The 288,358-nt window shown below is 27.1% G+C and overlaps 16 protein-coding genes across 24 annotated transcripts; 9 read left to right on the plus strand and 7 right to left on the minus strand.

The window, feature by feature from the left end:
• Positions 1-473: 473 nt before the first annotated feature.
• LOC134838237 (arrestin domain-containing protein 17-like) lies at positions 474-8,106 on the plus strand. The gene is made up of 4 exons (XM_063853723.1): positions 474-1,521; positions 1,586-1,726; positions 7,021-7,782; positions 7,847-8,106. Exons 1-4 carry the CDS (start codon positions 1,314-1,316, stop codon positions 7,876-7,878), a joined length of 1,143 nt encoding a protein of 380 aa, XP_063709793.1. The 5' UTR covers positions 474-1,313; the 3' UTR covers positions 7,879-8,106.
• On the minus strand, positions 8,023-8,868 carry LOC134838238 (uncharacterized). The gene is made up of 2 exons (XM_063853724.1): positions 8,655-8,868; positions 8,023-8,300 (listed from the first exon to the last, which is right to left on the minus strand). The coding sequence occupies exons 1-2, from the start codon at positions 8,823-8,825 to the stop codon at positions 8,115-8,117; spliced, it is 357 nt and encodes a 118-aa protein (XP_063709794.1). The 5' UTR covers positions 8,826-8,868; the 3' UTR covers positions 8,023-8,114.
• Positions 8,869-12,175: 3,307 nt separating this feature from the next.
• On the plus strand, positions 12,176-18,173 carry LOC134827659 (ubiquitin-like modifier-activating enzyme ATG7). The gene is made up of 6 exons (XM_063840409.1): positions 12,176-12,385; positions 12,448-13,218; positions 13,279-13,771; positions 15,070-15,240; positions 16,487-16,602; positions 17,849-18,173. Exons 1-6 carry the CDS (start codon positions 12,207-12,209, stop codon positions 18,171-18,173), a joined length of 2,055 nt encoding a protein of 684 aa, XP_063696479.1. The 5' UTR covers positions 12,176-12,206.
• Positions 15,234-16,307, minus strand: LOC134827660 (uncharacterized). The gene is made up of 2 exons (XM_063840410.1): positions 16,184-16,307; positions 15,234-16,126 (listed from the first exon to the last, which is right to left on the minus strand). Exons 1-2 carry the CDS (start codon positions 16,273-16,275, stop codon positions 15,259-15,261), a joined length of 960 nt encoding a protein of 319 aa, XP_063696480.1. The 5' UTR covers positions 16,276-16,307; the 3' UTR covers positions 15,234-15,258.
• Positions 18,174-18,224: 51 nt separating the features above from the next.
• On the minus strand, positions 18,225-21,895 carry LOC134827658 (replication factor C subunit 1). The gene is made up of 3 exons (XM_063840408.1): positions 21,657-21,895; positions 20,908-21,595; positions 18,225-20,543 (listed from the first exon to the last, which is right to left on the minus strand). Exons 1-3 carry the CDS (start codon positions 21,663-21,665, stop codon positions 18,307-18,309), a joined length of 2,934 nt encoding a protein of 977 aa, XP_063696478.1. The 5' UTR covers positions 21,666-21,895; the 3' UTR covers positions 18,225-18,306.
• A 327-nt stretch (positions 21,896-22,222) lies between these two features.
• LOC134827461 (uncharacterized) lies at positions 22,223-71,511 on the plus strand. Its single transcript, XM_063840098.1, has 12 exons — positions 22,223-22,510; positions 42,919-43,477; positions 56,056-56,386; positions 56,453-56,576; positions 56,638-56,881; positions 56,945-57,105; positions 57,168-57,242; positions 59,981-60,093; positions 60,352-60,654; positions 60,953-66,324; positions 66,394-66,441; positions 66,487-71,511. Exons 2-12 carry the CDS (start codon positions 43,298-43,300, stop codon positions 71,407-71,409), a joined length of 11,874 nt encoding a protein of 3,957 aa, XP_063696168.1. The 5' UTR covers positions 22,223-22,510; positions 42,919-43,297; the 3' UTR covers positions 71,410-71,511.
• On the minus strand, positions 36,749-39,303 carry LOC134827460 (ninjurin-2-like). The gene is made up of 4 exons (XM_063840097.1): positions 39,283-39,303; positions 39,044-39,155; positions 38,520-38,705; positions 36,749-36,990 (listed from the first exon to the last, which is right to left on the minus strand). Exons 2-4 carry the CDS (start codon positions 39,134-39,136, stop codon positions 36,781-36,783), a joined length of 489 nt encoding a protein of 162 aa, XP_063696167.1. The 5' UTR covers positions 39,137-39,155; positions 39,283-39,303; the 3' UTR covers positions 36,749-36,780.
• A 1,905-nt stretch (positions 71,512-73,416) lies between the features above and the next one.
• On the plus strand, positions 73,417-76,410 carry LOC134837545 (FERM, ARHGEF and pleckstrin domain-containing protein 2-like). Its single transcript, XM_063852927.1, has 8 exons — positions 73,417-73,438; positions 74,035-74,297; positions 74,359-74,448; positions 74,506-75,400; positions 75,461-75,618; positions 75,972-76,114; positions 76,178-76,294; positions 76,353-76,410. The coding sequence occupies exons 1-8, from the start codon at positions 73,417-73,419 to the stop codon at positions 76,408-76,410; spliced, it is 1,746 nt and encodes a 581-aa protein (XP_063708997.1).
• A 1,180-nt stretch (positions 76,411-77,590) lies between these two features.
• Positions 77,591-79,176, minus strand: LOC134835181 (cysteine-rich hydrophobic domain-containing protein 2). Its single transcript, XM_063850055.1, has 3 exons — positions 78,641-79,176; positions 78,360-78,570; positions 77,591-78,299 (listed from the first exon to the last, which is right to left on the minus strand). The coding sequence occupies exons 1-3, from the start codon at positions 78,754-78,756 to the stop codon at positions 78,132-78,134; spliced, it is 495 nt and encodes a 164-aa protein (XP_063706125.1). The 5' UTR covers positions 78,757-79,176; the 3' UTR covers positions 77,591-78,131.
• A 64-nt stretch (positions 79,177-79,240) lies between these two features.
• On the plus strand, positions 79,241-83,598 carry LOC134827036 (integrator complex subunit 4). 2 transcript variants are annotated; one of them, XM_063839566.1, is made up of 3 exons: positions 79,241-79,366; positions 79,427-81,626; positions 82,992-83,598. In XM_063839566.1, exons 1-3 carry the CDS (start codon positions 79,316-79,318, stop codon positions 83,546-83,548), a joined length of 2,808 nt encoding a protein of 935 aa, XP_063695636.1. In that variant the 5' UTR covers positions 79,241-79,315; the 3' UTR covers positions 83,549-83,598. The 2 variants fall into 2 exon arrangements, with proteins under 2 accessions (XP_063695636.1, XP_063695637.1); XM_063839567.1 differs by having other exon boundaries at positions 79,277-79,357.
• Positions 83,599-86,213: 2,615 nt separating this feature from the next.
• Positions 86,214-114,821, plus strand: LOC134827847 (G protein-activated inward rectifier potassium channel 3). Of its 5 annotated transcripts, none has more exons than XM_063840695.1 (10): positions 86,214-86,616; positions 93,439-93,702; positions 108,470-108,584; positions 109,117-109,390; positions 109,758-109,945; positions 110,064-110,150; positions 111,325-111,514; positions 111,585-111,812; positions 111,963-112,419; positions 114,198-114,821. In XM_063840695.1, exons 2-9 carry the CDS (start codon positions 93,455-93,457, stop codon positions 112,382-112,384), a joined length of 1,752 nt encoding a protein of 583 aa, XP_063696765.1. In that variant the 5' UTR covers positions 86,214-86,616; positions 93,439-93,454; the 3' UTR covers positions 112,385-112,419; positions 114,198-114,821. The 5 variants fall into 5 exon arrangements, with proteins under 5 accessions (XP_063696765.1, XP_063696766.1, XP_063696769.1 ...); XM_063840696.1 differs by having other exon boundaries at positions 111,963-112,414; XM_063840699.1 differs by lacking the exon at positions 111,963-112,419 and having other exon boundaries at positions 86,216-86,616.
• Positions 95,283-96,354, minus strand: LOC134827224 (retinaldehyde-binding protein 1-like). The gene is made up of 3 exons (XM_063839804.1): positions 96,026-96,354; positions 95,603-95,972; positions 95,283-95,536 (listed from the first exon to the last, which is right to left on the minus strand). The coding sequence occupies exons 1-3, from the start codon at positions 96,325-96,327 to the stop codon at positions 95,402-95,404; spliced, it is 807 nt and encodes a 268-aa protein (XP_063695874.1). The 5' UTR covers positions 96,328-96,354; the 3' UTR covers positions 95,283-95,401.
• A 4,858-nt stretch (positions 114,822-119,679) lies between the features above and the next one.
• LOC134828082 (G protein-activated inward rectifier potassium channel 3-like) lies at positions 119,680-132,574 on the plus strand. Of its 4 annotated transcripts, XR_010161849.1 has the most exons (9): positions 119,680-119,893; positions 121,894-122,244; positions 128,923-129,200; positions 129,261-129,309; positions 129,368-129,491; positions 129,550-129,827; positions 129,884-130,221; positions 131,548-131,755; positions 131,893-132,031. XR_010161849.1 is itself a non-coding variant. In XM_063841038.1 (8 exons), the coding sequence occupies exons 2-8, from the start codon at positions 122,030-122,032 to the stop codon at positions 132,051-132,053; spliced, it is 1,443 nt and encodes a 480-aa protein (XP_063697108.1). In that variant the 5' UTR covers positions 119,680-119,893; positions 121,894-122,029; the 3' UTR covers positions 132,054-132,574. The 4 variants fall into 4 exon arrangements, 3 of the variants coding, with proteins under 3 accessions (XP_063697108.1, XP_063697109.1, XP_063697110.1); XM_063841038.1 differs by lacking the exon at positions 131,548-131,755 and having other exon boundaries at positions 131,893-132,574; XM_063841039.1 differs by lacking the exons at positions 119,680-119,893; positions 131,548-131,755 and adding an exon at positions 119,984-120,061 and having other exon boundaries at positions 131,893-132,574.
• Positions 132,575-135,141: 2,567 nt separating this feature from the next.
• Positions 135,142-136,424, minus strand: LOC134838406 (uncharacterized). The gene is made up of 2 exons (XM_063853931.1): positions 135,415-136,424; positions 135,142-135,353 (listed from the first exon to the last, which is right to left on the minus strand). The coding sequence occupies exons 1-2, from the start codon at positions 136,303-136,305 to the stop codon at positions 135,339-135,341; spliced, it is 906 nt and encodes a 301-aa protein (XP_063710001.1). The 5' UTR covers positions 136,306-136,424; the 3' UTR covers positions 135,142-135,338.
• A 3,832-nt stretch (positions 136,425-140,256) lies between these two features.
• On the plus strand, positions 140,257-142,230 carry LOC134837548 (G protein-activated inward rectifier potassium channel 4-like). Its single transcript, XM_063852929.1, has 4 exons — positions 140,257-140,330; positions 141,097-141,377; positions 141,443-141,893; positions 141,954-142,230. Exons 1-4 carry the CDS (start codon positions 140,257-140,259, stop codon positions 142,228-142,230), a joined length of 1,083 nt encoding a protein of 360 aa, XP_063708999.1.
• Positions 142,231-178,364: 36,134 nt separating this feature from the next.
• LOC134837977 (replication factor C subunit 1-like) lies at positions 178,365-180,894 on the plus strand. The gene is made up of 7 exons (XM_063853390.1): positions 178,365-179,164; positions 179,221-179,298; positions 179,357-179,434; positions 179,490-179,567; positions 179,624-179,680; positions 179,737-179,793; positions 180,325-180,894. The coding sequence occupies exons 1-7, from the start codon at positions 178,492-178,494 to the stop codon at positions 180,723-180,725; spliced, it is 1,422 nt and encodes a 473-aa protein (XP_063709460.1). The 5' UTR covers positions 178,365-178,491; the 3' UTR covers positions 180,726-180,894.
• The last annotated feature ends 107,464 nt before the right edge of the window (positions 180,895-288,358 follow it).

The raw sequence follows: 288,358 nt of genomic DNA on the forward strand, positions 1-288,358 counted from the left end.
AATATTTGGCATGAAATTTTTAATTATACTTTTGTTTGTAAGGAAAGCGGCAAAAATTATTATCATTATCAACGCAACAAAAAAGAGCGGCTCTTCATTTTTTTTTGTTGGTGTGAGTCAAAACATGCAAAAATTGACTGCGCTTGAATGATCCTCGTACACACCACGACAAAAAAAATTCACTCATCAAGTAAATAAAATTTGTACATAAACGTACGTTGTAGAAAATTATTAAAATATATCAACACAAACAAATGCGCCGAGAATAAATAACTCACACACAATACAAATACGAGAACAGATGATAAGTACATGCCTGAGTACCGTTCGTCCACACTGTTTCACTCATTCGCAGTTGATTTGTGTGTAAAGTAAAGTACAGAACCAAAGCAGCACGAAAAAAAAAATAAATATATTAGACAAGTTTCGAAACTATTTTTTTTCTGTGTACAATTTTATTCGTTGAGAAACCGTCGACTCAGTCAGTCATCATCAATTAACTTTGTAGTAGAATTTTTTCTTCGTTGTTGTCGTTTCTGTGATTGTTATTCAAGCACGCGAGTAAATAAGTAAATATTTTAATGTATATCAGTGGAAAAAAAAGTAAATATTTTATTTTATTAATGATGGGAACGATAAGAAAACTTACAATTAAATAATTTAAAAAAAATAAATAAACAATTTTTCACCTGCAAAAATAATAAAAATAAATAAAAAAAAAATTAAAATGTTGCAAAAAAATAACTGAGTAACGAAGAAAGTGATTTCATGAATATTTTTATAAATTTCTCGACGAGAAGAATCAACACGAAACATCTTCTTCTGTATTTTTTCATGGACATTCGTGCTTACAAATAAATAAAACGAATAGAAAAGAAGTGAAAGAAACCAATAAAAAAATAAAATAAATAAATAAAATGAAATCATTATTTAATTAAGTGCAATAAAAACGCATGAGTTTTCCTTAACGCTCGTTTTATTGTGTAGGTCACTTACATCTGTATTTTTTTTCTAACTGCAGAACGATGCAAAGTTGCATGAAAAGTGAAATTATTTATTGACGTATTAGAACTTTTTTTTTTTTTTGATAAAAACGGGTCAAACGAGTATTTCCTGTCCTTCCCCGTTGACATTCGGGTCTGCCATACCCGACCACGTCGTCGTCACATCGACAGATAATCACCATATACATTGTGGCCGACTACCTACAAATGTAATCGCATTTATGAATATTTAATTCATTCATTGATATTATAATTGAAAGTCGTACGCGAAACAAAAAAAAAAGCAGCAACATAATATCACGAGCGAACATGAAGGTACGCGATAAGACAACCACATCGCCGATATGTTGTAGTAGTGCCGTAACAGCTGATGGCACGATGGCAACAAAAGGCACCGAAAGCAGCAGCAACAACGTCGTCAAGTGTGTTTTAAATTTTGATCAGCTCGCGTATCGACCGGGAAGCGGCGTCAAATGTATGATTACATTAACGTTTGCTGAGGCATTTGAATATCGGAGTAAGCACGAACAGTGAAGAAATTTTTGATTTTTTTTTTAATTAAATTTTGTGTCTCTTTGTAGATATTAGCATAAGGTTTCTCGGACAAAGTAACACATCCTTTAGCAAGAGGAAAGTGGCGGCATTTAAACATCGGTTTGCGAAATATTCCGCTAGTCAAGAGCATTTTCGGTGGTATAAGGATGTCGTCAGCAGTGTCGATGGTGAGTTTTCGTTTCGGGGAAATGTAAATTATTTAAAAATTTAAGTTGCGACGAGAGTTGTATGTGTTGTATTGTGCTTGTATGGTGTTGAGGTGGAAAAAATAGTTAACAGGTCACGCAAGTAAAATAAAATAATTTCATAGTTTTTTTCTGTTTTTGGTGGAAAGTTTTACAGTGAATTATGAAAATTAATAAATTAATTGAAATTGCGCCGATTAATTAATAAATTTCTTTATTCTGTGAATAATAATTTAGTAATTTAATAAAAAAAAGATCAAAATATCGTTGTACCTAATTACTTTTTTCAATTAATTTTTTTTAATTTAATTTAATTTTTTTTTAAATTACATCTTATATTAAACCACAAACTTTTTATTTTTTTTTTTAATTTGACACTTTTTATTTTTTTTATTTATTTAGAAAGAAATTTTTTAAAGGAATTTCAATTAGAAAATTGCATTTTTTTATGATTTTTTTTTTAATAATATATTCAAAGAAAATAAAATTTTACTTCTTAAACTCTGAAAATTTAATATTTAAAAAAAAAACTTTATATTTATTCTATTTTTTTTTTATTTTCAACAAAATCAGACGAAAAAATAAATTTATAAATAAAAAAAAAATAAATAAAACAAAAAATTAAAAATGGGAAAAAATTTTACTCTTTCTGGCATTTTTTGATTAAAAAATTATGAAGATTAAAAATTTTAAATAAAATTATTCAAAAAATGAAATAATTTTGCTTTATTGAATTTAAGATATTTTTTTTTAAATCACGTGAAAAAATGTCACTTTTATCAATTTTTGTCACTTCAAGTTAAATATTTTATCAATTTCTCGTTTTATAATTTAGCAATAAATTTTTAATCAAAAATTGTTTTTTTTAAATTATCAAACTACGAATTTCAGTGCAAGATTTTTTTTTTTTGAAGATATATTTACTTTGCGTATTTCTTATCTAAATGCATGTTGCGATAAAATTGTAGTTGAGAAAATTTAATTTTGCACTGATAAACACTCTCATTTGCTTTGTCGCATTCACTTATAAAATGACACTTAACGTGACACTTTGCGTTAAAATGAAAATATAAAAATCAAAAATGGGGAAAAAAAATTTGTTTACAAAAAAAAAATAGTTTGGCGTTCAAAACTTGTTTCTCTTTTCACGCTTGTGGAGGCGTCTGGTATTTGACGTGACCATGACATATTTGCTTCACGTAAATACAAACTCATCACTTTTTTTTTCACTGTCAGGAAACAAGTTTTACAACACAAATAATCGCGGTAAACAACGACGACCTTTAATATTCAAATAAAATTGCTTGCAATATTTCTGTAATATCCGGTTTTTCATAAAATAAAACTTAGGAATCACAGCAATATTTAATGCAAAAGCAATAAATTTTATTCCAAAGCCTCAATAAATATCACTAAATTCCTGATGTCATGCTTGCTTATCAATTCAATTTCCATACGGCGCACCGCAATAATTTTCCATTTGAGCGTCGTTCGAGCCAACACACGATTAGGTCAAACATTTACCGCCCAACCAACACAAAATCAATCCCATTTCCGATAACATCCGATATGAAACAATGATAACAAAAAAATCACTTTCCTCGATAATTCGATGGCATCGAAACCGCACGCAACCACGAAAAACGAGGAGAAAAGGAAGCGACTAGTCACTTCGACTAATGACGCCAATAGTACTCGCTAATTATGTTTCGTTGATTATGTTACATGTTAATTTATTATGTGACTTCTAATGAGAAACGAGAGAGAGTAAATAACTGATAATAATTACTTCTGATTATTTTTTTTTGTTTGTAATTCTATTTTAAGAAACTAATTTGTGGTGAGTGCATTTCCGTTGGTTCAAGCGTATCTCATTCAAGTGACACACAGAGAGTGTTGTGGTGAAGCAATAAAGCAAACAAGTGAAGGGCAAAGACAACCAACTAGCACAGGAGTAGGTCAATTTAGGCAATTTTCTAACCAACAGAGCAATTTTCTGTGATAAAGTGGGTCAAAGTGTCGGTTTGCGAGGACATTTTTATTGGTTTCTTGTATAAAAGAATCGCAAACTGGATTTGTGTGAATGATTTAGAAGATTTTAGAGAAATTTTGTTTAATAGTTTTGTCAGGAAAAAAAAATAATTCTAAAAAATAGGTTCTTCGGCCTTCTGCATTATTTTTTAAAATTTATTAAAAACGAGTAAAATAATTTAATATTTTTTTATTCAAAAAAAATTGGCCAATATTTTTGAAAATGGTTTCGACTTTTTTTTTTCAATTCTTTATATGATTATTAATCAATCGTTTATATAAATTTTTGAATCAAATATTTTAATTTTTTAATAAAATTTTTAACTTGGGCAAAAAATTTAATCTCTTTATGTCGCATGTGGATTTTTAGATAGTAAAATGTTAAAAAATTAAAAAAAAATTTAAAAAAATATTAAAAAAATAAAAAAAAATATTATTAAAAAAAAATATAAAAAAAATATTTTTGAAGTTTTCAACTTCTAAAATCATTTTTATATTTTTCAAAAAAAAAAAATAATAAAAAAAAAATATAAAAAAAAACAAACTATAAAGTATGAAACAAGTCTCTTTCGAGGAAAACGAAAAAAAGAAAACAAACTATAAAGAATGAAACAAGTCAGCCCCGAGGAGAACGGAAAAATAGTGCGCCAAAAAAATAAAAAAAAATAGAGAAAGTAGTCGTCTAAAGAACGACCTACTAAACCGCATTTCGATGTTGCATTTGTTTCTTTGCTTTTCTAATCCTTATTCCAGATTTTGGAACCCCTCATTTCACATTTTCAAACTCCTCATTTCACATTTTCGAACCCCTCATTTCACATTTTCGAACTCCTCATTTCACATTTTTGAACCCCTCATTTCACATTTTCGTACTCCTCATGACCCTTTCACAATTCCATACACCTCACAACCCAAGGGTTTGCCCACAGACCTTTAGGGTTCTCAAATAACAAAGAATTACAAAAAAAAATTTTGGGGCACACCGGAACACACACACACACTGACACACACACACACACACACACGACAAGTCGAGTTTAATACCGCATTTTTTCTTCGAAATGCGGTAAAAAATTTGGGCAAAAATTATTGAACTGAATTTTTGGTTTAAGATAAATAATTAAGATGACATTACTTTAAATGTTTAGGTGAAAAGATAACTATGTTATAAAAAATGTTATAAGATATTATAAAAAATTTGCCCAAATTTTTATATTTTTTTGGCGCACTATTTTTCCGTTCTCCTCGGGGCTGACTTGTTTCATTCTTTATAGTTTGTTTTCTTTTTTTCGTTTTCCTCGAAAGAGACTTGTTTCATACTTTATAGTTTGTTTTTTTTTATATTTTTTTTTATTTATTTTTTTTTTTTTTTTTTGAAAAATATAAAAATGATTTTAGAAGTTGAAAACTTCAAAAATATTTTTTTTTATTTTTTTTTAATTATTTTTTTTTATTTTTTTAATATTTTTTTAAATTTTTTTTTTAAATTTTTTTTTAATATTTTTTTTTTAATATTTTTTTTAAATATTTTTTTTTGAATATTTTTTTAAATATTTTTTTTTTTTAATTTTTTTTTAAATATTTTTTTTATATTTTTTTTTATATTTTTTTATTTTTTTTTTTTATATTTTTTTTAAATATTTTTTTTGATATTTTTTTTAAATATTTTTTTTTAATTTTTTTTTTAAATTTTTTTTTAAATGTATTTTTTTTTATTTCATACTTTATAGTGTTAAATTTCATAGTTTTCCAATTATTGAACTTATCGATACTTTTCAAATATTTACTCCAAATACACTTTTTTTTAAACAAAGAGTTGAACCCAAGAATATTTTTTTTAGTTAAAAAAGTTTCTGAGTAATAGGTATGGAAAGAAAGAGTTATGTAACATTCCTGTGATTCGCAGGCGCCTATTACATTATTACATGGTAATAATTTTTTTAAATTAAAATAATTTTAGTTTTTGATCTTTTCAAATTTTAAGTTAAAAAAATCGAAGTACCTACTAGAATTTCCTAAAATATAAGGCCATTTCAAAGTTTTTTCGATGTTTTTGTCCCAGAAGATAATTTTTTATTTATTATTAAAATATTTTATTGTTTATTATTATTATTTAATTATTTTTATGATATGTATTTTATTAAAATTTTATAATTTAAAATTGATATCAAAGTTAAAAATTCAAACAAAAAAAAATATAGAAATAACTGTCAAAAAAATTTAAAAAATATTTTTTTTTGCAAATATTTTTAGAGAAGAAAATTCATGTTAAACTTAGTTTTTCAATACAAAAATTCTTGAAAATCGAAATAGACCAACAAATGATCAAAATTGATGAAATTTTTTTTTTATTTTGTCCCATTAGATTTTCGACTTTTAATGGGACAAAAACATAGAAAAAAATGTGGAGCGGCCTAAATATAAGAAAAAAAAAATAATTATGGTCTAAAAAAATTTTTCATTTTAGTTTCGATAAAAAAAAATCAAAAAGTACTAAAAAACATCCCTTTTCTTACAAAAATTTTCATTTTCAATTAAAAGGGGTTGGTAAAAAGTTAAATAATTAAAATAATGGCCTTAGTTTCTTTTTAAGATCACAATTTTGGAAATTTTATTTATACACAATTTATTTTTAATTTTTTTCGTTTTTTCTAACAAAATTTATTTAAATAAAATAAAATTCTCCGTTCTTTTCTAAAAAGAATTTTTTATCACCAAATTTTTCTAAAGACAGAAATCAAACAATTCAAATTATGCTCATAAAATGTTAATTTATTCTTGCCTCATCGGAGATTCTTCGAATCAATTTGCACGTAAATTCACGAGGAGCTTGGAGCGGTTGTGTCATAATTGCATTATTACATGAAATAAATAAAATGCCACATTGTCATTAAGAAAATGAGACACAATTGTCACTTAACGTAATCAAATCTCGTTTAGCAAATGTGTCTCTTTGTGTGTGTCTGCGTGCACAGAAAATCACAAAATATATTAAAGTAATTCATCTTTTCTGCTCCGAAAATGACGTGGCTTATCATTTTGCGAGGTGTAGCGTTCGGTTCAAGTGAAAGTGAAAAGGAAGCGCGCAAAAAAAATTTATGAGAGATAAGAAAAAGTAGGTTAAAAGGAGGTGTGTATGAGTGTTTCTTCCAGTTCTTTTTCCGTTTTTTTTTTTGCTATTTCCTGTTAAATTAAATTTGCTTTTTGTTCTTTTTTTCATATGCGTCGCACACACACACAAAAAGACAATGGATCGATATTACAACCTGGAACATACAAATACGAAGTCACTTATACCCTTCCGCACAGTATTCCGTCCACGTATCATGGCGAACACGGCAGCGTGGTGTATACCGCGAAACTGAGCATCGACAAGCACTTTAAGGACAATCCGGAGCTCACGAAGGAATTTATCGTGGAATCACCGTTCGAAGATACCGCACATCTCTTCGTGCCGACCCTCGATGCGCCCATAACTGTCGATAATAGCATAGATTTCTGCTGTTGCTGCTGCCGTCCCTCGCAACTTGGCATCTCGACGACAATTCCAACGGGCGCCTACACCACGGGCCAAAATATTCCCCTCACCGTCGAATGTCAAAACATCAAAAACATCCACAGATTCAAGCTGGACATCAAACTCTGCAAAATTATCTCGTTTCACAGCACGCAACCCGAAACCGAGGTCAAAAAAGACATCAAAGTCCTGTCGCAACTCGTACTCACGAACAAAGATCACTTTGATACGAAAACGTGGGCCGGCAAACTCAAGATTCCCTTTGTCGATATTCCGAATTTGCAAAAGTGCGCGATAATTGACGTGCAATTTGTGATTAGGACGATGGCGAGTATCGATGGTGCGCTGAAAAATGTCCAGCTAAATGAGATTTCGTTGCATGTGGAGCCCGGCAAGGCCGTTATCAACGAAGAAGCGAACGAGAAACTCGCACCTCTTGCGAAGGAAATGGAGGAATTTGACTCGTTGTTGTTGTACGATGCCGAATCACGTAAGATTTTTTTTTTATATTTTTCCAAAAAAATATCTTGTTAATATTTTTTCGTGTCTTTCAGCACCTTTGGGATACACCGAGACAATTTTCTGATCCTTAATTACCTCGCTTCATGACGAGCATGCAGCCACTTGAGATTAAAAAAAATATTTATTGAAGACAATTTTATTTAGCTTTACTGAAATCGAAACAAAAAAAAAAATCACAACTGGTACACGAATAATTTAAACTCTGCCGTTCAAATCTGTGCCTTGATATGATAAACTTTGGAAAATATGAATTATTGAAACAAAAAAAAATATTTTAAAGAAAAATAAACGCTTCATTCGTTAAACAATGACTCCACAGCATTTTTTGAATTCGACCACTTGTTTTTCGATCTCAACTCTTGCGGATTCAACAGTGACGGTATGACATTGTTTGACCTTCTGTTCATTTTCGCCACCCTTTTCCATTTTCTTGGATTTCTGGTCGTGTTTGTCCTTCACATCCTTGCAATCAGATTTAGATTCGCGCTGAAAAAAAAATTATAAAAAAATTAATTTTAATTTGAATAAAAAAGAGAGTAGGAAAATTTGCTGAATTTCGACAGTTTTCGATTATGGGGGAGTGGGGGGTCAAAAAATTCCTTATTTAACCCGACGCCATTAGATCCACAGTCGGGAACAAATTTTCCACGGTTGAAATTTTCCAACGTATAAATTTTTTAAAATACATATTTAACGCTGTCAAATTTGACATTTGAAAATAATTTGCCAACCTGCTAATTCATATGAATATGAAAAGGTTGAATTAGCAAAATGGCAAAAACCCACAACACACGGACGGACAGAAAAAGTTTGAGATGCAGTAAAAAAATAGTTACTTACCTCAAGACATTCACGATGTTTCTTATGCTCATGCTTGGGATGATTATGTTCATGCGATCCATTTGGCGAGTCGGGGTCGTGTTTTTCATGTGATTCAATTTCCTCTGAACTGTGTGGCTCCTTGTGACAATGTTCGACACCATGTTTCGTCTTGTGTTTTTTGTCTTCCATATCGCGCTTGCACCCTTTCGCATCCTCGTCGATCTCTTTGGTGGCATTTCCCACGCAATACGTAAAGCTCTGCGTTGTGTTCTCAACAATGACGCGAATTTGCTCAAACCTTACTACACTGCAGAATGCCGCTAGTTTACGTTGTTCCGAACCAAATATCGTGCCGCTGATAATTACATTGATTTCATTTGTGGCTTTTTGTCCAATTTGAATCACGTCTTGCATGCATTTTGTCGTGTTTTGCCCGAAGACTACCGTCAAGTTGGTTGCTGCGTAGGTTATGTTCTGTGTGATGTTGACATTGACCTGCGTCATGTTCGCCGTCATACAGCTCATGTACTGGTTGACGCCATTGATGCGAGAGGGACGCGTCACTCCGACCATGACCGTCGAAACTTCGGTTGAAAGCTCGGTGATAATTTGAGTCATTTGCGTTTGGATGGTGGGCGCGATGGCAATAACAGTGGCGTTCGCGGAACCGATGGTGGTTTGCAATTGGTTCATGCAAGTCGTGGAACTCGACTGATACGTGGCGACAATGCTGGCCGTTGCCGAGGTCATTTGATAAGGCAACATGGCGTTCATGAAGGGACCGGCTTTTGGCGCTGCCGTCACGAAACATTGAGCCATTGAGGTGATGATTGTGGTATATGATCTAAAAGTATCCACCATCAATAAGACAGTTTCATCGGACACAGCTTGCAAAAAGGTTGCCCCCTCATAAGGAGGTCCCGGTTCCGCCGTTAATTGCAAAGACGTTTTGATCGTTTGCATGTTCTGGATACATTGGTTGATCGTTGTCTGTTGACTTTGATAATAGATCATGTTTGTGATTTTGGTTATCGATAAAATCGTTTGCAGAGAACTGATCATAGTGTCCAACTGCGTGGAACAATAAGTTGCTGACATGTTGTACCCAAGCGCCAAACCAGATGCCGCCATATTCGCGTACATCATATTGGGCAACGAACTGACTTTGTTGATCTCAAAGTTGATTGAATAACACATTGAAGCCGTTCCCATTACGGTCAGACTAACGTAAGAAATGCTGGTCACGGACATCGTGAGACTCGAGTAAGTTTCGCCGCCGCAAATGAAAAGCTGATATTGCGATGCCGCTGTTGATGCGGTCACATCACCACGAAATGCCACACAAATGAGGGCTATTACTGCAAAAAGCCTCATTTTGAAATTTTTTTAATGACTTTTTTTTTGTTGAAACACTGCCAAGATGGATTTTTTAACTGTGAAGATTCAATTGAGAGTTTACTCCTTTTATACCATCAGATAACAAAGACATTCTTATTATTTTTATTCTTAAATAATATTTGCTCCAGTTGTTTTTTGTTTTATTTTTCATGCGTCATCATAAATTTTGGATGTTTATCGCAATTTTTACTTCATCTCGGAGATATTTTTCTCGTTGTCTCCGGATGAAATCCATTAAAAATAAGTTTTTTCCGTGCGTCAATTGAAAAAAATATTTGCGATGTCTGGTTTTATTTGATTTTAAACGTCAATCAATAAAACCAAATTTAAAAATAATTTGTTGACGACCATCGAATTTGAAAAGCTCTTTATAGTTTTCAAAAGACAACAAAAATTTTGCCGAATTTTTCGACCATTTTTTTAAAATTTTCACTTTTTACGTTGCTTGACATTACAATTTCTAGATATTTTTAATTTTTTCCCGAATTTCCACAAAATAAAATTTAAAATGCGCTAAAACTAATTTTTACTTCGTCTCATGGCCATGTTGGTTTAACTTTGATTCTGTTGAGGAGGACATGAACTTTATCTAATCTTTTTATTTTTTTTTTATTGTGTGTCTTACTTTTTATTTATTTAAATATTTTTTTTTTCTAAAATAAAGATAAAAATTCATCCGGATTTCAGAAAACTCAATTTTTTTTGGTTCTACTTATATCAAAATTTCAAATCAATATGTCTAAATAAAAATCTATTTTTGGTTTTGTTGCCATGTTTTTTTTTGTTTAAGAAAATATTTCTCGCTCTGTTTTTAGAAGAAATTTTTTTTGTGTATGTGAAATTTTTTGTCAGTCAAAGTAAATATTTGTAATGTCTTCTTTTATATAAAGAGAAAATATTTTTATCTTTATTTAAACAACTTTTCTTGTCTGCACCTAAGATTTTGGTGATTTTTATTTACTATTTTGGCTGTTTTTTTTGCCAATTGAGATAAAATTTGCCAAAGTAAAAGTTAAAATTCATAAAAATTTCCGTAAGATGTCTAAGAGATGAAAAGATGAGAAATAATTTAAATTTTTATTGCATTTTGAACTGGAAATTCAAGACTAATATCTAGCTGAAATTTGAAATCCTGATTAATTTTTTCACTTCTATTTTTTTGAAGTTAAACAATTTAAATGAAAGCTAAAATTTTTCATATTAAAAAAATTAAAATATATTTTTTTAAATAAAAGAAGGCAAAAAAAACTTTAATAAAATAAAGTCGCTCTTCATTGAATCGCCAAATTTAATTTTAAAGTTTATAAATTTGCATTAAAATAAATTAATAAAAGTTTCGTTAAAAAAATAAAATTAAAGTAATGAAATATAATACGTAATAAGGCGAATAAATATAATATATCTATTTTTTGTCCCCACTCCGATTCGGTTGAAAAAATTCAGGGGAAAAAATAAAAATTAAATGAAAAATTTAAATATTTTTGACCTTTTTTGGAATTTTTTAATTGAAAAATTACTGTTTACGTTAAAATCATACAAAAAACAAAAGAAATTGGCATTAATCAGACGTTTTCAATTGAAATGTAAAAAAAAAAATTTGAGTCACGTGACCTAAATTATTTTTTTTTTCAAAAATTTTCACTTTTGAGTTCAAGTTTGGAAATAATTTAAAATAAAATTAAATAAATGTTAAGAATCAACGTTTAACGTCTAAAAACGTTAAAAAATTACAAACAGAAAATTCTATTTTTTATTTTATTTCCCCCCCTCATGAAAATCCATATGGGACAAAAACTGAATATATTAAATTTATTCGCCTAAAATAAAATAATAAGAAAAAATAAAATAAAGCCGAAACGAAATAAATAAAATTCATTAGTTTAGTCCAAAATTTTTTTTCCTAAATTTTTTGAAATTAGACTAAAAAACGTTAATTTTTGATGAAATTTTAATTTTTTTTCCCCACTCACTTTTTGGATTTTAAAATGGGACATTACCTGATTAATTAAATTTTTCATTTTTTTTATACTAATATAAATTTCTCAATTTTTTTTTCATTCAGTTCAAATGAAAAATTTATAACGGCAAAAATTTTCAAATCCCTTACCTCCGAATGAAAACAAAAAACAGCTGACGAAACAACAACAAGGTGAAGTTCATCGTGAAGGAAAAATGGTTCTGCAATTTAATTCTTTTCGCTCCGTGGTCGATCCAAACTTCTGGCACAAGCTAGCAGAAATTAAAATTGACGTCGACCAGCTCGATGACTCCTCAAAAACCGTCTATGGATTCTACACAAACCAAGATACGCCAGATTGTTTCATGGAAATTGATTACTCGGCATTTTCTACGTAAGAAGTTTCATAATTTTTGCAATTTATTCATTAACTTTCGTATTTTCCTTCTTTTTTAGTGATCCGAAACCCATCAGAAATCGTTTCATGACCAAAGGCATTTTATTGAACAAAAACACAATCGAAGAATTCAAGTCGACTAACAAGCAGGAAGTGCTGAATTTGAATTCCGAGCTTTTATGGCAAGCAATTGAAGACGGTTCATGTATCAAAGACCCACGATGGCTCTCATTTTTCGTCCTCTTCTCCTTCGCTGATCTCAAAAAACACAATTTTTACTATTGGTTTGCGTTTCCAGTGCCGGTCGATCTGGTAATATCTGAAACTGAGGCTACGAAAAAAATCGGCGACGCTCTAGGAGAGAAGCAGTTTTCAGATTTGACCGATTTTTATTACTCCGGAAGTGATGTGGTTGAACAAAATTTCTTCGTGACAGAAATTTCTGATGAAAAATTAAATTTTAAAAAGTTGGAAGAAGTAATTTCCACGCAAAATAATGGAGAAAGCAACTTTAAAGGCACGGATTTGAATAAAATTCTCTTTTGTTTCTCGGATCCGTCCCCGTTTGACCATCCAGGATGGAATCTTCGGGTATTTTTGTTGATGCTAGTGAAACTCTGTCCAAATTTGAGGTCAAAATGGATCAACATCGCCTCGTTGCGACAAAAAAATCGCAAGGGACTCGATTCAAGTCTCGTTTTTCGCGTTAAATTACCGGATTCTGTGCCAAAGAGTGCTTCCGACATGAAATGGGTTGGATGGGAGAAGAATCCTCAAGGTCAATTGATGCCACGAGTCGCTCAAATGGGGAAACAAATGAATCCATTGCAGTAAGAATTGAATTTTTCCCTTGCAAACTCGATTTTTTTTAATTTATTGATTTTTTTTAGACTCCAACAAGCGCTCATCAATCTAAATTTGAAACTCGTCAAATGGCGTCTTCTCCCGGATTTGGACTTGGATGTCATTTCAACCACAAAGTGTCTCCTTTTTGGTGCCGGAACCCTTGGATGTGGAATTGCCCGTAGTTTAATGGCATGGGGCATCAATCACATCACTTTTATCGATTCGGGAGTTGTAAGTTTCGCAAATACCGTGCGACAGTGCTTGTATACGTACGAAGATGCAGTTTCCGGCGAGAAAAAGAAAGTTGATGCTGCGGTCCAAAGACTGAAGGAAATTAATCCAAATTTGAATGTGGAAGGACATGATTTGCACATTCCGATGCCAAATCATCCGATAGGAGAGAGTTTGAAAGAAAAGACGGTCCAAAATTTGAATAAGATTAAGGAGCTGGTGCAGAGCCATGACGCGATTTTTTTGTTAACTGATTCGCGGGAAAGTCGTTGGTTGCCCACTTTGTTGGGAGCGCATCATAAAAAGGTATTTTTTTTCCTATAATTTTTTCAGTTTTAGTAATTTTTAATCGAACTTAAAATTTTTTAAACAAAATTAGAGTGACAAAAAATATTTTAAATAGAAATTTTGATTAAAATTGGTTATAAAAAGAAAAATATATTTTTAATTTTTTCTTCAAAAAATTAAATTAAGTTAAAAAATTTAAATTTAAATTAAATTCAGGCTTTATTAAAAGCTCTTAAATATTTTTATTTTAGATTGAAAATTTTTTACTTATTTGCAATTAATTTTTTAAAAAACAAAAAAAAAACTTTAAAAAATTAATTTTTTTTTTCTAAATGAAACTTAAAACTAAAGTGATAGCATTAAAAAAATTTACTAAATTTTTAAGGACTTTTTACAAAACTTAAAAAAAAAATCCGTATTTGAAAGTAATTATGACTTTTTTTCATACAGAACCACAAAAAATTAAAAAAATAATTAAAATAAATTTTTAATTATTAAAACAGTAATTTTTGATCAAACTTTTTAAAAAATTTATTAAAAGTTTTAAAAATTTATTAAAAATTAATTTTCATTTATTTTCCATTTTTCACTCAAATTTCTATTAAAAAAAAAATAATTTTACCAAATGTAAATTATTTATAAATTTTTTAAGGCCGCTCCAAATGAAAATCAAAAATAAAGTCCAAAATTTTTGAAAATAAAATGGAGGGGGGGGGCAAAATAAAAAAAAATTTTGAAATACTTATTTTCATACAAAATTACAGAATTTTAGCTATTTTTGATCGTTGATCAACATTTTTGTTGTTTTTTAATAATCTTCTTTGAAATTTCAAAAATTGAAAAATTGAATTTGAAAAATTGATTTTAGATCATTTAAAGTTAAAAATTGAAAAATTAAAATTTCATAAAAAACAACTGTCAAAAAAATTAAAAAAAACAAAAATTCAGTAATTTTGTGAAAAAAATTTTTAGAGAAGAAAATTCAAGTTAAAATACGAATTTCAAAACAAAAATTAAAATAATTGTAAAATTTTTTGACAAAAATGTCTTGAAAAATTATGAAAGTACACCGAAAAACGATCAATTTTGATGACATTTTTAACTTTTTTTTTATTTTGCCCCATTGGATTTTTGACTTTTTAAATGGGGCATCGGACTTTATTTTTGATTTTCATTTGGAGCGGCCTAACCTAAAAAAAATCCGAACATTAAAATTTTGATTTTTTTCTCGATTTTTTAATTTAAAAATGGACAAAATAATTGAAAATCAAATAAAATTTTTTTTGTCACTTTTTAATATTTTATTTTAATTTTAGATTGTCATTAATGCAGCCCTTGGTTTCGATAGCTATCTTGTAATGCGACATGGTGCTCGCAATTGCGGCGATGACTCAACTAAACCTAAAATGGAAATAGAAGGACTCAAATGTATTCCAGGAGAGCATTTGGGATGTTATTTTTGCAACGACGTGACTGCGCCGGGCGATGTAAGTACTTAATTTTTGTTAAAATAATTCCACGTCAGGATTTGAAAATGACTCAAATTCCGCACACGTTGGCGATCCCGTGTAAATATGATCAATTGACGCCACTTCCAGTCGCATTTGTTCCAAACAAAAGATTTTAAAGCCATTCAACGCTTCAAACTGATTTTGTGTTCGATATTTGTACGTGCAGAAACGCTTTCCGTCGATCGCTACCAAAAAATGTGTCAAACTGAGAGCGATTGCCATCTTAAATTGCTGATCAAAGACAAAGGGAAATTCACCGTTGGACTCTTCCTCGCGAAAAACTAATTTGTCATTGGTGGAATTCCGTACGACGCGCATCTCATCGAATCGTGCATTGAAGTGGAACGCTTGTTTTTTCGTTTCGTTCTCGAAAAATGTGACCGTAAATCGTCCTTTTGGGTTTCCAAAGGGAATTGCCTTAACGACCATCGCATGTCCTGCCATAAATTTCTTCGGAACGTCGTTCGAGAACGAATGGTAATCGTCATTTAGCCACACAAGCGGTCTCGGCGACGGATAACAACGACGATGATCCACTTGGTTGACGTACTGAAGATCTTTTGTGATTCGCAACGTTTTAATTTCGGAAGTTTCGCCGCGGAATGCATAAGTACAGAACGGGGTATCGTTAAAAGCGATCATAAAATTCGTTTCTGTCACTAAAATGCACAAACGAAACCGTTGACCTTCAACCAGGGGACGAACACCTGCTACCGTGTCGAGATTTTCGCTCGTTTCTGGCTCTCCCCATTCGTTGTTGATGCGAGAATTGCGCACGACGACGTCTTTGTGGAAATGAATGCTGATCTGGAGCAGGCAATTGGCATCAACGTCTTTACTGGCGAGGAAATCAATGTCCAATCTGGTAAAAAAAACATAAAAAATATTTTTTTCTACGTCAAAAACGATGAAAACTCACCTCATTGCCGCATCTGTCGTTTTGCCAGAGATAACAAAGACATGTCCCGGTTCCGGGGGGCAAAATAAATTTCCAACAAATTCAGTGATCATTTTTTTGCACACCTTTTCAAATTAAAATCATGAGTGAAACTGAAAATTTTTGGTGTGAATATGACTCAAGTTTAGTCTTCTTATCATTTCTTATCACGACTCGCCCATATTCACTCATTTTTATCTACAGATGACACATAGTTCCGATAAAAAACGCGAGTTTCCTGTCAAAACAACTTTTTATATTTTTTTTTTTTATTTTTTTTTGCAGTCACAAAAGGATCGTACGCTTGACCAGCAATGTACTGTGACGAGACCAGCTGTGTCCAATATTGCATCCAGTCTCGCTGTGGAACTGTTGATTGCTCTCTTGCAACATCGCGACAGGTAAGAATTATTTTTTACAATTTTTTTTTCCAAATAAATTTTTAATTATTAAATATCCAAATTAATTTTTCTTCTAAATTTTTCGATAATTTTTTTTAAAGATAAATTTTTAATTTTTAAATTTTAAAATAAAAAAATTAAAATAAATTTTGATATTTTAAATAAAATTAATTTTTTTTCGTATCAAATCGATAGTAAATTTTAAAATAATTTTCTTATGAAGAATTTTTCATAAATTTTCTTTCAATTCTTTTAAAATTATTTTTTAAGACATTTTTTAACGAAATTCGAATTTAATATTCAATTTAATAATTTTTGAAAAATTGTAGAATTTTAATTTTGCATTGATTAAAATTATTTTTTTTTTTGTTAATATTTTTGCTTATTTTTTATTTAGGCCGTTCCAAATTTTTTCCGATGTTTTTGTCCCAAAACATTTTTTTCAAAATGGGGAGGGCAAAATAAAAAAAAAAAGTTTTGAAATACTATTTCATTCAAAATGACAAAATTTTAAAAAATTTGGGCCCTTTATGAATATTTTAGTAGTTTTTGTGGTATTTACATTGAGATTTGATGATTTAAAATTGATCTGAAAATATTTCAAGTTAAAAATTTTAACAAAAAAATTTCATAAAAATAACCGTCAAAATTTTTTGAAAAATAATTTTTAGGAAATATTTTTATAGAAGAAAATTCATGTAAAATTTCGATTTTCAACACAAAAAAATTTAAAAATTAACAATATTTAAAAAAATTTTTGAAAATTCCTTAAAAAAGTAAGGAAAAGGACCAAAAAATGGTCAATTTTGATGAAATTTTTAACTTTTTTTTTTTATTTTGCCCCATTGGATTTTCGGCTTTTGAAATGGGGCAGTGGACAAAAACATAGAAAAAAATTTGGAGCGGCCTTATTTCAATTTTGTTAGTACATATTTATTTACCTATCACATATTTTATTGAACAAAATTTATTTGGAAAAATTTAATAATTTTTTTTGTCGAAATTCATTTTTTAATGCAAATTTCATGAAATTTAATGAAAAAATTTCACAAAAAAAAATTTTTTCAAAAAACATTTTTTAAAGTTTTTAAATAAAATTAAGTGTTTTAAAATTGATTAAAAATTAATTAAAAATTTAAATTAAATTAATAGTCCTCAAAAAATTTTTTTTTACCTGATACTGAATATTTTTTGACTGATTTAAAGCCGAAGTTTCATATATTTTTTTTTCATTTAAATTTTTCAGAAACCGTGCTCCAGCATATTACAAGACATCAACCAGCTCTCGCAACATCCCCGAAGACCTTTTAGGCATCATTCCGCACTCAATTCGTGGCTATTTGAGCACTTTAGAGCAAATTATTCCCGCAACGGAACAATTTAAGCAATGCATTGCCTGCTCTGATGCTGTATTAAAAGAATATGAAGAGAAAGGAGACGATTTCCTCTTCAAAGTATTTGGCTCATCAAAATGTTTGGAAGAAATTACAGGAATTGATAAAATTATGAGCGAATTCGAGAATGCCGATGCAGATTTTGACATGCCCGAAGATGTCGATGATGATTTTTAAATTAAAAATTCAAAAAATTTCAACCGTAAAGTTATTAAAATTCACTTTTAAAGTGATTATTTTTGCTTTTTAAAAAAATATTCAAGCATTTATTTTATTTAATAATATAAACGAGTAAAAAAATAACAGAGATTTACTTCTTTTTTCCCTTAGATGAAGAGGCTTTAGGCTCTTTAGACGTGCCCGCCTTTGCCGCTTTCGGAGCTGAGGGTTTTTTAACTTTAATGAACGCATTATTTTCGAGTTTGTCGTCCTCATCTTCGGATCCCGAAGCATCTTGAAGTCCTTCTTCATCACCGCCAATTCCTTCATACTCCTCGGAAACTTCAACTTTTTTCTTTTTCACGTTTTGCAGAGCTGAGAACGAGTACGGCAGCACTTCCTTGTTGTAAGTACGAGTCAAAGCCGCTTTGACCTTGCTTTCGATGCCGTCCATTGGATTTTTCTGCTTGGGCCACGTACTGAGCTCCACTAAGGAATCAATGTCTTCTCGCAATAATTTGTAAGCTTTCATGACTTCCAATGTCTCTGGTACGCCATCCATGCCTTTTTGCTTGAGCGGATCAACAATCGCTTTGGTCAAAAATTGTGCGTAATCCAAACGGATCGACAATCGGGACCCCGAAGTGCAAGTTCGTGTGTGATCATGAATTTCCTGCGCTAAACGCTTGCGTTTCATCGTTTTGGAATTTTTTCCAAGCCATCCGGGGAAGTTTATACGACCGATGGACCCTTCCAGAAGCTCTCCGGGAATAACGGAGCAATACATGCCTTGCACGGGAAGCAGTGACCAAGCACTGTCCGTGCGAATTCGCTTCTCGATCATGTCGCCACGACTCAAACTATCGGCAACTTCAGCAAAAAGCTGCATCTGGGTCTTTTTCGGGGCATTTGGTTGAACGGTGAGATAATTTTCCTGCACAAAAAGTGATGCCATGTTGTAATCATGAAAGAAAAAGCTCAATTTATCATCAAGAGACAATCCTTTGTGCTCGTTGGCATCAAAAACTTTCCGCGCGACATCAAAAGGACCAATTTTGACGTCTTTTTCGGCAGTTTTCGCTTCTTTTTTGTAATCGCCACTTTCTTTCGACGCATTAATGTCCTTGGAAGCTGAATACATGGCCAGATGATTCAACGTTTGACGAACATCGTTTCCCGTTCCCGAAATTATTTCATCTAAACACTCTTTTGGGATCTTCATGCCTTCTTTGAACAACACACTCATCATTGCCCCGCGGATTTGTTCGACTCGAGGCTTGGAAAATCGCAAATCAAAGCAATAATTCACCAAAGTTTTCATTTTTTGGTGATTTCGGTCGTTGCACATGCAAATAATTGGGATGTGAGTCGTTTTGATGAGTTGAATTAACTCTTGGGCACCGCCACGATCCTCATTTCCGCCAATTCCGTCGACTTCATCCATGATTAAGACACGTTTGGCACTTGCGGACTTGCTGGTTCCATGAACATAGGCATTCAGTGATTTATTCGAGAGTAAAGTGGCGACTTCTTCTTGCAGCAAACGTTTGCTACGAGTGTCCGAGGCATTAAATTCGACAATGTCATAACCGAGCTCCTTGCAAACGAGGTGAGCGGTGGTTGTTTTGCCAACTCCGGGAGGTCCGGAAAGTAAAACGGCTTTGAAAGAGGCGCCGTCGTCGTTTTTGGCCCATGGATTGGGACGGGCATGCTTTTTCTTGCCATCGTTGTTGGAATCCCACTTTTGGAGCCAATTTATCAACTTTTGACAGTTGCTTTGAGGACCTTGTTGACCAATGATTTGCTTGATGTTTGTCGGTTTGTACTTGTCGACCCAGGCGATGGAATTTTCATCAATTTTTGAAGGAGGTTTTGGAATATTTGAGGATGAAGAAGACGGTTCAGGTTCTTTTTTAATCGGAATTTTTGTTTCTTCTTCCTTTTTCACCTTTTTGGGACTTTCTTCCTTTTTAATTTTTTTCGCAGGACTCTCTTTTGGTTCCTCTTTCACCGGATTTTTCTTCGGAATACCTGATTTTTCGCGAATCAAGTCCAGTAACTCGTCTTCGTTAATTTGCGGTATTCCATATTCATCGGCTTTGGCAATTTTTGCGGGCCCAGCAAGTTCTCCGACAACCATGTAACTGAGTTTTTTCGAGACTGTGGTCATCATTCGACCACCCAAGGATTTTATCAGGTCGGCAGCTTCTTCGCGAGTTTGTGATTCGAGTTCGCCCGTGATGATGAATGCCATGCCAGCCAAGCAATTTGGTTTTCCCTCGGGAATTTCTTTGCTGCCATGAGCCGTTGGACCGCCATGCTTTTGGCGTTCGCGGAAGAGAATTGCTGCTTGGACCTTGCGTTGGTGGCGTTCTTCGTCGGTGATTACTGGAACAAAATAGGGGAAAATTGATTAAAAATTTAAATCAAAAAAAAAAAAAAAAATCATAAACAAAAAATTGAAAAAAAAAATTAAAAAGGAAAATTTCTTTTTTTTCTTTTTTGAAAAAATTTAAAAAAAAAATTTGGTCTACGGTTATAATTAAATTCTTCATCAATCGAAAGAAATAAGAGGATGACTATTTTTCACAAAAATTTAATAAAAAAAATTTGTTATTTAAAAATGTAAAAAATAAGAAAATATAATTACTAAAATTATTTCGAATTATTTTTTTTTTAAATTTTATCAAAAAATTAGAAAAATAAAATTTGAAAACATTATTATTGTTTTAGTATAATTTTATAAATATACCTGGTTCGTCTTCATTTTCAGGCTTTTTACGTTTGGTAGCAGTTTTCGGAGTGCCTTTAGGAGTCTTTGATGTACTTGGTTTTTCCTCTTTTGGCTCCTCTTTTACCACTTTCGGTGAAGATTTTTCCTTTTTCACTGGTTTCTCTTCTTTTTTGGGTGTTAATTTTTCTGTTTTCACCTCTTTTTCCTTCTTCGGAGTCTCTTTCTTTGAACTTTCCTTCTTCGGAGTCTCCTTTTTCGGTGGCGTTTTATTTTCCTTCTTCTTTTTGCTGGGAGATTCGGCGACACTGACATCCAAATCCATCATGCTCAGTTCCGCTTCGTCATCGGATGCAAACAAATCGTCCTTTTTCTTCTTCTTTGACGACGGAATGACAGTTTTTTCCACTCTCAGTGGTTCCTTGTTGCCAAAAAAGGCTGCTGGATCCACTTCTTTTAATTTTTCTTGCTTCTTTTCCTCCTTTTTGGGTTTTACTTCTTTCTTCGATGCCTTTTTTTCTTCTTCTTCGTCGTCGGAGTCCACAACTCGACGCTTTTTGGTGTGATGCGAAGCTTTTTTCTGCTGTTCTTTTGGCTTGCCATCGTCATCGCTGTCGGACAAAGCAATTACTGACTTTCTCTTGAGCGGCGAGTCCACGGGGGCTTTGGGCTTCTTTGCAGCTCCCATGGAAAAGTACGATCGAATGTCCTGGAATAAAGAAAAAAGAAGTTGATTTCTTGTTTTGAAATGCAGAAAATTAAAAACTTACTCGTGACATCTTCCGAGAAGGTCTCTGAGGGCTTTTTTTGGGCACGAAAACAAAAATTAGTACGACTTTCGGCGAGGCGGCAAAATTAATTGAAATTTATCATGCGTTCCTGACCAAGATGCTAAAAACTAAGACGATCACAGGTTCAAGTAAACATTCAAGGTGAGTTTTGTCAGAATTTTAAGTTAATTTTCTTTCTATTTCACTTAATTTTTAAACAAATTTTATTCACAAAAAGAAATTTTGCCGCGAAATGTAGTTCATCACTGTGATCCGGCGAATTACAAACTCAGGCATGGGTTCAGATCAAGGGAACACAGTACCTATGAGTGTTTGAGACGAATGAAAATGATAACACAAGTCGCCTTTTGCTAATTCAGATTTATCATTTTCATACGACTCAATGAACGGGTTTGTGATCGATGAAAAACATCCGCCGATCGCAACCCACGTGGGTCATTCCGAGCAAATACGTCAGTGAGACGAATAAAAGTGATAAAATTCCATTTTCCATAAACGCACGGAAACCGGAACGAAGTCGCAGTTTTTTTTCAGTCAGCGAGAAGTCGGGCAACGAAACGGACGTGTTTTGCGTAAAAAGAATTATTTTTTTGTGACCCCCGATAGGCCCGATAGCCCCCGACAGCTAATCGAGTCAGTAAACGCACGACAGACACCAATTCCAGCTTCAATTTCCCGTCTTTTTTTTTAGTTGTGGAACGCAGAAAAGTCCCGTAAATATTTTTAAGTAGTTGCTGGGAGAGGAAAAAATCTCCACAATCAGATAAATATCGACGAATGAAGACATTCCGAGCGCTAGAACAAACACTTGACCCGTAATTTGTAGTTCTAAAGTGAGTATCTGGCCGTAAATCCGCCAAAAAGTGCTCTTTTTCAAGGAAACATCGATGGGGCGGATTCGCTAAAGAAAAAAAAATGCAAAGTGAAAAACTTGTTTTTACGAATTAAATCAAAAATTGCGACAAATTGTACGAGAATCTATGGAAAAAAATTGAAAAAAATCAAATAAAATTAATAAAAATCAAAAATTAAAAGTGAAAATTGTAATAAAGTGTCAAAAAGTGGAAAAACATGATTTTTCCTTTAATGTGATGGAATTTCTCGTGAAGAGAAAAAAAGTAGGTCGACTTGTTTTTGTGGGTTTTAGCCAAAAATCAACGCGTAAATCATGGATTATTGCTGCTCTGACACGACGAGCTTTAAGACTTAATGTTCAAAAAATTGGATTTTACGGCGTGAGTAACATAAAAACTCCACTTTACTGCCACTAATTAACATTTGTCTCGTGATAAGAGATTCGCGTTCGTCTTCTCATAAATATTCAATGACCGAAATTCGATTTTATGACGGCAGAAAAAAAAAATCGTCAAAGTAAAGAGATGACAAAATGTAAGCAAAACTATCTACAATGACTGCAGTTTTTTGCTCCTGTGACCCAATAACATTAAAATTTCATGCAAACTCTCTCTCTCTGTTCTCTTAATTTACACCCTTATATAGTAAGCCACGAGCCACGATGAACGAATATTGTGTACAGATGAAGAAGCACGACGAAAAAAGATGAATTTACAACACAATTTGTATTATTCTCGCTCCAGAGCAGAGCAGAGATGCGTGCGCAAGTTTATCCCTTACAGAGAATGTTTTTGTGTGCCAACCCAACCTAATTCAACGTGAGACCGAAATGTGCAAAACATTCCTTTACACCGACAACGACGACGACGACGACGCGACGTAGACGGGAAGTGTACGGGATGAAAAACATTTTCCCGTTCGTAGTCTCCCGTATGTCTGTGTTGGCCCACATTTTGTTTCCCATTCAAGTTTTCCAGCTTTTTTGGCGAAAATGCAATCAGGTAACTCTTTCGGAGGCAGTATTTGTTGTGTCGTCGTCGTGTCGTGTTGTTGAAAAGTCGAGAAAAAAGTTTAGAACAAAAATTTTATAATTACAAAAAAAAAGTTTTGTGCAGCAAAATTGGAAAAGCTTGGCAAGTTGCAGCAACTTTAATGAAATTTTGTACGTGTCAATTTTTAATAAGAACACTTTTCAATATTTATTTATGTGAAATATTGAAGAGGCAAGAGGATAAATCACACATTTACACTTTTTTACAACACTCATGTATTCTAATTTCATGAATTTTTCGATGAAAAATTTTTTTTTTTTAATTTAAAAAAAAAGTCAATTTCTTGAAAAAACCATCTTTGCTTGTCCAAGAGTCGAATGAATAACACATAAAGTCCAGTCAAAAGAAAATTTAAACATGAAAATTAATTAGAGGTGATCCAACTGAACTTCTGTCAAACTTTGGAAATCGTCTCTAACAACGGGTTTGAGCTTCAAAAATTAATTTTTGAAATTTTTCTTAATTTTTAAGGTCATAAGAGTGAATAAAAAATTATTAAATTAAAAAAATTAAAATATATCTAAATTAAATTTAAATTTTTCCAGAAAATTTCCTATCTGAACTTAAAAATACATATATTGAAAAGCTTTCTAACTCTAACTTTATTTTAATTTTTTATTTAAAAAAAAATAATTTTTTAATTACTATTTTTTACGTTTTTGAGCGTTAAATGACGAATTTTTTAATTTATTTTTTAATTAAATTTTCTACAGTACATTTTTCAAAAAAAGTCTTTTCGTGACTTATAAAAAATTTACAAAATTTTAATGCTAGTTCAGGTAGTTTTTGGCTTACTTTCATGTAATTTTCACTCAAAAAATTTCAAAAATTGTTTATTTTAATTTTTTCTAAAAAAAAAATAAGTCCCAGGAATTTTTTTTAAAACATAAAAATCCACAAAAATTATAATTTTTTAAAAGAATTTCTGAAAGTTAGCTAAATTTTTACAATAAAAAATGCATATTTGCGACTTATCCTCTTCACCCTTTCAATTTTCCATTAACTTTCGAAATGACACGATAAAAATTGATAGAATATTGAATTTTAAAGTTATTGGTCTGAGTCTGACTACCGCCATCAAAAAAGCATTCAAAAAGTTATGTTATTTCAACACTGCTGACACATTTCACGCCCACACAATTCGATTTTCTAATTTATATTGATTAGATCGTCTTGTGCTTCATTATTATGCATTCATTTCTCGAGAGACCGGAGAAGAAAAAAAAAACACTCGAAATCTTTTTCTTTCCAATTCCAGATCAATACACATGTGTTTATTTATTTAGTTGTTCTTTTATTCATTTTACGACTTTCTTCTCATATTTAATGAGAGATTTTTCAATATTTGTTCGTGGAATCTAATCAAGAAAAGTGCTGACACTGCAATGCCTAAAATGGGAACATTTGCGGCAGATGTGACCGGTCATCGTGTTTCTAACCATAAAATAACGCATAAAAAGTAGTGAATGGTGTCAGATAACCTTTGAAATCAGATTCAATTTGAATTTTGTGGAACTCACTCAAAAAAAAAAAATGTTAAAAGTTATCGTTTATTGAACCATTATTTACTTTATAATGGATTTTTATCACTAAATTTAGGTGTTGAATGTGTTTTTTTTCTTTCTTTGCTTTTCATTCAGACGTCATTCAACCGTTTGACTCGTATTTTGTAAACAGAGTAACTTTCCGAGTAAAAAGTACTATAAAAGTAAACACTTGAAAAGAAATTGTTTACTTAGAAGTTCATATCTAAACAAGATAAAAAAAGAAACTAATTTAGTGATGTTTATGGAGTTCAGCTGGAAGTTTTTTTTTAATTTTATGAATGAAAAAAGTTTTTTTAAAGTGAAATTTTTCAAGACTTTTGAGAAATTTTGTGAGTTTTGACCTATAGAAATTATTACAAGTTATTAAATGTTTAATTTTTTGTAAAAAATTATTATAAAATATTTCAAAAAATCAATTTTGATTTATTGAGAAAGCAAACAATATTTTTTTTGCAATTTTTTATATTTTATGTATTTTTTTACGAACAGAATTTTTTTAAATAAAATATTTAAATCTAAATAAAAATATTTAAAATATTTAAAAAAAATTATTTTGGCAGAGATTCTTAATTGAAAATTAATTTTTATTGACTTTCGAAAATATTTAGATAAAATTGCAATCATTTTAATTTTATTTACAACAGAAAAAAAAATGATAAAGTTTAAAATAAAAGTAAAAATTTTTTACATTTTAAAAACGTCAAAAAATTCAAGAATTTTTTGTGATTTGAAATTTAAATTTAATGGCCTTAAATTTTTTTAAAAATTTTTTGTGAGTTAAATGCTCTCTTTTTCTCTTTTTTTAAACAAATTTTAAAACTAAATAATTTTTTTTCGATTTTTAAAAATTCAATATTGTTGACTTTAAAAATTTATTAAAAATAAATTTTTTTCGATAAAAAATTAAAAAAAAAATAATAATAAAAAATCGAACATTGCTGACTTTACATAATTATTAAAATTACGCGAAAATTCTCATCAATAAATTAAAGAATAAAGTTTGACCCAAAAACATCACTTCGAAAATTATCTTTTTGTCACTTCTGTTTAAAACTGCTCTCAGAATTTTTTTTTGACTCCAGATGTGGCAAAAAAAAAAAATAAGAAGACAACTGTTACCAAAGTGATAAATCCGATATCTTTCACAGTTGGACAAAAAATCTCTTTTGATCATTTTAATTCATCTGCTCACTTTTTTAAACTTTCAAAAGATTAAAAACTTCCCACAATACTAAATAAAAGTGCATCAAAGCATTCCTTTGATCCCTTTTACAGAAGAAAGAGGGTTGCACTTTGTCAAAAAGAAATTAAGAAGGGAATTCAGAAAAACAACAATAAATAATTAATTTAAATACCTTGGGGTGACAGACAGAAAAAGAAGAAGAAAGGTCAATGGCATGAATTTTAAAATAAATTGACCAATTTCTCACACTGTCACTCCTGTTCCTGCTCAAAAAGATTTCAGAAGAACCCTTGACAACTTGTTGAGTTGGTTAGTTTATCATCCAAAGATCGTCTTTGTAAAATGTGATGTCATTAACTTTTACAACAACTAACAAAAATTACATCAACAGCAGCAACTGATACAATTTTGATCCGGTTATGTAAATTGTCATTCACGCTTATCAAAAAGGGAACGTACTTCACAGACATCGTCATCGTCGCGTTCACAGCCGTTCGTTGTCGTTATTTACGCCACTCAAGATGATAGATGATGATAAATACAGAAAAAGATGAACTGAACATGAAAATTGCGTGAATCTTTCTCCTTTAACACAGCGTTATGGTTATTTGGTCGCACACGTTTATGTTCGCTTGAGAGATGCGGGAGTCTAAAAAAAAACAAAAATTAACTCAATTTTTCGCCAGTTGCCTTTAAACAAAAAAAAAGAAAGAAAAAAAAAATTAACGAAGAAGGGATTTTCATTGAAAATAATTTTTCTCAAAAAATTCTTAATAAATTTGTTCAAAAAAATAAAAAAAAAATATTGCAAAATAATCTAAAAATTCACCATTCATCAAAAATTAAAAAATAAACAAAACATATTTTTTGAAGAGTTTTCAGAAGAATTTTTTGAAGTTCTAAAATTTCTAAAAATTCAGTAAAAAATATTTTTTTCTTTTTATTTCATTGTGAATTTTTGAATTATTTTGCAATATTTTTTTTATTTGAAAAAACAAATTTTGTAACACTAAAAAAATTAATTTTTGATAAAAGTTTCTTCTTTATTAATTTTTTTTGCGTCATTTTTGTTTTTTTTTTAGAAAACGACTAACAAAAAAATTGAATAAATTCATATTTTTAAAAATTCCCGCATTTTCTCGTAAAGTCTGTCGATCAAGTGCAAAATTTTCCGAAAAAAAAAATTCATTAAAAAATATCGAAGATAAGGCATGAAATCATGTACTCGTTCGGCTGTGCTTGAATGACGCGATTAAATGCCATTATTAACATGAAAACAATTTACTTTGCCGCAAGCATGCTATAGCTGTTGTAAAATTATATCACTAATTGAATGATTGTGTGAGTATCTTTTTTTCTTGCTTATTATTATTAATAATAAACAAACTGCAGAGAACCTCGATGACCCTTCAAAAGTTTGCCAATTTTTTTTCGTCTGTACTATCGTTATCTCCAGCAAGCAAGCGATCCATCAATGAGCAGTCAAGTGTATCAAAATATATCTCATATTGAATAGATTGATTACGGATGATTATTCAATGATCCATGAATTTCCGTTTCTATGACTACGAAGACGAGGCGAGATGACGATGTTTAATTAGTATTCAAAGGAGATTAATGATGACGGCATTTGGCACCTCATATACGCAAAAACATGAAACGCAGAAGAGAGAGATTAACTTGACCTGTTTCAACTTTTTTAATTTTTTTTTGTCAAATAAATAAACAATCACCTGTTTGTTTGCGTCAACTACAATCTCCTATTTAGAATTTGAGACGATAATTAGTTGTCGTCTGGTTCTTTTCAAATAACATGTTAATTAAGTGTACGGATATCAAGAGATCTTTTCAACACTTCTGTGTTACTTACTCTTTTTTTATTTCATTCTTTACTCATATGGAATGTTTTAACTCTTTTTATTTTGACAACTCTTGTTTTATTTAAAATTTTCCTGCAAGATGAGAAAAATATTTATCGAAATAAAAATATTTTGTAAAAAAACTAAAATGTGAAAAATTAATATAAATTTTAGTCATTTTATTTTTTATTTTTATTTAACTGAATTTATTATTTTTTTTTCTAAAGAAAATTAATAAATTTTAAATTCTTTATTTGATTTTAATTTTATTTATTTAGTATAAATTTAACAAATTTAATATTAAAAAATTGTCCGTTTTATTTTAAAAAAAATATTCATGTAGGGTTAAAAAATTTCAAAGTTTTTTAGGAAAATTTAAAATATGTAATTTTTAAACAAAAATTAATGATTTTTTTTTATTTTGCTTTGTTCGCTACAATTCTCAAAACAAGGCAAATTAATAGATTATGATTTATGATTATTGATTTTGTCAGAATAAAATAAAAAAAATTGAAAAAAATTTTTTCGAGCTTTAAAATTTTTCAAAAATAAATTTGGTAAAAAATCATAATTAAAAAAACCGCCGAGTTACTGAAAATTTTCACTGAAATTATGGAAGTTTCGAAAAATTGTAAATCAAAATCAGAACAAATTCTCTCCTTAGGGAAAATTTTCGAAAAATACGTAGGCAATTCCGAGCGATAGGTGTGTCTTCTAGTCATTAGTTAAGTTAGGATAAGTTTCTTTTACTCTAATTTAAAGTAGACGAAACAAATCCCAACCAATGTCCCTAAATGTTCCTTCAAAAACGATTGTAGTAGCTGCGGCTAGGTCCTTCATAAATGTTTCATTGTAATTATGTATTGATTGTATGAAAAATCCGACAAATAAAGTTATGTTATTATTATTATAATTAAAAAAAAAATTATTCAAAAAATATGAAATAAAAAATTAAATAGTATTTTAAAAACAAAAATTAAAAAGTGATTTGTCAAATAGAACCTATTTAAATAAAAATAATATTTAAATTTTAAAAATATTATTCGACTTAAAATAATTTTCTCTGATATATTTTTGTAATAATAATTTTTAATAAATCAATTAATTAATTTAAATTTTTTATTTTTAATTAATTTTATTTTATTTAATTAAATTAAATATTTTTTTAAAATAATAATTAAAATAATTTTTGAAATATTTTTTTTTAATTGACAAAAAATTATACATGTTACGTTAAAAAATAGAAATAAATTTAAAAAATATTCTTAAGCTTCTGAATTGAAAAGTCAATATCTCCTTCAATAAATGAGCATAAAACACGACACTTCTGACACAATGACATCAACTCAACTTCAACAAAAAGCATCCAACACAATATGAACAAGACGAGAACCAAAGTCGGAACTCTGTTTATTTATTTAAATGTGCATTCAAAGTGGATGCATTTTATTCAACAATAATCATCGTCAAAGTTCCTTTTTTTTATTTAAACATATCATCAAACGTTTTATACAAAAAAAAAGTTTAGTTTTCCTCTATATCGTTTTCATTGGCAACGAAGTACATTAAAGTTTCTTTGCTTTATTATTCTCTAGTTCATTGAAAATTCTGTCTTCCTTTTATAAATTATACATTTTAATGTTCTTCATCTCCGTCGTCGATGTTGTCGTCGTTCGTGCATCCCAATGGAAGATAAATGCTGCCTGCATCTAGTTTCGTGTAATTCAACACTCGAGTCATTCTTCATGTGTGTACAAGAAATTATAGAAAACATGTGTGGCTGTGTTACGGTACGATAACTCTGGTATCCGAACAAACACACATGACGACATGTGAATATTTTATATTGCAGTGCAAATATTCTTAATGTATATTAGGTGACTTTCTCGTCTGATGTCTTGAGTTGAAAAGTGTCGGTATCGATAAAATATTTCTCCATTGTTCCCTACGAAAAAAAAAAAAATTATGAGTACTTTGAATAATTTGCTTAATGATATGAAAATGAGTAGGATTTGCGTTGAAAAAGGGAATGACAACGAACGACGTCTGGATTTAATGATGACGACAATATTCCACATGAACGTTATTTTACGAAAAATGTCGAAATTAAGCATTTCTAGCATTTCATTAAAACATATTAAAACAATAAATATAAGGAAAACATTCATTCTTCCTATTGTCGTTCATTGTTCTCGTTCTGCAAAAATTTTCATTGTTCCCAAAACGTGAAAATTTCGCATTAAACGGACAGACAAAGACAGAAAAACGTTTTTTCAAGCGAAATTTTCCTTCTATCTTTAGACAAACAAGTAAAATATGCTTCACTGAATAATTGTTATGACGAGTGCACTTGTTCGTTTCTTGCATTCATGTTCAGAAAATATTCAAACTATTTTTAAAATAACACAAAAAATCAACGAAAAGGGGTTGTTGCCTTTTACGACGCGAATAATTTCACAAATGAAGCCATTTTCGGCATCAGACAAGTGTTTTCGTGACGAAAAGAAATTAAAAAAATACGTTTCGCGATTATTTGTATACGGCACAAAATACGAAAAAAAAAGTAAATAATTCCGAACATGACGCAGATAAGATAACGAGACAGTTGTACAACAAAGTAAGCTAAGCACCTCTCGCACATACCGGATTTCAATCTTTGTACACATGGAAATAATCACCGGAATGGCTTTAATGTCGCAAAAGCTTTGTTGTTACTTGTCATGGAAAAGTTTTTACACCTACTCGGAATGGCGGTAATAAGAAACACATTAGTGGAATATTAGTTGAAACACGCAAGAATTGTGAGGAATTTGTGTTTTACATTAAAAAAATTTAAAAAAAAACTGATCCAATAATTTCCAAAAATTTATTAAAGTAAAATTTTAAAAAATAATTAAATTTAATTATTTTTATTAAAAAAATAACTTTTTTGTAATTTTTTAATTAAATTTAACACAAAAAGCTAAAATAATTAATTAATTTAAAATTAAAAAAAAATTTTTTTTTGAATTTAAAAAAAAAGTAAAAATTATTTTTTTTTCGTAAAAACATGAAAAGAAAAATTCTAAAATTTAAATTTATTTATTTTTTTTTCAAAAAATATTTTAAAAAATTTAATTGAAATTTTTAAAATTTTAAATTTTCATTATTTTTTAAAATTAATTTTCAAAATCAGTAGAAATTCTAAAAAAATAATTTTTGCAAAATTAACATTAAAATGTGCCCAATTTGATCAAGAATAATAGTTTTCTTGTACAATTTAAATTTATCAAAAATATATTTTTTAAGTTAAACTTTTAAGAAAAAAAAAATTTAAAAAATGGACTAAAATTCATCATAAAAATGCTGAATTTTTAAAAAAATATTAAGAAAATTGGATTTTTTGATTTAAATTTAATATTTTACGTTCAATATTTTAATATTTGCACTGCGAAACAGCAATTTTCCACCGCATAACAACATAATAACCTAATGAAAAAGTTTTGTTTGGAGTGTTTTTCTCACACCAAAATTACGAAACTTGAAAAATGCAAACGGAAAAAACTTTCAAAGAACATTACAAGTCACAATTTGTCAAAAACCCCTTATCCACGCATGAGATTTTTTTTTTGTTTAAGTAGTCGTGATAAAGTGTTTCTTCTTTTGCATCGCGAAACTTCAAACGAAATTGCATTGCGTGCAAACGACACTTTGTAAGTCATTGACAACATGAGAGAAAAAAAAAACCGAAACGAAGAAAGAAGACATTGTTGATTAAATTTAAAAAAGAGACATCATTAAACTTAAACTTCAATCATTCATTTTTTTTTGTTTGTGAACGCCTTTGAACCGATATGCGATGCTGATGCGAAAAATAAACAGAAACAGACGCGACAAAGAACTTTTTTTATGACACGACGACAATTGCCTTGATTAAAAAGAGTCAAAAGTGTGTGAACGATTTTTCGACATCTGGGATCCTTTACTTTTTTGAGGTTTCATCGCGACGCGAAAACACATCTGTGGGTGTCATTGTTCTTCAGAAAAAGAACAAAAGACGATAAAATAAACCATTATAACCAAAAACCCACGAACGAACAAAAAAAAATCCGTGTGCCATATGAATATAAATTTGCATGTAAAATAATTTTTAACTCGTCTTGTGTAAACCACAGACTCCAATAAAAACACGAGAAAAGAACAAAAGAGTACATTAAATGAAATCTTTCTTCCTCATGCATGCCTTCCAGTGGCAGAGAGTGATATTCTTTTAGGCCCTCTTAAAAATACAATTTCGTATGAAATTTTTAAAATTTAATTTTTTGAGAAAATAAAAAAATATTAAATTAAATAAAAATTAAAAATGTTTTTAAATTAATAATAATATTTTTTTTTAAATTTAATTTTTTTTACAAATTTAAAATACTTTTACGATTTTTCAAAATTTATTTTACATTTTTTCACGTATATTTTTTTTAATAAAAAAATTTTTAAAATTCTGATTTATATGAGATTTTTAATTTTTTTTTAATTTAAAAAATTAGGTATAATTAAAAATAAAATAAAATATTGTTTATAAAAAAAATAAAATTTAAAAAAATTAATTTTAAAAAACTGAAATGTAAAATTTTTGATATTTTTTTTTTTTTTTTTTGAAAAATAAAAAAAATTAAATATTTTTTTAAAATTTTTTTTAAATTTTAATTAAAAAAAATTAGTGATACAAAATACTTTAAAAAAATTTTAACCTAAATATTTTTTTCTTAAATTTAATAAAAAATTAAAATAAAATAAATAAAAAATTTGTAAAATTTTCTTTTAAAAAGTGAAAAAGCTTTATTTTCAAAACCTCAGGGCCCTAAAAAATACCACATCGTCCCACTGGACTTTCTCGTCAGAATCATCTCGAAATCACAATCAAACAAAGCATTTCACACAATATCGTCGTTTTTAGTCGTCATGTACGCGAGCATGAATTAATAACAATAATAATTGTGACTAACTCGGGAGCACGACAACAAATATTTTGTCGTTTTATTGCAAAAAATTCTCTCTCTCTTTCTTAACACGATTTTATTGTTGTAGTGCATTCATTTGTTTCGTTGTTGAAATAAATTGAGCTTAATTGGATTAAAAAAACAGTCGGGGAGAAGAAATTCATTTTTAAGCAAAAAGTGCGGGATAAATTGTTGCACCACAACTAATAAAAAGGGAATTTTTCGTTCGAGAAGCACTGACCTCATTAAAAAATTATTAGAAAAAAAAACATAAACATGCACTAACAACTTGCTCAATCGCAATAAAAATTATCTCTTAAAATATTCTGAAGCAAGATAAGACCGCACTAAATATTTGTCTCAATTAAAGCTGAATTAAAGTTAATTAAAAGGCGGCGCTTGGGAAAAAAATCTACATGAATAGCCGGGTGGTTAATTGGTAAAAGAGCCGATATTAGTGACCCAGTTGGGGATTTGATGCAATTTAGAATAAAAATTACGCATGTTATGTAATCAAAAAATCGACAAACATGCGATGAATTCATCACGGAGGCAAATGAGACGTTAGCAGGGCTCATCTAATATGCAAATCATGAAACGTCTGTTAATGCGAACAATAATGATTTTACAACGAACGTGTGGCTGGTTTTTTGTTTTTTTTTTACCTGGATAAGATGTTTCTTACGCTTGATTTTTCTAATCAAAATTTTTATTTGTTTTTTGGTCTGTTGAGAATAAAAAAAATGTGTTGAATATTAAATTATTAAAGGCCTGAAAAATTAAATTCCATAAAAAAATTCCATGAAAATGAGCAGAAGAGAACTTAAAGACAATCGAAAACTTTATAAAATTATTTTATAATTTTTTTTGAAACTTCAAGTTTAAGAAAGGAGACAGATTGTAATAAAATTTTCAAAAAAAAAAAAAAATTTTTCTGTGATAATTCTTTTTATTGAAAAAAAAAATAAAATTAATTTATTTAAAAAAAATATTTAAATTTTTAAAAATTTAAAAGTTACTTTTAAATATTTTTTATTTTATTTTTATAAAAAAAAATATTTTTTTTTTTTATTTTATTTTTAAAAAAACATTATTTCTTAAATTATTCTCAAATTATTTTCTCAAAAAAAAAAATAAAATAAAATAAAATAAAATAAAAAAAATTGAGCCAATATTTAAAAATTTTCGAAAATTTTTTCCGTTATTAGTTTTGCAAAAAATAATTTTTTTCCATCTCTTCCTATTTTTTTTGTCACTTTACTTACAATAATCCAAGATTTGCGTCATCTGATGCTTCTTTCGCAAAAAAAAATATTTTTTTCATATTCCTCGAAAAAATAAAATTGAACTCTCAGAGATCAGATTTCCTAAAAAAAATTATTCACTAGAAAAGAAAATCATTGAGTTTTTCTTAGAAAATTTATTTTCAAAGCCAAATATGTTTTTTTTAGAAAAATACCAAAAAATAATTTTCTGTAAAAGAAAATTACCTCAGACTTTCAATGAAATAAAAAAAAATTGGGTATACAAAAATTTTTAGATACCTTTTCTAAAAAAATCTAGACTCGCGAGGCACTCAACACAACAAAACGTCAAAAATTTTACATCATACCCAGACTTATTTACGAGTCAAAATTAATAAATATTTCTACCGCTAACACCGAAAACAAGTGATGAGTAGAACAAAAGAGACACGTTTCCATTATTATTATAATTTATATTTGTTTTGAACAAGTTTCGGAGACGCTTGTAAATAACTTCATTTTGAAAATGTGTCGAGCGCAGTACACCGAAAAGGTAACTCAGGTTGATGTTAACTGTACTTTGCATAATAATACGACACACACCTCCTTCTCCATTGTCTCATCCATTCTAAACAGACATAAACCCGTACAAAAACAAAGGTCTGGTCAATGTTTGTTAGGTTTCTCTATTATTGGTGTCACCTTTCATTCCGACTATGTTTGACATGTTTTTCGCATAAATCATGAGGGTTGCGCCGACCATCGAATTGTCCTAAAAGTTTATTGTCCACTCAAACACCAAAACGGGGCAATATAAAAGGGAACGGTCACCTTTTTATTATCGAGTGGTGTGTCTCTCTGAAATTATTATTTCACTAATATTTCGAGATCGTTTTCGAGTAGAAAATAAAAGAACGAGAACATTAAAATTCATTGCGGTAGGCCAACTTCCGCCTATTCAATTCATGTTCCTTGTACTTACTTACCGGTTTTTGTTGCTTTTCTGTAGATATTTAAATGTGTCCGGGACTAGGATTGTTCTCTTGTGTAGAATGTCACGAAAGTCATTACTTCATTGTACAATTATGCAATCATCAAAAGTGAGGTAGGAGTGGAATGAATTCTAATTTTTGCAAATTTTTTTTCTTAGATTAGTGATGACAAAAACTCGATTCTCAATTTTTTTTTTTTGACATATGGAGCTCATAGGGTTTCTAAAAATCTAAGTTTAATTAAAAATTATTTTTTTTCACAAAATATTTTTTAAAAATTAATTTAAATTTTTTAAAATAAGATTTTTTTAAAAACATCCTATAAAAATTCAATTTTTTTTGGAGCAAATATTTTTTTTATTATTTCAAAAAATAATATTTTTGAAAAATTTTTCGAAAAGAGCCATTAACAGGAGCTTTAATCATAATTTTAATACAAAAAAAATATTTATTTTTATTTTTGATAAATTTATTTAAAAAAATTAACAAGGTTTTAAAAAAATCAGCTCCAAGAATTCAAAATCAAGAAATTTTTAAAATTAAAAATTAAATAAATAAATATTTAATTAATTAATTAATTAAATTAATTTTTAAAATTTTTATTTTGGCATAAATAAATTTTAAGTAAAAAAAAATAAAATTTTAATGATAAATGCTTTTGTGAGCTCAAGAAAAATTTAGCAAAAAAATCATGAAAAATCGCTCCATAAATTTAATGATTTTTGGTCCATTTTTAACAAATTTTTAATTGATTTTTGATCAAAAATTTATTTTTTTTTTTCATGAAAATAATTTTGATTATTAAATATTAATTATTTATATTTTTGATTTGAACTCGAAAGCTTAAATCAAGCAAACTCGAATTTTGGCAAAACTATTCTGACGAGAGTTTATTAAATTTAGTGACAAATTTTGCCGGGAAAATTGGTAAATATTTGACTTTAATCCCAATTTTGGTTAATTATTTCGCCATTTCGCACAAAAATGAACGTTAACACGGAAAAAAGCAAACAAACAACTGCATTACTGAACATAATTGAACCAAAACAAGCGAGTTTGTTATTCAATTACGGAGCCAAATGTTTATGCGTTCGCCGTTCTTTCAGCAGCAGCATGCCTTTATTACATTCAAACACATGTTATTGGAACATTTTACGTGGGACTGTATCTAATTTGTTTAACAATTGCTCGAAACTTAAATCAACTCGACTCATAAACATTTCATTATTAACTTATTTTTCTGTTGTTGAACGAGAAAAAAAAAAGAAAATCAACATATGAATGCGCCAGCACGCGCGTCGAGTGAATTATATTCGAAAAATAAATAAAAGTAATGAAGTGTTGATTAAAATCACACAAAAAAGAACTTTATTTCGACTCGTGGATTACTGGCGGTCAGTGCGACGTGTCTTCATCCGACGTCTTCAGCTGAATATAATTGGTGGCGTCTTTGATATCGAACGCGCTGATGATCACATTTATGACGACAGTTAGCACCGTAATCGACACCAATACATTATTTATCTTCTCGGCACGGCGCTGCTGTTCCGGCTTATTTATGTCGAACAATATTCCCAACACCAGTATGATAATAGCTTGCAATACCTGCGAAAAAAAAACAAAAAAATAATAAATAAATTGAGTGAGTGAAGCACGAAAAAGCATAAAAATATTGCCATATGGTACGAAAAAAAATGGCATTAATAAATAAATGCAGCGAAAAATCGCCTTAAAATATAGTCAATTTATGCCGCGGCTTCTCGCATGTTTATGGCCTCATATTATTATTATTGCCTTGTATATATTGGAAATCGTTTGTGAGGCATCACGAGAAAAATTCGTTTTAATAGGAAGATTAAAATCGATATTGTTTGCTGCTGCTTGTTTGTTCCGATTCCACTTTTTATTTTATTTTTTTTGCACAACACAGTAGTTGGCCAGAGGCGTAGCATCCAATGAAAAAAATATTAGAAGTTAACATTTATTTCAAAGCTCGTGTTAAAAATAGCAGCATCCTTAACTAAAATTATTCATTTATAAAATACAAAAAAAATATATTTTTTCAAAGGTGAAATAACTCTCTCGTATTTTTATTTTTATCATTTTTTACAGAAAAAAAATTTGAAACTAATAAAATTTTACTTTTAATAAATAAAAATTTGGTTTTTAAGAATTTTAATAATTTATTGTAAGAAAAAAGTTTTAAAAAAGTCGGAACTTTTTCCTTATAATTTAATAAATTTTTGGAAAGATCGAGAAAACTTTATGAAAAAAATTTAAAATTTTAATTTTTTTAGCAAATATAAGAGTTTTTTTTCGCATATTTTTCAATATTTTTAATTAATTTATTACTAAAAATGTTTAGAATTTATTTTTAGATTTTTTTTTTATTTATTTTTTTAAAGAGAAACTTTTAAAAGTTCTTTTCAAAAAATTTTCACATATTTAAAAATAATATATTTCAAATTTTTGTCTTTTGAAACATTTTTTTGTAAATCAGAAATTTCAAAATTTTAGCTCAAATTTTAATTTTTGTCAAACTTTTGCAAACAATCAAGATTTTTGTAAAAAAAAATATATATATATGTAATTTATCGTTTAATTTAAAAAAATATATATATTATTTACAATAAACCTTAAATTTACGCAAAAAAAATTTTAAGAATTTTTCTTATTTAATAAAAATTTATTTATTTTTTTAAAACATATTTTAGTGAAAAATAAATTAAATCAATAAAGTACACTCTCAAATTTGCTTAAAAATTAAAATTCAATGTAAAATCTTGTTATTTAATTTTTTCCCTAATTTTCTTTCCGGAGTTACTAATTTAAATTTAAAAAAATCCGCCTTTTATCAAAAATATTCCTTCCGGCAAATCATTACATAATCGCTACGTCTCTGAGTAGCAACACTAAAAATGTGTAGGATGAGAAAGGAACGTCTACGACCAAGCAATAATAATATCAACAACACAAGTAGCAAAGAAAGGCTATTGTTTATTTTTTTGCTTGTTTTGCTTTTCCTTCGTCTTTTTTTTGTATTAAACTCAACCAACGCAATGAAAAACAACCTCCCACATTTTTATTGCGTCTTTTACGATCCTTCCGAACGATTTTTTGAGAGAGAGACATACCTGAAGACCGATCGACGCCGCAATCAGTACCAATAACAACTGATAAAATTGATATCTTGGTCCGAGGGTTAGGATATACTTCAACTGGGCCGCATTTGCTGTCAGTAAGGCCAAATCCAACATCCCTTGTGCTAACGACTTTCGTGTCGCAAAACTATTTATATCCATTTTCTTGAGTTTGTCCGTCTGCAAAAAAAGTAAAAAAACACGAAGTTAATAGATTTTTCCTTTTTTTGTTCGTTCGTTAGACACATAAACAAACAAAAAAAGTAAACATCGCAAAAAAAAAAATCATAAGTTACTCGCCCGACGAAAAAAAAAACAAAAAAATTACGGTTCAGTGCCTTCTTTCGGTTTTTCAAGTAAAAATATAATTGACGATCGTTATCGCACTTTTGACTTTTTTGAAACATCATTCTTCGACTACGACTTTGATTAGTTTAGTTCACTTGAGTTCCCCCTTTTTTTTTGTTCTCTCACCTAAAAAACGGTAACGGTGCTTGTAATTATGGGACTTCACTTACGATTTCTTGTATGCTCAATTGACTCGTTATGCTTTGGCGTCTTTCGACTTTTCGTTCCTCGACAGCAGCATTTTTCGGTTGCTCGTTAGACATGATGAGGCAGCTTTTTAGACTAAATACACACGAAAAAAAAATAGAACAATTAGTCATTGAACTGCAAACAAACACGAATTTTGTTCGATTCACGAGAACAAATCATGTGTGTCAATAAAATTGAAAAAAAAAATAAATAAATTTACTTTACAATGAAAAATAGTGGAATAACCGTCTGAACAGCTCCAGATGCGAAATAAAACTGAGTGAATTAAAAATTTAATTTTTCTGATGAATTACTCGAGTGCGACGACAGTCACTCACACACAACAACGACGCACCTGATAGATACACTTTTGTTTAAAACATGAGTTTTACATCAATTTCGGTTCGTTTCTACGATTTTTCTATCGAAACTGAAATCTGCCGGTTTTTCTTGTCTTAATGTTTTTTCAATAAATTGATCGGAAATGTTTCTTGAGGTCTTGTGCAAAAAAAAATAATAGTAACAAGATTACGTGGTTATTCATATAAATATCCGATCATAAATTGTGCAATTATTTTATTGTGTTTTGCTCGTTATTATTAGTTTTGAAATAAAATTACAATGTTGGATGCGGACATTGTTGCAAGCAAAACAAAAAAAAAGTGATGGTGCGACCGACGACGCCGATATTGTGGTTATAAAATTTACGCTAATTGATGTGAAACATGAGAATGAGAGGAGGACGTTGCTTGTCGGATTACTTGACACACGGAGGGCAGTCAATGGAACGTGCGTCGTAAATACGAAGAAAAATTTTTTATTGGTTTTGGTGGGATTTAAATAAATTTTTTTTTTAAATTCTAGAGAAAAATTGGAAAATAAATTAAAATTAAAGATTTGTGTTAGGAAATTAATATTTTAGAAGGATTTTAAAGAAATGAATTTTAATTTCCATTTTTATTTTAATCTGAGGTTTATTTAATTTTAATCAGGCTTTAAATTCAAGAAAAAAATAATTGCAAAAAAATTAAGTTGTTAGTAATTATTTTTTTATTAAAATCTGTAGATTGTAAAAAAAATCATGATTAATTTTTTAAGCGTTTAAAAGACAACAAAGTTTTTAATAGTGCATTTTTTTAATGCATTTTCAGGGAAGTTCCGCTTTTTCAAATCTATTTGTATAAAAATAATAAATTTAATAATCAAAAAAATTACCAACTTTTCACTTATAATTAATTTTTTTAAAAAAATTTTTTCATCGAATAAAAAATTTTTTGATCTATTTTTTGTCAAGACTTTTTTTTATGATTTTGTGTAAATGTAGCAAAAAATCATTTTATAGAGAAAATTTTTAAAAATAATTTATTTTTTTTTGAATATTTTTTACGGAAATTTTTATACAGAAACTTTCCTTCTTAAATAAAAAAATAAATAAAATATATTATTTTATATTTTAATTTTTTATGATAAATTTTTAATTATTTTATCATTTTTTTTTTTTTTTTTTTTTGAAAAAAATGAATAAAATAATTTTTTCTCTTTAAATTTAAATATTTTGTATTTTGGTAATTCTAAATTGAATTTTATTTAAAAAAATTTTTATTTGAAAAAAAAAATATATTTTTTAAATGTCATCAATTAAAATTAACAAAAACCTTGAAAAACAAATAAAAATCACTCTTAAAAATGAAATTAATTTACATACCTCAAATAATTACATTTCTGCAACTGACAACTGAATTGGCCTTTTTTATGTAAATTCCGCTAATAATTCATTCATTGTGCATTAACACCAAAATAATTTCATTATTTATGGCACCATTAAATATTCATATCATTAAATTGTTATTTTACAACCAATAAAGTGATCTATCGACGAAATTTGTTCCGTGCCATGACACCACCCTCTACTAGAAAGTACTTGTACAAAATAAACCGTTAAACATATTATTTGACTAATGATACATTATTAATTTAATTTCATTTCAAATGATCCATCAACGCAACAAACAAGCAGCACTTTCATGTGGCGCACTTTAAAATAAATTAAATTATTTTATAATGAAAAAACGGGGAAAAAATTATATTGAGATAGATGCGCGCGATGTTGATGATGATTAGCATCTATTTAATGCTAATTTATCTTTTTTTTTTGTTGTGATAAATTTTATTTTAATTGCAAACTAATGCATCATAATGTCATACCACGAACATTTGGTACATAATTTGTACGATATAAAAAAAATAAAAAAATTAATTTACATTTTATTTTTAGCGAATTTGCATTTTTGAGAAGAAAATGTGCAATTTCACGTTTTTGTCCGTAGTGAATTTTTTTTGTTAAATTAATTTTAAAATAAAAATATTTAAATTAAAATATTTATAAATAAATAAATTAATTAAATTAAAATAAATTAATTAATAATTTATAATTTAATTAATTTAAATTCTTACAATTTTTCTAGATTTTTTTTTTATATTTTAACATTGATTATCTTCACGAAAAATATTATTCACAAAATTATTTAAAGAAATAAATTTTTAAAATTTTTCAAAAATTACTTCTATGATTTCTTTTTTAAATAAACTCATAACTTAAAACGTTCTGAACTTAATTTTAAAATAAAATAGCATATCTCAAAAAACAACACAAATTTAATAAATAACAAAATTTTGCTCAAAAATTCTTTAAATTTTGACATCTTTTTTGAAAAAAAAAATATTTTAAAATTAAAAATTTAAAACAGAAAATGCGAAATCTTTATTTAAAAATTTTTATTAATTATTATTTATTTTAATTTTTTTAAATATTATTTTTATTTATTTTTTTTAAATTATTTTTCTAAATATTTTTTTAATTTTTTATTTAATTAATTTTTATTTAGTTAATTTTTATTTAATTAATTTCTTATTAATTATTTTTTTACTTGAATAAAAAAATTTATAAATGCACTCCAGTTTACCGCCTCGATAACTGATCACTACTATTTTTTTTTAAATTTTTCACTCTCTTGGCATGCATTACAAAAAATAAAAAAATACACGACGATAAAATCACATCAATATCAAATTGGCGTTTCAGATTCAATAAAAGGTTAATGGCTTTTTACTCGCAATTATTTATCAGTATTTTTTTTTTCGTATGAGGCACGAAAGATACAAATCGATAAATTAATTGAGTGGTGGTGTCTTTCTCCATGCCACACGAGTCAATCATATTGAAAAGGGGGTTGGATCGAAAGCACGCGAACATCGCGAACAATCTTTGATTTCATCTCGCAAAAAATGACAAACGTGGCGACGGAAATCTGAACGACTTGGCAGTAAACAAAGTTAAATTAGTTCTTTTTATGTTACACGTTATGTAAATAAAATCCTTTTTTTTTATTTCATTTTTGACGAGAAAAGGATCGAGATTTCCCTTGTCAACAGCGCGAGACGAAACATTTTATTTTTTGTAGTGAAATGTGTCATGAGCAAACATAAAATGTACTTCAATCATTGTTAACCTCAATCAAATGCGTGTGTGTGTTTGCTCGTGTTTCCGATAATCGTTTTTGTGTTTGGAAATGTATTTAATTGCGTACAAATCGAAACAAAGAAACGAAAAAAAATATTTACATCAAAGTTGAATTGACATGTGGATTGACACTTTATTACAATTACAATTTTTAAAGCAATTATGAGCGAAAAGTAATCACTTTTTTTTTTGACAAGAGTGCAATTAAGTTCAAAAAAATTGGATTTCATGCAATGTTTCCTTGGAAAAAAGTTTCAGTCGAGAAACAGAAGTTGGCGCCAACAACAATAAATGCAAAATAATTAAATTTCTTTTTTTTTCTTTCTTTCTTTTCAGATTTTCATGCAACGTCACTACTATATTTGTAGCTTTAAGTACATAAAGTAAGGAAAAAAAATATTTTAAACGAAAAGTAGATTTATCAACAATAAATTTCTAAAATAATTATTGCTTCTGTACTAAAATTTAATAACAACAAAAAATGTATTTGTACCTTCTATACACGTAGCGAAAAATGTTTATTAAACAAAAAAATCAAGATTAATGTTTTTAAAAGAATAAATTGTTGACTTGAGCAATCAAAAAAAAAATACAAATGTGAAAGAAATTACAAGAAAAAAATACGAACGAGTGCCAAATATAAGAAAAAAAATAAAAAAGAGTGAAAATTAAATTCCAATAAACCAGAAAGAGCATTTAAAAAGAAAATCTCAACATGTCGCTCGACTCAATGGGACCCGGAAGTGCGGGCGGAACACTCAAATCGAATCGCATGACACATTCCCTGTCGACGCCCTCCGGTGTCGATGGCTCTGCGGGTCACGCGCACGGCGGCAAAAAATTAGCAGTCCGTGTTCAGATGTTGGACGACAGCGTAACATTATTTCAAGTGCAGGTAAGAAAAAAAATTATTTTATTTATTTCCTCGAAAGTTTTTAAAGCCCGTCACGTTCGTCTGTTGAGTTTGTTGTGAATTTATGAAAAATTAAAAAAAAAAGTTTCAAATCCCAGATAAATGTGGAGAGTAAATGTAGAACAATTGTTTAACTTATCATGGCATCGGATTGAATGTATCATCATGGGATGAAGATTTAATACAGCAATGACCAGTTTAAGCCATAGAACAACAAAATGCACTCACTCTCTATCTCGACATCATTTCGTTCGCTCAGACACAAGTGCGATGGAAAAGTAATTTGACGAGATCAAAGTTGTTGTTGAGTTTGTTTTATTAAAAAAGTTTTTTTTTCGTTTGTAATTTTCTACATGTTTTTCAATTTATTATTTTTTTGTGGTTTCCTTTTGAGTTACAATTTAAATAAACGAAAATTGTAAAGAGAATGAGAAAAATATTTTTTTTCTTTCATAAAAAATTTCCTGCGATTTCAATGCGGAAATAATAAACATTTTTAGGAACACTTGTTAACAAAATTAAGCATAAAAAATAATAAAATTAGACGAAAAAATTTAAAAAGGGCGACAAATTAATATTAAATTTTGTAATATTTTTTTTTATTTATTTTTTTTTTAATTCTTGAATAATTTTTTTCAAATAAATTAAATCTAATTTTATCTAAATTACAAATGAATTTAATAATTTTTAATTAATTTATTAATTTATCTAAGCCGCTAAAAATATTTTTTTTTAATACAAAATGATAAAATTTAAAATTTTTTGGTATTTAATCAGTAATTTGTTGTTCTTAAGTTATCTACAATGAGATTTAAAATTGATCTCAAAGTATTTCAAGTTAAAAATTTAAACAAAAAATTCATAAAAAAACTGTCAAAAAATTTTAAAAATATTTTTAAAGAAGAAAAATTATGTTAAAATACAATTTTCAATACGAGAATTTTTACAAAATAATTTTTTTTTAATTTTTGAGTTTGTTGAAAAAATATAAAAATTGGTCTTTTTTTAAGCGATAATTTTTGATACAATTTTATCTTTTGCTAAGAAAAGTAAAATCCTTAATGAATGAAGCCATAAAAAAGTGACGTTTTTGTTTGAGTAATGACTTGCAAATAAAAACTTAAGAAAAAACAAGCTAAAATTCCGTGAAAAACTTTCACTTAAATACAGAAAAATAATTAATTACAGCAAAAAAAAAGTCAAAATAAACAAGAAAAATCTTTTTTTTTGCGTAAAATCGTAGTTTTTTCAAGAAACATCAAAAAATGCATCCTTGTTCCCAAAAACTGAAATCAATTTGCTACATTTGCGAAATGTTCACTCCCAAAGGGTCGCGCAAACGAATTACTGACAAAATCAAGAAATTATATTCGAAGACTTTCAATACGATGATGATCACTTTAGTTCCCGAAATTCCTTCGCCCAAAATTGTTTGCGAACCTTGTCATTTGGAATTGACAGAACCACTTTGTCAAATGATGTTCGGAAATTTACCTCTAACGCCCATGGCTTGGCGTGAGCCCGACGAAGATCACTCGAATTGCTATGCCTGTCTTTGTCCGTCATTTGAAAATCATTCAATGGAAACTCGAAAAGAAATTGATTACCCAAAATATCCTCAAACGAACTCCATTCCTCCGGGCACTCCTGAAGAAATCATCGATAACACTCAGGAATTGATTACTGAGGAAGAATTTCTCGGACTTGCTCAGAGATTGAAGTTGACGAGAAAAAAACGAAATTCCTGAAAGCTGTTTTTGCCAGAAAGGGTTGGCTTGACTTTGAATAAAGTTGATGTACAACGTGAACGACGCCCAAAAAAAGTGACGTTTTGCTTATCAAAAGTGATTTCGTTCTCTCGTGTCGTGACTTGCTAAAAATAAAGAAGAAATTTTAAATTAATTGACATGAAAGTAAGAAAAAATACTTAAAAATATCAAAAAAACTAAATTTAATTAATTATATACCCAAAACAGAGACCTCAAACTGAAATAAAGACGAAAAATTTGACAAATACTGATAATTCAACGCACGAGGTTATTCATCAAAGCATCATCTCCAGTATCCATTTTGTGTATTCGTTGTGTGAAAATATATTTCGCTTCTTTTTCCCAGAATCCAAGTCTAAAACTATTTCCTCGAGGAAAATTCCATCAGTAAAACCCCCTGAAATTTCAAAAATGTTTCCTTGTTCCAAAAAATTAAAATCCATCTGTTACATTTGTGCGATGTTCACTCCCAAAAAGGCCAGAATTACCATCACTCCCGAAATTAAATAAGCTTTTTCGAAGATATACAAAGGAAGTATGTACACACTAGTCAAAGAAAATCCTACGCCCAAGATTATTTGTGAACCTTGCTACTTGGGGTTATCAAACCCGGCTTGGCAAGTTTTATGTAAATTACCCGAATATCCGATGATCTGGGAATATCCGAAGAAAAATCACTCAAACTGCTATGCCTGCCTTTGTCCATCCTTCGTTAATCATACAATGGCAACCAGGGAGGACATCAAGTACCCAAAATATCCACAAACGAATTCCATTCCACCGGGAACTCCTAGAGAAATAATTGAAGAAAAGACGCCAAAGTTAATAAGCAAGAAAAAATTTGCCGAGGTGACTAAAAAACTGAAATTAGACGTGGATCAGGCAAAATTGTTAAAAGAAAGGTTTTCTGAACTTGGATTGTTAAAATTTGAAATTTAAATGTTTTTAGAAAAAAATGTTAGAAAAATGACTGTGAGTTAAAAAAAAATAATTTGATAATAAAACTCGTACTTACTCGTAAATTTAAGACTTTTTTTTTATTTTTTTAGAATATCTGAAAAAAAATTAAAATTTTGAATAAAATTTAATTTTTAATTAAACTTAAAAATTCATTTAAATAAAATTAATTTATTTATTTTTTTATTACCTAATTATAAAAATATTTAAAAATTTTTTAAATTAAATTTTAAAACGAAATCTCAGAATTATTTAATAAATTGCACAATTTAAAAAAATTGTTGAATCGAAAAAAAATCGAAGTAAAATCGAGTTTGCCTGTCGAATTTATTTTTGTAAAATTTTTTTCTCAAGGCAAAATTTTAATCTTACCAAAGAGATTAAATTTTGATCAAAAACAATGTAGCACAAATATATAAAACACCTCGATCAGCTGTGACATTTGATATTCTGTATGAACAAACCCAAGAAAAGTGACGTTTTGCCCGTTTAAAGTGACTTCGTTCTTTTGGTGGCTTGCAACTAAAAAAATAAAAAAGAGAAAATTAATAAAATTTTAATAAAAATAAAAAAACAGAAATTGATATTTGATTAAATTAAAGAGTCACTTGTATTAAAAACAAACAGCTAAATGTCGTTTAAGAACGAAAAACATTAAAAAATTGATGTATTTGTTCATAACCTCAAAAAAACTAAAGTTGCTCGTCTCCTCAGTTCCATCGTTAAAAATTCTCAAAAACCCAAAAATGACTCCTTGTTCCAACAAATTGAAGTCCATCTGCTACGTTTGTGCGATGTTCACTCCCAAAGAGGCCCGAGTCACCATCACTGACGAAATCATAGAAGCTTATTTGGAAACCTATAATGCCAACATGATAACCTTAAGTGATGACTTTCCGACACCGAAGATTATTTGCGAGCCATGCCATTTGGGATTAATGCAACCGATTGGACAAGGTTTGGGAGATTTACCTGAAAAACCGATGATCTGGAAAAATCCGAAGAAGGATCACTCGAATTGCTATGCTTGTCTTTGTCCATCGTTCGCCAATTACACAATGGCAACCAGAAAGGAAATTGCTTATCCGAAGTATCCCCAAACTAATTCCATCCCTCCTGGTACTCCCGAAGAAATTATTGTCCATGCTGCTCCAAAAAAGGTTGCCAAGCAGGATTTTACCGGTCTGGAAAAAAAACTTGAACTAGACGAGGAGCAAATTGAACTTATGAAAGCCAAATTCGCTGAATTTTGGAATTCTTGATTTTGAGTAAACGTGTTAAATGAACTTGAAAAATACATGAAAAATTAAAGAATTAAATTTGAAATTGTAATAAGGCCGCTCCAAATGAAAATCAAAAATAAAGTCCAAAATTTTTTAAAATAAAATAAAATAAAATAAAAATATAAAAAATAAAAAAACAATAAAAAAATAAAATAAAAAAAATTTTTGAAATACTTATTTTCATACAAAACAAAAATTGATTTTAGATCATTTTAAGTTAAAAATTGAAAAATTTAAATTTCATAAAAACTAACTTTCAAAAAAATTTTAAAAAAAATATTCAGTAATTTTATGAAAAATATTTTTAGAGAAGAAAATTCAAGTTATAATATGATTTTCAAAACAAAAATTTAAACAATTGAAAAATTTTTATAAATTTTTTTGAAAATGTTTTGAAAAAATATGAAAAAACACCAAAAAACGATCAATTTTGATGAAATTTTTAACTTTTTTTTTTATTTTGCCCCATTGGATTTTTTACTTTTTAAATGGGGCATCGGACTTTATTTTTGATTTTCATTTGGAGCAGCTTAATACTCAAAAAGTTCGTTTAAAATTTTTCACTTTTGGGCTTCTCGAAATTAACAAGATGAAATAAAAAATTAAAAAAAGAACGCAAAAGAAATTTCCAATCAAGAGTTCTTGGAAAAAAAAATTGAAGAAAATGAGAAATTTCCCTTAAAAATTACTTTTAACAGTTACAGCCTAATTTTAAGAAATTTTTTTTCACTTTTTTATGAGGAAAATATTTTGAAAATAACATTTTTATTAAAATTATTAAATTTTTGAAATAATAATAAAAAAATTTTATTCCACAAAATTATCATTTTGGTCAAAATTTGAAATTAATTTCCCTAGATTTTTGATTTTTTTAAAAATTTTTTTAGTCAAAATTTTTGAATTTAATTTAAAGTGGCGTTAATCTTAATAAAAAAAAACAAAAATCCGCACAAAATTCAAATAATTCGTCACACTTTTCATTTAATTCGCCACAAAACGTGCGCTTTGATCTCTCCTCTTCGAACAGTTTATCCGCGATAAAAAAAAATTAATAAAATAAATAATCTCCCTGTGCCGTACCGCTCCGCTTATTAACCCCGTTATAAAATATCAAGCAATTTACAACGAATTGGCTTAATTCGTAGGCGTGTGCCTCGCTTTTTGCCTCACATAAATATCTATTTATTCAGCTAATTCCCATATTTTACGAGTGTGAACTGCAATAAATTGATTCAGTGTGCATGCGTTAGGTCATGTTCGCTGCTTAGCTCTACTCCTACATCATCGCAGCAAGTCATAATTTTGCAAACGAACCACGAAAGTGCATCAAATCTAATTAAATGCAACTGACAAGTAATTTCAATGTCGGTTGACAAAAAATAAAAAAAAAAAGTTTCTTGCTGTAACGGTATTTATTTTGTCGACGTGCTATGAAAAGATTATTATTATTACTTTTGTTTCATTTTATGAAATTTTATTTCATATTTTATGTTATTAAACAGCGTTGATAGGCAAGTGGTAGAGAGAAAAAGTTTGCGCGTTGCATTTATAATAAAAACAAATAATAATAATAAGTTTCTTGCATAAAACACACGTCAAAGAACCTACTTTGTTACAATTCTACCGACAGTTAAACGACTTTCTTCGGCTTCTTCGTGGATCGTAAACAATAGCAAAACTTGTGTTGAAAAAGTTGTTGATGTTGTTGGTGCGCATATTTCGACGTCTTGCTCGTTCTCCTAATAAAATATTAATAAAATCTACACTAAAAATGTACACATGACGCGTGCTTTTTATTTAATCGTCAAGTCTTGAGTGCATTCCGTTGTAACTCTTATCTCCTCGCACAGTAGGTCAGAATAGAACTTTCGAGTCAAGAAAATAATTTCTATCAAAAAATCATAAAAAATTCAAAAATTTCATTTAAAAAAATAAAAATATACATAAAATAAATTTAAAAAAATCTGAAAATTCTAGAATTTTTACAGAAAAATATTCAAAAACTATTTTTAAAAATTAAATTTGAAATTTTTTTTTATTTAAATTTTAATTTAATCAATTTTTAATGAAATTAATTTTAATTAGGTAAATTATTTTTTTATTTTTATTGAATTTAATTTAATTTTTAATAATTAATTTTAATAATTAGTTAATTTTTCGTAAAAAATTAAAAAAAAAAAATATTAGCTTGGTTTAGAGTAATTGGAATAAATTTTAATTTTTTATCCCACCGTGCTCCACAAAGATCCCATAATCACGATGGGAGACCTTGAAATAGTGGAAGAAATTTCGCTTAAAGCTCAACAAACAAGCTTTTTTAATACAACACAATAAGAGTGCTTCAAGCTAAATTTTCGTTGAATAGAATTTTCTCCAAAGATAACAAAAAATGAGGTCACATAATTCATAATTTCACATAAAAAAAGGAGTGGTTAGGCAGAATTCCCTTGACAACAACTAACCTACTATACTGCTGCTTGTCGTCATCTTCGTCCAAAATAGCTGAGCAAATTTATTTATGAAAATTGCCGGACCACGTCTGGTTTTCTGTTGATGCTAACAAAAAATAAAATTGATTAATACAAACTATTTAAAGCAAAAAACAAACAAACAAACAACAGACCAGAGATTTATCAATTTATAGTAATAATAAATTTTTTTGAAGCAACTTTATTGCTCAATTAATAAAAAAAAGTGTCTGGTGTGGGCAACAGTATGTTGGTTAACCCGCAACCGATGCGATGATGTTTCATGATGCATGCTGTGGTTGGCTGGTTGATTGTTGCAAAATCCCAAAAACCGAAATTTCTGTTGATTCACTATCGGAAGTTCTGGAATGGAATGTTCCAATTTAAAAATTTACGTGTTTTTAATAGCATTCAGTCATAAAGGTTGATCAAAAAATTTTAAAAAATATTAAAAATGAACAAATTTTAAATTTTTAAATTAATTTTTACTATAATTGAGTTAAAAATTACGGTTAAAAGCGAAAATTTTGCATTTTTTTATATTTTACGTATAATTTTTTTGTCTTGTTTAAAAAAATTAAAAAAATTTCAGCTAAAAAATAGAAAATTATGAATTTAAAAAAAAAATTTCAATTCTTTACTTGCTTAGAGACAATTAAAAAACTTTAAATTTAATGCAGAATTTTTTAAATGGAAAAAATGTTTTTTTTTTTCGGAATTCAAATGAATTTCTTGAATTCAAATGATTCAAATGATGAAACCTAAAATGGGTAAAAATTGAAAAATAATTTTTTGAAAAAATCAAGTTTTTATTAAAAAATTAATTTAATAAATTAAAAAAATAAATTAAATTAATAATTAAATAAATAATTTAAATTAATTAATAAATTTTGGTTCTAATCAAGTTAAAATTGCCTAAACTGTCACCATGGTTCGCTAAAAAAATTTTTTAAAAATTATTCAAATATTGATTGATTTAATATTTGACCCTTTTATTGCACTAAAATCCATTAATTTCTTCAGATATGTTTCAAAAAAAAATGCCAAAGAATAATTCCATTAAGCAAAAAAGCAACATATTTTTAGATATTTTTTACGTTCACATGCTGTCAATATGTTCTTTTATTACATATTCACAAAACACATCGCGGATGACTTAATGCTCCGTGACAGTTGGCATCACTTTTATGTTCAATATTATTCCCCGTCATCATAAAAAATACATCCGAATATTCGTTGGTTGGTTAAAGGTGCTCCCGCATTAAGTTTCGTTTGCTTTTTTTGACATTTATTGTTTTTTCTCTCTCTCGCATCGCTACCAAAAGCCATCTCTTAAGCTATCCAAATATTATGATAGTCGCGTCTGGTGTCGTCTACGAGAATCCATAAAACGGGTAATGGATGACTTTTGAATTCATTTTTAATGAAAAGTGATCTTGAATTGGCTTTCGGTGGCACAGGCATAATCTCTCATTGAAACTGACAGCTGCTTTAATTGATTTATTCGAGAGTGTAGTGCTTTGCAGATTAATTAAATTGTGACAATTTTGTAGTGTCACGAGTGAAATTGACAAAGACAGGAACACTGTTTGTTTGGCAAGCGATCAAAGACCGGCTTGAACATCCGAGCAAACAAGAAGAGGCGACAATTCGCCCACTGCAACTTGCAAGCACTTAAAACGTGTGTGTTTTTTCTGAAAAAAAATAAGAAGAAAAAAGAGTACTTGAGTAATTTATTATTTAAAAAAAAAATTGTATAAAACAAGAGACGACGACACTTTATCGAACATTAAATATTAATCACGTTTTCTAATCGTTATAAGTGCCTTTTGTTTGTTTGTCGCATCTAGTCACGTTCTGGTCTAGCTCTAAAAATTTACGTAAAGAAAAATTTTGCTCCTCGTCCTCCGTTCTCAAAAGTGAGATTATGTGTGTCGAGCAGATTAAAATGGAATAAAATAAAGTAGAAAACAGTAAAACTTGTCTACCCACGCAACGCAAAGAGCAATGCATTAATTTCATCGTTGTTCGTTGTTCAAAAGTGGCTTCATCGTAAAAATTGTGTGTATTGTGTCATGTCAATTTTCTTACCGGTTTTAATTTATGTGTGGTACCTATTTTGAACGTGCCTCGTTCATTTGCACGTCTTTCGTTTGATGCCGGCGTCTTCGTCTTCGACGGTGATGAAGTTCCAGACAGGGTTGAAAAAACTTTTCTGTAAAAAAAAATTATTAGTAATTTATTCAAAGTCTTAATTTTATTAAGTCAAAAAATTTTTTTTTTTCAATGAAATTAATATTTTTCAATAAAATTCTTTTTTTTTTTCATTAAATAAAATTTTCAATAAATTAAAAAAAATTTTTTTCAAAAAGTTTGTCTAAAGAACGACATACTAAACCGCATTTTTTGCATATTATTTTTTATTTTTTAAAATACTCCTACATTGAATTTTCGAAATTTAAAATTTCATAGTTTCAAACCCCTTTAAAATTTCACAAAAAAAAACTCCTCAAATTTATTTCAATTTTTGAACCCCTAATTTTTTTCGAAATTTTTTATTTCACATTTTCATGAAAATTTCAATTTTCAACACTTTTTGAAATTTCACAATTCCATTTACACCTCACAAAATTTTTGAAACCTTCAGGGTCCTTAAAAAACTAAGAATTACAAAAAAAAAAATTTTGATTTTTTAACAGGTTTTTTTTGACACACACACGTTGTTTGTTGCGTTTGTGTGACAAGTTTCGAGTTTAAAATGGGGCATTTTTTCTTCGAAATGCGGTAAAAAACGAATTTTTTGCCTAAATTTATTATTTAATTTTTTTTTCTGATTTGCTTAGACTAATTTTTTATTTAAAATTAAAATTTTAATTAATTTTATTTTAGTTTTTTTTAAGAAATTAATTTTAAAAAATTATTTTTTTATTTTTAGGATAAAAAATTTTAGAGTTTTTCTCAAAATTGTAAAGAATAAAAAATTTACTTTTGATTTAAACTTAAGTTTTAAGTCAAGTTTTTAAGTTTAATTACTCAAGATTTTAAAATTTTGCTTTAGAATAATTCAAAAGCAGTTGAATTATAAAACACTTGTATTTTAATATTAAAAAAAACAATTATTTAACTAAATATTTTAAATTAATTTTTCAAAAAATAAAAAAAATTTCCAAAAAAATTTTTTTTTTAATTTAATTTTTAATTTTAAAATTAACTGACTGAGCTTTAGTCAAAAGTTCTCAAAATAAATTTAATGGATTTTACTTAAAATTAAGTCAACCTCTTTTTCCTTTTTTTCTTTTAAATTTTTAAATAAGTTGCATTAAGTCAAAAATATTTAGTAAAAGTAAATTTTTTTTCAACCCTAACATTTTAAGATTTTGATTTTTATGTAAAATTTATTACCATTCCACAAGTTTTTCATGTTTCATGTCACTTGACCTTTAAAATGCTTCTGGATTCGATCTAATTTGCACCGTCGACGTCTGTTTCCACTCAAATTCCTCAAATTATTGCCTTTTTGCTGCACATTCGCTTGCATATCGGCACAAAAATCAATAAACCTATTTCGTTTCAACGAGCAGAACAGCAAAAAAATTGGTGTGAATTCCGATCAAATATGCAGAACATCATCGTCTGGCATTCCAAAAAGCGATAAACAATGCAGAGAAAAAAATATTTGATAGCACAATAGTAACATTTATTTTTTTTTTCTCAAAAGTGCAATAAAATATCGCGCACGTTGCTTTTTTTTCGAGAGAGTGTGTGACCTAATTGAAAATTCATGCAGTTGCTACTTTTTTTTGACACGAGCAAAAGTTTTGCTTTGCGGTTTGTTGCGTTTGTGTGACATTTCGAGCAAAAAGTTTGTCATCCACTTTTTATTGCATGAAAGTGCAGAAAGGCAATCGATAAAACTTTCTCACATACATATCGGTAATAAATATGTGGAATAATGTTAAATAAGCCATAAAACACACAAACATCCTTAAATCCTCTCTAATCTCATAAATAAGAAGGGGATCATGCTGCTTTTTTAAACAAGTTATAAGTCTCGTACATTTTACAAGAGTTACAACTTGAGGGTGGTTTTTTCTAATATTTAACTAAGAAAAACTTGCGTTCGCAAACAAAACAAGGCTACAACCAAGACAAAGCTTTCCAATGGGAATTCATTCAAGAAAACGTTGAATTTCGATTTTTTTTCCTTTTTTACTCCCACAACGGAATGAAGTGTGGGACACGCGTGGCTCTTGCAAGATACAAAATCAAAACAAGAAAGAGAATCGGAGAGAAAAGACATTAATAAATAAATAAACATCTGAGACCGTTGTTGTCGTCATCGTTGTCGGGTGACACAAAAAGATACACGAGACCGATAAAAACAGCAAAAACGAAACAAAACTCATTTATTTTGGGGTTTTAGGTCAAAATTGAGCTTGATTGTCTTGACAAGTCCGAAGATTTTTTTATTCGATGCGCTGATAAAGTTCTTAAAATTATTTTTGTTGAAGAATTTTGGGTTATCAAAGCGTATTTTGATCATTTTTTTTAAAAGAAATAATTTTTTGTTTAAAAAATGAAATAAAAATTCAATCATTAATTTAAATTTAATAAATAAAATTTATAAATAAATTTAAATTAATTTAAATCAATAAAATTAAATAAAAAAATAAATTAATTTAGTTAATTTTTTATTTAATTGAATTAATTTAAATTAATTATTTTATTAATGATTAATTATAATTATTATAATTAAAATAATTTAAATCAAATTAATTAATTATTTTTTTTTATTAATGATTAATTATAATTTAATTATTTAAATTTTATTTATCATTATTTAATAATTAAAATAATTTAATTTAAATTAATTAAAACTAATTATTTATTTTTGGGCGCTCTAAAAAAATAATAAATAAAATTTAGTTGACTTTTAATACATTTTTTTTTTTTTGTTATTTTTAGTTAATTTAAAACTTTTGACTACTTTAAATAATTTTAATAATTTTTTTTATTTTATATTTTTCATTTACTTGGACAATTTAAAAAAAAATTAAATTAAATTTTAAAAATGTAAAAAATAAATATATTTACCATTTACTGTCCTAAAACGAAATAAAAAAAATTAAATTAAATTTTAAAAATGTAAAAAATAAAAATTGTAAAATTATTGTAATTAATAATAAAAATTGTCCAAATAAAATTAATCAAAAATCGATAGAAAATTAAAAAAAATGTAAAATAAAAAAATTGAATAACTCATGATTTAATAAAGTTTTTAAATTTTAAGCCAAAAATAACTAATCATGGTACAAAAATGCTTCAAAATGTTTTTATTATTTTTTTTCAGATTTCTTTTCTAAACTCTTAATTTTTTTCAAAGCACTCATTAGTAAATATTTCACTTTTTATGCCAAATAATTTCAAAAATGGTCACTGACTGACACCAAAAACCATCCAATCCCACATTTTTATCACAAATATTCTCAGTTGACATAAAAAAATAAACCACAGCATCAATTTTTTTGGCAACAATTATATTTATTTTATAAAAAAAAAGTTCTTTAATGGCAGCTTAATGTAGCGAAACTCGCAAATATGAGTCCAATTCTTTTTCCATTTGCAGTTCATGATCCCAAAAAGTGCTCACCATATATTTTATTCACGCAACAAACATTTTTAAAACTGGAACAAGAAATAAAAAATAATTTTTTTCTATATTTTATTGCAGTATCATATCCTACTTTTTACTCGCTATTGCAACCCAATTCCTTTATTTAGTATTTTTTGGCACATTTGGAGAGTTGCATAATCCAAGCCACATACAATGCAAATATTCTAGTATGATATAATAAAATAATTGAATGGAATAAAGGTCTTTCAACCCTTTTTGCGGTGTGTGTGTGTGTGTTTGGAATTGTCACGATGCTGTCCGGTCAGTTGTTTCGCATTATTATTTTATAAATTTACGGGCGATAAACACTCTCGATGCAAGGGTCGTTCACGAGGGAGATATTTTTTGAGATAAATTTGTAATTTTTCCATTAATTTAATTATTTTTTTTTTTCGTTTTTTTTTTTCAGGCAAAAGCATTGGGCAAAGTCCTTTTCGAACAAGTGTGTCGTCAATTAAACCTTTTGGAGGCCGATTATTTCGGTTTGGAGTACCAAGATGGGCCCACAGGTACCAAATACTGGCTTGACCTGGAAAAACCCATCAATCGACAGGTCGGCTTAACGCTCATCGATCCCATGGTGCGTTTTTGTGTCAAATTTTACACGCCCGATCCGGGCCAACTCGAGGAGGAGTACACGCGATACCTGTTTTGCTTGCAAATTAAACGTGATCTGGCGACTGGTAGTTTACAGTGCAACGACAACACAGCCGCACTAATGGCCAGCTACGTGGTACAAGGTAAAATTTAATTAATTTTAATTAGTCCGATGTTGGGGTTGCACATTTATAATTTATTTCGTACAGCATCATGTGGCGATTATGCACCAGAAGATTATCCCGACCACACATATTTATCATCACATCGATTTATGCCGAACCAGGATGCGGCAATGCAAAAGAAAATTATGGAGTGTCACAAGAAACACATGTAAGATTGACGATTTTCTCACGTTTCAAGTAATTTTTGACACTTTTTTCCTTTGAAATAGTGGCCAATCACCTGCGGAAGCTGATCTTAATTTGCTCGAAACAGCACGACGTTGCGAGTTGTACGGAATCAAAATGCATCCAGCCAAAGATCACGAGGGAGTTCCATTAAATTTGTCCGTGGCACACATGGGCATCGCCGTTTTCCAAGGAATCACACGCATCAACACCTTTTCGTGGGCCAAAATCCGCAAGTTGTCGTTCAAGCGGAAAAAGTTTCTCATCAAATTACATCCAGAGGGATTTGTGAGTTTTTTTTTATCTGCAACGAAAATTTACGACTTCACATAAAAAAAAAATTTTTTGCAGGGCTATTACAAAGACACCGTCGAATTTTTCTTCGAGGGACGTAACGAGTGCAAAAATTTCTGGAAAAAATGCGTGGAGAATCATGGATTTTTCCGATGTAGTCAAGTGCAGAGCTTGCCAAGGAGAAAAACACGCGTTTTGTCACGTGGCAGCTCCTTTAGGTAATTTTCCCTCATATTTTGTCTTTAAAAGTCACTCACACCCCGCGTTTATCGTTTCACAGGTACAGCGGCAAGACACAAAAGCAAATAATTGAATTTGTGCGAGACAATTACGTGAAACGACAAACATTTCAAAGGTAAGACTTCCATTAAATGTTTTCGGTGTCTTTTTAGTTTTATGATTTTTTTTTTAATTGAATTGAATTAATTAAAAAAAAATGTGAAAAGAAGGACTTTTTCCCCTCTTTCTATCTCGCTGATTTATGATAAAAATGCAACTCAAGAGTCACAATTTGTGTGTTATTTGTGATAGTTTTCCTTTTTTACTCGCTCGCTCTTAGTCTCTCTTCCTCTTTGTTAAAACTCGTTTAATCCAATTAGTATAGAAAAGTGTTCTCTTTTAATTTTTCCTTCCTTTTGTGTGTGTCTATAGCAATAAATAAATAATAAAATAGAGGAAAATAAAATTAAGGCTGATACAAGTGTTTTACGAAAATTATAACTGAACTAATTTTATTTAAAAAAATTCTAGATTTTTCTTTTTTACATGATCTAATAAAAAAAATAAAATTTTCTTCAAAAAGGTACAAGTACATTTTTTCTAATTAAAATTTTTTTTAAAATTAAATTAAAAAATTTAAAAAATTTTATTAAAAATTTAAATTAAAAAAATAAATAAATATTCAGAAAATCATTCCAAAATGGGAAAATTGATCAAATAATTCATTTTAATTTTTCAAATAATTTTTAAATTTAATCTTGAATAAAATTAATTTTAAATAAAAAAAAATTAAAAGAAACTTGAAATTATTGGAATAATATAAAAATAAATAACAAAAAAAAAAATAAAAAAAAATATTGTTTAAAAATGTCACCTTAGAACCGCTTAAAAAACATTTTTGACTGCGAAAAAAGTCATTCGTACCCTTTTTAAGACCTTTTTAAAAGTTAAGCTCCAGTTGTTATGTCAACACAATAATTTTCTGAAAAGTAAATACTCTACAGATTAAAATTTATGAACTTTTCGCACTTTTCTTAACTTTTCATCTCTGAATTAAAGACAAATTATGTTATGAAACACCAAAATTTCTTGTGTCAGCCTAAAATTAAACAAATTAGAGAGAATGTCATTTTTTCCAAGCAAAAAATAACCTACATTGTATAGACAAATGACTGTTAAATCCGCTTTTTGTATCAATTGTTCTTTCATCATCGTTATATTTTATCATACGTCATTTATTTCTTTGTATTCTTTATCATTTTTTTTATTTATTTTCCTTATTCAATAAACATTTTCGATATCCCATTAATTAATTTACCATCAGGACATATTTTTTATGTCCTTCGTTCGCGGCAATTTCGAGAAGACGACGACGTTCATTAAATGCCATAAGTTTCCTTAATTGAATTGCCTCATAAATTTTTTTTCGGGACGTGCTCCAGCTTAAATTACTTTTAAAATGTCACTTGTCTGTCGTATCATTTTCCATGTTATTTTAGTAAATATCATCATGAAATCATAATTTCACTTCATCATTTAATTTTTTGATAAAAATAAAAATTTTGTTTCAAAAGTCAATGTGCTTTATTACTATTTTCGCTTTGCCAACTTTTTATTGATGTTGAAAACTTTAAAAAAATAGAAGTTTGTTAATTTTTTTTGTCTGAAACTTTTTTTTCGATGTTAGTTTTTGTTTCACTTAAAAAAAATATTTTTTAATAATAATTTTTTTTGAATTTAAGTTTAAACATGCAATTAATTGGAAGAACAGTGAAAATCATATCAATTGGCTTTAAATCATTAATTATTCCTGTATATTTAATTCAACTGCTTTTCTATGATTTTTTCCTATATTTTTATTCAATCTTTTTCGTCAATTATATTTTTTTTTTCAAAATCAAAAAGGAAAATTTAAAAAATGCAATTACGACGAAACTGAGATATTTTGCAAATGAAAAGAGAAGAGGATACAAAAAAAATCAATAAATTATAAATAAATGAATGTTAGTAAAAAATGATCTGTTAGAGATCATGTTTGGTCGTTCGTTCGTGCTCTGTTTTCTAACAACTAGGACTTGCAGCTTTCAATTTAAATAATTTTTCCTCATTTTTTTCAAAATAAAATCAATCGCATCATCAAGGATAGATTTTTCGTCTCTTATCATCATCTCCACTTCACGCTCATTATGAAGAAAAAAAAAGATTTAGTACTCTCGCTCGCTCGCAATTTATTCATTCATTATGTATTCAAAATTATTCATCTATATATTTTTATTCTATATTTATTCTCTGTGTGTGTGTATTGCAAGTGATAAGTTGTCCTTGTTATAGTCTTAGCACACAGAATGCCATGCCGTCGTGCACGCTTCACTTCACATCTCTCTTTTTTGTTCTCTCATGTGTGCATGGCTTTCAAGATCGATTGTGGTCTCTTGAGGGTCATGCACTCCCGTTCATCACTTCTTCTTCTTCTCTTCATGTGTTTGGAAGTATTTTTACTTTGATTTGTTATTTTTGCACATTTGCACTTTTTTCATTACTAACGTAATTTGTTATTTTGAATTAATAATAAATACATTTAAATTTAAACACAACTAAATGTGGAAACTTTTATAATTTATAGTTTTGTGATATGTCTTGCATTTTTAATGATTGATTGATGAATTAACTATTTTAGAAAACAAACATTCAATTTCTTGCCAATTTTGTACATAAATAACAATAAAATGATACAAGTCTTGTTGAATGTTGTTGCTCACTAACTTTCTCGTTCCTTCGACTTGTTAAAGCCTGACAAAGCATAGAAAAAAAAATTAAACAAAAAAAAATAGAAAATGGAAAAAAATCCTCTTGTCTTTTCTATTTTTGTAACAGGTCTCAGTCTTTCCGTCAGGGTCCTCTGCATTCAAGTAACCGAAGTCAATCACAAAATTCATGTAATGTGAATACAAGCATCTCAGCTCATCCTCTACTTCCAATTGATGCTGGTTTGTATTATTAATTTTTTTATTTATTTTATTCTTTTTATGATTTTTTATTATTTTTAAGTTCAGTGTAAAATTCTAAATATTTTTGAGTAATTTGAGACACTAAGAAGTAGTTGATTGTGTTATAGTAGCTCTATATTTTCCGTGTTTACACAATCAATCACCTCAAAAATTTTTTGCATGTACCTTTTTCCCCCAAAAAACAAACCCCGTGCTTTATTCGTTGTTTTCGTTACATAATTTCCTTTTGTTCAATAGTGGATTGGGACCGTCGCGATCAGAGAGTCGACTCGAAGACCCCTTCTCAGATGAGGAGAACGGAAGCGGATACGATGGATCGCCAACGCACCAATCCTACAGGCCACACTCGCTCTCAGGTTACATCAGCCCAGGTGGAGACCTATCAGATGAAGACATTTGCGGCGGAATCTCAACCTCGAGCGGCCCCCCGGGATTTGACTACATCTCCGGCAGTAACGGGAGTCAACCATCAACACCGCACCAGCAACAATGCGCACGAAGTAGATCCGGCTCGTGTGCATCCAGACGTTCACAATATCGGTAAGTGTCAATTTTTGTTGTTTACCTTTTGCATTATCACGATCACACACAACAACTAGATCACTTTTGATTATGGTTATTATTTTTAAGAAGCGACATGAAAAGAACTCACAAGTTTTAAGTTAAGATGTTAATTTTAAGTTACACGACAACGACGACTTTTATGATTTGGATGGAAAATTTTACTTGATTTGTTTGAGTTTTTAATGTACACACATGAAAGAACACTTTTGTAAAGAAAAATGCACAATATTGCAACTTTTTTCACTTTTGCACCCACGCGCGATGTACACAAAAGGCCGGACCAACCACCACAGCTATGCCAATTTGTCTCCCAAATGCATTCGTCCCAACAAGTACTCCCAAGTTACGGCGGATTCACACCTACCGGCGGATCACAGCAGTTCTATGGCGGAGACAATATCCTCCATGGAGAGTGCTTTGGACACCCAGTCGGTCCATTCCCAGTCCCAGCCGGCACAGAGAGATCATCAGGGTCATACAATAGCCCCTTATAGCAGCACGAATGCTTATTCGATGTGTAAGTCTGTCAGCACGGAGACAGATCTATCGGATGAGCAGGGCGACGCAATTATCTATACCGACATTAATGATTTATACCGCAAATCTAGCACAAGCACGCAAAACGATAACGAACCAATAATTCAGACAGACACTAATATAAGTATCAATAATGACATTTACGCGACAATTAATCGTAAGACTAAAACAAGTAACAAAAATACGCCGCAAAAAGTTGTTGAGCGTGTCAGTTACGCCAACATCAAATACGGCAGCAACGATTTTATTAACGATGCATACGGTTTGTACAATAATTACGCGACACAAAGTCTCGCTAATGATCGTCAGAACAACTTTTCTGAAACGTCTGACTATTACAGCCAAAAATCCCATGCGAATCGCATTTCCGAGAATTATGTCATTTATTCCAACACAAATGGCAATCGGTCTCACCGTAGTACGCATTCGCTTCCGCGCAACTCGGAAATGTCGGGCGTTGAGTCTCTCGACTCGTACGACAGTCATTACACAACGCATCATTCTTTGAGCAATATTAAAACAACCGCCGCTCTTGGACAACCCACTCTGAAACCCATCGATATCTCATCTACTTCCCCATATCACAAAAAGTCCTCGGAACGTCTTGAATACGAACTTTCAAACGCTAACATTTACTCCACTGTTTCTCCTTACAAGACTTCTGAATATCGCAAAGAAAGTTGGGAGCGCAGTACTTCTTGCAAGAATTTGTATGACCCACGAATGGATTTCTCACTTCTTGAACGTGAATTCTTGACTTCTGAAAGAATTGATTCGCCAGTTACGCGTTTTAATGACACACCACGATCGATGTACGTTACGCGAAACAATTCCATTGATGTTAGTCAAGAATTCTTTTTGGAAGATGCGAAAATTTATTCGTCAAGTTATCCGGGAACGACATACCGAACAATTAAACACACGCGACAACCGGGACAGAATTACGACTTTACTGGATCGCAGGACGATATTTCACATGACAGTTATGAGTTACTTGAAAAATCGGATGATGATTTGTATGCCCGTATCAAAGCAAATCACCCGAATTTGCATACGAGATCATGTTCTCTTGATTCGGGTAACTACATTCCGACAGACGATGAGAGTGATCCAGAATATAAGCGTCAGTCAAAGTCCGAAGCCGACATTATGGATGACGAGATATTTTTGCTTGAAGATCCTTGTTTCTTGCCAAAAGAGAAGCTTTGCATAAAATCTGATGGTAATTTTTACAAGAAAATCAAGGAGCAAATGGGTTCACGTGCCTCCAGTCAAGGCAGTGAATTCAGCGACTTGAAACACTCGAAGAGTAGTGATTCAAGCAAAAAATCCAAGGATAGTGTCTATCATACGGACAGCAAAAAGTCTCGCGAATCACGAGAAACTCTAAAGTCTAAGTCGGGTTCTGCTTATAATTCACGTGAAACATCTCCTGGATCCAAAGACTCATTCGGTGAAACTATGCTGACAAAAAACTACGAAATGCCGGCAACGACCGGCAAACTCTTGAAAGGATTAAAGAATAAGCTCGACGGAAGTTCACGTAATTCAAGTCAAGACTCGAAAAGTGACTTTTTCGATCCCGTTCCTCCAATTGAAACGGAGTCCTTTGACGCAGACGATCACGAGTTTGAACCGCGATATGCTCAACCGCGTTTTAAATCACACGATAGTTTGATTCAAGAAGCAAAAGACTCGGACACGGGATTTTATGACTCTGACGCTAAACATTCCTCGACTTTTCCAAGCAATAATAAGCCACACAAGACTTCACACGTACATTCGATAAGTTTACAAAATGTCGAGGTTGAAAGGAATTTTCGTAGTTTTTCGTTCCGATCTCCAGACTCTGCACCTCCAATCAAACCCCGACCGATTGATGTGCAAGGTCCAAAAACGACGCACATTTGGCCCGAAGAAATTGAAGGAATGACAACAGAAGTGAGTGTTTCTGCAATGGAGCGTGCTCGCATCTTCCGCAAGCGATCAGATTCTGAAAATATTTTCAGTTTTGATAAAGACAAAATTGAGTCACTTACCGGAAGTATGGAGTCCCCTGGTGGACAAACAATTCCTGAAAAGAAGAGTCCCGAATATCCTTTAACGCCTGAATTGTTGTCTGAATTTGATAAGCAAATAATCGAATCACCGCATACGCTCGTACGAAAATCAAAAAAAGAGGAATTGATGGCAAAAACTCACTTTGAGGAATACAATCCAAAACTTGTAATTGAGGCAGGATCGCAAATTGGTGGTCCGTTGACGTACAATCATGTCACAGTTGAACGCACCAAAAGTGATCCAAATTCTCTTGCAAATCGTCCTCGTTTGAGTGCGAATTCTCGCCGGCACACGCTTATGCATCAAAAATCCATTGACTTAACGCCAGCTGACTCAAGCGAAGAAGAGTATCTTTACCGACAAATTCCAAGTGCACCGCCTGTTTGTCGCACGCATGGAAGTATCTTTGAAATGCCAACACATTGCTTCGATTTACCACCAATTCCAACACTTGATCTGCCACAAAGTGGCTTTGAGATGCCAAAGAGTTTCTTCAAAGATCACGACAAAAAGAATTTGAAAAACTTGAAAGATGACATTCCGTATGTTTTGCACAAACGACACATAATGAACGGAACTGCTCCATCTCCGTGTGCAACAAATAATGTCCATCGCTTTCCAAAACCGAAAAGCCCACGTTCTCCGAAGTCACCAAAATCTCCAAAATCCCCGAAAAAGACAGAAGCTGAATATGACTTGGAAGCTGACACTGGTCCTGGATTCTTGTTCACGCAAAATATAGATTTATCCAAAGTCGATCCAGTGACTCTTGAAATCGATAAGACAGTTACATTACCCGTTTTATCATCAAGTCCTAAACGTGATATCACTAAGAAAATGGATGCAATAACAATGGAGGCTCTCAGTAACAAGTTAAGCCAAATAGAAAGTGATTCTGCCACGAGTTCCAAAACAGATAGCATACAACGACAGAAACTTGAGCCAAAACCAGTTGAGTTACCGTTCCAAATTGATCCAAAATTACTGAAAAAAGACATTCCCCAGATTTCGAAAAGACAAGTAGTTAAACCCAAAGGCGTTATTCCAAAAGGTCAAGGAAAAGGTCCCACTATTAAAATCAAAGGTAAAGGCAAAACTCGCATTACGTCATTCTCTTCAGACGATGAAAGTATCGACTCTGATGATGTTTTTGGTGCAGCAGAAGCTGTTCCGCAGAAACTCGAGTTCTCGCCGCCACAATCTCGTAAAGATATTGAGCCAATCTTACGACATGAGCACAATCGAATGACACAATGGGCACGAAATACAATGCAAACAATGAGTTCCACAGAAGTTGAAGGCTCTCCTCCAACCACAAGAAGACTTGCAGATTTTGAGTCACGTTATCATCCTAAACTGGAATCGCATCACAATAGCACCGAGTTGAGACGTATTTCAGAACGGTCTATTTCGATTCCTAGTTCTGAAGAAGATAACTTGCAACGAGTGGCGGAAGAATCCACGCATACCTACCACATGACAGAAAATATTCCATCGCCAATCATCGAAGGAAACGAGTTCTTTAGAACGGATGATGATGAAACTTATGAGACTTGCTTCGAAAAGAGTCGTGGATCTGATGCTGATTTAACGTATGTTATGAAACCTGTGAAGAAAAAGGAAACAGATATCTTTAAGAACGAATCAAAAGCTGTGCGTGCCAAGATGATAGAAGAAATGATCGATTCTTCGATTGTCAAACGGTCGAAAAATCACGCACCTATATTGTTTGCTCATGCGAGACTTAATTTATCCGAGGGGTCTGCCTTTGCTTCGTTACAACGGCAAAAAGCAACACAAGAATCTCCAACAGCTGGACGAAGAGCAAAAAGTCTTGATACGCCCGTGATTTCGTTAAGAACACTCCCACCAATGGATGCTTTCTCGTCTAAAGATGACACTGTTGGTTTTGAAGAAGAGGGCGATATTTTAGAAGAGAAACCAATTTATCGCGAGACAACCATTCAAGAAGAAGATCAAGCCGACAGTATTCATTCATGTGTAGATGCAATTGCATCGTCGGAAGGAAACGCTTCTCCATCTCTTCGTGCAATGACAAATATCGAGAACGTCACAATCGAAAACGAAGAGCTTGAGTTATTGGACAAGTTGAAATACATTCAGAAAATCACTTTGCAAGGAGTTAAAATCAAAGAGAAGCGCAAGTCTAAAACAAAATTAAAGAGCGGTGATCAACTGATTCTTGATATTCCGAAATACAAGTTTGAGCCATTTAGTTCAGGCAACAGTTCACGGCGCACTTCGCCTGCAATGTCTCGTGCTAGCAGTGTTGAAAGTACAAAAGGACGAGCAAAGTCGTGTGATCGTAAATCTACTTCGAACAAAACTTCACCAGCAAAGAATTCAAAATTCATTAAGACGCAAAAATCTCTACCGTCGGATTCTAAACCAACAAGTCCAAAAGAAAAATTATTAAGTCCCAAACGTGGCAAAGAAAAATCAAAATCTCTTGAACGAATGGAATTACGAAAATCTACAAGTCGCGAGCGTAGATCAACTGAAGAAGATGAAGAAGAGAAAGCACGACGTAAAGAGCGTCAGCAAAAATTGTACGAAACAGCAATTAAACAAACAATTAATATGTTGAGTCCTGTCAAAGACCAACTTCCACCTTTCCCAATTGTAGAAGACAAAATTTCTGTGAAAAAGGATGGCGATAAAATCATAATCGATACCGATTTGCGAAACAAACCAGAAAACCAAGTATTCATAGCAAAAGCTCCTCGAAAGTTGGAATGCGCATTAGCGAAAGTAAGTCGCAGTTTCGAGGATAGCAAATCAATTGAAAAAATCGATAAAGCAAATCGTAGTTTTGAGGATCGTGAACGCAGTTTTGATGAACAAAGTCGTCTTGAAAAGGCAGATGACGCAAAATCTCCCAAGAAAATGACAAAGAGTCAGGAATTGAAACAAAAAATTGAAGGAACTGTTGTGCATAAGAAAATTGATGGAAAATCTAAGAGTCTTGAAAAGAAGAACGAACCACAATTTCTTGACATTGAATATAAAACACGAAGTCTTGATTCAGCTAATGTAGAGCATGAGGAAGAAATCGACGACATCCCATATCAACCAACGCCAACATCAACTAAGAAGGAACGTCAATCAACTGATTCTGAAAGTAGGTCATCTGAGGAGAAAACAGTTTATAAAGTCGGCAGCTTGGATAGCAGAGTGCCTGCTAAAAAGCCTCCAGTTACAGTAGATAGACGTGCAAAAACTCAAGTCGATGAAAATACGGGAGAAGTTGATATGCAAGCAATCATTTCTGAACGACGAAACTTGGATTTGTTGAAACGCCAATCGTTTCCATCCGAAGACTACGGAGATAACTCAACAACTGTCACAAAAGACGTAAGTGAAAGTTCTCTAACATCTGTTAGTGAAATAAAGCCAATGCAATTTCCTCATCGCGTTCCTACAATTGAATGTGAAGAGCCTTCTGAAGAGGAAGATGATGAAGAAACAGAACATATTGTGCAGAAACCAGGAAATTTAAGTTTTGAACGAAGTCGTAGTGATTCTACTTCGTGGGTAACAGTCGAAAGTGAGAGTTTTGTTGGAACAGATGGCAGTAGTGATGGAAAACCACATCACGTAAGAGGAATTGAAACTCAGAGCACATTTGAGGATACAAAAAACTTACGCCACTTGGATAGAGACTCGAAAGACAATGGTGATATGAATATTATTGTAACTCCTCCGGACTTTAGCCCAACAACTGAGCAAATGCCATTACCAGAATTGCCAGATATTCCGAAGAAAAAACCTGAAGAAAATATCAGAGCTCGTCGTCGTGGACAACATTTACGTTTAAACATTGAACACTCGCGTAGTTCTGACACGCAATCTAGTATTGAGAAAGATACGAGTCCGGTTAGAGCCGAAAAAGAAAAATCTGTTGACGATGAATCAAGCTTGAGTTGTTCGATTTCACGTCCATTCGGAATTTCAACTGATATTGATCCAAAAGAACAAATGAAATGTATTCAGTTGCGTGAAGCTATGCTAAAGATGGAAGAAACGGAGGAAGTCATGACACCAACTACACCGAAAAAATCTCCAACACTTTCGAAGCAATATACGCTTGACTTAGGATCTGGTTCTGAGCTCGATAATGATGGACAAGAAGCCATTGAAGCTAGAATTGAGAAAATTTTGCAGAGAGAACGAAGCGAAGGAAGTAGCTCTGAATCGGATACCAAAAAGAAAGCACCGATTCCAAAGCCCCCAAGAAATGGTAAAAATGGTTCGTTGCCTAAGAAAGATGAGCCTGAAGTTACTGTTCCTCAAAAGAAATACTTAAGTGCAACAACTGGCGGAGGAAGTGGTGATCGTGCATCATTAGAATCGAAATCGAGTGTTGAATCAAAAAGTTCCAAGGGATCTTTTGAAACAGAAAGTAGTTCATCAAGTCGTAAACGAAATGAACTTATTCATCAACGTGGCAAAAGTTCAACCTGGAAGCCGTATCCAATTGAGAGCTCCACAAGCTCGAGTATTGAGGATGCTTGGATTCCACAAGCAACTTACGAACACTTTGATTTAACAGAAGCTTCGGAAGAAGAAACACGTGGCAAACGTGCATCTTCATCCGAAGAGCAAAAAGGAAGTGATTCCGATATGGTCGATGATGCAAATGAGTTTTCGTCAAATTTCTCATGCACGGAAATCAATACGACTTCTCTCGGACTTGGCTTACCACCTACCGATATGTTAGGTTATGGAACAGCTTTTGCTGTTGGTCGAACGTTGTCTCGCATATCTGAGAGAAGTACAAACAGTGAAAAATCTGAAGATAACAGCATTCTTGAAGATATGAGTCAACATGATGAATCCGCAATTTCAAGTGAGCATCAAGCAAGTGTTAGTTCAGACTTTCATAGTACTTCTAATGCAGCTTACGTTTCTGATGCGGATAGACGAACATCTGCAGAAATGCCGGATATTCCGTGTGACCCAGCAACAGCTGAAAAACTTTCCGAGTTATACATGAAAGGACTTGTGAAAAATGGCAATGCACGACAATTCACCGTTGCCAAGCTTGATGACACAGAAAGTAATAAAACGGAAAAGCCAAAGTTGAATGCAATGTCAAATGCTGGAAGTCAAGACTCAAACGAAGACTGGCCTCTACCTGATATTCCATTTGATCAAACTCCCGAAGGAGTAGCTTTGCCACCGATGCCAGGAAATAAGCCAATTCCAAAGACTTTCTGTTGGAAAACAAGCACATCCATACGATCTCAAGACTCACAAGATTGGCCCTCACCACCATCGAGTGCCATGGAAACACCCATTATGGAAAATGTTGAAATGTTTTATCTGAATCAAGTGGAATTGCCAACAAATGTAATGATCGATTCGTACACTGATCCAAGTCTTGACAAGTCCAACAGCTCTTCGGATCCCGATTACGCTGAAGTCGCTGATATTGCTCCAGATCCGCCATTAAAAGACTATGACAAATCCGGAAATTCTTCTAAAACGAGCGCAAGTCCTTCTAACTCTGTTATTTTGCCATATGAGGAAACTTCCTACTACATGAGCGAAGTCAAAACGCAAGAACAGTTTGAACCATCAACATGCTTCAGTACGACACTTGCCAATGTTTCTTGCTTCAAATCAACATTCGAGACATGTTCAAGTGGCAAATCTGCTTCAAGTCAATCTTCGAGCAAGGATAGTCCTGATAAAGTTATCATAACACAGCCAACAAAATCTCCATCCACTTTAAGTCCCGATGTCGATGATGAATTCTACTTGAACGACGATGTATTCGTGTCAGGTGTTAAGATTGAAATTTCTCCCACAGATGGTCAACCATCGGAGTTTGTTAGAAAATATTCCAACACATCCGATGGATCGTTAGATGATATTTTATCAGCTTCATCGGGAACGATGTTGGAAGATACCGTGCGTACTAATTTAGATCCTCGTCGTTTAAGTAGCGGTTCCTGTAAACGCTGCAGTCATAGTAGCCATTCTGAAGAAGAAACAAGTTCCATTGGCACTGATTTAGATGGAACTGTAAAAATGGGTCGCCCTCAGCAAAAATGTACCCATAGCTCACATTCAGAAGACACATCCATTGGTCTCAGTATTTCCGAATGGTCAACAGGTACGAATACTGTTCGGCAATATGCGAATCTATCAGGATCTGATAGTTTATCTGCCGTTTCTAATCATTCGACTGGAGCTCGAAGCTCAGTTAACAAATCAACCGAGAGTTTAAATGATAAGAGTGCAAGTTTATCTGGTAGTAAGCATCGATTCTCGTTAGAAAATGTTTCAGATGGTCATAAATATGAGGCATTCTCCAATTCCGATACTGAAAAGTTCTCCTCTGGAACTCGAAGTGACGACACAACTTTGACTCTTACGGAAATAGCGCAAAGTATCACTGAATGGTCAACCAGTAGTAGTCATACGCTTGTTGCTGAAGTTGAAATCCCACATCACACTGACTACAAAATCGATAAAGGTAGCTCTTCAATTGATTACATGCCACTGAGACAACCAAAAATCATCAAAAAGCAAAGTCCAACAGATGAAAAATCAAAATTGCCTGGCGTGCATGTCAGACCAAAATTACGACAAAATACACCACCGGAAGATGATGCAAGTAGCAAAAATGGTTCGCAAAGTAGTGCGAGATCCTTTGATCGTCCAATAAAAGTCCCCATGAAATTAGATTCTCCGAGTGAGAAGCCTCCAGTAAAACCAAGACCAAATGTCAAGCCAGGAGACGAAGTTAAACGTCGTCCGGCGGAAATGTTACAAAAAAGCGTCAGCGAAAACGGGTCGGAAATAAACAGGTTTACTCCAAAATTATACGGACAAGATGAAAAGCTATCAGAACGCTACCAAAGTCAAGACTTTTCGTCCACAATTATTGCACCAGCACCACCTAATAAGTCACTGCCCCGCGAAGCTGTTTTCGACATGAATAAACCTTTGCCAAAAACTCCAAGTCCTTTCGATCAATCGCCTTCTTTGTCTAAGCATCACAGCTATGACGACAAAACACTCTCGAAATCACAAATTCGCGAGTACAAAAACGCGACCAAATTGCGTCACACACAATCATTCCACGAAAATTTGACGGTAAAAGACTTGAAAAAAATTGACGAAGTAACTGGTGGTAGTTCGAGTCAAACAAGTGAAAGCACTGACCCAAATGCATCTCCGATGCCCACACGTCCCGAGAAACTCGTCAAATGCTCTCCTTACTACTCGAGTAGCTTGAGTTCCGAATCGCCACCAATTCAGGTACTGACAAAGCCACCGCGAAAGACTTCTGGTCCACGAACCGTTGCAAAGAGTCCTCCAAGTGGCAACGACACGGACAGTTCAATGGATCTTGTTCGACAACAAGACCCGAAATTCCGACAACCAAGACGTAAGCGACAAATTCCCATCAAGCGAATCCGTATCGATCGCACCACGATGGAAAAACAAGAGAGTTCCGAGTGCTCGGATGCATATTTGCCCGAAATGGATTCCGGTAGCTCGGATCGCTATCCAGACTTTGAAGAAGGTGATGAGTATGTTGAGGAATATGATGAGGATGATCCGACATATCGTGTTGTCGATGATCATGGTGGTGTGTATCCGGGTGCTTCGTATTCCTCCAAGTTTGAGGGTCTCGATATGTCTGAGAATGTCGATGAAATGGGCTTTCCGCGATATGATCGTCTCGGCCACCACACAACTTCCATGTACAGACAAGAAATCTCTCCGCCAGAGCCTCCAGCGAAGCCAGCTCGCAAGAAAAATCGTACGCAATACACGCCCGAAAGTGGCAGCGGTACTGAGACAAAAGCCGGTTTGTCTGACGACATGAATTATTCGAGTGAAGATAGCTTTAAAGCTGGTTTCACTGGAGCCACAACAACTGGCTACAAACGGAATATCGAAATTCCGTATCCCGATTTCTTGTCTGATTATGAAAATGAGGCGGCCGGTGGATGCTCATATCCAATGGCGCTCGATGAGGCACAACGCTCCGATTCGGACAAGGGAGTTGGCTTCGATTTACGTTCACTGCCTCCTCCGATCTTCATACAGGAAGAAGAGGAAGAGGAGGACTCCAGTGAACCTCGTCATTAAATTCTTTGTGACAACAATAACTACTGTACAACGTCGCATGCATCGTAACTTGTTAACACCAAACCAATAAATAAAAAAAATCTACTGAAACAATCGTTCATCTACAATGAAATATTTTATGAATGATCTGAATTATTACATTTTATAATAAAAAATAAACCATAAGAGTATTATAACAAAAAAGAAATTAGAAGAATTTTAGAAAAACATATAAAATAAACATAATAAGAATAATCCAAAAAGTATTAGAAATTATTAAGAAAACATTTGAATTCTTTTCAAGTATATTTATCAATTTTATCACCACATCAAAGTTTATATATTTATTCTTAACCAAAATTCATCATCAAATTCTAGTCTAATTAAAAATAATCATGTGGTTGTATACAAATTTTAACAATGTTTAATACTTCGAAAAATTTATTGCTGTTATTCACATCATCACCATAATAAAAAAAAATATTTTGCAAAAATATCGCACGAGATGCCAAAATTTTTAAACAAATATTTACTACATTTATAAATTTTTATTCTTATAAAAAGACAAACAGTTATTAAAAAAAATATTATTATTATTAATGTTAAATATATTTAAAAATATACATACGAAGCAAAGTTACGAAATCAATAAACTTATAAATAAAATTATTAATCCGGATACCAGATAATGCATTTGAGATAAAAGCAACGCTATTCAAAGCACTAAAATTAATTAGAGTAAAATAATCAGAACATTAGCCAATCAAAACTTGTGGGTCACCAAAAAATTCGTTGTCACGCAATTTTATTTTTTGTTAATTAAATTTTGTTTAATTATCAAAATGTTACTTAGATGAATTAGTGTTAAATTATCTATAGAAAAATATCTCTTAACCCTCAATAACATATATCATTAAATTTTGGAGGATATTTCCACAAAATTCTTATGAAAAAACTAATTCAAACAAGAAATGCGTTTAAATGCAGGACAAATCACCTATAAAACTATACTCTCTATAAAAAAAAGAAGAAATTATATTAATGAATGTAGTGTTACACTTACATATAGTTAGTGCAGTATGTACCGAAATATTAAAAAGGAATAGAAAAAATCGTGGTATGAGTTTTAATTAAAAATAAATTTATGTTTTAGCGTGACAACTTCATTTTTTAAACCCATTTTCTGCCAAAAACAAATGTGCCAATTATCCCTTTTAAGTCCCAAATATGTTCAGTGGCCAAAATATTGTAATAAATAATAAATACAATACGTATAAACGTACTATCTCAAGTATAAGAAGGTGTTGTGTATTTTAATTATTTATTATATTATTATTAAATGAATTTAAAATTTTAAAAAATAGCGTCATATTATCTATAAACATACATATATATTTATTAAAAAAAAGAAAAACAATATTATATAGAAAATTTTGTCAAAATAATAAAACAAAAAAAAAATATATAATATATTAATAATAAAAAAAGGGCAGCAGATTGATGTTGGTAAATGTATGTTTTTGGAAAATGTTCATTATAAATGTTGATAAAAGGTTGAAATTCATATTTTTTTGTTTGTTACAAAAAAAAAATATTATAAAAGGTTTATTGACAATAAAAACTGTTCATTATTACTATGGTTGTTTGTTTTCCAGAAAAAAATGCATTGTTTAAAAATTCCAGGATAAAAAAGTATTGAATGTAGATAGATAGGAGATGTTACAATGTTTTCTGAAAAAAAAGTTGAAACAAAATAAAATAGAAAAAGAAAGAAAAACGAGAAAAGAAATAACGAGAACTTTATAAAAAAAAATATTAGAATATAGTGCTGTAGCTATATAATCATAATATATCGTAGAATTTATTAAAATTTATAACGCTTGTTCCAAAAAAGTTACAGATTGGTAAAAAAAACTAAAAAAAAGGAACGAGCTGAATTATTATTCTTATTAAAATCAAAAAGAGTCTCGTTTTAGGAGGATGTTATAATTATTGAAATCTGTATCGGAATGTTATTAAACATGAATAATGGCGATAAAAATAATGTTAGGTTACAAAATCTTTAAAAAATATAAAATAATATAATTTAAAGTACTATAAAACAATAAAAATAAATAAATAAAGATATTACTAAAATTATTTAAATAAAAAATTGTTGTATTTAATATTTAAACACATATTTACATTATAAAATTTATTTAGGGTAATAATAAATAGTAAGTTTTATTTATTTAAAGTTAAAATATATAAATGTTATTTATTTTAAATTCATATGTTATAGTTTTGATAAATGATATTATTATGTTACAATTATAATTTAAGGGTTTTGTAAAAAAATGGTCAAAAATGGCGATTTTTATATGAAAATTGAAATTTGTTTCAAATAAACCTCCATATCTATGAAACCCGTGAAGATTAAATTTTTCTTAATAGCGAATAATAAGGCATGATTCCATTATATAAGTTAAAAAAATATTTTTAAGATATATTTTAAACAGTAATTATCATAATCAAGCATGGAAAATTTATTACTTTTAAGAAACCTTTGATTTTTTATATAGAACTTGATGTTTTTTGATGTTTATTATTAGAAAAAAAAACTTAAAAGAGTAAAAAAATTAATGAAAAAATTTAATTTATTTGTAGACGAGTACAATGGCATCAACGGCAACGTCTCCCTGGATCGTCGAAGTGAATGGGTTCAATCTCCGAATCGGTATGAGCTTTCTGGCTCGTTGGGATCTAGTGGCGGCAGTACTTTATCACGTGAAAATGGCACGTATGACGTGAATCAGGCAGAGAGAAATGCCAGAAATAATCAAGAAAATATCGTGAACAATAACAATCACTCGCTCACGTCGAATGGAACGCTTGGATCGCAAGATGGCATGGATACGGCACGGAAAAAGGTTCGATTTTTTTCTGCTTCAAAAAAAAAAAATATATATTTAAATTGGATTTTTTTTTTAGAAATGGCCAACTGACAAGTCATATTTCTGGGCGAAAGAAATTTTAATGACTGAACGAACCTACAAAAAGGATCTTGATATTATAAATAATGTGAGTTTTTGATAGTTTTTTTGTTCGAAAGTGTTTGTATCAACTTTTTCTTTTTAGTGGTTCCGTGAGGAACTTTGTCCCGAAGACATTGAGAATCTTCAACCGCTTTTCCAGCACTTTGACTTGATGATTCAGCATCACAGCGTATTTTTGCGCGACCTGGAGCATCGTATCCTGCTGTGGGAAGGTCGCGGATCGCACGAGGCTCATCGCATTGGTGACGTCATGCTCAAAAATATGGTCGTCCTTCCAGTCTACGAGGAATACATCGAGGCTCACATGGAAATTTTGCAACGACTAAACGACTTGTACGAGAATGACGAGCGTTTCCAGTCAATTTATCGCGAATTCGAGCAGCAAAAAACTTGCTACTTGCCAATTCTGTACTTGATCCTGAAGCCACTCTATCGTCTCTTGCATTATCAGAAGATTTTGGAGCTTTTGCTGGAATATTACGACGAAAATCACTTTGATCGCACGGATTGTCAAGGCACGTTGGTGATGTTGTCGCGAACGACAGACGTGGTTCGCAAATTAATTGCCGAATCCGAGAATTACGTGTTGCTTTGCGAGATTCAGCGCGATTTGAATGGCTTTGACACGCTCATCCAGTCCGATAGACGACTTGTACGTCAAGGTTGCTTGCTGAAACATTCCAAACGCGGCTTGCAACAACGAATGTTTTTCCTTTTCACGGATATTTTGCTGTATGCGAGCAAGTCGCCCGTGACACAGACGTTCAAAGTATTAGGACATGTGCCGTTGCGATCGCTACTGACGGAAAACTCGGAACATAATGCATTTATTATCTTTGGCGGACAACGATCGATTACTGTGAGTGCCGGAACGACGGCGGAAAAGCTTTTGTGGCTCGATGAATTGCAAAAAGTGGCAGCTAATATCAAACATAAGCCGCAAACGAATCTCACGATAGGTTCGATAAAGAATTGCAGTGAGTTTTAATATAAAATTTAATTGGAAAAAGTATTTTTTAATAAATTTTTGTTTTCAGGCTCATCAGAAGAAGGCTTAGACACGTACGGCTTGATGCCCCACAATGGAAACAACACAAACACTCGTGCCCAGTCGCCGCGTAATAATACAGCTTTGCATGTTTGCTGGCATCGCGGAGTAACTGTCAGCTTAGAAGACCATCTAAGGGCGTCAGAGGTAATTTTGCTGATAAAAAAATATTTTTTTATGGAAAAAAAAAATTTATTTAAAAAAATTAAAATATGTATTTCTATAATTCTAATTAAAAAAAATAAATAATTTAAATATTAAAAATATTTGATAAATTTTTTGGAAAAAAAAATTAAATTTATAAAAAAATTTTAAAATTCTAATTAAAAAAAATAAATAATTTAAATATTAAAAATATTTTAAATATTAAAATTTTTAATTTAAATATTTTATAATTTAAATTAATATTTTTTAGAGAACATTTTTTTTTATTTTTTTGACAATTTAATTTTTTTTGACGAAAATTTAATTAAAATAATAATTTTTTAAAATTTTCACAGAATCAAATCTCAGGATACTTGCTCAGGAAATTCAAAAACAGTAGTGGATGGCAGAAATTATGGGTCGTATTGACCTCATTCTGTTTGTACTTTTATAAAAATTATCAAGACGAGTCCGCATTAGCTAGTCTACCGTTATTGGGGTAAGAACTTTTTATTATTTTATGTCCCAAAAGTATTTTTAATAAAAAAAACTTCCATTTTAGATACTCCGTCGGTCCCCCCGGAGTCCAAGACGCAGTCCAGAAAGAATTTGTCTTCAAATTATCATTTAAAAATCACACATATTTCTTCAGAACCGAAAGTGAAACGACGTACAATAGGTAAAAATTTTAATTTAGAAAAATCAAACGAAATTTAATAAAAAATATCTTTTTTTAGATGGCTTCATGTCCTCAAAAGTGCAACTCAAATGCAAGATTTGAAGTTAAAAAAATAAATTTAACGCCAAGATAGTCAAGTACATGTAGGAAAAAGTTAGTTGAATTAGAAATCAACCGAATGGACCAACAATTTCTATCAGAACAAATTTACTTTTTTTTTAACAACTCTCAACAACATAACTTTTTATATATTTAAAAAATATAACAAACTAAAAAAATATTTTATATTCAATAATATTACACAAAAAAAATAATACAAAAAATATATTTAAATTGTAGTTAAAAACAGGGGACAAAAAGAGGGAACGAGGGTCAAGTTCTTCAAAAGAACTTTGTTTTATATTTATAAGGAGACTTTTTAAGAGAAGTAAGAGAAAGTGCATTTCCATTTAAATAATTAATTATTGATACATTTCAATCAAGCAGCATTATAAAAAAAAATATTTTTATTTGTATCGAAGGCAGTTTTAGTGATTAGAAATAAATTTAATTAAAAAAAAAGAATTTTAAATAAAAAGAAAATAAAAATATATCTTTATATAAAAAAAGAACTTGTTTTTTTTACCGAATTTTCAAATCAAATTTACTCCATTTTTTTTCGTCCCTCAGTTTTTTTCAGAAAAATGAGTTTCAGAATTTTTGGCGGCAAGTATTTTTTTTTTAGTTTTGATATTTTGAAATTAATAAAAAAAAAATAATGAAATTTTTTTAGAAATAAATTTTATCATTTTTCATTCATTAAATTTAATTTGAAATGTTTTTTGAAAAATAATCAAAATTTTGTTTTTTTCAATCTTGTTTTTTTTGAGATTTTTTAATTTGAAACTGATTTAACAAATCAAATTTAAAATTCAAATTAATGAAAAAAAACTTTTAATTTTAAATTTTATCATTTTTAAAATTTTTGAAATCAATTTTAAATTACAAAATGTAAAATAGCCAAAAAAAAATTAATATTTCAAATTTTTGTCATTATCTTGTTTTCTTAAATAAAAAAAAAATGGGGAAATAATTTTTTTTAATTTTTTTTTTAATTTAAAAAAATAAAATCATGAAAAATTAAAAAAAAAATAAAGTTACCTAAAAATACTATTTGTTCAATTATTTTTTTTTTACTTTAAAAATTAGACAAGAAATAAAGTTTGATATAAATTTAAATCGACTCAAAATCCTGAAAAAAGTAAGTAAAACTCCAATTTCAAATACATTTTATTTTGTTTCGGTTACGATCAATGTAACTATTTATTTTGTTAAAGGAGGTTCAATCAATATTATTAATCATTATTCACTAAAACATACATCAAATTAATCCTAAGAATTAAAAAAAATAATAATAAAAAAATTCACTTGTTTACACCGATTTGTATTATTTGTTGCTTCATTACAGAATAAATTATCATAAGAAACGATCTCCTAGCTAGAATTTATTCTAGAATTAATTTTTGTTTTATAACTTCATTAGATACTAAATAAACTTAAAGTTGGCTTCCTTTTGCTCAAAAAAATTAATTATTAAAAAAAAATTAAGAACATTTTTTGAAAAATATTTTTTCTCACGTTGTTTCTATCATATTAGCAGTGATAATTCAAAATATATTTATTTTTTTTTTGTATCTACATTATGTGCAGTTTCCGTTTTTTTTTTGTGGTAAATTTGGATCAGTCCAACATCATTCAACCTGAATTTATTCCAAATTTTTAAAATATTTTTTTTCTTTCACCTTCGTTCATGCCATGCGATCTCATTCGTAACTTAAAAAAAACCGAAAAGAAAAATTTAATCTGGACGATAAATTGGCGTTTTTGGTAAAAACTCTATTGAAATGACGTATTCCATCATTGAACTTGAATCACATTGTTTTTTCGTGAGTCTCCAGTTTAAACCTAATTTACGGTACAAATGACTGTTTTCCCATTCTAACAGCTTATCCAACGTACTTTGAGTCTACAAAAAAAAAAATTTATGAGAAATTTTTCAATTAACTTTATTAAGAGAGTCATTTACCTTTTTACTTAAACATATTACAGGCCACAATGAGCACCCGAGAGTGCAACAACAACAAACGCATCCGCAAAACAGCCAGCGTGCATTGACGGGCAGCGTTTTCTTCAGGACTGCGTTAACGCGATTAATGGACGCCTTGAACTCCTCTGGCGCGACTCGGGACGTCAGCGTCGACGGAAATTCTGTGTTGAAGCGATTACTTAAACCAAAGCTGCAACGCAGAAACAAAGAAAAAAAAAAATAAAGGTCACGACCGATTAAGAATGACGGCGTTAACTTACACTGTAAAGTTTCCGCAACCGCGTATGATGATCGGTTCCGGTCTCGTGGAGTAATGCGAGTCATCGAGCACGTCGTCGGACACATCATCCTCGTAAATTGCATCAAAGTCTGCCATTCCTTTGGTAAATAAATTGTGTGTGTGTGTGTGTGTGTTGGTGAAATTGTGACCTCCGCGATGCAGGAAAAAAATCTTTCTCGCGATTTTTCGTGTCTCCAACGAAATAAATGCCAAAAATTATGCAAAATTATAACAAACAAAAGTCGAAATGAAACAAAGACGATTTTTCACGGAATATTATTACGACACACACACAGAGTTTTTTCTTTCTTTCTTCTTCTATGAGACTGCAATTATTTTCAGGGTCGTTTTTCGAACTTATCTGCCATTGTTGAGTGTGGCTTTTGGCGTGCGATGCATCGTGACGTCACCCGTTAAGACTTTCCTCCAGTTAAAAACGCGTTTCAGGGGCTTTGGGGCCAGAAAATGACGAAAATAGCAAGCAAGAATTTCACTTAGACCACGCTTTGACAGATGTTTCTGACAGAAGTCACCTGGATTTCCACATGAAATCCAGTCACTCATTTTTTGACGTTTCTAAAAGTAAACAAACCGGAATTATTTCACAAGAAATCAAAAAATAATTAATTTTAGAGGGTAAAAGGAGGTTTTTAAAATGGCTTTGGTAGCAAACAGGCCATTTATGGAGCCAATGAAGGTCATGCCGGTAAATTTTTCAAAAATTTTCTTGAAAAACTTTAATTTTTCATCAAAAACTTTGTTTTAGGAATCACTTGGACGTCCTTCGAAGCGTTTAAAACTGATGGCAAAGAAGAGTTATGGTCCTCTCTCCTCGATTTTGGGTTTTATCAATCAACTGGATGCCAGTACCAACAGTAATAAGACCCTAGAAATCCTTGCCGAGATCCAAGATGGTTCGCAATACGACGAAAGTGAATTTCCCGAAGCCATTCGTCGATTATGCGAACTTTTCCGCAAAGACAAGGAGTCCACGGTGCGGATCAAGGTCCTTTCCCTGCTCGTGGATCTCGTGCACGACAACAATTACGACGGAAACGCCTTGATCGATGACATTATGTCACTTTTAAAGCAAGAAACTTCCGCGAAAGTCATTTCGCAAGGCTTGACAGTTCTCATGCGACTTGGCAAGACTTTAGGAACAAGTTGTTCCCAAATCCCCAAAATGATTTTATTCGCAAAACAAAAGTTACTTTCGCCAAGTCACAATGTCCAACGGCACGCTTTGGTGTTACTTGGTTCATTTTTGCCCCCAGATGCGGAACAAGAAAACCTAAATTTAGTGGGGAAATACACAGATTCGCAAGATGCCCGAGTTCGGGCGCAAGCCTTCAGTAGCATGCTGGCACTCGGGCAACGTGGCATCGATTTGACGCCGAATTTGTACCAACGGGCCGTCGAAGCGCTCAAGGACGACTACGAATGCGTTCGGAAAGAGGCGTTACAGCTAATTTTCGAGATTGGCGTGCGACATCCGGAACATTTGATCAAAATTGAGGACTCCGATCAAGAAATCCGGTTAATTGACGACGCTTTTGGCAAAGTTTGCATCATGTTGTGCGACCTTTCGATGCATGTGAGGACCCAGGCAGCAGAATTGCTTGGCGGGATGTCAAAAGTAAGCGAGGAATTTTTGCATCAAACGTTAGATAAGAAGCTCATGAGTAACATGCGTCGCAAAAAGAGCTTGCATGAACGTTCGTTGGAGCATTTTACGTCGGGCGAGTGGTCAACGGGCAAAAAATGGGCCGATGATGCCCCGAAAGAGATGCTGGCGGCAGATTCGATCTCGTTGATGGCCTCGGGAGCATGTGGCGCCTTAGTTCAAGGACTGGAAGATGAATTTTTGGAAGTCCGAACTGCTTCGGTAGACTCCATGTGTCAATTGGCACTGACAAATCCAACTTTTGCCGTTACTTCGTTGGATTTTCTCGTCGATATGTTCAACGATGAGATAGAAGCGGTGCGATTAAAGGCCATTTTTAGCTTAACTGCGATTTCGAAGCATATTATTTTGAGAGAAGATCAGGTTGAGATAATTTTGAGCTCCTTGGAGGATTATTCCGTGGAAGTGCGAGAGGGATTGCACATCATGTTGGGTGCTTGCAAGGTTTCCACGCAAAATTGCTTGACCCTGGTAGTACAAAAGGTGTTGGATGTTCTTTCCAAGTACCCACAAGATAAATTATCGGCTTACGGATGTCTACAAAGAGTTGGACAGAAGCATCCGGAGCTCTGTATGTCACTGACGCCACAATTGCTGCAAGATCACCCGTTTTTTGACAGTCCCGAACGCGATGTCGAAGATCCCTCGTACATTTGTATCTTAATTATGCTTTTTAACGCAGCCCAGCATCTCCCGCCGATGTTAAGCCTCTTCCCAGACACCACCGTCAAGCATTACGCCTACTTGAGAGACACGATGCCCAATTTTGTGCCGCGTCTCCCGATCGGCGGATCTCCAATCGAGATGAATTTAACCGGAGCCACGGGTTCTCGTCAATTCCTCGAAACGCTTTTGGTCAATATTCAATCTTCTTATTCGGCGCCAAAAGCAAGACAAGCACTTTTGCAGGCGGCGCAGGAAAATTTGGCCCGACTCGCAGCGATTGATCCCTCGTTATCGGGAACGGCGAATTTTACGGCGGAGTTTTTGGGAGCGCAACTTTTGACGGAGCAGTTGCAGTCGTGTGTTCAGTCGCAGACGCAAACGAGAGCTCCGAGTAAGGAATGTTTGAATCAACTCGTGCGGAGGTGTTTGAAGTTGCAGAATTTGTTTTCGAATTTGACGTTGGATGATCAGTTGCTGGTTAAACAGATTTCGTTGAGAGCGAGTGCGTTGCAGTTGGTGCTCATTGTGAAAGATAAAAATCAAAGTGCTCTGGCTCCGTGTCAGCTTTTGTTGCATATTGCGTCGGATGCGAGCGTTTTTCTCGAGGATAATCCATGTAAGTTTTTTTTATTAAAAATTTTTTTTATGTGAATTTTCTATGAAATAAAATTCGGACTTGAAAAATACGTAAAATCTTGGGAGCTAAGCTAAGAATTTTTTAAAAAATTATTTAAATCATAAAAATGGGATTTTTATTGGAAAAATTTACTTTTCTTGAATTTATTTGACTTAATGGAACTTAAGAGAAACTTAAGAAAAAAGAAGCTAAGATAAGTTGAATTATTTTTAAATTTAATTTCAAAAAAATCAGAAAAAATTATGGCCTAATTTTAAACCTTAAATTTTTTTGACTTTAAAGCTTAAGTTAGAGAATGACTTAAACATAATTTGAATTTTCGACTAATTTGATCCAAATCATTATTTTTTCTTTTAGGCCATTAAATTTAATTATTTCACATTATGTCGCCCCCCGCCCTCCGATTTTGCAAAAAAAATCAGGGGGAAAAATAAAAAAAAATGGAAAATTTTAGGCAAATTTTTCAAAAACGATAAAAATAGCTAATTAATTAAAATGATTTAAATTTTTTTGTTAACTTTTTCAAAACGCATTATCTATCGAAAATTTGATGAAAAAATTTTTTAGTCACGTGACTAATTTTTTTTATTTTTTTTTTTTAAATTTTTGTTTTGTGAAATTTTATTAAAATTTTGACTTTAAAATTTAGAATAATTATTTAAAATAAAAACTATTTTAATGTGATAAACCAACGATTGACGTTCAAAAACGTCAAAAAAGTAGTAAAAATCCACATGCGACATAAAGTGAAATAATTAAATTTAATGGTCTTAAAAATAAAAAAAATAAATTAAGTTAATTTTCTTAATTAAGTTGAATTGAAGTATCTTTAAGCAAAACTTAAGTTGTAACTTTACAACCCTGGTTTTTTCTTAAATACCAAGTTTTGGCGAAAAATATTTTTTTAATTTAAAATTAGAAAAAAATATTATTTTTTAAACTTTTTCAATTTTTAACTTAATTGACTTAAGGCATGACTTAAAGAAAAAAATCATTTTTTTTTGTAACTTAAGGTGAAATTTTTATTGAAAAATAACTTTATGTTATGTAATAATGAATTAAAAAAAAGAAAAATAATCTGTAATTTTTTTTTTATTCTAAGTAACTTGACTTAAAACTTTAATTTAAAAAAAAATGTTTTTGACTTAAACACGATTTTTTTTTCGAAAAAATCAAACATATCTAATTTTAACAGATTTTTAGCTCCTAATATTGATTTAATGTTTTAATTAAAATTTAAGAAGCTTCAAATTTAAGCCAAAAATCTATTTAAATCCTAAGAAAATGACAAATTCTTAAGGTCCAAAAAAATTTTCTTAAATAATTTTTTGTCTTCTTTTTCAGACCTCACTCCCGATTCCTTCACAAAAGCTATTCTCAGTCAACTCGCTGTCCTCACAGATCCCAAACCCGGTCGAGTATTCCGTGAAATCCTGCCTATTGTACAAGTAGCTGCTCCCGTCGCCACTCCACTAATCAACATCAACATAAAAATGTGCACCGCTCGCATTCTGGAGCCCGTCGAAGCCAATTCCACAGAAAATGTCTTCAAAGTGACGGCAGGATTGATCGCCGCCTTGCCTCTTGTCGTTGAAATCGAGAATTTACAAGAGAATCAAGTACAAAATCTGCGAATTAAAATCAAATATCCCGATCAAAACACTTACATGGCAGTTCCTCGTTTGCGAGACTTGAAAAAAGTCATCTTGGAAAATGGAAAACCCTCAGACGATAAATTGAAGCTGAGAACGCAGGTACTTTTATCGCATGGCGTGTGGACGGAAGCATCACAAGTCGAGATTTCGCTTTGTTTGAGTGTCAGACGACCGGGAAACGAGTTGGAATTGTGCAAACCCGTCAAAGTGACACTTTTCCCGAAACCCGTGAAGAGAGGAATTTAATTCTTTGTGTTTTTTTTATTAAATATTCTTTTATCAGAAATACACTTTAGGTACAAAATTAAACGATCGTGTGTCTCACATTAACTCAGTTGGTCACAAAAATTTAATCAAACCATTCCATCATATCTAATTTGTCATAATTTGTCGCCACGCAGAAATTGTCTGCTTCCTACGACCAATAACTGGATTGATAATCATTCCGTGGAGAGAGCTCTCGAATGACGAAGAGAATTTATCTACGTAAAAAAAGGAAGAAAATCGTTTGTCATGTTTACCCAAAGTGCTTGGCTGTCCTAGAAAAGTTTATTTTTAGAAAGGTAAAAATTACGTGGAAATTACGTTTATTTGTTTTTCACACGAAAAATAGTAAAAGTTGATGCGTAAATGTCAACAGATGCGACCAACGACAGGTGAGTGAGTTGGCAGTGTTTTTATGCTCGTCTGATGATGTTGTGATGAACAAGGTGAAAAAAACTCTCAAGGGCACTCATTCATGATTTGTTTGTCATGGTCGGTGAAGTGATAAACTCATTAATAAAAATTTGTTCCAAGGGCTTCAGTATTTTGACTCTCAGCGATGTTTTTCATGAGAAATTTATTTTTATTTAACACGAAAAACAAATTTTTATGAGTTTTTAATTTTTTTAACAGACATTGAAGGAAAATTTTACAAACTTTTTATTTAATATTTTTTTCCTCTCAATGTTTCTGTTTTATTTTATTTATGATTTAAAAAAAACATTAAAAAAATTTTCATCAAATTTTTTATTTATTTATTTAATTTTTTTTTTAATTAAAAAGGATAAATTGAAAATTTTTCAAAAAATGTATGACACTTAAAATGACTTGTTTTCTAAAATTTTTGAATTATTATTAAAATTTCTTATAGTACATATATTTCATTTTCAACAAAAATAAAAAACATAAATAAGCAAACGAATCAATTTTAAAATTAATTTTTGAGTTTTTACTTTTAGTCTTTTTTAAAATAAAAAAAAATAAATTTTCTATTAAATACAAAATTCTCTTAATTTTTTATTAAAAAGTTTAAAATTGTAATTACAAAAAAATTTATTTAATTTATAAAAATTTTTAAGTCAATAAAATATTATAAAAAATTAAATTTTTTCAAGAAAAATAAAAATTTCACAATTTAATAAAAAATGTTATCGAAGTTACTCTTGGAAAACTTTTCCTGCTTCTTATTACCTCACGTTAAATAAATATTTGCTTTAAAAAATAGCAAAAATCACAAAATTATTGAATTTTATTTCGATACAAAAAAAATATTTCGGTTTTTGACTTAATTTATAGAAGTTTAAAAATTAAATAACTAAAGAAATTAATCAAATTTAATGAAAATAATTAAAAATTAAAATTATGTAATTAAATAAAATAAATAATTTTTAATTAATAAAAGCAAAATATAATTTTATAATTTTTTTAAAAATTTTGGGAAATTATTGACATTTATTGGATTTAATTTAAAACAGCTTAACTCTGTTTTATTGTTAAATCTAAATAGTATTCAAAGAAAATTTGCTTAAAAATATCGACAAATTTATATTAATTAAATTTTCATGTTTATTATATCTCTAATAAACTTTGAATGAATTACTTACCAAAAAATTTTAGAAAATTTCCGTTTCCTTTGTTTATTGTTTCAGAAACAAAATAAATGCTTTTCTTTGTAATATTTTCATTGTTAAAATTCAACGTGAGCGAATAAGACTTTTTTCACTTAAAATGGCTTAGAAACAAAAAATAAACTTTTTCGACGAAAATTTTCCATCTCTTTGTCAATTTTTGGCCAATTATATCATTGCTCAATTTCCAAGAAGCAGTACAACGCAATAAAAGTTAAAAATAAATATCGTAAAAAAATGACTCCAACTTTCAACTCTAAATTTATCATTACGCAAGAGAATTCTGTTCAATGACTCTTAAAAACATTTCTTTTGTCACGACAAAAAATTCACGTGTCTCACCTTTTTTTTTACGTTTTTCACGATAAATTTGCTAAAACGGACACTCCTGTGTCGTCAGTTTTCCTACGTAATCATCGTCACTTTGTTTTATTTTACTATTAATCATCACAATTTGCCTACAATTCACACACAGGCATGCTCGTTTTATGAATGAAATCGCATATTGCCACAAACCTCGCACAACACGAAGGAAAATGAGTGCCATTCGTGTTGAGTCACGAGCAACTCACAGTATAACAAATTTCCTCGGATACGAGAGAAAAATCATCTGTTGATGGAAAATTCTGTTATACCGCACTCGACGCGTACGACAGGTCATCCAAAAAACCGCCGTTGCCGTACACAAAAGTCACGCTGCGTTTGTGTTGGTTCAGAATTTACTGAGTTACTCGCGCATTTCATTTATATTTTTTATCGTGTAGAACACTTTGCACAAGTAAAGTAGTGTTTAATAAATTTCATAAACATTTTGTCAGTCTCATGTTGTCTTTCGTTTGATAAAGTCAACATTTGTGCCAAAAAAAAATTTTTCTCCAGAAAAGGCACTTTTTGTGTGTAAACAGTTGGAAATTATTTGATTAATAAATTCGTGATGGTGAAAAAAAATATTTAAATAAATAAATAGTGACGAAAGATGAAAAAATTTAATAAAAATATTAAAAATAGAAAATAATTGGTGTTATGGCATACAAGAGAAAATTTTTTAATCCAATTATAGTGAAAAGCTGGAAACAAACAGATTAAGAACAAAACATAATTTTTCCTTTGAACGCCAAGAAAAATAAATATACGCGAAAGTGACATAACGCTTTCAATGAACTAGAAGCAAAAAAAAAACTAGGACTGTTAAAATTAAAATGCTGCTTGACCGCACATCGATGACAATTTTCAATCAAAAGTATTTTTAAACAGTTTGAAAAGTGAAAATGCGTCCGAATGTCTAACGAGCAACGCATAAAGACAAAATAAATTACCACGACACGCGAAAAAAAATTACAATTACAGTGGAATTGAATTGCAGCAAGAAAGAAAAAAAGGAGAAATAAAATAATAAAAATAAAAGCATTTAACGGAAAAAAGGTAGATTATTAATATGTAATAATAATAAAATGGAAAACTAATTGCACACTTATCCTTTACTGTTCGCTGTCGAGCCCTCGTAATTTCGAATGTGTTTGTGTGACTGTCGCCCATAAGAAAAATAAAAAATACACATAAAAAATGGAAAAAAATAATTATATTAGTCGAGTGCGCCGCGCAAAAAAAAAAACAAGGAAGAAAATTAATTCTATTTGTGGATGGAAATAATGTGCATCAATTATGGAAATACAACAAAATTAATTAAAAGTAAAATTTTTCGCATTTTTTGTGCGTTTTAGCATCGATTGTTATGATGTCTTATGATGAAACGTGAATTTAAAAAAAATTATAGTTATTGTGTAAAAAATTATTTGATCGCTTTTTAACTCGATTTTTGGATTTTTTTATTTTTTTTTTAATAAAATTCAATTCTAAAAATTTTATTCTAATTTGTAAGTAAAATTATTAAAATTCAATTTCAATGTATTTTATTTTTTTTTTTTAATAAATTTTCTTAAACATTTCTTGAACTGGAGTTGAATAGTTTCTGAAATAAAATTTTCTAATTAATAAATAATTTTAAATAAACAATAAAAAAAACAATAAAAAATATTTTTCAAAATTTTTAATTCTTTTACAGAATCTAAAATCCAATAAAACTAAATTTTTAAATCGAAAAAAAATAATTAAATAATTTATTATAATTTTTATATTTTATTTAAATTAAATTAAAAATTAATTAAAAATAATACATAAATATTTTATAATTAAATTTTATGTAAATTAAATTAAAAATTAAATAAAAATTAAAAAATAAAATTTATTACATTAAAATTTAAAAAAATAAATAATAAAAAATTATAAAAATCGATTTACACTTTTTCAAAAGTAATTTTTTTGAATATTTTTATATAAATTTTTCGAACAAGTTTAAGACAAACTGAGCATTTATCGCATTTTTTCCAAAATTCTTTAAAATGCATCAAGAATTAAATGGAGACGCCAAGTAATTCTAGTTTTATTTTTGTTCCTTTCACATGATTTCGCGATAAGTACATATTTTTTAATAAGTCATAAAATTAAATAAACAGTCATCAATCATAAAAACCTGTCAATCATCTCTCGAAGTGTCAGTCGTTCAGCAATTAACGTTGCATACAAAAATGCACCTGATACGCATCACGTACGTGCATTCTACGTGGAGAGATATTTTTAACGACAGTTACATCCATAAAAAATGCGCTTCTCTCAAGGTCTCATCAACACAAAAGCTTGATAGTAGCATAAAAGTTATCCGATTGCATCACAGCTCTAACAGTTTTGCTGAAAAAAAAAATTTATTGAGGAAGAATTCATTCTCCTGCACTTTATAAAGTGGTGTCATCTAAAAAGGCATATGGGGGTAGCAATTCATTAATTTTATTATGTAACCTTAGTAAAGATGTTAATTGTCAATCACTTGCAATTAAGTCTGCTGAGGTGATATTTATTGCATCGTTATGGAACTTGTTTCATGCAAAACAGTAGGAAGAGTCTTAATTAATGTACGTTTTGTCGTTCTTTTGAAGTTGAGAGGCTTCCTTTCTAAGGTGTTACTATGTGGCGTTTGAATATGGGGAGAATGTGAAGATTGTCAGTGTCAAGTGCAAGTTCAGGTTTTATCCATTTATGTAACGTGAGACAATTTTTGACGCTAATTTGACAGTTGCAGAGAGAAATTTTTGCTTTAATTTTTTATTTCAAATATTTTTTAATTTTAATTATTAAATTTTTAATTAATTTGATAATTTTCAATTACAGTTAGGTATATTGTATATTTTAATTTCCTTATAATTTTTTAATTTATTTTTTTCTGAATATTTTTTTAAAATATTTTTACAATTAAATTATATAATTTTTTTAAAATTTATATTTTTTTACGAGTTTCAAAAAAAAAATTAAAAAATTTTTAATTTATTTTAAATTTTATTTTTTTTTTTTCTGAATTTATTATTTTTTTTAATTAATTTAATTTTTTTAATTAAAGATTTTTTTAATTATTTTATAATTTTTTAAATTTTATTTTGAATTTTTAATTTATTATTAAATTTTGCAAATTTAAATTTATATTTTTTTACAAGTCTATAAAATACATTTTTATGATAATTAAAAAATATTTTAAATTTTTTTTTTGAAATTTATTTCAAAATTAATTTAATTTTATTTTTAATTTAATTTTAACTAATTTAATTGAATTTATTTAATTTTAATTAATTAATTTAAATTTAATTATTTTTTTAATTTTTATCCAAACTTTTTTTTCAAAATTTTTCAATGCTACATAAACAAAAAATTGAAAAATAACTTTATTTTAATTTTATAAGCTTTAATTCATGAAAAAAAAAATCTAAAACAAAAGTGTGGTTAATAATGTGGTTTACTTTGTTCACTTGAAAAAAAAATCAATTATAAACCTGTAATTTGAGTAAAAAAAACTTAATAGCAACACTTACACAGTCACATGATGGAATATAACTTAATATATTATCTCAAATTTCCTCTCAATATCCGTTTCTTACACACGTGTAATATTTTTTTCTCAGAATTTTTACTTGCGCATTCACTATTTTTACTAGAAATAACAAAAGAAGCATTTAATTTCCATAGAAGCAAAAAAAACTAGTCTTTTTGCACAAAAACACTTCATTTGCACAACAAACTCTTATCACACCTCTCAAAAAAATAGGAAAAAACCTTCACTTTTTTTAAAGTAAACATTTTCCAAAGATAAAGTTCTACTCTTTGTCACAACGCAATAAATAATTCCATTTTTTATCATCTTCGCCGCGTCGTTCTCCCTTATCTCGAATTTTTCTCGTCTACTGTTTTAATCTATCGCCAAATAACATCCATCGGGGCCTCATAAAATCTCGTTTAAATCTAAATCCAAGTCAAGACAAGATAAAAATAGTTTAATAATGTACGCAACGAATTATTTTATTTTTTTTACAAGAAAAAACTCGTCGGAATTTTCCTCTTATAAATTTTAAATCAAAAAACTATAGGAAATTTTCCAAGAAATCGCAATTCGTATCTCTTCATGTATCGTAATAATAAGAAGAGTAACAAAAAAAAAGTTTTCCAGTATTGTCTGATATTTTCTGCCATGCATGTGTTTCAAGGTTGTCTTAATTGAATGTGTCTCCCTCGGTAATAGCAATAAACTATCATTTTCTTTACATTTTCTTCGGTGAATGGGAAAGACGTAACCCAATACAACAAAAAATATTAAATTTTATAAATAAAGTTCTCCCTTGTTTCTTGCTGTTTTTTTACTTTCCTGACTCAAATAAATGTCTAGGAAAAAAATATTTGCCTATTGTGTGGTGACAACTTTTTATGCGGCAACGGCGGTGATGATACCTACGCTTCGTCACACCGCCATGACGTATTTCGTTCGGTTATTCATTGTTTATAAAAAAGATAGACAGATAAGACTGGTAATCATAAATAAAGACCATATGTGACTCTCACGTAATTTTTTAACTGGATATTACTCACTTGTTATATAAAAAGCAATTTTTTTTACTCGATCTACAAATATATCATTAGCACTCATTTTAGATAAGTATTAAATAAAAATAAAAGTAGCGTTAATGGATGTTTTGTGTATATTATGTTTGATCGTATTTCACTGTAGGTATTATCGAATCCATATGTTATGTATTTATTTTTATAGAAATTCTACTTTTTTTCTTTACACAAGTTTTTTTTTGCATTTTTTACATTAAAAATTGTAATTTATTGGTCTTTTTGGGCATTTTCAAGGTCGCTTGTTTGAAATGTTAAAATTTTCCTGGAAATTTAATTTAATTTTTTTTTGTTCTAAAATCAGAAAATTTCATAAAATGTTTCTAAATTTCGTTTATTTTCTTTAAAAATAATATCAAGCAAATAATTTTTGATTTATGGTCACTAAAATGAATTTGATGGAAGGAGGACAAAATTCTTAATTTTTAAATTAATTTAAATTTTTTTCCAATTTTTTTTTAGTAAAATTTTAAAATAAAAAAATTATTGGATTAAAAACTTTTTTAATTTTTTTTTATTTTATTCAACTTTATTTGTTTTTTTTTATTTCAATTTTATTTAATTTTTTTTTAATTATTAATTAAATAAATAAATAATTTTTAAATTAATTTAATTATTTTTAAAAAAAAATTTTTAGTAAAATTTTAAAATAAAAAACATATTGGATTAAGAACTAATTTATTTTTTTTTATTTTATTCAACTTTATTAATTTTTTTGAAAATTTTTTTAATTCAATTTTATTTAATTTTTTTTTTTGTAAATAAATTATTAATTAAATAAAATTATTAATTAGGTAATTAAAAAAAAAATAAAATTAAAATGTTATATAAAAAATTAAAAATTAATTAATTTTTTTTTCTTTCTTTTATTTTGTTTTAAAAATTATTAAACATAAAAAAATTTACAAATTTTTTAAATTTTTTGTAAATTTTCCACAAAATTTCTCAAAACATCTGAACACCACGAGAAAAAAACAAAATTTTTGCAACATTTACAATTTTTAATCATTCAAGTCTAAGCGCGAAACAATTTCTGTTCCAAATTATTCGTTAAAGCCTTGATGAAATTCGTATTTGAAAATATTTAGAGCATTCTCACACACTCACGCGAGTGCAAACATGTCGTCAACGGTAAAAAATCTACGCGACTGCACTAAATTTAGAATGCACCTCCTAAATCATCAATTAATTGCATTTGCGTCTGGGACGACCGACGATCGTTCATTTTATTGACAGATCGACTTCACTTCTTTCATAATTTTTGAAAAACTGATTGATGTGTGTATTTTGAAAATAAACTTTCATCAAAGTTTCACATTAAAAAAAATTCTGCTGTGATGAAATTGATTGAGTTCAACAGCCGCTGTAATTTATTTTACTTTTTTTTTATTACGTGGAATTTTTTTTAAATTTGATTAACTTCACATTTTGTGAGGTATTGCGACATTTCGAGCGACAGAAGCTACAAAAATTGCATTGCTTGCACTTTTTTCCATTATCGCGTCGCATCGTATCGATAACATATTGCAAAAAATTATAGTTGACATGGTAGTTTTGTTGTTATATATTTATTTACTGTTTGTTTCTTTTTTTATGGTGTCATATTTTATATTATTAAATGATTACTTGGGCTGTTTTTATGACCGACTCGATTGCAGTTTTGATCGAACTGTTGCTTTTTAATAACTTTATTATATTTTTATGGATTGTCGAGTCCATAAAATAAAAAAACTGCATTTTTCTTGTTAAATTAGTTACATTTTATACCATGGAAAATTTTTTTCTGAACAATTTTTAGGGTTAACGTCTTGATTTTTGTGCATTTTTTTGTAGGTATTTGCGGAAAATAAAAGAAAATCGGGGAAAAGTATTTCTTAATAAGGTTTCCCTTTGTGCTAAAATGTAAATATTAAGAACTTTGTTTGTGGTTTTTGCATTCATAAGGCGTTTAAAAATAGAATTCTTTGAACTCTGGGCTTTTGTGTGAGAGGGAGTTGTATGCTAAAAAATTATTTCTTCATTGAAGTGTCATAGTAGGATATTGAACTCTGTTTTTCCTCCTAAGTAACCTCAATATTTATGATGAGTTTATGAGGAAAAAAGTTTGTCGTCGGAAAAGAGTAAATAAAGTTATGAAATCGTAGGTTGTGATGAAGAAAGTTTTGTTGTCTGTCTGTCATTTTATTTTTTAATTTTTTTATTTAATAAAAAAAATATCAGATTCTTTCATAAAAAGTTGGGAACAAATTAAAATTTAAATAAATTTTAAAAAGCAATTTTATTTTTTTTAAAATTTTCACAGAAATTTAATTAAATTTTTTTCCAACGGATAATTTAATTTACAGTAAATATTTTATTAATTAAAAAAAAATATTTTTTTTTTAAATTATAAAAAAAAATATTTTATTTTTTAAAATTATATTTGGATAAAAAAAATTTTGAAATTTTAATCTTTTAAAAAATAAATTTAAAAGAAATTAATTTAATTTTAAATTTAAAATTTAATTTATTTTAAAAATTAATTTAAAAAATTAAAATTTTAATTAAAGAATTTTTTTTAAATTTTTTTCATAAAAATATTGAAAAAAAATTTTTTTTTAAATTGTGAATATTTAATTTTGAAAATCGCTTAAAAAATTTGTAAAAACTGTATTCACATTTTTTTTTTCAAAATTTAATTATTTTTATTTATGTTTTGGTTTACAATAGTTCTAAAAAAATAAAATTGAATGAAAAAAAAAAATTAAAATTTATAAAAAAATTTCAGCTTCTCATTTATTTTCAAATAAAACACAGAAAAAGCGATTCAAATAATTTTCATGAACCTTCGATGACCAATTGATTTATGCTTGTGACGTAAATATATATGTTCATCTTGTAACGAAACGACGCAAAATTCTCTCATAAATATGATAAAGTAAAATCCATCAAAATGTATGTCATGCTTACCACCAGTTCGAATCAGCATGGGACAAGCTGCCGAAAAAAATCCATCTGCGATAATAATTTTTTCTATCTCTTCGAAGAATCATCTCGACGATTATTATAATTGAACTGAATTGACGAAAATGGAAGTCAAGTTGAGCTGTTGTCCCGCTTTATTTGTTCATGTCAATATAATCTACACACATAATTTGGGCTTTGACTGCGACTTTCAATGACATCTGAGTTTGTTGAATGCAAACACAACGATGATTGGCGATGTCATGGATCTTTTGATGCTAATTTTTCCACATTTTTCTCTCGTTTCAGAAAATAAATAAAAAAAATGTCATCATCATTGCTGGAACCAGAGTCCCCGAGTGGCGATTTATCGTGGACCAAACTGCTGGATGGCTCGGCGTCACCCGGCTCGATAATTGTCAAAATCGACGGGAACCAAGAGCCGAAAGAAGTTGCACAAACACCCGATCCAGACCTCAATAATCGTCGACGCGAATCAATTTTGGGTACATTCCACCGGCAACTCCGGATGTCACTGAAGGCAGTAAGCGAGTCTCCGGGACCATTAACGAGGTAAGTCGAATAAAATTCTGCATCGAGTGACAACATTTGCACTGCTGCGATTGTTTGTAAATATCTCTTGATTACTTATAAATAGACTCGATATTGTCTGTTGCTCTAGTTTTTTCTTCTTCTTCTTCTCTCGTCACACACTCTGAAATATGTTGCGTTTCTGTTACACACAAATATTTCCGGTATCTCTGGTACAATTGTGTATTTGCAAATCATGTTCTCGAGTGTACGTGGATTGACGTGGAAGTAAACAGAGAGAGAGAAAAAAAGGAAATGGGAATTTTTTCTTGCATTAGTCTCATATTTATCGAAGAAATTAATCCAAATAGACAAGCAAATGCGACGCCAATGACCTACTTTTTCGTCCATCCCACTCGAGAATTGGTGTCGAAGGAAAAGAATGGCTTGCAAAAGTGTGATGACACAAACTACGCGGCGATGACGTCTTCAAGGACTTTGTCCAGGGTCGGAAATGACGGAAATGCGTCAGAATTAATTCTTATATTATTTTAAATTATTCTTAAGCAGGGTTGCAAAAAAATTAAACTTAAGTTAAGTGACTTAAGCTTAAGTTTGAGAATTAAGAATAAGTTAAAATACGTCAAATGTCAATTTTTTTAAATTCTTAACTTATATATGAAAAAAATAATTTTTTAAAAAATTTGTAATTTAAGTCAAACTTAACTGACTTAAAGTTGGCATCCCTGATCTTAAGTTAAAATTATAAGTCAATTAACTCAAATTAAAAAAAAATCATTCACCCTAAAAAATGTTCATTAAGTCAAAACTTAATCAACTTTTTTTTATGCTAAATTGACTTAATAAAAACTTAAGACTTTTTTCAACTTAAAATTGAACTTAAGGATTTTAAGTCAAGTTATGAGTACTAAATTATTTAATGTAACTCTAAAAATTGGTTCATTTTTAACAAAAACTAAGCTCTTTAATAATTTTTACCCGAAGTATTTATGAGTACTTATCCTTAAGTTCAATTTTAAGTTCAAAAATAGTCTTAAGTTCTTACAAAAAAGTTAAGATTTTGAACAGTTTGACTTAAATTAGTTTCATAAAAAATCAAATTAAGTTAATATAAAAAGATTTTTGACTTCAACTTAACCCCCTTAAGTTTCGACTTAACGTAATTTTAGGGAAAATTTCTTAAATTTATTTTTTTTTAGTTATGACTTGCAATTTTTTAAAACTAATTTTTCTTAATTCCCAAATTAAATTCCATTAAGTCAAATTTATAAAGTAAAAGTCAAAAGTTTTTCCAACCCTGCCTAAGTATATCGGTCGCTTAGAAACTCCTGGAAAAATTTTTCATATTTTTTTTCTTGATAAATATTTTATCAGGAGATAAAATAATAAACAATCATGCAAATTTCGCAAGAATTGTGCCAATTGAAATTGTTTTCCAGGAATAAAAAAAATTTTTTTAATGAATGGATTGTTTTGCGTTTTTACAATCGATTTCATTCAAAAGTAGGGTAAAAAATAAAAGTTTTATATAACTTGTTTTGCAATTAAAAATAATTATTTAAAAAAAACACCGTATTGTTGCGTAAATTTTCCCGAATTTTTTAATCAAAATCCAATTGTCGAAAAGATCCTTCAATACCAAAGACCGATTCCGATGTTTTTGGTTTCCCAGGTCGCTTTTTCTCATCTGTTCCCATGGTTTGAGCGATTTTAAAATGTTCTAAGTTATCGAGAACGCGTTTTTTGCTCGCCTGTCCAAGCTCTTTAACAGTTCCAGCTTCGCCTCCGTACTCAGCGGGAGGATTTTGCGTGGCACAAATTTGTACAAATCTTCTAGAGTTTCATGAACGTAAATCTATTGGTGAAAAATGATTTAAAAAATATTATTAAAAAAATTAAGTTAAAAAAAAAAAATTTTTACCCGACTTTTTGTCTTTTCATTCAAAAACATCTTGAAAAAATTAAACATTTTTGTCACAAAAGGACTAAAATTGATAAAATGCAGTCCTTTGATGCGATATGGCGACCCTTCCTGAAACGCATACGCGATTTTCTTCACAAAAAGCGGACTATTGTGCTTCAAGTGTTCCAACGTCAAATGTTTCAGATCGCAAATTATGACAAGACCGGCGATAACGAAATTATCACATTGCTGATACAGCAGGTCGTTTACCATCCCGTTGACCTTCATGACAAGTGGGAAGGAATATTTGTTCGGATCGTACAATCCATCGATATTCATGATGACTCGAGGACTGCTTGGGGTTTCTAGAGGAAGACTCAACATCATCCTAAAAAAAAAAATTTTTAAATCATTGAAAAATATTTTTTTCAAGAAACTCACCCCAAATCCAAAAGTTCTTCCATTTCTTTGGTAATTGGATACAATTCCGTGAACAATTCCGGCATCAGCGTCCTAATTGTCATTCCAGTGTCAATTTTTTTCTTTGCCTTTTCCAAGCTGTATTTGCAGCAACGCAACACCGAAACTAATCCTTGATCCGTTATTGGTAATTTTAGATAAGGAGATTTTTCTAGCCACTCTCGCAAAGCTTTGACGTCAGCTTCCATTCTTTCGGGATTTTCAAAACACTCATTTTTGGCAATCAGAGCCAGTTCCGGTGATATTGGACGGATATCAAGCATTATGAAATATTTTTATTAATTAATCGGTTCACGTCAAAACATAGAATGATTGAAAAAAAAATCAGCCAAAACACCTGTTATTATCTGACTGATGGAGCTTATCGATGATAAGATAAAATAAACGATGATTTTTACTATTAATATTTTTATTGCAAATGTTTAATTAAAGCGCTTTTTATTATTGTTATGAAATGACGTTGAACTTGCCGATTTTTTTTATTAAAAATTTTATAAAATGAATTAAAATAATTAGTTGATGTACTCATAATGTACCTAAAATTTATTTTTAAAAAATAATAAATAAACAAAAAATTTTATTTTTTGAATTTTTATGATTAAATGTTCCTAATGAACTATTAAAATTAATTTTTTTAATTTTTTAAATTAATTAAATGTACCTAATAAATTATCTAAAAATTTAATTTAAATTTAATGTTTGATTAATTCAATTAAATTTTTTCCGAATCAGGAAAAAATAAAATAAATAAAAATAAATTTCAGGAAAAAAAATTTTTTACCTCACTTAAAATTTTTATTATTATTTTTTTTTTTGATAAAAAATTTGAATAAAAATAAGACTTTTTGTCAAAAAAAAAAAAACTTTTTTTAAATTATTTTTAAAATAATTTTTGATTAAATCCAAAATATTTTTAATTAAATCAAATAATTTTTTTCGAATTTTAATTGATTAATTAATTTTAATTTTTTTTTTTCAAATTTAATTTTATTTTAGATTTTATTCAATTTTTCAGATTGAGAATAATAACAATTTATTTTTTTAAACCGTTAAACTTTTTAAGCATACGATTTATTGCTTTTTAAATTATTTAATTTTAATTTTTAAAAATTATTTTAATCTCTTTGTCAATATTTATTAAAATTTTTGAATATTTTTCAAAAAAAGAAGAATTAATTTCTTCGAATTTAACGAAAATTCTCACATTTCCTCGATTTTATCTTTGTTCCATAAGATCAAAGTCATAATTTCTATCATCACGTGAAATCACGTTTGAAATTCAAAAGTGCATGAATCGACACATACAATTAATTTATTTACATTACTTTCACCCAATTTTCCCGAAATTTCCAATAATTATCGCGTCATTGCCGGTGAAAGGTTCCCATAACTCATACGTTTGTTTATTTACAGCGATAAAAATATATATTTACTCTTATAAATATTTTCCTTCAATTGAAATTGAATTTTGAGGTAACATTGGAAAAATCTATCGATTTCCATCGTGCAATTAACCCAGATAAGGTTTGATCTCGTTTTCCGTGAAAATCACGTGGATGTCGTCGTCACACGTTTTCTTTAGGGAAAAAATTCTTCCTACGAAACGTTCTGCCTCGCCAACAATAAAATCACGTTTCTTTCGTAAATTCGTAGGCGGCTTTCGATTCATTCCAAAGGAAATCGAATCGAGTGCGTAAAACATTTTGCGCTAAAAAAGTAAACATTCAACAAAATGTTGTCTCAAGTGGCAACGCAAATAATTAGCTTCTTAAGGAAGTGTGTAACGATCAATAATCACTCCATTAATGCTGAAATTTACATATCAAGCGAGAAAAAAATCGGTCAAAACAGACATGCGATTAAATAAAATTATAAAAGCAAAGACGCAAGTGAATTATGTACTATTTATTATTATTATTTATCTTCAGCGGCAATAAAATATTGACCGCATCTCGATTCGCGGCTCAGTTTGCGCGAAAACAGTGACGCCGCCGCAGTACATTTCTCGATACGAAAAAAAAAGAATTTACATCACAAATTATAAATAAAAAAAAAGTCCAGCAATGGCACATGTACCTACAAATGAGCAACAATAAAAATTAATGTTAAAAAGATGTTGTTAAAGCGACGCGTTTCTCGATCAGAAGTAAATACGGAGGAGAGAGAGATCAGTATTTCTTTAACATTGGTCATGGCGAGTCGAAACAAGTCGATGTCACGTCAAGAATATTATTATTTATAATTCTTTTCCATTTTTTTTTTTGTGCGAATAAATTCATCAGACCTTGATAGTGATCATGAAATTTAAATTTTATTTTGCGCGGTGAAAGAAAATATGAACTGTGAACATGTGTGATAAAAATAATAATTGAAAGCAAAATTTTTGTTTGTTTGAACATTTATTGAACAAATATTGGAACAAAAGAACTTTGAAAAAGTGACCTATAAAATAAACAATTTTTGATCTTTTACGGATTTTGGGAAAACATAAGAATAAATTGAAGTGAGAAGAAATGTACGACGAGGTTTGCAAGTTATGGAGAATTGTTTTAGAGTGAGTATATTTTCTGGTTTTCTATTAAATAACACTTTAAGGACCAAAAAGTTTAAATGAACTTTAATGATGTAAAATGAAAAAAATATTGTCCTTTAATTTAATTTTTTGATGAAATCATTTATTATTTTAATAAAATAAAAAAAAATAATTTAAATTTAAAAAAAATCTCTATTTTTGTTAAAATTATCAATTAATCAAAATTAATTTTAATTAGTTAATTTTTTAAATTTAAATAATTTTATATTTTTTTTTATTTTTGAATAATACTCAAAATTATTTTTTTTAATTAAAAAAAAACATCAATTAAAAAAATATTAAATTTTTAAAAAGATGTAATTTTACAAAAAAAATAATTGAAAAATAAATATAAATTCACTACAACATTTTTTGCATCAATATTTCACATCAAAAAAAAATTGCATCAAAAAAAAAATTTTTTTAATTTCAATTTTTTTAAGTTCGAATATAATTTCTAAGAATTAAAATTCTTTTAGAATTCAAAAATTTTTTTAAATAAAATTAATTTAAAAATCAAATAAATATTCAATAAAATGCGAAAAATAAAAATAATAAAAAAATTTAAATTATTATTAAAAAAATTAAATTTAATTTAAAAAATATTAGAAACTATTTCATTTCAAATTATAATATTTTTGAAAATAATTAATTAATTAAAAATTAATAAATTATTTTTTTGTCTAAATCCCATAATACTTTAAGTGTTAATAAAAAATGACATGACACCCATTCCTTCACTGCAAATTTCTGGTTCATACCTGTTTCTTGCATTCCTCATAATAATTGCAGCAAAAAAATAAGTCTACATTCATACCTTTCTACACCTACAATTAACGAGCGACCAACAGCTTGCTTAACGCTTTAAAAAAGTAACGATTATGATTTCTTGACTACTAAATATAAAGATTTAATTTGTTTGATATTTTGACACGTTTTCTCCGCATCATGTGCAGCTATTTTTAACTTTTCACTTTATTTATTGGGCGTGCACTCCAGATAACAATTAAAGTTCACACCATTATTTGACGTCAATCATTCACGCACAGTTTTGTGTCAGGAGTGGCAAGCGTGTCATGTGAAATTCGCGCACATTCGAGGAAAATTCTAGGAAGGTTCAATTAATTTTGAATTTTTTTTTTCAAATCTTTTTAAATCAACAAACAAATTAATGTAGAAAAAAAGCTCTTGGTAACGAAATTGGTTGTGGAATCTCGGTAATTTGCAATAAACAACTTACTACATGCTTTTCTTGAGAGAATTACTCGGGAGATGAGTTTATTTATAAAAATAAAATTAAAATGGTTTATCAACAAGAGACGAGAGCAGCATCCTGAAATACAGAAACAAGAAGGAAGGTCATCAGTTCATGCCCCTTTCCTCAACATTGTTTAACTTCATTTAATCCACAGGCACAATGTAACGACAATCACTGCAATATAATGGAAAAAATTGCACGAGAGAAAAGTTTTCATTTAAATTATATATTTTTTTTTACACGGAATGGTTGCTTACACAAAAAATAGAGATTCAAACAAGGAAAATATCACGTTTGGGATTAAATGATGTTGATACGGAGCCAATGCAATGAGTGGTTGGCAACATCGGCGTGCGGTTTGTTTACATCAAATGTTGTCTCTAAATTACTTTTGGAGCTTTTGTTTACTCGACGCATAGTACTCTAGAGTGAACTTGTAACCTTGGCGGAACCAGCTGTTCAATACCGTTCATCTTATCGGTTGTTGTGCTCATGTAAATTTATTCATTTGTCATAACTGTAAAGTTTATCATCCGACATACGTTGGATTTGCCGGTGTTTTTACGAGGGCAAATATTTGTTTATGACATGAGAATTTGCTGCAGAATGAGGTCAATTGAGGTTGTTTGTAAGGAAAGTGAAAGACAATGATTTTGTCAACAAAGACATGGAAATGGTGAAAGGCAAAGGTGAAGAAACGAAGACAATAACAAAGGGGAAAAATAAATTGAAATTTTTAGGTAAATGTTATTGACTTCAAGAAGAGGTAAATAACTTCTGAATTTTTAACTACTAATATATGCTTCCTCTTTCTTGGCCATGAAAAGCTCTACAGCAGATAATCTACAACAATATTTAGGCAAGAGAAGATCAAAACTGGCATTCACTGACTGTTACGTGTTAACGATCAATGTTAACGGCGAAAGAAAACTAATCATAGGAATCTGGGTTTAACAGTTTTTTCTCAAAATATCAAAATTAGTTTCATTCGTCCTTCAACCATCAAGTAGAACCAACGTAAATGAAATATAGTTCAATTTACCAATTGCCTATTTCAAATAAAGCCTTGTTCTCATCACTGACGTAGACTCCTATTTGAAAATTAACCAATTCAATAAGAAATAGAAATAAAATTGACAAGACTGATATGGCGTCATCCATTAATAGCGTCGGCAAAAAAAGGGCATTTTTTGACCCCCCCCCTATAATCGTAAACCGTCAAAATTCAACAACCCCCCCTAATTTACGTTTTATCATGACGCCCCCTCCCCCTCACTGAAAAGGAAATTTTTAGTACCAGTTCAAATTTCCATAAGGGCTCGTGAAAAATTTGAAAAAAAAAGATTACAAAGTCTGAAATACTTTAAAAATTATTTTAAATAACGAAAATTTTTTAAATCGTGAATGTGGCATATTTTTACGACGTCGTACATTTCTGTTTACCCCCCTCCCCCCTCGTCGGAATCCGTCGTAAATTTGATGAATCCCACCGCCCTAAACTGCCGACGCCATTAATGGATGACGCCTATTATACCTTGGTTGGGTCGAATATTGACTACTGCAGCTCTATTTTGATATTGAACAATGAAACTGATTTAAATGAATTACAAAAGGAACAAAATCAAGCATTAAGATCACTGACCTGGCTGGCTGAAACGTCATGTGTTTCTGGTACGAAGAACCTTCAATTCTGAGAGAAATAATTATCACGCCACGCTATCTACTCTTCATACAAATACCGAGACAGGAGCGCTGAGCTACTTCAAAGCAAACCAGGTCTTGACATCTCTAATGAGCAGTAACGAACAGACAGACCCGAACAACTTTAGTACTCCGTTCTGGGAATTGCAAACTAACTAAACACTACATAAAAAGTGTCGATGAAAATATTGTATGGCACGCCTTATGATGTCCCGTGTCCATTTAACTGCCCAAGCATCCCCAAAGTATCATTAACATTTTTTAGCTGGATAAAAATAGCTTGAAATTCTCAAATCATGGGGTCATTGAAATTTTTTTATAAATATTCGATTTATTTGAATGAATATCCGTTGAAAAGATTCTTGAAGATATCGAAAATTTATCTAGAAATTATTTTTGAAACTAAAAAACAATTAAAAATTAATTGCAGTTATAAAACAGACAAGGATAAAGTGAATTTAATTTTAAAAATACATAAATTTATATTATTTTGACATTTTATGAAGGAAAAACTCTTTAAACATAAATATATGTCCCAAAGTCGTTGTAATTTTGCACATTAAATCACAATTCACACCACTCCTGATACATAGGTACATTAAACAGATGTTCGCAGTACATACTCTCCAACTATTTTTGCGATAAACCTACGTGAGCGAGAAAGAAAACGGAACTTCTATGTCAAACTACACTAAGATTTACGAGTCGTACATAAAAAATCTCGTGCTCGCATTATTTTTCTTTTTTTAATAATAATAATAATAGTAAAATGACAGTTTCTCACTTAAATACACCAGCACAGCGAGCAAATTTTTTTCACGACTTTTTAAGAGCCCGCCAAAAAGAGACTCGCGCTCTTAAAAGACTTTATTATTCTTAAAATATATTTAAATTAATAAATGTACAAAAAAATTTCAAAGTCTCGCGTTTTTTTACACCTCGCATTGTTATTGTTGTAGCAAACTTCGGGCAGACAAGAAGTAATTAAAAAAGTGTTCGTGAACAAAAAAAATAGAAAATTTTTTTCAAGTAAACACAACAAAAAATTACGATAACTGTAGTAAATAAACCGAAAAAAAGCAACAAAAGAACAAAAAAAGTGTGGAAATGGAACGCAAAAAATAGAAAATTCTAGTAAATAAAAAAAAAATCGAGGATAAACAAATTTTTAGTAAACATTGTTGATAGTTCAATGCCAATGCAAGAACCAGTACAAAGTAGCAACATGTCAGAGACATTTTTTAAGTTTGTGTAAGTAACGAGCCTCAGCAACGTCATTGTCCTGCGAGTCTATTTTTGTCAGCGAGAGATTTCTTTGTGGCTTGCCAATATTCATAACGCTTCACACATTGTCCGAATGTGAAATGAGATTCCGCGAGACAATTTCTCGTCATCACACAAATAAATCGGCGGTGTAAAAATGAATGACAGTTCATCATTTGAAGGAATGATAGTGAAAGTACTTGAGGAATGAAAAAAATGATCAGAATTTTTGAGAAATTAAAAAAAAATTAAATAAATTAAAATTAAAATAATTAAATAATTCAAAAATAATTAAGTTTTTAAATAAAAAATATTTAAAATAATAAAAATTAAATTAAAATTAATTAAATTAAATTAAAATTAAATAAAAATTAAATTAAAAATTAAATTAAAATTAAATTAAATTGAAATTAATTTTAAATTTAAATTAAATTAATATGAAACTTAAATTTAAAGTAATTTATTTTTTTTAAATAAAAAGTATTTAAAATAATAAAAATTAAATTAAAATTAATTAAAATTAAATTAAAATTAATTAAAATTAAATTAAAATTAAATTTAAATTAATTAAAATGAATTTAAATTTAAAGTAATTTAATGATTTAAATTAAAATTAGTCAATTTTTAAATTAAAATTTTTTAATAAAAAAATATTTAAAATAATGATATAAAATTTAAACAAAAATAAAATAAATTAAAATTAAATTAAATTAAAATAAAACAAAATTAATCAAACTTAATTTAAGTTAAAAATAAAATTAATTTAATTTAATTTTTAATTTAATTTTTTTTTATTTTTTTTTAAATTAGACTTTAAAATTTGTTGAAAAATTTTAATCCTTTGAACATTCAAGTACCTTTTGTCAAAATTTAAAATAAAACTTATCTCATACTATTGTTCTAAGCCATTCAATCGAATGCCTTGTCGATATAATTGCATGCGTCAGTGTGATTTGTGATTTATTGCCAAGCTGAGTGCATTTTTCGTCGCGGTTCCCGAAATTTTGATATCTTCGCGGAAGAAATCGCGATCCAAACCATAAATTTCGGACAAAAACCACCAAAAATCGTTGTTTACACGACCATCATCATAAAAATCCACAAATTACGACGTCCAAATGTTATAAAAATTTGAGAAGATATTTATTCGAAAAGCGAAATTACGTCGTATATAATTTTTTTTTCTTGTTCACAGTGCGAAAAGTAATACTAAACAATTCTCACACCCAGCGGCAATTAAGTATAGCTATTGTGCGACGTTAAAAATGGAAAATATGATACAATTTTCTCAAATTACCACCGAAATACACTAAAATATGGATAAATATTTATATGAAATGCTAAAAATGGATAAAATTTGACGGCAAATTGATGCAAAATGTTATTAAAGTGCCAATATTATATTTATTTTTATTGAAAAAAATATTAAAATACAACAAATTATTTATCGAGAGATAAAAAAAAATAAATCCCGCCCCAAAATGATGGACATGAGAAGATGTTTCAATGCACACGTAATGCATCAAAAGGCTTACGAGAGCTCTTACGCTTCAGTTTTTCTCAACTTGGAGTGCGAAAAGTGGGTGTTCCTTGAAATTTTATTGTGTTGTCATCCGAAAAAATAAATGTCGAAAACTAACAAATTCTGGTCATAAAAACAAGTGTAACAAGCAAATTATTGATTTTAACGATTAATTTCCTGTGTTGACAAATCTACATGTGTTTTTCCTCGATTTTTTCAGTAGAAATATAAAAAAATATTCGAAAGGCATACGGAAGAGCAGTACAGAAAATAATAAAAGGGGTATTATGATGATGCACGTGCTTCTTGGATTTTTGCCAGCAGTTTGCAATAAAATTTTTCTGTGAGCTGTACACAGCTTGTGTCAAATATTAATCAGATCATTAGCGCTCAATACTGTCTGCTGTGAGATGTTGTGATTGTCAAGTCACTTAATTATCTCAATAATTGCTTTGATTATTTTTCTTCTGTACGATTGTCAAGTCACTTAATTATCTCAATAATTGCTTTGATTATTTTTCTTCTGTACGATTCTCTTACAAAATCGTTACTTTTAATCCCTTTTTAAAAATTACACGGGAACTGTTTTGTAAGAACGTGTTTCTTTACATGGTGACTCACTCACGTCACATCTGTTCTCGTTTTATCAAACAATTAAATAATTGTCACTAATTTCATTGTTTTTTCTGTTGATTTTATTTTTGTGTATTTTGAGAAGTGTGTGTTTCGAGAGGAGCGATAGTAAAATGAATGTCACGATGGCGACAAATATTTTACAGCAATTTATTATATTATTGCAAAATATAATAAAATTAAATAAAATAAAAACACACGCGGTGCATTTATAGGTTCTTTCTTTCGTTTTATTGTTATTATTATTTATTTTTTTCATTTGACTGAAGCAAAAGACCTTACTTATGGCCTAATTTATGTGATAGATTTTATTATTTTATATTATTATTATTATCGCATTGTTTTATTTTAAATTAAGTATATTTTGTTTTACGTTCAAAATACGTGGTTAAATTTAACTTTGTGATCTTTTTGAGTGGGAGAAATTATCCTTTGATATTTTTGGTTTTAAATAATTTTTTAAGCAATTATAAGTGATTAAAAAATTAAAAATAATTTTTTATTTAACGGAATTTTAAGAAAATCTTAAATTATTTAAAAATCTATATTAATCAATTAATAATTTAAACTTAATTTAATTTAATTAATTATTTATTAAAAATAATTTTTTATTTAACGGAATTTAAGAAAATTTTAAATTATTTAAAAATATAAATTAATTAATTAATAATTAAAATTTAATTTAATTTAATTAATTATTTATTTATTTATTTATTTTGAAAGAAAAATATTTTTATTTTTAATGGAGACGCCTGGCTAAAATTTATGGAAATTTTTCTCGTTGCGCTTTGTAACAAAAAATTTCAACTCTATATTAAAGATAATTTTTAATCATTTTTAAAATTTTTTTATATTACCTAATTTTAAAAATATTTTTTTAGAAAAAATTCTAAATATTTAAAACTTGATGTTCTGAGTATTTTTTGTTTAAGTTAATTTATTCTTAAATTATTAAAAAAAAATAATTTAAAATTTTTAAAATTTTGAATTAAAAAAATATTTATTAAATTAATTATTTAAATCAATTAAAAAAAAAGTCAAAAATTAATTATTGGACAATCAAAAACACTCTACCAACATTTCAAGTTAAAATATAATAATTATTTTATACCAGGAAATTTATGTATTGCAAACTCGTGTTCAATTAAAAAGTAATCCTTTTACTTTTAAAACGTGTCTTTAAACCTCAAATTAAACTTAATTTTACAAGCAAGCTCATGCTTTTTGCTTTATTAAAACTGCCAACAGCATGTGACTTAATTTCATAAAAGCTTGTAAAATTCTGTGTAAAAATAATAATATTTTGATCGTCACGTTTCACTTCACTTCAAATGAGAAAAGTTCAATAAATTTCTAGAAACAGTTTGAGTTGCACCACTTCATCAGCTCATTTTATCGATAAGACAAATTTTTCTTCGAAACACTCAATGTCAATGTCTATAGAGTAAATAGTTTGCGAGATAGTTTCAATTTTCATTATGAATCTCTTCCAACAAAATTGACTCATCTTCCGCCCACTGAAAAATTGCATTCTTCAATATTTTAACGTAATAACAATAATTTTTTATGATTTTTTTTATTGTTTGTTTATAAAATCGATTGTTCGAAAATCTATTTTTACAAAAAAATCATTCTCAAGTTATTTTTAGCCAAATATTGATATGATACACATTCTATTGGAAAATAAAAATGAAATATGAGTTTCAATATTTTCCTGTTAAAACCTACGTTAAAGTGTTGCTTTCTCTCTATATTAATAGAATTTCGCACCAGAATTGCATTGACACCAATAATCGTAAAAAATCTTCAGAAAATTTGCATAAAAATACGAAATTTCTTGGTATTAAGTGTGTGTGAAAGAGAGAAGAAATTTAAATAAAAATGATCCGCGCGTAGGTCAGTTTAATCAGGTGCTTCCGGTAAATTTAACTCAATTAAACGAGAACCAGAAATGATTCCACAAAATATACGAATTTGTCTAATTAAGCTGATTATCTTTTTTTGAGGACGGATTAATTCGCACGCACAGAAATCTTGACCTTTATTTGAATTTTCAGCCACTTTTAATTTATTTCTCTAACGAACTTGATTTAAATGTTTTTTTTTTTGCGAAATCTATAATTAATCTCCATTTGTACCTACCTACATGCAAGTGAAATACATGGCCCAGCTATGGTTGGATTGAAAGTGAATATTCACTAAAAATAGCCGAGTGGAAAACATCTGTTCAAACCTTACAAGTTTTCGCCGGCATTTTATGTGTATGGTCATGTAAATAAAAATCGAGCTGCTCAGTTTTTACCGCATTTTATTTTTTTTTGTCTGTCTGTCCGTACCGATGTGCCTTTATGCCAATCTGCTAATTCAAACATTTTAAAATGAAACATGAATTAACAGGAGGCAAATTTAATTTTTTTTTAATTATTAATTTGAATTAATGTGCTATTCATTTGAAATACGGTGAATGTACAATATTTTATCCGGAAAACCCGTGAAAATTTATGAAGGTTTCCCGGAAAACTCAAATAAAATCGGAAAGTCTAGAAAATTCAGGATCCAAAAATGTTCGTAGAGGTCTTCAGAGTAATGCGAAAAAATTCGGGTGATTAATGCAAAACTTCGGGAAATTCGTGAAAAACTTCGGAAAATTTGAGGAACTCTTCGGAAAATCTCAGAAATTTGATGAAAATCAGAATAACCTTAATTTTTTTGAAATTTGATACAAAAAAATTTATATTTAAACTTTGGAAAATTCGTGGAAATTTTTGGAAAATTCGTAAAAAACTTCGGAAAACTCGAGGAAAATAGGAAAATTTCTCTAAATCTTAAAATGCTCGTGGTAATCTGGTAAGCAAAAAATCGAAAATAAAAATTGATGAAAAATCTGGAAAACTCGAGGAAATTTTTTGATCAAAATACTGAAATGCGGTTAAGCTATTCCGTTTTGCAAAAACTTCTAATTCTCGTTCCACATTAAAAAAAAACCTGTCAATTGCTAATTCCTGTATCAACAATTATCTAATTGAAAGTAAACCCGGCCGTGAGATTGAAACTTTTTCGTTATCAGTAAATTGGTATCAATGCCGAATGCTTTTTCATTAATTAGCCGTTAATTGATTAATTCCCGTGTCTGTCACATGGGCATGTCTAAAGACCTTCGTACGAGTCCCATAAAATTCTGCTCTCTAATCCAATATAAAATAATAATAATAATAAAACTTTTTGTTTATTTATACACATTTTTGATGCCGGAATTGAAGGGAATTGCCTTTCATGTAAAATATTTCCTGCCGCAATGGAAGCCAGACGCGCATTATGTAACAGATGTGTCAAAATTTGTATAAACAAATTCCTAATTTATGCGAATTTTATTTTAAGCTTTAAGACTCTTTCTCTACAAAGTTTATTTAAATGCAAGTAATTAAATTGGAATGTCTCATTTTGCCGTATTTTCAGATATAGACAGACACGTTTCTCGTCGCGGCGCGTGAGGAAACGCGTTATTTTCAAGTCGGGCGACTGTAATGTTGTGCAGGGAAATGTAGCTAAAAGACGAAGGAGATATTTACAGGTAATTTTTTTTTCTTTAAAAACGTTAAGAAAAAATTTTTCTCAAAATTATGTTTTTTATATTATTAATATATTAAAAAATAATTAAATTAATTAATAATTATGAAATGAGTCCGACAAATTAATTAAAATTATTTCAATTTTATTAATTTTATTATTTATTATTTATATTATTTTAAAACTAATTTAATTATTTTTTAATTTTTTTTTTCAATAAATAATAAAATACAAATATAAGAAATAAATAAAAAATAAATTAATTATTAAATTAATTCAAAAATTAAACGTAAATAAAAATAAAATTATTAAATTAAATTAATTATTTATTTCCTAAAAAAAATTATAAATTTTTTAAAATAATTTAAAAATTCCTCGAAATTAATTGATCAAAATTAAATAAATAAACTGCTCAGTAAGTAAAAAATTTCTCAATTAAATAAAAACGGAACCAATTTTTAGAGACAAAAATTATTTTTTACACTCAAATTACACAAAAAAATCTGTTGACTGAATATTTTTTCCATTTTCCACAGGATATTTTTACCACATTAGTTGATATTAAATGGCGATGGACCATTTTCGTGTTTGCGCTGAATTTTATTCTATCATGGATGATATTTGCTGTGTTATGGTATCTAATTGCATGGTCACACAATGATTTTGAGTGGATACACACGAGACGGGATGAAGAACTGAAACAGAGTAACTCGGGAAATTATACGGGCGAAAAATTTGTGCCATGTGTGACAGAATTGTACGGATTTACATCGACTTTTCTCTTTTCGCTGGAGTCACAACACACTATAGGTGAGTAAAAATTAGATTATTTTTTAAAATATTCCCAAAAAGTATCGTTTTATGATCAATGTGATGAAATTAGTTTGAAATTTGTATATGAAAAGTTTAATTTTTTAAATATTTTTCAATTTTGATAACAAAAAATTTCTAAAATTAAATATAAACCAGACCAATTAGCTCATAACAGAATTTTCTTACGTTATCGTAACAAAGATTATTCAACTTCATTAATAAATCTTCAGTTTTTATTACATAAATTGATTAAACTGACTCATATTCCTCTCAAAACGATACCTGTAACACCGTTTGTTGTTAGGTAAAACCGGTTAATTTTGTTTCCAAAGAGACTAATTTTATATAATTTGTCGTTGAATAGGATATGGACATCGATACGTTACAGAAGAATGTCCCGAAGCTGTATTTTTATTGTGTTTACAAAGCATCACCGGCGTATTTACTCAAGCATTTATGGTGGGCATCGTATTTGCAAAGTTATCGCGACCAAAGAAACGGGCACAAACGCTGTTGTTTTCACGCAACGCCGTGATATGCCATCGAGACGGGGTGAGTTACGTTTTTGTAATCATTTGTTTTTTTTTATGTAATACCGATGATTTGAGGTTCAAGGTCACACCCAAATTGTATCTGTCACATAAATTAACGCGAAAATTTCTGTCAACAGGTTCCATGTTTGATGTTCCGAGTGGGTGACATGCGAAAAAGTCACATCATTGAGGCACATGTACGAGCACAAATTATCAGAAGAAAGGTAAATTTTTCGTTTTTTTGACGATTTATTAATTTTAACTAATTTTAAAATTACTTTTATAAAAAATAAATTTTAATTATTTTTTTAATTTTTAAAAATGAATTTAAATAAATTTAATTAATTTTTCAAAAAATTTTTAGTCAAAAAAATTAAATTTGAAATTATATCAATTTTTAGACTTTCTTATGGCATTTTTAAAGTTTTTTTTAACTCAAAAATCAGAAAAAAAAATATTGAGGTTTTAATTTCAAAAAATAAAATCAAAACAATTTTTTTTCAAAATGGGGGGGGCAAAATAAAAATAAAGTTTTGAAATACTGTTTCATACAAAATGACAAAATGTTAACAAATTTTGGTCTTTCATGAATATTTTAGATGTTTTTATGGTATATACATTGAGATTTGATGATTTAAAATTGATCTGAAAGTATTTCCAGTTAAAAATTTTAACAAAAAAATTTCATAAAAATAACTGTCAAAAAATTTTGAAAAGTAATTCTTTGTAAAAAAAATATTTAAAGAAGAAAATTCATGTTCACAATCACAATTTTCAACACAAAAAAATTTAAAAACTGAAAATATTTTAAAAAATTTTTGAAAATTCCTTGAAAAAGTAAGGAAAAGGACCAAAAAACGGTCAATTTTGATGAAATTTTTAACTTTTTTTTTTATATTGCCCCATTGGATTTTCGGCAGGAAATGGGGCAGGGGACAAAAACATAGAAAAAAATTTGGAGCGGCCTAATTAGAATAAAATATGAAAAATTTTAAATTGACATTAAAAAATAAAATTATAAATTGAAGAAAAATCGATTAAAAATAAATAATTAAATTAAAATTTAATAAAATAATAATTAAAATTAATTAAACTTAAATTTTTAAAATCGATTTTTGCCAAAATTCAATTTCTTTTTTCAAATGACATATTTTTACCTAATTTTAAATTAAAAAATTGCTATTTAATAAAATTCAGTTAATTTTTTAAAAATATCAATCCAAACTGATTTAAAACAAAAATTTTTATCAAAAAATGTCAAAATTTTTTCAAATAATTTTTTTCATGATTTTTTTGACGAAATCGAAAAAAGATTAACAAAACATTGGAGAATTAAATTAAATCGGCTTATTGTGTTTTGTTTAAAAATAAACATTGATTGACAAATATTGTTTGCAGGTCACGCGCGAAGGCGAGGTGCTCGGTTTCTATCAGCAGGAACTACAAGTTGGCGCCGACGGTAGCGACGATCGTCTCATGTTTATCTGGCCAACGACAATTGTGCACAAAATTGACAAAGAAAGCCCATTGTACGCGTTATCTGCGCAAGACATGATAAAGGAACGCTTTGAAATTGTCGTAATGCTAGGTAATTTTCTCGCTAAAAAAACAATCAACAACGAATCAAAACTAATTAAAACGTTATGTGATACTTGCAGAGGGTGTCGTTGAGTCAACAGGTATGACGACGCAGGCACGCAGCAGTTATTTGCCATCGGAAGTGCTGTGGGGCCACCGTTTCGAGTCAATGATCTCATTCAAGAAGGAAACGGGCGAATATGAAGTGGACTATACCCTGTTCAACAACACGTACGAAGTGGATACGCCGCTTTGCAGTGCCCGGCAACTCGATGAAGTGAAAGCTGAGCTTCAAACACCGGGACTTGGTGAGTTGAAAATATTTTTTTCAAAAGTTTTCATGCCCATCATCGCCAAATAACACAAAAAAAATCGCTTAAATGGTTATGGAACGAACTAACAAACCGCTTTTTTGTTCTTTGTCTCTCTTTATCTCACAAATCATCACAAAAAAAAAGATCGTCTTTACTCAAGTCACCATCTAATACCGCGTGCCAATTCGGCCGTGTCTCTCGAGACGCCAAGCAGCGAAACGGCCTCCGTCGACTCCACGAATCGGCGTCACAACTCGATCCCGAATGGACATCTCCTCGGTGCCGATAACCACCATTTCACAGATTGCATCGGCAGTGGCACGATAACGAACTTGTACAGCATGGACAAGTCGCCACACAAAGATATCACGACAATTACCATAAGTAACTGCTGCAACAACAACAACAACAACAGCAGTGCGACGAACAATAATGTCGATAATGTGAGTAGTAGTAACAATAATTTGAGTACGACGGGCACGACCACGACGACGTCGACGAGTACCGCGAGGAAAAATAATAGTCGAAGACTGTCAATCAAGGAGCCAAGCGATTCGATGTGCTGATATTTGTACATGTAATGGCCGAGGACAGATGTAAGGTGAGACATGAGACACGCCAAATTCCTTGCTTTTTTGTGTTTTTTTTTTGTAGCTTCGGGAAATGTCATTCACATTTCATTTAATATCCTAGTAGATGACTGCTTGACTAACACGCACATTTTGCATGATCAATATCGTTCGTCTCTCATAATAACAACATTTTTTCTTGAGAATCGTCATGAAATGTGAGCAGATTTCTTTTTTCTCGACCAATTTTCGGACAACGAACAGTGTTGACCTCAGATTAGAGATTGCAAACTCGATTTTTATGTGACTTGAAGCTCGCTACATAATAAAAATAAAATTTAAAAAAAAATAATTAATAAAATTTTCAAATTAAAGTAAGGCCGCTCCAAATGAATCTCAATAGTTTTGTCCAAAATTTTTAAAATAAAAATGGGGGGGGCAAAAAAAATAAAAAATTTTGAAATACTTTTTTTCATACAAAATGCCAATTTTTTTATTAATTTTTGATTTTTTACTTTTTTACATTGATATTTGTGTAGTAAAAATTGATTTAAAATTTTTTTAATTAAAATTGAAAAAAATGAATTTTAAAAAAATAACTGTCAAAATTTTTTTGAAAACAAAAATTCAATAATTTTTATAAAAATTATTTTTAAAAGAAAATTTTATGTTGAAATACGATTTTGAATACAAAAATTACTAAAAATTGAAAAATTTTCTTGAAAGTTTTATGAAAAATTATGGAAATACACCAAAAATCGGTAATTTTTGATGAAATTTTTAACTTTTTTTTTATTTTGCCCCATTGGATTTTCGAATTTAAAATGGGACATCGGACAAAACTATTGAGTTTAGTTTGAAGCGGCCTAATTAAAAGAAAAATTAAATTAAAAATAGAATTAATTAATTAATTTAAAGAAATTATTTTTTTTGCTATAGTTTTTAATTTTATTTATTTTTTTCTCAAGAAAATAATAACTATATTTTTCTTAAAATTAGTTGCAAAAATTTCCTTTTTTTCGCCAATTTTTATTTTATTTCAATTTTTTGTACTTATTTTATTTTATTTATTTTTTTGTTGATGAATTAAAAAGATTTTTTACTTGAAAATAATTTTTTAAAAAAATTTTAAATATTTTTTCCTTTAATAATAAATTTAAAAAATGGCAAAAAATAAAATTTAAGAAGTTTTTAAATAATAATAAAAAAAATAATTAATTAAAAATATAAATTTTATTGATTTCGAGATTAAAATGGCAATTAATCAATTTTTAATTTTTATTAGTTCAAAAAAAAATTTTTAATTGCTTTTTACTTCAATATTTTTTTAGTGGCTCTAAAACTCGAGCTCTTAGAGTTTTGACAAAACGGATCTTTTGCAATCTCCACCCTAACATTTCTCATGAAAATCTCCCGAAACAGACGAAACTTCATATTTCTTTATTAATTGCAGTCTGTCATGCTCACTTCTTCGGACGTTTGACACAACCAGCATGGCTCAAAGTAAACTTTTACAGTCTAAAAATACTTTCAAGCGATCTATTTTTATCTCATACTTCACGTTGTTGTTGCTTAAAAGAAGAAAATTCCCATCATGAAACGTTTCTTACTTTGATTGATGATTTTATTGATCCTGCCCTTACGTCACAAGCATCTTGCTCACACATTATGACGATGATATTGCCCCAAATCAAGTTCATTACCTCCGAAATTAGCGCATTTTTAACATTTTAAACACTTTTCTCGACCCGAATGACTCTCATCACTCGCCACTAACTGGAAAATTTCCGCTTTTTTTTCTCTTTTGCAGACATCGTTGGCGTCAAAAACACAATTAATAGTCTTCAGCAACCGATAGAAAAGGATTAGAAGGAATTAAGAAAATTAATGAGAAGAAAAAAAAACTTGATTGCTTCGGGAAAGGAATCAAAAGTCGACGTTCGATCAAAACAACATGTTGATTTTCTGTTCAAAAAAAAATCGCATCTAATGGAATGTCCAATTAAGGAATTTATTTTTAAAGAAATTGTAAATATTATTAAAGCTTGATGGTGAAAATCCAAAGCTTAACAAAAAAAATGCTGAGATTTATTTAGATAAAAAAAAGTGAGCTCAAAAAATCTTTCGTGCATATTTATAAATAAATTAATAACACTCATCACTGTCTTCTGTCAGTATAAGTGAAAGAAAAAAAAAACATTAAAAATTAAGCACAAGTAATTTTTTTATTATTGAAACAAGAACAATATTGTATTATTATTTTATTAATTGAAGAGGACTTTTTTAGTCGAATTTTCATCGAATACTTGTTTAAGAATGAACTTTTACGTTTATTATTTTATTTTATTTTTTTTTATTAGAATAAGTCATTATTATATTTAGTTAGCTAAATTTTACTGAAAGGCAATGTTCTAAGAAGGTGTTAATATATTAAAGTTAAAATAATGAAAATGAAAAAAATAATAAAATTAAGCAAGATAATTGTAAAAATTATTTCTTAAAAATGTGTTTTAATTCAGGGTAAATAAATTAATAGGTAAGGTTTATTTAAATTATTTAGCGAATATTTTAATTTTGTTATTTATATTTTATTTTAATTTTATTTTTCAATCAATTTTTACTGCAGGGCATCTAAGCTAAGATTTTGTCAAAAAAAAAAAATTTTAAATAAAAAAATAAGGCGAAAAAATTTAAAATTTTCATTGAAATTTGCCCCATCAGGGGGATAAATAAAAAATAAATATTTTGTAATTGTAACTTTTTAACGTTTTTGACGTTAAATGATAATTCTTAACTTTGAATTAATTTCGGTCCTAAAAAAAGTGCGGGAACCTGGGAATCTTGTTCCCGGGAAATTTACAAAAATCATAAAGAAATATTGAATTTTTAAGAATAAAATGGGTAAATTTTATAATTTAAAAATTAAAATTTGTAGAATTACTTAAAAAATGTATAAAATTGACTAAATTTATGATTTTTTTCAATATCTTGGGGTAAATATAATTTTGGGAAATGAGTTTGGTTCCCGGGAAAAAATAAACTTTTTCCATGTCTGAATAATTTTAGTTTATATTATTTTCAAATTTATATACAAAAAAATATTAATTAATTATTAAAATTATTAATTAAAAAAATTAAAAAAAAAAAAAAAAAAAAAAATTAATTAAACTATAATCATATAAAAATAAAAGTATTTTTAAAAAATAACTAAAATAAGAAATAAATAAATAAATTATCGAACAAGAAAAAACGAGGAATTACTTTTTAATTATTTTGTTAAAATTGCAAAAAAAAATTAATTTAATAAAATTTTATTTTTTTCTTAATTTTGTTTTTTTTTTAGAAATTCCTTTAATACTTTTTAAGTCATAAATAAATAAATAAATGCGAAATTATTTTAAACTTTTGAAAAAAGGACAAAAGTTTGACAAAAAAATTTTTTAACATTCAAGTTTTTTGTTCAAGTTTTCAAAGTTGTTTCAATTTTTTTAAATTTTATTTTCATGTTATTTAATTTGATTAATTATTTTTTTAACAAAATATCCACAGAAATATTTAACATTCAAATTTATTATTCGACAAAATTATCCCTTTTTTGAGCAAAAAATTCTTTAATTTTTCATCAAATCAAAAATTGGCTTCAATAACTTATAAATAAAATTTTCCAAAAAGTATGCAATCAACCCAACAACTTCAAATCCATTAAAAAAATTACCTTTTATCAGTTAAAATTCACAAATCCTTCAATATTTCTCTTCTAGACCTGTGCCAGACATCTCAACTAGATCTCAACTCGCTTTGATTAAGACATTACTCGCTGCCTTATCGTTTCATCATTAATTGCTTTATTAGCAAAAATCTGATGAGAAACCCGCTGAAGTGTGACGACCGTTGCACACACATGCAAATGCCTCAGTCATATCAATTTTCATTTGCACAGACGAATTGTTTTAGCGACACATCTTTGTGGGTAGAAATTGACACAAGTTAACCACACGCATCGACCATATGCGCCACTACTCGTAAAATGTTGCGGTTTTCTACAAAAAAAAATTAAAATAAATAAATATTTATTGACGCACTTATTTTTTTCACCGCTACTGGTTTCGATTGCAAGATTAGAATTTTTTAATTGAATTACATCCATCCACAGTTACATGACAAAACAAAGTACTTGTCAATCATATGATAATTAACAGCCACCCACGCGGATTTTTCAAGCATTTGTAAGTGTAACAAATATTTTTTATGGATATTTGTGCTAATTACCGTTTAATGACATTAATTAAAATTAAACCTTGAACTTTTTTCGCAAAGAGAACAAAAAATTAAAACTCAAAGAAGAAGAAACTTGAACTTGACAAGAACAAAAACTTTTTAAATAAAACAGATTAAATATGTACTTCCGATAATCTCATTGCACACAACAACAAACAAGACATTTTTCTCAATTGACGATAATTTTATGCATTAGATGCAGAAATATAAATTTATAATTGCTCATTATTTACGAGAAGAATTTTTTATCGTGCCACTCGTGGAATGTCGTAATCATAATCGATAAATATTATGAAAATTTTTTGTCACACGTGCTCGCTATTTTTGTTCTGTGATGTGCCATAAATGGTGGCATTGAACTTCATCTGACTGAGCATGTAGAAAATTCTGCTGAAAAAAAAAATATAAAATCAAGTGTAAAGACAATAAATTGTTGCATAAATAGAACAGGAGGTAATAAATCTGCTTGTTGTTCGGAGCGTTTCCGTAACGAGATAAGTTGTGTTGTTTTGTAATTTTTCTACCTACCGAGGTGGAAGTAAAGTCAAAAAGTTCTGATTTTAGCAGATTTTAAATGTCAGAAAAAGTGTGTGGGATGATTTTCATTTAAAGTTTTCTGCTTGATTTTACTTCTGGAAATTGCTCTTTAAGTCAGTTTGATTTAAATTTCACATTTCACTGATTTAATAAAGTTACGATGAAGTTTTTCTTGACGTTCTGGGGTTTTCCAGATCTTGTAAATTTCTTTTTAAGGCGTGATTTCTTCGAAAATTATTAAATAATGCATTATCTCCTTAGGATAGAAAGAAATGTATGGTTGAAGTATTATTTTCATGGAAGTGAATTATCTTTTCTGAAACCGAAATTCTTGAAATTTCTATAAATTTATTTTTTAGAAGGATATAAATTTAAAAATCTATTACTATTTAGTTTGAAAATTGTATTTATTTTTATTTTTTTTAATTAAGAATTTTTTTATTAATTTTTTTTAATTTGAAAATTTATGACGAGTTTTTTATGGCCAAAATAAATTTTAAAAAATATAAAATTCTATTAATTTTATTTTTGTTTAACAAAATTTAAAATATATTCTACAACATTTTTTTTTGCAAAATATTTTTTAATTATTTCATTAAAAATTTTAAAAAATAATTTAATTATGAAAATTTTTGAATTATTAAAAAAAATTAAATTATTAATTTTATGATAATTTTTCTTTAAATTTTAAAAATACTAAAATTAATTTTTAATTAAATTTTTAATACACAAATTTCAATTTAAAAATCAAAACAACAAATTTGAAAGCGACTAAATTTTTATTTTGTTTATTTTAAAATTTTAATTTTTTTTTGTTTCCCCAAAATCGGAATTTTGAAAATTTTTTAAAAAAACTTTGAATTTCATTTGAAAAATAACAAAAATTGTATTTATTTTTCATTTATAATTTTTTTAAAAATTTAAAAATTCCCCAAATTTTAAAAAATTTAATACCTTCTTATTCAATAAATCAATTTAATTTATTTTAAAAATTTAATTAAAAAATTTTTTTTTAATCCCAAAAATTTTTTTGGAAAAAATATTTTTTTTATTAAAATCGTCGTTAAGAATATTTTAAAAGAGAATCCTTACTTGAATTATTTTTTGAATTTCTCAAGTTGACTTAAAAATGCTAAATTAGCATATTTTTTTAAATTTACCAAAAAACCTGAGGCTGTTTTCGATAAATTAACTTATTTTTAAACTTAAGCTTAATTTAAAATATTTTTTTTTTTTATTTAAAAGATTAAGTAAAAATTAACTAAAAATTTTAAATCAAAAGTTTTATTATTTTTAGTTGAAAAATTTATAGCTTTGAATAAAATTTTTAATTTTGTAAAAATAATTTTTATTAATATTGAAAAATAAAAAATCATGTCATGATTTTTTTAAATATTTTCATTTATTAATTTTTTTTTAAATTATTTATTGCGATTTTTTTTCTAAAATTAATAATTTTATTATTAATTAATTAACATTTTAAATTAAAATTAATATTTTTATAGCAATTATTTTTTTCAAATTTTTTTCCATTTTTTTTAAATATTTTTTAGCTGATTTTTTTAAATTCTTAAAACCTTTAAATTTTTACTGCAAAACGTGAATTTCCGACAAAAAATGTTACAATTTTATAAAATTATCATTTTATAAAACGTAACGTTAGCAATTTGTTCTATTCAGCATTAATCTGTGCTTGATGTCATTAATAAATGCGAATCTTTTATTCAATAGATTAATTTAAATTTTATCCAAGTACATACCTAATATTTATTTTCTGACTTGGTTCTAAAGTCCTCGCCACTCAATCCACTCAATTTTAACATTTTTATTTTTTGGCTTCTTCATTAATATTCTGCACGGATTTTTATTTATTTATGACGAAAAAAATGTCACAAAAACACCAAATTCGTACCTCGAACTCGTTCCAATTGACATGCAATATCATTGCTGCCAATAAATTTCTAGTCTAGTTTCCGGATTTGTGACTAGCGACCGTATAACAAGTGAGCTGACCTTGACAATGCGTTAATATATTGCATAAATCACACCCATATTATTATTAAATGTTGTTATTATTACAAAACAGTTCACTTTATTGTCTTGAATTAGAATTTTTTTGTCACATGCTCACCTGCTGCATGTCGTCTGGGCCGTAGAACACACGCGAACCACTGATAAAAGGTGTACCCTAGCCTAAATTGATGCACGACAACGCTATACTTTAACCTTTTTCATCTCGCACAACGCCGTACTACAACTAATAATAATAATCATAACAATCATTTTGCTCTCCAACGACGACGATGACGACGCGACGTAACGTAGTGCGGCGTAGTGTAGGTTACGTGTCTCTATTATCTCGCATGTATGGAGAATGTTTTATAGGAAAATTGAGTCTTTAACTAGTACTGAATAGAATGCGAGTTAGTAGCTTGTTTTAATGTGATCTGTATTTCAGTCTTTCATTGCATGTTTTATTGTCGAATTGGGTTGTAGATCGGAAGCGCGCGTTCGCGAGTGAATTTCGATTTATAGAAAAAAAAATATCTCAGCTCCGATAATTAGACAAAAATCTGAAAAAAAATAAACAAAAAATCGTCTCGTAAAGTTTTTTTCATAAATTATCAGCTCAAGATATGAGAAAAAGCTGACACTGATAAAAACTGATAAACTTAAAAAGAGTGATTCGAGGTAGGCTTGCTGATAAGAAAAAGTCTTAAAATCCGATTAAGGCTTAGTTGCAATCGTACGTTTGACGAGACCGCGTTGAAAAGATCTTCAAAAGTGCTTGAAAATTTTCGCGATATGTACTTCCGCAAGGTGTCAAAGTCAATAACCAGTTATTTTTGGTTGTGAGAAGTGCGTTTTGCTTGATTGAATGCACCTCATATCGTCGTCTCGCACATTAAAACTCAATTTACATCGGATTAATTGTGGTTTTGTGGGAAAAGTGAACAATTTTTTTAAATGATTTAATATATTTTAAAAGATATTTTAATTTTTTAAGCTCTGGTTAAAAATTAAAAAATATTTAAAAAATGAGAGAATTTTTTGAAATATAAAAATATTTCGTTTTTTTACCAAAATAAACAAAATTAATTAAAAAAAACTTAAAAAAATGATTTTAATTAATTTTTAAAATTAAAAAAAAATAATTAAAATAAAACTTAAAATAAAAATTATTTTTAAAATTAAAAAAAATTAAATTTAAAAAACAAATATTTTTTTGATAAAAAATAAAAAAAAATAAATAATAATTTACTCAATTTGCACAAAAAATTAAAACAAAATAAAAATCAGTTAAAACTAATAATTTAAACAAAAATCATTTTTTTCAATAAATAACTTGCAAATATGAAGTGTTAATTTGGCAAATCAGAGAAAAAAAAATATAAATTCTGATGGTTGTTGATTGTGAAACAAAATTAATGAAAACAAATATTTTTTTGGTAGAAAATCACATTTAAATTGGAAATTTAAATATGTAATTGAATAACTACTCAATTTGCACAATTTTTATTTTTTGAGAAATGTAAATAAAAAATAAAGGTTCAAAATATTTCTTGAAAAAAAATTAAAAAAATAAAAAATATAAAAAAAAAATATTTAAAATATATTTTAAAAAATGTTTAATAAAAAAATAAAAATTTTTTATTCCTATTTAATTTAAAAAAAAAAAATTAAAAAATTTGGTCACATACCTAAAATTTTAAAAAATATAAGAGGTGTATTACAATAAAAAATTTAAATATTTTAATTAAAATTTTTTATTAAACTTATTATTAATTTTAAATTAAATTTAATTTTTAAAATTTATTTCAATTTTATTTTCACCCTGAATTTGATTAAATTTTAATTTAATTTTTTAAATAAATTAGTTTAATAAAATTATTTAATTAAAATATAAAAATATCTGAACAAAAAATTAAAAACTATTTTTAAAAAATCTAAAAAAAAATTAAAACTTGTTCCCTTATCTCACAAAATCACAGTTAAACTATTTGAAGTGCAAACAACATTGCAATTTTCCGTCTGAGATGCAATTTATTTCGTTCTATCTATTACACGGCAAAACAAGAGAACACCCACAGCAGATCCATATCGCGCTTTATTATCACAATAAATAAAAGGCATACAGCAGCGCACAACAAGTGATGAGTGATGATTTCACAGAATATAAATTAAGTTATATAAAAAACGAACAAATAAGTCGCGACACCAAATCTAATTAAAAGTGTTAACACAATTAATGCAATAAATTTTGCTGATTTTTTTTCCTGTAAAACGCTCAGTGAGAAAAATGTGATTGAAGACGTGAGTTGTGTGTGGTCCGCCATATCCGTCATGCCGTGTCGGAAACTTTCCTTTACAAATTTAATAGATTAAATAGAATTTTGCGCATTTTTAGCGATTATTTAATCGGACACGAAATCATTAATATCAGTTAGTGAGTCTTTTTTTTTTGTTGACATGTCGCGCAATGTCGTCGCGCACCCATCCATCTGTCAGTTTTTATTTTCTTAAATTATAAAAATTTCAATTCCACATACGACGACGAGTCAAGACAATAAAATACAGGTCACGTACGGACAGCGAAGCGAGCGATTTCTGGTGTTTTTTGTGCGCGCTACCGACCAAATAATGTCCAATTATTAAATTTTATATCATGTTTTTTTGTGTATTTCGTATAGTTGTTGTTTATAAATCGTCACTAGTCTTGGCCGGAGTTGATCAATCCTAACTGAGCCAGTGAAGAGTGAACTGCAAAAATTAAAAAAAAAAAAATAATTCTGTGATAAGAAAATAAAAATATTAAATAAGTGAAAAATGACAGCTACTTCGGCAACAAAAGACGGCGAAAAGGAAGAAACAAAGCCTTTGACGAAAAAAGGACTTTTCTTGCCGGTTGGAACGATTCCGGAAGAAGATCATGAACCTTTGGAAAATGTTGTGGCTACGTCGCCCGTGGCAATTGTTCCCAGTATCTCACGCATCACAACGAACTCGAGTCTCCTGAATCAACGAACATGGGATGGAAAGAAGTAAGTAACAAAAAAAATCTTTTTTTTTCAATTGAATTCAAAAGAAACTCGAGAAAATTTCTTTTAAATGATTTTTTAATTCCTTACTCGTGTGCGGGAAATATTTCTCTTTCTTTTGAATGAAACCTTTTAATAAGGATTCACGTTTCTCGCATTTAATTTGGAGGTTACGCTACACATACCCAGCTAAAAAAATTGGGGTGAAAGAAAGTTTTAATTTTTTAATTAAACAAATATGTGACAAAAATGTTGTAAAATGTATGAAATTATTATTTTTATCGATCTTAATCAATATTTTAAGTTATTTTTTTTTTCAATTTTGTAAATTTAAAGACAAATAAAGCCATAAAAAATTAAAAGTGGCTAAAAAAGTTAAAATTTAATTTTTTTCACAAAAATTTTAGAACAAATCATAAAAATTTTGGAAATTTGTATTTTATAAGAAATTTGTTTAAAAATTTCAAATAATTAAAATTAAACAGATTTAAAACAAATAAAGAAATAAAGAAAAAAAAATTTAAAAAAATGTTCGGGAAAAATACAAAAAATTGACCAAATATTGTTAACTAAATACGAAAAAATTATTTGTGACAATTTTTTGTCGATTTATAATTTTTTACAAAATTTAACACACTTTTTGTAAACTTTTTTAATAAAATTTTGGAAACAAAAATACTTTTAGGGCATTTTTTACCCCAAATTTTTTTTAGTTGGGTATGTGAGAGTAGATAATGAGTTACACGTGCGACAGCACGACCAACGAACGAGCGAAGACAGATAGATAGGACAAGTTTTTGTAAACAAGCGTTATCAGTAAAAGTACGATGTTGATGAGATTACGACAAGAACTTGAGATAACTCAAGAAAATTGTGACACATATGAATTAAAATGTTTGCAAGATTATTTTCGTAATTAGTGAAGTGATGATGATGACGATTGTTTATCCACTAAAAATAATTTTGCTTTATTAAAAAATTATTTGGAAGTCAGCAGACGCAAATAAAACCAAAAATAAACTCGGTTGTTATTTACTCGAAATGTTAGTATCACATGTGATTTTTTTGTTGAGTTTGTCCTTTAATAAGAGCACGCAAGTTTAGTTTTCGAATTAGCAGTAACATAACATGTTAAATATAGCATTCAATGATTATTATTATTCGTATTAATGTTATTGGTCATTATTTGCACAAACATGTTGTCGACAGATTATGATTGAGTTTAAAGCGGTGCGATAATATTTGAACGATTTATCAAGTTTATCGGCTTGTTGCTTTTGAGACAGTTTCAGTTTTTTTTACACTGAGTGGAAATTTTTCATGAAACTGGCAGAGGAAAGTGAATGACTTTTTAATGAATAATATTTTTATCCTTCATAGAATTTTTTTTTATTCAAGGATTCGAGGAAGTGATTCGATACAGTCAATAGCGGGCTGGTCGATGACCTCGTATTCAGGATTTTTTTTTATTAAACAACCGTTAAAAAAAAATTCTGCCCTTTCTTCTTTAATGAAAAATTTCAATTTTATGTGGAAAAATTTGATTTTTTGGCAACAAAATTATACTGGTTAGACATTTTTCCAAAAACTCAATTTTCCTGAAATTTCCAGAAAATTCAATATAATTTCATGATTTCACGGGAATTTCCCAAAAATTTCACGGAAATTTTTCACTATAAGGCAAAATCTATTTTTTCTAGACATAAATTTTAATGAACATTCATCTAAGTTTTTTTTTTATTTTAAAAATTAAATTAAAAATTTAATTTTAAGAGCTTTGGTTGAATTTTGAAATTTTTTACAAAAATTAAAATTACAAAATTTAGATCAAATTCTCTTTAGAATACCTTCTTAAAAAATCTTCTCGATGTATAAGATAGCGCCATAACTAACTTTGATCTTATTCTTAAACCGCAAACATTTTCCAACCACAAAATACTTTTTTTTAATCTGCCGACATCTAACATGTTTATCCACATATGCTGTCAAAATGATCCTTTTATGCCATTTTGCGTTCAATAACAAGGTCAAATCTCTTACCACTGGCATTTTACTTACGTAGAAACTACAAAAAAAATTGTGCGTATGAACCGAAATAAAAGGCAGGTGTTGTTAAAATGAAATATTAAGGTACCGTTTTATTCGTAAAATTTTGTTTATTTTTTTATTGTTATGCAAATTTTGTGCGAAACAACACACATACGAAGATATTCGAATCGCAACACAAAAGACAAAGGATCGTCTTCATTTTTCCCCTTATTCGCGATTACATCTACTTCTGTTCGTATTAATACAAAAAAAATCTTCACTCTAAATCACTCATTCAGCTGTGAATTTGAAATGAAATAATGATACGCAACAATATGTCACCATACTCACATAATATTATAAAATAATTACTCACACAAACGAATTATAAAACACTATTTTTCTTTTCTATTGTATGCTGTATGAGAGGAGAGGAGAAGAACAAAACAATGGGAGACGTTCAATAACTCACCGAAAAAATTACAGGCTTAATCGAGATCGAATGACAAGAGCGCCTTTCGTTGATACTAATTATTAAGGGCATTTATATAAAACTTTTATGCTTCATCAAGAACTATTTGTAGATCGGATTTCGTTAATTTTACAAAGTTTCATGTAAAAAAAAACAAATTTTACGAATATAAGGAAGTGAATACAATTATTTGGATATGCTATGTTAGAGAGAGTATGGATAGTGGCATAAGTAAAAGTCAACAGAATTTGATGGGACGGCTCTTAGCACAAAAGCAACTGGACCGAGCACCAGCAACACTGTTCCGAAAAGACCCACCACAACTACCTTTAATTTTATTCTATTGAAATGTCACTACAATTGTTACCTACGATATTTCAGACATTTTTGGTTCTCAATATGGTAGAATTTTTTTGTCGTACAACTGTGGCACTAAAGCAATATCCGGGATTTGTACTAAGCAACCTCGAATCAAGAGATTTCTTCAAACTCTCAATAGTTTTAATATTGTATAATACTGCAAAAAAATCTATAAATCAATAGGGCAGATACAAAATAAATCAAACTCATTAAATTTAAAAATGAAATTGTTAACCAAAATTAAAACTATAGATTGGGAAAGAAAGCTGAGAAAACCCAAGAAATAGAAGAGAAGGAAAAGAAAAGAATCCAAAGAAGATAATGCTAAATCCGCATTATCCTAATGCAACCTAACAAACATTAAAATTAAGTTTAAAAATTAAGTTCTTTCGAGAGAAATTTGCGAGGCAGATAGTAGTATTTGAGGCAGATAGTAGAATAATAATTTGAAGGAAAAAAGAGAGAAGAATTAAAAAAATGGAAGGAAATTTACGATTAAGGAAAAGAAAAGAAAAAAAAGTTGAAACTTAAAAATAAAGTTGCTAGCTTTTCATGAGTTTCATGAACCCTCATTTGGTAACAGAAGATACTTTGTTTCGTTTTTAAAAATCTACACAAGGAAAATTTATCTATGAATAATTTTCTTACTTTATCGTGCCACAATAAAGTAATAAAAGTTGCAATAAAGGTTGCAATAGTACTGAAAAAGAGAAAAAATTCTCAGGAAAAAAATTATTATTTTATAGACCGTCTAATCTAACAGACAGACATAAAAACATTCAGAATGTAAAATTTTCTAACAAAACGCACTTTGAAGATTAAGAGTTATTTATTTCCAGAATCTTCCCCAAAAAAAATTTTTTTGAGTTCCTAAACAACTTTGTATATTTACTCATTTCGTACAAACGACTTTGACAGTAACGACGCGAAATACTGATAATAATAATTATTTTTACGTATATCAGTAGCATGGGTCACTCTCATGAAAAAGAATAAAACGCACGAATAAAAAAGAACTGAGATGCGGGTATAATTTGTCATTCAGTTACTTAGTTGTGCATCTCATCATCGGATCATCATTGTGTCTTGTTGATGTTTTCTATTGACCAAAAATCGAGATTTAACAGAAATAATTAGGTGTTACAACAAATATTTACACACTGACAAACAAATCCATTCGCGTATGTGTAAATTGTGGTGTCTGGATAAAAAAAAAATAAATAAATAATAATAACATCAACTGATATGAAGAAGAAAAAAATCGTTTGTCCGTGCACTACAGTGTGAAATATCGTACATACAAAAAAAATATATCGGAGTTGTATCGGAGCGTCGCTGTTGTCGTCGTCGTCGCGGTCGTCATACTTCACTGTGTTATTCCGATTATTATTAGTGTATACAACACATTTATTTTGTAAATAGTATAAAATAGTTTTGTCATCAAATATAAAGTTTTTGATAAATGCTAAAAACAGTTTTACACTTGTGCTTAGTTGCGATCTGGAGTTTGATTGATTCGGCACGGAGCGCTCGAATATCGTCTAAAAATAAGTTATTCTTGCTACTTCTTGTCAAATCGTGTCGAATATTATGTGACTCTTTATAAACAAATGTGTGGCTATTTTTTTTTTAACAAATAATATATGATAATAAAAATTGAGAATTCTGACAAAAAATAAACAATAAAAAAACGAGAAATACGAGACACGAAAAATAAAATAAAATTGCTAGAACAATCGACTGCTTGTTGTTTTGTGTAGCATAAAAAATAGAGAGAAACTCAAGACGACCGACGACTCATGCAAAAGAAATCAAATTTCTAGAGAAATGTTCAAAAATCGCAACGACAATCGAATTGTGGTGGATCTCGAGTCCCCCAATGGCAAGGAAGATCAGAATTTGCTGTCGATCCCATGGCCAGCCGGTAACATGGCAAATGGCGAAATTTCGGCACAATCTACGATCACTTCGATGCCCGGTGGCATGTACATTCCCAAGTCGCCCACTGAGTCGTTAGGAAATAAATCTTTGAGGTAAATTTCTTATCAATTAAAAGTGCTGCGCATTAAATAAATTTAAAAGTGAAATTTTTATGGTGATAAAAATAATCATAAAAAAAAGCGAAAAAAAAAAATCTGAAAATTGCACGCAGTGACTTGATGATGAATAGCAAACTGATAAAGGTCGTTCGTACATTTTGTGCTGTGACTCTTTGAAAGAATGTAAAACAGACGAGATTTATTCGAGAGAATTGTTTATTTACATTTTTTATACAAAAGTCAGCTCGCGATAACCTCTGTGAGTTACTCATTGATTGGCACTGACTCGTCTGGCAATCACAGATTTTATTTTGCACGTTAAAAAAGTCAAAACAAAAGTTATGGAAAAGCAATAAACAATAAAAAAAATCATTAATAACGACGAAGTGAAAAGAAGTTTAATTGAAAAGTGTGTCATAACAATAAAAAACGACCCTCGTTGTGGCTTTGTAGAATCTGTGTCACGTTTTGCTATTTTCTTACTACGATCCACTTACATTGCAAACTTCAGCGACAAATGACACCGACGATAAGATTGTGATATTTGCATTGATTCAAGAAGTGATATCGTGTGTGTAACAAGAAGCTCCTATCTTATCGGATTGCTGACAACGTCTCGTCATTCATGATAAGAAAAAGAAATGTTGAACAAAAAAAAATGCTGAAGTAACGAATTTTTTGATAAAAATATAACCGCGACGCCTACGCTCACCCTTGAAACAGAAACAAATCCAGTTCCTCTCTGTTATTGTCTTTTGTTAATTACTGCACGAAACCGGACTTTCTTTGAGATTCAGACCTAATTAAGTTTTATGACTGACTGGAAAATTATCGAACAAAAAAAACTTAAAAGCTCATAAAACTGTATCGAAGTTAATCAATTATATTTTTTTAGTCAGGCCAATTCAAATAAAATTCAAGTGTTTTGTCTAAAATTTTTTTAAACGAAAAAAAAATGATTTTTCTAATAATTTAAAATTAAAGAAATTTCTAATAATTTTTTTTTAATTTTTAAATTAAAAAAAAAATCTAAAATAATATTTCTGATTTTTTTTTTAATTTTGCTGAAAATTTTTAACAAAAAAATAGAAGATTTATTTAATGTTAAATAAAAAAACAATTTATAAAAATAATAAAAATTTAATAACTATTACATAAAAATTAAATTAAAAAATGAATTAAATTTAATAAAATATAAATTTAAATAAGATTTGTTTAATTAATATTTAAAATTTTTACTCTAACAACTTTAGTAGAATTTAGAAAATTTTAAACTTTAATTTTAAAATTTAATTTTAAAATTTTTTTAAATTTTTTATATTTTTTAGAAATTTTAAATTTATTTTTTAATTTAATTTAATTTTAATTAATTATTTGAATATTATTTAATTTAAAAAATCTCCTATTTTTTCTAAATTAAGCACTTTCTAGACCATAAATTATTTTAACTTTTTTTTTTAAATTTTTGAAATTTAAATTTTTTTTTTGCCTTACTCGATTTTTTTTTATTCTAAAATAAACATCGGACAAAATTATTGAATTTCATTTGTACCGGCCTTATGATAATTTTTTTTTCTTGAATAAACTCATTTTTATTTTTTGGGAACGTCAACAATTAGCACCATTATGTGAAGTTAGTGTCAATGATTATTTATTGATTTGCCTCTTAGCGCATCATTTTTGGTATTTTCAATATTTGTGAATGAAATTTGCTGAAATTCCACGTGACAAATTTTTGCATTTCTCGATTTTTCATTAAAATTTCCAAATTTCCTTTTTCAGAAGTCGCATTTTTCGTCCCGGTGCTAATGTAAGAAAATCTCGCAAGCGAGCAGTGCTGAAAAATGGAGACTGTAACGTAGTCCAGATGAAATTGTCGCAACGGAGACTGCGTTTCCTGCAAGATATCTTTACAACTTTAGTCGATTCGCAGTGGAGATGGACTTTGATGATTTTCACATGCAGTTTTGTGGGTTCTTGGCTGTTCTTTGGCATCATTTGGTGGCTAATTTGTTTCACGCATGGCGATCTGGAGCCGATGCATTTACCTGATCAACAAGGTGAGCAAAAATTTCTTAATTTTTGAATTTTGTTTGATAATTTTTAATTTTTTCTTGTAGCTGACAGTGGATGGAAGCCATGCGTGTACAATATTTACTCATATACTAGGTAAATTTCCATTCATTGAAGAACAATGGGCGGCTTTTGACATTTTTCTTTGTTTCAGTGCCTTTTTGTTCTCAATTGAGACACAAACAACGATCGGATATGGTGTCAGAACAACCACAGAAGAGTGCCCGGAAGCTATTTTCATGGTTTGTTTGCAGTCCGTGTGGGGTCTCATTATGCAAGTAAGTTCTAAAAAAGAAATTTTAAAGAAAAATTTTAATTTTAATGATTTTTTTAAAGGCTTTTATGGTTGGAATCGTCTTCGCCAAGATGACTCGCCCGAAACAACGTGCCCAAACTTTGCTTTTCTCCAAGAACGCCGTCATTTGTCAACGCGATGGCACTCTTTGTCTCATGTTCCGCATCGGAGACATGCGTAAGAGTCACATTATCGGTGCCAACGTGCGTGCCCAACTCATTAAACCCAAAGTTACCAAAGAAGGCGAAAGCATGGGACACTATTTGACAGAATTGGAAGTCGGAACAGACAATTGTGCTTCCGATATCTTCTTTATTTGGTAAATTTCGTCATTTTTTTCCTTTAATGAACAAAAACTTACATTTTTTCACCCAGGCCAATGGTAGTCGTTCATCAAATCACCCCGGAATCACCTTTCTGGAATATGTCGGCGTCAGATATGATCCAAGACAGATTCGAGATCGTCGTAATACTTGAAGGCACCGTCGAGTCAACTGGACAAACGACACAAGCACGTTCCAGTTATCTCAACACGGAAATTCTTTGGGGACATCGTTTTGAACAAATTGTGCACTATAACAAGGACAAACAGCATTTCGAGATCAACTATAGTCGGTTCAATTCGACACAACAAGTGGACACGTTACTTTGTTCTGCCAGTGAATTGAGTGACTTTTACAAATATCAGGAGGAGTACAATCAAAATAGAAGAGGTGAGTGAGACTTTTTTGTTCCATTTTTATGATAAATTGTCAAAAACGCGACTTTTGGTAATTTTTGGCTGTTGTTTATGTTATTGTAATGGTGATTGATCCCTTTTTATATGAATTTTAATGAGGCAGCTTCAAAAAAATTTTCAATATTTTTGTCCAATTATTCAAATTTTCAACTTTTTATTTTTTAGAAAAATTTAGCTCTAAAATCGTACATATCCAAAATTATTTTTCAAGATAATTTTTCTGATATTTTTGATCTTTTATAAATTATTATTTAAAAATTTAGTTTCTTTAAAATTGATTTTTTTTCCTTTTATTTCTTTTTTATTGAAATTTAAGCATAATTTAGCTAAAATAAATTAATAAATTTTAAGTAAAAAATTATTTTAAAAAATAGAAAATTCAATGAAGCGAAAGAATAAAAAAAAAATTTTCATTAAAATTTAAAAATTTGATAGAATTAATTTTAAAAAAATTCAAAGTTTATTTAAAATTTATTATAAAATTAAATAATTAATTAAATTAAAATAATTCAATAAAAAATTAATTTTTAAATTTTAAAATATTTATATTTTTTGGCAAAAAAAATTAAATAAATTTGTTAGACTTCAAAATATTTTTATTTAAAAAAAACTTTAATAATTTTATTAAATAAGGCCGCTCCAAATTTATTTCGAACTTTTTGTCCCAAAATCTTTTTTTCAAAATGGGGGGGGGGGGCAAAAAATAAAAAAAAAATTGAAATACTTTTTCATACAAAATGACAAAATTTTAACAGTTTTTTGTCATTAATCAATATTTTAGTTGATTTTATGATATATTCATTGAGATTTGATGATTTAAAATTTATCTCAAGGTATTTCAAGTTAAAATTAAAACAAAAAAAAACTCGTAAAAATAACTGTCAAAAAATTTTGAAAAATAATTTTTTTAAAAAAAAATTTTAAAGAAGAAAATTCATGTTAAAATACGATTTTTAATACAAAAATTCTTAAAAATTGGAATTTTTTTAAAAATTTTTGGGAAATTCCTTGAAAAAATATGAAAAAAGACAAAAAACGATCAATTTTGATGAAATTTTAAACTCTTTTTTTATTTTGCCCCATTGGATTTTCGACTTTTGAAATGGGGCATGGGACAAAAAGTTCAAAAAAAATTTGGAGCGGCCTAACTACAAAATAAATGAAAAATTGGAAAAAAATCTTGAAATTTTCCCATTTTGAAGCTGCCTAATTTAAATATTTATGCATTGTGGTTGTTTTTTATATTTTCCATATAATTTTCTTTTTTTATGTTCGCCCATTTCTTCATTTGCCCGCGTAGACGAACCACTATCATTAAAGCCACCGAGAGAGCAGCCGCTGTATCAAGAAACAAATTGATGTTGTGTACTATAAAACCAAAAAAAAAATCCTTCCCTCGATAAATAATAATATCAAGCATAGCTTCTTCTACAACTACTGTCCTAAATTGCACATAAAAATCCTGTTGTTACCCATGCAAAGTGTTTGTTGTTAAATGTTTTGAAAACGTATGTTATTTTGATAAGTATTTTACTGTTTTTAACTATAATTTATTTAGTGCACTTTTTTATGCTTTTTTATGTAAATTTTTTTTGTGTAAATAATTTTTTTTTGTACAGTTGAGTAAAAAATTATTTTTTTCTAGATTCTGCTGGACTGAAACTCAAAAAACAATTGCCACTGCGATTCATGCATCGACGACCTTCTCTTCCGCCATCGCGTCGGGCATCTTGCGTACAAGCACTAGATGAGGAGCCCTTGACAATCAACTACATTGATGAACATGAGGACCAAGAAAACAAATAATTACGAAAATTTGACGAACAATTTTTTTTTTCAACTTTTAAGCTTAACCTGAATTATGTTTGAACAAATTTTATTATTTTATGTTGTAAAAAAATCATTTTTTGTTGTTTAAATATTTTATTCGTCACAAAAAAAAATATAAAATATTCTAACGAAAAACATTGCCTTATATTAAACTCATAGAATGTAGTTTGATTCTAATTAAATACACGAAAAAAAAGTTTAGTTTTATAAATTTCATTAGCGAGACTGTGTTAGTAAGATTCTCTAATCATTAGAATGTTAAAATAATACTTAAAATTATCATGAACTTATCAATGTTCTTTATTAAATATAAATAAATTTGATTATTTACTCTCGGACGTACTATCTGAATCAGAGATTCAATTCTTTATCATTATTAATTTTTGTTGTAGTCAATATAAATATCAGTTACATATGTTTAGAATAGATCTTAGACGATAAGTTGTTGAAAAAAAAAATACGATTGAGACAATAAAAAAGAGACATCACTTAAAGATGACATTCCAGATGAATTTTTTGTTTGATTTTTCTCACGACTTTTTTCAAATCATCAAAAATTACCATTTTACTTGTGTATTTTTTACAATTTTTTTATAAAATTTTTCAAAAAAAAAAAAAATTTAATTTTTTAATAATATTTAAAATAAATTTAATTTTTTTCAGAAAATTTATATATTTCTATTAAAAATTTTTGACTTTTAAAATTTTTTATAATTTTTTTTTCGAAATTATTTACTGAAATCGTTCGAAAATTAGCAAATACCAATGTAAATATGGTCAAAAATTATTTTAAAAATTGTCATTTTGAAAAAAAGTATTTAAAATTTTATTTTTACAAAAAATAAAAAAACACTTCGAAGTATTTTTAGCACGGCCTTATTTGCTCTCAAAGCTTAAAAAGTCAATTTGTGCCTTTTTTTGAGGTGCTCCAGGAATGATTTATTGCTCCAGCATTTGTCATTTTTCTTTAAATCCAAAAATATTGAGACCAAGTTGCCACAATTGAAGGGACATCGATGTTGCGCCTTCACTAAATGCGGTTTGCTGAACTTTATTTCCGTTAATGCAATACTTCGTTCCAAATTTCGTGGTTTTTCGTTGATTTTTTTATAAACAACTTCAAAACATTTTTTTGCTCTCATTAAAAAACTGCTTGATTCACGGGATGTCAACTGCATTTTCTTGTACCGATTAGATTTTGCTTCTGGTGACTCCTTTTGTGCTTCTAAATTTTCATTTACATCAACAAAGTCGCTGTCATTCACGTCAATACTCATGTCCGGAAGAAAAGCTGACTCAGAAGTCGAGGCTTGTGAACTGGAATCATCAACAAAATCATCTTCATGAACATCGATGCCCAAATCTTTCGAATTATCAGACTCGGGGATGCTAAATTGTGAACTTTTATCAAAGTCTGAAATGTTATTGACGCAATTCAGAGAGTTTTCATCAAACTGTGGAGCATTTTCAGCTGTTTCGTATTCTTTTTTTACGATTTCCATGTTCAACACTGGTTCTGGATCACTGATTTTTGGTGCTACATCGGAATTTTTGTCACTGTAGTGCATTTCTGCCTCTGGAATTCCCAATAATTGACAAGCAATGGTAAATTTATCGTAAGTATCATCATCATTTACTTCAATTTCTCCATTGTAAATGTATCTCATGATTAATTTCAGGGTTCGTGGCTCAATATCAGGCAAAATTAGTACAGCCAATTTCCCAGGAATGGCAGTTGACAACAAATTCTTCAAAAAATCACTGGCACTTGCGAAAATAATTCGATGTCCGTAATATTGGAACAAATCTGGACCACATTTTATTACTAAATCACATGTTATGGCATCGTCCAAGGAATCTTTGTATAAATCTTGCGCTATTTCCGATGGAAGAGCTTTATTTTGAAAAGCTAAAATCGATGTCATTGTTTTTAAAGTTTTTCTCAAACTTGACATTTCCGGCAAAGTACACTCGACTCAACACGATGACGATTGAAAGGGAACTAATTACGTAATATTGTGACAGACACAGAATTTTGACAGAAAATAAAAAGGTAAAAAAATTTATCGTTAAACAAACAAAAAAAGATATGAGCGCATTTACGTCCTAAATAAATATTAAAATTTAATTGTGGTGATAAAATAGGAAATTTCCCATTTTAATAATTTTGCCTGTGATTTACGGTGAATAAATTGGATATATTTTTTTTCTAATAAGAATTTTTATGAGTAAAAGAAATAAATATTTTTATTTTTTTTTTTTGCAACGTTGATCAAATTAAGAAAAACAACAACAAAAATTCAGACCTAAAAACCTAGCAAAAATAAACGAAATATTAGCTAGATATCCAAACGAACTTGATGAACAATCAAACGAAGTTAGCTTTGAAAACGTCTGCTAAGCTTGTTGAGAATACTATAAATCTAAAATAATACGTATTTGACCGGAAATGCCGCACGCGCAATCATATGAACATCGAACAATGTTTTAAAATTAAAATCTTTGCCATTTGCCTTCGACATTCTTAAAATCGATGATCAGGATGTTAACAACGTTTTCGCAATCTTGATGAAAAGCTATGGCTCAACTTCCCAAATGAATAAGTTCATCAATAAATGAATCGCGTTCTTGCGAATCTCAATTTTTTATACTCATGAAAAACTGAATGATTGAAGTGAATTTATTTCCGTCATTTAAATGTGGTCCCCTTGAGTTGATTACTGTTGGGAAATCATTGTTGTTGTTGTTCAAACTAACAGAAAATGGTAGGACAGACAGTTGTTGGCTCCAGCCAGGTATGTCTTGGCAATCAAGAGACCAGGGCCGAGCTTCATTGATTACTTGACGATGTTCAATGAGGAAAGTATAAATTATCTTTTTTAAGATTTTTAAATTTTTGTGAAAAAAACGTTCTCTAAAAATTACAATGTGTAAAAACACGGACAGACAGCAAAAAGAGCACATATTCTACGTGTATTACAAAAAAATGTTATAATAAATATTTGTAATCTATTGTTGTTAACATGTCTTTATTTATTGCTTAAGAAAGGGCAACTTTCTTTGTTTACAAAAGTACCATAAATAAATAAACAAAAGATTTATAAAAAAAAATTACAAATAAATTGTTGAAGTTATCGACAACTTTATTAAAAAATGTTGAAAATTATGTGAAATGATTCCTTTTAAATTTAAAATTAAAAAAATTAAGCCACTTTGATGTTCAAGTTTTGAATAAAAATCTGGAAGTCTATAGAGATCTCATCACATTTTTTGTACCTGAATAGAATGTTAAAATTATTAAAAAGGATCGTATCATAAGAAATGAAATAAAACTTACACTTTCTCGAGATCCTCTTTCTTCTAAATTTTGATTTTCGTGAAAAAAAAAATTTTGTACTGATTTTATATTATTTACGCCGTGCATGATCTTTAAATGATTTCTCAAAGTAACATTTAGCCAACATTTTTGATTCTTATTAAAATATAATCTTATAGCCTTTTTACAAAATCCGCATTTGTGTAAAGCACCAATATACGTTCCTTTGAAACTTAGAATTGTTTCGTCTGCTATTTGATTCAAGTCTCCATCTGGTTTCCGGTCTGAACGAATATAAACAAAGAATGCGCATCTCTTTGCTTTTGCTAAAGTAGCTTCTTTTTGTTCTTCAGTTAAATCAGTAAAATTTGTGTTTCCATAATTTTGCATATTTTGACATAATTGCCCGGGACTTTCAACGGATGAAAATTGTGACGACTCATCAAAGTCATGAACATCATTCCATGTTAAGTCCACTAAATTTTCATCTTCAACTGAATCTTTTTCATCAACTTCCATTTTGAGTCCGTTTATAACCAGAATCGGATCTGGAATTTCCAAAAATCGGCATGCCTCAATAAATTTCAGGTAATTATCTTCCTTGTCGAGAGTAATTTCACCGTTATAGATGTATTTCAGAATTTGTTTTAATGTTTTCGGTTCAATATCTGGCAATATCAGAACAGAAATAGTTCCAGGAGGTGCTGTTGAAAGAGCGTCATACAAAAATTTGCTCGCAGATGCGAGAATTATTCGATGAGCTGAGTACTCGAAAAGGTCTTTGCCACATTTGATGATTAAATCACATGTGTAAATGCCGTCAAACGTGTCCAAGTACAATTCCTTGGATATTTCATCGACAACTCTTTTGTCTCTGAGTTTAATTGTCTTTGACACTTCAATCAGATCCATTTTTCGTATCGGTAATTATTGAAATGAATTAGTTTTTTTTAGATTTTTAGCGAAAAGAAAAACAAAATTTTGACAAATATTTTTGACTTTTTAATGTGCACTTATATATGCAAGACAATGATCACTACTGAAGAGAATTTTGAGCAGAAGCGAGATGATTACACACACAAGTAACAACAGCTGATATGCATTTATTGAGAAGTTTAACTCAACACACATGCAAAAACATAAAAAGTAAGAGAAATTTTCTGTTCATGAACAAACAGTATCGTAGCTAGCCAAAAATTTTGTGGGGCACACAGAACAGGTATTTTTTTTTTTTGAGCTACCTGTGAACCTGCGCCTACCTGCGCATGTGAACAAATAAATGTTTTAATGAGAAAAATCTCTCTTTTTGGAATCTGGAAAGGATTGGTAATTTTTTTTATGGTGACTAAATTACAATTTAATCTTTTCATTTTTCAGATGATTGTCAGCTTAATCATGTTTTTGTTCCCCAGGAAGGTAACACCAACATCTTGGTGGTACGATCTTATGATGGTGTCCTTTATTTTATATGAACTAAAAAGAATTCGTTTTGCCCAACTCTAAATATAATGTTCCCGGAATTAATACAGAGAGGGTTAAATGTCGTTGCTACATGATATTTTCCTGGATGAAACCATTTCTTCATCTTTAGGACTAGGAGAAACACCAACTCGCCATTATGGAAAACATTAGTGAACTGGCATCACAAAGAAAAGAGATATAACGGTTGAATCGTGAACTGAAAGCCACCGAACATGAATTGCAAAAATGTGCAGCAGCGAATAAAGCTTTAGCGCAACAAAATGATGAATTGCGGGCAACAATTCAACAGTTGGAGCATGAAAGTTATGCAAGGATGTCCCGACCTAACGTCAAATGACCTGTTGACATTTGATGACTCACTTTGTCTTATTATCTCGTGGAGTGAAGACGTACTGATTAAGTTAAAGAAACAATAAATATCTCGGATAAATCATTTAGTATATATTACTGTCTCCCAATAATGGATGCATAACTACCTTCAAGATAAGATAGAGAACTTGCAGGCTCAGATATAAATGCTTTAATCAGAGAAAGAGGATTAATTTGACTCAGGAATCAAAGAACTAACGAATAAAATAGAAATATGAAATAATATAAATTTATTAGTAAGCATATAAGATTTATTCGGGGATGGAAAAGCAATGATGGAATTTTAATTTTCATTAAAGTTCTATCAAATTGAAACATTTTCCTTAGACGACATTGAACGTTTAACCAAATTTTTAACACCGTGCTGATTTTTTAAATGCTTTCTAAAACTTGAGTTCAGCCAAGTAAAATTCATTCCCAAGCACAAACTGAAAACGTGTCCACAAAATCCGCATTTGTGCAATGCCCTTTTCAAAGTTTTTCCTTCGTAATTTAATTTCGTTTTTTCTACTATTTTGTCCAAACTTCCATCTGGTCTACGATCTGAACTTTCATACACATAAAGAAGGCACTTTTTTGCTTTTTCCAATGCAATTTTTCGTTGTTCCTCTGTTAATGCACCGTAATCAATTTTTGGATCCGCGTTTGATTCCCGACTTTGACAAAAATTATCATCATCTATTTTCTGTAAGTTTTCATAACTATCATAAATTTTTGGACGTCTCGATCTTATTTTTTTTCTCTCCGGTTCGAGTACTGGTATTTTATCAATAGTTAATGACACTTGCGGTTCAGTTAATTCATAATCACTCAAATCTGATGTTAAGTCTACTAAATTTTCTTCCGAAACTTCCATTTTGTGTTGAATTTCATTCGGATTTTCATGCACTGGTTCGTGAATTCCCAAATATTGGCATCCTTCAATAAATTTGAACAAATCTTCTCCCTTTTTCAAAGTTATTTCGCCTGTGTAGACGTAACTCAAAATTTGTTCCAAGGTTTTTGGCTCAAGATCTGGCAAAATTAATACAGCTATCTTTCCCGGATTCGCTGTCAAAAGTGCTTCATAAAGGAATTGGCTAACACTAGCGAGAATCGTTTGATGAGCCGAATACTCGGAAAGCTTCTCACCGCATTTGATGATTAAATCACATGAATAATTGCCATCAAATGTATGTTTGTACGATTCCTCAAATATTTTTTTTATAATTGTTTTGTGTTTGATTGTGAATGTATCCGAAACTTCCATAAAATCCATTTTCGAGAAAAGTTTGAAATTTATTTTGATGATTTTTGACTGGATCACAAGTAAAAACTAACTAAGACAAAAACTAAACACTTGTGAAATTCTGTCAATAGTGAGAGAATAAAAGTAGAAATTCGATACTTTGTTGCTCTAACTCACACTATCGGCGATTGTTTATATTAAGAACTCTCATTGCAGAAATCAATTTACTGTGAATGATACCCGTTCACTCAAACGCAACAAAACGCAAATTAATTATAATCGAACTGTTTCGAACTTTTAAACTTGAATTTGTACTTAATGGCTTAAACTTAAACTTGAGTAAAATTTAAATTATATTGTAGTATTTGGAATAATTTTTTTTTCAATTCAAATTTTTTAAATCTACATTGTAAAAAATGTACATCTCGCACGGACTCGAGACAACAAAAAATTCTAATTAAAAAAAAAATTTTTCAAAAAATTTCACCTCAACTTTGGCGATTTTTTGGCGTTTTTTTTTTTGATTTTCAAGCATTTTTTCAATTTTTGGTCGACAACCAAATTTTTTTCAAAAAAGAAAATGTCACTAGAATTATTCGTTGTCTCAAGTAAGACCATTTTTCACTTAGAAACATATGCTTATAAATCTAACATTGCTCCAGAAAAGCCAAAAATATCAATTTCCCGCTGCGCCGCGAGAAGTAGTTTTTTTACTGTGTAGTAACTATTTTTGTTTAATTCTGTCTGTGAGTTATCGTTAGAATTGTTATAGTTACATAGTGTCGCAAACTCCATAATCTAGAGAAATACAAGCTAATAGTGAAAAGTTTTATCAAAATGAATAAGATTGAAATCGTAGCTCAAACAAAGAAAGTCATGAAACAACTATAAAATAAAGAGAGAACCCGATACAATGTTGAGTTATCGAATTTTATGATAACTCACACTATTTTATTTAAAAAATGCGCCAATTAAGCAAAATGATGATTTTTACGATCTCCATGTAGAAATCGATTAATAGTGAACGGTATGGTAAAACGCTATGGAAACGCTATTTTTTAAACATAACATACCGTTAAGCCGTTGACTTCTCGCGATTTATTTGGTATGTATTTTTCTATGAAACCTGTAATTATAGTTTAAATCAAATCAGCCCAAAAAAATGAGTCCCTTAAAGGAGTTAATTTAATGCCTTGAATAAATGATTCCTTTTAAAAATAAATCGATGTCGCGGAAACCATCAATCGCTCAAGGAGTTAAATTGAACACTTAAAGAGAATATATTAATCTCTTAAGGGATTAAAGGGACAGTAATAAAGAATTTATTCTGTTAAGAACCACTTAGTCCATGTCCGCAAAAAGACTCAAAACCTATGAAGTATTTACCCTTTATCAGTTCATCCATCCTCGTAGTTATGACATCCACAAAAGGGTCAATTTGACGCCACTAATTACCAATTACAGTTGAACCAATTATCGCTCATATATCACGTTGCTTTCGCATGTAAGGAAAAACACCTAATTTCGTGTGTTTTAAAAAAAACTTATTTGCGTTAATTAAATTTTGATGATCATCGTGCGTGCTAATTAAAAAGGATAAACAATAAAAATTTAAAAGTCGCGAATTTTTAAAAAAATTTTCAGTCTAAAATTAGCTCTCGTGCTATAAGTGTCTTGAAGAAACTGTAAATAAAAAAATATTTTAAAGTTTATAATTAGAAGTGATAAGTGGTGATAAAAATTTGCCGAAATCGTTAAGTTATTCAATAATTATTAAGTTCAAAATGGAACAACAGCAACAACAACATACAGCTACGTGTCCCGTAACACTTCAAAATAATAATAATGGAATAAAAGAGTAAGTTCAATTTTCTTCTGTTGCATGTTCTTAAGTTTTTAAGTCAAGAATGCAGTTTTTACGATTTTTTTATTTCGTGAGAAAAGTGAAATTTTTCAAATAAGAAAAAAATATTTTTTTACACTTTCCATGAAAAAATTAATATTAAAAATTTGACACAATAGTCGAAAACATAAAATTCAAAATTTTTCAAAACTGAAAAAAAATCCTTGAAAGACAAAATTTTTTTTTTAAGATGAAAAAAATTATATTTCATTAAAAATTAAAATCACCACTCCTTAACAAGTACCTTAACAAAATATTGTGAACCATTTTTATTGCCTAATTACACAATCAACGAAAATTGTTTAAGTTAATATTTACTTTTAATAAATTAAAACATTTAATTAATTCAAATTATGATATTTTTAACTTTTAATTCAAAAAGGGATTAAAATAATTAAACAGAAATCGTAATTTTCGTATCATTTTCGTTTTAAAAAACATTTTAATTTAATTTTCTTTGATCTGAATTTAATTTAAATAAAATTGAAAATTTTAATGAATTTTTAATTAAAAATTTTTTGACAAATTCGAATCTTTGTTTCCAACGGTCCGAAATCCAAATAAATTAATTAAATCAACATAACCCAACAAAATTAGCACAAGAAATCACGAGATTCCGTAAAATGACGCATTTGACAAGTTTCACATGACTTGATATGTTGACGCATTTCGCGCGTTATTTAACACTAAATAAACATAAATCTCTTTTGTTGTCAAGCAGGACTCACTTGACGGTCGAGGACCCTAATTCCGGTGAAAGAACTCGCAAACGCTCCGTGCTGAAAAATGGCGAATGTAACGTGGTTCCTGTTAAAATTTCTACAGAAAGAAGCCGTTTTATGCACGATATTTTCACCACTTTGGTTGACTTGAAATGGCGCTGGACGTTGCTCGTCGTGACCGGAAGTTTTGTGATTTCGTGGCTGGTATTTGGCTGCTTTTGGTATTTAATTTGTTATTTGCATGGAGATTTTGAAGAAATGCATTTGCCAGTAAATCAAGGTAATTTTTTTTATTGACCTGAAAAAAAATATTTTTATTTAAAAAAATATTAAATAATTTTTCAGAAAAGAGTAAATGGACTCCCTGCGTTTATAACATCGACTCATTTACCAGTTCCTTCCTTTTTTCAATGGAAACGCAAACGACACTTGGCTACGGGATGCGAACCACAAGCGAACAATGCACAGTTGCAGTCTTCTTAGTTTGTTTCCAGGCCTTGTGGGGAATTATTTCAACGGCATTCGCTGTCGGAATCGTCTTTGCCAAGTTGACGCGTCCCAAGCAGCGTGCCCAAACGGTTCTTTTCTCCAAGAACGCTGTTATTTGTCGTCGTGATGGAAATTTGTGTCTCATGTTCCGCATTGGAGACTTGCGAAAAAGTCACATAATTGGCGCCAGCGTTCGGGCACAACTTGTTCGACGTAAAGTCACAAAGGAAGGTGAAATCATGGCACAATATTTGTCGGAGCTAGATATACAAACGGATGATTGTCAGGGAAATGTGATTTTTATATGGTAAGAACTCAAAAAAAAATCTTAAAAATTAAAAAAATATTTAAAAAAAAATCTTAATAGGCCAATGCTTGTCGTTCATCACATCACTCCTACATCCCCATTTTGGAAAATGACAGCGAAAGATTTCCAACAAGAGAATTTTGAGATCATAGTTTCGCTAGAAGGAACTGTTGAGACAACAGGATCAACGAAAATTCAAGCCAGATCAAGTTATCTCAACTCGGAAATTTTGTGGGGATATCGGTTTGAGCCGATAGTGTCATTTAACGCAGAAAAAAGATGTTATGAAACCGATTATTCGAGATTTAATGCACTTTGTTTCGTTAATGATTGCTGATATATATTTTAAAATTAAAAATAGGATCAAATTTAAGTTAAAATTGTGATAAAGTTTAAGGTTACAAATAAATTAAATTTTAAAAAAAAGTTAATTTTTTGTTGTATTTTACTAAAACAAAACTTATAATTTTTTTTTAATTTTCAAACCTCTAAAGAAATTAAATTTTTATTTCAAAAAAAAAAAAATAAATAAATAAATATTACAACCACTCCAAATTAAAATATTTTTTTCTGATGTCTAACTCAAAAGTCCAATAAAATGAGTAAAAAAAAGTTTAGATAAAATTTTTAAATTGTAAAATTTTTGAACCATTTTAAAAATTTTTAATAAATCATCAATAAAATTTTGAAAAATATTTAAATGAATTTTTATTTTATTTTTTTTTTTTTCGAACAAAAGTAAAAAAAATAAACAAAATATTATTTTTTTCTTTAAATAATTTTTAATTAAGGATTTTGTTAAAAAATTTTGACCTTGATAAATTTTAATATTTTATTTTTTATTCAGGCAAATAAATGAAAAAAAATTTACTTCTTTTATTTTCGGATATTTTTTAACCATCTTCAGGGATATTTTTTTTAGTATTTGTAAAAGAATTATATTGAAGTGTTAAAATAATTTTGTGAAAATTTTAAGCGATTTTTTATTAATATTTACAAAAATTCAGATTTTGCAAAAAAAATTTTCATATTACTAAAAAAACTTCCTTGATTCGGTAATCGTTGGAAAAAGTAAAATAATTTTCATTCATCTGACTTGAATAAAAAAAAATTATAATAAAATTTTTAATTTAATTTTTAAAAAAATCGTAAATTTTTTTTTTTTTTGTACATAATTTAAGTCAAAAATATTAAATCAACCTAAAAATCAATGTTAATTACCCAAAAAACGCACAAAAATGAAATGAGCAAAATTTTCTCCTCACAGTTACTTCACTCGAAAGTGTCCAACTGTTCCTCGCTCTCAAAAAAAAGCACAAACCGCATGTGACAGGTCCATCCAATCCGCTCCACATTCATGGCACCGGTAAATTCTCATGTACAGTTCGCTTTTATCACGCATTTACAAAGAGAAAAAAAAATATATCACGGATCATTAAGCAGTAATTCGGTGTATCTGCCATAAATTTTTACATGCATTGTTTAAAATCATTTTCTACAAGTCTTAAAATTTTATGTTCTTGTCCGTTTTTGCATATACGTACGACGCGCATAATGCATGTCCGAAAAAATTAAAAACTTTAAATCTCGCGCGCATACACAATCTCCCGCAGCCGCCGTCGCGGATACATGCGAAAAGCGAAACAACGAAAAAAGGGGGTGTTGTCGATATCGAATCATTGATATTATCGAACAACATACGGACGAGGACGGTTGTACGTGAAGTCCATTAATAAAGACATTTACTCTGCAAAATATGAAACAATTTCTCATGTACTTGTTATTATTAAATATTATTTTTTTTTCTCGCAAGACAATAATCCATAAAACTTTGCAAGTCAAACAACAACGTTTTTCGGTTGTTATAATTGTTATTTATCTGCGCGAGCAGAGCTGCTTCTTATTGAAGTACATTTGACACTCGAGGTAATTAATTGGATTTTTTCTTCTCGCATTCCTTTTTTTTCGCTTTGCGCGCCTGAGATTATTGGATTGGATACACTTTTCAATCCCCTCCACTGATTTCACAGTCGCCGCCATCGACTTTTCGAGTCTTTTGTTATTTTTATTGTAATTTTTTTTAAACTTGCATTTTTTGGGCAGAAAGAGAGAAAGGATACTGAACTGAGTTTTATTTACGATTTATGACACTGTAGTTTTATCTTGTGCGTCTCTCGTTGCATCGTCTCATTACATTTTTGATTAATTTTTTAATAATAATGGCTGGAATGATAATAACAAGGTAAATGATATTTTATTGAGCTGTTCAAATTTCAGTTAAGGTGATTATTTTAATGTGATACAATTTAAATTTTTTCTTGATTTTCTTGAGTTGTTGTTGAGTAACGGGCCAACGAAAAAAAAATATTTTTATGAGTTCGAATCAAAATTACCAATATCAAGCCAAAAGTTAATGATTTTGTTTTGTGTTAAAATTTTATTGTTAACTGTTATCTCAATTTTTTTTTGTCGTTATTGTTGTTGCAACTTTTCCCATCGCCGATCAAAAAAAAACACGAGTTTTGACAACAATGTAGCTAAAGCTACTAAAAAATTGTAAGTTATAGTTCCACTTAACCCAGTTTGATCTCTAATTAGATCAAAGCCAAGTTCTACAGCAACATGCTAGTCGCAGCACTCAAATTATGAATAAAGAACAAAATAGCAAAATAATAGCAACTCGTGCTGTGTTTTGTCTGTGCGAGCAACATCGGCGCACATGAGAGTCGCAAAAGTCTTATGACTTTGTCATGAAATATTATTTATAATTTAATTTGAAAAAAAAACAACAACAACATAAAAATTATGCTCTATTTTGTGAATGCACGTAACTACATAAATAATCAACACTCGAGAAAAAAAATAATAATAATTTTAACAAATAGGCTATGATTGTTCTGTGCAGTTTTTTTTCAGTGCTCGTTGTGTGTGTTTTTCAAGCAATTTGTATGAATGCGAGAGTTTTCCTCTTGTAAAATAAATATATTTTTAACTGGCGCAGTAATGTAGTGTTTTAGAAGCAAAATTTATAAAGTTTGTGAAAAATGCATGTTTCACGAATTTTTTTCATTAGACGAAAGAAATACAATAAAAATTATTAAAATTTTAATTAAAAAAAATATGCCATTAAGTTAAAATTTAATAAATATTTTAAGAAAAAAAAATCTTTAAATTGAAACAAGTTTTGAATTATTAAATATTTTATTTTATTAAAATTAAATTGCTTAAATTTAAATTTAATTAATATTTTTTTTAAATTTAATTACATTTAAAAATTGCTTACAGAAGATAGTTTTTATTACATTTTAATAAATTATTTAAATATTTTTTGTTAAATATTTTAAATATTTTTTAAAAAATTTTAATTGAATTTTTTTTTTAATTTTTGGAAAACTAAATTGTAATTAAATTAAATTAAGAAAAAATAATAATAATAAAAATAAATTTATTTATTTGTATATTTTTTATATACAAAAATTTTTTAAAACTTTTTTAAATTAATTTTTAAATATTTTATTTTAACTTTTAAACAATTTTTTATTTCTTAAAATTAAGTTTTATTAATATATTTTTAAATAAATTAATTTTTAAATAATCTCATTTTTAATTTATTTTTTTTACATTAATCTTAATTAATTTATTATTTTAATTAAATTTATAATTTTAAATTTTTTTTTTTAATTTTGAGTAAAAATATTTTTCTTAATTTTAAAATATTGCTTGAAATTTTATTTATTTTTTATTTATTAATTTTTTTTTTAAATTGAAATTCTTAAAATAATTCTTATTTTTATTTTAAAGCTCGTTAATTTTTTATTTTGTGAGAAAAAGTGTTTCTTTACAGTGTGGTGTTATAAGTGTTTATATAATAATAAAAAAAAGAGGTAAATAAATAAACATGGTGCGGTGGCAGACTGCAACAAAATGCATTGCGTACGATACCGTGGTACAATACACGAAAAGTTACTCAAATTTAAGTAAGATTTTTGTTTTTGATAACCTTTTGTGACTTACGTACAAACACAAACAAACTAAAATTGGAGTTCATGAGCAAGTAATTTTGTTGCTATATAAATAAATAATAATTTAGCCATGAAAATCGTGGATTATGTAGGACAGAAAAATACTAGATTTTATATTTTAATTATATTATCAGTGCGCGCCCAACACTTGAACGTTCGCCGGCAATTTATCATGTAAACTAACATTTTTTTTTTGCAACTCGAATCCTGGTTGCAACGTTTTTCCTCTGCTACATTATTATTACTTCTTATCATATCACTTAGCGCATAAACGTATCTGAAGGTATTTGCGAAATTCCGATCCGATATAATTTTTCGTATTATTTGAAATATTCATTCGGAAAAGTGATTTATTGGTAATTTGCACGCAATTTTATCTCGCGCGCACAAAACGTTTTATTTGAACTTTTTAGAGCAACAGGTTAGATGCATATTGCATTGCAAAGTTCCTAATTAACTTTGATTACACGCAAATTGCAAAATAATTTCTAGCTATTATAACAAATAAAATGCGCAAATAAAATGATGATAAAATAATTTGTTCTCTCTCCTCCGTTTGCCTGGCTATTTTATACTCCAATCTACGGACGAATGGCTATAAATCTTAATATTGGAAGCGTTTTGTTTGGTTAGATTTGCCTTTGTTGCGCGCACAGAGTCCGGGGTCAATTAACGCATTTATTTTTTGCCACTTAACGATATTGTTGTACGCAAAATTGCTTATCTTTAGCCATGGATGACCTTTGAAGTGATTTGAATTATAATGGAAAATTATTTTGTGATATTATCCTGCTGATGAAGCAAGCGCATTGGAAATTTATGGGTTTTTATAATTAAAAGTTTGGCTGCTAATAAAATTCGTATCTTTCATTTCATCAGGTAATTAATTTTGTTTTATCGTTATTTCAGTGAGTAACAGATACAAATTGGAAATTTAACATTTGAAATGCAATTGCAACGAAATTGTGGAATTTTTGATTAAATTAAAGTCGACTATAAATTTTCTAAGCAGTTAAAGTCTTGAACTTTTGTTGAAGAAAAGGAAAATCTTTGTTTTTTTTTAAGTTTATATGAAATTTATTTCATGCTTGAAAAAAAAAAATTTAACTACAATTTTATTTAAAAAATTTTTTTTTTAATTTAAAACTTATTTTTTTATTTAGAATAATTTTTTTCTAATTAATAAAATTATTTTTTAATTTAAAAAAATATTTTTTAAAAATTAAATATTACTTTTTATTTAAAAAATGTTTTTTTTTATAAATTGTAACCTAATTAAAAGAAAAAAACAAAACAAATGCAAAAATGTTGCAAGAAAAAAATTAAAATTCATGAAAAAAAATTTTTAAATATCCTGAATTAAACTGAAACTTTTTTCTCCGTATAAATATAAACAAAGAATAAAAATTTAGCTTAATGCAAGGTTTTATTGGTTTTCTTCCAATATTTATGCATTTAATGTCGAAATTGACTCACTTCTTCACCTTTTTATACAACAAAGTTGCTTTAAAAACACTTTAACCAAAAAAAAAAAAAAACAAACAAAATCTAGAGTGCTCTTCCTTCGACATTTAAATGGTAGCAGTTTTATTTTAATTTATTCATTTCTTTATTGTTCGCTACATGTTTCAATTTAAATAAACATATTTGTACAAGCAAAGTGAATAAATTGTATAAATAAGTAAGTAATCGCTTTCTGATTAAATGCAAATTTTTCTCTTCTTATTAATTTTTTTGTAAATTTTTGTTGAAACTTTTATTATCAGCATCACCTTCAGATTAACAAGCGTTTATACAAAAAAAAACGCTTTTTTAAAAACTTATTTTTTGACATCATCGACCTAGTTTAAATTTATTTAAGTAATTTTATTGCAAAATATTTATTTTTTAATGTTCGCGCGCGTTGAAAAAACTTTTAATGGTAGACTTTTTATATTGATCTAAATAAAGTCAAAGTATTCATCCATAAAATTTTACTTTGGCGACTTTCGGGATTGCAAGCAGCATCTCGTTTGCTGTTTAACGTCATATACAAACATACACATAATAAGTCTCGATTGGCATGGCAGTTAAATAATGTAAGGAACATTAAATTTACACAATATAAATAACATAAAAAGGTTTTAGGGCAAGCAAGCACTGAACCGAATACAACATGTTTGAGTACAACATGATAATGATTAAAATCAGAAAATTAAGAAATTACATTTTAATGACAAATAATGATATACTATGCTTTAAATTTTCACCTCTCTCGCATATATACACAAGTAACGCCGGGAAAGAGAGCGATACCTAAGAAGAAGGATAGTAAATTTGTTTTTATAAAGCATACATAACACTCATCCATCCTGGCCCGTACATGTGTGCAGTAATAAAAATGATGATTATTGGGTTCCAATAATTTTTCGGCAACAAATAAATGTAATTTTTATTGCGTGCGCTTTTAATGACATGAAGCAACAAAAATAAGTATGCAAAAAAGCAAGACAGATAACACGCTGCACACAAACAGAGACGAGCGAGCGATGGAAAGGTGTAAAAGTGGAATAAGGCAATATGCAAAGCACAAAAAAAACAGTTTCGTTCGAGTATTGACCCCACTTTGGAATTGAACTCATCAAGATTTGATTGCTTTGGGAACATTTTTTGGATAAACGTTGTAATTAAAAACTGTAATTTATGGCTTTTGGTGCCACGATGCGATATTTATTATCTTTGGCATAAAATAATAATGTGCGATATCGTGTAAATTATCGGACAAGGAACAACGTTTGAGTGACACCAAAGAGATGTACTAAAAAATGTGTAAAGTTGTTGCCGTTTACGTTATTTCTTTGAAGGAAAAAAAAACAAAAAAGAACATCTTACTAAGCCTCATTTACTTTAAATATTAATCTGATTGACAAGTACGATAAATGCCCTGGAAGAGCAAAGTCCGTCTCACAATTTTTTACGCATTTTATGTCTTTTCTTAGTACAGCGGAGTACAACTTGTCTTAATAATATTAACAATAATGATAATATTCTTTTGCATTTTTTTGTTGTAGTAATTGTTTTTTTTTTGTCACAAAAATGTTGAATTAGCAAGTAGCTAATTTAAAAGTGTTTAACAATCTTGAAATATAATTTTTGATATTTAATTATTTAGGTAATTAAATTATTTTTTTTTTTAATTTAAAAATTTTTTTTGTATTTTTTAAAATTTAATTTATGCTGATTTCTAAACGGAATTAAATATTTTGTTTTTTTTAGAAACAATTTGTGGTATGAAAAAATTATTTCGTGTGGAATGAATATCACTCGGACTGCTTAAAATTGTAACCTCTTCTTTTAAATAAACGTTATATATGACAAGCTTTTTGATTTGAGTTTAGTTATTCTTCAATCTGAGTGTAACTGAACGCGAGTGTGGAGAACATTAAGCATATTTATTCCCTCTGCTTATATGGTACGTTAACTATTAAATGATAATAGGACTTCAAATCATCGTGGTATCCTCTAACTCCATTTCGTCAGCATCGTATCGTTGTCTACATCTTCTAAAAGTTAGTTTGCTTAGAAAAAATTGTTTCTTCTTCAAAATCTTAAGATGATTCTTTTCGGGAATGAGTAGTACTGATTTTAAACTGAATACCAAGTTACATGCGCGTAATTCTGTGCAAAGTCCATGATTTCTACTTAAATGTTAATGATATTTTTAATAATTCAATTATTTTTGTCTCCATGTTTATAACCTAATTTTTTTTTAATAAATTGAATATAAATACTTTGAACGCAATTTTCGACCTGAAATTAAAATGAAACAAAATTATTATTTTATTGAACCAAAATTAAAACTTACTTTAAGAACACCTGTGTACAAAAATTGTCATCAAGTCTGTCGGTATCGTAGAGAAAAGCACCAAAAAGCAAGACTACTGAACTGAACAGCATGCAATTGAAATAAGTCATAAAATATTCCATTTTATTATTTCGTAATTTGTTTAAGATGCTACTTTTCGTTTCTTCTCTCCACATCTCATCACATCACATCATCAAGCCAGGATTATATTAACTCGCGTAATATATTTTTATTTAATATTATTTTTTGACCATTTATGAAAAGTTTCTTCTTCGATTTTTTTTTCTCAATTTTTATCTTAAATTTTTTTCGTACTGCTTAAAACAAAAATTATAACTGATTAAATGATCAAGAATTACAAAAGAAATCATAAAATACACAAAATTATGGTTGTAATGATATCAAGTTATTTGTTGATTTGATGAACCTGCTAACAGAATAATTTCCTGATTCTTTCTTCAAGCTTTTGTTTCTCTTTTTTTGAGACTCCACAAATTCAAAACTGTAATTACATTACAAGAGAATCTCGAAAACGCGAATTGACCAAACATACAATTGGCAGGCTCATAAAATTTTATGGATTTTCAGAATGCCTCTGTTTTTCTTCGTTTCTCCGAGCGCAACAACATAAGTGGCACTAACTTATTAATCAAAAAATAATTTAAAAGATATGGAAAAATAATTTTCTGCTTTTAATATGAAGTTGCAGCGAAAATGATACTTTTATGATGACGAAGGGCAAATATAATAAAATTTTATTTATTGAAATTATCATCGAGTGGTCTCGTAAAATAAATTTAAATGGAGTTTCGTTAAATTTTTGTTTACTCTATGCGTATGGCATGGAATTTAAAGTCCGTAATTTAGAGGCAATGTGGCTCGCAGGAACAACTTGGCCGTAGCTTGTGTGGTCACCAGTTTTATGATAACAACCATGATCGTCTATATGCGATGATTATTGGTTCCTTCCCGAAAAACACGAAAAAAAAAGTTTCTTTCGTAATCTTTTATTGCGGACTAATAAACTGTTTATGCGTTTATTGAACCAAATGCGTTGGACTTGCTGTTTTTTTTACAAAAATCGAGGTTACGAATCTAGTTTAATTTTCGCGAGATAAGAGTCTGTTAATTTTTTATTACTTTGTAAAAGTAGTGAGTATCAAATTTTTTCAGCAATTAAACTCGTGCAAAATTCGTTGCAATTAATTTTTTTTTTTTTGCATAATTTTTTTTCAGCATAATAAAACCGAAACTGACAGTTACCCGAAAAAAAATGTTAATGGTGCAACGACTGAAAAATAAAGAACTGATTATGTAAAGTTCTCCATCACGACGATCATCCCACATTGATCACGTCGATAATCGGCGTTCTTTCTTGTCAAAAAATAAGCGAAATAAATTTATTTACAGTTGCTGCCATTTAAAGAAAGTAAACGTGATGATTAACTGTGTCACAAGAGATTTTTGTTGATGTAGGTTCGTTGACTTAATTTTTGTCACACACATTTAAAATTTAATTAAGAAGAAGCATTTTCGAGCAACGAAAAAAAAACGAAATCGACGACGCTGAAGACGACCGACAACATAAAGTTGTATTAATTCCAATTATGTCTTACCTCCACACTGTTTTTTTTCTTGCACAGTAGTGATGCTGGGAGAATGTAACATCTTTTTTTGTGCTTCCCAATGATGTTTTTATAGGTCAGTTAACAAGATTTTTTCGTGCCCTTTTTCTTTCGTGCCGTCGATGCTCGTCGTCGACATGTGTCCCTGCAATTTTTTTCCTTGTTTTCTGATTTTTTTTTTCTTTTTCGAAGGAAGACAATGAACTGCTTCAATGGTATCAAATGTCTCTTGTTACCTGTTGCCAGTGATGCAGACAAAAAAGTGTGCTGGTCAATTTATGTTTTGCAAGTCAAAAACACAACAAGGTGTCTTTTGACGTTTTTTCTGATGTTAATCAGCTACAAAATGCCTAAAAAACGCGAGTCACCCTACAAATTTTTGCATTTTTTACCACAACAATATCCTTTTGACTGCTACAGAAAATCCAATCAATACATTGCTCATTACTGCAAATTTTGTCTGGTCTTTGGTGCATACGTGTCTGAAAATAACATAAAAATAAGAAGTACAATGACGAATTACTTTATACGTATTCGCAAATAAAATTTATATAAATTGCATACAAAACAAAAACAACGAGGGAAACGAAAAAATTCGCTCGTCTTATCTCCATCATCCAATCAGTTTATTTCATTTCGGTTATTTTGTTAATGCTGCAGCAACGTAATCCATGAGAAGAAATGAAAAGTCACTTACAACGAAAAATGTAGTCCTTCCATGTCCAGTCCATTAAAAAAGCACACAATTGATGATGTATCGCTCTCTATTCTTTGTGTACATACACGACAAACATGCAACAAGCAACATCACTACCGGGAGAAAATTCTTCGGCAGTTCTCTTTTATTTATTTATTTTTGTTGTTTTTAATGATCGCAGTCTAGCAAGTAGTTGCCTTTTGTGCCAAAGCAGTCGAGTGGCAATGAATTTCGTATGTGTAGCAAAAGTAACTTTATATTTTTTTTTGTGTTTAATTTGCCCTTGTCTGGCCATTCGTGCTTTTATATAAGTGCAAGTAGCTTATATTTTTTTTTTATCTTATGTGCATTTTTTATTGCTCACTACCATAAAATATTCTATATTTACCATATAACTTCACTAATTAACCAAACATTTTTTTCGTGTGCTTCGTATATTTTTTCAGAAAAAAGAGAGGAAGCGATTCATCGTAATGTAAAGGACACATTACTGACCTACATTTTTATATACTGCGAAGACGAGAAAATTTTTTAAAAAATCTGAAGAGCACAAGAACAAGTTTTTTTCTCGTGATTTTTGTCTTATTTCATGTTTGACAAGTTTTGGTAAAGTAGAAAATTTTATAATTTATTTTTATTGTCATAAATCTAGAGAAATAAAATTTTTAGGATCCAGTTAATGATGGAACTTTACCATTTCAAAACTGACAGAATATCAAGGCTGAAAATTTAGTTTTTGTAGAAAAGTTAGAAAAATGTAAGTATAAAATTCATTTATGAAGAAATGAAGAAAAATTTTTCTGAAGAAATTAATGGGCCAATAGGATAAATTACACAAATGCAGTTTTGAAAAACGAGATAAAGAGAATTTAAATATATTTTAAATTAAAATTCAAAAAAGAGTACTATTTGACGGAAGCATCATTGAAACAGAAAAATTGTACGATCAACAAAATCTTTTATCAACAAAAAAGTGCTACATTTTCAGAAGTCGAGCACCTTGCCCAAAACTATCCTACGTGGACATTAATTAATATGTTTTTGAAAAATTTAGTATTTTGAACAGTAACAGAGTGATAAATGAAGCTCAATGATAACAAAAGAATTGAAGATTTATGCAAAATATCACTATATTTATAATTTTTAATGAATTGTCGCCTAACAAAATGGATCTCCTCATACCTTCACGAAATAATTCAAGTAGCAAAACTAGTAAGTCCTCTATGATAAATGTGACTTCAGGAGCACCTTAAGGCAGCCAGAAATAAGTTCTTGGCATTTGTTAAAGATATCACGCACTTTCTTACGAACGAAAATTTTATTTGAATAAGAAATTTCCTCTTGTATGCCGATGTTTTAAAAGCTCAAATGTTCAAAGTCCTTAAAAGAATTACGAACGAAAATTTTATTTGAAAGCATCGAAATTGCTTTCGCTATCCCGTTCACAAAGATTTTCACCGTCTTTAATTAAATAAAATACAATAAGATGAAAGTTTGCTTCCAAAATTCACTTAATTAATTTTAATACAATTTATCTAACTTAAAAGTGTTTTATTTTAGAAACTTGTAAATTTAACTATGTGCGACTTATCCTATCAACCTTTCAATTAGGTACATCGAAAATTTTTTCTATCAAAAATATGTTAAAAACACACCACAAAGTTAAAACCACAAAGAAATCTCCGCAAAAAATCTCCATTGTTGGTCCACAGCAGTTTGTTTGTTTTCATAAATACTCCTATAAAATTAAAATTTCCTTCAATGTTCAATTAATTTCTCCGCACTTCAGTTTCATTCAATAAATTTTTCTGCTCCGTTCATACAAATTCCATTGAATTCGCATTCATTGCTGCAAATCATGCACGCTAACCATTAATTCAAGAAGCCTTAATTTGTATGCTTAAAAATCAATTGAAGCCACGTTTTCCTCACTCTTTGCACTCTCGCATAGCGACAATTTTAATCACCTTCCTATCAAATTGCAGGTTACGGACTTTAACTACACAGGTATTGCGGACGTTGTTGCAAGCAGTGAAAAAAATTGATATGAAAATATGCGAAGTCGTTCACTCCTTATTTCGCACATAAAATACGCCACTGTGTGTTTGAGAGGCAAAAAAAATTACATTTAAAAGTATGTTGTTTGTTACCGTGTGTGTGATCAATCATAAAGTATCAGTTACTTGGCAAATAAGTTTTTTTTTTGGTTCCTCGTACTCTCTGCTTCGAGAAATCACCAAAACTGATCATTATGCTTGATTATGAGTCGCACAGCCGAAAAATTTGTACGAACGAGAACTGCTATTAATAATTTTTATGTCCATCCCAAAACACACTTAAAATAATTTCAGCAAAATCCAGATACATGGCAGATGATAAGAATTTCGCGTATATTTTGTGATCACGTTAATAAGGATAGGGTGTCCTGTAATGCCTGTCGTACAAAAATGCATGTCAGATACTTGTTCATTGGAATTTTCCATCATCCTACTTACAGGGCGTAATTACGTTTACAAGACAACTTGCTTGTTTACCTGGTGCCCCAAACAACGCAGCGAATATACTAATTTTATACACTGATTATATTGTAATAATAAGCGCATCTCTCTTGTAATATTGATAACACACAATAAATTACAGTATTTTTTGGTTGTTGCGTTGTCCGTTGTTCCTCTGCATTGGACCGAGGAGCTAAATAAGATATTAAGATGAAAAATGTAATCAAAATGCTATAAAATATAATTTATGATGTGTTTCATTGTTGTTGTTCTCTTCCCTTCGTTCTTGTGCACGGCTGCTGCTGCCATTCCAAGTGCACCAGAGCGAGAGAGAGAGGACGAAGGAGAATATCTCATACACTTAACAACCACATCATTGTTTTAGGCTACGCGATACACGATGAATGTGTCGTAAGTCCGTTCGTAACATATAATAAGAAGAAATTTTTCATTAAATTTTTCAGTATCTTTTTTTCTCGAGCAGCCACAAAAAAGTCAATTTGCTCTTTTAGCGCATCATTTGGGCTATACACTACACTTAAACTCGAGAGCACAAAAAAAATGATCAAAGGGTCTTTTATAAAAATATGATTTTAATAATACATTTAATCGACGTTCATGTACAAATATTTTGGTAATATCATCAAAAAAGAGCGAGCAAGCAAAAAAAAACGTGTCTTGTATTTTATGACCATGTCATGATGTATTGTTTTCTCTAAATTGCATTGTTGGAGGATACTGATGACGACCGACGACGACGAAGGTACGAAGGGAGAAAATGAAAAATTGAAAAAATAGCCATAAATTTTGATTAAGTTATTATAAAAGTCATCAAGAGTGCCTCGTTGTTGTTGCAGTTGTTCGCGGTTATCGCTTCAAGCGAATTTTTGATGTTTTTATTAGTGTGGAAAGACAGCGTTGACGCTTTTACTCAGATTTTGTGAGAAAGTTGCCCAGAGAATTTTAAGTTCAAAAACTTAATACGTCACTTTGCTTAAAAATTTATTAGATCATCTTCAATCAATCACAATCAAGCATAAGGAGTAAAATAAAACAAATCTTTTAGAAATATCCAAAGAATATCAAATCAGATAAAATCAAATCGTGCCTGAAAGGAATCTACAGACGGAAAAATTTAGAAGTTGGATTTCTATACAATGTAAGTCGGTAAAAAAAGAGCCTATTTTTACAAAAAAAGAAGCGCAATTGGAGTTAAATTCATATTTTATATCATAAATTCATAGAAATTGAACAAACTGCAAACAACCGAATTCAAACGATATTGGTTCCATAATTAAATGCTACAGTCTTTCCACTCGAAAATTGAGTTCGCTCAATCTTTCAAAAGGACAAAAATGTTTTTTTTTATTTTTGTGTTTATGTATAGCATATTAGCGGCCTGATAGCGATAGATCTTGATAAATGTATAAGAAAAAACTTACTCGGTAGATTGTTGAAAGACGCACATTTGTTATGCAGAAAAATGACTCGAAGTCCAGTCATACTGATAAGCTAACTAAGGCACTAACTAAGGAACAAAAGTTAAAGTCAAAAGAAAAACGTAAAGAAAAGGTAAATGATTTAAAGAAATGAATGAACAGAAATGAAGAAATCAAGATCAATAGATTCATACATACCTGAGGACACACACAGATCTCCCTCCACAATAGACTTATTGATTACAAATTCTCTGCTCCCCTATTCCTGCCTTAATTGCTCATATCTTGGGTCAGATCATAATGCCGTAAGTACAAATATCCAGTTGTCGTCTCCAAAAATTCAAAATAATAAAAGGCTTATCAGGGCGTTTGATAAGGCAAATTGGGCTCTCTTTCAAAGAGAAATAAATTCAGACTTGAACTCTGTCTCGATGGACTTGGAAAATGTGTCTAACACAGCCCAAATTGACCAAATGGTATCGAATTTCACTCAAATTTTGAACAAAGCGCAAGATATTGCTGTTCCCCTGGTGCCTCCGGGAAGATACGAAGTCAAACTAACGCCTCATATCAAATTTAAAATTGCGCTGAGAAGGACTTATCGCCGAGACTGGCAGCGCACACGAAATCCCTTATTCAATTCCGAAAAAATTTTTTAAGCTCAGCTTATCTAAAGCTTATAAAAAGCCATAAAAAGTTGAAAGAATATATGTTTAAGATATCGTATAAAGTATTAACTAAAGTCAAAGGACTAGACTTTTCAGTTTAAAATAATTTTTCTACAAAAATCAATGGTCAACTTTTTCACAAAATCGCAGTTAATAGTGATGACCCAGACTTTGAATCGAAAAGCTCTCAATTTGCAATAAAACTGCACTAATTTGGTGAAACACCTCGGAAATGAACGCAAACGAGCACAAACAAAGCCCATTTCATTGAAAATTATGTAAAATAGCGTAGTTAAGATTTTATCAATCGCCAAGAAACATAAAAAAATAGTGAACTTGAATGAATTGATGCCTACTTCTTGCCCGCATCTGTTTTGCATTTTATTTGTAAACTTTTTTTTCTGCACTCGTACCTAAACTAAAATAACTGTTTGCACCGCAATTCACACCATTTTTGTACAAAATTTGTACAATTCGGTTTCTAGCGAGCTACATGTTGGAACCTTATCAGATGGTGGATTGTTGGTGTTTCGTTCATCGTCGCTGTGTTTTGTACCTTGTAAGCATTAATTGTTAGTGCGCGTTAAACAGGTAGTGCAATAATTCAAGGTAGAGTTATCGGGTTGTGTCATCTCTCACTCGCTCTTAGAGGTTTTTTTTTGCGCAAGAAAAACATTGAAACAGCGAAGATGGAGTCAAGAGTTACGCAGAAAATGGTAGTTAAAGTGGTTCAAGGTTGTCTGTCTCTCTCGCTTGTTTCTTAGAAAGGTGTCTCTTCATTTTTCTAGCATTTTGCAACGATTTTTTTTCCTGGAAAAAAACTAGAATTAAGGCGTAGAAAAAATGAAACCACAAAAATGCATTACTCACGCAAACACTTCTGGCCACATGATCGGTAGTTGACACGCATGAATAGTCGACGAACGAACAAGAAACAAATTTATAGGAAAATCCTTCAATTCACCACAACAAAGTACGAAATAATAATTGATTGCTCGACCATTGCAAACCAATTAATTTCATGATTGGTAGACGACATAAAATGACAGTTTAGTGTCATCTGAGTTCATAAATCAGTCAAGGATCTGCGTCGCTCCTTTCCCATTCCTTTTTCTTCTCGCACTGCATATGCCGAGAGTGATTGTGTGATAAAAAATAACCTGTAATTAGAGGCACTTTTTCATATTGAGCCGAATGTGTAAAACCAGATTTTTTCCGTGTTTTAATATCTATCTAGCAGCCCATAAATTATACGGTAAATTTCTTAATTATTCAATATGAACTTTTTTTTTTTGCTCGTTGTCCGAAAACATAATAATAATAAAAATTTACACGTGCATGCGGATAATTTAATAACGACATCGATATTGATAATAAATCATTTTTCGCTGGCAATTTTGGCATGTTGTATGAGTTTTTGCCCGTCTCTCTCTTGCATTCTGTCTGTCTCTCGCCTGTGTCGGACAACAAGAGTGTTTTAAGAAGGCGTTTACGGATTTTGCACGAGATTGCCAATAATTTGTTCATTGTAAATATTTTTTGGCGGCCTTTGATCAAGCGATTCAATCTTATTTGCGACGTAAAAAGGATTCATTTTGTGACTTAATTACACCCAGTTTACCCAATTAATGCATTAAAATGAGCAAAAAATCCGAAAGAAAGTTTTCAATCAAATTTTTACCCGTGTAAAAAATTATATTTGTGAAATTGATAAATTAATGGACCGTGATTGACGTCATCAGATAATTCTTCTCAATAAAAGTTATTATGTGTGTGCACATAACTGTATCTCTCCACACCACACGGAAGACAGCTACATTTAAATAATTTGTGCACATGAAAAAAAAAATTAAAAAAAAAGAAGCAAGAGGAACCACCAACAAAAAAAAATATTTAACGAAACAACTGTTAATTAAAAGTTGCACAGTGCGCAACAAGTTGTTTATTTCTACATGCTGACGAAAAAAAAAATATTTTTGCTGATGATTTTCTCGTATTCATTTTTAATTACCGCAGTTTCACTTGTTCACATTAATTTTTTTCACTTATTTTATCAGTTTTTATTATTTATATTTTTGTTTATTTAGCTCCGTTTCTCACTCGTGTCACAAACATTTTTTTTTCGTGCGTTTCTTTGCAGCAAGATGAAAAATTAATACATTTCCGCCACGTGGTGCGACAAGTCTGTGTGCCTTACTTACACTTAAATATGACACAGTTATGCAATAACTTATTAAATTTTTTAGTAACACACCCACGTTGTTTGTGCAGTTGACATGCAATGGCAGCAGCAGGCAAGTAGCTAACAATGCACCATAAAGACATAAAAAACTCTCATACAATAAATTTGTCGCAAATTAGCTTCTGTTTTTTTTTATTATTTTTACTTTTATTAGCTCAAGCAAACATATTAGAATACAATTTCGTTTGCTTTTTCCTCATGTCATCATTATTATTGCTGTCAAGTAGTGCCAGAGTAGTCATCCCACATCCATTTCTTCCCACAAAAACTAACAACAACAACGACGAAAAACATACACGAGATAATTTTAATATTATTATTCATGGATATATGGAAGCGAAGAACATAAAGACGACAACAACACGAATTATGCGGTGAAAATAGCATTATTATTGCCGAATTCACAAAGTATACAACTTCAACCGAGAAAAGAAAAAAAACAGAGAGATTACATCAACAAAATAACTAACTCAGTCAACAATGTAGCAGGACCATAAAATTTTATTCGAATGTAATGAGGAACAGCAACAAAAAAATAGCAATTTTTATGGATGGAGAAAATCAAACAAACGAAAAAACACATGAAGAAGCAGAAACAAACAATTCTTATGTAAGTTTATGATAATATAATATAATAATATATATAACTTAAAACATATAAATATAAATAAAGCTCGTGTTGGACTTGGTGCAAATAATAATAATCTTCGCTCGAGAAGAACATTTGTATGCAAATTTGATATGGAATGAGTTTGAGATGGAGATCAGGAGAGAGAAAGAGAGTTCATTCAAAGTCCATTTAAAATAATTGGTGAACTTAAAGAAATTGGTTAATATTTTTCTGTTTTTGTTTAAAATGAAACATTAATCCTATTATTTTATTTCAATTTTTGCAGATTTTTAATGACTTTTTAATATTTTTGTGATAATGCACAATGGGCTGAACTATTTTAAAAATCTGTAAAAATCATTTTTTATTACATAGATATGACATAAAAAGTAGTAATAGTAAGTATGACGTAAACGATTTTTTAAAGAATTTTTCGTCTTTTTTTCGTTTCGTAGTAAGTTAAAAGTTTTAGTAAAAAAAAATCAAAAAAAGAACTTTGAAATTTGATTGAATACTTATAAAATTTCGAAATTATAATTTGGTAGTTTGTGTTCGTTTCAATTTCGTTTTAATTTGTATTTTTTATCAAGTTATTTTTAACAATAGTTCTCCTGGGATACACGAATCTTTCTTCTATGCAAAAATATGACCAGGTCAAAATGATCCGATGTGTACGGGACAAATTTCTTTTGTACCGACTGTCATCGTTATCGCACTTTTGGCTTTGCATTTTTTCGTTGATTCTACCTTCAAGTAACATTTTTGTAAAATTATAGCAGTTAATCTTTTAAAAGATACAAATATTGATAGTGCCAAGACTAGTTAATTATGACTTTCAGTTTTCCAAATCCATGGGACTTCTATTCTTATGATTTAAAATTGAATTGATAGTTCCTATGCAAGTGTTGTGCTCCACACATCTTGAATATGTATCCTGTTTCTGATTTGTCAGTAGAATATCTGGAAGACAAAAGAAAATCTGCCTGTGTTTCTAGTATTTGAAGTTCCAAATTCTATTTTATCCTATAGTATACGTTTTATCGAAAAAACATTTTGACGTCTTTGTTTTTCAACAATGTTTCTCTCAGTAACGCATAAAAAATGTATTAAAGTATTTTTTCCTGTTTTCAAAATGTTTTGGCCCACAGTGCGTTGATCGTTCTTCAAATCATTTTTATCTTTGTTTGTGTTTGATAGTTTTACAAAATGAAAATCAGTTTTTTCATACCTATTGGGAATAAAAGAAAACATGTTAATACTTTTCTGTTGATCTATAATAATTTTTTAAATTAAAATAATTTTGTAATTTTTTAACATTAAACACGTGTTAATTTTCTTTAACAAAATTTTATCAAAAATTTCAAATAATACAAAAAAAATAATTTTATTTTTTTAAAAACTCTTTAATTTTTTTATTTTACTTATTATTAATATTTTTTTGCGGCGGAACACTTTTCCCGCTAAATCACCAATAAAGTATCCAATTGGTTGATACATAAACTGTTTTTTTAATAACATTTATTTACATCATTTATGATGATTGACTTACGAAACGATTTTTCGGCAGTTTATTTTTTTTGTTGAAATGTTATTTATGTATTTTATATAAAAGCCAGTTATCCTAGCAGCACTGTACCACATTTAGTTATTTTTTTACAGTTCGCAAAAAAAATGTATATAAATATTTAACTGATTGACTATAAACATGCTCTCGATTATTACGCCATTAAAACATCATGAAACATCGCTTAAAATATTTTTCTGCCGAAACATTGATAAACAATAAAAATATTGATTATACGAACCGCAAAACTTCTGCTTCCCAGGGTATTTTCGAGACTTATCCTCCATAAAAATTGCTTGCAAGGGACGATTATTATCGACTCGAATAAAATCCGAACATTAGTGAAAGTTTAACAGACACATGAATTTTATGTTTTATGGGACCATCTTTCCATCTTGATCGTTGCATAACTCACACAGGCATGTTCCGTATCTAGAGAGAAAATAAAGAGAGAGACTTTTTTTTTTTTGAGAAGGAATATCAATTAAAATATATAAATAAAATTCGGATGTCTGTCTTTTTTCGTGGTGTTACGACGAAGACTATATCTGTATTTATAATAAAAAAAAATACACAAAAAAAATCGTGATGCAAATATTTTTTTGCGCTGTTTTCATTCAATTAAAAAATTTATTATCTGGTTGTGTGAACCTCTTCGAGCATGGTGTAAATTATATTTCATGAGCCCATAAAACATACATTACAAGGAGATTGTCTTAAATTGATACTGGATCATGGTAAATTTTAATAATATATGCTCTTGTAGTTCCCTCTTTCTCACTTACTTTACAAAAGCAAAAAATGAAGCAATCCGCATGTAAAACGCTCAAAATAACAGATTTTTCAAGTAAATAACACATGTGTGATTTATGCAGAAAAAATTCGCGAAATAATTCACCCGCAAAAAATGTGTCATATAACAAGACACCAAAAAAAAATACACACGAGAAAAAAACTGATTGAATTAATCAAAAAGTGTCAAGATTGCATATTTCATAACTACAGCTCGAGCTCGTTAAAAAAAACTCCGAAATTTTATTGTTTTTTCCCAGTCATTCATCAATTTCAATCACACGAGAGGAGAAAAACGCACTCTGCCGCCAAGTAATTAAAAAAGAATTACGGGCGCCGTTTAAAATTAAATAAAGACATCAAAGAAAGAGTGAGAGACACTGACTCAGGCGTGTCCTTCTCGCGGTCATATCATTAACTTTGCAAAGACAGTTCATCAATAATCTTCGTTCTTGTTGCAATAAAATAAAAAATTACATGTTGCACCGATGATATTGGAAGAAAAGGCATGAAAAAAATTACAAACAATAAAAAAAAGTGCTCGCTCACAAAAATCGATTAAGGTTTACATGAGGAGAATTTTATTTTACATCCACACATATGCGATGTGATATCATTATGATACAAGATCTCATTAAAATATTATTATACAGCTGAAAACATAAATGATATTATAATTGCTTAATTTCGCTCGAAAACAATAATTTTTATTGTAAAGTGGTGCAAATTATAAAAATTACGGCGAAACTTTTAAATTTTATGTATTTTGTACTTTTTTAATGTCATTAAAGTACTAGTTAGGGATCGTCGATGTTCCATTTAATTTTTTAATGTATTCATTAAGCGAAATGTGTGAACTTGCTTGACAAAATTCTTCATAAGCAATTTTTTTCGATGTACGAAAAAATTTTTTAAAATAACGGAGGCGGCCAAAAATCGATCGATACACGAAAAATGTTTATACACGAGGAAAAAAATGCACTTAATTACAATAAAATTAACAACTTGCCAGTATTGGTCACATGAAAGGCATAAACAACTTTTTTCGTACGAAATTTTCAGCAAATAAGCACGGTTTGGGCGTTGAACATTTTTTCGGGTAAAAAGTTCGATATAAATGCATCACGTACCTTTCTCATTCGACAACGACGACGACGACACAATAAACGAGTCACAATGATCAGGTGTTAAATTTCTTTCACGTATACCCCCTTTTTTTGACACGATCTGCAGTTTTCTCTTTTTAACGTTGCGTTTTTTTGTTGCATGCTATTGTTCCGTTGCATGCATTCGAAAATGGTCAAAATCGTACAACCTGTTGTGCGAATCGCAAAACAATCGAACGACCAATCAAAAATACGAATTATAAAAAATTGCGTACAAGTAATCATTAATAATTCAGCAATAAAATCAGCAATGAAGGAATGGGCAACGAACAGGTTTTGGTCGGATTTTTTGTTATTTTTGGTGAATTTTTTGACACAATTTATTTACAAAAGTGAGAACAATTATGAGGAAAAGTGTATGAAATTCAGTCATTATCGCACCAAAAAAACACAAAAAAAAATAATGAAAAGGGTAAAAAAAGATTTTGGGGACGGACTGACAACTTAAACATACATTGTCGCTCATTGAAAGGGACTTTCCGACGTCTCTTAAGGCATGCAAAGGAACTTATCTCTCAAAGTAAATATCCGTGACACTAACAGTTTGTTATGAAAAATACATGTCTTGAAAGCAAGAATATTTGCGAGACATAAAAAAATATTTTTTTTAATCTTTTAAATTTTTATTTCGAAATTTCCGATTTTTTTTTTTTTTTTTTTTTTTTTTTTTTTTTGAAAGAGGTCTTTATGAAAAATGCTGTTTAAAAATAAAAAAATTGTATTGTAAAAAAGTGATAAAATCCTTTTTTAGCGAAAAATATTTCTATCTCATAAAGTTTTTCATAAAAAATTAAAAAAAAAATGCGTGGTTAAATGAATCTTATTCAGACACAAAAAATATTTTAAAGATAAACAGAAAATTTTTTAAATGAAAAAAAGTTAAAATTTCACAAAATTCAAATTATTTAAATTTTTTTAGTAAAAATGAGTATTTTTTGATAAAACTTTAAAGAAAACGCTTTTACAATTTTTTGAAAAATTTATTTTTTTTTTTCATTTTTCGCTATGTTGAAAAATTAAATTCTAAAAAACAAAAATCCCGAAAATTTTAATTTTTTTTCGAATTCTTAAGAAACTTCTTAATTTTTTTTTAATTTTCATTATTTAGTCAAAAAAATATTTTTGTGCTCTCCAAAACATTTTAATGGAATAAATCTCGAAAAGAATATTTGTCCTAATTAATTTCCTAAAATTTAAAATTTTTATTGGTGTCTCTTAAACTTTTAACGAAACAGTAATTTTTCATAGTGATTTTAAAATTATCAGTCGTCTTTAAAGTACAAAAATAAAAATTGCACCGCTTTTTAAAATGTTTAATCTCGTTTGGGTGGTCTGGACTTCATGAGATTTATTCGTTTGAAATACGAGAGACGAAGAAAGAAATAAAAAAGAAGAATATTTGCCAAAAAAATGTCTTTGAGAAAATAATTTCGGTTATGCAAGAGTTATTTTTCTCTCTTTGTGCATTTAATGTGTTCTCGTCAAAATTTCAGCTTTCTCGTCCTGACACCTCTCCCGTCGTCGTCGTTGTCTCACAAATGTGCTCGTAACGTATAATTACTCACAAAATACTTTTATATGCAGCGTTAACATTTTAACGATAAGTAAATTGTTTTCCAATCTTGTCCTTTTGCATTTTGAAACCCTTATATCAAGTTAAATGTAAATTACTCTTGATATAAAAGGTTTACATAAGCCCGCACAAAAAAAAAGTTAATTTCATTCTTTTTCGCGTACCAACCGACGAAAATGACATATCAACTCAGGCAGACAACAACAACACCAAAAGTGAAGGAAATTTAAATTAAAGCTAAATTTATGAAAAATAAAATAAAACACAAAGAGGAGAGTGTGAATATTAAAAATTGGATGAAGCAAGACCAATCTTCTTGACACATATAAACACACATACACACGAACGCATAAGAAACCTTGTTACGAGAGCTTGAGAGAAACAACAAAAAAAAAACAACAACCAAAAGCGGACTGTTAAATTACCAAAAAATGTCAGTTTCAATCATATTACAATAAATTTATGTTCAAGGTATGCGCCTTATTTATTCTTGCCTCGGTGCGAAGAAAAAAATCTTTCTTCTTTCGCGCAAAAAAAAAAATTTTTAAATATTTTTTCGACCCACCGACACGTCGTACAAGACAGGGCGTTTGTTGTTTGCAGCAAGTGTTTATTTAAAAATATATAAATTATTATTTATTGATATCAAAAGATATTGCAATTTAATTGATTTATGAGATTTAAATTGAATATCATTGTAAAAATTTAAGCGAAATTGCTTTGATTGAAGTTTCTGCACATTGGATTTATTGTCTGTCGATTTTTCGTCTTTTTGTGGTTTTGTTATGCGGGCTTTAAGACAAAAAGTGGCGCCTCTTTGTACTTTTTTTGCATTTTTTTTCTCGTCATAATCATTATTTTATGATGCGTTATTTAACAGACCAAGAGCAATACAGTTTTTTTATAGTTCAGCTCAAACAAAAAAAATTAACCGAATTTTATTACTTTTATAGAAAGTGGACGGTGATGCATGAAGAGGATGCATCATAATAACAATCATCATTGGTAAAACCGAAAAAAAAATGAAATAAAATAAATACACAATTAAAACTCTCTTTCCTCTTTCGAGGTATACGGTGCTTTGGCATGCCGTGGTTTGGTACATAAATTTAATATTCATGATTCTTATCAGTAGCACACAATTCTGACGTATGCATCCGCAACAAACAAACAAGCTTTCGAAAGTTTTGGCGAGAAGAAAACGATACCCGAAAAAAAAATAAACAAAAAAAACGTTTTTGAATATTTCCTCCAATAATTTTGTACTTTATTTAGTGAGCGAAAAAAAAGTCGCACTATATATATAAAAATACCGCATAAAAATAAAAAAAATACTAAGGAGAGTATCATATCATGCATTAAAATATTTTTTATTATATTTCGTGTGTATTTAAAAAAGCACTTATCTTCCATTTTTTTAGCCTTTAGTCAAACACCAAAATCTTTTATAATAAAAAAAAAGTGTAGAAGACAGACAGGCAGCAGCAGCAGCAGATTTAGGTAGCACACGAACGATACACAGAGCAATGGTTCGTATAAATAATATGCATATCGGCGCGAGAAAATATTAAAAGCATTTTTAATTGTTTTCTCTTGTCCATTTCAGTGAGGGCCCGTGATAATTTGGTAATTATTTATTATTGTTACCATCCGTACGGAGAGAAAAGTATATTATTTAAAATATATGGATGAAAATAAAAAATCACATCATCATGCGAGCAAATAAGAGTCGAATCGCGATTGAATGAGAACATTTATTATTTTATCGTTTGGGTACATATTTTGTTTCAGCAACAATTTTAAACTTGATGATGTAAATAAAAATTTGAAACTTGACAGTGAAGATGAATTAGAAGGCATGTGAGCGTATTTTTTTAAAATTAATTTTTAAAGGAAGGAATTTCGGTTTTCATATTTTTAATATTCGACCTACATGGATGACTGATTGTCTTAAAATTTTATTCTTTTAATTATTATTAGTAAATTTTTTCTTTCAATCATTATTTTACCTTATTTTAAATATTATTACGAATAAAAATCATTAAATTTTTTACAGTTTTGATGAAAATATTTTTTAAATAGAGGATTATTATTTTTTTAAAACCACCTAAAGCCAACAGGCATAACAGACTCAAACATGAACGTTCCTACTTGTTTTTCGATTTTTGGCAGACATTTGCTTAGTATTTTGATCTGCGAAGCTTCATACTACTTTTACAGTTTTTGTTTTTATATTTTTTTCAATCGTCAATAAAATTTTCTTCCACATTTAGTACTTCAAAATCACTTTTATTTCATTTTTTCATCACTCTTGTATTTGACATGTTCAGTCTATCTGCTTCAAAATAAATTTGCAAAGAAGGAATCCAAATGATCTTTGTAAGATGGGTTTTTTTTATCAAAAAAGTCTCTTTTTGTTTCGTGGACAATATTTCGTTCAATAACTCTTATCGTTTGTGGTTTTTTGTTGAAGGTCCGAAATTTGACGAAAAATTCTTAACAATATATTTCATAAGTACTATCATTGGTTGATTGAATAACTTATTCAAAGAATAAAGTTCTTCTAATTTTTTCATCTTTATTTCCTGAAAATAAAATAAATTACGAGAATTAAAAATTATAATAAAAATTAAGAATTGAGTTACATAAAAAAATTAAATTTTACCAGTAACGGACAGACATCAAGCTACCTGGTAAAAAATCACTTAATTTAAAAAATTTCTTTAAACATGATGAGAAGGCTTGATTAATAGAACACGATGATCTAAATGTTTAAAGACTATTTTTTGTTGTTTCTGTTGTGTGATGATGACTGACTAGCCTGACGAAACAGGAACGAAGAAGAAAAATCATCATTGCTAAAGCAATTTTCTAAATTGGAATACATTCGAGTAATTGATTTTTTTCTCTTCTCTACAACTAAAAAATCCACCTTTGCATCATCGTCAGTCATCCGCCCGTACTCTCATGTGAGTGTGTGGCTAATTTAATGAAATTTATCAAAAATAGTAGATCCGGAAATTTAACTGTACAGTTGTTTCTTGAACCAACATGTAGTTGTTATTATTATAGATTTTGGAGAGTGCTGTGCACTAATGGTATTACAAGTGGATTACGGCATGTTAGTTTTCGAATGATATCAAATTAATCTTGTCGGACCTCGAAAAATTTTTAACTGATTCACTAATGAGATGATTTGGACAACAGCAACAAGTGTATGAACAACAACTTGATCGATGTGGAAAAGAATTCAAAAAAATCACATGAACTGAATAATAAAATAGAGACACAACAACTAAAAAAAAAACAAACGGAATCGCATTAACACTAATAATTATTGATTGATTCTACTTTTTCTCTTACGGTTGTTTTAAAGCCATACAAAAAAATTTCTATAATTTTTTTCGTCAACTTGTCGTTCATGTCCGATGAGATTGAGATGCAGAGCAAAAAAAATGTCATTTCGCACAACAAAAAAAATTTAAAAACCAGTTCAATTCATGTCAAAAGTATTTTTCGTCGTGCTTTTCGTGCATTGACTTAATTAAGGTTTTAATTCTTCATCCTTCATTACAATAATCGCCTTGCACCTCGGTGTAATTGTGCAATTTCGCAACTCCCGAAAAAATAATTGTTGCGCAAAAAGTCTGTCTTATCATCGCCTGAGCCCACATCGATTCTTAGAACGTGTAACTTTGTAAAAGACCGACAAACATGGAGATGCTTATACTAATGAACACGCAATGCCACAAAAAAAATCGCTCATAATTTTATTTATTTTTTAACAAAGCGAAAAAATGCGTAATAATAATATTTATTTTTGTTTTGCGGGGTTTATTGTCGCAAAAAAATGAAATAAAATAAAATAAATGTAAATCACACTTAATTTTGCGTAATTCTTTCTTCTGAATTATGTCGCATCGCGTGTGAATTTCAAATGGTCGCGGTGTGTGGCAAGAAAGACTTCAATGCGGGATTAGAAGAGGAAACGACCTTGTTCATAAAAAAATAAAAAAAAATATTAATCCGTTGCACATTTGTCATGTATCTAAATTTATATGGCAAAGACCACTTTTTGACGTCTAAAATTAGCGCACAACTTCATCATGCCAAGCAAAAATTCTATATGATTAATAATCCGACCTTTTTATAAACAAATATTTTTTTTCCTTCTTTTGTTCTTCCTGCATATGATTTTTTTTTATAAATAAAATGAATTACTTCACAAGGCGCCTTTAACGGTTTTTGTAGTAAGAAGAATAGAACACCGGTTTTCATCTCTCTTTGTTTGATTATCTTCTCACACAAGACGATTCTGGGCACGAAAAAAATCTAAAAACATAATTATGATGCAGACAAAACTGCGCGCGAAGACAAAGCGTTGGCAGTGATTTTGTTCTTTGCTACAGGAATTTTATCGAGCAGCACGACTTGCTACGCCAAAGCATTTTATTATTTGATTAATAACAAATCTATAGGCTTGGTTTTTGACTTTTAACAAGATAAAGAAAATTAAAGCGTTTGTCATTTCTCGTTGCTGTGAGACAAGAGTCTCTCAACTGCATCGAATGTGTATTGACAATGCGCGATTAACTATTTTTTTAGTGCCATTGTTGAGATGGGTGGGTATAAAAATCATCATCAATCTTGAAGAAATGTGTTTTTTTTTCTAATAGTAGATATTTTTATGTTTTATAGATGTAGCTATTTGAACATAATGTGCCATTTTTTCATTTATTGGTATTTAATATTGTTTAAATATTAATGAGTGACAAGGCATTGATGCAATGACTTCAGGGGAGAGAGATATGCAAATTTGAAATATCGTTGAAGTGAGGATAAGTTAAGAAAAAAATTAGATTTCGTTAGTTTTCATTGTGGTTTTTTGAGAAAGTTGACCAGAAATATTTTTTGAAAATTATTAAATTCATTTTAAAATATTTATCGATTTACAAAATTAAAAAAAAATATGCTTAAAGAATAAAATAAATTAGGCCGTTACAAATTCATATCGAGCTTTTTGTTCCATAAACATTTTTTTCAAAATAGGGGAGAGGCAAAAAAAAATTTAAAGTATTTTTTCATACAAAATGACAAAATTTAAACAGTTTTTAGCCATTAATCAAATTTTTAGTTGTTTTTAAAGTATCTACATCAAAATTAATTAATTTAAAATTTTAATAAATAATATTAATTTTTTCTTCACTTCTACATTTTAAAATGAATATCCTAATTTATTCTAACTTAAGGCCTTAAAGTAAAAAAAACTCAAACTAAAAAAAAAAAATTATTAGGTTTAATTTGGAACAAAAAAATACATCCTGTATAGTAACAACAACTCTTTTTAAATATGCTCAAGTTTGCCAGGAGACCTAACAGTGTCCAGCTCGGCAATAACTAACTGCCCAACGTCTTGATTCGCTGATTTCGGCAGCAGTTGCTCATTGATAAGAGTAAGCGTGTCGATGATACACTCATACGTCCTCAACAAGTGTCATTTTTTGTTGTCCTCTGGAAGATCTAATCCGCTTGGACCTCCATTGCCTCCAAGACCACCACGACGTTCAGTGTTGCTATTTCTTTGTAAACGGGGGACAACTCAATGTTTTCATCGTAAACCTGTCCACCAATTCCAGCATTTTTACACTGTATCTGTATAACTGTTTTGATTTTGACCATTCTTTGGCACAATATCTGGCCGTTGTGCTAAAACTATCGAGTTCTGTCAAGTCTCTCGAATTCCCATAACCAAATTTCGAGTATTTCAAGTAAAACAATTTAAAAAAAATCATCTTAAATTCTGAAGAAATTTTTTCATGTTAAAATACAATTTTTAAATTACCTAATAAAAATTTAAAAAAAATATATATTTATATTTTACTCAATTGGATTTTTCACTTTTAAAATGGGGCATGGGACAAAAAATTGAAAAAAAAAATTGGAGATGCCTTATTTTAAAAAATTATAATAATTTTATATTTTTTTAAACAATGAATAAATAATAATAATTATTTTTTTTTAGAAAACTTATTAAAATAAATTTATTTTTAATATTTATTAATTTAAACAAATATTTTATTATATTTAAATAGTCAAAAAATATTAAAAATGAAAAAAACACTTAAGTTCTTATTAATTCGAAAAAAAAAATATGTTTTAATGAAAAACTCATTTTTTATATATTTTTAAATTTTTTCACAAACCTTCTGAAAAAATTTGGACAACTTTTTAACAAAATCGCAACAAAAATAGAAGAGAAGGCACCTCCATTTATGGTTTCACTCATTCATCACAGAAGCCAATAAAACAAATTGACGAAACAAAGCAGCAGCAACAACAATAAAACTGTAGAAAATGTGTTACTTCGTGATCGACTCTATATTTTTCTTATAAATATATTTTCATCTTCGTTTATTTTTTTTATTGTAATTGTAATTCCATTTTGCATATCGCAACATCTATAAACTCTTACAAATAATTATGTTCCATCAACTAACTGCATCGACAGGTATGGCGAACATTTTGTCTCTCATAAATATTCAATTAGTTATCAAATAATCATCGTTTTAAGCATCATTTAAATCTCTGCAATAAAAGTTTTCTCTTATAGGAAGATTTTATTGCGATTTTTTCTAGATTCTTCTTTTTTATTTTGTACGCTCGTAAAAAAATAAAAATATTTATCAAAAAAATATGACATAAAAATTCAGGGTCACATCCTCAATTTTTTTTAGCTGTTAACATTTTTTTGACAAAAATTTGCGTATAAATAATTATTTGTTTAACGATACAAGACTGCTGACAAACTTACGGCTGATTGCAACCGATAATACAAAATCACCGTAATTTTGTCAACAAAATGTATGTTCGTTAAGTAAACATGATTTTTTTTACCTCGTTGTTCTTCTTTCTCTCTTTAGCTGAATTTTACCTCCACATGCATATCCGCAAAATGGTAATCGTCAATTTTTTGGCAGTCCATCGATTCGCGTATTTATTCAAGTTGACTAGTGCGGACCTTTTCTCACACATGACGTCGTTTGTATTTTTGGTCATTTACCTGTTCGCTTGCCTGCCTATTCCCCCCATTCATGTTATTGTTATATTTTTTCGGATTTTTTTTTAATGTATAGCGTTCCGTATCGCGCATGAATCGACAAAAGTATTGAATTGGACAAACAAACGAAAAAACGGTATCAAATTTAAACTTCTTAATTGGCATCCAGATACGCTAACTGAATTTTTAATGCATTGAGCGGTCGAGCGACGACGTGTTATATCAGATGTTCACAAAAAATGCATTTTGGCAATTTTATTATTATTTTTTTCGCGAGTGAAACGGTAGTTTTTTAATCTAAAAAATATCCGTTCAAAAATTTTAACGTTGATTGATTATTTCCTTTTAATCTTCGATCTTAATCAATCTTGCTAAGGCGATTAAAATTAATTATTCGACTTTTTGTCGCAGCAGAATTTGGAAAAAGGAGGGGATTGAACAAAATAAATAATTTTTTCACATGTTAATCTTAAAAATTTTACGTACGTTTTTTAAGACCCTTATTTTATCATTTTTAGTACGTTTTTTAATGTTTCATTTTTATTGCTTTTTAAACATTATTTAAATGATTTTTTTATTAATGTTAATTAGTTTTTTAAACTCCAATTTTTTTATTTATATTTTTTTTTAATTTTATAATTATTGAAGTAAATTAAATTAAATTAAATAAATTTAAATTATTTGTTTTTTTTTAAATTTAACAATTAATTAATTTTTTATTTTATTTTATTTTAATTTTTTTAATAAAAAATTTATTATTTTACTATGAACTGGAATTTTTAAAGTTTTATTAACAAAAAAAAAATAAATATTTAAAAATACAATTTTTTCTTCTTTATTTAACCCCCTAAATTTTTTTTTGTAAAAATCTGACAAAAAGTCTAAAAATTAAATTTAGTCGCCTAAAAAATACTAAAAAATAAAAAAAAATCTTCAACCCGGACTCCCCAACTCATAAACATTTTAAGACCATATTTTATTTCTTTTCGTCTGGCGTGGATTCTGGGTTTGGATTGACAAAAATTCAATTTTATTGCTTCTTATTTATGCGAGTGCCAATTTATTTATACGGGACAGGTTCATTTCTGACACACACCAAAGTATGCCAAAAAAAAAACAAAAAATTCAAGTTTCTAAATAATCATAATAACAATAATACTGCGCGATGTGATAATAAAAACCTATTTTACATAATATTAGTTGGATATATTTATCAGACAAAAATATACAAAGAACCACGAGGTTCTATTCGGAGTGATTCAGACGTTTATTGCTTTAAATTGGCAATAACACGTTTTACTGGGCGTACTCATAAATATTCAGAATTTTCATTGCTGTTTGGTCCAAAGACAACGACGACGACGACGACGAAAAAAAAAGAGTTAGAGTTGCTCTCGTGATATATTCGCAAATGCATACGACTTAAGGTTTATTATTATTATACAATTTCAATAATAATAAATTTCGCGTGATATATCTCAAATCTGCCCATTAAGTAACATTATCGTGGTGATCAAGATACATAATTTTTATTATTAGACAGACACTTTGTAGAGATATTTGTTGCAAATTTAAATGATAAAAACCTTTTTTTTTCGTTCGCGAACGGAACATGCAAGCAACCTATATGTAGATTTGATAAATATTTTAATAGACATGCGCTCGCCGTTCGTAGTGCAGCGCGAGAGATATCATGAAAAACGATAAGTAGTGCATTTACTTATAATTAAAATTTATTTTTTTGCTTGTTTTTAAATTAAAATAAATAAATATACGAGCGAATACACTCCATGAAAAAGTTATTTTATGTTATTAAAGTTATCGCGAGATCCAATTTAAGCAATTGATTCAGCCAAATGAGATATTTTTATTAATATTACCTTGTGTGTGTGCAGTACACGTGCCGGATTTTGAATGCACTGTTTTTGTTTGTAGTTTTGTTTCGTTTGCTAGATAAAAGACGCCGAGTGTCGCGTAAATGGCAGTTTGTCCTGCTTTTATCCCAAACATGGAATGATTTGCTGATTGATACATTTTTTGATGTTGTTCCTCGAAATGTCGGATTTAGTCGTTTATAGTTTTTTCTAGATGTTGCATAATTTTTTGTACACTGTAAAAATTTGGTTTTGATAAAAAACTTATTTTATTTAAAATTTTATTATTTTTACCGCATTTCGAAGAAAAAATGCGGTATTAAATTCGACTTGTTGTCTGTGTGTGTGTGTGTGTGTGTGTGTCAGTAACGCGTTGCCCCAAAAAAAATTTTTTTTTTTATTTAAAAATCAAGGAGATTTGATGGAAATCAACTTTAGAATGCATATTTATTAACTTTTAGCTTTGAAACCCATCAAAAATTGGTTGAAAAGTGACTTGAGAAAAAAAGTACGATTTTTGCTCCTCATATGGTAAAATCGTACTTTTTTTTATTTGATCAAAAATCGATCAGATATCAATGGAAATCAACTTTAGAATGCATATTTATTAACTTTTAGCTTTGAAACCCATCAAAAATTGGTTGAAAAGTGACTTCATAGTACTTTTTTTATTTCAAAAAAGTACGATTTTTGCTCCTCATATGGTTGAAAAATCGTACTTTTTTCCTCATATGATATTTTTTTTTTATTTGATCAAAAATCGATCAGATATCAATGGAAATCAACTTTAGAATGCATATTTATTAACTTTTAGCTTTGAAACCCATCAAAAATTGGTTGAAAAGTGACTTGGGGAAAAAAGTACGATTTTTGCTCCTCATATGGTAAAATCGTACTTTTTTTTATTTGATCAAAAATCGATCAGATATCAATGGAAATCAACTTTAGAATGCATATTTATTAACTTTTAGCTTTGAAACCCATCAAAAATTGGTTAAAAAGTGACTTAAGAAAAAAAGTACGATTTTTGCTCCTCATATGATAAAATCGTACTTTTTTTTATTTGATCAAAAATCGATCAGATATCAATGGAAATCAACTTTAGAATGCATATTTATTAACTTTTAGCTTTGAAACCCATCAAAAATTGGTTAAAAAGTGACTTAAGAAAAAAAGTACGATTTTTGCTCCTCATATGATAAAATCGTACTTTTTTTATTTGATCAAAAATCGATCAGATATCAATGGAAATCAACTTTAGAATGCATATTTATTAACTTTTAGCTTTGAAACCCATCAAAAATTGGTTGAAAAGTGACTTAAGAAAAAAGTACGATTTTTGCTCCTCATATGATAAAATCGTACTTTTTTTTATTTGATCAAAAATCGATCAGATATCAATGGAAATCAACTTTAGAATGCATATTTATTAACTTTTAGCTTTGAAACCCATCAAAAATTGGTTGAAAAGTGACTTGAGGAAAAAAAGTACGATTTTTGCTCCTCATATGATAAAATCGTACTTTTTTTATTTCATCAAAAATCGATCAGATATCAATGGAAATCAACTTTAGGATGCATATTTATTAACTTTTAGCTTTGAAACCCATCAAAAATTGGTTGAAAAGTGACTTGGGAAAAAAAGTACGATTTTTGCTCCTCATATGGAAAAATCGTACTTTTTTTATTTCATCAAAAATCGATCAGATATCAATGGAAATCAACTTTAGAATGCATATTTATTAACTTTTAGCTTTGAAACCCATCAAAAATTGGTTGAAAAGTGACTTGAGAAAAAAAGTACGATTTTTGCTCCTCATATTATAAAATCGTACTTTTTTTTTATTTCATCAAAAATCCATCAGATATCAATGGAAATCAACTTTAAAATGCATATTTATTAACTTTTAGCTTTGAAACCCATCAAAAATTGGTTGAAAAGTGACTTGAGGAAAAAAAGTACGATTTTTGCTCCTCATATTATAAAATCGTATTTTTTTATTTTAGGAATTAATTACTTTTTAATAATTTTTTTCAAACTGATTAGCAAAGTATAAAAAATTTAAAAATGTTATTTTTTTTATACTCGATATCCTTCTTTCTTCATCCTTCTTAATCCAAAACATTTTCAACAGTTGTAACACCCTTATCAAAGCATTATTGTTGAAACTAAAAATTGAAGAAAAAAAAAATAAAAAAAAAAATCAATAAATAAAATTAGTAAAAAAAAATATTATTTTATTTAATTATTATTATTTTTTTTCAAATTAATTAAGTAATTAAAAAATATATTTTTTTATTAAAAAAAATAAACAAATAATTTTAAATAATAAAATAATTTTTATTCTTTAATTAAAATTTTTGTTTTTTTTTTGTATTTCAGACTGCATTGATCCTTCGAGAAAAACTCTTGTCTCGTTACCCGCCAATAATCTAACAATCTTCGCATGATTTTCGCAGCGTAAGAACTTCCAAGTAGCTGCTAAGAAACTTGTACTGATCTACAGGTGGTACACAAAATTGCTTATAATTTAATTTATATATGGGAAGAGCTGCTACTTTGTAACAAACAAAATATGCGCAAAAAATGCAGTGAATCATGATATGGGCGCCATCACAACAACGAGCACAGGAGTGGCATTTAATAAAATAATCACTGTTCTACATCTGTATTTATTTTTTTTTTTAAAGAGAAAAATTCTCGACAATTAATAGCCTTGAAAATAAAATATTTTTTGTTTGTAAATTTTCGAGTGAAATTTTATACAATTAAAAGTGTGCCCGCGCGCTCAACAAGCCCACATTCTATTCTTTTCATAAATTCGTGCACTTTTTCGTCGTAGAACATGCTTATTAATCTCAAGTAATAATAATAATAAATAATTGTTGTTTATGTGATTAAAACCATTAATTCTGTAACGTAAGTAATTTATTTTGTTGTTATAGATCAATGAGCGAGCAAGAGAGAGAGACATAATTTAGTGTTGTGTGTGTGCGCTCGTTTACTCGCTTATCTATCATCAAAAATTTGATTTTGATTCATTATGAGTTTCTTTCTATTCTGTGTCTGCCTTTATTCTACGCGACGTGGTAGGTTGCAAATCATGAATTCTTAGTTTAAAATTTTTTTTCGGATAATAATCAGACACGATTATCACAAAAAAAAAGTATTAAAGAAACATAAAAATTCAACGGTGACCCAAATTTTCGGGTGACGATTTTTCTCAACGGTGATGGACTTGGACAAGAGTATTTAAATTGTGATTTTTATGGTCAATTAAAATTTTGTCCCATATTTCTTCGTTATATTGCTACACGAGCACTGCACATCAAAAATCCTCCAAAAAAATTTTTTTTTTATTTTTACGCAGCGCGATAACAACTGTCGTACTGCAAAACGTTATGTATTCCAAAAAAGAAGCCGACTTTTTAAAATAAATGTTTGTCTTTTTTCGTTTCATTTATTTGCGCCTCCTCAAATTACTTGCGTTGTTGCTGTTTTTTTGCATTGCAGGATTGCAGCAAGACGAAATAAAAGAAAAACAGAAAAAAGCGCAGTGGCATATATGACCACATGTAAATTTAACACTCGAGAGTTGAAGTTGAAGTCAAGTCTTTAAACAAGCATTTGTATGAGAATATTTAATAATAAACATTATTATTATTACTTTGTACGCTTCATGGCATTTTTTTGTTCAGAAATTTCATGTGTGTGTTGGAAAAAATTTAAAAAACCTAAAATATTATTATTGTTATTATCATTAAGTTTTTTTAAGTGGGCATATATTAGTGTAATTATTTTAATACTTGAGATGCGAAGCGATGATGAGACTTTTTTCGGACAAAATGTATCATTTTTCAAGTGTGAATCACTACCGTTGTGCAGCTGAAAGTGATTTTTCACTTTGATTTTTGGTGTGAATTTATTTATTTGTCGATAAATGTTGGCGAATATTTGAAAATTGAGTTATTTTAATTTGTTTGATAAGAAGGAAAATAGTTTTAGAGCTAAAATTTTAAATTTTTGATCTAAAATGATTGATTTTTATTGAACCTTTAGTTAAACTTTAAAATTTTTTTTAAAGATTCTAATAAATTTTTAATTAAATTATATAATTTTTTTTTTATATATTACATATATAATTTATTATATAATTTATATTATATAATAAAAATTATATTATTTTTTTTTTTTAAATTAAATATTAAAATATTTAATATTAAAATACCTACATATTATTTTTTTGATAAAAAATTTTGGTCTCAAAAAAATCATAAAAAAAATTTAAATTTCGAAAATTCTTTGGAAAACTCGGATTCTAAAAAAAAATTATTAATTTATTTGTAAAATTAAAGAAATGTTTAAAAAAAATATAACAGTTCAGAACTATGCAAACAAAAAATTTAAGAAAATGGTTTGAATTTTTTCGGAAATTTTTAATAATTTTTAAAAATTTTATATTTTGAAAAATATCTAAAGAAAAATAGAACATTTTATTAAAATTTTATAAATTCTTATAAAAATTCGCACCTTAAGCGTAAAATAATTGAGTTGTCTCCAAAACATTTTTCAAAATCATGTTTTCGAAAATTAAAATTTGGTTTACTGTCTAAATTTTCGAGTTTTATGAAAAAATCTAAATCAAAAACAGAAATTTTTTTCAGAATTTTGGAAATTCTTTGAAAAACTCGCATATTATTGTGAGTTGTATGAAAATGATTCTACTTCCGGTTGAAAAAACGACTCTCACGCCTCCTACAAACATCGCATTCTAACCTCAAAATTCACAAACTCTTAAATTTCGCGTCAATTTCACCGCGTCCTCCGATTTCTTTTATATTTTGCTAAAAAATATTTGTGGAATTCGTTCGATTTTCGTGTAAACCTCGTCTTTGATCAATCGCGCATCGTCACAACGTGTTAAACATGCCGGAAAACATGGATCTTCGTCAATATTTGCAGCAATTTCTGGACAGCGACGACGAAGTTCCCGATTCATTTATGACGATGACGCCGCCGGAACCGAAAGCTGGTCCAAGTCCAAGTGCCGTCAAGCGTGCTTTGAGTTTCAACGAACCCTCGGTTTCGGTTCACGTTCCATCAGAGATTGTCGTGGCTGAGCCACCTCCGAAAAAGTTCAAAATCGGTTTTCAGGATGTTTTTGTGAATTTTTTGGAACAACCGTCATCGTCGACTGTGGCAATTGTCGCACCGCCTGGATTTTCGTTTGGATTTGTCTCGATTGGAACACAAACTTCTCCCTGGAAGACGACCGCAGCAACACAAATGACGCCAAATGTTAAGCAACAGCCGATGAAAAAGGTTGAAGCTTCGGTTTCAGGTCCCGAAATGGAAGTTGTTCCATTGCAGGAGGAGATTCCAGTCCAGAAAGTTGAGATGAACAGCGTTCCTGATCAAGAAATGGTCGAATTTGTTGGAAAGAAGCCTCGTAAGGTGCCAGCAACAAAGGCTCCTCTCAAAACTGTCAGAGTTCCACCGGTTTCGCTCAAGTCGCCGAAACCACGCAAAGCTAAGGAGACTAGAATGCAAGCAGGGGAAGCTGCAAAGAAGCAAAATGTTCGTAGAGCAAAGGAAAATGGTGAGTTTTTAACATTATTTTAACAAAAAAATTAATTTTTCTTGAATTTTTTGTAGTTTCCATTAACCAGCAAGAGCCTTCAACTTCGAAAATGTCAGCAAAATCTTCTGTTGCACGTAAATCGAAGGAAAAAGGTGAATTTTCTCTTAAATCATCGAACAAAAACTAAAATTTTAATAATTTTTCACTTAGCTTCCATCGAAAATCAGGAACTTTCTACATCCGAAGGGTCAACCAAGTCCTCTGGCCGTCGCAAATCCAACGAAAAGGGTAAATTTTTCGATTTATTGGACAAAACCTGAAATTTACTTGAATTTTAACTTAGTTTCCCATAACGATCAAGAGCCATCAACTTCAAAGGGACCAACTAAGGCTTCTGCTGGGCGTAAATCGAAGGAAAAGGGTAAATTTATATTTAAAATCTTGAATTATTTTTAATAATTCTCACATTTTATGTAGTCTTGAATGAAGAAGGAAGTGAAAAATCTTCTAAATCACGCAAATCCAAAGAAAATGGTGAGTTTTTTTTTATTTTATTTCGAACAAAAATTTATTTTTTTTATAATTTTTAGTCGCCGTCAAAGTAAGAAAGGCCAAATCTCTTACTCCAAACATTTCGAAGGAAAATCGTAAGTTTCTTTTAAATAATTTTTCATTTAAAGAAAATCTTAATTCAAAATTTTTCAAAAAATTTTTAAATAAACCAAATATTTTTAAAAATTAAGGGTAAAAATTTTTATCAAAAATAATCATGAGAAAATCGAAATTTTGACTTTATGAAAATAAACGATTTTGCTTGAAATATTTTAATATAAATATTTTTTTATTTAATTTTTTTGAAATAGGTATTTTATTTGTCAAAATTTGGAGTAAAAAATCTTGAATTATTTTTTTTACAAAAAATTTCAAAACTATTTTTTTCGTGATAATTTTTAAAAAGTAATGATTAAAAATTAAATAAAAAAAATCAATTAAAGGTTAAAAAATTTTCTGAATATATTTCAAATTTTTTAATTTCAAAATCAAAAAATTTAAAAATTCTTGAAAAATTATGTAAAATACTAAAAATTACAAATTTTGACTAAATTTATGATTTTTATTATTTTTTTCATTTTGCTTTGATTCTAGTTTTTAATTTAGTTTCTTATTTCTACTTTTAGTCTCAACCGGAAATGATCAAGAATCACCCACCGCCGCCGTTGAAGCAAAGCCCAAACCCCTGTCCCTCTACCAACAATATTTGCAACGTACTGGTCCCTCAGCTCCCGGCAGCAAAGAAATCCCCAAAGGAAAGCCTGGCTGCTTAACCGGATACTCGTTCCTCATCACGGGCGAACTTGCATCGCAAACGCGCGAAGAATGCATTCGCTTGATCGAATCTCTTGGCGGTCAAATGAAAACCGGCGTTTCCAAGAAACTCAGCTACTTGATTGTCGGCGAAACTGGTGCCGGTCCCGCTAAATTGGCCAAAGCCGAACAACTCCAGACCCCGATCTTGACCGAAGATGGATTACTCGACTTGATTCGCGGCAAGAAGTCCGAGAAACGGAAGACTGTCTAAATTTATTACTTGATAACGTACTACACTCGTGAAAATGTGTTACAAGCAGATAACGCACTAAAAACTATCATTAACTATACATTAAACATGGATAATTTGTGTCTTTAAAGAAAATTATATTCGCTTTTGAGAGAGAGAAAAATATACATTAAACTCCTTATTTCTATTAAACGTACAGAAAAAAGCTTTGCGTTTGCCTTTTTGCGTTGTTAGTGTGTCGTAGAGGCTCATAACTGTTTCTCTTGTAATGTTAGACGAATGGATTAGCTGAGCAAAACCGACAGCAAGACGAACATAAGTCATGTACGCGCGCGATGTGTGTACAAAAAAGAGCTTTTTTCTCTCGGTATGACTTCTGTACTGAGATAAAGTGACTTTAAAAGTCGCTATTTGATTAAATTTTTTAAATCGCATTTTTCGAAAATATTTTTAATGCAAAAAATAATTAATTTAATATTTTTTTTATTAATTTTCTAATTTTATTTAAATTAAATTTTTTATATACCTACTTAAACTTGATTTTTTAATTTTTTTTTTTTTTTTGAAAATTAAATTTATTTTTTTATTTAATTTTTTTATAAAATTAATTGATTAATCTTTTGCATTAAAAATTTGGCATTTGTGATAAATTCCGTTAAATTAAAAATTTGGAGAAAAATCTTTTAAAAATTTTTAAAATTACAAAAATATGTTTTTCGAAAAAATTATTTATTGGTCACATGTCAATTTTTTTTTATTTTAAAATTAATAAAAGTGTTTATTTTAATTCAACGAATTTCTTAATAATTCCTAATAAATATTTCAAATAAATTAAATAAATTTTATTTACCTAATTATTTATTTTTCATAGTTTTTAAATAGAATGAAAAAATTAAAAATATTTTTTATAATTTTAAAAAAACATTGGAAAATCAAATTTAAATTCGAATAAATAAATTTATAAATTTTTTTTCTTAAAGCCTAAAAGAGCTACTTTCTAGATTTTAAAATTCACTTTAAAAAAAAAATTAAAAAATTTAATAAATAAAAATAAATAAAATAAAAACAAATTATTTATAAAAATTATTTTAATGTTAACTTAAATTAAATTAAAAAATATTTTTTATAATTTTTAAAAAAAATCGAAAAACATTGGAAAATTAAATTAATTTATAATTTTTTTTCTCAAAGCCCAAAAGAGCTAATTTTCTAGATTTTAAATCCACACTCAACAAGTTACGGTACGAACTTCGAACGAAACACGAAGCAACATGCGAAAAAGAAGAAATGACTTGCGGTACCGTACTCGCCGCACAGAGCCCAGTTCAGCCACTCGCACGAATGCATATGCGCGGATTAATAAAAAGAAAATATATGCAAGCAACGATCGTATCGATATAGGCAACGCAGATCGAAGAAACTACAAATAATACAGCTATATAGTGTCTTTGCCTCTCCTTTCGTTCGTCGTGCGATCGTTCGTGCACACAAATACACGAAAAGAAACACTCACCTGTGTGTGAGTGTTGAATTGTTGCTATTTGAAACAGCAACGTCCTCGGCTTGAATCTGTTGAATACTGTATTACTCGGTCAGTCGGTTTAGAGGTACGACATAAGAATAACGTTTCTTTGTTTTTTTCACATATTATTATTATTATTTTAATTTTCTACAATTTTTTCTTCATTCCTTATTTTCTCGTTATATGATAAATAATAAAGTGTGGTCAACGTTCTTTTTATATTTATCATCATATATATTTTTGTATATTTTGAACAAGTGAATTATTAATAAAAAAAAATAAAATAAACAAAAATTTGAATTAAAAGTGCAAAAAATATTTCAAAGGATTTATTTAATAAAATAAATAAATATCGGCAAAAAAAATTATTTAAAAAAAAAATAGTAAATATTTGAAATTAAATAAAATAAAAACTTAAACTAAACAACAAAAAAATATAAATAAATTTTTAACACATTTTATGGAATGCAGCAGCAGACGAACAGACGTGTTGTTGTGGAGATAATAAAAATAACTATTTTATTGTTGAAAATAATGGAATAGATAAAAAAAAAATACAAGATAGACGAGTGGAAAAAACACACAAGAAATGAATGAATAAATATCTGAAACTGAGAAAAAAAAGTACTCTGGTTAATTATAATTATAAATTTTAAAGAAAAGAAAAGAAAGACATTTTGGTGCAAAAAAGTGCAAGAAATTTATTAACATATCATTACAAAGTAATAGAAAAATTTGAACAAAAAAATTATAATTAACACATTACATTTTTAAAATTTTTTCGAATTATTTTTTTTTCGTTAAAACATATTGAATGTTCAACAAAGTGTAACATAATTATTTTTTTTGCAACAATTGTGCGGCACTGCATACAACATCGCATCAAACATCAAAAGAAATTTTCGTTTAAAAGGAAAAAAAACATCAAATAATAAAAAATTATTATAAATAATAATATACAAGTCTATTGTGCTTCTAACAATTAAAGGTGTAGTTCATGCAACATATATAATAATAATAATAATAAATAATACATTGGCGTAAATCATTTAATATAATAATAACATATTTTAAATATATTATAAAAGAAGAAGTAATAATTAACAAAAAAAAATCAATTGATCGTGCATTTTGCGAAAATAAAAAAAAATAATAAAAAACGGTAAAAAACTATAAAGACAAACATTTTTGCAAAAAAAAAAAAATAATTTTATATTGTGAAAGTTTTTTTTTATTTTGCCAAATAATATATACATACAAACAAAGCAATATAACATTTTATTTACAAATAAATAAAAATATAGAAAGAAAAAAATATAAAAAATACTCAGAAAATAAAAATAGATGTTGTATCATTTGAATATTGATTGACTTGGCAAATTTTGGCAATTCTTGGAATTAAATATCAAGAAAACATAAAAGTAATTGCGATACAATCTTCATCAGATAAAAAGAAATTTTTAAACTGAACACTGCCCGGAACATAAAAATAACAAAAAAAAAACAGGAATAGATTAAAAATAAAGTAAAAACGAAACTTTGACAAGTACTAAGTGACAAACATACAAATTGAAGTGAAATTGGAAACTGACTTGTAAATTCAGGTGAGGAATAATAATATTTATTTATTTATATATGAAAAGTTATAAATTTGTAACAATTTGCAAATAATGCAACATAAAAAAATCAACAATTGATAAAAATCGATACATCAAAAAATCGGACCACCACCTAACTAACATGTAACATTGAGAGAGTCTTTTCAATTCATATATTCTTTCTATTATTATATTAATGGGCCATTGAAAATGATTATTGAATGTATTTACTTTTATATAAACTTACATGGGGTTTTTACCAATCTTACTGCGCGAGAGCACCAAAACACACATTTTCAATAACGAAAAAAAAAATAAATAAAAATTCAAAGCAACATTAATAATATTATTGATAAATACCTTAAAGCTCTAATACGACACACAAAATGCTCGACGCACACAAGATTTTTTAAAAAATAATATAATAGTGATACCCACATGCGAACGAGTGAACGAATGAATGGATATCAAATCTATAATTTTCTCCGCCGGCAACAAAACCAAACAACATTTTCGATGTTAATGTATAAATATTTTCATACAACATATATACCTACCTCAAACTACATGCATCACCACCACGACGGTCGCTCGATCGTCATCGTACGCATATAAAAATATCTAATCTCTCTCTCTTTCTATTAATATACAACTTCAGGTCTGGTTACAAGTCATACGACGAAAAAAAAATCTAATACAATTATTTTCTGCATCTACAGACTGAATACTTTTAAAAAAAATTAACTAACTAGTTGTTGTTTGTCATATCTTTTAAACAAGAAATTTCATACACACAATATCTTCTTACTTGACTAATACTTTTTATACGTGCATGCATGGAATAGTTTTATTAATTATTCTATCAGGTTTTAGAAACTCGATTTTTTTTCAATATTATATATATATTAATAATTCGAGAGTATAAAACCATAGAAAATTTGATAAGATTAGATATTATGATTTTTTTTTGTATTCGAACACGATATGCAAAATAATTTTTTTGTTCCTTGAATATTTTTGCGATTCCATTTTGAGTTGTCATTTGGGATTATAACATTTTTTTTATATTATCGCGATATTATTGCATTTTTTTATTAATAATATTTTCTATGATAAATCAAAATTCCGTTATTTTTAATTGATTGAATCTCTTTTTCTATATGATTAGTAAAAAAATATATATTTAGAGAAAAAAAAACAAAAGACTTCAAACGTAAAAAGCGACGAACCTTTTTTTCTTGCCATTCTTGAATGTTTTAATTAAGTTTATATTAAGCGAGTGTTATTGACTTGTAAAAAAAGTATCAATTTTCAAACATTGACCTATTAACATTATTTTCCAATTACTCATATATACGAATTTACCTGTTTCTTTGTCTATTTCTTTATGCGCATATTTTCTTCTTCGATTAAAAGTTTATAAATATAAATAAAATAAATATATGCAGCATGAAAATCACACACATACAATTGTTAACTGAGCGTTTTGCATGCAATCAGCTGCGTATAGATGCAGTATGTTAGAACCAATAACCCCGTGACTGACTAAACATGCACCTCTTTCGACGTCATTTCTCGAGAATGTGTGCAGTGGAAAAATACGCCGCAGAAGAAGTGGAATGAAGAATTAATAATCAAGAAGAAGAAGTGGAAAAAAATGCAATGTTTGTGTTCTATATTTTATGAATGTTGTGTAGGAAAAACAGGTATTTAAAATAGCTTGCGAAGTTGCATTGCGACTTTTGATAGAGAGACACATGATGCAGCGTGAAAAAGAAAAAAAAATAGAAAAAATGCTAAACACCTAACGATTTCAATCTATATACATACAATTATCACGTATGGGTAATAGGCAGAGAGGTACAAATTGTGAATGCACGTGAGGTTAAATTTTTCTCTTCATTTAAATATTTTATTATTTATACATTAAAGTGCATAGTTGAGCATGTTGCAGTGTATTTAAGGCAAGTGAAATTACAAAAAGTGTTTCATATTATTTTAATTTATTTTAAAATTTGAAATAATGATCAAAAATATTAAAATTATAATTTAATTTTTAATTGATTATAATTAAATTAATTAATTATTTTAAGTTAATTATATTTATTTAAATATTTTCAATTTTTTTTATAAAATATTTTAACAATAATTTTATAATGATAATAATAATAATGAATAACTCTTAGTAATTTTTAAATTCTGAATATATATTTTATGTAAAATTATTTAAAAAAGAAAAATTTATACAATTATATAATATAATTAAAATTATAATACTTTAAAATTTATAATTATATAAATTTTTACATTTTAAACATTTTTTTTTTTTTTTTTTGAAAGAAAATTAATATTCTCCATGAAATTTTAGTCTATTTATTCGTATAACATATTTTTAACACTTTTTTTCTCAATAATTTTTGAAAAATATTTTATTATAAATTTTGATTTTTTATTCGGATTTTTAAAGATATATCGAAAATAACAAAATGTTATAAAAATATTACGACATTTCATATTATATTATTATATGTATTATTAAAAGATAGTTATCTTTTTTTTATTTTTTGAATATTCAAAAATATTTTATGAAAGTTTTTTTAAATTTTCATTTATAATTATTTCATAAAATTTTATTGATATTTAATTTATTTTTATTATTTTAGTAAGTTAATTTAAATTTTTAATTTAATTTTAATAAATAAATTTTAATTTTTTATTATTTTTTAATTATAATAATTTTTTTTGGAAAAATTTTAAAATTATATTAACATTAAAATTATGAAATGTGAAACATTTTTAAAAATTGTACTTGCCTTAAAATGGAAAATAATTAAACATGCTCGCGAAAATATTCACTCGCCACGTTAAACGAGCGAGAGAGTTGAAGAAAACTATTTATTGATTGACCTCTTGTGAAATATTGGATATCTCGTATAATGGAGTTCATTTACTATATTTTCGCAGTGAAAGAGCACGCTCGTTCCACGAATGGAAGAAAAAAGAGCTTTTGTCTAATAAATTTATTCTCCTCGATGTGGATCATTAAACATCGATTATATTCCATTGAAAACTCTATGACAGATACATTAATTTTACTACATACCCAAACACACATATTTTTCATTTTATTACAGTTTTTATATATAAACTTTAATGTTATTACGAAACACGGTGTTTAAAATAATAATTTTCCATGAATTGATTTTTCTCACTCTTGCGCTTCATCGCAGCTCGAGAAAGTGCGACTCTCAATTTTTCTTTCGTTTTTATAAAGTGTCTTCAAATACAACGCTAACAAGAAAAAACACCGTTATGTGCAATTATTCTTTGCTATTTATTTATTTCCACAATAATAATGTATCGTTTTTACGACACCTGAGATTTCCCAAGCAGCCAAGGAAAAAAAACACCGAATATTAAGGCAAAAAAAGACAAACACAACAACAATATTTTACTTAATTTAATGTTAGCAGCTCGTTGTTCTCCGTACACATGCCACACGATGATAATACGAGCGCGAGAGATAGATCAAGAGATATGATGCGAGATAGATGCCAATATAGATATCACCTTGCCATTGTATGACGCCCGAGCACCACAACGAGAGATGGTGTCAATATAAACAATTGTTTCGCTTTTTTTCATTTTTATTTTACACTCTGCGGAAAAATTATGAAATCATGCGCAGTCTAACGTATCTCGCTTTATAGATCACCTCTATAAAAGATTGCCCGGTTTGTTATTATTGTTACCCAGTGAGACAAAAGGGTCTTTTTTCAAGCCCTGAAGGTCTTAAATTAAGATCATTTAAATTTTCATAGATAATTTTTCCAAATTTTAATTTTTATTAAATAATTTATTAATAATAATAAAATAATTTAGTCAAACGTTAAAAACTAAATTTATATAATTTTTAAATATTTTTTTGAAAATTTGGGTTAAGTTTTTTTAAAAATTAAACTCTAAAAAATTTTTATAGAAAATGTTTACAAAATTTATTTATTTTTATTTTTTTTTCATTCTTAATTTTATATTATTTTTTAAAAAAATTATTTTTTTTATATTATTTTTTTTATATTATTTTTTTTATATTATTTATTATAACACAAAATTTCAATAATAAATTTTAAACTAATTTAATTAAATTTTTATTTTAAATTTTTTTTTAATTAAAAAAAATTAAATTGATAAAAATAATAAAATTTTAGGATAATATGTATATTTTTTAAATTTATAAATAAAATTTAATTTTTAAATAAAATTTTAGAAAATCTTCATTTTAATATTATAAAAATTCAAAAAACCTTATTTTTGAACCCTCAAAGTCTAAAAAATGTCATTTTATCCCACGGGGCACATATTTTATTATTTAGCGTATGGAAGTTTTTTTTTCATTTTGATGAAATCAAGATATATGAATGGATCTTAAGATTATTTTTATTATGGGACTAATGATTCTCTTTTTATTTTTGTGCTGTTCGCCATACGAATCGGATACCGTTGAGTAAACACCATTAATCGAAAAATGTATATGTTTCAACATCATCATCATCAAAAGTAGCTGATACATAAAATAGCAGCAGAGAGAGAATAATACTAGATTTAATCAGGTATTCTCTTTGATATAATAATAATCGCATGGAATTCACATACAGACAGCAGCATAAGAATCTACAAAAAAAAAACATTAAACATAAAATTTTGCAATGCAAAAATTAAATTTATTATGTGTTGAGAAATAACCAACATATGCATATTATAATTTTAAAGATATACATACATAAAATAACTAACATATATGATGTTTTATTTGACGTACAACATAATATATTGTTACATCTTTCATCTTCTTGTTAGTTTTGTTTATTTATTTTGTTTTTTTGGAGGTTAAAATAGCAATTTAATAGGAGGTTCGCGATATGCTACACTGCTTAAGGGGGTTTCAGAACTATTTTTAAACATTTATTTATTTTAGGTTATTCACCGATTAATAAAAATAAAATATTTAATGGCAATTTCTTATCATCATTTATCGATTCAAATAAAAATTTTGAAAACTGCGAAATTTTAGCATAATTTTTTTTTTTTTTGCAAAACAATAAAAAATAGGATTGTTGATGAAAGAGTATCAAACAGGATTAAATTTTAAATAGAAATGACTTTAATCCACATTGTCAAACTTTTTTCATCACATTCTTGGCATTTATGTTCGTTATGAATAACGCTGAAAACTGAACAGCAATTTACATAAGTAACAAGCCAAATAAAGAAAATCGCTTTTAAATGTTCATCTATAAATAAAATTAGGCAAATTTTTATGGGAATATTTTTTTTCTGGAATTTGCATGTCTTTTGTCGTATTTTTAGTTTTTATTTTACTGCGTTGATAAAAAAAGATAAGTTTAATGGTCATTTTTTGAGTGAAATTGATGGTGCTTCTCCGAACATTATTTATGATTAAATATACTGGGCATGTGATGTCATCAGGTGTTTAGTTTTATAAAAGACAATCCGTAAAAGGTCATGACACGACTTTAAAAATTATTATTTATTTTTTTCTCCTTCTTTGTGTAAGAAAAGAGGTAAAAAGCTACCGATTGAATAATGAATTGAATGTTGCGTTTTTTATAATTTTATTTTTTTGGTGGATCTTTGATCAGTAGAAATATTTTTTTAATTAAATATAAACATTATTTTAAAAATATTAAAATATATTTTTTTAATTTTTTAAATATTTTTCTAAGAAATTTAATTAAATTAATTTATTTTTATTATTATTATATTTATTGAAATGTTAAATTTTTTTTTATAAAATAATTTTATTTTTGTAAATAATTAATTTATAAAAATGTAAACATTTTTTTAATAAATTTAATTATTTAATTTAATTATTTATTTAATTATTTTAATTATTTAAAATTAACTTTATAAAAATCAATAAAATTAATAAAATAATTAATTTTTATTTTTTTAAATGCTTAGAATAAAATATTTTATTATTTTTAAATTAATTAAAATTTTTAAATATTTTTAAATTTAATTTGTAATATAATAAAATATTTTTATTTTATAAATTACAAAAAATAATAAAATTAAAAATATTTTTTTACAAATTTAATATAAAATATTTAAAAAAATCTGATGGCCGATAAAATATTACAAGAAATGTTACGTTTATTAAAGAAATTCTACAAAAACCTGTTTCAATGTCACAAAACATAACAAATAATCAAATAGTTTCGATCGATTGTTGCCACTGCATTCTTCCCTCACACATATTTCCACTCCATTCAAATCGCCAACAAATCGCAAAAAGTAGCAAGTTCATGACAGTTACAGAGAAAAATTGCTTTTATTCAAAACACTTCCTTTATATGCCATTATTACAATGACTCAGTCAGTATTCCACGTCAAATCAGCATGCACGTATGACAAAAGCCTTTTTTCCCTATCTGATTCAATAGCAAACTGCTATAATAGTTAAATTAAGTCAACATATTACGCGATGAATTCAATGAAGGTCAAGTTATTAGAATACAAAGGAATACAATGTTTGTTGCAAAAATTTCTGCAGAATCATATGTGATGAAAATCAATTAATATTATGCGGAATTCCTACTCTCTGCGTGCACCGCACAATTTTGCATTAATAATAATAAGGGATTGATGGATGTGCCTTGTCTGGAAACAGAAATAACTGTTTGTATATTAGCACTTTATTATGATGTACACATGCTAATAATACGTTTTGATGATTATTATTATAATGATGATAGTTGTAAAAAAAGCCATTTCAGTCCCACACACACAAAATGTTGGTCAGAAGATGTTCCGAGCATAACATCGGGTCATGCATACAGCACTTGAATCAATTATGTGCCATCAAGTAGTCAAATTATAGTACTTAAAGATGTTATTATAAAAAACTCTTATGTCAATTATATACGACTATCATATAAATAATTATAATTAACATTGATGCATGTTGGTGTTCCGCTGAAAAATTTATTTTTAAAAAATTTTTATTATGAATTAACACTATATATAATTTTTTTTATGTATTTATACATCACATTTAAATACAAAGTTGTCAAAAGTGACCTTTGTGATGAACTCACTGTCACACTTTTTAAACATAATCAATAAATTCCGATAAATTCACTTTTTTCAATAAATAGTGATGATTTTTTTGGATTCAGTGATGGCAATAATTTTTTCTTTTAAATTCCTCCCAGAAGGACAATTAATTTAAAATTTATTCTAAAAATTAAATAATTTTTTCAATAAATTAATAATTTAAAAGTTTAAATTAAAGTTAGACAAAATAAAATTTTACTTTAATTAATAATAAACTTTAATAATAATAATTAAAAACTGTATGTTTTTATATAAAAAAAAATAAATAAATATTAAAATTAATATAATATAATATTTTTATAACATACCTATATTTTTTTTTTCTAAGAAAACCTGAAAAATTAAAAATCAATAAAATTTCAATAAAATCGTAAAATAATTTAAAAATTGAGGAAAAAATATAAACATTAAAAAAAGTATGAAATTAGACAAATTCTCTCTGGAAGAAAATTTTTTTAAAATTAAATTAATTTGCCTAAAATAATATATAATAAAAATATTTTATATTTATAAAGAATTTTTCATAATTTAAATTTTTTCCTAAAAAACTTCTAATTTTTTAATTCTACCTCCCCTTCGATTTTGTCGAAAAAATTCAGGGGGAAAAATAAAAATTAAATATAAAATACAAATATTTTTGACATATTTTGGAATTTTTATATTAAAAAATCATGAAAAATTACTGTTTATGGTAAAATTATACAAAAAACTAAAGAAATTCGCTTAATTAAGACATTTTCTTTTGAAATATTGAAAAAAAATTTTTGAAAGTCACGTGACCAAATTTACTTTTTTCAAAAATTTTTATTTTGTGGAGATTTTGTTTGATTTTTCTTTACTTTTAAGTTTAAATTTTAAAATTATATTATCTAAAATTATATAAATGTTAAGAATCATTGTTCAACGTCTAAAAACGTTAAAAATTACAAATAAAAAATTCAAAAATTTTTATTTTTTTATTTCCCCCCCCCCCCCCCTCGTAAAAATCCTCATGGGACAAAAAATAAAAATATTAAATTTATTCGCCTTATTACTTAATTTGTTATTAATTATTAGTTAATTTAATACTAGATAAGATTTAAAAATTAAAAATTTTAATGAAAACTTTTTTAACATTTTTTGAATCAATTTTTTAAAATCCTCATAGTGTACCCGTCACTGCTTTTACCACGAGACTATGTCATCAATCGATCAATCAAAACAATAAAAACCCAAAATAAAATAAACTGATGCCGTATCAATTGCCATCTTATCCTTGTTTGGTCACATAAAGTGCAGAGTAATCGTAAATAATCAACTTGATGATATTCAATTTTAAAATACTTTCTTGTTACTTGCCCACCAACTTGTAAGCGATGGATGGATGACCCAAAATGACACTAGTCATTATCATTACGTCTCGCGTATTATTATTTATTGCTTACTCGAACAAAGCAAAAAATTGCATACAACTTAATATTCGTTCTGTTAAAAATCGATTTATTCACAATGGGATTATATTCTTTTAATTTTAAGTTATTGATGATGCTTTTTTTTGCCAGTTGCTCTCCAGTGACCAAATCCAATTTATTATCAAGAAAAGGAAAGAAATGCAAATCACACACACAAAAAACATCTTATTCGCGCAAGCTCTCTTATTTATATTTTTTTTCGAATATAATTTATTATACTATATTATTGTTATTATTAAACATCTTCTTTCTTCATATATATATATAATGTATATGATATTCAATAATATACAAAAGGAACATCATGTAAGGTACTCCCTTAACAAGTTATTTGTATTATAAACAAAAAAATAAACGAAATGAAGAAGCCGCGCACTCTTGTGCCACTCTTACCTTCTTTATTATTATTATTATTCACTGGTGATGACATGTGAATATAATCATTATTTTATTTGTCTCTTTTTTTCGTGGCTCACCACGTTATTAATAACATATATATTGGCAAATATTTATACAAGGCTTATTACTTGAGTACACAGAAGAGATAAATATTAACAATAAAGTAAGCTTATTATTTGTTAAATATATTTGTACACACGGGCGTGCGCTTTTGCAAGTCGAATACTTGATGTGATAATTATCGGCAAACAATTAACTGGAATGATTATCAAAAAATTTATTTTAAGCAAGTTAATAATGTTGCATGATACGTAATTAACACATTTCTTTCTGCACTTTGATGAAAGATTTATTATTATTTATTATACTCTCTTTTGTTATAATAAATATTATATTAAAATTTATTTTTAAGGTTTTCGACAAAATTGACATAAATCTTTGCCTGCAGTTATGCCATTAATCACTCAGTTTGGTTCACTTGAAATTGATATTAATTCAGAATATTTGACAAAAAGTCACTCAACAAGTTTTTTTTTTTCATTATATTATTATCAGTTTTGTTAGTTATAATGTTATTATTATGTAAACTTTATACACCTGCGTTTATAGTTAAACGAACGTACGTGGTAATTATAAAATATTTTTGTACGAAAAAAAAAATACTGCACATTATCATTACTGCAAGTGTAATTGTACGGTCGTATTAATAATTGATTTTTTGCCTGGAGTGTAATATCGGTCTAATTTAGAGATTTTTTGAGTAGATATTGAGTAAAAATTTTGACTCGCCACGTAATTAATCACATATTTAAATACACATTAGTCATACTTGCCAAACGACCTTTGAATTTAGGCGTTAAATGTTTTTTTTTTAGTATTATCGTCCATCTGTTTATATATTTTTTTTTGTGTGAGGGTGAAAATTACTATTATTATTGGATATTTAGATGTAACACGAGATACTCGTGTGAACTAAATTTTTTATTATTTTTTTGAAAAATGGCAAATCATAATAGAATTTAAAAAAAATAATTTATTTACGATTGTTTATCATAATAATATTCTTTTCTTGTTAATTTTATCGCTAGATGCAGACAAAACACAATATAATCGAAGAATTGATGCATTTTTAGTTAACCTTTTGTTCGTTCTCTCATCCTCTAGCATCGTGAAGTACATTTTAATTTATTCTTGTGCAAAAATCTCGTGGAAAAGGAGAAAATATATTTTAGACATGGACGGGACGGGATGCGACGTGTAACATTAGAAATGCGATACACCAACAATATTTATCTATTGAATGATAAATATCGTGGGATCATAATTGCTTTGTACTACACAATAAAACAACAACAAGAAAAAAAAAGTTATAAGCTTTAACGTGGCATGTTACTTGATAATCAAACACATCATATATATAATTATATTCTTGTAATGTTTATGCACAAATGGTGTGTAAATTGAAAGGTAAAAGTTATAGACGAGCCTAATTCTTGAAAATTTTGTTATTTTACACACACTTATCATCATCCATACATGATTAAATTATTATCTTGACGAGGAGGAAAAATGCATTAGAGGAAAATGCAAGTTTTAAAAATGTTTTATTTTTTTAAGTATTTTCTAAAGTCTCAAAAAATGGGAATAATTAAAATAAAAATAATAATTTTTTTTTCAATGATGAAATTTTTGAAAACTCACAATTGATGAAAAATTATAATTTTTTAATTAATATTTTAAATAAATTTATTTATTTTTTTGACCAATTAATATATTTTATTCTATTTTTAAACTTGAATTTATTTGATAATTTTATTTTTGAATAATTGAATATAAAATATATGATAAATTTTCATAATTTATTAGATGTTCGTAGAATTTTTCATAAATTTTATTTAAACCTCAAAAAATTAAACAATTCTTAATTTATTTATTTTTTTTTAATTAAAAAGTTTTTGAAAATTTATTTTTAAAATTATTGTTTAATTTTTTCCGAAAATTAAAAAATTAATGATTTCAAAACACACGAAAAATGACATTAATTATATATTTTGCAATTTTTCTAATTTTTTAACATAAAAAAATTTGAAAATTTGTAATTTAAAATTTTAAATTTTTTTAATACTTTTTAAAAATTTTTATTTAATTTTTTTGTATTTAAAATTTTTATTATTATTTAATATTTTTATTTAAAACATTCATCAAAAATTATCATTAAATTTCTTATATATAAAAAATATTTATATATGTATTTAAAAAAAAAATAAATAAAAAATTTAATTCAAAGGTTCATTTGTAATTTTAAGAATTAAAAAAAAATTAATTAAAAATATTTTAAAATTTAAAATATTAATTTTAATTTTTTTTCTTTTGTTAAATTATTATTTTATGACATTTAAATTTTTTAATTTCTAAAAATAATATAAAATTGTTAAATTTTTTTGAATAATATTTTCTTACTAATATTATTGAGTTTAGAATAATATAAAAATTTTTTTGAAATTTTTCTGCCTAATAAAAACAATAAAAGAAAACATTGTAACTAATAGCACGTTACAAGTTAATATTTCTACAAACATGTTTGTTTGATGTTAATTTAACCAAATTTAATGCTACACTGCGTTTTTCGTACCACAACTTGTGATGCATTCACAGAACATACATACATATATGTTGCATATGAAGAAAAAATTGAATAATTAAATTATAAGTAATAATAAATATGTGCAAACTTCATCATCAATTTCCATGTTTAATAAAGTGGAAAATACACTTTATAATTAAGTTTTTCTCCTCTCTACGTGCCGCCACGCAGACAATCTTCTGTGGTTATAATGTTACTTTTTGAGCTTTTTAATTTGTCCAGACAGACTATTATATGCAAAATTGTTAAATAAAGTATAAAATTCAGGAAAAAAAATTATTCTCAGTGCCCAATGAAATGAATATATGCAAATATAAATTAAATAAACGAAAAATTAATTAAGTGATTAATGTTTTTTAATTTACGTGATTTATTTTAATATTGCATTACATGTATCTTAAAATGTAATTAATAGAAGCGCACATTAAAAGTTTACAGATGCTAATTTCTGTCACATACATTTACAATCATGTGTTACATTGTTGCAATAATTATGTGACATGTTCATTCATAAAAGTGGTTTTTACGACCATACGAGTTTAATGTGTTTTTTTGTTGTTGTATAATAATCCGTAACCCGATGTTTAAAAATATATTTAAATAAAAACACACTTTTATCTAATTTTTATATCTTTTTTTTTGTTAAATAATGTGTTAATAATAATAAAAATTATTTTTTTTACAGAAATATTTATTTTTAATATCCGGTCACTTGTTGAACTCCTGCATTTGTTAACTTTAGTTTCAAGGTAAGTCAGTTAATTTCTATTATTTTTGTAATTTCTACAAATATTTTTTTTTTCGTGTGTACAAGCATGCATAAAATTAACACGGAGAAAACAAGTTAAGCATACCAACCAGTCATGACTTATAAATAAAAAAAACAACAAAGTTTGTCCTCTCCTTGCAAATATGCTTTTTTTCTATCATCTTCTCACAGATACCTTTTTTAGTTGTAGGTACCTACTGCAACATTGTCGCTTTGTTTTATAAAATTAACGAGCGATTTATTTTTTATTGTTATTATTTTTCTTTTTTTAATTTTATATATTTTGTCGTCACCTTATCTTAAGTTAAAGCTTCCTTTTAATTTCATGCATGCCGTTTATTTATTCGTGAATAGAGCGAACAAAGCAACAACAATGTGAAATTAAAGCTTCATCTTTATCGTTATCATATATATTTGTACCGAGAGTTTATTTAATTTTTTTCTATTAAATTTAAAATTTAAAATTAAAATTTAAAATTCTAAAATAATCAATATAAATTAATTATAAATAAATTCGTTAAAAGAATTAAAAATATTTAAATTAATTAAATTTAAATTATTATTTTTAATAAACAATTTTTAATAATTTTGAATTTTAATTGAATTGAATTTTAAATATAAGATGCAACATTTAAAAAAAAGTATGATTTATTTTTAAAAATATTTTTTTTTATTTTTATAATAAACATTTTAATTTCTCAATCATATCAAAAATATTTTCTAATTTGCACAAAAAATAGTTTTTATTCTTAATTTTTAATGAATAAACCACAAAATTCATTTATTTTTCAAATTTTATTTTTAAAACAAAAAATAAAAAAAAAACTAAAACTGAACAAAATTCTATCTTTTCAATTAGCTTTTGCTTATTTTTTTTTTAATTTTCATAAGAAACAATTAAAAAAATTTCTTTACAAAAAAAAAATGTCTTAAAAATTAAAAAAAAAAAATAATTTCTTTAGAATTTTTACAATTAAAAAAAATATTTAAAATAAGTATTTAATAATGTAAAAATAAAATTTAATTTTACTTTTTATTATTTGTTTTAACTTATATTTTAGTTTTTTGTTATTTATTTATTGAACAAAAAAATCTTTAAAAAATAATTTATTCAACAAAAATCAAAAAATTGTGATAAAAAATAATTTAAAATTTTTATCAAAAAAATTTAATTTATTTTTTTTAATAAAATAAAAAAAAATTATAAAAAATATTAAATGAACACACAGTAAAAGCAACAATAGTAAAGAAAAATTGTGTAGGTACCTAAAAATAAAAATTTTCTTTATGCACATTCGCTTCATGTGCAAAAAAAAAATAAAACAAAACAAGGGCAATGATTTCATGATGCACTTTTTTTTTGCATTTCTTATTTGTTATTAAAGCATGCATTTTATTATGTTTTACTACTTGCCAGCTCTCTCTCCCGCTCATATGTTGCCCGAGTGTGTGTGTGTGTGTCGGTGATATATCGTTAGTTGCCGCGGATGATTGGATGGATGCATTTATTGTTGTTACAAGAAGACGTTGAATTATTTCTCACCTGAGGGCAGAAATGCAAATAAATAAAAATAATAAAGTATGTGAAATTCGATGTCACGCGTATCTATCGTTCGAATGTGAGAGAGTCATGACATGACGGCGGTGCATCTCCATCGGGGTGTCGAACGGTAAGCAAAAAATTGTCTCAATTTTGCTGGACTTGCACATTTTTCCCACAATCAACGTAGTTAGTTTGCACCAACTAACCTATATCTCGGCTAATGTGAATCATGAAAAAATACAATTTTTTTCTAGTATTTTCCATAAAGAGACAAGTTACTCCACCTTAATATCGCATAAAGTCAGGCAAGCATATGCACATAATAATTGTAATTCTTCTCACTATACATCTCTCAAATAATAAACATCTAAGTACGGAGCCCCATAACTAGTGGAGTAAGGTAAAATTTGAATTTAATTTGCATAACAATGTCTAAAGTTTATAGATTTTGTATGGCGAACAACGAAAAAAAAAACTGAGAAGGAATCCAACTACGAACAAAACAAAAATAGACATAAATGCAACAAACAAACATAAAAACATGCATGTGCACCTCTTTTTTGTTATTGTTTACATAAGCTACTGGCTTTACCTGAACATTCGTTGTCGTTGTCGATGCATGTGGACAGCTCGGTAGAAAATACCGAAGAATGTTGCAATATTGGTCGTTCAAGTGATATACAGACAAGTTAATGGAGGCTAGTTAATACAAAAATGTTATTATTACCATTTATATATATTATTATTATTATTTGAATCGCAAATCGCAAGAAAAAAAACTGAGATGAGAAGAATCGAAAAAGAGGCTAGAAAATATATATTTGGAGTTATAAATTATACACAGAAACAACAAAGAGAAGAAGAAGAAGAAGAGTAGTTCAAGTACAAGTCATATGTTGAAAGTGATGCAATCTCGTGTATTGTTTGTTGTGTGCGCGATGATGATTGCCAATTTTAAAACTATTTTTCAAGTACAAATCATCACATCAAAGTTTATAGTTGATTGCACCTTTAAAATTTTTTTTCGTGAGTATTTTAACTATTTATCATGTTTCAACAGATTCGCACGCCGCTCATTGAAAAAAAATTAAGTTTTAGGAGATTTTTGTGGTTTGTGGATGTAAAACAAGCGGATTGCATCAGATGCAATGATTCACTTAAAGATGCCGATTTTATACAAATTTTAATGATTTTTAGGAATCTAATTTTTTTTTGTGAAATTAATATTTAAAAGACATTATATATTTTTTTATTATTTTAAATTTTAGTTCATAACAATAAAATATATAATAATTATTATTTTTATTAAATTCATTCAAATAAAGAAAATTAAATTCTTTTAAACATTTAACAAGCTAATTTTCACATGAAGTTGAAAAATAGATAACTATATTTAGAAAATATTTTTGAAACGTATATAAACGTATGAAAACTTAGTATTTTTAATAATATATATTTTTTATTATAAAAAATTATTAATTATCTTTTCTAAGAAATGTTTGAAGGAAAAAAATTAAATTTTTAATAAAACACTAATAATAATAAAAATAAACTTATTTAATTAATTTGAGAAATCGAACAAAAACTAAACTTTTTTAAAATTGTTTTTCCATTTCAAATATTTTTTTTTCTTTTATTTCAATGATTTATTTTTTAATAATTTAATAATTTTAATAATAAATAATTTACTAAAATAATAATAATAAGGTAATAATTATTTTTAAATTATTTTATTATATTATTTTCCGTAACTCTGTGAAATTTTAAATGAAACTATATAATTTTTATTTTTTTTAATAAAACTTATCAATTTTGAAACAAATGAAACTTTCTTATTTATTTTTCGAAAAATAATAAAATTTTTAGTTAATCATATAATTTAAAAAAATAATAGTATTAACATTAAGATATTTTACTATTTTCAGTAAAGCTTAAAGAATTTCATAAAATTATTTTTAAAAAAATATAAGTTTTGCTAAATTTTGAAATTTATTTTTTTTTAAATTAATAATATCAAAGTTTATTTAAAAAAAAAACTAATCAGATTAAAAACTTTAGTCTCAAAATTCATTCTTTTTAGGTTGAATATTATCTAGTCATCACGATAAAACTCAACTCAGCCTATGCAAAAAAAAAAAAAAAAAACAAATCTTAGACCTACAAAAGATAGATTGAATTACTCATATAAGCACAAACATGACAAAACGCCTCATTAATTAAAGCAAGTCAACCTGATCGACCTTTATACCCGCCGACGACGTCGTCGTTGCAGTGCTTTACTTTAACATACTACAATTTTAACGTAAAATCCAATTATTTTCTATAACATGCTCTCATGCTATAGACAACCGCGACATGGCTGCAATAAATCAAAGCCAGCTAGTAAAGATTTTACAATATAATGTCAAAATTATTATAGATTTCACGAAAAAACAGAGAGGAAACCATATATTATCGTAACTTTTTTTAGTTAGAAGTGTGAGAAACTACAACCTGTCATTATAATTATGATAAAAGGGGAGTACCTATACGAGAAAGACTTACATACGTGTCATGTTAAAATAATTATAACACACACACTGGAAGTTAGTAGTGTAAACCAGCATAATAACAATAATTTAATGGATTGAACTGTCAGATTTCAGTTGGGTTTGTTGAATGTTAGAAAAGCAAAGGAACCACCTATTTTTTTGTTATTTTCATTCATATGTACACAAAATATAGACATTAAAACCTTTCTTCGAGCTAAACATTTATAAATATACGGGAGAGGGAAAGAAATATAACGGATATGTTACTAAATTCAGTTTGACGTCGTCGTGCTGAAAATATGTTGAAAGCAATTTATTTCGCGATGTGGGACAAGTTTATTAACAATTTTACAAGACAACAGCAAAAAATGTTATAAAAAACAAAAGTTTCGCAGAAAATCGTCAATTTTTACAAAAACTTGTCAATTTCACCTCTATTTTTTATTTCGTAATGAACTCTCTTAAAAACAGTTAATTTATTGTAAATAACACAACAATATAATTTTTTTTTGCTGAAAAATATAAAAATTATATTTATGTCTTGTAATACACATATTATAAATAATATAATAATAATAAAAAAAAACATGTTTGATTGATATAAAAAAAATTGTTGCTAATGATTGAGTTATTTCTATATTACCTCACGTAAATCTTGTATATATGTTATATATATATATGTTTATATATGATGACATCCATTTTAAAAGAAACAAACTTTTTTTTCCATTTTTAATATATATATATTTTTTTTTATTTAAAAAAAAAAACTTTTTTCTTTTGCCTCGGTGATAAGGATCGCGTCTGACACGCACAACACCCATATTTTACAAGGCAACCGCGCACTTTTTTTTTCAATTAAAAATTAAATGATTAAGATTGGAATGTCGTTCTAGAAATGGGTGGATTACATTTAATATATATGATTATTATTATTATTATCGTCATTTTATCAAACATAATGTTTGAAAAAAAAAAACATATTACATGCATAAAAATTGCAGACATTTTTTGCGCTGAATCACACTACTCGACGAAGTACTAGTACAAGATTCTGATAACGATCAATTATTTAACCCATTTATGGTGATCAAATTTATCACTTTATAATGCAAAAATCTATATGTTAAAAAAAAGTCGTAAATTTTAATATTTCATTAATATTCCGAACTCGTACCCGTATGAATCGACTAATTAATCGTTAATTTTTATACTTATTCGCCAAGTGTAACATATTTTAAAGGGAGTATTTTTTGCTCGTCTCGGCTTTTTTTCTTCATAAAAAAAAGAAGTTTTTCACGACAACGACAATTTATGTAGTGTTTGATGAGAAACGTGCCTGCAAAAGATAATACTAGTATTAATATTTATATAAATAAAAATCGCGATATATGTTAAAGATATAAAAAGAAAAAAAATTGCGTTCCATTACACCTGTTGTCGTATCGTATAATGATAGACAAACATAAAGATATATAAATATTGAAAAAATTATAAATTTTATGTTAATAACGCATGTTTTTTATTTAATTATGTCACATTTGTTTCAAACATTTATATGCAACATATATAAATTTAATATATATGATACTTCCTTAATTGATTAAATACTTCAAATGAACGATCAACGCTGTCTGTCGAGTGTTTTGAAATTAAATGATCATTAAATATATAAAGGAAACGAAAATGACACACCTAATCAAATCAACATATAGATCTATATATATAAAGGTGACTTTTTTTAAACTTTCTTCTTGTCTTTGCTTGTCGCGCGTTCATGTGCCGAGAATAGATAAACAAGACAACTTTGATTAAAGACATGCAAATTTTATCAATTAATATTCTACGGCCCGCATCTCATTACATATTTTTAATTGAATTATTAAAGACAAGTCATTTCACTTTGCCTGAACTGCCTGAACCTTCGTCCATACAAAATGTATGAAAAAATGCATGATGATGAATACTAATTTTTAATATATATTTTTTTTACTCTTTAATCTCGGTTTCAATACAAATTTAATATATATGAATAATTATTCATAAATTACTGTAATAATGAAGAGAAATATATATTCATTACTTGCACGTTTCTGTCGACGACGACGCCGCCGCGGTGCAGTAGTTGTCGCTGCGCCATGAAAATGCCAAAATGATAATAAACAACAAGACAAAATATGAGACAACTCACATAACTTTTAAAATATTTCTCAGCTCATTAATTCCCTCGTTATTTTGATTGAATTTATTGAAACATTCGTTACTTCAACAAAACAACAAAACCGTACAACCAACCAGTTTAACTGACAATTTTCTAATAAATGAATATTTTTACTTACAATGTATCGGGTTTTTTTTTTGCTTCTTCTAAAATTGTTATTTATTCATGTGGTGGAATTGGAATTGTAAATCATCAAAATATATCAAATCACGTCAATTTAAGTTGAGTCGAGACGAAAACAACTGTCCCGTGTGTCCGAATGAGACATAAATAAATAGCGTCCCACAATAAAATCATCTCATCGTCATCGTAGCAAGTGTGGGTCACAGTCGTAAAAATAGAAAAATGTATAGCAGAGTTGAATGTCGTCAAATCAAAATAACAGCAAAATCGCATTTTTTTTTATTTTATTGCAATTTTTACCGGTAAGAAATTTTATGAATTAAATGAATTAAAAGTTCTTAATTAAATTAAAAAAATATTAAATTTTTAAATTAAAAATAAATATTTTTTTTTTTTATTTTTTTGTTTAATTTTTTTAACGTTTTTTTATTAATATATTATATTTTTAAAGTTTTATTTATTTAATTTTTTTCTATTTTATTTTTTTTTTAAATTTAAAAAAATTATTTTTTTAAAATTAAACAAAATTTAAAAAATTATTAATTTTTTTAAATTAAAAAAAAAAATATAAAAATTAGTCATTTAACTTTAAAAATTATTTTTCACCTGTATTTAATAGAAAACGTCTTGTTTAAGCAAATTTACCTATTCTTTGGTATATTTAATTACATTTTATGATTTTTTATTTAAAAAATTCCCGAAAATGTCAAAAATATTCTAATTTTTAATTAAATTTTTATTTTTCCCCTTGATTTTTTTCGACAAAATCGGAGGGGGGGGCCACAAAAAATGGAAAAATAAAATTTATTCGCCTAAGTAAAATTAAATATTTTTTGTATATTCATTTCTTGAAATTATAAACTCTTAAAATAATTTATTATTAATTTTAATTTAATATTAATAAAAAATAAAATAAAAAATTAGAATTTAATTTTTTTTATATATTTTTTAGAATTTAAAAAAAATTATACTGTAATTTTTTTTCTTAATTTATTTATTTTTTTCATTTTTTTTTTTTTTGGTGAATCAAATTTTTGGATCTTTATTTTTTTATTTAAAAAAGGCGGGGAAAACCTTTTAAAAAATAACAGACAGACATCAAAGAAATAATAAGAGAAATAATTATCAAAACCGCTCAAAAATGCAAATAAAAAATATATAATAAAACTAAGTGGAGACGAAAAAATCTCTAATTGGTACATTTGGCATATATGTATCTCCAAATTTAGTTATCTTTCTATCCATTGATCGCATTTTGAATATGTGTAAAATTATTTGACAAGCTTTAAAACGCACCTGTCAAATATTTACCGTTTATAGAGAGCACGTCCATTACCTCTCGTCTCTCATCGTCTTCTTCTTCTTCATAGCTCCAAGAGTGGGCTCTGATTTTATTTTTATTTATTTTTTTATATCTTTTCGAGATTAACTGATGTTTTATATGCCATTATACAGTATTTTTTATGTATCTATTAATTTTTAAGAGATTTTGATGCAATCACTGATCCAAAAACAGTTACGAATACCAATGAGGAAGTGAATATTTTTTTTAGAGAATATCGAAAAATTTTTTTAATGTAGAAACTCGAGCAACGCATTTTTTTCACACTTCATCACTTCCACCTACTTTCAGCGTTAAGCGACTTTAAATTATGTTTAATCCACGCATTGTTCGTTATCTCTACCCATTAGTTACCGGCGCAAAGTCAAAAAGTTTTTTTTTTCAATAATAAATAAAAAACAGTAGCAAACACGTGAAATGTTACTTTTTATTAAACGTTGTTATTGTATTCAAAACAGGCAGTTGCTCAAAAAAAAAATTTTTTTTTTAGATTGATTGTTTTTTTTTTTTTTTTTGATCCATATATTCCTTGAGTGTGTTGCGGATAGCGTGTCAGACACGACCGACGACCGTCAAGTAATCTCTTTTTTTATTTATTTATTTTTTTTTATTAAATAAATATTTTTTTATATATATTGTGTGGTGAAATAGAGTGATTGAACATAGAAAATGATGTTAAACACTGATATGGCGGTTGTTGAAAAAAAAACAAAAGCAAATTTTTATTGTTTTAACGTCCGTCTTTTGAATACAAGTTAAAAAATATGACGCGTCAAGCGTTTTGTTTTGTTTTTGTAGTAAACATATATGATGTTGTCGACTCGTCTTTGGAACAAATATTATATTATTTATAAGAGAAATGCTAATTTGTGCTAATAGCGTATAATTGGATGAATTTTATGTTTCCGCGCTTATAATTTATATAGCGTTTTTTGTGAAAAAAAACACACATTTTTCGTTCATGTGAACTCTGTTTGACCAAATAATGAGTGTGTGTCAGGAAAATAAATTGTATTTTAAAAGTCTTTGATGCGGTTGATTGTTATGGGAGTACGACGATCATGAAATTTCTTCAACATATTCAAATTCACGAAAAATATAAAAGAAAAATAAAAAATACAATTAATGAATGAACGTATTAAAATAAAGTAGTAGTAATAACAGCAGTACATTGTTCGACGAGCGGATTATAACAGAAGCGATGAAATCTCAAGAGCAAATAATACATGATGAGCATGTCGTTTTGTCTTTTTTTTTCATAATTTCTCAAGTCTTCTCATGAGTTGCTACTTTACTTTACAACTTCTCAAATTTTTTTTGTCGTGTCACGTGTGATCAAATCTGGATTTATTTAAATTTTTTTTTTGTACAAAATCTTCATGATGATGATGATGATGATGACGAGTTGTGAAGTGATGGAATTTCCTTTTCGCCAAGAAATTCGTTACTTAGAAATTTCGTGCACAAATACTAAAAACACAACAAAAACTCTCATTGTTGCCAACAATAAAAATTTTTACAAGTGGCATGCACGAAATGAAATAAACGAAAAAAAAAACAAATCAGATCAAAACAAGTTTTTTGCCAAAAAAAAATATATTAATCATCAAACAACAAAACTAGATCAATTTTATATCTCGCTACATGACTAACTTACAAGAAAATAACTGTTTGTTTGCCAAAAAAAAAATAACATAGAAGAAGTCGAAGTTTGCAAAAAGAAAAAAAAATAAACAACAGTTTCAGCCGTGATGCTAATATAATTTTTGTCACGGTTTATTTTTTTTCTATCTTGTTCTGTTTCTGTGACGCGATCATGTCAATACCAGCAGCAATGTCAAAATATACAACATGAGGCGTGTGCTTCAAACCAACAACAACAAAAAACTGAACGAGGGAGAACTTAATCACAGGTTTATCTGTGGTTTCTTCCGTGATATCGTCTAGTATCGTGCATAAAAGTCCGTTAAATTGAGGGCAATACACGAAAAATAATTTTAGAAGAAAAAAAAAGCTAAACAGAATGAATGATCGATTGCGTTCTAAATTAAAATGATTGCTTATTTTTTTTACAACATTTTTTTTGATTAGCTAAAAATACGTTTGGAAGGAACGAAGAAGAGAAAGAAAGCAAAGAATTTAGATTAAAAATAGCAAAGTTTTGAATTAGCAGGTAAATTCAATTGAAGTATGTTTGTAAGAAATTTAAATTGTTTAAATTAAATTTTAATAAAAAATATTCTAAAACATATTTCTAGCCAACTTACTTTCAAGCATCCCAGTGGGAAATTTGGGTCTTTTTTATGCTCTTAGGGTCTAAAATAAAAGCCCTGAAGAGTTTTTTTTTAACGTTTTTCCAACTTTTTAATAAATTTAAATTTATTTTTTTTCTTTGTTAATTTTTTTTTCATTAAATTTACTCAAAATTTCATTTTTCTAAAAAAAAATTTCTCAAAAACCAACAAAAAAATTTAAAAACTGTTAAGAAAATTCTTTAGGGCTTTTATTTTAGACCCTGAGAGTCTAAATAAAAGGCCAAATTTCCTACTGGGATGTTAATTGCCTAAAATTTGAGCAATCTGTGACAATTGAATGAAAAATTAACAAATCAGACTATCAAATCAATTTAGTGGTGCCTTAGAATCTATAATAATTCAAATGGAAGCCAAAGGATAATATATTAAAATATCGCCTGAGCAAGAAAGCCGCCGAACAGCCACGATTCGCGACCTGCCCGTATTTTCGGTCGAAATCTAACAATTGTGTACCACGAACAAACGAATGTCAAAATATACAAAAAACGAATTTTCCTGCAGCATATCGTTTCAACGAAAAAAGAAACTTGCCATAAACGGCGATTTCTTAAAAATATCCCATCAAGTACAAATTCGTAAGGAAGATCAGAACAGCCAGCGGTTTCTATGGCTCACGAAAGATGAAACAATCGTACGTTTGTTATGCAGGTGATGGCTTCTAAGTCAGCCATATCAATATGTCAAGAATCTCAATTCTAAGGATTTCGAAGACAACTTTTCTCGTTATGAAAAAAACTAAACAAAACAAATGCTCAGATGAAATTGATTGTTCACATTTTTTAAATACCTAATTACTTTTGAGAGTAATTAATTTATTAGAATTTTTAGGTCATTTTAATAATTTAAAAATTTTCAGAAATAATATTCATAAATTTAATTTTATATATCTTTTAAAATTTTTTATCCCCTAAAAAGGACCAAAAACAATGTAGTTTATTAGAAGAAACATCAACAAAAAATCATTCTTCATTAAAACCACTAAGTCCAAAATGTTATCTGTTTAATATTCAGTTTATTTTTTTTTTGTTGCTCCGGGTCTTACTTTTGAGTAATGCAAAATATATTCACGCTGCGATTAAACACCCACAAAACTTTATACCTATTAACAGTTCGATAACTGTTCGGTTTGAATTTGCGGACGACCACAAAAAAAAGTGGCATAGCGTGACAAAATTAAAAATTTTTTAGCTGATAATTAGTTGTTGGAAAGTGTTTTAGCATACCAATAAAATTAATTATCAGAGATATTAACAACGCAGCGGTTAATCAACTTTGTTTCAAACATATTTTGATACTATTTTTGAATAAAATTTTAATTTAATGCAGCAACATCTTTATTAGTGAGAGATATTTAATATTTATGCGTCACACTTATTGCGAATTCTAGTTCAACGTCAGCAAAGCACTTTTTCCCGCGAAATTCAATTATTTTATTCATTATTTCTATTACATATTATACAAAGTTATGCAACTATTGAAGAATTTATCGACTTGCTCTCTAATAGTTTGTTAATCGATACATGTGTGAGATACATTGCCAAGATCATTGTCGTCGTCGTCGTTGTCTTTCACTACTCATGCATAGATGCACAATCGAAATTGCTGTGCATGGATTGATTGAATGTAGTGGCTAGAAAAGACCTTGATGTGTCTCGAATATGTTAAATAGTTTGTAATTATTGAGCCAAGCCGTTCATACGCGTAGAAAATAGTCATAAATGGCATGAAGCGGATGAAATGTTGTAGAAAATAAAAAAATCTCTGTATACGATTATACATATTATTGCTATTATTATTGGTAATACCACGAGCTGTGATTAGTCAAGGACACTTTTTTTTTATTTATTTATAACAGCGACTACTTGCACAAACAACAAGACATATAACGCCATGAAATTTGCAAATAATTTTTTATGACAATTTATGCAGGTAACGCCTAGAATGACAATTTCCTTGTACACGTCGAACTCGTTCTACGGCGACTGATCTACTTTAACGCGTATGAAATAAGTACAAATCGTTCAATTACTCAAATTAAGCGGAGATAAGGAAATGAATTGTGGCTCGTATGTGTTTAAATAATTGGTCACCAACAATAAAAGAATCTACTCTTTGTGTGCGTTTAAAAAAACCGGCCAAGTGCTTAGCAACAATGACAACACAAAAAATGCAATTCCTGCTTGACGTATTAATAAATTTAAGTTTAATTAGGAAGTTAAGTTTATGTGAATCAATAAATATAATTTTATGTTTTTAAGTAATTTTAATAAATTTAAATTGAATTTTATAGGTTGGTGTAAAAAAGGTTTAAAATTTGCTAAATAAATATACTAAAAAAATTTTAAAAAAATTTTCGGGAGAAAAAACTAATGATGATTGTATTTTATTGAGTTAATGTTCTAGTAAAAAAAAATAATAATTGAAAAAAAAAACAAAACAAAAATATATAAAATAAATGTTTGCGATTTTTAATATAATTAAACAAATACAACAAAAATTTTAATATAACAAAAATTATATTTTTCAAATTATGTCTTGATTTTAATATTTAAATCGAAACTTTTTATTCGTTAATCGCATAAAGTTGAAAAATTAAAGAAAATTGACAAAATTTGTATTAAAAATATATTTTTCGGTAATTATATTTTAATAATTTTTAAAAATCTTATTAGATAAATTTTTTTTTTTAAATTTTTTATTCAAATTTGCTAATTTAGTTTTATTGTTTATAAATTAAAATAATAATAAAAATAATGATAAATAATAAAATTAAATTAAATTCAAATTTATAAATAATAATTCTTTAATTTAAAATTTTATTAAAAATTAATTTATTATTATTTATTATCTTTATCTTATTAAATTTAATTTTTCATTGAAAAATAGCCCTGTATTAATATTTTACCACCATAGGATTTAAAAAATATCATCTTTCTTGCTGTCAAAATTAATGTTATTTAATATACAATAGCTTAGCTAAATAAATTCATTTTTAACTTCACACATAAAATATCATCGTTGAACGAAATAAACAACAAAACATGTGAGAAAAGTGAAATCAACTGACATAGTAACACATTAAATTAATTATTTTACAAAAAACGATAAAAGTTGCGTCCTTGAATCTTCCGTATTTATAAAAGCGTCATTAATATGAATAACGTAAAAAATTCTAGTTCCATCAGACACCAAGCAGCCAGTTTCCTATTAAAAAATATATTCATACATAAAATATTTAAATCATCATCTCATTGACTCACCTTTTTTATTCGTTCGCTAAACTGCTAAAATATAAATTTAAAAAAAAATTGTGTAAAAATTTGCATAAGTTTTGTAAGAGCGTACATGGAAATATTTAAGTTAGTCACGATTTAGATTAATTTAATGTGTGTTTTTACTCGCGTATCCTATATTCCTATACATATATATAACATACATTTTTATAAATATATAATAATAATTTAATGTTCATATTGAAAAATATTATTTTTTATGCACAAATCCGCGTTCTAACTCTGAAAAAAAAATGTTCTTTTCCATTAGATTTTTCAATTAATAATCAATGTATGGCCGTATTTTTCGTCTAAAGTGCCTTTAAATATCACACTCGAGAGCTATCTTGTCTGGAGCTCGACAGCAAACGAATATAACGAATAATAACATAGAACTATGCCGCTTACTTATCCTAAGGCGATATTTATATTAATATAATCATACTTAACCTAACTTATAAATGTAAAAAGATCATTATTTTTCTAGTATTTCTAAGTGGATTTTGCGCAAAGTACTGGAAAAAAAAGTACAAGTACATTTTTAAAAAGGCCCTTTGGTCAAATACAGAAAATGAAAATAATAAAGTGTGTGATTATATTTGCATTGCGGATTGGAAATGAATATTTGGTGTTAAAAAAAATAAAAAAAAAAAACGAAAAAAAAAATCTATGGATGGTCTTTCAAGTGTTTGTCCATGTACTATATCGTGCAGCAGCACTTTATTCTATGCGCTTGCATAATGATTGATGAGAATTATTGCACTCACTCGCTCGCTGAAAAACAAAATACCTTGCACATGTACCGAGGGTCATCTTAATTTTTTTCTTGCATTTTTTTTTATAACAATCAATAAAATAAAAATAATTATTAAAATTTCCACTCACATATTTTTTGTGCTTTACCAAATTTTTTCGACATTAAAAAATTATTTTTTTTTTATTTTTTAATAATTATTTCTTTTTTTGATACTTTTAAATTTTTCCATTTTTGTTGATTTTTAAAATTTTATTAAAATTTTGCAGCATTTTTGTATTTCACACATTTAAAAAAAAAATAGCTTTAAATAATTAAATTCAAAATTCATTAAATAATTAATTTTAAAAATTTAGATAATTTAAAATCCTTTATTTTTGTTTGTAAATTAATCGTTATCATTAATAATATTATAATGAAAATAATTTATGATTTTTTTATTAAAATTATTTTTTTAATTATTTAAAGAAAAATTTTATTTTTTTTTTAACATTATTTTCAATTTTTTTTTTGAAATCAATAAAAAAAATCGTAAAAAACAACGAAAAGTAATTAATCATAGAAAGTTTGTTAAAAAAAATAAAAAAAAACAATTGAAAATAATTAATAAAAAAAGAAATAATTAAAAATATTGAAAAAAATTAAAATAAAGAAATAAGAAAAATGTAGAAAAAAAATGAGTAAACACGCGGTATTTTTTACAAGAACTACGAAAAAAAAACAACAAGTCGAGAGAAGCATGTGAAATTGTCATCCTTGAAAACATAACCTATTTTTTATTTAATTTTTGCTTATTACTTGAGTATATTTTTTCGCGTCGAGCATTTTTTTAAGAGAGAACAACATGGTTTTGGATTACGTGCACATCTCATCATGTTTTGACCCCGCGCGTGAACCAACAAACTAAAACTATTATTATTTTCATTATTATAGCGATCGATTGTGTTACAAGCTTGTGTGTGTCGATAAGTGAACTATAGCAATGAAATCAAGACAAATTGGAAATGGTACGCGGTGTGATGATATTTATTTCCAAAGAGCTGTCTTCATGATCTTTTTAAATCATTTTTTTTTTGTGTGCGACTCTATCGATTGCAATTAGTTTAGTTATTATTATATTTTTTTTCTTCTTTATTGTTATTGCTCTCCGCAACTCTATTATTCTTTATATTTATTAGTGTCACACGGAACTCCAAGGTCTCTCTCCCTCATCGTAATCTCTTGGGAAACATAATAATTACTTTTTTTTAAATGTATTTCTCATTGAAGAGGCCACTGATCATGAACCTGTGGTCCTTACCAACCAAAAAGTGTGTCAATTGCGAGTGGAGTGATTTATTTCGCAGTTGCACGCCTCGCTCTTCTATTGTAGTGATTTTTATAGACAAACCACATCCGAGTCTTGTTAGCAATTGGCAGCTACACCAATCTTGAAATTAACCACAATAAAGTCTCTCACACAACACGCAAGATAGATGGAAATAGAGAGAGAGAAAATAATTGCCACTGTGTAAAAATGTTTAAATTTTATAAACTTGTGTGTGAGAATTTCTATAAAATACTTAAGCCCGTGCTGTTCCATTATTATAATATTAGTTTGAATATATTCCGAAAAAAAAATAATAAAAAGAGAAATAGTGACTTAATTTATTGACGACCATTATAGGTTTCCGGTCGCCACTTGATTATTCGTGCATGTATAACAAAAATTATAATGTTTTAAGTTGTTTGTTTATTTTTCGCAAAGTTCCACGCACGACATTTTAGAAAACTAATAGAAATGAAGAAGATTTTTAAACTTTTTTTTTGCATGTTTTATATTTTTTTTCTCGTCGCGTCAATTATTTACTTAATTTATTGCAACCTGTTTTAATTTTAATAGTGAGTTGGTTGAATTTCGAAAATTTTCTTGTTAAAAAAAATAAAAAAAAACAAAATTAATAGGTTTTGAATAAAAGTTTTTTTTTATTCTAATAAAAATAATTTATTAAATTTTAGTTATTTTAAAACTTTATAAAATATGTATTATAAATATTTCATATATAAAAATTATATTTTTTACCCAAAAAAATTATTAAAAAATATTTTATTTAAAAAAATATATAAAAAATTAAAAAGTTCAAAAATAATATTTTTAGTAAGAATTTTCGTATTTTTTATTGTTTTTTTTTAATGAAAAATAAAATATTTTAATTTTTATAAATTTAATTAATTTTTTAACTAAATTATTTTTTTTATTTAAATATTAAATTATTTTTTTTTTAATAATATTAAAAGATTTTTCTTATATTTAATAATACTTTTTTATTTAACAATTTTTTTATTTAATTATTATTATTTTTTTAATTCAATTTATTTTTTATCGAAATCTCTTTCAACATCTTTTCACTTCATTTCCGCTCAAACCACCCGAAATTATGTCATTCACTGTCAAAGCATGGCAAATCAAATTAATGATAACAACAATAATAGCACAGAAAACATAATCCAAAAACATACCGCGCGACAAGCCGTTATTTTATTCATCGACTCTTTTAAAATTTATTCCATTCAAAAAATATATCACTCGCGATACAGTTTTGGTACAAAAAAAAATTCAAAACTCAAAAAAACTCGTATTATTATTATTATCGGTGTTTGCACTCATTCATTCATAAAATAGATAAATTTAAATTTATTTATAATAAAATCGGAGAAATATTAAAATTTTGCTCAAAGGCGAAAAACCTTTCTACTACCATAATAAATATAATGATAATATTAATAAAGCGGGCAAAATAATAATGGCAACAAACATCTGTAACTTATGTTCCTTTATTAGTTGTTGTTTCGATATGGGATATCGCGGTTTTGATCTAAATATAAATTTTTATTTTATTAGCTGCGCCACATGTCCACAATGATTTAGGAGACCGCGACTAACTTTTTTCTTTCAAAAATTTATTTTATTTATTATTTTATTATAATTGGCCAAAATAACAACGAAAACGGAATAAATAATAATTACTTTAAATTCTCTATTTTCTTAATTTTATTTTTAGTTTTATTTTATTATTATTGCCCACCGCGTCGTCGTAGGAAGAACCGTGCTCCATTTAATTTATTATTATTTTTTCGAGCATGTCCCAAAAACTAAACGCTGATTTATGGGACTTTTAATTCCATTTTCAGTCTCCTATAATGATACTTATGATAATGAGCGATAACTTTGTGCGAGCATTAAAGCAAGTCATTTATCATTGGAATTTTCGCAAAAAAACAACAATAAAAATTTATTTTTATTTTTATTGAAAAATAGAAATGGGAAAAGTGGATCATTGACCATAAATGCCAAAAAACAGACAACGCACAGCACATTGTCATGTCAACAATTTATCTATCAGCGGGTAATCATTCGCCAGTAAAAATCGTATATAACATGTCCACTTTTTAAGTGTCTAATATTATTAACATTAGAATTGTGTGTTCATAAATTTTATATTTATTTCTCATCGTTTGCCTGCCAGCTTGTTATGTATGGTAATAATAATAATAACAATAACGTGTCATTGTGTCCCATCCATAAATCATGAAAATGTGACAATAAATGAGTTGTAGATGAGTCGCGTCTGCGAAAATTATTCATATAGAAATTATGTTTAGTTTCGTACAAAAAAAAATAAAGAGAGACAAACAAAATAATAATATTTTTAATAATAACAATAATAATCATCATCATAATCATTAAAACGTATAACAACCTTGATTTGAATTTAAATGAGGTGTGGAATCTTCAAAACACATCAAAAAACTCGCTCTTGTTGTATTTTTCCGTACTCAGCCGAAACAGCGCGATCATTGTTTGTCACCTAGAGACATTATTTTTTTTTTTGCACATACAATGCATGTTAGTGGCTGTTACCGGTTTTCCTGTATTTCTATCTCCGTACTATTATGATTATAGATTTTTTTTTGTGTTGAAAAAGTGTCATAAAAGAAGTGCGGGGGCGTATTTGCATTTGCTTGTCGCTAATTTTTTTGGTTTGTTTCATTCTGAAAAGTACAAAAAAAATAATAAATTTATTAAAATGCAAATTTTTATGATTTAACTTAAAAAATATTAATTTGTTTAAAAATCTTTTATTTTCTTTTATTTATTTATTTAAGTGCCAAATCCCGACAAAATCATATTTTACAATTAAAAAGGCCAAATATATTTATAATGTTCTTAAAAAATTTAAATTAATTAAAAAATTAATTAAAATTTTTAATTAAATTTTTAATTTTTAATAAAAAATTCATATTTTAATTTTAAAAATTTTAATTAATTTAAAAATTTTAATTAATTAAAAAATTTAAATTAAAATCAAATTATAAATTAAATTGAAAAAAAAAGTTTATTAAAAAAAATAGATGTTCCAAATCAGTAAAAAATTAAAAGAAAAAATATGTTTTTCTGGTAAATTTATTTTTTCTCGATTTTTTACATTTTGTCATAATTATTTAAATTATGATCATCAAAAATTCATTAAAATCAAGAATTATTTTCTTTTTCATAATTTGAAAAAAAATAATGAACATCTGAAAAAAAGCGATCTTAAAAAAAAAGTTTGGCAATTTTTTTGAAAATTATTTGATTTTTTAATAAAAATTTTTATTCTTGTATTACCTAATATAAAAACATTAGATTTAATTTTTTACTATGATTTTGAGTTTTATTTTAATTTCAAAAATAAATAAAAAAAATAATTTAAAAAATAATTTTTACTACGTAATTTTTTAAATCAAATTTTAATTAAAAAAAAAAATTAAAAATTAAATTACTTTAGATTAAGTCAAAATATCATTTAAAAAATTATTGAAAAATTCTTCAATTAATTATTTTTTCTATTTTCGGATTTTTTTAAAATAAAATAATCCAAACATATTTATATGTATGTTAGAGCTACTTAATCAATACAGACAACCAATATTTACAAACACTCAAATGCCACAGAGAGAAGAAATACTAATAATAATAAAACTTTTGCATGAAAAATGGGATTTTAAGTTGAGAAGTAAAGTAATCATGGTGTCCAAACTAACACCTACAACATTTTTTTTTGTATTTGTATTAAAAAAATATATATATATAATAATAGGTAAAAGTATGTAGTTCCGTGTTATAAATATATATTGACTCTGTCCCGTCGTTCGTTGCTTTGTTGCAAAAAAAAGTAAAAGAAAGAAAAAAAATAAAACTTTCAACTAATAAAAATTTGAATAAATGAATTTAATTCAATAATATAATAAAACGTTTTTTTTCGGTGAGACCGGCATAAAAACGAAAAAACTAATAAAATGTAACGTACACGATTGGTTCACGTCCTTGCCATTTCATGGACCATTCTTCATTAATTAAATTAAAGGACGCAACAATGTTGCCGAAACATATATAAAAATATATATTTTTCAGTTGCACAAAAAAAAACGCATGACAAACGAGACACAGTTTGATACTTTTTTGCTGTTACACATATCATGGGCACGACGTGGTTGATGTTGTCGTCGAAGATTTATAATTGATTTCAGGTTTCCATCTGCGGAGTAATTAATACAATGTATAAAATATATTTTTTTTAGTTGAAAAATATTTAATAAAGGTTCATCGCTTTATGCTGCGCAATTGAAGTCTTTTGTGTTGCTACCTTTTTTACGACTAAGATTTTACAAAGTAAACACTTTTTTTTAGATGTGATGCAGATAAATGCAATAAATTACATGTAAATCCATTACTTTTCCATTGTCTGATGAATGTTACAGTTTTTGAACAAAATCATATTTTTTTTTAGTCGTTACCGGATTATTTATGATGTGTCATAAATTTAAAATAATAAAAAGTGCTACTGTCGCTACTTTATCTATATGTTGCATTTTTTATTATAACAAAAAAAAATATATAAAAAAAAATTAAAGTTAATTAATAAATAAATTTTAAATAAAAAGAACAACAAAAAAATTACTTTTTAAAAGAAATTTTTTAATCTTTTTACATAAACTTTGAAAATGCATAAAAAATTAAAATCCGATCATTAAAGCGATTATTCTACTTTGCAATTTTTTTTTTTCGTGCACTTACACGTATATAACATTAACATATGTCATATATAAATACTTAATTTTTTGTGCATTTGGCGAAAAATAAAAAAAAACGCTGAAATTTCAAGCAGAAACAAAATATATCGTGTGTGACATGCAAGAAAGCGGCATTCACTTTTTTGATCTTTCATCTTAATTTTTTTTTGTTGTGTTTTTGTTGCTGCACGTTCACACGTACGTTAACAGTTCATAAATACTGTTAATTCCCTGGATGAGTAAAAATGCATTAAATTTTTCATAAATTTTGAATAATATGTATGAAGAAATTTAAGACAATTGTGGTAAATAAATATTTTTTTCTGTAGGAAACGAGATTTTATTATTTTTGACAGTCAGAGTGAGTGACAGTAAGTCTCGTGTGTTACATCACAAGACTTTTTCTTGCCGCATTGTAAAAAAAAATAATAATGAATTTTCATTAAAATGTGTCATTATTATATCATTTATAATAAAAAAAAATATATAATTTTTTTATTATTTTTAAATATTTAATAAAAATACAAAAAATTAGTTTTGAGCCAATTAAAGAGTCAAATACCCGCATAAAAATTTTTAGTTCGCCTGCCTTCATCACTTTTGTAATTTATTATTTACCTGAAAATGCAAGAAAAAAATAAAGTTTTTAATTTATGTCCTCCAAACAAAACATTTATTTAAATTTTTTTGGGTGTTGAACGTTGGTTGATGTTCCTTACGCGGGAGAAATTCGCGCAAATATGTAAATTTTTATCTTACACCTGCCACTAAACTGCACAAAGAAAAAATCTCGTAAAATTTATCATCACGTTGATTTTTTTCATTTAATATTTCAACAACATGTTAATCATGCATTTTATCGTACATGTTAAACTTGGCAAGAATTCCAATGAATAAAATTAAAATTAGAAAGAATTACAATTTAATTACAAAATACAAATTTTTTTACATAAAATAATAATTTTCTATCATTATTTATTTGATTTATTTTTGCCACTGTTTAATTTGTATAAGCCTTGCTTGCATAAAATGAGAAATAAACTAATGTATAAAATAATAATAAACCACGTTTTTTTCTCTAAATAATTCCGCATTATTTTATAAACGAATGCACGGCAGTCCTAAAAATAATGATTGTATGCTTTGAATTTAATAGACGCTTTATTAGAGCTTTATGTGCGAATTATTGGATCATTATTGCTATTAGTTTTTTTTTTGCAATAAAAATAAAGTACATCAAAATATGGCTAGTTGTGCGCATATTAAAAGTAAAAACGGGCATGTAACGACGAATATTAATTTTTATTTTATTTCACAAATTGCAATGAATTGTAAATGCATACAACGACCCTTGACTTGCAATTTGTAAATTATGTGTAAGAGATTCTAATGGATTATTTTTAGATTGTTATTTTTTTTAATAAATCTAATTTATTTTTTTTTTATTTCCAGGTAAATATTGTTAAAAAAAATATTATTTGGCCTATTTAACATTTCTCGCAACAACAACAAGAACAATGATTGACATGAAATGAGCTACCAGCAAGAGAATATTAAATATCGCGTCGTATAACGTTACACAAAGAGATTTCAAGGTAAAATTATGACATAAATTATAATAATTGACATAAATCTATATATCAGTGGAATGTATTACTATTACTATTTTATTATTATTTTCATTTTAACAGTAAAATAATAGTATATGCACAATACAAAGTACATGAAATATTTCATCGTCGTCCAGATCTAATGGCTTACTTTTTTTTTCATTCGATCATTCAATCACTACTGATCGATACGTAAATAATAATTTATTATATTTTTGCAAAATTGAGCAAATCACGTAAATAACGAAAAAAAAATTGTTATCCACTGCCAAGTTCATTGTACCGAGTGTTTATTTAATTTTTTTCCTTCAGTTTTTTGTGTTTTTTATTTTTCATTTTTTTATATAGTTTATTTTATTATTTTTTCTTTGCTTTTTCACATTTTCTTATTTTTTTAACATTTAATAAAAAAATAATGTTAAAATTTTATTTATATTATAAAAATATTTATTTGTTTATAATTTTAAAAAATTAGAGAAATTAATAAAAAATAATTATAATAATTAATCATTATTTTTTTATTATTATTTATTAAAATTAATTAAATATTTTATTTTAATTTTAAAATATCAAACATTTATCAAAATCATTTGATTAATCTACTTTTTTTTATTTTTTTATTGTTATATAAAAAATATATATATTATTTATTATTATTTTATTAATATTATTAATAAATTATATTTAATATTAATTTAAAAATATAAAAGAAACGTAGAATAATTTAAATAATTAAAAAAAAACATTCAAGAAAATTAGAAAAATTTATTTTTTTTTATTATTATTATTATTTTATTTATTTTTTTTTTTATATACCTATTGCGAATAAAAATATCAAAAAATAAATAAATAATGAAAACTGTTAAAAAAATATTTATTTTTTTTTTTGTCAAATAAATAACTAAAACCCAATATAAAAAATTAAGAAAATATAAAAAAAATAATTGATAACAAAAAAAAAAAGTAAAATACAAGGTGAAAAAAATAATTTAAAAAATTACAGGAAAAAATAAAGGAAAAAATTGAATGAACTCACGGTATATGTATATTTTTTATATTTAAAATCCTACAAAATAAATCAAAATCAATTTCAAAGTCAATCTTGATTAAAAAAGCATTAAATAAAAATAAAAATCATCATCTCTCTCGTTAAATTGCGCGCTTCCATTGTATATATCATTGTTAAATTGACAAAAAAGAGAACAAAAGCGAGCCTTTTTCTTATCCTTTTTCAAAATCACACAACACACTTCATCTCGACGGAATAGAATATAACCCATAATTACTGGCAACATGACCTTGCACGATTTTACATTTTTTTTTTTTGCTCACATTCATTCAAGTTATATGCATTTATTTAGTTCCTACTTGTAGTAACTCTTTAGTAAGTAACTAACTGTTTATTATAATATAGGTTTGCTCATTAAAAGTCCATGTTTCCATTTCATTTGTAACTCTAACGCTTGGCAATTAAATAGATTTTGCTAGCATAAAAACGTTGTTTTTTTTTTCTTCCGATTATAATGATTGGGTGTGCACTGCAACTGCAAAAAAAACGAACATAATACAATAGATCGCGCACAAAAAAAAATATTTTAATGAACAAATTTGTTTAATCGGTGTCGTTATTGTTGGTGATTTTATTGTTTCGCGATCAATTTGTTTGTTTAAAAAAAAAATAATAAAAAAATAAATAAAAATATGTTGCATCAGTGTCCATTTTTAGACATTTCTCATCATTATATTAAGTGTCATAAAATACATCTATTGATTTTTGTGCATATTTAATCGAAATATTATCATAAAAATATACAGGTGGAAAAGAAATTGACATCCTCCGAATGTGATACGTCTCTATGAAGATAAAAAATATGATAAACTATCGAATTTTTGTTGTTTTTTATTTATTATAGACGATGCGGCGCATAAAAATATGCAAAATATTTAATTTATATTCAATTTTTGAAGCGAGACGCCAAAAATATTCGAAAAAAATAAATCAGTACCTATTATTTATGATGAGAAGACATAAATTATAGCTACCAATTTAGATGAACGTCTTATACAGGCCTTATAGTAATCTAGGTTTTTGTTAATAGTTAAACATTTATCAACGTTTTAATGATGAATGTTGCTGTTTTTACCATTTTTATCAATTTTTAATAAAAAAAAATATTTTTAGCCTAATTTTGTGTAAATTCTTAATAAATGATTCAATGAATATTTTTATAAAAAAAAATAAATAAATATTAAAAAGAAGGCGAACTCTATTAGAATTGCACGCATGCAAAAATTTTAATAAAAAAAATGCATGGAAACACCCTCAAGCGGTTCATGCGAGCATTTTGTCACATGCATGTGTCACAACACAGTGGGATATCATTATAAATCTCAAATTACAATCATGTGCAATTAATTTCGTAAATGTTTTAATATTATATTAAAATCTCGCGCGCGATCTATCTCTACGGATCTAGACTAAATTATATTAATTTTTTTCATGTGTCAAAATAATTCACGAAGGTCACGTCTGAGTAATGAGTAATTTTCCTTATTCACTTAATTTCTGCTGAAAAATTGCATGGAACATGAAAGTGCCGCGCATCGATACTAGAAAAACGAGTTTCGGGATTAAAAACAATCTCAAATTAGTAGATGGTGATGATGATGATTGATCGTATCTATTATAATAATTTTTGCAGATTCTTGGAAGGTTATGCGTCCATAAAAATAAAAATAAACAAGTTTTTGCGTTTTTCCGTTAAAACTAATGAAATCTCGCGGTGTGTTTGGTCAACCGTATAAATGTTTGGATTTTTTCTCATAACAAAAAATTACGGTAATTAGTCATTTGGAGTCACACACAATAAAAAGGCGAATTAAGGCTATTGATCTCGGATGGCGATAAGAAGGGACACAAAAAAAGACACAAAGTACGAAACAATGATCATGAGAAAAGTATAATATAAATGATATTGACGACAAATGTTAATAATAATAATAAAAGCTGTAATGCACGATTAACACTCGCCATGCCCATGTCCAAATACTCTGCGAAAATACATAATTGACCTCCTTCTACATCTCTTGCAGCTCTCTTGTGTACGCGCGCGCGCACAATATTCGTGTAATTTATTACATTTTATACACAAATTTAGTACAAAAGTTACTTTAAACTACAGTCTAGCGAGTATTATTAGCCAGCCAGCCAGTTTCTTATCTCTTTATTTCTTTGGAGAATTCACCTCTTTTATGGCTTTAGACTTAGACATGTATATTCAACGTGCATGTAATTACATTTTGAGCATTATTACTACGATTCTTGATACTAGCTGAGGCTGGAACAATATTCAAAATTGTTTTTCTCTTACTTAGTTAAATATTTTTTTGTGTTCTGAAAAGGAAAAGGGAATATGCAAGTCAAAGTAAAAAAAAAAATATTTAATAATTATTTAAAAAAAAATTTATATTAATAATAAAATTTTTAAATATGTAATATTTTATAAAAAAAATTGAAAAATAATTTATTAAAAAAATTCATATTATTTTTTTTTGTTTAATTTTAAAAAATTCTTATTTTATTCATTTTTTATTTTATTAAAAAAAAATTATTTGGAAAAAATATAAATATAATATTTTTAAAATTATTTATTTATTCTTATTAAACAAATTTTAATAAAATTAAAAAAATATTTATATAATTTTCTAAGTAAATAAAAAAAAATTAAAAAATAATATTTTTAAAAATTTTATAAACTTTAAAAAAATTAAATCATTAAAATATTAAATTAAATATTTTTTTATTTTAAATATTTTTTTTTGTTTTGTTTAATTTTTAAATATTTTTTATTTAATTATTTTTTTTATTATAATTTTTAATTTTTAAATATTTTTTGAATTTTTTAAACTTTTAATACTTTTTTAAAAAATATTTTTGCCTAATTAATATTTTTTTCTTAATTTTTTTTTATTTAGGTATTCTTATTTTTTTTACATTTTTATCGAAATTAAAAAAATAATTTATTTTAAATTAATTCAAAAATCAAATATTTTTATACTTTTTAAATTTTTCATGAAAAAAAAAAAAAAAAAATTTAAAATAAAATTAAAAAATAATTAATTTAAAAATTAAAAAAAAAAATCATGAATTTTGTATTATTTAAAATAACTTTTTAAACTAGAAATTCAATAAAATTCCTTCCCAATATTTAAAATCCCATTAAAATCGAAAACATTTTAAATTTTTGCACCGACCCAAGTACCAAAGCTCATTGCTATTGTCTCAAAATGATACAATATTGTGCATATTGGTCTTATCTACGCGCGCAAATGTATCTCTTGCATTCAATTCGCTGCATTATTTAAACATTGGGCATAGTCACAAAATTAATATCAAGGCCATAAATTTGTTCGAACGTACTTTTTTTATTATTATTTTTCGTACATACGGGTATCAATAATAATATTATTGTTATTTGAATTTGTTTCGCATGAGTAATGCCTTAATTCGTGATGTACATGCAAAATTCTTTTGAAAACTAAATATACATGTATTTTAACATGCACACGAAACAAAAAAAAAACAACATTTTGCTTACTTTTTTTGATTGACACAAAAGTGAAATCAGGCGAAAAAGAGGAGAAAAATATAAAAACGCGGAAACCCTTGCAAAAATATATATTATAATGATAATAATTGCAATATTATATTATTTTACACACACATACTAAAACAGATTGACGTCCGCAGTCTAAAAGTCATGAAAAAAATTTTTTCTGTATATTTTGTAATCATCAAAAAAATAAATGTTAAACCACTCCGCACGCTGCAGGCCAGAATTGCAAGCAAAAAAAGTCTTATATCACATCCAATTCAGTGTTTAACAGAACAGAACGCGTTATTATTCATGCAACAACATTCGATATGTGAACAATTAATCCTTTTTTCACACTTTACTGCACGCAATGTTTTTTTTTCTCGATTTATTTTTTTTTTTAAGGAAATCTTTTTTTTTTGCGAAGGTTACAAAGTCTCAAAATGTATCAGATAAAAATTTAATTTTTTTTATAAAAATAAATAATTAAAAAAAAATCTGTCTACAGGGATGATGATAATGAAATATCAATCATCTCAAGTAAAAATAAGGATAACCTTGTGCACTGATTTTGCACGCAGTTTTAAGCGCATTTTATTTGCTTTGCCCGCAAGTGAGATAATTTGTCTCAATGTCAACAGAAGCAAACTTTGTGTATTGTTAATGTTATACTTTTTTTTTCAAGTTCATTAACATTTGTTACACACAACGACAAATCCGTGTCAAATTGTACCGGACGTAGTTTTATCAACTCTTATGACACTTGTGGAATAGATTTAAGCTGATTAGCTCATCATCGTTCTTTTCATCTACTTCTTATTTTTTTTTTGCTTTGTTCATTCAGTCATAAATGCAAATGCGGATATTGGAAATATTTAATATATTTATCAATCAATAATAAAAAATAATAATAAATGCTTCGTCATAATAAAATCTACTTCTTTATGCACAATAGAGCGTAACTAATAAGGCATCGCACGCACATGCAATAAAAAATATGCAACTTTGTGCATTTATGACTTCATTTATTATTATTATTTATTATTTTAAATCTTTAAATAAATAAGAAAAATAATAATGTTTAAAAAATTTTTTTTTTTATATTAAAAAAAAAGTTTAATCATGATTTTATTAGCGACTAATCGATTTAATTCTTGGAAGAAAAAAAAAGTTGAAGGTATAAAAAAAGTAATTTTTTTATAATTCATTAACACATTTCCTGTCACAAAAGTTGATGAAAAAAAAAATAAGGAAAAAAAGTAATTAAAATATTTTTATTAAAATAAATAAATGGACGACAATTAATGAGAGACTACTAGTGAGAATATTAAATTTTTATTATTTTTTATCTTTCAAGGCGGTTCGTTACTGCACGAGAGAATTATTTAAAGAATAAAAATAAATAACTGATCAATGTCACTTGTTCTTGTAAGTTTTTTGCATTTTTTTGTCTGTTTTTGTCTCAAGGAATTTTTTTTTTAAATGCGTCACTAAAAATTATGCACCAAATATTTTTTTTCTGACGCCATAAAATTTTGTTTGTTTATTTAATGAAACATTTTTATTTATAGAAATTTTTTTTGTACACACACACACAAAAATACAGGAAAAGGTCGTGAGATAGATTTGACTCGAATGATTTGATTCAAGTTGACGTATGAATTCGACCAAAAAAAAACCTTATTACAATGCCTGCATTGTAAGGTTGTTCCCATTTGTTTAAGATACGTGCATAGAAAAAAACAAAAACCGGAGAGAAAAAAAAATTATAGTCATGTGTAACCAAAAATAATCTGTATTAATCTGTATAATCAAACATCGAAAAATAAATTGGGGGTCTCGTCGCGGTATTTGTAGTTTGTCTCATATTTTGAATAAAGGAATTTTTCTCACACCGATTCGATGCAAATTTTAGTATTTTTCTGCGCTATTTGTCTTTTTTTAGTAGTTTTACTTTTTTCTTTATAAATGGAGTAACGGTCGCGTTTTATCTTGTTTTTCCGTTAAATTACGATTTAATTGACGTAACAACAACCGCCAATGTCCAAAACTAATCTTGTCTATTCTTATCGCGCGCCATGAGTTTGTAAAGTAATTTAGGCTGAAACGAAATAATAAAATATCATTTTTTAGAAAAATATTTTTTTTAAGATTAATTGGTTCAAATTTGTAAAAAAAAATATTTTAAGTATTTTTTTTAAATTATAAATAAAATTAACATTAAATTTATAAAATTATTAATCGATAATATTAAATTAAAAATCATTAAAAAAATTAATAATAACAATTGATTAATAAAATTAAATTATGTAAATATATAAATAAAATAATAATAATTTAATTCTATTAAAAATATAAAAAAAATAAGTATAACTAAATAATTTAAAAAAAATCTAATAATAAGTATATCAAGTATATAAATAAGTATAATAATATAAGTATAATAAATATAATAATAAACTTATTAATTTTTAAAAAATAATAAAGTAATATTTTAAAAATATAAAATGGTGCAATTCTAAAAAATACCAAATTAATTCAAAAATAAAAAATAAAAAATTTGAAAATAAAGTTTATTAACTAACAATTTCTAATCATTTATAAAATAAAAATCAGGAAAAAGTTAAATACTATAATAATTTTAAACTTATTAATTTATAAAAAAAATATTTTTTGTTATAAATATTTTTAAAGTAAATTTTAAAAACATTATTAAAAAATATATATTTTAAAAATTAAAAAAAAATTAATTTAAATTAATTAATAAAATTTTATTTAAAAAAAATAATAAATATATAATTAATAATTTTCTTTTAAACATAAAATTAATTAAAATTTAAAATATTTCCAAATATTGCATCAGCCTAACCAACACTTATTTTTCCGTATCATATCAATAACTTAAAAACATATATAGTGCAACATTGTAAATGATAACAATTGTAAATAAATATTATATTAATAATTTTTGCGATCAAACGGCAAATGTAACACACCCTTCTTTATTATGCTAAAAACTGTCCAGTTCGATTCAATTCGAAAAGTTTGTTGGGCGAACCCGGTTTTCGTGTTTTTTTTTCTTCATATTATTAATATAATACAATATCATTACATTCAATTTATTCATAATTATTTATCAACAGTTTAAAATTTATGTTACAACTCCTTATTATATATCGAACGTTAAATTTATGAACTTGTCTTAATCAATTGCGAATATAAACCGAACTACCACCATCCGTTATTTTATATAGTTTTGCGGGTGCGTATTTTATTAATAATAATATTATTTATTTTTTATTGTATTTATATGTCGCGAGATAGAATTCCGCGTGCAGAGTTACCCTGTTTTACATAAATTTAATGTTTTTAATATGCATGTTGCGCGTATAAACATGAATTAGACTACAAATAATACGCATACAATATCTCAGGTAGTTTGACATCTAAATGCAATTCGCGCAAGGAAAAAAATAATAAACAAGCAGGTGAAATAAATTGCTTCTGCAGTAGCAATAACTTGACGAAGTTGAATATTTATGTTCTCCAACATTACATTTTTTTTGCAACAAAAATTCAAAGATAAAGTAAATCACTCATGCTTTTATATAATTTTCGTACAATTCTAAACTAAAAATAGATCAATGAGCTTACGTGCCTGAAAGTCTGGCAGAAAAATATCGCAGTCGGTACATTACTGGTTCGTTATCTTCTATCCGCAATAATAATTATATTATTAACATTGTTGGAGAGGAGGAAAGAAACCTGTAATTACGGTTACTTACAGACTTACCAAGCGAGCACATACAAAATAAATAACATGTTGCCGTTGTTGCTTTGTTACAGATATATTTTGTAGAGAAACTTCCAAAAGAAGATAAATTATATTATTATTGTTTTAATTCCAATTTATAAAATTTTGTAGTTACAAAGTTTTCTATTTACACAAAAAAAAAATGAAGCAAAATAAGCACGACCTGTCGAAGGAATGAACCTTCTATCTATTAAGGGAAAGCCGTGAGACGTGTACGAACCGACAAACAGAAGCCTCATTGACAGAATATAAAGGATATATAAAAAAAAAGTAATATTATTTTGTGTGCGATCAATTTTTCGTTTGTATGTATGTTGTACGAATCGATTCGATCCACTTTTTCCACGACGAAGCAACGTGCGTCGTTGTTATTATTTATGACTCGTGTTTGCTTTAGAAGAAAATTCTAAATTATTACACTTTCTCTATAATAATGATTTTATTTTATTAATAATAATATATATAATATTTAATTATAATAATGATTGCTGTGAGTCCTGTAAGCCACCCAAAGTTACGTTGAATAACATCATACAGCTCGGTATTTGAAGAAAAAATAAAAATTAAAAAAAAAGTAAAAATTGTTATGATATAAAAATATTATTATATAATTATACATATTTTTGATTTTTTTGAATAACAAATATTAAAAATTAGAAAAAAAATATAATTTATTTAAAAAAATTTTAACTTTATAGGTTCAATATAAATTTAATATTTTAACTTTTTGTTAAATATTTTTCAAAATTATTGAATAAAAAAAATATCAAGAGAAAAATAAAAACTAATTATTAAATGTTAATTTATATTAAAAGTATAACTATATGCTGAAAGATTTAAAAATATTATCAAATATAGTTTGTAAAAATTAAAATAAATATTTAAAAAAATACTTACAAAAAAAATATTTAAAAAAAAATAATTTTTAATATTTATGAATGATTATAATTGGATTATAATTTATATTTTTTTATTTTTTTTTTTAATTTTTACCTTTTTTTATCAACATTTATTTTAAAATATATAAAAATTGAAAAAAATCTTTAAAAAATTAAAAATGTTTATTTTTCTCAATTAGAAAAAAAAATCAGAAAAAAATATTATAAATTTTTAATTAAATCAATAAAGAAAAGGAAAAAATAACTAAAAAATATTGCTAAAAAAATAATTATAAAAAAATCAATAAAATTTAAAAAAATTAAATTCTAACATTTTTAGTCAAAAACGCCCCTGAAGAATGCAACAACTCAAATTCAAAGCTAAACAGGTGTTTGACCCAATTTCTTCCTTGTTTCTTCTCCTCTCATTCGTGTTTCTTTTCTGTTTGCTTCATCTCTTCCTCCACTACACTACTAACCCATAGTAGTAGTCGCTCTCTAGTTAGTTGGTCGCGTACAAATCTGACGGTATGCAAAAAAAAAACAAAACAAAAAAGATTTCATTAAGAAAAACAGCTTCAATAAATGATTAATCTCAACATCAAATCGTGTATCATGCCTTGTAATACGGTCTTTTACTCTGTTTTACATCATCTATCATAGCGAGTCTACATCGAGCGGACCACATACTAAAAGAGCAATAATAACTAAACTACTCTTGTGATCTTGTGACTAAACAACAATTACAAACTCTATGTTATTTTTTCGAAATTTTTGTTTTATTTATTGCGTGTTGTTGCTCCTACTACGAAATTTTTCTCGTTCTCATGTTTTTTTTTTTTTTTGGTTGCTGTTGATGTTGAGCAACATTATGTGCTTGTAATATTTTAAATAATTCTACGACGAAACTTCTTCACGAATGCGACACAAATTCGCAGGATACATAAATCGTTTAAAATTGCAACGACACTTTTCACTCGATTAAAATATTAATTACACGAAATTGATATTTCTCCGATTCAATTAAAAATTTGCATCGGATAGAAATTCATTTTTCAAATCATTAACTTTACATACCTCAGCACCTTGTTAAAATGTTAATAAAACAAGTAATAAAACAAACACCAATATATATATTGAGAAGAAAAAAAGTAAAAAAAATAATATGACAACATACCTGAACAACATATATTTTCCAATGTAACAACGAAAAATAGTCAAACAAGTACAAAATTTGCATATTATTATGTTTTATATACAAAATATTTTTTAATATGAAATGTCACACGGATTTAACAAGTGCTTCCATTGACGTCGACGTGTATTTGTCAATGCTTGTTTCTTACTTTGTATGCCACGACATTAATATAATAAATAATAACATTCGTGGATGGAATCATTGTTTGTTAAGTTCTTGTAAAATCATGTTTTATTAAACATTTATACTACAACGGAAATCTGTGTAGATTCTAAATGCAATTAAATTTTATACTTTAATTGGTATTGACAATCTTGAACAATTCATAATGTTTGTTAATTATAATAATATAAGAAGAATAATCTTTTTTTCTCATTCAATATACATTATTAATGATGATTCAATGAATTTTCTTATTTATTACTCGCATGCTTCGTTAAGTTCATTATTATTATATTTCTTATTATTACTATTATTATTATTGTCTTAACTTCTGATTAATAAAATAGAATAATTACGGAAAATTACTTGCCAATCAATCAAAAAAAAAATATTTATTAAACGATTAATTGTAGAATAAGAATTATTAAAACTAATAAAGTTATTAAACATTATTATTAAAAATTATATTTATTAATATTAATTTATAAACTAATTTTTTAAATTTCTTTCATTTAGTTAAAAATTATAAATTAATATTATGTTATAGATTATTTTTTATTTTAAAATATATATTTTTATTATTTTTTTTTAATTTAATTTTTTTAATTATTAATTATTTTTTTACTTCTTAAACATTAATTTTTACTAAAAATTATTAAAATTAAGTTAAAAATTATATTTTATTTTTTTAATTTTTATTAAATATTATAGATTTATTTTAAAGACAAAATTCCCAGTTAAACGACTTTTTTATTTTTATTTACAAACAAGTTTTTTAATCACCAAAATTTTTGTCACTAAATCATTCCTCTTACTATATTTACGGTTATATTAATTTACACAAGAAAATACATCATCATATATATTTATGTATACAAACATTACACAAAATGACAAATACTTTTAAAATATATATTTTGGCGAAAATGAAATATTTCATGCGCGAAAGAGAGATTTTTCGCAGATTTACAAACACAAAAAAATGTATAAAAATCCGAACGACATGCATTTCTGTTCAGATGGTTCAGCTATAAATTAAAAAAAAAAGCGGACAGGAGATTTAGCATGAATTGTTTGAATTATTGTCACATGTTTTTTCTGCTCTTCGCGCATTTTATGGCATTTTTAAGGAAATTTTTCACGACAAAAAAATGCGTTGAAAGCTATTTTTATAAGCTGTATTTAACGACATTGTAACATATATATAAAACATATTAAATATATACGAAATGTGATTAATGTTACAATTCGGGTGTCAAACATCTATTTAACAATGCAAATAACATATTGAACGTCAATTTCAATTAAATCCACCAGTTTTTGACAAATGGATGCACAATGCACCCAAAAAAATCAATGCGGTAAATCTTTTTATGTATTATGTCATGAATCCACAAAATATATAAATCAACTACAAATTAATGTGTGTGTGGGAGTCCCCGTAAAAAAATATTTTTATTGAAGATTGATTACTCGGATAAGTAAATAAATAAACTCCCATGAAAAAAATACAAAGAATATCATTAAAAAGTACAAATTCACATACTTTATATTTTTTAATATACTATATATGATGATATGATTTCATTCATGAATATTATTTAACAAAATTGTTGTTATCTTGAGTAGTTAAATGGAGTTTCATTCCATACAGAGAAAAAAATAAAACAATGTTCATTATTTTGCATATTTAAAATTCACACATAATGATATCAAACATTCATCTGAAGTAATTAAGGAGAGATAAAAATTAATTTTCCCTTTTTTAAATTTACATATTTTACATTGAATTATATTATTACTGCATAGCTGACTAATAATAAATCTGTCTGGCGCATAACTTAACGCCTCTCTCATTAATATTTCGAGCAAATTGCGAGTTATTTCATGACCATGTCCTGCATCTCCAACTAATGGGTCGGATAATAATTCATGTTCTTATGATATATGTTATACTTACTATGAGAAATCAGGGTTGCAAAAACCTATGACTTAAAGATAATTTTAGAAACTTAAGCTTAAACTTATAAAAATATTATTGAAATTATTATTTAATGTTAAATAAATAATTTAATATTAAAATTATTTATTTATTTTTTAATTAATTACCTAGATAATTTTTAAAAATATTTAGCTTAAATTTTGAGCCTTTTAACAAAATTTAGAATTTTTTTTTATTTAATTTTAAATATATTTTTTTTTTTAATTGATTTTATTATTATTATTTTTTTTTGTTTTTTATTTTTGAAAAAATTGTAAACTTTAATATTTTTTTATTTTTTGACTGTAGTTTTATCTTTAGATTTTTTAAATTTTATTATTTAATTATTTTAATTATTAATTTAATTATTATTTTTTTTCTTTAATATTTTTTTTATTAACTAAAAACTTTAAAATTATTTTTATAAAAGTTTGAAATTAATTTTTTATTTTGATTTAAAAAAATTTTGCCGCCCTGTAAAAAATACACCGGAACAGCAATAGGCAATTTCAATGCATATCATTTAGTCATTCATTATTATTAATACCATTAACTCTCAAAATCGACTATATTCATTACTCAACGCATGCCTGATATTTATTTTATTGTTTTGTTGAAATGCCTACACTTTTTTCTTTTATTAACTTACAAATTGGCTATGAATAAAGGTGCGAATATGCAAACTTTATACAATCATAATAAAAGACAATAACATTTGACTGAAAAAAAAACACAAAAATCCATAAAAAAAATAAAATGTTCCGTGCATATATAAATTGATTGATTGTGACTGTATATAACATATATATTGGACTGGGTAGTTTATCTAATTCAATGTTTATTATATATTCATATTATTAATAATATATTATAATAAAGCAAAGTTTTATAATACAATTTTCTGATTGTTATTAATTTTTGTTCGATTTTTTTTCTATTTCGTTCAAGGTCATTTTACAAGAAATTATTCATGCATTGAATGTCCATTAGAGAGATAATAATAGTGTTCCATTACTCTTTGTTTGTTATTTATATACAATAAGAAACCGAGGAAACACTAAAAAATTAAGTCAAAGGCCCATTTTTCATTCATTAACACCACTTGTGTGGTTTATGACTGATATATTTTGCAAATGTAATTTATTGAAATTGTCCAAAAAATACTTGTAATATTATTTTTATATGGTGTGCACCAAATACCACCCGTTATTCTGATTTTTTTTTTTTTTTTTTTTTTTTTTGAGAAAAATGACGCTTATTTGTCTTTTTATACTTTTTTCGTGTACAATTTTTTGTTCGACATACACGAAATAAAACACGTATAATTGTGTGATAACATTAAATAAAAACAAAAATTGGCGAGTGACGCAAAAGAAAATTAATGAGCCAAACTAATAATTATTGTACCTTATTTTTACCTTTAATTAATTGTTTACTTTTCTTATTTATTTATTCTTCTTATCATTTTGGCTCATTATTTTTACGGATTTCATAAATAATTCAAGCATTGAGTGCGTAGTGCGACGTGTATAACAATGGTAATTTATTTTTATTATATTTTAAATATGTCTCGATTGTATTTTTTTTTCGTATTCGGTAGCTGCAGTTTGGAATTTATAAACATATTTAAGGCATCCAATTAAATTGCACCAAAACCGGTCATTAAGGTGATTTTTTTAATTAAACACAAACAAAAAATTGAGACGACATGAAACAATGGGAGTCGCATAATAAGGCAAGTGCAATTTCAGAAAAAGTTTTCACATCATTTGAGGCTCGTAAATTATTAGGGAGGAGTGATAATGAACAATTTTAAAAATAATTATAAATAATATTTTTTTTTTATTTTAAAATTATTTATTTAAATAATATTTTTCAAAAATATAAATAATAGTTTTTGAGTAAGTTTTAAATATAAATAAATGCTTTATTTTTAATATTTTTTATTATTAATATATTATTAAAATATATTGACAATAAATAAAAATATATTATTTTTTTTTATGTAAATTATATAAAATTTTATTTTTCTATTATAGAAAATAAACATTTTTAAATGAAAAATATCCAACAATTTTTTTTATATATTTTAAATATTTTATTTATTTTTTAGGTATTTTTATTTGTTTTTTTTATTTATTATTATTTTTTTGTAACAAAAAATAGAAAACCATTAAAATTTTATTTAAAAATAATATTAAGAAAAAAAATTAAAAAAAAAAATATTATGACAAAAATTGTAAATTGTTCATTATTTGTACACATTCTTAATGTCAATAAATTTTTTACTTAAAAAAATCCTCATTTTAATCATAAATAATATTATTGAGTACTTAATTTAATTAATTATTATTATTCAATAAATTTATTTTAATTTTTAAAAAATCTAGTAGAAATATAAAAAATTTGTACTTGCCTAAATAAAAAAAAATATTTTTCACACAAACTCTCGTGTCAATACATTAAAGGACCTAGAACTCTTTTATTTTTAAGGACATTCATTGTTTACAATTTTTTATCTTAATTTTTTTAAATAAGAAATTTGTTAAATATTCACAACATATATGTTCAATAAAATATATATGTTACATATGTGTATATTTGAAACTACTGTGCGTGACTTACGTGATAACTGATTTAAAATACGATAAATTACGAATGAATGAGGATTCGGGCAACGGCAATAATTGTACACACACGATTCACGCGCGGTCAGATACTAGTTCAGATAAGACGTTTTTTATTTTTTGTTATATATTGGAACATATTCTGTCGTGCGTTATTACTGCCTTAGTTAGATACCCAACTCACACGAGTTCTTTTACAACTTTATAACTTTTTTCTCTTATTTTTTTTTTTTTTTTCTTGAATAGAGTTGTTACATTATTATTATATTATATATTTTGAACTAATATAATAATAAAAGGATAGACTTTTTGTGGATTGGGGCCATTTTCAACATCATAACGCGATAAATTATTACTTTTTGAGGTATTTTGTATAATTTCAAGAAGTCATAATACACATAGAAAATTGTAAAGTAAATATTTGTGCGCTTTTTTGATTTATTGCAATCAAAATTTTTCAGGCTATTAAATTTCCGTGTTCTTTTAAAACTTACAAACATACATTTAAGGGGCATATTTGTAGTAATGCATTCACTGAATTTTATGAATCATAAGATAAAACCGCGATAGATCATTAATTCACAACATTTAGGGTGGTGAAAAGCATTTATTTAACAATTATTATAATATTTAAAAAAAATATATATTTTATGCTCTATTCTTACAACTTACCACACTCTCTTGTAATAAAATAATAATATCTCTGTATGTTTTGTTATAATAAGCATTTAAATGTTTACGCTTGCCATTATTATAGAAAAAAATAATTGTTGTAGGTTTGTACATATTATTATAATAAAAGTAGTAACGTCTGTCGGTTAATGTAGAATATTTTATTTCCTATTCATGAATTTTGATTTGCAAACCGAGATAAGATTGTTTTTCATTCGACACACAAGAATTATGTTGAAAAGTATATCGAATTCGTTACTCTTATCCGTAGTTTTTTCGCTATTTCCAGACAGTTGTAATGAATCATGAGTGTGTTGAAATCTCTAGTGCTCGCTTTCTCGGCCTGCAAATCTCTGCCAAGTATCTGGGCTTCACCAGAACTGGGTTTTGTGGCGATAAACGTGTACGATTAATTCTATCCAAATAGTCTTCTTTTGTTTATTGCATGGTCTCTGCCTTAAAAAAAAAAAAGATACAAATAAAATTTTAATACGGACATATTTAAGCAAAAATACCATCAATTAATTGGAGCATAAATAAAACCATTTTCAAAGTTAGATTATAAGATGCTAATAAGTAAAATGAGAGAAACATAATAGCACAAGAGAAATGTATTAAGTGGTGTCTATTTTATATTTATTTATTTTTATTATTTATTGTATATTGTTTCCACTATATATCTTGTATTTAAGGTATTAAGAACAATGTTCCGTGTCATATACGTGAAATAAAAAAAAAATAATAGTCAGATTTTATTTTAATTTTATTTTTTGAATAAATTAAAAACATTGATCATTCGAGGAACAAGAGAGATAATAATAATATTAATAATAACAAAAATTAAACAATTGAAAAATTTAAACTATATATTGTTTTATATTAAGCTTGTTATTATTTTTTAATAATGTATATTATTATTATTTATAGAAATAATAAAAAAAGAAGATCAAAAAATTAACGGAACTTTTTTTTTCGTCATCTTCGTTTTTATTTTTTTATATATTTTTTTTCGTAAGACGATTATTATATTTGGACAACAACATAACATCTTGTTAACAACATGTAAATATTATTATTTACGGATCACGAAGTCGAATGATTGTGCAATATATATATGTTACTATTCTAAAAACAAAAAAAAAATAAATTTTCGGTCTAGTTTTAAGTCTAGCTAATTCTTATGTGACCATCATAATCATCACGTTCATTCACTCATCACTTTCCTCAATAAATAATATATTTGTGTCTGCGAAGAAAGCGGTCATGGTTCAGTAATTTTTATTTTTAACTCGTATTTGCGCGCAAAGCTTCTTAGAAAAAAAAATTTACATATACAAGTTATTTAATCAAAGAAAAAAAAAATATTATTTTATAGGGCAGTCAATGACCTACTTAATGTCACTTTTGGTCCAAAACGGATTAAATTAAGATGTATTCTTGTAAATATTGTAAAAGTAACGAGTAATTAAAAGTCGGTAATATTTGGCAGTCATGTATGCGGTGCGTGCTGATAGTGATCAAGATGGGCGTTTTTGATGTACTTTTAATGGAAAATTTGTTTTAACGAATATTTTATTTATTTATTGAAAAAAAAACATATATATATTGAAATAAATTCATGCACGAAATATATATTTTAAATTTATAAAGCGCCAAGTTATTTGTTATTTCTTAATTACTTGCAAAGATGTTTTGTTGCTTGATTTATCGTTATTTTATTTGTGTAAACAACACCTTAATTTCAAATGTAATTTTCGTTTTCAAGCATTAGCCTTCAATTAACATGATATTTTTATTATTATTGCAGTTCAGTTTTTGTGGTGTGCGAAGCTGATTGCATTTTAATCATACCACGAAAAAAAAATTAAGTAAAAAAATATTAAAAGGGCATGATCATTTATAACAGCCCATTATTCATAAAACATATATTTATATAAAAATATTTTTTTTTCTTATTAAATATTTAATATCATTATTATTATGTTATTGCTTATCATTTATATCGCTTTTTGTTTGTTCATGCGAATTTGAATGCATTTTCACATGCTATGTGTTAAATCAAATGCATTAATAATAAAACATCGCATCGCGAGAATTCAATAGTCATTAACAAGTTTAAAGTTTAATGATTCAATTGCGTGCGTATGTTTGCTAAATGGAGTATTTGTTTAAACTTTGTCGTTTTGTTTGTTTTGGAGAATATATTAACGATGTTGTTATTTCCAAAAATTTTTTTTTGGGCAGATGCAATGAGTGGAAATGTTATTTTTTTAATATTTCTTGTATAAAAATTTATTAAAAAATAATTATAATTCTTTTAAAAAAAAAAAAATTTTTTTATTAATTTGTAAAATTATTTTTTGAAAATATTTTTTATTTTAATTAAAACTTTTATATTTTATAAAAAAAAATAAATTAAAAAATTTTATAATTAAATTATTAAATTATATTATTAATATATTTTTATTAAAAATTTAATATATTTATTTTATTATATTTAATATATTTTAATATAAAATTTTTTTTATTTTTAATATTTTTAATATTTTTTTTAAATATTTAATTTAATAATTTTTATTTATTTAATAAAAATAAACAAAAATAAAAATGAAATTTTATCAAAAAAAATTATAAAATAAATTTTTGTACTAAATTAATAAATTTTAAAACCTGATTTATTTTTAATTTTTATAAATTTATATAAAAAAATAAATATAAAAAATTTAAACTAAAATAAAAATAGAATTTTAAAAATAACTTTTTTTAATTAAATAACGATTTTTCAATTAAATTTAATTTTTTGTTTATTTTTTATTAAATAAATATAACTTAATTTAAATTAAAATTTTTTTAATTTATTTTTTTTATAAAATATAAAAGTTTTAACAAAAACTTTTGGAAAAAATTAAATATAAATATTTTTATTTTAAATGAATAATTAATTTTAAATAATAATTTTAATAATAATTTTAAATGAATAATAAATAAATATTTCGATCAATAAATAAAATAAAAAAAAAACTTTTTTCCTCATTGCATTAGCCCTAAATTCAATAAAAAATCAATAAATTAAGGAACATCATTCAAGATCCCAATCTAAAATCAACACTAATTTGTCTCCATCTCTGTCATAAAATTTCAATTTTACTTTTCTCAAAAAAAAATAACATTAAATGTATATTAAAATGTTAACAGATATGTAAATGATTGACATGACATGTATATTTTTGTCATGTCTTTTATATATTTTATTAAACATGCATTCGTCATAATGACCATTCATCTTCATCTCGAGATTAATTTTAATAATATTAATAAAAAAAAAATATTTTGTACATTAAATTCATTTGCGTACAAGTGAGAGTATAACGCCATCCATCCATTTCACGACAAAAAACATGACAACTTGACTGGTTGCAACAAAAAAAAAATCTTGTGTTTTGTGCTTTTGGCGTCTTTCTTGTTGTTGCTGCATTTGTTCACGATATTGTTTGTTTTAGTGCAAAAAAAAAATATTTAAATGATTTATTGTTTTCACACAATGATAAATCATTTAAAGGCTTGCAGATTTGCTGAAAAAGATAAATATATATGATGAAGAAATTCTCGCGGAAGGATCGAACCTTGAAAAAAAAATTATTTTTTCAATAAAAAATATTAATTTGATATTTTTTAAAATAAAAAAAAATAAAAATTAATATTTTAATAAATATTTCCTGTCCAACTAGGTTCCAAACAGGATATAGTCTATCTCGTGATTTCACATGTGTCAATTTAAATAAACGCAATAATTGATTATTAATGCGCAAGTGCAATTCCCTACAATTAACGACACACAGCTCGCTTTTATAACGTAAGCGATCATATATCAGCGATAATTATATAATAATAAGATACCTGCTTAATTAATATTACTTGTGACATTTGTACACGATTTATATATATTAACACAAAAATAAGTAACAACAACGAAAATAGAGTCATTTATGATATTTATTTATATTTTGCATGGCAAACTTATTTTTTTTTTAATGCAATAATTATAATTTTAATTCGAAATTCGATTTTGTATATTTTGCGAAGTTAAAAGCTGAGTAATTAAGAATTCATGTTTTATCATTTATTACACGTCGTCGATGAAAGGCAGGTTTATTTTTTGTGTAATTTATTATTGCGTGAGTTTAAGAGCATTTTTGCACGACATGTTTGTCTACAACTAGTTCTAGAGCAAAAAAAAATATTTTTTAAGGGCAAGTTACTCAAGGGTATCCTCTTTAACGGCTCAAAAAGCATCTCATTTTGTCACGCTCGACGAAAAAAAAAGAGATACATTGTTGCTCCATGTGTGAAATAAATATTCATGCTGACAAATAACAGATAATAAATCACCTTGAAGCATTATCTATCAAGAGACATTCCGAAACGCGGTAATTTAACAGGTTTTCTCATCACTTCTCATGCATTGTTCAATACTCGTACCAAAGTTTCACCATTTTTTCTATCATTTTTTGAAAAAAACAACATTAATAATGTTATGGCATGCGTCTCCTCACATAAACGAAACATATGTTGCTGCTAAAACAAATGCCTGACAAATGGCGACGATTTGTTCTTAAGCCAACCAGAAAATCCCACGACATATTTTTTCCGCAGAATTGGCACCTCTCGCGATAACCGACGAACCTCATCATCGTTCATTTATTTATTTATTATCATTAAGTTATATTATTATAACACAACAATATAAACGAAGAAAATTTTTCACATGCATAATTTTACACACACGAAATCCGCATTTGACGTGAAAAAAAACGACGATGAATGATAATAATTGACTAATGATGACCCCAGAGGTCAATTTCTTCAAATTTTTTGTTATTTAACTCGAAGACGAAGTTTTTTTTTTGTTGAAGTAGAAAAAAAGTTTTATTTCGAATATTTTTAGTAATAACATGTCTCTGGAACAGTCATTAAATCAAAATTAAGCTTCTGTTTCTCTTTTCTCTATGATTATTTTGAAGTTTTTATTAACTCCCCTAACTTACAAAATAATTATTTAATAAACTAATAAATTATCGTGAGTTGAGTGAAATCCTGAGTAAAAAAAAACATCTGATTCCAGTTAATTTAATTAAAAATTAACATACAAGCAGAAAATTCCTGCTAATCTTATTATCATACAATACACGGCTAGGCGTCACGTCTTTGATGTTAATCTGCGCGCGATCACAACCTGTCGCTCGATGTCTCTCTTTTTCCAAACTATTTATAAATATTTAATAACAAATCGATGAAAAAGCTGATTTCTTATTTAATCGAATCGATTCAAACGAAAAAAAAAATTTTTTTTTTCTCGCAATCTCGTTGCAAATGTAAATGGGTGATAATTGCATGTGCGCGATGCGTTGCTTACCGAACGCGAATCTTAAATAAATTTAATGTAATAATAATAATGATTATCATAAAAGCAAAAATTATCTAGTTTTTTCATCAATTTATTATTTATATATGATCGTTAGATAGATGCGCGCACAGATAATCTGCGGCGAATGAGAAAAATCTCGCATCTAATGCATTTAGATGCAGCTAGACGTGCAGCTTCACACACTTTCAGCACATTATTTTGCCAGATAAATGTTGAAATTTATGTGCATTTCGTCGTAAATATGCAAAAAAAAAATGTTTTATCTAGAAGTGAAACTGAATGTAAAGTATTTTGATGTTAAAGACCGAAGTTTTTTTAAGTAGTTTACATTTTGTTACTCCTCAAGGCGAATTTTTAACAATTTTGTACTCCTCTGGATCTGAAAGATTTTCTAAATGATTAATTGTTCATTTAATTTTAAACACTTTAGTTTTTTTTATGAAAAAATCACTTTTTTGTACTCCTCAAAGTATTCTTTGAGATCTTAAAAAATTGTACTCCTCATATACCTAAAGATTAAGTTAAATTCCATCAGCTAAACTATATTTTTTTCCTCTAAATACTAATATTTCACATTTTTATACTCCCACTGCCACAAATTTATACTCCTCATGGAGAAAAAAAAAGTTCTTATGAACTCATCAAGACTAATTACTCTAAGTCTGCGTAAGTTTTAACTGAAAATACTAATTTTTCACATTTCTGTACTCCTCAAGACAAATTTTTAACAATTTTGTACTCCTCAGGATCCAGGAGAGTATCTTATCAATTAAATTTTTACTTAATTTAACAAATTTTAATTTTTTTAAATGATAAATTTACTTTATTGTACTCCTCAAATTAATCTTTGAGATCTTAAAAAAATCGTACTCCTCGTGAACTAAAAGATTATGTTAAGCCCCATCAGCTACACTTAATTCTTTCAATTTTTACCTCAAAATACTAATATATCACATTTTTATACTCCTCGCTTCACAAATTCGTACTCCACGTGATGAAAAAAAAAATTTATCATCTCATCAAGACTCAATGCCTTAAGTCTGCTTAAGTTTTCCCTCAAAATTAGTTTAAAATACGAATATTTCACATTTCTGTACTCCTCACAACAAATTTTTAACAATTTTGTACTCCTCACGACCCAAATATTACTCTAGCAAGTAACTCTTAGTCCAATTTCAGTTCAAAAGGTCAGTTTTTCGACAAAAAATATATTTTTTGACATTTTTATACTCCTCACTTTACAAATTTGTACTCCTCGAATTATTCCAAGGGCTTTAATATATTTTAAGGGACTCGTCAATCTAAAAATCGGTCATCAAAAAGTAATTTAAAAGAATTTAAAAAAAAAACCAGTATAAAACCGCATTTTTTCTTCGAAATGCGGTAAAACTTTCCACACAACTTAACTCAAATTTCAACAGTGAAACTCGAGCATTTCGGCATTTCTTTACGATTAGATCACCATTTCTCTCCAATGCATCTCTGGAGTTATGTGACTAATTTGTAGCATTGCCATATTTAGATTACGTCAAAAGAGAGTCTACTAGCAAATATAAAGGCCATTTAATTGTCATCGTTGTGGCACGACATGCAACGGATATGAATATGTATATGCGAAGAAAAATGAAAAAGGTTGAGTTGTCACCTTGAAATTTATATTGTATCATCATAATATACGAGAAAACGCATTTATTATATTGTTTTACAACATCAGCCGACTTTGTGAGTGCCCCTTTTTATGGCAAACACCAAGCTCTAATACTCTCCACTACAAAGCGAGATGCAGAGCGACAAAACAAAAGAATTGTAAACTAATCTAAAATGCGATGAATAAAAAGGATTGAATCTGATCCCATGTCATCTCGCTATTGAAATGCATGTTATACTTCCTTATTCAGCGACCAGAAGATCTATTCTTCTCATTTCGTAAAAATTCACGTACACAGAATAAATAAAAAAAAAAATAAATGAATGAAACGTTTTTTTTTCTTCTATTTACAAATTGTTTCTGCCTTTTGTGTGTGACAATGTAACATAACAGTGATCTTAGAAAATGAATGAATAAGTAAAACAAAATACTGGGAGTGCATATTGAATTTCAAACGTGATGCAGTGCCATAGAAAATCATCATTTTCAAAGGTGACGCATGTCTTTGTTCTATTTTATTACTACTACAAGTTACTAAATGAAACTTAACTCTCTCTATATTTATCATTTATTTTTCTTGTGAAAAGTCATTCAGAAGTTTTAATTATTTTTTTTTTTTATTTTATTAAAGTTGAACTTTATAGATTAGATATTGTTAAATATTTTTTTAAATTAATTAATAATAATTAATAAAAATCTATATTTTGTTAATTTTTTTGCTTGGTTTGGATTAATTGGATAAGATATTAAACTTAAATATATATTTAATATTTAATTAAAATATATTTTTATTTATTAAAATAAATTAATTAAAAAAATAATATTAATTTAATAAATAAATATTTTATTATACATTTTTTTCAAAATTTCTGCCTAATCTAAATTTTTTTAATCATAAATATATTTTTTTTAATTGTTTATCTTTATTTAAATACTTATATCGTAAAATTAAGCATTATATTAAATTTGCTAGATTTTGAAATATTTTTATAAATTGTAAAATATTTTTTAATTATATATTTTTACACTTAATTTAATTAAAATTAAATAAAAATATAAAACATAATTAATTAATTACTTATTAATTATTGTTTCATTCTTCAACTGTAAAAATATATATAATTGATAAAAATTATGATTAATTAATTTCTTGATAATTAATAATATTTTTCTTTTATTTTTAAAAATACAAAATCAATTAAATAAATAATATAAAATATTATATACAATAAAATATAATTAATTAAAATTTATTAATAAAATAATTTTTAATTAATTAATATTTTCTCTCATATAAACTTTATACAAAAACATTCAACATATACATTTCTTTAAAATAATAACAATTTCACCATAATTTATAACGTATACTTAAGATTAAGTTAAAAGTTTACCGATGTACGCAACATTGTTTCAGATCGTAACTCATAGATAAACTTTAACCCATTTTAATCAAATTCTCCAAAATTGACGACATTGTAAATAAAAATACATTTAAATGTAATGCACATACGCAACCAAAAAGTAATAACAAAATCAATTTAAATGCAAAATGGAAGTGAAATCGCAATAATACTTACACAAAAATTTCACCAGTTTATTTGCCTCAATGGTCACAAAAAAAAACCAACTGAAATGAAGAATCAGGTTCGTCGCTTAATACGTTTTTGTACTTTTTCAATTAATGAATAACACAAATCTTCCGTTAATTGCTTGACAAAAATCCAACTTGATTACCCAAAATAATATTATTATATAAAAAAGAAAAAAAAATAAGAGACGAATAAAAATTGAAAGAAAAGAGCTACTGGTTAATATCATACGACAAGTAAATAATTTATTTTTATTTTTTTTTTTTTCGGCGGTGACACAATTCATTTTATTATTTTTGTTACTAATGAGATACATCGTGTTCATGTTGAAAATCATATTGTTGTTTTGCTTTTGTTTCTTTTCTTCTGTCTTGACGATGAAAAAAAAATTATATAAATTGTTGTATCCTGTCTCTTCCTGCCTACACAGACAGAAAAGAAAATGTAATCTACATTCATGCTTTAATTAAAACTGTTCCATATATCGAAGAAACGCGCGTATGGAACGGAAAACAGTAGCAAATAATTAAATTAAAAGATTTTTACCGTTTCTTTTCGTTTTTTGATCGATATTTTTTTTTGTGCATACGGATCGGACCGAATTTAAATTTATTTTATACATTATTATTATTGCGATAAGAATGAGAGTTGAATGTTGTCGGTCAAGATTATTTGAACTTTATTTTTTTTTTGTACGGAAATAATATTATTATTATGTCTCTTTCTTTGCTTTTATCTGATCTTGTAAATTTTTAATAAGTTTAAATGGATTTATAATAAAAATAAATTCGTTTTGCCACACAGTTATAGTCAAATGAGCGAAATAAATAACGTGAACCACGAAAAAAATAAAAAAAAAATTAAAAAACGGGATTAATCAACGCAGTTTGAGAAGCATTTAGCTTAATTGTACCGATATAATCGAATTTTATTATTTTTCGTAATTTTTTATAAAATATTTTTTTATTTAATGTTAGATAATTCATTAAAAAGATATGTCTTCCCATTGTAATATTTTGTTTGCAAACATCTTTCAAGTTCAATGGGTTTTAAAATAATACAATATAAATAGATTTGAACTTCAAAAAAATTTTTTTCTAAAAATATTTAATATTTAAGCGCTTTTTCTACTTAAAACTTTCAACTGTAGCGCGATTATTTATAATTTCATTCGTAAAACGCTTGAAAATAAGGTAATTCCGCATTAAAATAGAGAAATAAATGAACGTTATTTATTTATTGTTATTACGATTGCTTTGCCATTATTCCAATAATAATATAATATAATAAGAAAAGAAAAAAAAATCGAAACAGATCAATTGTTATAAAGCTCAGTTGGCAACAACAATAAACATAAAATAGTGCTAAACTGTCCTCGATCGGTGTTCACCGGTACATGGAGAGTAATTTATTATAAAGCGCGCCATTTTACGTGTGTGCCGTGTACAGGGCAAGAAGAAGTAAAGAAATAAAAAAGTTGCCTCTGAATTGTACCACATTTATATTTCCCTGGAGGCAAATTCAAGGGCTTGGTCATGGCGTACATTTGTATCAATCGCGCAAAATCGAACGTAATTGATTCAACAATAATTTATTCTCTTTTTTATAAATTAATCTTTGTTAATTGTTTGGAAAAGTTGAAAATGCGTCGCATTATATAATAATAAAGCGGATAGCTGTCTCGTTTGATCAAGTATGTGTCATGGAACAAATAATCACTTTTATTTGTAACGAATAGCTGATAATTGTTTCTCGCAGCTACAAAATTTATTCACTTTTAATTAATCTCATGAAAGAAACATCTTCTTTTTCATCGTCTTCCTTGAAAAAATTTATAAAATAGTATTCATGCAATTCGCATAAAAGCCATAAAAAGCATAATGATTAACATTAAATTTTGTCGTAATGCCATTTTTTTCTCGCTCTCCCTCGCTCATTTGAAAAAGGCAACAAAAAAAAAGTGTAAAGATTACACACGTTGACGACGTTTGAATTTCATTTAAATAATTTTAATTAATTGTACCATTTAAAGTGCACAAACATCATTATTACGAATGAAAAAACGCATAAGACGTGGAAATGTGGCGTTGTGGTTATGCGGTTGCTGCTGCTGCCATCGTTGTAGAATTAACATGGGAATTAACACCATAAAACATTTGCCTAGAAAAATAAATAAAATGTAAATGTAATTTTTTTTATGTTGAAAAATAGCAAAGTCCCATATTTGACAGTGTAATCAATCTAGGATGGTCTTCTTTCGTTTTGTGATGAGAAAAAGAGATGAGTCGGTGGCGGGAAAAAGTGAGGGAACCTTATTTCTGGAAAATTTTAATAAAATTTTATTTATTTTAAATGTTTAATTTAAAAATTTAAAAAAATTTAATTTAAAAAAAAATAAAATAAAATTTTAAAAAAATAATTTATTTTTAATTATGAAGGGCTAATAAAAATAAAAGAAAAAATTTTAAATTAAAATCTTAATTATGATTTTAATTAATTAAAAATTATTATTGATTTAATTGTTATAATTAATTATTTTTTATTTATATTTAAATATTTTAATTTTTAAAATCAATGATTTTTCAATATTTTTTAATTTTTTATTAATGAAAAAAATACTTTAATAATCTTATATATTTTTTTCTTTTTTTTATTTTTTATTGAATTTAATTTGTTTTTTTAAATTATTTAAAAAAAATATTGAGGTAATTTTTCATTTTTTAAAACTTATTTTTTAATTTAATTTATTTTTTCCTTTTTAATAAAAAGTAATAGTTTTTTTTCATTTTTATTTTTATTTATTATATTGTTTATTTATTTTTTTTTTTTCTATTGAAAATATAAATAAATTTCCACAAGTATTTAAAAATAATTTTTAACAATTAGAATTTTTTTAACAATTAAAAAAATATAATTCTAATTTTATATAATTTTATAATTTTTTTATAATTATTTAATTTTTTATAAAAATTTAAGCATTTATTAATTTATTTATTTTGAATAAACTTCAAATTGAATAAAGGATTTTCACGATGTAAAAAAATAACTTTGATAAAAAAAAATTCGATCTCAAAACTTAAAAATATTAACTTTAAAATATATTTTAGTTAATAATTTTTTTCTTTTTGAAATTAATAGATTTTTATTAAATTTTACATTGTTTATTTTGAAAAATTAAAAAAATAATAATTTAAACCATTTATAATTATAATTTTATATTTTTTTTTAAAAAAAGTTAATTTTTTATATTTATATTTTTTTAATCAAAATAATTTTTTAAAAATAAATTTTCAAAATTAGTTAAAAATCAAGATTTAAAAATTTAACTTTTTTAAAATGAATTTGGATCCCGTGAAAATCTACACTTTGTCCATCTCCGCAATGATGAGCAGTTTGAAATGTAGTATATCCGGTAATTATTTTCATCTATATATCAATTAAAAGTATTTCTCTCATGTGACAAGATAAACTTTTAATCATGAATATTTAATTAGCTGCACCAACGAAAACCTGATAGAAAATATAGTCATCAAAGTAATATTTATTTACAAAAAACACGTTACACACCAAATGATATCATATTATTGATTAAGGGAATGATTTATGTTTTATTTATGAAATTAATAAACACAACACAGTATGAGTGTTTAATGCATATAATAATAATACATGTATGATTAATGTAGGACAAGAAATTAAAAATGCAAGAAAAAAATATAAATATTTTTGTAAACGTTTAACTTTGCATGCTGCGTAGCGCAATGGAGTAATAATAATGATAATATTGAAACGAGCCGCCAAAAAACCGACCCAGTAATTACATTCAATTTTTCAACGCATCAATAAGTGTAACATTAATATAATATTGGAAACGAATATTTTTTTCGTGTGTGCCTGCCTGCCTGCTCTTGACGGTGCTCCATCGTCGTCGTCGTGTAATTATATGAAATTTTTCATGCTGGCAAACATTTATCATGTGGACAGGATGACAAGTCGATGTGTGTGAAATGGTTGTTATGTGCTGCAACGATATGATAATAATAAAAAGAAACAAAAGAATTTAAACTGACAACTTTATTTTTCGGGGATTTATATTGCATTTTATTATTACGTGCATAATAATAAGATTAAAAGTTTACGAAAATTTGCTGCAACGTAATTACAAGTGACAAGAGAAGTGCAAAAATATAAAGGAAAAAAAATTAAATCAAGGGGAAAATAGCACGAACAAGTCAATCTGTTACTTTTTTCGCTCGGCATGCATCGTATAGGAGTCGTGTGTGTTTGATTGAGCATCTGAGCGAGCGAGAGAGTCGGGCAGCGAGGAAAGGTAAGTGCATGTGCAAGATAGATTGACAGACAGTCAAGGTGTTATAATTGCATATCCATGGCTGCCATGCCAGTGTGCGAGAAAAAAAAGAGTAGCCTGTTATTTTTGAGTCAGTTTCAGTCATGATTTCACCCCGAAAAATGTTTCAAGTTTTTTTTTATTTTATTTTGTATAACATTGAATCGTCACTCAAGTCGTCTCCAATAATGTTTCTTTATTTTTTTATACTCGCAAATTTTTTTATAAATTTTGTGTTTATATTAAAGAAATACATAAAATTTTATTTTAATTATAAAATTATTATTAAAATAATAATTAGTTTTTTTTAAATTTCATTATAATAATTCTTAATTTTTTATTTTTATAAATAACTTATTATTATTTATTTTTAAACTCCAAAATATCTTTTTTAAGAAAACTAACTTTATATAAAAAATGTGTTTTATTATTATTAAAATGCTTATTTTTTTAACTTGTTTATAATTAATCATTATTTATTATATATTTTTGTTAATTCCTAAAATAAAATTTTAAGTATTATATTTTTTATTTTAATTTAACTTTTTAAATTAATTAAATAATTATTATTCTTAAGAACTTAACTTTTCATAACTTTTTATAATTAAAGTGCATATTTTTAAAAATTAAATTTATTTTTACTAAAATATTTAATTTTTAATATTTTCTTTTATTATTTTTTAATATATTATTTTATTAAATTAAAAAAAAAAATTATAAAAATATAATAAACATTTTAAACATATTTAAAAATAATTATTTTTTCACAATTTAGGACCTTTAAATTTAAAATGCATATTTTTAAAATAATATTTTTTATCATTATTTTAATAAAATTTTATATTTTTTTATTTATGATCGTTTCGTTCAAAAAATTCGCATCATAATCACACCCCAAATATCGTGTGAATTTTAAATAAATTTACAACATTGTAAAGTCCTCACAACCATAATGAAGTAATCTGCACACATTTTTAAACTTTACTCCTAAATCATAAGTCATAAATTGATATATCTGATCGCGAACGTGGTCGTGCCCGTTTGAAGCCGCAGCAAAAAAAAACTTTTAAACATTATCTTAATAAAAATAAACATTTTACCCTTTTTTATGCATCATTGAATGTAAACTATTATAACTTATTTGCTGCAAAGCTCTCTTGCGCGATGACAGACACAAGGTTTACCCTTTGACCGAAATCTTCTACATCTTTTTTTATTTACTGGCAAAATTGTATTACAAGAGACAGCGTGAAGTTTACTCTTTTTTTCCTTTGCAAACGATGATTATAATTATTATTATTATTATTAGTGTACATTACTATAAGTATCGTCGTCGTCGTCTAAACTTTAATATTATTATTATTTTATAACGTGGCAAATAATAAAATTTTACTGTGTAAAATTTAGCACTTTTGTCGTCGTCATTTTCGAGGCAAATCGTGTGCAAAATTACACTGCAGAAAAAAAAACACAAAAAATGTCTTATTTTACAAGCAGTTTTGTGCAAACACAGATGAGATAATGGAGATTACACTAAAGCAGTTTTGCTATTATTATTAATATTATTTTTGTAAAAAAAAAATGAGCAAAAAGATCAAATGTTAGAAAAAAATATATAATTGTAACATATTTTGTAATATCTTAACATACATAAAAAAAATTTAAAAAATATTTTATTAATGTTCTTTGTTTATATTTTTCTTTCTAGATGATGTCATCGATATCATACCAACTCCTGTTTTTCTAAGTGTCTCAGGTAAGTCATTTAATAAAAAATGCAATAAATAATAATTAAAATTCGCCACAATTTAATCATAAGCAATAATCAAATAATTTAAATTGTAATACCGGAATTGTTGTGCGAACTTGATTAACAGATTAAAATAGAAAAAAGTTGTAAAAAAAAACTATGAAATGGTAGATTGAACATTGCTGCATAGGAATTTAACACTTGAATGAATTTTCTGCAATGTTGAACTTGACTTTGATACTTTTTTTTTTGTATTATAAACATTTTTTTAATTGTTCTTGTATAAATAATTATATTGAACAACAATTAAAAGTTTAATGTTTCCGATATCTTGTAAAATTATAATTTTTGTGTAAGGAGGAAATTAATTAAAATTTATGATAAACGGAAGAATAAAACATTTTTTTATATAAAAAAAATGATTTGCCAAAAAAAAAAAATGGAGGTCAAAAATTTCGTCCATGACCAATCGTAATAATAATAATAATTTCAATCAAAAATATTCAATTTTGTCCATTAATGTTACAAAGTTATATGTGTGCTAAATTTCTTTTCCATTAACCTAATTTTGTCAATTACTCCGCTACCTGTGTGTGTATCGGGCAGCAATCATCAACGATTATTATTGTACATAAAAAAAATAAAAATAAATAAGAAGAAGAAAAAAAAATCGATATAATCTATTGAACAGAGGAATGTCTGCCAAGCCAAGTCTAAACAAGTTTTTCACATTTTTATTTATTTTTTTTAAAACGTCGAACAAGTTAGTAGTAGACGACAACAACGCAACGCAATGATTTTCATCATTTTAAACACTAATAGATCTTTCGATGTTTATGTAGAAGCTTTTTTATTTACATTTTTTTTTTGCATTGCATGCACATCTACTGCGCTGCATAAACAAATTTAGCTATTAACCTTCAGCGATGTCTGTCTCTCATTCATTCACTTTGTTGCTGCTTCTTTGAGGAACGCGGTTGCTGAAATGTAATCAATAGTTATTTGTTTATTTGAGGAAAAATGTATATATGTTGAACATAAAAGCACATACGGAAAGAAGAAATTATTTAGTCATTAAAAAAAGTTACTTTGTTAAAAAATATAATCTACCTGCTTGGCTGGTGCTTCGGGGGGTTGGACGAAAAAAAAGAGATATTCGTTTAAATGAAGTAACATTTAATTTTTTAATGATCTTCTTCAATGTTTATCTTATTTTTTTGAGTAATTACTTTTTTTTTGAAAAAAATCCCTTCCTTTTGTTCGATAAGAGATTTTTTTGCACTGTACCGCAGCTCGTACTTAGTGACGTAATATAAATTTTGATTTGAATGATTTTTGTATATTTCGTTAAAACTAAAGTATTAGTAGATTAGTATAAGAGAATTTTATGAATGAAGTTTTATTGAAGTCAGTTTGGGACTCGATCATAAAAGCATTTTGTCAAATACTTACAATCTGGACACTTTTAGTGGTAAGTTCCTCTCTTTTCTTATATATAATTGTGGTATAGGACGAATGAAAAAACTCATGTCCTTATGTTTTCATAGACATGAAGTTAATGATGATGAGCCAGGAATGACTGACTAGTGATTTTTTTTTTGAAGACAAATCAATTTATTTTTTTTGTCTATTAAATTATTATTATATATAAATTTTTGTATTTTTTATATTTTTATGTAAAATATGAATGAATACATATATTATATATTTTTTTTTGATCATTTTATAATTTTTTTTTAAATTTTTTATTTTTTATACACATTTTTATGAATAAATTTTTCATAAAATATTTTATAAATTTATTATTATTTTTTTTAGAATTTAACTAAAAACATACTAAGTTCAAGGAGAATCTTAGAGATGAAATTGTTTCAGAAGTATCAGATTTCTTTATTTACTTTATCAACAAATCAAAAAAACAAATTTTTTCTGTACCGAAACTTGTACCGTACGTCTTATGTACGTAGAGGCAAAAAAAATAAATAATTTGTATATTTCACAAAACCAAAAATTCATGTGCGTTTTGTATAAGAGAGGCAATATTAAAATTTCATTTAGGTCAGTTTGGGACTCCATCATATTATACATTTCATCGAATTCGCAAAAATTTCTACAGATCGAAAGTGGCCAATTTCGGTTTCTATAAATTCTTGTGATTTAAGATGAATTTGTAATAGCGATCTAGCTACATGACTGAAAAGTCAGGGCTTTTTCAGCTTATGATGAGCCGGGAATTACTGATTTTTGCAAAATATTTTTATACCTTAATTATTTTATATTTAATTAATTTATTTTTTTTTTTCTTAGATTTAAGTTAGGTTCCAAAGACCTAGTAAAAATTTATTTTATTTTTAATTAATTAATTATTTAGTTTTATTATATTTTTTTTCCTTTTAAGCCGTTCCAAATTTTTTCTAAGCCGAAATTCAAAAAGAATTTAAAAAGCCGAAAATCCAATGGGGCAAAATAAAAAAAAAGTTGAAAATTTCATCAAAATTTATCATTTTTTGGTTTTTTTTCATGAAATTTTCAAAATTTTTATAAAATATTTTCAATTTTTAAGAATTTTTGTATTGAAAAATTCTCTACAAATATTTTGAAAAAAATTATTTCTCAAAATTTTTCGAAAATTGTTTTTATGAATTTTTTTTGTTTAAATTTTTAACATGAAATACTGTGAAATCAATTTTAAATTATCAAAAAAAAAATAATTTTGAAAAAAACATTATTTAAATTTAAAAAAAAATCGCGGTTATTAATTTTTGTATATTTCGCTAAACTTAAAGTTCACGTACAATTCGTATAAATAACATTTTTTAAAAGTTAATTATATAATTAAGTTAGTCTGAAACTCATCATTGTGACATTTTATCGAGGTATTCATAAAAGATTGGAACTCACAAACTGGCCAGTTGTACTTCCTATGGTTTATGAAGATTTAAGATGAAATGAGGAGGCGATTAGTTTGGAAATACTATGTTAGCGCAATGTACCCATGCTTTTCAGCCTCTATGGTGAGTTAGTTGATAATGATTGACTTTTTTGTTACAAAAATTAACTGGATTCTTTATTTTTTGACATTTTTTTAAAAAATTAAGCTTTTAAATTACATTTATTTTAACATTTTAAAATAAAACAAATAAATGAAATTTTAAAAAAATTATTAATTTTAATTAATAATTCTTTTTAAATTTTAAATTAATTTTAAATAATTTTAATAAAAAATATGTTTTTAAATACGTAAAAAAAAATTAAATAAAAAAATTTATAAAAAAAATAAAGCGATAAAAAAATTATATATAAAACTGTTACTCTAGCTAACAAGAATTTTTTTATAGTTTTTTTGTTTGCTTTATTTTTTTTTAATCTTTAATATTTTGATGAAAAAAGTACTTTTTTGAAAGAAGATTAAACTTTCATCACAAAGCCTTACTTACATGCGGACATGTTAAAAGTAGTTCAACCTCTGACTGATCCACATCAACGGCAATAAAACATATCCTCCAACAACGTCTGAGTGACGGATTTCTATTAAATCTCAAATAACAACAACAACGCATGAATTACGAGCACACAACTGAAGAAATATGATCCGTCAACAAAGAAAGGTCTCGCATAAGTAGTCACAGTAGCTTCCGGGTGCAATACTAAATACCTACCATTTATGCGTTTAAACTTTTTTTCCTCTCTTGTGTTTAGATTAATACCCGTCGAAAAGGGTCAAATGCATCACAAATCAACTACGACGCGGTCATTTGCCACGAGTGAGAGTGAGTGAGACGACGGAGAAAATATCCGATGGGCTCTGCGAAAAAATATTCATTTCTAAGCTTGAATAAGTTATGCATCTCATCAAGTATATCGAGGTACTTACCATTTTTATGTCTATCCATGTAGCATGATTTATCTGTAGATTATCTTTTTTGTCTTGCATGATAGATAATTTTATATTGGAGGCGCATACAATGTCTGAGCTTATTGATTGCTTGCTAGCTTCGTTTGCATGTTAAAAGAGATCTCTTGACCATGACGACGGGCAACGAATATGCAACGACAAAGGTCAAAAATGATTAATTTCTGGCAAAAAAGCTTCAAAGAGCTTCCATATCAGACCACACCCGTTCGCGACAACCACCATGTTGCAATTTCATTTTATTTTATTTCACTTTTTTTTTCGTGTAGTGTCCAACTTGTTCAATTAAATTCGCTTCAATAAAAACCGTATCATTATTCCATTGACCATATTTGTCAACAGCGATCGACGACGACGACGACTTACATAAACGTTTTATCCAATAAAATTCTCAATAATGTGCAAATAATGAACGCAACGGCGGACGAGGACGCAAAGCGAAGGAGAAGAAATCAATGAACGAAAAATATCTCCCAAAAAAAAAATACATGTATGACCCATATATTTCTGCCAAACTATTAAAACAAACAAAATCGACGAAACAACGACGAAAAGTGTGTGCGAGCGACAACAACAAAAGGCGAAAAACAGTAGCAAAACATAATAAGATCATTAAGATTCCTGAGTATATGATAAGGTTGATGCTGTGTCCACACAAAAAATAAAAATATGCATTGCAATGTCCAATTTGGTTGTCCAAATATATATGTTGCCGAGGCGTATATATGATGATCACGTGCATTGTTTTATATTTATGATCATTTTTGTGTGTGCGACTCTTATTAATAACATATATAATTGTATTTAATCAATTTGGACAATAAAATACAACAAAATGAAATAAATTTAGTTAAAATGACAAGTGACCTGATAACATTTATCTTTCCAGTTGATCGCTAAAAACTTAAATCGGGCAATCAATTTATTTATATTATTATTTTAATAGACTTACGATTTTTTTTTTCGTGTATTTCTTACTTTTTTAATAGATGTTGGAGTAGATGTCGTAGATGTAAATGGTGATAAATGTCTATGCGTTTGTTTTGTTGATTAGTTACATGGAATACTAACTCATATCTGTGTATTATTGGGCATGTGAGTGTTTTTTAATAAGAATTACACGCCCATAATTATAATAAAAACGTGATTTGCTTTACGGAATGTATGTTAATAGCTTTGCATTCTTTATTTTTTATTAATAAATAAAAATAGTGTTGAACTGACCATTTATAAAAAAAAGTAAGTTTTAATTATTTATGAACTTTTTTCTTGAAATTTTTAAAATTATTCTAGAAAAGTTTCAAAATACATTAAAAGTTATTTTTATTTATTTTTTACAATTTTAGATAAGTAATTGAAAATTTTTAATAGAAAAAAAAATTTTAAATTAAGGCGAATAAATTTAATATATCCATTTTTTGTCATTTTTTGTCGAAAATTCAAAATAAAAATTACAAAAAATACAAATATTTTTGATTTTTTTTTTTTATTGAAAATATTTATGAAATTTTATAAAAATCATACAAAAAACCAAAGAAATTCGCTTAATATTTTCTATTGAAATGTTGAAAAACATTTTTTTGAAAGTCACGTGACCGTATTTTTTTTTTCAAAAATTTTTAATTTGTGAGATTTTGCTTGATTTTCTTCCACTTTTAAGTTCAAAATTTAAAATAATATAAACTTATTTAAATAAATGTTAAAAATCAAAAAAAATTCAAAAATATTTATTTTTTTATCTCGTAAAAATCCTAATGGGACAAAAAATGAAAATATTAAATTTATTCGCCTAACTATTAATTTAAAATTCAACAAAAATATTTTTTACAAAATATTTATGATATTTATAAAAAAAATAGATACTTTAAAAAAATATTTGATAAAAAAAAATTTAAGAAAAAATATTTCTAAAAATATTTAAAAATAATTCAAATTTGTAAAAAATATTTTTAAAAAATTAAAACTTTTAGAAAAAAATATAAAAAAATATATTTTAAAATTATAATAATAAAGAATTTTTGGAAAAAAATGAATTTTTGAAAAAAATAAACAGATTTTTTGTATCAATCAAATAAAATTACCCAAGTCTGAATAAATAATGAAAAATGCAAAAAATAATGTTAAGAAATATTTTAAATAAATAAAAAAAAACATGAAAAAGTAAAAAAAATAATTGCTTGAACACACGATAAGTACAATATTAATTAAAATAAAAAAAATATATTAAATTTAATTAAAAAATAATTAATATTAAAAATTCACTCAATTTATATGTTTTTAATAAAATAATTATAAATCACTTTTTCTGGGTGGCCAAAATCCTTAAGATCCAAAAAATTGATAGAAATTACAGAAAAGAAAAGTAAGAGAGATGTATTAAGATATCCCACCAACATTCATGACATTTTGATAATATTTATTATTATTATTATATTTCATCCACAACGCACGAGAAACACTCACTCGAGAAATTGCAATATATATACTCCTATATATGTAAATATATACAAATATATTACATAAATAATTGCATGCTGATTTTTTGCACTATATTAACGTCGAGTAAAAACGTCGGTCATAAATACAAGCCGCTAAATTTGTTTCGTAATTTAATTAAAAAATTCAAAAAAAAAATCCTTAATTACTCTGAGATTCATTTTCACTCGTTGCGATGATGAAGATTAACTGGAAAAATGTTTATTTGATACAATCGCATGCGAAAATTTTAATATTATTCATTTTAGACTAATTTTGAATAACAACCATTAAAAAGGCCGCTGATGCCGGCAAATTGATATTATTATTATTTATTAAAAATAAAATCAAATATCGCCCGAACACACAATTCAACGAGCGACGTGGCTTTTTTATAATATATGCAATATGCATTTTAACCGATAATATTTAACTATAACTAGTTGTGGGTAGACTTGACTTTTAAATTGTTTTGATTTTCAATTTGTTATGTGTAGTGTTAAAATAATTTTAACACCGATTTAACAGCAACTCCAAATATCAATGCTAATTGACGCTCTATTGTAGTTGCGCGCACGGACAATTGCATAAATAAAGTGTTGCGTTGAGTTGTCAGAAGCGCTTGTAAATCACAATAAAAAATTAGTTAGTTCTACAAATGTCATTCAGCTCTCAAAAATTAATTGCCAAAAGTTTGTTTTTTATTAATTAAAATGCTTTTCGCGCAGTTATTACATTTATTGTTAAAAGTAATAAATAATAACAAACGCATTTGTATCAATTTCGAGGCATGATACAATTTTATATTTTAATTAACAAAACATATACATTCATTGAATTCTCGCGTAATGTGTCATTAAATCTTTTGAGGCAACATTCGTGACAATAAATTTATGTTGCGAGCAAAAAAAAAAACAGTTACTCCCAACATATATATTTTGTGTGTCGCATGCAATATTTTGACACTTTTGGCCGAAAAGTGAGCGATGATGATTGGTTCGAGCTAACAAAAGAACAAAAAAAAAGTCGTACATGTTGTTATGTGTCATGTTATATATTTTTGGTAGCTGTATCATTATTACACAAACAAAACGCCGCACTGCCGATGCCCATATTATATTGTAATCGCAGATACTTATTGGTTACAAAAATGCAACAATGTCATTGCTGCTGCCGGAGAGATTGTCAAGTATATATATTAATATTAATGTGAACGCGATACCGATACAAGGATAGAGTGACAAGTTATTAACATTAAAAACAATACAAATTCTTGAAAAATTTTATTCCCGCGAGACACCTTAACAACCGAAAAGTGTACAATAAAAGAGAATTAAGATCCTCCTTTTTGCGTGTATTTTTGCACATAATATTTCTTGTATTGTTTCTCATGTGGGGCATTTCATTCGGAATGGGACAAAACTTTTTTTATGCAAAAAAAAAAAATAAATTTTATCCTAACGATATTTTCTGCCTTAAAAAAATAGACTCTAACTAAAAATTTAATAAAATATAAAACATTTTTTAAATAATTTTTTTAAGTAAAATTAATTTTTCATTAAAAAATAATAAAAAAAATTGAAATTATTAAAAAAAAATTAAATTAATTAAATAATTTTTTTAATAAAAGGAAAAAAATATTTTTTTAGAAAATAAATTATAAATTAAGTTTTTTGTTTCGACTTAGTTTCAGTTTTATTAACATTTTATATCATTATATTTTATAAATAAAAAAAAGTAGATTGAATAAAAGAAAAAAAAATAATTAAATAAAAAATTAATTTAAGTAAAATTGAAAAAATATAATATTTTAATTAGAAAACTTTACCAAAATTGGAAGAAAAACTTTTTATTTTTTTTAAATATAAACCAGATTTATTTAAAGATATAGAAGACTTTTTTAAAAAATACCAAGTTTTAGTCATAATTTCATAATATAATCACTAATTATTTTTTATACTTTAAAAAATTTCTAAATAATTTTCTAAAATATAAATTTAGGTGAATAATAAAATTTTAAATTATTTTTAAATTTTTTTTTCAACTTGAACCATAAATGTAAATTTCAGCGTCAAAAAATCTAAAAATGTATTTTTTCACGTAAATTTTATAAAAATTATGTTTTTTTTTTATTTTTTGCAACCCGTTCAAAATGAAACAACCCATCAACTTTTTCGATGGTCATTTGTATCAAAAAATATAACAATAATAAACGAAAAATACAAAACAACAAAAGACACCAAAGAATGTCGTCTGTTTTTGCTCTCGTATCATAATATGATTCGATGTCGCATTTTAATGAGAAGATATTTTAATTGACAGATTTTGATTCATTTTCTCTTTATTTTTTATTTTTTTCGCCATATTATGCGAACATAGCCGAGTACATCAATCGAAGGTAAAATATAAGCTTACATTTAATTGCGTTGAATGTCAAGTATTTTTACTTCATTAAAATCCATTTTTTTGGCATTTAATTGAAATTTTTCTCCCCAGAATTGCGCGCGCGTTATGATGCGAGTAGTAAATTTACGTCAAAAAATTTCTATTTAAAAGGCCTCAGGTTACCAAATGAACTTTTATAATATAATAACAATAATTTAATACAATAAAAAAGGCCAATAAAGGAATTAAGGTAAACAATAAACGTTTATTATTATATTTTTTTGTGTGCCTCTAAAGAACGTGCCACGTGTGGGAGAAAATAAAATAATATTACTATTACTTTAAGATATTCATAGAGCAAGCGCGGCGCAAAAGGTGCAGCAATCAAAAAACTCCAGAGATAGAGAAAGAATTGTTTCACCTGAAAACATTTTTCTTTTTAATTTATATTAATAAACATCTCAACGCATCATATAATATATTATAATATTAATATATATGTTTATTAATATTATATATGATTAGTACAATTATTAGGTACACAAATAAAATTGTTGGCAAACCCATCAAAGTAATCATCATCTTTGTTTTTATTGCAGTCTTTATGTGAAAACTCATCTTTATTACTCAAAATTTATTTCTTATTATTAACAAGAGAAACCCATAATGAGATGAAATAAATTATTTACACATTCCCATATACATATATAATATATCTTTGCGACTTGATTAGAGCAGGGAGTCATTTTGTTTACTTTAAAATTACTTTTTTGCGTTAAACGATCGCAATTTGCAGCAAAACCTCCCTCTCTAGTGCAATTCAATGAGTTATAATACTACATGAATAGTAATTTGCTTTTGTCTAGTTGTTCTTTTTATTATATATATTTTTTTCTGCTGCATATTTGAACAAATGAAACGGAACTGCTGTGTGCGCACGATCATTTTATATATCTATCAGACTCTTTTTTTTTAAATATTTATTGCTAATATAAAATTTTCACTTAACTTGTAGATCGCTTTGTTATGCATTATACATGTATAAATGTATGAAATGACGTATTTAGGTCTAGTAACGCCCACACATGAGAAAAATTATTTTTTGTTTGAACATGAATTCGAAATTGAATAGAGAGCAATGCAAATATTTAACAAAATACTCGATGAAATTTATGAATGAATAAAAATTAGTTTTTTTTTCTTTAAATAAATTTAAATAGTTATCATTGTGTTGTATATATATTTATATATATAATAAAAATCTATTATAAAATCGTGACTAGGATTGAATCAAAAAATTATTTATATTTTAATTTAATTTAAATTTTGTATATATTTAAAAAAAAAATTGCAAGCGACCCGCATTTTTTCGTGTGATGTAAATTAATTAAATTTAAAATTAACAAATGTCTCCTTGAATTTTGATTACCGGAAATTCTTTGATATAATTATTACTTTTACACGCACTTGTTGAGATTTAATCTCGCTGATTGATTATGCACATTTATTGGCAAATCCACACACAATATTTTTTTTTTTCGTCGAGGCACCTTTAAATTACATTAGATATTGTGGTAACACCCCCCGAAAGGTTTCACATTTAATAATAGCAAATAATAATTGTTACTTGTTTGTCGTCGTTGTCAATTTCGAAGCAAGTCCGGTATAAAATATTAAAATATGGATTTGGAACTTGTGCTACATATTATTAATTTTAATTTGTTTGCAACTCTCATTGAATATATTTTGTATAAAATTTATATATACACACAGTTGACAAGATATACTTTGTGTATACTCGCATTTTTTCGAAACAACAACTGTTTGGCTTGTTTATTAATAAACAACGAAAAAATGACTGTATTAGAGTATAACATGTGTGTGAATTAATAAAAGTAATAATTTTCCTCCGACTCATGTGAGATCATTTTGTAGCAAGGTACATACGATGAACGCTTTTATTATACTTTATACATGTTGTAAATTATAATAATTATTATAAATACATAAGAATTTGCCGGTTTGTCGGACGGTGTGATATAATTCCCACCGTTGCTGTGTGTGTGTTAAGAACATTGAAAAAAAATGACCTATATAATAAAAGTACATCCTAGGTGAGTCACTTGTTGTCATCATGTCATCCGGTTTTAACATCAATTAAGGTTGGCATTGGAATTCAATTGATATTTACCATAATTTTATTTTTTTTTAAAGCAAATAAAACGCACGAAATTTACGATATATTTTTCCGAAAGATGGGTCAACTCAGCATCACTCATGATTTTTTATATATGATTGCCTCTTAAATAAAAATAAATCTGTCATAAAGTATTATCGATAAACGTAACTCAATCATTTAATGTTTATCTTTGTCTGAGATTTTTTTACCGCATTTCGGAGAAAAAATGTGGTATTACCCAGGGAGTGAAGTAACGTGACTAAAAAAAATGAATAAACCACGTGGTTAAAAAAATATATTATTAGTTAAGAAATATTAACTAACCACGTGACCGTAAAATTTTTAACTAACCACGTGGTTTAGAAAAATTTATCTAGCCACGTGGTTAAAAAAATATATAAACCACGTGACTAAAAAAATCGGTTAACCACGTGGTTAAAAGTTAATTAAAATTATAAATGGTGAAAAAAAAATATTAAAAAATCACAAGATAAAAAAAAATAAACCACGTGGTCAAAAAAATAAGCCAACTACGAGGTTAAAAAAAATTAACTAATCACGTGGTTAAAAAATGAATTGACTAAGAAAATTCAGTAAACCACGTGGGCAAAAAAAAAATAAGAAATATTGTAATAAAAAAAAAGTGATTAAAGAATTAAATGAATCTAGTTAGAAAAAATTATTTAGCTTCAAAAAAACTAATAAACCACGTGACTAAATATATTTAAAAAATAAATAAAAAAAACCACGTGGTTAAAAAAAATTTAAAATATGATAACATCGTTGATCACTCCATAAATGACAACTTTTTATATTTTTTTACATTTTTTTCCCAAATGTATTCATAAAAAATTTTTGGCTGTCCTGCCTGTCCATCAACAATGGAATGACATGAGTGCAATTATTGTTTATTATTTTTTTTAAGTTAAATATATTTCTTTATTCATAAATGTATTTATTGTTATTATTCGAAAATTATTACATTTCGTATGCAAATTTTAATTTTTTTCTTCTTTGCACGCGGTGATCGATTCGTTTTACTTCGTTTCGTGTCACAAGCAAAAAAAAAATTAAGTAATGCCAATAATTTACCTCCATTTTTTTTTTGTTTTTAAATATCTAGAGTTACTGACGTTCCAATGTGTGTCTTATCTCCGATGAAAACGAATCAAAGCCATATAAAATCAATAAAATCCATTGATTAATGTACTGATTTAGTCATTATAAATCAATAAGTGTCAGTTCACCTTCTTGCCGTGATTGACTTAAATGTCGTATAACGGACACAAAATATTTGCTCGAATTCAATGCATCCTATACATTGTTGCAGAATAAAGTGTCATTTGTAAGTTATTTATTAATATCAACATCTCCGCATCTCGCGATCACTTTGTAACTCATGAGCGTGCGATGAGGTTAATGATTCCCATCGACAACAACTGTATAATTTTTTTTTACATTAAAAAAGCAAATAATAATAATTATATCAAAGCTAAATTCTTTTTAATAATGTTAATTTTTACACACCGCAGAAACAAATAAACAAACAGTAAGCAGAACACATTTTTATTACACGATGTGATAATATGTTTGTTTTTCTTATATAACAACTTAATGTGAACTATTAGATTTTTATTAATGCTAAAAAAAAAGCTGAAATATGGAAACACACATTAATTGTGCAAGTATGTAATGATTGTGACAAAGTAATTAACGTGCAAGTGTTATATAGAATATATCGCTTTTTTTAGAGAAAAACAATTAATGAAGAATTTATGGAATATTACATGTGCGTTATGATTATATAACTGGAAACATTTCTCATGCGAAATAAAAAATAAACACAAGTTATTAGATCAATGGTCATGCGTGTTAAAAATCCTAAGGCAACTTAAGCAAAATATGGTATGCCGATTTGTGCAGGCACGGAGTTCAAAACAATTTTTTCAAAGGGCTCGACTTTTTATATTTAAAAAATATATATTTTGCATTGTATAATTTTTTTTATAAATTAAAAAAAAATAATTAATTTAAAAATATTATTTTAAAAAATTATTAAATAATAATTACATAAAAATAATTAATTTTTATGTTATAAATTACAATTTAAAAAAATTTTCTATTGAGATTTTTTATTAATTTTGTTAAAGAATTAACAATTTAAAAAAAAATTCAACTAACTATCATTTTTAAAAAATAATTTTTTTGATTTAAGAAAAAAAAATTTTGTTAATTAATTAAAAATTGAAATTATTAAAAATTTTGTAAAATTCCTTGATTTTTTGAAAAATTTTTTTTTTTTATTTTATTTAAAAAAAAATATTTTTTTAAATAATTAATTTAAAAATATTTTTAAATTTAATTAATATAATAATTACTTATAAAAATAATATTAATTGATGTTATTAATTAAAAATTAAAAAAATATATTTTTTTTAAATAATTTTAAAAAGGTATATTTTAAATTATAAAAAATATTAATTGAGGTTATTATTTTTTTTTTTCTATTTTTATAAAAAAATTAAAATTAATATTTTTAAACAAAAAAAAAAATAATAATTGATATTTAATTAATTGAGTATTAATTTATCATCAAATTCAAAAACATTAATTATTTTTTGTATAAAAATTATTATAAATAAATATTATAAACCAATATTAATTAATTTTTTTCTATTATAATTTAATTTTATAAATTATTAATATTAATTAAAATTAATTTATTTAAATCATTAATTTAATTTTTTATTACTTTTAAATTTTTAACTCATTTTTTCAAAATTATAATTTAAAAAATATACGTTCCTGTTTTTAATAAAAAATAAATATATGTTGCATTCAAAACAATGTTATCAAAGCATCAAAACAAAAATGACCTGAAAATAAATGCCCTTAACTTATATATATTTTTCCCGTATCACATTGTAAAAATTTTAACAACATAATCTCGTTGTTGTCATAAGCAACATTCGGCGCGCGCAACATTTAAAAGCAAAGTGTCAAAATAATAATTTATTTCCGTCGCTTGATTATTATATTGTCTTAATTTAACAACAAAAACAACAACAACAGAAAAAAGTCTCGAACAAAAAGACCCGCAAACACGGTAAGCATGTGGTGGCGTGCTTGTTATTTTTTTTTTCTTTACATTCTACATATTACTTAGTGTGTATGTGTAGCAAAAAAAAAGAGCAACCACATGCAACAATGCATTATAAATTTTTAATCCTGACAAATATTATGTGCCACTCTTTTGTTTAAACGCAACAACACTTCCAGCGGCATGTTTTGCCTTCTCTCTATGCTTTCATTAAATTAAGCACGATTTGTGTGAATTTTGTGTTCCTGGAGTGTGAACACAATGACTAATCTCTCATAAACGTTCGAGTGCAGCATAAAAGGGCTGCTAAAATGTCACGCGAAAGACAATCAAACTTCATTGTGCCACGTCGAATAAATCGATCAAAATATTGTTAAAACACTTATCTATGCAGTGATCTATTGTTTCACAAATCATTTGTAACATAACAAACATATATAATTTTAAAAACATACATATACGGAGATTTCAATCAAAACATATATCTTATAACATAATGCATGTTGAATAATTTATAATGACCGAAAGTGACTCACACGAGATCCTGCGTTGTTGTTTAACTGAAATTTTCAACTGAATCAAGATAAGGTTTTGACCAATTTACTTTTATTGCTACCGTGTTTCAATCAAATATTGGTTTTAATAATTTTTTTTTAAATAGATACAGTTTTGATAAAACATTTTACGACTCGTATCAAATCAATCAATCAAACGCGAAGGACGTGATTTGGGAAATTAGGTTTGAGGCAACTTTTAACTTTGTCAACAATAATTATCGCAACACACTTCCTAATATAGATAATTTTTCGCTTTTTTTGAACTTTTATGGCGATTTTCAAAAGGTAACATATATATCGCACTTCACTTCAGTAATTGATTTTTTTTTTTATATTAATATTATATTGACCGCTGTTGTTGTTATGATGATGTATTTGATGAATAACAAGCTATTACCCTTTGACAGCTAAATTGTTTTTCACCATTCATATATTATTTCACAAAATTTATTGATACATGTTTATTATTATTTTATACTATTTGACTACCATCATATACATTTTATATATTATATACAGAAAACAACAACAAAAAGTACTTTTAATTAACTAAAATAAAAATAAAGGTAACCTTATAGCATCACTAAACCTAATATTTTTTAAAATGATCATCATTATTATTATTATTTATACCGAGAGAAGGAAAATAATCATTTTTTACCAGATTTCTAATCCATAAAATATAAAGTAAACTTTAATTTATTTTATTTACTACATAATATAAGAGATACGGACGAGTAAAAGTGTTTACAAACACCAATAAAAGCAATCAAAATAATGATTGTGATGGGCAATAATCAATTTGTAATATAAAACCTATTGGATCATTTATGCTTCGTCTTCGTTGTGCCATCTAAAATATTACGCATATATAATATAATAATTTTTAACCAATTTCTAATAAGTTTAATGATGATGATGATGTTGAAACACACAACCAACATATATAAAACATAAAACTTAACATAATGATAATGTAAACATAATTATAAAAAATTATTAAATTGAATTCCTCTAACAAGCACAATTTTTGCGTCGTCGCCGAAAAATCTTTGATCTCTGTTTGGCGCCATTATTTTTTTTTTAATAAGTCAAAAATAATCAACAATCATTTAAATGATAGTAATTGTCTTTTTTTATATTTTTTGTTTTGTTTTTATGTATTTTTTTACAAGATAATAATTTTAAACAATTATATTTTAAATCAATTTGTATATGTATACAACATACACCTTTATCCGTAATAATTTAAACTTTAATCAAGTCAACTTTAATTAATGTCTTTTAAAATTTATATTTTTATTATTATAACATATATATATATATATGAAAAAAAATTATCAAAAGAATCAAAAGCCGAATGAATGCATTTTTGACTTAAATCAAAATTGAATAAAAAATTTGTATCAATGATTTTGCGGTTTATAATTTTTTTGTCCACTATATTCGCATGAAACGCCCAACCGAAAACGACAAATATATATATTTTTTTTATAAGTGTATCAAATTTTGAGGTCTCTTATCTCGATAAAATTATCAGTTTTAGTTACATGATTGCAAACATGATTTTCGGCAACTTTCACCGTATGAAAATATTTTTTTTTAACTTTAAATTTAAGGGAATGTTAAGTAACCGCATATAAGGATTCGGGCTTGGTCCCTTGTGGGATTTCTTTTATTTCATGCGTTAATGCTTTAAATTAATGGAAACACTTCAACAACTTCTTGATTAAGTTACGCCGCTCACTTTATTAATTTTTTTTTAAATTATTTTTATATAATTTTTGTTTGTTTTTGTCTTTTCAGAATAATAATGGGGCCATAAAATTCATGTAAGTTTAATTTTTTGTGATTTTTTTTAGATATTCTATGAAATAACAATCAAATATATGATAATGAGGTGACTCAACTAACATACACGAAAACATTCCTTTAATAGAAATTTTAATTTGTTCGTTCGAGTAATAATAATATTATAATTTTCAATTTGTTGTTCGCAATGTTTAGTTTTATTATTACCTATATTTTTTTTCGTATAACTTGTCAAATGTTCTTTTTAATTGAATTGTCTTTGCAGCACCTCCTACACACCGTCATGATTTTTTGTATTGTTATTTTTACTTTTTTTGAGTTAGTTAGTTCTCAACATCAAACAAGCAAACATAACGTTATAATAATAATAATAATGCAATCAAAAAACTTGCACGATACCTGGCAAAGACATCGTGTCTACAAAAGTTTTTTTTTATATGACTTGTTGCGAATAATTTTATTATCATGTTTCATGAATCATGATTCAATTGTAAATTCTAAAGCGAAAAAGAACCAACCCTCGGTCGTTGAGGAATTTCCAGCAAAAATTTTCCGCACTTCCATTTACGGTCATTTTTTATATATATGATGCATGTTTTGTTTGATATTATATTAAAAGCAGGTATATTGCTCAATCAATACGGCACCACTTTTAGACAAATGAAATCCTACATGCATCAAAAAGACAAACAAACTAATATGTCAGTTACATTTCTTAGCAATTAAAATTCCGATTGATATTATGAAATTTTTTTGCCAAAGGTTTTAATGCTAAATGTATATAATGATAGATATTTTAATATTAAATTTGTGTTTAAATAAGGAAAATGTTTTGTAAAATTTGATGCAGACATTCAGTGGCGGGTTTGTAATTTTAGGACTTGTTCAATGGGACTATTTGGGACTATTGAACCTGAAAAAAAGGATTTTGCTATGTTTGGGACTTATTTTAATTACAAATTGAGTAACGAGATGGCACTGTTAATAATTGAAGAAAAATAATAAAATGTGCACTGGGACAAATTTTTAAATATGCATTAGGGCAATTTTTAAATGTGTAGTGGGTGCTTTAAGACAAATTTTTAGAAAATACATTGAAAAAAGATTGTAAAGTGTGTATTGGGCAAAATTTTTAAATATGCATTGGGACGAAATTTCATAATGTGCATTGGGTCAAAAATTTTAAAAGGTACATTGGGACAAAATTTCAAAATATACATTGGGGCAATATTTTAATTTGTGAATCAGGGCAATTTCTCAAATTAGGACAATTTTCAAATGTGCAATTTTTAAATACGGTGGGTGCTTTCAAAAATTTTTAGAAAATACATTGAAAAAAGATTGTAAAGTGGGCAAATGTGCATTGGGCAATGTGTTGACAACTTTTTGAAATTTGCTTCCATTGGGCTTTTAAAAATATTTTTTATAATTTTTTAGGCCGCTCCAAATAATGGGGCAAAATAAAAAAAAAAGTTTTAGAAGTTGCATTAGGCCCAAAATTGACTAAAATATCTGAAAAGTGTAAAATTTAATGCTCAAATTTTAAAGTTTCTATCTAATTTTTAACATTTTTAGACCTCTTACTGAAAATAATTTTAAAAATATTTTTTAATAATTTTTAAATTGAAAAAAATTAATCTCTAGGTAAAAGTAAAGGACTAAATCCGCCACTGAAAAAATTATATAAATTCAAATAAAGCGAAAATATTGCGTAAAACCCCTCATAAGACGACATTTAATTAGAATTAATTATTTATAAAATTACTCGCTATTCCCGCAAACACCTTTGCTCCATAATAAAACTACTAAATAAAATTTCCTAAACTTTATAACAATTTTGTGTAACATTCAAAAGTTGTAAAAACTTACAATAATAATAAAAGTAAAAATTACTTCATTTATTTGTATGAAAGGCGAGACCGATGTCTAGCGCATTACTTCAAATAACACAAGAAAGAATAATTCGCGTTAAAACTTAAGAAAAGTGATGATCTAATATGAGTTGAGTACAATACTAACCAGTTTTTTGCGCAGTTCTGCTCCATTGACTCAATTTCATTCCGTAGTCTATGCCAATAATAGCTGATGTAGTTATGCAACAACATCTTGTATTATACGCAATTATCCGTTTTTAATCATTTTCTTGCTTAATTCGCTTTTATTACGTTTTATGCATCTCAAAGAATATCAAAGAAGAAGTTCAATTTATATATAATTGGATGTTTATCGCTTCATTATGTTTTTCATTACTCATAGACATCCCCAGCGAAGCTTGCAGTGGATCACCGGACAGACATGGGAATAATTTCTCGCATGTAAAAAAAATTATTTTGTTATTTGTGTGTGAATATCGCAAGTAATTGAATGTATCTAATAATAATAATAATTTAATTGAATCAAATTAGAAATGCATTTAATGATATTCAATCGCCAGAAGCATCGTCGTTGAGTAACATTTATCCGTAATTGGACAGGACAATAAATTAATTTATTCATGTTTTTCACATAAATTAGGATTATCGGCCGGCGCAGATGAAAAAATCAAATATCACCATAAATTATCTCATCATTTTAATTTTATTTTATCAGTTAATGCGTTGATTAATCATCACATGAAATCAACAACCACTTAGCTTAATCTCCATATTAAAAGCAGTTCTGTATAAACATTATAAGAATGAACTTGACATTGCACTTTTCTATATGAGCTACAAGGTCTTGTGTGAAAAGTGTGAGAGAATGTTTTAAAAAATGCGTCATTTTTTGTGAATTGCATTAATATTCATGATTTAGATTTATTTATAACTATTGTCTGTTGCTCATTATTTATACAACATTTTTTTTATTATTTTACGAGTTTTGTGTTTTTTCCGTAAATAGATACATATCCATCAGGTTTGATTAGCATTTTGGAATTTATTTAATAAAACTAAAAATAAAATAATAAAATAGCACCCGATTAATGATTAACATTTCAACTTTTGATCCAAAAGAGTTTAGTCATCGTTGTATTCTATTTTATGTGATTTGAAAAAAAAAAAATATAGAAAAATGAATAAAATTACATCATTTTAGAAAAATGTATACGGAAGAGCATTTTTTGATATTTAACAATGTTTTTTTTTTAAATTAAAAATTATTAAAAAAAAAATTAATGAATAAAAATTAAAATAATAAAACTCAAAATTAATTAGTAATAAAAATTTAAATAAATTAAATAAAAATAAATATAATTTTTAATAATAAATTATTAATTTATTTAAATTTATTAATCATAATTAATTAAAACAAAAATTAAAAAAAATAAATAATATACCTAATTTATTCATTTATAATTTATTTATTTATTTTTATTTATTTATTTTATTTATTTATATATTTATTTGATTTAATAATTTTATTAATTATAAAAAAATAAAATTATAAATAATCAAAATTAATGAAAAGTAATTAAAATATTGGTAAAAAGAAAGTTATTTTTCAGAAGAAAACAAAAATAATTAAAAATTAATTATTTTAAAATTAATTTAAAAAACAATAAATAATTTAAAAAAATATATTTAATATTTAAAATAACTTTAATATATATTTTTTTATTTTTATTAATAACTTTTTTAAAAATTCATATTTTTTTTAATTTTTACAAAAATATAAATTTATGATAGTTATAGGATTTGATCAAAAATGCCCCAATTTTCCCAAAAAAAAAAAAAATCAAATTAAAATTGCAACCCACCGCATTAGTTCAGCGATTCGTGTTAAACATTTAGGTGGGTCGTGGTTTATTGCTCTCTGAGTGGATGTTATATAACACTAATAATCTAATAACATGAAATATTTTTATTATCATCCACACCGGCTGCTATATGTCGCCTGACGTCAATTATATTTTATGTCATTTTTTTTTTTGAACACAAAAGGAAACACGTTTTGCAAAAAATATTCAAATTTTTGCCGCTATTTAGAATGTCAATCGCCGGCGCATTGACTTAGGTCCGAGCCTGAACAAACACAAAACAACAAAATCTTATTCTGGTTCCTTTTTATAATTTTAATGTTCTCTCATTTGTTATTTTATTAATAACGCAATTTACGCGGTTGACACAGATAGGATAAAATATGCACCTAATCTAAATCGCGATTTTTTTTTCTTTTCTTTAAATAAAATTAATGATTATCTTCTAGATAGCTAAGGTCAGTTACTAGTTGTCGTCGTTTCCTCTTCTACGCTTTTATTTATAAATAAAATACAAACAAACAAAAATAAAACTAGAAATAAATCTAAGGAAGCAAGAAGATGGCATGGGGCCATAAAATAGATTGTCTCAAGCCGTTACGTGATTATTATTTTTAATAATGTGAGACGCGCTACTTGCGATTGCTTTTTGTACCAGCAAAAAAAAAGTGTGATTGCGACCACAAAATAAAAAAAAAAAAAAAACTAACGTTATAGTGTGATGATGTCTTGTGAATGGGTCACGTGCGGTAACATTTTATACGTGTCTCAAATTGACATGTGTTCATAAATCTCACTTGTTGTCGCGTCGTCGTCTAGTTGTAACTTGTAACAAAAAAAAAACACAAAAACTAACAAAGAGACAAAGCAATAATTTTGTTTATTGCGATTTTTCATTCATGCATCCAACGCAATGGGTATAATAGGAAATACGCGAAAATTATCGTCAACTGTTATCTAAATTGTCACCTCACATTTTGTACAAATGCCACATGTGTAAGAAAAAAAAGTACGTGGTTAGTTGTCTCTCTCGCTCGCTACACGGCACACTCAAATGCATGCCATTATCTTAAAACAAGGTAGTTACTTGTCACAGTAACTATTATTTATTGTTGTTTAAATAGCGGTGAATTGCAATGAGCTGCTAGCTGCGAGCTACTGAACTGGTCAATTAGTAAAATAATATTATATTTGGAACTTGACATGATATATTTGGTAATTAATGTCTTTTTTTTCTCTCATTTATTTATTTTTCTGTAATTAGCAGAAACTTTTTTTTTAATTGTAACAAATTATATGGAATTCTTTTGGTGCACTTTCAGTACTTTTTAATGTTTTTTGAAAAAAATATATATATTTTGTCTGTTTTTTTTTATTGAGATGAAAAAAATATTTTTTTTAACTCAAAAAAATTATTTAGATGAAAGGAAATAAAAAACTTAAAAAACAGTACCGAAATATTTTATATAATTTGATACCTACTGGAAATAAAAAAAAATAAAATTGAAAAAATCAAAAAATAATATTATTAGTCAAATTTAATACAATTTAATACTAAATATAAACTAAATTAAATTATAATAAATATAAATTAAATTTTTTAATTTTAAATTTTTCTAAAGGTTAAAGGTTAAATTTCTTTAATTATTTAATTTAATTTAATATTAACACAATATATATAATTTTAATATAATTATTTTTATAATTTTTTTTTTATAAATATACGCCAAATTTTAGTTAATTAAGTTACACAAAATAAAATTTCACTTAAAATTATTTATTTTTATAATTTTTACAATATTAATAAAATTTGGTTTTTAATTTTTTTGAAAAAAAGTATTTGGAAAATTATTATTATTTTTTTTTAATAATTTTAAAATAATTTTGTACTTTCAAATAATTTTTATTTTATTTTAATTTAAAAAATTAATAAATTACTTAAAATTATTTATTTTTAAAACTTTTAAATATTAAAAAATTTAAAAAAAAAAATTATTATTTTTTATTTTTTGTATTTTAAAATTTTTGTAAAATTTTTATTTTATTTTTAATTTAAAAAAAAAAATAGTTATGAAACGAAATAAAATTTAAAACAAAAATGAAAATTTTTTAATTCAATGAAAATAAATTAAAATTTCTACTTTTTCTTTAAAAAAAATATTTATAAAAATATCACAAAAAATAAAAAAAAACCCTCTCATCACTCAAAAATTTTTAATTTATTTATTTTTTCTTAAAATTTTGTTAATTACGAGAGATTGCGTGATAAGAACCGTTAAAGCAGATCACGACGATGGCTAACCTTTCATGTTATATATTTTTTTTATAAAACACATTCGGAAGCCATTCAAGTGCTACTGCCGCGTAAAATCTTTTCTTTTTTAGTGCGCCTTAATTTAATTTAAAAAAAAAGTAAAATTATATCAACAAGTAACCACCACGGGAAGCCAATCAATTAATGCAAAAAACAACACTTTGGCTGGTCAAAAATTAACATACATAGTTTCTCACTGCTCACAAATCATTTTTTTTTTTTTTGATAAACATTCCAACGAACATTATTAACTTACTTACTTACACAACTAATTACCGTTTATGAGTTTTCCCTTGAGCTACTCATTTTTTTGAGCTGATTGTGACAAATATTCAGCAGCAGCAACAACAAAACATGTGATTATGACCGTTAGATATAATTTTGATGCCCACCAGTGTTGTGCATGGCACTAAATTTTCTATAACATGCAAAAAAAAAAACAACTTGGTACTTTATCAAAAAATTATTAGTTAGTTACAAAAAAGCAACATTATTTATATTGAAGAAATGTGATTTTTTGAGATCATAAGAGACAAAGATGTGTAATTAAGTAATAAAGTGGCACTCACATGTTGACAATTTAAACATATGCTTTGTCGCAATATCATTTATTGCTGTTAGCATAAAATGTCGCACTACACAAAAAAAAACGTAACATGCGGTGTTAGATATTAATTGAGCTTCTGTGTTTGATTTATAACGCATACGATTTTGAAATCATCTGAAAAAAAAAACTTGGAGATATTGGATAAAGATAATGCTAATTAACTTAATCTCGCTAGTGTTAGAGATGCCGGCGCACATTTGGAAGCTTTCACTTTTCATATATGTATAAAAAAAATTGAGTGTGTTTAATGATAATGTAACTGCGGCGGCGGCGGCGCAACGATTATCTATCTAGATAAAACATGGATGTAATAAATTTTTGTACTAGCGCCCAAAGGGATTGCTAGTTTTTTTCGCTTTTCGCTGCTACTCCTTGTCTTGCATCTGTAAACATGTGTTTTTCCTCTAAAATTGTCGTTGATGGAACTTCTACTTGTTTTTTTTATGTTGATATTAATAAAACATGAAAATACTGATCAGTGATCGGCAATAATTTACATATGCACCTTCCTCTTTTTCGTGTTGCTGCAAAAAAAAACTAAATTTAACCTTTTCCAATTATGAATATTGAACATTGCGCATCTCTGAATATTAATAAAAACATAAAATATATGATTGGAATTATAAATAAATGTTATAAACAATTCTTTTAGTCATAAATATATATAAAATTACAATTTCTTATCGGACGACAGACACAAAATAAATAACATAATATTGTTATATTGAATTAACCTTTAAACATATACATTAATATTATTACTTGTTATATTAGCTATTTTTACGTATATATGAAAGATGTTACCGGTTAATACAATAATTTAATAAAGAAAAATGTATTTTATCTACGAGTAATAATAATAATAATTGATGCAAGAGAAATGATTGCTAAGCAAACAAATATTTCAACTGTCATCAATTTAATGAGAAAAATACATATATGAACTTGAATGAAGTTTATTTATTCAAATCTTGATATTTTTTATTATTTATGTACTAAAAATTGTTATTAAGAAAGTTAATGTTCACAGACACTTACTTTGGAGAAAAAAAAGTTTAATGACAAAACTTTATTGACTTGTCAAATGAAATTGTGTTCTTATTAGCTGTCAATGAGATAAGTTTATGGTTTGACAATAATTTTAACAAAGTTTTATGTTTGAGAAATATAAGTATGTGATTTTTACTATTTGTTTGTTTATTAATAAATTAAAATTGTAACATATATATTTTATTTTAGTATAAAATAATAAAATTTTATTTAATTTTTAAAAAATTAATAAAATTAAACGTAAGATATGTAATAAAAAATAATAAATAAAAAACTTTTTTCATTCTTATTTTTATAAAAATTGATTTATTTTTATAAAAATTTATTTTTATTTTATTATTTATTATTTTTTAATAATTAAAATTTTTAAAAAAAAATTAAATATTAAGATAATTATTAATTAAGTAAGAAATAAAAATTAAATAAAAAAATTATTTTTTTTAATTTTTTTTTATTTATTTTTTTTTTTTCATAATTTTTTTCAATTATTTATTAAAAATAAATGTTTTTAACTATTAAATTAGTTAAGTTATTAATTTTTGAATTTTACGCTAAAAATAAATTAATTAATTTAATTATATAAATTTTAAAAAAATTTAAAATCATAAAATTTATAAAATGTTATAAAAAAATATACAAATTAATAATTAATAAAAAATAATAATTAAATATTAAAAAATACAATAAAATAAATATGTACGTATAATAAATAATATAATAATAAAATAAAATATCAATATAATAAAATATATAAAAATAAATCAGGTTCGTCGCTTATTATTGAAATCTTTCGTTACTCGCTATATTCTAATGATCATTATTATTAAAAATAAATGATAATAATAATAAATGATGACGCATTCGCGACATGAACTGCACTTATAAGGCATTAATTAAACACCAAAAACTGTCATGTAACTTTATTTTTATTATTGCACGCGCACCATTAGCTCCAAATATAAATAATAAGAGTGAATTGAACATATAAACATTTTTTTTTCGGCAATAACATGCATTGCGATGCATTCACAAAAAATAAATAATTTTAATAAGTTTCTTTTTTCAGTTTTATTTTTTTGTAGCAACCACTGTTGAGCAATGCCAAGTACTTTTAAAAAGTTTTTAATAACAATATTTTATTGTTAATTATAATTAATATTGTGTAGGATGTTTTAATTGATTCAGATCATTAATTTTTTTCACTGCAAGTTATGTAATTGTGAGCAAATTGGACATCGATATGACTGTTTTTTCCACGAAAAAAAAATTATTTCATTTATTTACAAAAAAAAAGTAAACAAGAGGATCTTATTTTTAAAAAAAATGTAAAATATGATAATAAATTTGGATTAACAGCCGCTTTTAAATGTAAAAAGACCCCGAAATTTATGGCTGTTAATCAATTAAAAACGCTTGCTGCCCTTTTCAGGTTCGCGCATGAAATTTAAAACGCCTCATTAGCGCATCATTTTTGTCGTTGCGGCTTTTAAGCGGCCGAAAACCCATTAAAATAATAGACAAAACATGAATAATCATGCTCGTAATGGCCTGCATTAGCATATATTGTTATGCAAATTATCGCATAAGGTGTTTATGTCATTAAATATTAATGTCGCGTACTTGTCGTAAATATTTCTGAACATTTTTTTTTGTTGCGAAGAAATATTTACCGTCAAATTATTGGCACGTATCTGTTCATGTTCTCGGTGTTTGGGGATTTTCCTACTTTTTTTTTTAATAGAAGACAAAAATCAATCAAATGGCATCATTAGCGATATCTCAAGAGGCAAAAAGTGAGACAGAGACGGTTGTCATGATTCTGATGTTTAGTTTGAAATATTTTTCGTGTAACCTCAAAGGTGATTGATCTCCACTATTTTTTTTTATTTCAAACACACATCACACATCATCCCATCAAATAATGGGCTTGAATTAAAAATCAATTAAAAAAATTAGTTTTATATTCTCACGCTTTGAATTCGCTTAGCGAACGTCGTAAGTGTTCTCGACTATAAAAATGTAAATGAATTATAAAGAGAAGTCCTCAGAGAAAAAGAACGAGCACGATTTCATTCATGCTGCAGTTGTTGTGACATCCAACTTGTATCTTAAATCATGATTTTTTTTTTCTCTCTTTCTTGTTTGTGAATATCGTTCGCAGTATCGTGCCATCATCAGCCACGGCAGCCGTAACAGCAGCCAACTTTAAATTAGATTGCACACGTATATATCATAATAATAGTAATAGTTATAATAATAATAAGAAGAAGAATGGTCTCATAGAAAATTGTTGTTGCTGCAAGAGACACCTAGATACAAAACCAATATTCGATTGTTTCTCATGAATGGACCTTGATGCATCTTTTGCGCAAAAAGAAGTTATATTCTAACGAAAAAAAAAATAAATATGTTAAACAGAGAGTTATACATGATTTCTTTGGATGGAGTGTTTTTTGTATATTTTTTTTTTTTTTTTTGCATTATTATGCGGAACACACTGGGCTTGTAATAACTACAAGAGTCATGCAAATGTCTTGTAAATGTTTTGTTTTGCGAGATGGAGAAATAATAATGTCATTATTATTATTATTTATAATAATTGTGTTTGTTTATGTATATGATATATGGCACAGGAAAGGAAGCAACATGTTCATTCATAATAATTTTGTAACACAAAAAATAACAAGATGAATTGACAAACAATCGATTTTTGTGTCAATCTATTTTTTATATTATTTTTTAGTAATTTATTTTAAAATTAATATTTTTAAAAATTTAAAAAATAATAAATAAAAATACAAATAAAATAAAAATTAACTTTTAATTATTAAAATAAAACTTAATTAAAAGATTTTTTATTTTATTTAATTATTTTAAAATATTGATTAGTTTTTAATTTTAATTTGAATTTTAGTTTTATTTTTTATTATTTTATTATTTTTTTTTTTATTTAAAATAGCAATAAAAATAAAAATAAAATAAAACTAAAATAAAAATTAAAAAATAATCAATATTTTAAAATAATTAAATAAAATAAAAAATCTGTTAATTAAGTTATTTTAATTAAATTATTAAAAATTAAAAATTTTAAAAGTTAATTTAATTTTTATATTTATTTTTTTTATTTTATTTTATTTTTATTATTAATTTATTTTTAAATTTTTAAAAATATTTATTTAAATTCTTTATCTGCATTTTTTTATTTTAAAATGTTTGAAACAACAACAAAAAAATGATCTAATAATTTTCGAACTTGAACAATATTAAATTATTTATTAACATATCATAAAAATGACTTAATATCAAGTAATTGCAATGTTCGGGACCAGTAGTCATATAATTATAATTATACTAGAGACCTGTCTGACAAAAAAAAATGTGCAAATAATCATAAATTAAGTGTATGAATTTTATTATCATATCATGATAATTTTTTTTTTAGTGAGTTGTGATCGCAAAAAGTAGTCCGAAAATTATTATATATAATAATGGGTTGCACATACTTAAAACGTTCCATTTAATCAAACAAAATGTAATATTATTTACCGAAAAAAAAAATCTATGAGGAATTTTTTGTATGTTTGCAAATTTTATACACGATTTAGTAATAGAAAACCGTGACTAGTTGATAACTCACGCAATTAAAATATACTTTTTATTATTAAATATTTTCAAAAATAATGCAGTCATGTTGCATATTACAGAGATATGTTTAATAAAGTTTATGAGAGTGCACGCATTACAATTACAAATAAACAGGTAAAAATATGTTTTAATTTGTTTATCTTATAGTTTATGTGTCTTGTCATATTTATTTGTGCTCACATTATGTTTAGTTTTTTTAAAATTGACAGAGTGTTCAAAAAAAATATGTTTTAATATATTTTCAAATATTATTTTTTAAATGTTTTTATATATTTTAATGAAGGTTTTTTATTTTTTTATAAAATAATAATAAATTATTAATTTTTTTGATTTTTCATATAATTAAAAATAAATAAAATATACAAAAAAAAATTATTAAAGGCATTTAATAAATATAAAAGTTTAGAAAAAGTTTTTAAAAAAGTAATAAAAATATACGTACCTTTAAAAAAATTTTAATATTTTTAATATAATATAATATTTTAATATAAATTTTAAAATAAATATTAAACATATTATTTAAATTTAATTATATTAATTTTAATAAAATATTTATAAAATATTTTTTTTCAATTCAATGTATATATTTTTATTTTTAAATATAATTAAATTTTAAATATATATTTTTTTATTTAATAAATATTAGAAGATTATTTTTTAATACTAGAAAATTAAAATAAATTCAAATAAATTATTCTTGAAATTTATTTTTAAAAAATATTAATAAAAATATTTATAATTAAATCTGATAAAATCTTTACAAATTATTAAAAACCCTGCAAAAAATGTAAATACCATAAAAACATTCATCAACAAGTTATTGAACCCACAGTACAAATAGGAGTCCAAAGCTTCTTGCACGCCGCCGCCGTCATGCCACCCCACACACACATATTTTTTGCATCTGATACTAGTTGAAAAATTTTCGTGTTTGTTGTTTTTGTATACAAATGTTTTTCATAGTCATTATAATAATGAATATAATATATGAAATGTGAATATTAATTGTTATTTTTGTATTTTTGACAGCTCTTTAAATTGTTTCAGATTAGGAACGGGACGCAAATGTGTGTGTGTGTGAAAAAAAAAACATTTCTCTCTGAATAAATTTTATGTAGTTATAACACATGACTGACTTGCCATGCAAAAGCAACAAACCGTTTGATATTTTAATTAGCTTAAAGTAATACTTTTAGAATGTCGAAAATTGAAAATTAGTGGACGTGAGTCCAAATCATGCTAACCGTTTTTTTTTTTCTTAGTATTTCATGTCATGATGTTATTAATAATAAAAAAAATCTCTTTTTAAAGTACTGTTAGATTTTTTTTTTGTTTCGACCTTTCTCAATATATATTTATTTTTTTTTACGATGATGAACTAAATATGAAGAATTTTTTGTTTTGTACAAAGACAGCGGCGCTGCTACTATTTAATGGCTGGCAATTCATTTGGAAAATTTAGACAATCAAAATCCATTAACTGTCGTAATTTTCTTATCGGTCAATCAGAATTTGAAAAAATCACTACTACCTACGATTTTTTTCTCAAATGAAGAGAAGTGAGGAGAAAAAGTATAGATTGACATACTAATCTGCCATCATGATCACGATTTTATGTGCATAGATTTTGAATATTTTATTAGAAAATTTCGAGTCAAGGTCGTGTACGAAGAGAAATATTTTTTTTTGCGCTTTTTCTGTTTCCCAAGCGTTCATTAATGTATGCATATAATTATTATTTATTATTGTATTATTAATTCAGGTAGCTTCTTTTTTGCTTCTTCATCATCATCGTCGTCTCTTTTTTGTTCCTTTATTAAATTTCAATTTATAAATTTAAATTTCTTTATATTCCACTTAATTTCGCGCCCAGTTTATTTGGACAACGCGACATCATAAATATTATTTATCGACACGCAGTGCAATTTTTTTGCTTGCTTGCAACGAACGAACGAGAGCGCAAAAAAATTAACGTCATAAATATCGGAAAATATTATTTTTTGTGCGCGAGGACATAATAAACATATCATTATAATTGGGACCACACGACTTTCGAGTGTTGTCGATAGTATCAAGCTGATCTGGAACTGATAAAAGCGACAGTGTATCACTTCGTTGTCGTGTCGTCAATCATCGCGCGCAGAAGACATAAACATAAATTAATGAACAAATCAAGAGTTGGAGAAAAAGAAAAAAAATACTTACAACGCACCGTAAATAGATGTGCATTACATTCCGCATCGCTCGATCTCAACGAGGCAGCTATGAGCAAAAATATATTTAAAAAGTTGTCGTTTGAAGAATGATCAATGATGACATCAACGTGTTTTGAATTAGTTTTAGATTTTCTTAACCACGTGGTTAACTTAGTCACTTGACTTGTTTAACCACGTGGTTTTTACAATTTCGCAATTTTTCAAACCTGAAAAGTTTTCAAATCACGTGATCTAAGATGTCTTTAAACCTCGTGACCTTTGATATCTTCAAATCACGTTACATGGAAGATCTTAGATCACGTGGTTTAAAGATGTCTCAGACCATGTGATTTAAAAAAATCTTAGATCAGGTGGTTTAAAGATTTCACAGGTCATTTCAACTCAGATATCTTAAAACCACGTGACCTAAAAAAAACTTCAAACCTCAGAGATCTTTCAATCACGTGATCTAAAAGATTTTCTAAACCACGTGATTTTTAAAAAAAATTCAAACGACGTTACCTGAGACATTTTTAAAACACGTTTGAATTTTTTTTGATCACGTGGTTGAAATATATCTCGAGTCACGTGGTTTGCAATTTTTTTTTTAAATCACGTGATTGAAAGATCTCTGAGGTTTGAAGTTTTTTTAGGTCACGTGATTTGAAGATATTTCAAGTCACGAGGTTTGAATTTTACAAATAATTAAAAAAAATCTAATCACGTGGTTTGAAAACACTTTAAATATCAGAGATCTTTCAACAACGTGGTCTTAAAAAAATTCAAATAACGTTACCTGAGATATTTTTAAACCTCTTTTGATTTTTTTTTTGGATCACGTGGTTTGAAAATATCTTAAGTCACGTGCTTTAAATTTTTCAATTAATAAAAAAAATTTAAAACACGTGACCTGAAAAAACCTTAAACCACGTGACCAACCTCAATCCGAGAGCAATACTGCATTTTTTCTTCGAAACGCGGTAAAAAAGCAAGTTTATTGAGGTAATCTCACTTTATGAATTATTTATGAAACATATTCCGATGAGAATCTAAATGATCACATCATGTAAAGTAAAATACCATACTTAGGCACTGCGCATACTTACGAGTCACACAGTGCACTTTGTGGTGTCGTTGTTGTTATTTTCTACTCTATTATTGCACCTTTTGTAATTCATATTTAACATCACATCACGTAATTGTGATTGTGATTCTGGCCGTAATGCGCCTCTAACCCGCGCAAGACACAGACACACACTTGAAATGCATGAGAGAACATTTACGCTCGCAAAAACTCATTTGCATGAGATTTTGTTGCAGTTTTTACTTTTATTTTTTTTTCTCACTACAACTGTACGAATGTGAGATGAGAACAAATTCCAACGTGTCTCAAATGTTTTGTTTGTGCATTTATTTTAAACAAGAACACTTTACAACGCGGAGCTTGCAACAAAATTGTGACATCTTCAGGGTCGAATAATTTATGAGTCTAAATGTTTCATAATTCCTCTCGGTGCTGGGATCGCTACGTTGCGTGCAAAATATTCATTTTTCGTACTCGTTCAGCATCCAAAGCAAGTTCCGGTAAACGATTTCCAATAAATCAAATCACTTTGTCTCTTCTTTTTTTCTATTTTTGCAATTTTTTTCTCTATTTATTAGAAACCACACATGATGCCTCACGAAAAAGCACTTAAAAAATTAGCACAAATTGTTGCACATTGCAAATGAAATAATTAAAAATTTTTGCTTCAATGTTTTTTCAAGATAATTGTTTGAAGCATCCACCCAGTGTAATTTTTCATTTTCAAAAAATTTTGTGGATCAGACACCGAAATGCAAGCAAAAAAATGCCGACACTTGAACTTTGCCATGAGCTGAATTCAATCATCATTCAGTAAGTCTTTAACACGAAAGTTCTTGATTTCTTTATTTTTCTTTCGTTTAACACCGATTTACAGTCCGAAATTCCACATGCAATGATCATAAATCATCTCAACTCGAAAAGTGACATGAACGTTGACTGGATAACTGAATGTTTGTTTTTTGGATGGGCTTTGACGGATTAGCAAGTAATGGCAGTGGTGTGAAATTTAAGGGACTTAACGTACTTAAATTGGACTTCTTGAAAAAAAAAATCCTAATTTTATTTATTTTTTTTAAATTATTTTTCAGGCTTTGAAAAATTTTATTGATTGATTAAAAAATTTTAATTTAAAATAAAAAATTTAATTGAATATAAAAATAAATTTAAAATTAAATAATTATTTTTATTTATTTATTATTCTTTTTTTTATAATTTTTAGATTTTTTCATATTTATTTTTTATTCAATTTGCTATATTTTTGAATAAATAAATAAAAAATTGCATTTTAAAAAAATATAAATAAATATAAAATTTGATTACATTTATTTTTTTAATTAAAAAAAATAGGTATTTATTTTTTTAAATTATAAAAAAATTGTAGTGTTTTTAATTATTTTTTTTTTTATTTTAAAATAATTTTTTAATCACTTAAGTTTAGTGAGTAAACTCTAAAAACATAGAAAAATTTACCAACAAAAAAATACTTTTAAAATCATTTAATTTATTTTTTAATTCTAGTTTCGATCTTTTTAAAAATTTTAATTCTAATTTATGGAAATTTTCTTTTGTTAAATTTTCAGAATATTTTTTAAAATAATTCAAAAATTAATAATTTTATTTTTTTTTATATAAAAAAGAGACTTAAACTGTAATTTCCATTTTTCTTGCATATCACCAAATACGGTCACTGATCTTCAACTCCAAAAAAAAAAAATAAATAAAATAAAAATGAAAGAAAAAATAAAAATTAGAAAACAGGTGAAATATTTTTGTTCGATGTAAATAAACACATGTATTCACAAATAAATCGGTAATGATGATGATACAACCGAAATGAAAGATGATCATCATTTATTTTAATTTAACGCAGAAAAAAAATCGTTACAAGTGAATGTTTGGTTTGCGCGGTGAGGTACTAATTGATTATATTTTGAATAGCCCAACATTATCATCATAATGATGATGCGCGAGTAAATAAATATAAATAATTGTACATGTTTACAGCGCAAACATCACATAATTAATAATAATTTTTGTGTTTGTTAATGATATATTTTCACGTTTCCGAAAGTCTGCACGATAAATTTTCGCTATTTATGGCAATTTTTCGGGTTTCTCTCGCAAATTTTATTGCGAAACAACCGAAAAATTGCATGATCCAGTTTTTTTTCGTCATCCAAGGTTTTTTTCTTGCGAATAATACGGGTACGAAAATTCTCATCGTACACAAATGCGCGTCGAACTATCGTCATCAGTCAGTAGTCGTGTCGTGATTTCCCTTAAGGTCGTGATTGACTCAAGCTATGTTCTATGCAGAAAAAAAGTGTCATTCGTTCGGCAGCGCGACGAACTATTCAATTACTTACCAAAAGCTGGAGCGAGAAAGAGAGGCATGTGAACACTTTTATTGACGATCATGGTCTTTTGTGTCGCATGACGAGGTGCCGCTCCGTTGTTAAGCGAAAAAAAAATTGTCAAATCATGTCAGTTAAGCTGCACTCTTTTCTTGCAACGATCGAAAGAACGAAACATGTCTCTTGTTTGACGTGATGATTATTTTTTGATGTATGCCTGCTTAGCGCTTATCAAAGTGACAAGATTTTGCTTTGAACGAAAAATTTTCTCACCGAATGTAAAAAAAATGGTAGTGAAACTAGTGACCTGCAAATAAAAATTAAAAAAAAAAGCTAAAATTAGAAGTTGGATAACCAAAACAAAGTCATAAAAAAATCTATAAATAGGACGCAATAAAAATAAAATGAAAAAATTCGCGTTTTAGTGATTTGAATAAATTTAAAATCGATAAAAACAAAAAATAGTTGTTTTTGTTGTCGTTGTCTATTTGCAAATTTTTAATGAATTTATCACCCAAATGAGGTTATCACTCAACGAGAGCTAGAAAGGCTTCCAGCACAAAATTTGCATAAGAATAATTTTTTAATTAAAATTTATTTTTTATTCACCATGTTAAAAAAAAAAAAAAAAAAAACTCCAATCAATATTAAATCATCTATAAAATATTTCTTTTTTTTACTAGGCAAGTGCAATTTTTTAAAATGTTTCTTATTTTATTTGATTTTATTTAAAATATTGAGTAAGCTAATAAAAATAGTTATTTGAGTAAATAAAAATAAATATTTTAAAAAATTAATTAAATTCAAAAATTATAATTTAAAAAAAAAATAAAAAAAAAAAATATTAAAAAAAAAATAAATTTTTTATTAAATTTAATTATTTTAATTTTTATTTTTATTTAATTATTTTTTAATATTTTAAAAATATATTTTTTAATTTTTAATAAAAAAAAATTTTTTTTTTTTTTTAAATATTTTTCTAATTTTTTAAAAAATAATTTAAAAATACAAAATAAAATAATTTTTATATATTTTAAATAAATTATTAATAATTTTAAAATTTTTTAAATATAACTAATAATTGATAAATAAAAACTTAGATAAAAATATTAAAATATTTTTATTAAAATAATATTTATTTTTATTTAAAATATTATTTTTAAATTAATTTTTAAAATTTTCATAAAAAATAAAGTAGTATAAATTAAAAATACTTAAAAAATTGCACCTGCCTTAATTAAATGGACGCGGAGATGAATTAATTGAAAAAACATCACTAAACTATGCACGCGATAATGATGATGTGTAATTAAAGTTTATAGAAAAGCGAAGGCAAGAGTGACGACGCAACGTCAACGATCATCAATATATAAAAATTTATAAGGAAATTTCTCCAACGACGACGAACGCGACTCGCAATCACACTTTACATTACACAGCATTCAATCAAATATAAATTTATAAATTTTCAAGCGAAACACATTTATGGGCATTTGGCATGCGAATAAGCTTAAGTTCGCTCGAATGTTTTATTGCATTGAGGAAACAATCTTGGCTTTCTGCGTCTCACATGCACACACAACGAGTACTTAAAAAACTATTTTTAATGCCCAGTGGAAAAATAAACGCTTAATTGTCATGACATCGTCGTAGTGGTGTTGATGCGGCATAACTAACATCGAGAGACATATTTTCGCTTGCAGCAAAAAAAAAAGCAGAAACTCTCAGGAATTTTTCGTGGTATATGACGTTTTTTTTTATTGCTAGAAATCATCTTAATGATGATATTTGTGATGAATAACAATAATAATAAAGTAATTAACGTGCGTATAACTTTTTTTTCCGAGGTAAAAATATTTTTTGATTAATAGACATCATGCCGCACTCCATAAAAACGCGCCAGAATAACCAACTTTTTCGATCGAAAGTGTCTCGAAAACAAAAAAATGGACAAAAAAACAGATGAGAAAGGGTCAAATAGACTCACAACAATTTCATCAATCACTGCGATCCGAACCGAGTCAAAGCCGAGTCAGAATTATGAATTGCAGTGTGAAATTGTTAATTAAATTATTCAATCTGTCATAAATCATTGCGATTAATTTCCTGTTGTTGTTCGTGTTGCTTTTTCACCTGTTTTTGCGCGCATCGCTCGAGAGAGCAAACGTCAACTAGCAAATGTTCGCGCGTTTAGATGTGAGTTGAAGAAATATTGCGAGTGACATCGAAGGTAAAAGGTTAACTAGCATATATTGACTGGAGTCGATTAATATCACTTTTGAAGATGATGGCGGTTATTTATTGTTTATTGGAACGCCGTTTTTCTGTATTTTTACTATCTAATGTGTGAATGTTTTTTTTTCTCTTTATGAGTAAATTTTAATTCACATGTGATTTTTTTTTTACATTTTTCGTTTGATTTTAAAAGTTTTTATGAAGAAATTAAATTTAAAAAATTTTAAACATGCTTTTAGTCAAAATTGTAAAATTTTATCTATCTAGAAAATTTTAAAAAATCTCAAAAATTATAAAAAAAATATGATTTTTTGCTGGAAAAAAATCCAGAGATTAAAATTTGATGATTATTTTAACAATAAATAATTAAAAATATTTATTTAATAAATTAAATATAATTTAATTTAATAAAAAAAATTAAAATAATTAATTAATTAAAAAATTTTTTGGTAATTTAAAAAAAAAATAAAAATTAATTAAAATTGAATTAATAATTAATTTAATTCAAATTTGTAATATTACATATTTTAGATTGAAAAATAATCTTTTTTTAAGAAATAAATTTTCGACTCCCTGAAAAAAATTATATTGCTTGGTTTGAATTAATTGGAATAGATTAAAGCTTTTTTAAACATATTTAAACGTTTTCTTGAATTTTTGATTCCTTTTTCTTCCAAAGTCTTCTATTTTCTTAAATCCGTTACAAATTATCTAAAAAAAATTATTAAAATAATTTTATAAAAGTTTTTATAAAAACTAGCAAAAAATAAAGAAATTGATTACATTACTTACCTGAGAAAGTTCAACTGAGGTCAATTTCATGACCCAACATCAACTTTAAGCTGTAAAATATCACTTAATTCCTAAATTAAGACATTTCCAACATTGATTGATATTAACTCCCGAAACAAAAACTTGCTACTTCTTCAACCCATATCAGATTTTGACGCATATAAACATTTGGATGGACTCCTGCCGCGCAATGATTTGATTAAAAAATTATTAATATCACATATTTATATTTACATTTCACTTCTTACCAACTTCCAATAAATAAAAAAAATACTCACCAAGATAGATAAATAGAAAGAGACTCACAGCATCGACAAACTCAAACACCGTTAATCACCTGATGCTTATCTTCGCTTGTCTCTGGACAAATAAGGAGGCATTTTTACCGTGTAAACAATTTTTAAACACAAAACGAAACATTAAAGATAGCCCTCGATAGACGCTCGGCACACAAATTAGTAGTTGTTAGTGTTACTTTTTAATAAAAAAGAAAAAAAAGGGAAAATAAATAAAATATTTCTGAGCGATTTTTTACTATGTTGCAGATTAATTTTCTAACCGACAGCCAATAAATAAATCGCGACACACTCTCGCACTATTATTATTATTAAAAGTTCTCCTGCTATGAATGTGGCCAAGATTTATCTGAAACTGAATAAATTTCATACACAATTCACTGATATGATAAAACTTTTTTTCCCGCAATGAATTTTGCTCGAATGTGGGTCATTTCGAATAATAATTCATTATTTTTTTTCGCATTTGTCCAGTATTTGTATTAAAACATTATAATTATAATCATGATATATGTTCTACATGACACTTTTAATTTCAGACAGGAACTTGTGGTCGCAGCTTGCTACGCAGGGTTGGAAAAAACTTTTGACTTTTACTCAATTATTTTTTTTATTTATTGGAGCTTAATTTGAATTTTCATCTAAAAATCTAAAACTTTGCACAAAAAAAATTTATATAGTTTATTTAAATTTAAAATTGTTTAAACTCTAAATTTGATTTAATTTAATTAATTTTTTCTATTTTAAATTATTATTTTATAAATTAATTTTAAAACAGAAAAAATTTATTAAATTTCATTTAATTTAGAATTTAAACAATTTTCTATTTTAAAATTTTTAAAATTAATTTATTAATTTTTAAAATTTTTAATTTTTTATTTTTAAAAAAAATTATTATTAATTGTAAATTTCAAAAAAATTAATTTAGTTCAGTAAATTATAAATAATTTAGTGAACTAATTTAAATTAAAAATTATTTAAAACATTACTTAAATTTAAACACAAAAAAAATTTTGTATTTTGTTGAAAATTATTTTTAATTTATTTCTTTATTGATTAAATTTATTATTTTATTTATTGAAAATTTATTAAAAATTGCAAAAAAAAATTAATATAAAAAGATTTTTAATTTATTTAACTTTTAAAGAATCGAATTAATTTTATTTCTTAAAGATCAGTTCCTGGCAAAAACTAATGATTTTCGTATTTTTTTTAATATTTTTTTCTTGAGCAATAAATAACGTTTTTAAAAACTTTAATTAAATAATAAAAAAATAATAATTAATTTAAATTAAAGAAAAATAATTAATTTTAATAAAAAAAAATTTGAAAAATTAATTAATCAATTTAATTTAAAAAAAAAATTATTAAAATTAATTAATTTAACTCTTATTTAAATTTTATTCTAATTCGCAAGAAAAAGCATTAAATCAATTTTTATAAATTCTCAATTAAACTAAATTTCTGACCCTGCTGCCTGGCTCTTGTCCCATGAACACACCTTAAATTTTCATTATCAACCGTGTTGTAAACTGTTGTTAATATTAGAAACCTAAAATTATCAATAAATTCCATGTTTTTCGATGATAAAAGTGACAAAGAAAATTTAGAAAGTTTTTTTTAGGAAGACGATCAAAAGACCTTGAAACAAGTTCAAGCGCGCGCCCATTCCTCTCCGGGCATTGTTGGATTTTTTTTTCGTGTGTTAAATAACAAAAGTAATAGCCTCACCTCTCGAGCAGAATTTTATATAACAAACATTTGTTTATTTATTTTTATTTTATTTAGAAACAAACGTTCGCTCAAATAAAGGTGTTTCCTTCTGTTTCATTGTTTTTTCTTTTTTTTTCGTAGTTTATCTCTTTAACTAGATGCTTATTATTTTAGCTTCTAGTGCAAATCTTTCTTTTTTCTCTCTGCCATTATTACATTGTAACTTATCTTGAAGTGTGTTTATTGTCCTGACTTTGGACACTTTGAATACCTAATAAATTTCTCAAACGAAACAATGGTTCATTCCTCCGTTTCTTTTACTTTTTTTTTACTTTTCGAAAATTCAAACTATGCCTTGACTCGACTTTTAAATATTTCAGGGCTTAATTGTACAACAATTCACAATAATAATAAAAATAAATGCAGCAAAGAGATTGCACATCTACGAAAAAAAAATCGTGATTGCAGAATTACGTGATGACTATGAGCGAGCACCCCTAAGGATTCCTTTGCGCATTTCTCATGTGAAGTGCAACAAGTGAATTTTTTTCGGTTGTTTACTTTGTTGAAGAAATAAAAATCCCGAAAAAAAAAACTTTTAAAGTTTAAATGTCAAAGTGTCAAGTCATGACATTTTAAAGCTAGAATGTGCCGCTAGAATTTTAAGATTTTTGCGATAGCAGCGACTTTAATGGAACACAAGAGAAAAAAGGCATGCCAAATTGAAATAAATTATAAAAAAAAATGTTGGTGAAATTATAATTAGGTATCCGCCATCGATTGCCTACATGACGTGCACGACCATTAAAAATGGGCTGGAATTTCAGTCCGAGTGGGTTTCATCGATCTATAAACAAATAGAAACAAAAATAGTTATTAGTACGGATTTTTAATTAATTTTTTTTGTTTTTGCCATCATCGGCTTGGTAGCGATCTCATCACGCATCCACTCCGCTCGTCAGGTACTGTTAGGCCGTTAGTGCCGAGTACAAGAGAAAGAGATGATTTATCAAAAAAGATAAATTTATTATTATAATTATAACTTTTTTTTTTGCTCGAGACGGATCTTACCGCTAAAAAGTGTAACAATTGATGGCTTGACTACAAAAAACGAAACATTCTTTCTCATCGAAACGAAAACACGTTGCCCGCTGATAAAAGGCTTTCCATACTTAATTAATCATGAAACTGTCCA

The sequence above is a fragment of the Culicoides brevitarsis genome, chromosome 1 (assembly GCF_036172545.1).
Source record: "Culicoides brevitarsis isolate CSIRO-B50_1 chromosome 1, AGI_CSIRO_Cbre_v1, whole genome shotgun sequence".
NCBI classification, from domain to species: domain Eukaryota; kingdom Metazoa; phylum Arthropoda; class Insecta; order Diptera; family Ceratopogonidae; genus Culicoides; species Culicoides brevitarsis.

Bases quoted from the DNA above. Each gene is read 5' to 3' on its own strand.
- LOC134838237 (XM_063853723.1), top strand. From the start codon at position 1,314: ATGAAGGTACGCGATAAGACAACCACATCGCCGATATGTTGTAGTAGT. The intron at 1,522-1,585 runs GTAAGCACGAAC...GTCTCTTTGTAG, and splicing joins TGAGGCATTTGAATATCGGA to ATATTAGCATAAGGTTTCTC. The intron at 7,783-7,846 runs GTAAGATTTTTT...CGTGTCTTTCAG, and splicing joins GTTGTACGATGCCGAATCAC to CACCTTTGGGATACACCGAG.
- LOC134838238 (XM_063853724.1), bottom strand. From the start codon at position 8,825: ATGGAAGACAAAAAACACAAGACGAAACATGGTGTCGAACATTGTCAC. The intron at 8,301-8,654 runs GTAAGTAACTAT...TTTTTTTTTCAG, and splicing joins AACATCGTGAATGTCTTGAG to CGCGAATCTAAATCTGATTG.
- LOC134827659 (XM_063840409.1), top strand. From the start codon at position 12,207: ATGGTTCTGCAATTTAATTCTTTTCGCTCCGTGGTCGATCCAAACTTC. The intron at 13,219-13,278 runs GTAAGAATTGAA...GATTTTTTTTAG, and splicing joins AAACAAATGAATCCATTGCA to ACTCCAACAAGCGCTCATCA. The intron at 13,772-15,069 runs GTATTTTTTTTC...TTTTAATTTTAG, and splicing joins TGGGAGCGCATCATAAAAAG to ATTGTCATTAATGCAGCCCT.
- LOC134827660 (XM_063840410.1), bottom strand. From the start codon at position 16,275: ATGATCACTGAATTTGTTGGAAATTTATTTTGCCCCCCGGAACCGGGA. The intron at 16,127-16,183 runs GTGAGTTTTCAT...TTTTTTTACCAG, and splicing joins ACGACAGATGCGGCAATGAG to ATTGGACATTGATTTCCTCG.
- LOC134827658 (XM_063840408.1), bottom strand. The intron at 20,544-20,907 runs GTATATTTATAA...ATTTTGTTCCAG, and splicing joins TGAAAATGAAGACGAACCAG to TAATCACCGACGAAGAACGC.
- LOC134827460 (XM_063840097.1), bottom strand. From the start codon at position 39,136: ATGTCTAACGAGCAACCGAAAAATGCTGCTGTCGAGGAACGAAAAGTC. The intron at 38,706-39,043 runs GTAAGTGAAGTC...CTTTTTTTGCAG, and splicing joins AATTGAGCATACAAGAAATC to ACGGACAAACTCAAGAAAAT. The intron at 36,991-38,519 runs GTATGTCTCTCT...TTTTTTTCGCAG, and splicing joins CGGCGTCGATCGGTCTTCAG to GTATTGCAAGCTATTATCAT.
- LOC134827461 (XM_063840098.1), top strand. From the start codon at position 43,298: ATGTCGCTCGACTCAATGGGACCCGGAAGTGCGGGCGGAACACTCAAA. The intron at 56,882-56,944 runs GTGAGTTTTTTT...AATTTTTTGCAG, and splicing joins AATTACATCCAGAGGGATTT to GGCTATTACAAAGACACCGT. The intron at 66,325-66,393 runs GCTAATGTAGAG...TCAACTAAGAAG, and splicing joins AAACACGAAGTCTTGATTCA to GAACGTCAATCAACTGATTC.
- LOC134837545 (XM_063852927.1), top strand. From the start codon at position 73,417: ATGGCGATAAAAATAATGTTAG. The intron at 75,619-75,971 runs GTAATTTTGCTG...AAATTTTCACAG, and splicing joins ACCATCTAAGGGCGTCAGAG to AATCAAATCTCAGGATACTT. The intron at 76,295-76,352 runs GTAAAAATTTTA...ATCTTTTTTTAG, and splicing joins AGTGAAACGACGTACAATAG to ATGGCTTCATGTCCTCAAAA.
- LOC134835181 (XM_063850055.1), bottom strand. From the start codon at position 78,756: ATGGCAGACTTTGATGCAATTTACGAGGATGATGTGTCCGACGACGTG. The intron at 78,571-78,640 runs GTAAGTTAACGC...TCTGCGTTGCAG, and splicing joins GGTTGCGGAAACTTTACAGT to CTTTGGTTTAAGTAATCGCT. The intron at 78,300-78,359 runs GTAAATGACTCT...TTTTTTTTGTAG, and splicing joins TAATATGTTTAAGTAAAAAG to ACTCAAAGTACGTTGGATAA.
- LOC134827036 (XM_063839566.1), top strand. From the start codon at position 79,316: ATGGCTTTGGTAGCAAACAGGCCATTTATGGAGCCAATGAAGGTCATG. The intron at 79,367-79,426 runs GTAAATTTTTCA...ACTTTGTTTTAG, and splicing joins AGCCAATGAAGGTCATGCCG to GAATCACTTGGACGTCCTTC. The intron at 81,627-82,991 runs GTAAGTTTTTTT...CTTCTTTTTCAG, and splicing joins TTTTCTCGAGGATAATCCAT to ACCTCACTCCCGATTCCTTC.
- LOC134827847 (XM_063840695.1), top strand. From the start codon at position 93,455: ATGTCATCATCATTGCTGGAACCAGAGTCCCCGAGTGGCGATTTATCG. The intron at 108,585-109,116 runs GTAATTTTTTTT...CATTTTCCACAG, and splicing joins GACGAAGGAGATATTTACAG to GATATTTTTACCACATTAGT. The intron at 111,515-111,584 runs GTAATTTTCTCG...TGATACTTGCAG, and splicing joins TGAAATTGTCGTAATGCTAG to AGGGTGTCGTTGAGTCAACA.
- LOC134827224 (XM_063839804.1), bottom strand. From the start codon at position 96,327: ATGCTTGATATCCGTCCAATATCACCGGAACTGGCTCTGATTGCCAAA. The intron at 95,973-96,025 runs GTGAGTTTCTTG...TTTTTTTTTTAG, and splicing joins GAAGAACTTTTGGATTTGGG to GATGATGTTGAGTCTTCCTC. The intron at 95,537-95,602 runs GTAAAAATTTTT...TTTCACCAATAG, and splicing joins ATGAAAAGACAAAAAGTCGG to ATTTACGTTCATGAAACTCT.
- LOC134828082 (XM_063841038.1), top strand. From the start codon at position 122,030: ATGACAGCTACTTCGGCAACAAAAGACGGCGAAAAGGAAGAAACAAAG. The intron at 122,245-128,922 runs GTAAGTAACAAA...TTCCTTTTTCAG, and splicing joins CGAACATGGGATGGAAAGAA to AAGTCGCATTTTTCGTCCCG. The intron at 129,201-129,260 runs GTGAGCAAAAAT...TTTTTCTTGTAG, and splicing joins GCATTTACCTGATCAACAAG to CTGACAGTGGATGGAAGCCA.
- LOC134838406 (XM_063853931.1), bottom strand. From the start codon at position 136,305: ATGGATCTGATTGAAGTGTCAAAGACAATTAAACTCAGAGACAAAAGA.
- LOC134837548 (XM_063852929.1), top strand. From the start codon at position 140,257: ATGGAACAACAGCAACAACAACATACAGCTACGTGTCCCGTAACACTT. The intron at 141,378-141,442 runs GTAATTTTTTTT...ATAATTTTTCAG, and splicing joins GCATTTGCCAGTAAATCAAG to AAAAGAGTAAATGGACTCCC. The intron at 141,894-141,953 runs GTAAGAACTCAA...AAATCTTAATAG, and splicing joins GGAAATGTGATTTTTATATG to GCCAATGCTTGTCGTTCATC.
- LOC134837977 (XM_063853390.1), top strand. From the start codon at position 178,492: ATGCCGGAAAACATGGATCTTCGTCAATATTTGCAGCAATTTCTGGAC. The intron at 179,435-179,489 runs GTAAATTTTTCG...ATTTTAACTTAG, and splicing joins TCGCAAATCCAACGAAAAGG to TTTCCCATAACGATCAAGAG. The intron at 179,681-179,736 runs GTGAGTTTTTTT...TATAATTTTTAG, and splicing joins ACGCAAATCCAAAGAAAATG to TCGCCGTCAAAGTAAGAAAG.